The following is a 288,358-nucleotide window of genomic DNA, read 5'->3' on the forward strand; positions in this document are numbered from 1 at the left end:
AAATTTTCAATTTCATTATCTAGAATATATGCCTGGGATTCCCCAGCCATATAATAACCAAATACATGTGAGAGCCAGATAAGACCAGCCAGATGCTGCTACCAGTAAGCACTTCTGCATAACTGCATCATGAATCAAACAAGAAGTGTAATTAGATGAACATAATAACGTAAATGAGCAAATAGTTTTTCTTTTTTCTTAGCAGATTTTTTTTAGCAACCTATGCTCCTTGTTCAGATACTATGCAATTTGAAAATAAGCTTAAAACAAACGCAAGCATTTTGATGTACATTCCAAAGGCAGAGACAATTACCAAGAATACCATTCATACTGGAGAAAGAGTTATTTGATAGCGCCTTTGACCTTTGAAGCATAATCTATTTTTTTCCACAGCTCTCAATTTAGAATTGGGGATATGCATGGATGTGCTACAGCCTTTCCTGTCTGTGGTGGGGGGAAAAAGCAGCTATATGACATGCCAAGTATAGCTATATGCTTAACACCGCAGTCTTAATAATAACTACCTAAATCTAAATTCTATTTATTTTAGTGAGTTTGACAACAAATAAAGGTGTGTAGGAATATAGCCTACATTTGTCCTTTAGGCTTGATTATTACTGTCTCTGCCTTTCAATGCCTTGGGTGATTTTCTATTAATGGCAACTTTTGGATGTTTACATATACTTTATCAAAGTGAAACTATAAGCTTGCTGACAGCATTCAATTTCTTCCACATCAGAAATATTTCAAAGTCCCCTTAAATCTACGTATGTGATTTACCTTTTAAAGGATATTAATTAGGAATACAAGCTACAGCTTTTTCAGCTTGTTTTACCACAGCATATGTGAAAAAAGATTTGAACTGTGAGGAAGAGCAGATTTTTAAAAAAAGGAAAAATGGCTAGGATGAGGAATGATTTGGTATGTTTAGCCTGCAGAAGAGAAGATTGTGAGAAGACGTGATAGATATTTTCTGATTGGCTATAATGCAAGACAGAGTAAATTGTTCCAATTTGTTGCAGAAAGTAGGATAAAAAAACCACCATGGATTTATATTCCAAATAGATTTTTTTACAGGCTGTTCAAGAATGGGCTGCACTCTTACATTCTATAAGTCTATGAGCTTTATAATTAGGGTTTCCATGTCACACTGAAGCTACTTCCAACTCAGTGTCAGACATGCCAATGCTGTACCTGAAGTTTAATCCCTATCTTAGGAATTAAAACCACAAGAAGAAACTATGAAGGTACTGTATATAAATATTCAACCACAGGTAAGTCTAAAGTTGATTTTCCATTCTGTTTTCCAGCTTTTTAGCACAAAGACCAACTTCAATAAATACATCCAACCAGTGCTTTTTTGTAAAAGAAAAAGGTGCCGGAACTCACACATGTCATACAACCCGGCTTGCCTACCCTACAAGGTTCCATCCAAAAAAGGTGCCGGAACTCCGTTCTGAGCGTTCTATGAGAAAAAAAGCCCTGCATCCAACTGAGCAAGCTTCCAGTTGTGCAAATTTCTAGAAAGCAACCAAGACTTGAAGAGAGACGTTATGGGCCTAATAGGCTCACAACTGTTCCCCATATTTTGCCTATTTGTCTCCCAGAGAATGACTCCAAATACACAGAGGCTTTAAATTCTATTACTAGGGAAGCATCAGCATTAAAAAACAATTGGAACTATAATACTTTAATACAAAATTAAGCCTCTTGCTTAATTTTGATTTTAGTGCTCTTTTATAACGTAATCGATCAAACAGAAACGCACCACAATAAGCAATAATAAGAAATAATAACTTTACATGGAGCCAAAGTTTGTGCAGGAGAATGCATGAATTTTTAAACTCTAGACAAGAATTCAAAACTTTCTCAGGTGGTGGGCATCAGTGTGTTGAACACATGTTGGAAGAGTTGGCTATCTCATGATTTTTCTCAATTTTTATTCATTACTTTTAAAAAAATAGAAATGCTTTAAAAATGTGATCATGGAAGGAAAGGACCCTCGGCACCCTTTACCGGGAGTATCCATGAGTGCTATTGATCTTTGCTTTGTAACTATCAAATTAGGAGGGATCTCAAATATCATGCAGAGCAAAACTGTCCTGCTTGTTACAGGATCTGCTAAAACTTTTTAGACAGTGACTAGCCATTCTTCTTCTTCTTTTTCTTCTTTTTTTGGAAAATTCCTGACAAAGGGAAATTTAACTCTGCATGGGCAATCTATTGCATTGGTTGGCAGCCTCTTACTATCAGGAAAGTCTTCCTCATGATTAAACTGAATCTTTTCCCTTGTAGTCTCAGTCCACTGGTACTGGCCCTGCCCTCTGGGATGACACAGTACAAGTCCACACTCTCCTCTGCACTGCTATCATACTGTATCTTATTTCAATGCCATCTTATGTAGGCTACACGTATCCAGTCCTATGCTTATGTAGGTATGGATATAGTATTGTAAGATAAGCTGTTTCATGATTTTATAGATAGTTGACATGTTATATGAGCTTAACAATGACTGTACTGTACCCAACAACATGATCACTAGCAACTGTATCTGTATGCAATTTGTGTATGCTTGATATTTTGGGATCTTTTCATAGCAAAATGATTTCATTAATTGCCAGCTACTCATCAGAACACAAAATGGTTTAATTATAAATAACCATTATCCAAATAGTATTCTATTTTTAAGAATATTGTTTCACTGTGACCATTTTCTAAATGATAAGTTTTCATTTCAACTTAAAGATTATAATGATTGTTGAATCAAACCAAATCAGAAAATAATGCAAACTGTTTCCATTTAATAGGATTAGGTTGCTACTGTACAGACCATAGATATTAACCATGTCTACCATACTTCCCAGATGTGAAATTGTTTTAAATTGTCCCTGAAAGTACTGCAGGCCTATCTTCTTAACCATTGGGTTTATGGTTGGTTCAGGTATACTAAATATAAGAAGAAGAAATTTTAAGTATATCAAAAAGAAATAGCTGTAATGTAAAATGAATAACATTGCGACTGCTTGAAATCACATACATTTAATGTGAATGGGAGAATATCAGGTAAGGTTTTTGATACTAAATCCTTACTGAGAAAAACCTTTAGATACCCATAGCTAGCATTTCAGCCTATTCCTCTCTTAGCCTGACTTCAGTGGAAATCCACCATTCATATTTATTCATCTTGGCAATCGAAAATGAATACTAGTGGCCATTGAGAGAAAAATAGAAAAAAATGCTAGTGAAGATAGCATACCAACCTTTCTTGGGCTGAAATAATCAGATAAAGCCAATAAAGTAAAATAAATCCACCAAGACTTCTGTAGAGTTCATCAAACTCCAAGGTTATTAAATGGCAAAACTGGACAGTTTTTTCACAGAGCAATCACTAATAGAATTTGAGGTGACCACTCCTCAAGTAATATGTCAGCAACAATCCCTTTAGAGTAAGAGGGTTTTTTTCCCTTTTGCAATTACTTTCCACAGAAGCCTTTAGCAATATCTTTTAAAATTAGAATTGGGAGAGATAAAGGAATATCAGGAGAAACTAATGTTATTCCTTATTAAAATAATAAACATTTGTTAGATGTATCAGTTTTTTAAAGTATTCATAAAACATATGGTATAAATGTCCAAATTTTTGATATATAATGTCTTATTTAACAGCATTGACATTGGTACAAATCTTAACTTTATATGGAAGGTATTTGTGACTGATCAAAATCTGAGTATACAAATAGATAAATAATTGCAATTGATCCCTATATATTTTAAATTTACCAATTACTTATTTTAATACCAAATCCTAACACTTTGAACATATTTTGTCTGTTATTGGATATTGTTTCTTTTGGAAAAAACAATATACAGTACACAATGGGAAAAAGTTGTTGATTTAACGTTTCAACAATTGGAATAGTTTGGAGTATGGCATCCATCTTTCCGATGACTGATTTGATAAATTTACCTGCAATGCAGGCAAGTATCTGAGCCATCTTTAAGAAAGCTAATTGTAAAAGCATGGTGTGTGTTACAACCACTATTGCTGTTAAAAATGACAGTCATTCTATTGTTGGGATTTTATGTACAATTATACATTGCATAAATCATACTTTGAAGATTTAAGCTTCCTACAACTTAGATTGGGAAAGAGTAAAGAAAGAGGAAATGTTTTCTATGACTATATGTAATTTTACAAATATCAAAACACCTTCTTACCTATGATTTTAAAAGAACAATAACTTCAAGCCTAGTAGTGTTTAGCAAAGGAAGCAAATAACTATCTTTTTCAGTGAGAGCTTTTGCTGCTTTTGGGATGGCAAACTTCTCCCATATTTTAAGGCAGCCTTCTCTAACCCAATGTTCATTAATGCCTATGTTGTTTGAATTAATGGACTATATAGTCCAGTTTATGTGATTTGCATTTGTTTGTGGGGAGCCTAATTTAAATTACTAACTAAATTCAGCATCTAATCTTAGATTCTAAAGACTATTTGATACCTGTTGTGAATGACTTGTTTGCCTTACTTTTGCTATTGTATTTCTTCTCTCTATATAAACATTCTTCATTACTGTCAATTTAGTTAACAGCCAAACTAAAGATCAGGAACCAAATTAATATACAGACTAAACTAGCAGAAAGGTAAGCCCTTCAGAAATAAAGAAGCAAATACCCAGACACCTGCAGTTCATTTCATTGTTTGTTTCCTTATCAGTAAAATTGATAAGAAGAAAAGATAAAACCTCGTCACATTGCAATATGACTATTTTCCTCTTCAGCGTTGAGCTCATTTACCATCTTGTGCACCCTGACAAATGTTCCTTAGTGAAATGGGTCTTAGAGCGGATCATTATTCAGTATGAAATGAACAACAAAAGCAAAAACACAGTTCACAATTTGATGATTTGAAGTGGTACCTTCAGTATAAATTTAGATGTTCATTACTCAGACAAAAATAAGATTGAGGTTACCAGTGCCTCTGAGCCTTGGCAGTTTTAGTAAGTCTACCTCATAAGTCCGCATTCATCTTCCAAACACTGCAGTCACCATTCTCTCCAACATTTAGTCTAAAATATCAGATAAAATGGTTTTAATAATAAGATAAATATTGATGTGCTTCTCCTTGCTGAGTGCATTGACTTAAGGCATAGGCACAAGTCTCCCTCTTTTAACAGAGATGGTATATAGTTGTGTCCCAATACAATTATTATCCTGGGTGACCCTCTTGCATTTAAGTAGCTCAAAATGTACTTTGCAACAACCACTGAGTTAGCCAATGCATTAAAGACTTAATATCATCATTAAGGCTGCACCCTTAAATATATTTTATGAGGAGGTAAACTTCATAGAGCATATTTGACCTTACTTCTGAGTAAGAATGTCTAGGATTGCACTGCAAATGTAATCTGTAACTACACATTTTACTGTCCATCAAAAGTGCACTTTACTGGTGTCTTCAAGTCTTTTTAACCAATGACTTGAAGCACCTAATTATATTTAGAAATGGCTTAATCCAAACTACTGAAACCAGTGAGAATGTTATCTAAATTAAATTCAACTGACTTGCTAGGAAGTTCTTGGCGTGCTCCAGATCAGAAAGCCTCAAAGCTGGCTTGAAGTTTGAAGCTTCTTAGAAGAGTAACCAATAACTCATGTGTTTCCCCCAAATCTCAGAAGTTATAGACCAGTTATGTTTCCTAGACTATTAAAATGCATTTGGGGATCAGCTAAGGAATCAATTTCATGAATCACGTGCCTTTTCCATGATAGAAGGTGCAGAGTAGTGATGGATAGAACATAACTCACTTGCTTCCTATCACCCTTTCTGAAGTGTAATTCATTTTAGGCTTTTGGTTTCAACAGTACGATTAAAGAGGTTTTTCTTTTTGCTGCTGCCATTGTTCCTTAATCATTATTTTTTAAAGAGTTATTTTTAGGATTTTTTTTTTGCAGGGAATGTTTGTAATGATCAGATGGTTTCCCTCCAAGACACCATTCCCAGGCCCATCTTGAAGCCTCTTCTGATGATATAATATATGGTGGAGCAGTGGTTAGAATGGAGCATTGCAGGCTAACTCTGCTCACAGCCTGGAGTTTGATCCTGACTGGCTCAAGGTTGACTCAGCCTTCCATCCTTCCGAGGTTGGTAAAATGCGGACCCAGATTGTTGGCGGCAATATGCTGACTCTGTAAACTGCTCCGAGACTGGTTTGTTTTATATATATTTTAAATTAGTTTTGTTCTTCTGTTTACTGAAAGCCTTTACTTGTAATCTGGATATATTCTACCTTCCTTTTTGGTTTCTTACCTTCATGAGTCATCTGAGGAGGGCTGCTATAAGTTCATCTTTGCTTTTTTGGTTTCATATTTAGGTTGTCTTTATACACAGTACTCTTTCTCCACAGATACAGATATCTATATGGCCATAGAAGAAACCAACAACATAGGAATTGTGTTCAGCATCATATAAATGTAATCTCTCTATCTCACTTTCACAGACACCTGGGGAAGACGCAATTGCAGATTTAGTGCCTTTACACATGGCAGATTAAACATGGGTGCAGTCTCTTGTGACATGATAGAATTTGTCCTTAGTGTTATGAGGATTAATTGTTATTAATTGTTATTGAATTAGCCATTAAATTTGGAGAGGCTTGAAAACTTGGCAAATGGAGACATACATCCAACAATCTGAGTATTCCAGAAAAGATCTGCATCCAATTCACTCGAAGTTCTTACATTTTGATGTAGGAATGATAAATGCCACACCAAGAGGGTCACCCTGGAATTTCTTGTACTGAAACCCCATTTTATGAAAAGGATATATATATATCTATATATACTTATATCTATATATATCTATATATTTATATATTCACACACACATGCACACACACGCCCCCTCCCCCCAAACATACACACGAGTCTTTGATAGGCTTTCTGTGTTCTAGCAAAATTAAGTGGCAGCTTAACTGTCTTGCCATGAAGCCTGCTGCAAACAGTCTCTTTCAAAGGCAGATACTTGGATTTATCTGGCAGGTGGAGCTAGATCCAGCCTGGGACAGAAACAGCTTTCCATTGGAGCATACGCAGAGCTCATAGATTTTTTGATTGGATCCAGAAGGGGAGTAGGATCCCTGAGGCAATCTAGGTAGTTTGATTTTTGAAGCCTCCAACTTTATCTGAAAGAGAAGGAGGAGAAGATGAAGGAGGAAGAAAAAATGGAATTCTACTTTTGGTCAGGTTCTTGATTTAAAATCCATGATGTAAATTAACTATGCCTTTCATTCTGTAGCATACATATGTATTCAGTAAAGGCTGAATTTAGGCTAATATAAACACAGACACATGATCAGGAATATGATTATGCCTTTTCATGCACTAGGTATTAAGTAAGAATGGACAAATTTCAATATGTCAGTCCGTATATTAGTTTGGAAAGTATAAATGAAAATCCAAGCTATATTGTTCCCCTATAAATGGTAAAAGTATAACTTTATTGTTTACATAAAAAAATCTTCACTGCTAGAATCCCTCAATAATTGCCATAACAATGTACAGTTTTCTGCTCTTTCTACATTGTTATTTGTGGTCTTGGATATCATTTTATTATTCTTCCTATGACAGTTTAATGATGCACAGGAATCCATTGTTTAAAATATATAAAATATGTGAATTAAATTTTCCATAAGCAGATATTCAGTGCTAGAAAAGTGCAATATTATTAGATTACAAGTGACCAACAAAATGTGCAGTTACTGGGATAAAAGATGATTTAAGCATAATTAATCATAGCAAAAATTAGCTAACATTTGAATTCCTAAAACTAGATTTCCTGGTTAAGAAAAGTTACAGTTGCAGTTCACCCAGATTAACTTTTAATATTTAATTTTTAAGGATATCCTATTTGGCACACACCACTCTCAATGATTTCCCAATTAAAAAGTGTCTGCTTTGATGATGCATTTTCAAAATGTGTACAGAGAAGCAAAGGCAAGGGAAGACAAGGGGGAATTCAGGCAAAATGATAAGTGCAAATAGGATTTATCTTGAACTGGGTTTTATTGAGACTCACTTTTTGTATCTATTTTCAGTGTTGGGGCTCAGTGAGATTCTAAAAATGTATAGTGTTTTCAGGTGCTCTCTTGGCCACTGTATTTATAGCTATTTCTAGCTCTCTGGACCAAGGCATCTAGATCAGAAGGGACTGTTTCTATGTTTGCTTGAATTATTTCAATGTTTACTTCACAAATTAAGTGCAACTTGATAGTTGCAATAATCTTTAGGAGTAATTATTATTTGAATGGTAATTAACAGCTTTATGGAAGCTGCTTGGAGTTTACCAGAAAGTTGTGATTACATTAAATCTGTCTGCTAGGGGTCTGGGTCTGTATCTAGACGTTAGGAGGCTATTGCGCCTATTGTTATGAGAAACAGGACCTTTGGATATGCCCTAATAAATAGGTACAGATAAAGAGCAAAGTTACACTACTGTTGTTATAGTCTATGTGCTGGAGATGAAGGTTAGGGAAACTTGGATCTGGAGGCTGTTGCCCAGGGTTAGAGCCGGAGGTAAGCAGTACGTTTGAAGGTCCTGGTGAGGCAAATGATTCTAAGGCAAGAAAATAGTCTACTGTATAGAGGAAAAAATATGGTCAGAGGAAACATGGGAAGTTTCTTTTCTCTGAAAAAAAATAGTGAAATAAAGCTGATTTGAAAGTAAGTTGAAAGGTAGAAGAAAAAAAAAGCAGAAGGATTTTGGTTTTGTAGCATTGTGCTCAGTGGAGATTCCCTCCTCCTCAAGAAAGAGAGAAGAGAATCTGAAATTGCATAGGAGCAAGTATTTCAGCTGGCAATAAGTTGGCCAATGGAAAACAATTAGAGAAAAATGTGTTGCTAATTAGGGAGAGTGAGTGGGGAGAGAGCTGACAGTTTTGGGCAAATAGTGATGGTAGAGACTGAAGAGGTAGGGGAGAGTGTTGGAATTGTTTGGAAGTGGACAGTGCAAGTGGACAGTTTTAAAACACTGCCATTACAACAGTGCCATTACAACAAATGTGTAGTTCAGCTTTTTCATGAGTAACACTTGGAAAAGAACAACTTGGAGCTTGTGCATTTTTGAGCAAGGTTAACTGCTTGTTTGTCTATGAGATAAAAGGGAATTCAGCACCTTTGCTTATTTTTCCATCTGTATGATACTTTTAACCTGTATACATGTTCATTCAAAACAGCACTGCCAATTCTTCTAGAAGTATATCTACCACTTACTGATCACACTAATGTACTGTGAGTTGTAGATATAGTATTCATTGAACATTACACTGAGACCTGAAAATTGTTTCACTGTTTCTCCAGGTTATAAAAAGGCTGTTTCAAAAAGTGGAAATGACTTAATCGTTCTTCTTTCTTGATCTGAAGATTAGAATGTCTTTGTTACCATCATCAGTGTGGAAAACAAAATTTAGGAGAATAGGACACTACCTCCATGGTTACATGTTACTGATGGAGCAAAATGAGAGGTAGACCCAAGCAACCACAAATTTACCTTGGCTTGGTACACTGACTTTTGGGTAATGCGAGTTATTCAATTTGTGAACTATCACTGCAAATTCCTAAATACCTTCAAAGATCTAAAGAGTTTGTTTTAACCCATTAAAAATACTTCCAGTCTTTACAGATCAATAGGGGTGAGTTAATCCTACCTCACCACAACCTAAACGATACAAAAGGGGTAATTATGCTGGTCAAGAAAAACTCACTTTAAATTGTCAAACAAAATGGGAATTTAGTGGTACTACTCATTTTTACAGCTACATAAATCTGTTTCCCATAATCATTGCTATTTTCCCAGCCTTTTAACACTAATTAATCAACTTGCCACTTTGTATGGGAGAAGTACAGTTTGCATCCAATGAGTTCCATCATCTTGATGAGGAACTTTAATATATTAGCTATCCATATTGCTTTTTAGAAGCAGTGCTAAATGAAATTGCCAAGAGAATTTCCAGTGCTAAATGGAATTACCATCCTATTTTTTAAATCTGAAAATTGCCCTAAATGTGCCAAGCTCTCTGTTCTGTACTCATTGCCAATTAGACAGCCTTGACAATAAACCAAAAGCAGAGTCCTGATCTCAGCTCTGAGGTGTACTGAACTTTCTCCGTACCTCACCATCTTTGGATTGCAGCTTAAGTTCCGTCCTGCACGTTGCTTCAAGGTTGCCAGCCTCAGCATTGATCAAAACTCCCTTGGGAGCCTCCATCACCAAAGAGCGTGTCGGAGACTCAAGTCTGTAATATCAAAAAGGGATCACATCAGTATCTGTGTTTTTGAGGAGGAGGAGGAGGAGACTTGTTTGCAACTTGAAAAGGTTCAATCTGAACTGATGCTGAATCTAAGAAAATGCATTTGTTTGGAAATAGCACTTAGCACTTAGACTTATATACTGCTTCACAGTGCTTTACAGAGTCAGCATATTGCCACAAACAGTTTGGGTCCTCATTTTACCAACCCCAGAAGGCTGGAAGGCTGAATCAACCTTTACCCGGTTAGGATCAAACCCCTGGCAGTCAGCAGAACTAGCCTGCAATACTTCATTCTAACCACTGCGCCACCATGGCTCTTGAAATACTAGTAGTATTTCAATGACATGATGTTATATTTTCTTCATCCATTCAAGGTAAACCTTTCTACAGCAAGCATTCATGACACTTTTTTTTGCAGATGTAGGCCAAGAAGGAAGAAAGTAAATGTGTGTGAGAAAGTTTTTTAAGAAAAAAATAACCCAGGAATGAAGTGTTCCAAATATATACTGTTTTAACTTGGTTTCCGGGTGCTACACCAGCCTCGGGCTCAAGGTAGGGGCGGAGGAGTGGCGATAGTCATGAAGGAGACCTTATGTCCGCGGGAGGCCACCGTTGTCCAAATAGTCGGGTGTGAGTCCCTCCTCCTGAGATGTGGCCCTAGAGCTCAGTTGGGCTTGCTGCTGGTGTACTTTTCATCTAGTCGCACAGCAGCAGCCCTGCCTGAGCTTCTCAACATCCTCTCTGGGTTGGTGATTGAGTTCCCCAAACTTATGGTTTTGGGTGACTTCAATCTACCATCCCTGGGGGGATCATCTGAGTTAGCTCGGGAGTTCATGGCTTCCATGACAGCCATGGACCTGATGCAAGTTATTCAGGGTCCAATTCATGGGGGGGGTCACACGCTCGATTTGTTTTTTCTATCTGGATGGTGGTTAGATGATCTGGGTGGGGGTTCTCCAATTGTTATGCCCCTGTCATGGACTGATCATCATCTCCTGAGGTTGGTCTTCCATTTTGCCACCCCCATCGTGGGGTTGTTGAACCAATGAGATGGTTCCACCTTAGGTGCTTAATGGACCCTGAGCGGTTCCAGGCGGCGCTTGGGTCCCCACCTGCCTCCTTTGCTCACAGCTCAGCCAATGCCCTAGTGGAAGCCTGGGAAAAGGCAGCCACGGAGGCACTCGACCGAGTTGTACCCATACGGCCCTTGACCCGGTGCAGATCCCAATGGGCTCCATGGTTTTCTATGGAGCTCCGGGAGATGAAGCGTCAGAGATGGGGCCTAGAGAACTGTTGGAGATCCAGCTGATCTGAATCCGACCAGTTGCGACTAAGGTCTTTTACGAGATCTTATCTCGCGGCGATGAGGACGGCAAGGTCTAACCACTTTGCTACCCTAATTGCGTTCACAGATAATCGCCCGGCCACCCTGTTTAGGGTGACCCGCTCCCTCCTTAATCAGGAGGTGAGGGAGGAGCCCTTGCAGGGTCATGCCGAGGAGTTTAGTCAACATCTGTCGGACAAAATCGCTCGGATCTGGACCGGTTTGGACTCCGACTGGGCAGAGTCTGACGATGAGGACATGAGCAGTCTTGTCGATGTTATCTGGGAGGAGTTCGATCCTGTGACTCCTGAAGACGTGGACAGGATCATGGGGAAGCTGAGCTCCACCACGTGTTTATTGGACCCATGCCCCTCCTGGCTGGTTTATGCGGCCCGGGATGGGACACGAGGCTGGCTCCAGGCAGTGATAACTGCTTCCTTGAGTGAGGGTAGTTTTCCCACCACCTTGAAGGAGGCGGTGGTGAGACCCCTCCTTAAGAAGCCTGCCCTGGACCCAGCTGTATTAAACAACTTTTGTCCGGTCTTCAACTTTTGCTTTCTCGCAAAGGTTGTTGAGAGCGTGGTGGCGCATCAGCTCCCTTTGTTCTTGGAGGAAGCTGATTATCTGGACCCATACCAATCGGGTTTCAGGCCCGGGTACAGCACGGAGACGGCATTGGTCGTGCTGGTGAATGATCTCTGGCGGGCTCGGGACAGGGGTTGTTCCTCTGTCCTAGTCCTGTTAGACCTCTCAGCAGCTTTTGATACCATCGACCATGGTATCTTGCTGCGGCGTCTCAGGGGGTTGGGAGTGGGAGGCACAGTTTTTCAGTGGTTCTCCTCCTACCTTCTGGGATGTTCGCAGTCGGTGTTGGCAGGGGGGCAGAGGTCGACCTTGAGGCCTCTCGTTTGTGGAGTTCCTCAGGGATCGGTCCTCTCGCCTCTCCTGTTCAACATCTATATGAAGCCTCTGGGTGAGATCATTCGTGATTTTGGAGTTGGGTATCATCAGTATGCTGATGATACCCAGGTTTTCATTTCAACCCCAAACCCCAAACCAAAGTGATGCCCTCGACGTGATGTCCCATTGCCTGGAGGCGGTCCGGGTCTGGATGGGGAGGAACAGGCTTCAGCTCAACCCTGACAAGACTGAGTGGCTGTGCGTGCCGGCATCTCGGGAAATTCAGATTATTCCATCTCTTGCTATGGGGGGTGGCTTATTACCCCCTGTAGATAGGGCTCGCAACTTGGGAGTCCTCCTAGATTCACAGCTCTCCTTAGAAGATCATATAGGAGCTGTGACTAGGGGGGCCTTTGCCCAGGTTCGCCTGGTGCTCCAGTTGCGGCCCTATCTGGACCGGGATGCCTTGCGTACAGTCACTCATGCAATCGTGACCTCTCATTTGGACTACTGCAATGCTCTCTACATGGGGCTGCCCTTGAGGACCACTCGGAGGCTTCAACTGGTGCAGAATGCAGCCGCGCGAGTTGTGTTGGGAGTTTCCCGATACTCCCATGTTACACCTCTGCTCCGCGAGCTGCATTGGCTTCCAGTTGCCCTCCGGGTGAGATTCAAGGTGCTGTTGATGACCTATAAAGACCTACATGGCATGGGTCCGGATTACCTATGGCAACATCTGCTGTTGGCGTCAACCTCCCTCCGTCCAGTGTGCTCCCACAGAGAGGGCCTCCTCAGGGTGCCACCGATCAGAGAATGACGACTGGTGGCCCCCAGGGGGAGGGCGTTCTCTGTGGGCGCGCCAGACCTGTGGAACCGCTTGCCGGTTGAGCTCTAGACGGCCCCCGACCTTCGCTCCTTCCGACGGGATCTAAAAACTTATTTATTTGAACAAGCCGGCCTGGTCTGATGGGTTTGGGGTTTGGGTTTTAACATGGTTTTTAACTATTGTATTATATCGGGCATAATTATTTAATGTTTTTTAACTTTTGTACTTTGTATTTTGATATTTATTGCCCTGTACACCGCCCTGAGTCCTTCGGGAGAAGGGCGGTATAAAAGTTTTATAAATATAAATATAGATAGATAGATACTACACCATGAATTTCTCATATGCATAAAAAATTGGGAATGCAACATGAATATATTTTTATGTGAATTGGGTGGCCATATAGATTTTCTTAATAAATATTTTTTTTGCTATTATAAGTCACAAAACTTGTAACAATTCCCAACAAAGTAGCTCTCTTCTATATGTATGTGATAGCCTTTTTTGTATTCTCCCTACTGGTACAAAAACAATTAAGAAGCTCTTTTTTCAGCATGTTAGTTTATCTTTAATCTCTTGAATCAAAACTGGAAAAACAGAAATAGAGCCTCTACAGGGCTGAATTTTAAGAGGAGGGATGGAAAAGGCTTTGTTCAGATGGATCAATACTTTTCATTCAAGGATAAGAACTAAATCTACCAGATCTGATAACAAAAATCAAAATGGCCACTTACCAGTAGCAAAAAGATACAGAAAATTACTACTAGTCATCTGGATTTTTAGGGCTCAATCTGCTAGTCTTAATTTTTGTTTGTATGAAGTATACGATGGTGGCTACTGTTATCCAATAATCCTACTAGCTAATTAGCTGATACATAACTGATATTATGGAATGATTTCAGTATTTTGCATTTTCCCACACATGTTTACGGGCCATCCAATTCACTGGACAAAAACAATATAAAAATTACACTGATAGATATTATAGTGGGGAAAAATATACTTTAAGTCAATGAACTCTCAAAAAGGCCCTGGGCCATTAGCTTTCTGCCAAAAAAATTTTTTGGAGGGAGGGCTCTCCAAAGGGGAAAATAAATATGATCCCACTAATGATGGTCTGCTATTTACTGGGTAATGATTTGATTTGTTTTCATTCCAAAAGGAATGAAAAGCACCTGCATTTTGTTCTTTGTTTTTTTAAAATTATTTCTGCAAACAAAAAGCAGTCTTGAATGTAGGCTGACATAATGTGGAATATTTGGACTTTATTAAGATACTAGCACAAAATGTCTATATCTCTAGGTCAGGAATGGCACCATCTGTTCTATGAAACCCACAGATAGTTATTTATAGCCCTGATTTACATTAGATAGTGGCAAGCACTGATGTGCTTGTTTTCAAGCCACACTCGCCGCCTTCTGTTAATATTTAAAAGCAATACTTTAAAAATCTTTAGATCTTTTTTTATTTTTATCAAACACACTTAGAAAGGATATTGAAGCTTTCACTGTGGCCTTTAACACACAATTTTCTTGTGGTCAGAATCATAGGGAAGTTGCTGGATAAGCAACAGTGCTAAAAATAATTATCATGAAATGCAAGCATGTGACAAGTCGACTAACTTGCTTTTCATCAAATAATACTTCATAGAATCTGATGAAATGGGCTCCAAACTACTTAAAGTTTATGCCATAGTAGATGTGTAGTAAGGTTGTATTTTGATAATACGTTAACTCCTGATCACTGGGAGGCACTACACAACTACTTTTCATCCTTACTAGGATTCTTCAGGCATAGGAATCCTCCATGCCAGTCTCCAACCCATTAAAGTGCTGAACATAGTATGGAGGTTACATATCCTTGAAGAGTCCCAGTAAGGATGAACTGATTGTGCAATATCTCTGTTGGTCACAAGTTAATATAACATTTAAACTGTATAAGCCTCCCTTAAGAGCCTTACGTATAATAAGTACATAAGCCAGTGAAACTTTTGTAAGATCCCACAATTCCTGTACCAGGCATGTCTGCAAGAAAACAAGCTCAGAGACCACAAGTGAGAGTTCAACTGTGAGCTGCAAATATTCTCTTCCAACAGTAGATTGTTAATGCTATTGAAAAAAATCAGATGAATGCCACCTTGTACAGACTACACAATAATACATATACACACAAATTATTACTGTACCTCTTAACAAATATCCAGAAATAAAGGACATTTGTCAAGGTGAGAGAGATGAATTATTGTGATTATGTTGGGAGGTAAGCATTCCTTTATAGTTATTCTAAAAACAACTATAATAAGTTATTATTTGAAAGAGGTATTACTACTATTTGTAGTAGTACTAATAGAATTTATGGGATTCTCAACTCCCAACATCTCTGGGAAGCATACAGTTAAAATATAAAAAAATAGGTAAAGTAAAGGTAAAGGTTCCCCTGCACATGTGTGCTAGTCATTTTCTGACTCTAGGGGCCGGTTCTCATCTCCGTTTCAAAACTGAAGAGCCAGTGCTTGTCCGAGGATGTCTCCATGGTCATGTGGCCGGGATGACTAGATGCCAAAGGCGCACAGAACGCTGTTACCTTCCCACCGTAGTGGTCCCTATTTTTCTACTTGCGTTTTTTTACATGCTTTCGAACTGCTAGGTTGGCAGAAGCTGGGACAAGTAACAGGCGCTCACTCTGTTACGCAGCACTCGGGATTCGACCCGCCAAACTGCTGACCATCTGATCGACAAGCTCAGCGTCCTAATCCACTGAGCCACCGTGTCCCTATAAAAAATTACAACACTCAAAAATAATAAGTGATGATCCCCAAGACAACATGCAACCAGAAAATCCATTCAGTAGGGTTCAGCCTACACACTTCCCCAAAAGATAATTTTGAGATCTTCAGACTGGCAAAATAGTCTCTTCCCAACTATTTGACATCTCACTCGAAATTTAGCTCCAACCTATGTTTTACTCATACTGTTTTCCTGTTTATACATTCTGCTTTTTCCTAACGTTCTAATCTCTGTTTTTTCCCCTTTTACTTTCTTAAAATATATTTCAATGAAAGAGAAGGAAAAAAGTAGGAAGAACAATTAACACAGGCCAGCAAGCTTGAGCTGGTACAGAACTCAGTTATGGAAATCAGCATACTGGATATATGCCTTGCTATACTCTGTTTTGACTGTTTTCGTGAGTGATACTAAATACTTTGCTTAAATACCCTTTTCTTTCATGTTTGTTTCTAGAAAATTATAATCTTAACTAGTCAGATGGCAGACAGTACATGGCACCTGCCTACCTTCTAAAGAAATATCTTTGCATTGTCACTAAGCTCTACTAAGTCTCACATCCACAAAGAGCAAAACTTTCCTTTTCTCAATTTGAAAATTCCTAGAGTAATTTATTGGAGGTCAACCTATCAGGTTGTTCTGTGCTTTCAGAGATATTCATTCTCTTGAAGCAATCATTACTTATCCAGATTTCTAGTTTTCATTTCCTGCATCATAGGGAGCCTCATTAATCATTTCAGAAGGAGGACACAGTTGAGATCATCATTTTTGCAATATTCCCATTTTTAATGGTACACACAGTGGTGCTTTTGTTCCTCCTTAAGTACCATAGACCTGAAATGAATCTTCAAAAGTATGTATAATTTTTAAACAATAATCTTTGCAAGAAAAATTGAATTTGCATATTATTGTGAATTCTTCTTCAATTCACCAACAAGTAATGCACATTTTAGTTATAGTATATGTTTTAATTAGGCAGCTTTTATTTCAAAATACTAATATTCAGACATAATAGCAATATATCAAATATTTTCAAATCCTATTACATGTCTAACAAATGCTAAATGTTGCTTCTTATAGTTGTTGTTAGGCTTTCAAAGGATCATCTCTGAAATGTTGGAAACTTCTCAAGAATTTTGCAGTATCCAAGAATTGCTGTAGAACTCATTCTTAAATCATTAGGGTCAGCTATGAGATCAAACCCTGTAATCATGGCTAATGCATAGAAAAGGAAAGTTGGAAACTGGGCATAACTTATCAAACACAGCTGGATTTAGGAAGGTGGCTTCAGGCACACTACTACCTCTTTCAAGGTTAATAGCACTATGTCCTCCTCTAATGAATCTCTCATATCAAGTGCTAATGCTTTGCCTGTGTTCGAATAGTAGCATTCTAACTACTAAGGACCTTATGAGCCAGTAGTTAGAACGCACTATTGCAGTCTACTTCTGCTGACTGCTGACTGCTTTCATTTCTCCAATTTGAGTCTCACTGACTCAAGGTTGACTTCAGCCTTCCATCCTTCCAAGGTCGGTAAAATAAAGACCCAGATTGTTGGGGGCAATATGCTGACTCTGTAAACTGCTCAGAGTGGGCTGTAAAGCACTGTGAAGTGGTATATAAGTCTAAGTGCTATTGCTATCTACTTCCTCCAGCTCAAAAGTTTCCAAAGAATACCAGATTATCACACATTTACTTATCACCATTCATTTGGCCTCTAGAGTTGAGTTGATTTGAATAACTTTATCAGCTAAGAATCTGCAAACTAATGAGGCATACCTGTAGGAGCTTTGTCCCAACATGCCCATAGAAGCCCTTCATTAGACTTTGGTTCTGCCTAATCTCTAGAAGCTCCAAAGGCAGTAGGAGAAACTTGCAGTGGGGGGAACAGCCCAGGTATAAGGGCCATCTATATAGAACTCTACATGGAAAAAGAGATGCCTGATGTTCAAACTGGATTTAGAAAAGGCCAAGGAGCATGAGACAATATTGTGATACACAAAGGATAACTGAGGAGCTCAAAGAATAACTGAAAGAAGTTAGTATATGTTTTATTGATTATAGAAATACCTCTGATTGGGTCAATCATGTCTAACTGGGGGACATACTTAGGAAATGGGAATTCCAGAACAACTCATTTTCTGTATCACGACTATATACACATCTAGAATGCAATGTCTAGATGCAGAACACAGTGAAACAAACTGGCTCCAAATTGGCAAAGAAATGAGACAAAACTATATGTTTTTTCCTTATTTTATTTTGCCTATATTATGAATATATACAGTATTAAGGGAAGCAGAATTGGAAGAATATGAGTGTTGAAGGACCAGGTTAGTTGCAGATCATCATGGAGAACATCCATGCAGTTGCTAAGAGATGTCACTGATTTGGTGGCCAATAATCAATCAATCAGTTTATGCTAGGCTGTATCAAGCTACCATAAAAGGAATATAATTATAATCTATTTCTCAACTTAGGAAAAATGACCTATTTAGTATGAAGATGACTTGGAGCTTAGAGTTTTTGAGATACCCATAAAAAGAAATAAATATTAATTACGATAGCAGAACTTTCTTAATCATTGTGGCTCATGAACTGCATATACCCTTATAAAAATACCAAGATAATCAGCCTCTTTGTAAACATGCCCTCAATATCATGGCACACAATAAAATATTTATCAAGATCATTTATTGCATGGCACTAACATCAATCTTGTTTTCAATTATGTTCTAATGAAATGCACCAATTACTGTTTGAATGGTGACATACAATTGTAATCTCATTCAACAGATAAATCTTGCTCAAACAAGCTTTTCAGTATACTTTCTTCCACAATATTAATTACAAATATAAACAAAGATGCATTATTATCTTGGTATTCTGCAATAAATCCAGGGATTTAGTATAACATGTTCTTCTGTATGACAACCTTAATCACCAAGCAGTTTCCAACAATTATGCTGCACATCCATAACAAAATCCAAGGTTTGAGGCAGTAGATTCTGAACCTGTTTCTATGACTTATTATTTGAAATGATCTACAACTCCTTTTACATGCAGGTAAGAAAAGATGTTATCTATTATAATATTTAAACTCCTTAAAAACCTCAAGTTTAATGCTCAAGGCTTAGGCTTTCTGATATATAAAGGATGAAAATTCCATCATTGATAGTCACTGAGATAAATAATTGCAAACATGGCTTAATTAAAACTATAGCACTGAATCTTGATGATGTTAAAACTCAAAAAATCTAATGAATCCAGTAATCTCTCTTGATTATGAGTTAGATATTTTGGATCAAAAATTATTTTAAGCCTCCCTGTACATTGCTAAAATTTTGACCAGAAACACGTAAATGGGTTAAACATACTGAAATTAAAGTATAAAAGAGCAAGAGCCTGGGAGTGTTTGGCTATAGAAGGTATGTGCAGTGTAACCTACAGTATATACATAGCTATTTATATTATATATGCCAGGGGTGTGAAACTGGCAGCCCGTGCACGGGCCAGATGCATCATATATAGGCCACACCCAACCCAGCTCCACAAAGGCAAAAACGTCGTGATACATCACTATTGAGTTTGACACCCATGATATATGCCAACATCATTCACTGGAGGTAGCTTTCACTCAATACATGGAAAGTAAGCAAGTTCTTGACAGGGATAAGAATTTGAGGCAGATTGTTTCTACCCAAACCTAAAAAGACTGAATATCCTTGGGAAAGGACACCCATTGATCTATGCACATAGTCCTTGATTGTGAACACGATTCTATTGCTAAACAAGATAGTTGTTAAATGAGTTATGCCCCATTTTACAACATTTTTTGCCCAGGTATTAAGCAAACCACTGTAGTTGTTAAGTGAATCAGGCAGTTTTAAGTGAATCTAGCTTCTCCCATTCACTTTGCTTATTGGAAACCACCTGGGAAGATTACAAATGGTGAGCATATAACTCCAGGACAGTTCAAATGTGTGCCAGTTGCCAATTGCCTGAATTTTAACCATGGGTGACCCTGGGGATGCTGCAATGGTCATAAGTGTGAAAACTGGTCATAAGTCACTTTTCCAGTGTCACTGTAATTTTGAATGGTCACTTGAATGGTTGTAAGACAAGGATTAACTGTATCAGGTTTTCTGAGTTGACCTCTTCTTTACTGCTATTCATCCCCAAATTATACTGGAACAATGGAATTAAAAACAGAATTTGATTTGTATTTGTCTTTTTTTTTCTCTCTCTCTCTATGATTTTAGGACAAAGCTAGGACTTGGAATATTATCTGTAAATTCATTTTATTTTTGAATTTAGGTCCTTGTGTGACACAAATTTCCAGTGGCATCTCACATAAACAAGAACATGATATTTGCAAGTGTAGAAAAATCTAGCATTTTGCAGAAAAATGGTTTGAGATATCTGCATGCCCTCCCATCAACCTTGGAGAAAAAGGTCAGAAATCACCATGTAATATAAACAAAAAATTCTACAACAACCACAAGAAAAGCACCAAATGTTGCATGGCAAACTATCTCCTCAAAAGCAATACATTGCAAGTATATTAGCAACATTTGAAAAACATTTGAAAACAAGGGAAAAAAACAGTCTTGACTTTAGATCATCAATAACAATAACGTTGTAGAACAGTAAAAGTTCTGCAAAGGTGATCTGTAGTGTGATTACTATATATTTATTTTTTTTACCTGACACTCTAAATTGGTTTCTCTACAATCTCTACACCAGTAATAAACATAGCCCAGTTGTTCTGCTGGAAGATGCAATAAAAGTATAGAAGCAGCAAATTTTGCACTTTGCTATATCAGCAAAGATGATGATAGAAAGTCTTTATGGTGTGCAAATGCTGGCAAAGACCTAGTGGATAGAGTATGTTCTGCTGCAAGAAATAAATATTTGTTGAAATAAATGAAAACCTGTAGATAATAGCATCCATCTCCTCACTTGTTATATGAAAATGATAATTGGGCATATTAGGAAGTAAATGACAGTAAGCTGAATGCAATGGAAACGGGCTGCTTGAGAAGTGAGTGTATTACAAGAAGGTCAAGAATGACTTGGCTGGTGCAAAAATAGTACAGTATGTTAAAGAAGTTAAATCATTACATATCCATTATTTGTTATTGCTTGCATTTTAATTTTCTTGTGTTGGTCTATGACCTTAGTAAAGATTTTGATTTGAAAGTTAAATGTGGAAAAATAAGAGAAAAAAATTAAGAACAAAAGCCACTGCACAAATCAATGTATGGGCATGATGGAAGCAAGTACACAAAGACATGGAGATGCGTAGAGAAGGTGCTGTTATAAACCAGATATTAAACCTTTTTTCCAGTATGTACACTCTACATTGCACTGCTTGTCCTGAAAAGGAATAATATGATTGGTATGTACCTATGAAACATTTTTGGACAGTCAAAGGCTGCAGATAGTACAAACTGAGATTTTTACAGATAAGATATGTTTAGAAGAAACTGACTGGGAAGGAATACAAAAGTCTAAAAGCATTCTACATAAATGCATCTTAACATTGGCTTTCTATATTATCCAATAAATGTTGCTCTGGGGATCCTGATAGTGAATAGCAGTAGAGAAATGCCTTCAACAACCAAAACTGAATCATGGAAGATGATAAAAAGGATATGAGTTGGAAATTCGCTATTGAAATATATACTGAAATATAATAAAGTAGTTATATTTTTAGTGCATCTCCTGCAACATGCTTCCTGCTTATTTATTTCAAGATGGAATTGGCAAGTTGTAAAGACTTATGGTTTTCTTGAACATGGTATAAATTTCAATGTCATGAGCCCATATCAGCACTCTTCCTCTTATGAAAGCCTCACAAATCTGATAGGAATCATATTTGTGAGGCTTTTGAGGATCTTTGAAGGGAAGATCTACTGGAGATCCATAGCTAGGGAGTGGAGATCTATTTCTAAGCTTGATGCAGAGATCTGCCTACACTTCCAGGGATGCAGATGCCTCAAAATGCAAAATCAGAAAAGATTGCCAAGCATAAGAATGGTCCCTTGAAGAGAAAAATTTCTTAGGACTAATTAGGTTTCTATAGCAGTGAAGGAGTGATTAAAATGTTTGAAATGGGAAAGGGCTTAAGTTATCTCAAAGTCATAATACAAAACAAAGCTTAGAATATTTCCAAAATGACCAGGGGTTTTGCACACCTCTATTAGTAAGAAGCATTTCTTGCTGGCACTAAAAGATTAACAACTGTGCCTTGAATACAGAAGCATTAAAGCCTTCAGTGCTGGAACAATGTATGACATTATTCTCATGGTCGGTGGTTACTCTTTAGCTGCTCAGCTCCTACCTCATGAACTCATTCATGCCAAGTCTTCAAGCCCTTCACAGTATGTTTTTCAGAATACAATCTGACAATTTTTGCCTTGGTTCTGCTTTCCCTTTCTGCACGTCTTCAGAATGAGTTCTTAGACTCATTGATTCCTGACTAATTGGAGCCACAACCTTAAAAAATAACAGTCAGCAACTGTAAACTTAAAATCTAAGAGGAAAACCAGCAATAATATATAAGCAAAATAATAATATGTAATATTAGTTATTTACTAATATGTAACTCATCTAGATCCCAGAAAACCTCAATGTCTTAAGGGAATAGCCCTGTAGAACTGGACCATACCCAACAGACTCAGGTTTTAGGAGACCATTTGGAAGAAATGTCCCTGAATAGTGAGATGTTCTGACTTGCTCCAGGTTTTTTTTTGCACCAATCAGAGGTTGCCCCAGCTGACCTACAAGGTTTTCTCCAACAAAATATAATGGCTCCAAAGAATGTGGAAAAATCCTTAGAATGGTGAAACCTCAATAGCCACATGTACAATTGCTGATGAAAATGGACTACACTCATACTACACAAACTGCTCCTGAACAGTAAATCAGGGAGCTTTTGTCTTGTTTTTGAAATGTACTACTGTAGCCCAAAGATATATAAGCTATGATTCTACTTTTGTTCAGGACTGCTCAGCAAACTACCAATGTTTTGGTGGAAATGTGATATACACTTTTTTTGTTGTTTGCAGGCCTAATAAAACTCTTGTATCTTCGGAATGATTTGGTTGCTTTAGGTCAGTGGACCCAACCTTTCTGGCTTGGCAGCCTGGCAAGGGAGATAGGGCAAATGGGCTGTGTGAATAGCAGCCCAGCGTGCACATATGTACAGCTTAATTTGTGCAAGGGATGGGCTGGTGCTCATGTATGTATGCATGCCAGCCTGCCGTTCGTACAACTCGAGCTATGTGCGTGCTTGTGCATGCCAGCTGGCCATTCTTGTGGCCTGGTTGCAAATAGGCCATGGTTCAGTAGTGGGCTGCAGCCTGGGGGTTTAGGACCCCTGCTTTATGTGACCCAGGTCTTAGGTACCACACCTGCTTTTTTCTCTCTCTCTCTTTCCCCTTCTCTTCTGAGGATCTGGGTTTGCTTTAGAAACAAATAAGCAAAGCAAACACATCTAGAAATGATGACTTACAGAAAAAAAGTTTAATCGTCCTGGGTTAGTTCTTGCAATTCTGTGACATTTTGTACATTTTGTATGTTTAAAATCTTTCAGTCACCCAATGAGATTAAAATTATTCCCCATACTAATTTATTGTATGTACTTTCAGAAAGAAAGGTCAGCTTGTTATATTTGAAGATAACTGAAGGAGAACTATGGAAGAAATTATGTCAATTTACATCAGACAATTATTTCTGGGACTGCCTGATTCCTTGAAAATAAAATCTTACATCTTACAGTATGTTGAAATGGAAAATGGTGAACAAGACATACACCAATTTCAAACAGAACTCTTTTTTTCAAAATAAATGACAACATGGAATCAACAAATGCACCAACATTAAAATACAGTGGCATTGAACACAATATTGCTCTGCAGTTTAAAAAAGGTTTTCCTATTTATTTTACAAATAATACTTGATGTAAAGAATGAAGATGCCCATGACAGAAAAGGCAGCTTTTGGTTCAAGAGAATCTACAGAGGAACCAGACATATGACTAGTTCTGAAATGTTTCTGTGTTTCTATAAGGAAGGAGAATGCACTAGTAGTTCAAAAAGCCACAAAGTAAACTAGCACAATTACCCAAGTAACGTTAGTTATTTATAGTAATATGTAGATATTGATTGTAGCAAAAAGGCAAAAGGTCTATGGAGATTCTCAATCATCCAGGTCATGGTTGTCCCAAAGGTGCCTTTTCTAAAATTCAGTGGTGAAAAAAGTAAGGTTCTACATTTAGGCAGGAAAAATCAAATGCACAGGTATAGTATAGGGGTACCTTGCTCGATAGTAGTAACTGTGAGAGGGATCTCGGAGTCCTAGTGGACAATCACTTAAATATGAGCCAGCCGTGTGCTGCAGCTGCCAAAAAAGCCAACACAGTGCTAGGCTGCATTAACAGAGGGATAGAATCAAGATCACGTGAAGTACTAATACCACTTTACAATGCCTTGGTAAGGCCACACCTGGAATACTGCATCCAGTTTTGGTCACCACGATGTAAAAAAGATGTCGAGACTCTAGAAAGAGTACAGAGAAGAGCAACAATGATGATTAGGGGACTGGAGGCTAAAACATATAGGGAACGGTTGCTGGAATTGGGTATGTGTAGTTTAATCAAGAGAAGAATGAGGGGGGACATGATAGCAGTGTTCCAATATCTCAGGGGCTGCCACAAAGAAGAGGGAGTCAAGCTATTCTCCAAAGCACCTGAAAGCAGGACAAGAAGCAATGGATGGAAACTAGTCAAGGAGAGAAGCAACCTAGAACTAAGGAGAAACTTCCTGACAGTTAGAACAACTAACCAATGGAACAACCTGCCTCCAGAAGTGGTGAATGCTCCAACACTGGAAGTTTTTAAGAAGAGACTGGACAGCCATTTGTCTGAAATGGTATAGAGTTTCCTGCCTGAGCAGGGGGTTGGACTAGATGACCTCCAAGGTCCCTTCCAACTTATTATTATTATTATTATTATTATTATTATTATTATTATTATTATTATTATTATTATTATTATTATTATTATTATTATTATTATTATAAAAGGTAGCTGGAATTTCTTGGGGTTTTTTTCTTTGAAAACATTTCACTTCTCATCCAAGAAGCTTCCTCAGTTCTGCTGTACTGAAGAAACCTCTTGGATGAGAAGTGAAATGTTTTCAAAGAAAAAAACCCAAGAAAGTCCAGTTGCCTTTTGGCAAATGCACCTTTGGGATAATATATCAGCAATGTATATATAACATTAGATTTTCTGGCTAGTACACTAATTTATAGTGAATTTAAATCTGGACCCCTGTAAGCTGTACCTCCTGAAGTGAGTTTATGTTGTGTGCAAATGTTAACTCAATCTGAAGAGCTCTTTGGGTGATGAATTGCCTGTAACCTGAGAGCAATTTCCAAAGTTCACTTTAAAGACTTGACTTGGTAATGACATCTGTGGCATGCTCATTTATGTAGAATCAATTGATAATGATCCCACTAACTTAAGTCTTCATTAACCATTTGATTTCTTTAGGCTTTGACTTCTCTTTTAATTAACTTTAATAATACAACAAAAATATCCAATATTTCACCCCAACAAATGTATTATTTGAAATCCATAGATTATTTCAGATAATAGACTTCTGAAAAACAGATGGAAATTAACTGAAATGTCTGTTCTCGTACTGTGGTTAACTTTTTTTTGTGGCTCTCAGTAGATGTTATTTGGCCAGACAGGACCTTATTTTTTTTTAAAAAAAATCAGAAATGTATGCTGTTGTTTTAATGGGAGGAAATGACATTAATAAGACATTTTTTTAAAAAAAAGATCAAGTTATACATTTTTTAACAAAATTGATTGTGTTTTGAAGATTTGATTCCTCAAATCCAGAAGGAAAATTAGTATTTAGAGCATAATTTTGAATATACTTACTAAAAATTAATTCTAATATTTTTGTCTATGTATAAATGCAGCTGCAAAAACTTTTGATTTTTTTTAATGAAATAGCTAAGAGATATGGTATATAGAATTAACCTCTCTACAAGTGGAGCCAGAAGATGTCTCTTTAAGACACTCTTAAAATTTAAGTAACCTATCTTTGGTGTCAACAACTGAATTCTGATCAAAACTGTACAACATCACTGGGACTTCCGGTGGCGACGCGACGCCGAAGACAGCCGTCTCCGGGCTGCCCGCTCCGCAGCTGTGTTTTTTCCATCATGAACAGCGCCGATCAGCTGTTTAGATGGATTTGAAGCCCCCTCCTCGGGAGAAGAGGAGGGGGTGAGGCCCCAGGTAGGGGTTGAGCTCTCCGTGGCCGCCTGAGCTGAGAGTTTGGGCGGCTGAAGGCTTGAGCCCACCCGAAGCCTGGGTTGCTCCGAGCTGCGCAGCGTCTCTGCTCCGTGATTTTTGGAGCAGAGCCAGGCGTTAGCAACCACCCCTGCCAAAAGGAAATACTTTTGAGTATCAAGATGCAGGCAGAGCGGTACAGGAGGTCAAGGTGATGTGGACTTTTAGCTTTACTCTCTAGCTCAATGGATTTTATAGCTTTAAAGTGAAAGTGCGCAATAAGTGAAAGTGGGGAAAGATGGCAGCCAAGACTTCTAAAGCTCTTCGGAGTGCGGGGTCTTCCCCGGTGCAACAGACCTCGTTGCAAGCTCTGCTTCCTCCTGCATTTCCTCCGGCACTGACGCTTAAGGATTTACAAGATGCCCTTGAAAAGCATTCACGGTTAATGTCTGATATGATGGATGAAAAGTTGAAAAAGCTGGAGGAGAAATTGGAGAAGAAGATGGAAGAGAAGTTTAGAGCAATGAGGGTAGACATGTTGTCTATGATTGAAAGTGTAGCTGAATGTGTGCAACAGCTGGGTGAAAAAGTGGAGGATCTCAGTCAAAAGAACTCTATATTAGAAGCAAAGGTATTAGAGAATGAAAATATAAGGGACAAAATGGACAGAGAATTGAGCCTTGTTCAGTACCAACAGATGCAGTATGCTATTAGAATTAGGGGTTTAAAGGAGAATTCTAAAGAAGATTTAAAGCAGCTGATCTCTGAGGCTTTGGAACCGGTATTGGGCCAGCCAGCATCTGAAATTGAGGGAAGTATGGATAAAATTTTTCGTGTAAATTCATGGATTGCAAGACAGAGGAAGTTACCCAGAGATGTGGTGGTCTATTTTAGAAAGAGAGTAATTAGAGATGAAGTCATTCAAGCTGCTTATGATACTAAATTGGCAGTTGCTGAGCAAGAAGTTTTGGTTTTAAAAGAGATTCCTCCAAAGATTTTAAGGAGAAGGAAAGATTTTGCATTTCTTGTACAGGAACTTAAGAAATGTGATGTCAAGTTTAGATGGGAGATTCCAGTTGGACTGGTGGTGATGCACAAAGGTAAAAGACATCGTTTGGTTACTGTGGCCCAGGCACGTGATTTTTATAGCAATGTGTTAAAAGCAACCCCCCTATCACTTCTGGAAGCTGCAAAGGGACATGGCGAGGGAAAGCCTCAAGATGTTGCAGATAGACAGACAGAGGAGAATGGTGGTGGAGGGGATCAAGTTACAGCCTCATCGGTTGCTGCTGGAGAGCAGAGGATGACGCGTGCCGCCCTAAGACGAGCGAGACGAGAGCAAGAGCAAGACAAGCAGAAAGTTATGGAACCTCCAAAGCGTACTTATAGTGAAGCTGTGGGAAGGGCGCGGTCTAAAGAAGATACAGGGGTCATTTCAGACGTGCTCCAAAAGCTTTGGAGCGTCAAGATTGGTGACTAAATCTCTAATTTAGAATGTCAATGGAATGTCAATCATAGAGTAGAAAGAAAGTTTTTCAATATTTAAAATAATTTAAGACTGATGCTATTTGTTTGCAAGAAACGTATATTAGGGTTATGGACTAAAAGTATTTATTGAATTTAAGATTGGGTACGCAATTTAAGATTGGGTACTTAATTGGATTATAAATTTTTTAAATTTTTTATTTTACTTTCATTGGAGATTGGAATGGTGTCCTAGACGTATAGATGGATGATCTGGAACTGTGAGACATTTGGTGTGATATATGCAAGAACTATTTTTGATCATAATTCAGTTTGGTTGGAGATTAACAAGGTTAATAGAGATAGGCGCTTTTGGCGCGTAATTGAGAATTTGTTTAGAATTTAGAGAAATGTGGGAGAATGTAAATAGTAGATGACAATTTTTTTTCTTTTTTTGAAATTAATATGAATAAGGATTGGGATTAAGAAATTTTATTTAGTATTTGAGTAAAGTTCCTTTTCTGTTTTCTTTCTTTTTTTTCTTATCTGTAATAGTAATATTGTTTGTAATCATTTTACATGAGCTATCGGGTGATAGAATTAAGAGTTTATTGTGATAGCATATGGATGCTTATGTTTGTTTTTCTTTTTTATACCCTGTATTTAGCTCTGGGAAGTCGGGGGGGAGGAGGGAATGGGGGAGAGGGATAGGGAGGGTTAGATAGGGGTAGGGGAGGGGGGATTAAAGTTAAAATGTACTGTAAAACTTTTTAAATAAAAAAAAACTGTACAACATCACTGATCCTGCAAACTAAAAGTATCCTGAGCTTCTAACAATTACCACAGAGGCTAAGAACATGTCAGGAACCATATGGAAATAATAGCCTTTTGAAGAAAAATGGCAAAATACAGATACCATAGTAATTTCATAAATTTCATCTGAATACAGAATATAGAATAACAGAATTGGAAGGGACCTTGGAGGTCATCTAACCCAACTCCTCTCTTGCAGGAGTCCCTATATCTTTCCAGACAAAAAACTCAGCAGAACTCGAATAATAGAATAATAATAATAACAATAAAACAATAAAACAGCTTACATTCTATGATGATACCTTTAACAGTATCCAACAGTAATATCAGCCTGTACCAAGTCCTTGGGAAGGATTTGGTAAGTGGATAAAAATGCCAGTGTCTAAACATCTGACTGACTGAGCGATGAATCACATTGATATTAATATTGCTATTACTATAATAAAGGTTATGAGTTAATATAAAACAAATTATGGTAATAGTGCATACAAAGCCTGAATTGAGAAGATAGTCATAGACTGCAATACCACTTCTGCAAAGAAGCTGAAGAAGCAGTGGACCACCTAGTGAACTGCTCTAAAAAGATTGCACAGATTGAATACTGATGGCATGACTAAATAGCAACAATGATGCATTGGAATATCTGTAAAAAACACCATTTGCCTGCAAGCAAGGACTGGTGGGACACAAATAGACAAAGTAAGAGAAAATTAAAAGGTTAAAATGCTCTGGGACTTTACTCAGTAAAGTCTAATACGACTGCCTGTGAATGAGGAGCTTTTATAATATTGTCAACCATTACAATTGCATGGATTCCAAGGCTAATATATACGGTATGCTAGTAAATATTTTCTCCACTGGAAAGAGAAAAAGATGATTAAGATAACCAGGCCCACAAGTTAAATATCACAAATGCAATCTTAGCACTCACACATTTTTCTCCACAAAATGATGTTTAGGTTTCAGACACTGGAGTAAATAGGATATTAAGAAATCCCCAGTGGTTTTCAGAAGTGTGATTGTGTGTCAAATGCAATAAAAAACTGCCCCTTTTGTATGTGTGCCACATCCACAAACAAAAGAACTTAAGAGTATGATGCTACTTCTGGCATGTTGCCTGTTTGCACTCCACCCTAAATGCTTCTGAATCCCCTATATCCCATATGTAGTTCCTCCTAAAGGAACTAATTCATCAGACTTTGACATATCCCTATTTTCCTATGACTACTGTTCCCAAGTGATGCTGCTTACTCAAACAAGCTGTATTAGTTCATTTCTTACAATATAGCATTTAAGTCATCTGTGGCTGTGGTTCCCTCCCCACCCTTTTAGTGGCTATACAAAGAAATTTAATATCCTATCACCAATTTGAATCATTTCAGGGATGCAGTGCTACTAATAAACTAGAAACAGTTTACAGATTTGTTCTGTTGTAAGAATTATAAAAGAAAAACCTTCTCAGCAAATCAGTTAGCATACCTTTTATTTTAGAGGTGAAATGTTTAAATAAAACATAATTTAATAACTGTTAACTTCATTTTGCTTGGTGTGGATTAAAATGAAGTAAGTAAGTAAGTAAATAAGGAAGGAAGGAAGGAAGGAAAGAAGGATGAACATATCCCTGCTTTCCTCCCCTATTTGCATTGCAAATATTGACTCAGTAAGTCCAGTTCTGTAGTCAATGAACAGGAGGAAAGTTTTGTTATTGTATTAAAATAAGTGTTGTGTAGTGGGTTCTGGAGAGCAGGAAGAATGCCGAGACGATGAGTACAGCACGGCAGATCTTTATTCGGTGGAGTGACTGTACTGGGGAATAGGGGTTACCTGCCCTCCTTTTATACCTGGCCAGGTGAGCAACCAGCCAATCGGTTTGAACCTCTGTTTCCCGCCGAAACTGGGTTCCTGCCAAAACAGTTACAGTTCAACGCCCCCTGGTGGTGACTGCTATGTAAGTGTGTATGTGTTCTTTTCACCTGGATACATAACAAAACACACCCCCACCCAATCAGAACACACCCACCATTCAAAACACACTCCCACCCAATCAGAACACACTTAATCCCCCACCCAATCAGAGCACACCTCCACCCACAAAACACACCCCCTCTGGCAGTTTAAAAAAGAGGAACAAACAGCCACTACCACATGCTTCTCCCAGAAGAGGGAAGCTGAAGCTGCCAGCCTGATGATGACGGATGGGATTCCGTCGAAACGTTGCGCCTACACCTTTATTTCTACGTGGGAAAAAACCCGAATGACCAAAGGTCAACAATAAGATTGTATACATATTCAGTGTTCAACATGCTATAATATTCTATAAACTCCTTGAGTGACTATTTGAACCAGTGGAAACATGTTGGTGATTATACTGCTTTATGGATGGATGCATTTGTAAATTGTGTTTTTCCACATTCTTTTCTTTTTAAATGTCAATTTATTTCCATCCTGTTTAAGAAGAAATGTGTGAATTTTGGAAAGTTTCAATATATAAAATAACAGACATCCTCACTCAACTGTATCCATTCAGAAAGTGAAGAAAAAGGGATGTGGTATATCTGCCAGCTGTGTAGTGGTGAATGATGAGAAGCCTGGCAGAAAATCCTAACCCAGTCCTGCAGATATGACTTAATAGAAATTCACAGTTATCCTTGAAACAGATGAAGATTCAAATCTATTTCTAGTTACTTGATAAATGAACCCTCAGCTTGACATCTCCCAAATTCATTCTTTTTAAAAAAAAAATTCAATATTTCTATTTTTTTCAGGATGAGCATTTTCTGAGATTGTTGATTCAGGGCAAAGTAGAAATTGAAATACTTAAAGTTTAGACACTTTATAGATTGGACAGAATATCATATCCCATTTTGTCTCTAAAAAATATTGGGTCGGAGAGAAGAATTAGAGATGAACTGGGAGTCACCAAAATAGATTTCAACTGATAACATCACTTGAAGTGACACTTAATTCTTTTCTTCTAAGCTCTGTGGTACAGATATGTAACTTATGGTTTTCATGGCTTTAAAGCTGTCAAAGGCTCAATTAGAAAATATCTCAATCTACATAATAACAAAATATGTAAATAACATGAAGAAGAGTATATAAACCTTTTCCCCGTCTGAGAATACTGACTCAACCCTCTCTCATAGATAAGATGATTCCCATCTGGCCATTTCAAACCTGAGGAAATGAGATCCAATATTTGTAGATAGTATGCATTACAAAAGAGATGAGCGTAAACCCATTATGAGTGCTTATACACTGGTTCTGTAAATCATCTTGAGCTTGGAGGCATAACAGGAATATAACTATATGAGGAGGGAATGAAATGAAAGCTATAAGCATTTGATTTTGGACAAATTCCAACAGAAGATTTTAGTTCATAGTCAAGTGTTTCAGCCACCGTTCCACTTCTTTCTGGCCCAGTCTTCCCTGTCTATTCTTATTTGTTTGGATGACCTTGAGAAAAGAAAAGTATTGTTTATGAGGATGGGTATTGAACAAGATGAGTTCAAATTTATTCCAATCCTATTATCATGTCCTTTTTGTTGTGTCACAAAATAATGTGATGTCGAGAGAAACAGCCTTCCTTTGGAACTCTAAGAAGCAATTTAATTATAGAATCTCCTCTTCCTGGAACAAGACAATTTTCTTCTCCCAGTTTCAAAAAAAAATAAAAAATAAAAATCTTAAAAATGTACAGTTTTTCTCATTTTTACCCTTCCCTCACTGGGGATTATTTAATGTCTGTTGTATTTGATTCCTTTTTATTTTATTAAAAACATCTTAAATATTTTACAGTAAAACAGAAATAAATAAGTTCCTTTCTGCAGCAGGTGGTAAAATCAAAGTAAATGCCATGACTGAGATCCAATTCCATTTATCTGGATATATGTCTCATTGACTTACATAAGCCTACTTTCTGTGTCAGTACTACATAATGTATAAAAAGGAAAAGTAGCTGTAGATCTTAATTCTGTGATATCGTCAAGGAGATTTTTTTAAAAAACTTAGTTTGTCCCAAGTCCCCTAAAGTATTCTTTTTTATAATATATTTTATTATTTTTTTAACATGGTCACCTTAATATTCTGTAAACAGTGTGTTTTCTGGGTTTACATTTAAAAAACATTCGCTAACAATTGATTTCTATGATCTATAATCCACATAATAGCTTTACTTGATTTCTTCTTCCCATAATGTTCTCTTTTACCAACCTTAAGTTAATATAATTCTTATTGTTTTGATAGATAACAACTGAATACAATTTTTTTTCTAATATTTCCACAAATAATAATCACATCAATATAATATTTCTGGAAGGTGTCCAATATGCTACTGGGGAAGAGCAGAGGGCTAGTACTAGTAGCACCAGAAAGAATGAAGCGACTGGGCCAAAGCCGAAAGGACGCTCAGCTGTGGATGTGTCTGGTGGTGAAAGGAAAGTCTGATGCTGTAAAGATTTTTTCTCCATAGGAACCTAATATGTAAAATCCATGAATCAAGGAAAGCTGGACGTGGTCAAACAAGAGATGACAAGACTGAACATCGACATCTTAGGTATCAGCGAACTAAAATGGACAGGAATGGGTGAATTTAATTCAGATGACCATCAGGTATACTACTGCGGGCAAGAATCCCTCAGAAGAAATGGGGTAGCCTTCATAGTCAATAAAAGAGTAGGAAAAGCAATACTGGGATACAATCCTCAAAATGACAGAATGATCTCAGTTCGAATCCAAGGCAAACCATTCAATATCACAGTAGTCCAAGTCTATGCCCCAACCACCGGTGCTGAAGAGGATGAAATTGACCGGTTCTATGAAGCCCTACAGCACCTTATAGAACTAACAACAAAAAATGATGTCCTTATCATCATGGGGGATTGGAATGCTAAAGTAGGAAGCCAAAAGATAACCGGAATAACAGGCAAGTTTGGCCTTGGAGTACAAAATGAAGCAGGGCACAGGCTGACAGAATTTTGTCAAGAAAATACGATGGTCATAGCAAACACTCTTTTCCAACAACCCAAGAGAAAGCTCTACACATGGACATCACCAGACGGTCAACACAGAAATCAGATTAACTATATGCTCTGCAGCCAAAGATGGAGAAGCTCTATACAGTCAGTAAAAACAAGACCAGGAGCTGACTGTGGCTCAGACCATGAGCTTCTCATTGCAAAGTTTAGACTTAAACTGAAGAAAGTAGGGAAAAGCACCAGGCCACTCAGGTATGAATTAAATCATATCCCTGTTGAATATACAGTAGAGGTGTCAAATAGATTTAAGGAATTAGATCTGATAGACAGAGTGCCTGAAGAACTATGGACAGAGGTTTGCAACATTGTAGAACAGGTAGCAACCAAAACCATCCCAAAGAAAAAGAAATGCAAGAAAGCAAAATGGCTATCTGAGGAAGTTTTGCAAATAGCTGAGGAAAGGAGGGAAGTGAAAGGCAAGGGAGAAAAAGAAAGATACGCCCAATTGAATGCAGAATTCCAGAGAATAGCTAGAAGAGATAAGAATGCCTTCTTAAATGAACAGTGCAAAGAAATAGAAGAAAACAATAGAATAGGGAGCACCAGAGATCTTTTCAAGAAAATTGGAAAGATGAAGGGAATGTTTCATGCAAAAATGGGCATGATAAAGGACCAAAATGGCAGGGACCTAACAGAGGCAGAAGAGATTAAGAAGAGGTGGCAAAATTACACAGAAGAACTATACAAGAATGAGCTTAATGTCCCTGATAATCACAATGAGGCGGTCACTGACCTTGAGCCAGACATCTTAGAATGTGAAGTGAAGTGGGCCTTAGAAAAGCTGAGCAACAACAAAGCTAGTGGAGGTGACAGTATTCCAGATGAGCTATTCAAAATTTTAAAAGACGATGGAGTAAAATGCTACACTCAATGTACCAGCAAATTTGGAAAACTCAACAGTGGCCACAGGATTGGAAAAGTCCGGCAAGGCTGTATACTGTCGCCCTGCCTATTTAACTTATATGCAAAGCATATCATGAGAAAGGCAGGGCTTGATGAATCAAAAGTTGGAATTAAGATTGCCAGAAGAGATATCAACAACCTAAGATATGCAGATGATACCACTCCAAAGGCAGAAAGTGAAGAGAAACTAAAGAGCCTCTTGTTGCGGGTGAAGAAGGAGAGTGCAAAACTTGGGTTGAAACTTAACATTAAGAAAACCAAGATCATAGCATTCTGCCCTCTCAATTCCTGGCAAATAGATGGGGAAGAAATGGAGGTAGTGGCAGATTTTATTTTCCTGGGCTCCAAGATCACTGCAGATGGGGACTGTAGCCAAGAAATTAAAAGACGCTTGCTCCTCGGGAGGAAAGCCATGGCAAATCTAGACAGCACACTAAAAAGCAGAGATATCACCCTGTCAACAAAAGTGTGTATAGTCAAGGCTATGGTCTTCCCAGTTGCAATGTATGGCACTGAAAGTTGGACCATAAAAAAGGCTGAGTGCCAAAGAATTGAGGCCTTTGATCTACAGTGCTGGAGAAGACTCCTGCGAGTCCCTTGGACTGCAAGGCGATCAAACCGGTCAGTCCTAGAGGAGATCAACCCTGACTGCTCTTTAGAAGGCCAGATCCTGAAGCTAAAACTCAAATACTTTGGCCACCTAATGAGAAGGAAGGACTCACTGGAGAAGAGCCTAATGCTGGGAAAGACTGAGGGCAATAGAAGAAGGGGATGACAGAGAATGAGGTGGCTGGATGGAGACACTGAAGCAGTAGGCGTGAGCTTAAATGGACTCCAGAAGATGGTAGAGGACAGGAAGGCATGGAGGAACGTTGTCCATAGGGTCGCGATGGGTCGGACACGACTTTGCAGCTAACAAAGATTTTGGATATGAATTTTACTTTAAGAGGGAGGAGTCCCTCAAATAACATAGTACTCTGTCTTCTCTTTTCTTCTCTTATTTCTTGATATGAATAATATAAAAGAGTTAGAATGGCTTATATATAAGGACATATTTTAGATATTTAAATGTGATTTTTTAAAAGAAAATTACAATGGATTGAAAAAAAATGTTTTGAATAACAGTTAAAAGACCAGATGACTAGATTTATTAAATGGAATATTTAAAGATTAAATATATTCTTAATTATGGTAAAAAGAATGAACATTTTTTGGAAATAAATATGTATTAGCTTAGGGGAAACATGGACTTTCAGTAGTATACTATCTTTTTATCCCTCTTTACTCTTGTTCTTTTTTTCTCTTTTTTTTAGTCTTATTTATTCCTTAAGTAAGGTAATAGTTATGGGAAGGTTTACATGAGAAAAATAGAATCAAATACCCTAAAGTGTTATATCTATCATCCAGGAAAAAACTATAACACCAGTCATACCAGTTTATGAAGTATTTAATTGATCAAGTGACTTTGTAATTTCTAAAGTCCAAATGTGTTTTTTAGGACTAATCTTTTGTAATTTTGTTTCTTTTAATGCAGGGGTGTCAAACTCAATTTCTTTGAGGGCTGCATCAGCATTGTGGTTGCCCTCAGGGGGCCAGGTGGGTGTGGCCTAGGTGGGCGTGGCCTACTGGGTGGGTGTGGCTAGAGTGCGTATGGCCTACTGGGGGGCATGGCCAGCTCTACATCGTTCGCATCAAGGGTGCCTATGGGGGCCTGGGCAGGAGTGAGACAGATCTGAGGGTCTCTGGCAGGAGGAGGGTCTCTTGGCCAGGGCCAAGGCAGTGGGGGCCGTTCCCTCACTGTTTCCAGGATGGCTTTGTGGGCCACATGAAACCACTTCGCGGGCCAGATCTGGCCCCCGGGCCTTGTGTTTGACATGTCTGTTTTAATGTAATCCTGTAAAATGGTTTCTTAGTTTTGGAACTAACCTTCAGAGGACATTTGCTTTGGTGTAAAAGTCATGAACCAATCACATGCAAATTAAAAACAACACAATGTAGGAAAAATGTTCTATTGTGAGGGCCGGGAGAACCCCTTGTCATTTTAAGCCAATTGGTCACATGAAAGGCATGTTATACTTAACATAGCCTTCACAAGAAGTACTTGGACTTGAATGAAATACTGCAAAAACACTTGCTCACTTAAGTCATTCATTAAATCAGTATAACTGACATTATAGGAAAAAAACAACTAATGGAGTTTTAATGATTATACAATACTTTGTTTTGGTAAGGGTGGGTGGAAAATGATTCAATCAAACTAACTCATTGGTTAGATTAACATGATTATGAGCCTTGGTGGAGCAGTGGGCTAATGCCTCCTTAAGTAACACTAGCTGCCTGCAATTAGTGCAGGTTCGCATCCCACCAGGCTCAAGGTTGACTCAGCCTTCCATCCTTCCGAAGTAGGTAAAATGAGGACCCAGATTGTTGGGGGCAATAAGCTGACTTTGTAATAATGCCGCTTGGGGGGGGGGCGGCGAAAGCCCTAATAAGCAGGCATATACATAGAATGAAGGCTATTGCTAAGCACATTGATTTGTGCTTTAAATTGTAAGCCGCCCTGAGTCTTCGGAGAAGGGCGGGATATAAATGGGATTAAAATAAAATAAATAAAAAATTATTTTCAGTGTTATTGGAAAGTGTGGCATATCTAAATGGATGCAAAATTACCCAAGAAAGCATTGCATTGCCATAACAATAAAAATTAGTTTTCTTTAAGTGAAATTTCATTTCTGCTATCTTTGTATACTTCTTGGTAGAAATATAGAAGTGGCTTACAACTGCCTTCTTCTATTTGTGTTTTTTTATCTGCCAGTTATCCTACAAGTTCAAAGAATTCTCCCATCCAAACACCAGCTAGGTCCAATTCTGCTTAGTTTTTGAGCCTCAGTGCTGCCATCCATTAAGACAATATCATTCTAATAAAATAAAATCCAGTATGATCCAGATCTGTTTGGTTCAAAGTTGGGACAGCAACATGTTATTATAATTTCCATTATTTCTACTTTAGACAAGATGTTACATAAAAAAACAAAATCTGTTGCCATATGGACAGGTTTTCTTTTTTCTTTTTATTGCACAGCAATGCTTCCTGAATCCTTTTACCCCTTTCTTCCATTTTAATTAAATAAAACTCAAGTTGTCTTGTAATTGCCATTATGCAATGAAGAATCTGTATAGCAGGTATCTTCACAAACAGATCAATTTGAATGGCTGTAATTTAGCAAGGAGATCATTATAAGCATAGCCACAAGACACAATTCCAGCACTTGCTGGACAGATATTTGGCGCCAGCATGCAAGCTTGCTAAATTGAAATTGCTTAATTCTCTCATTAGTTCTTCTTCTGCTGCAAATTATTTGGGCTTGAAACTTTTATTTTCCAAGTTGTGAAGAACATCTTTGAGAACTTTTTTACAATCCTTTTTAGGAAAATTTGGTTTGTTTTATTGTTGATGCAATTTGCATGGTTTGTTGTATAACAGAAGAATATTTAGCTTGGAAAACAGCAAAAGCATAGAAGAAGCTCTGAATGACTCCTCCCTAAATCACTATAATATGAGAAAGGAGAAGATTCAATCAGGCTTTCAAGATTCTGTTTTAATATTCTACACAATTAAAGCATAGTTGTAATCAGAATTGTGGAGTTATTTCCTGACCTAACTTATCTCAAAGGAATGGCAAAATTTGGATGCATGACATTTGACCTCTCCTGGTCCTGTTAGATTGTTCACTGTTCACAGACCATGGTATCGTTCTGGACTGCCTATGAGGGTCACATTGCTATATTTGTTCTACTCCTTCCTAAGTGGGAAATTCAAAACAACAAAGATAGGTGGGTGTGCATTTGAACAGTTAATATGTTTCTGTCATGGCCCAGGCTGAGGACACACTGGCCCTGGATCTGGTGCAGAAGAAGCTGCTCTACTGGAGCCTGTGGAAAATGTCAGTTTCAGAAAGTCCAGAATCACATGAGGTGATCAAACAAAGGCATCACCTGAGCAGCTGGAAAAGTCAAAGGAGAATAACAACCTAACGAATAGAGATGAGAGCAGAACAATGAAGGTCTATTAGGCTCCTTGCCAAACAAAGAAGTAATCTCTTCTGATTTGGGATAGCAGACTGAAGTCCATATAAGAAAAATAAATTTAATTTTAAAAAATGAATAAAATAGCTTGGACTAGAAACAAGAGACTGTCTTGTGACTGTCTGTCCACCAGTATTTGCATGACACTGGTGTGTGGATTTTACTCTAGAACCCTTGATCTTTCAACTGGATGACAAACTTGACCCTACCTCTTTGAAACGTGGACTGATTTTGCACACTCCTTTCTTAAAACAAATTATGTAAGCAAGTCTTTGTTTTTGTTTACATTTTCTTGCCTCATTGTTTGTTAGTTTTACTTCAAAGCTGAAGAGTAATCTCCTGAAAAACTGTATGTCCGTGTGTGGCTGAAATCAACGGTGGGATTCAAATACGGTTCTCTGTGTGGATGCCGCTTCCAGAAGTTCATTCTGGGCCTGGGCAACAAAAAATTAGCTACTGGTTCTACCAACATGGTGCGAACCAGCTGAATCCCATCACTGGCTGAAATCTAAAATAGTCAGCTCCTATACGGGGTAGTGCATAAGCCAAAAAGATTTGGCTCTTTCCCACACACTATTTAACATCGGTGTAATGTCATGGTGAGGTGTCACCAATATAAAGATTATGCCTAAATATAGATATCTTTATCCTGCACGAAACAGGAGTTGTACCGAATGTTGTGTCCTGATGTATAGAGGATAATAATGGATTGAATGCAATGAAAAAGGTGAAGCTAAATTTCCTTTAACAGCAATGAAAAAGGTGAAGCTAAATTCCCTGCAACAACAAGTTGGGGTTGCTATTTATCTAGAAATCTTTGCTGCTGGTCTGTATTTTCCCTCTGGATGAGATCTGAGATTCTCTTGGATCTATGGCTCCTCTTGCAATTACAATTGATTCAGTGGACAGCAAAGGTTTGGCCCAGCTTCAGTCCATTGTGGTCCTTTTTAGAGTGATGCAAAAAATGCAACATCCCATATCCAAGCAAGTCAGAGCTTTGCAATATTGCATCTATGTTACAGGTACTGTATTGATTACCAATATGTTGTTGAGTTCAATTTAGGATGCTGGTGTTAATCAATAAAACTGTATATACCTTGGATCTAGGTCATTTACTGAAGTCATCAGTATATGTTCATAAGATAATTATGAATCAGTAATTGTTTCTCATTGCTGGAATTTATAGATTGTGTTCCGTCAATGGTAATGTAAAAATGCTGGTTACAAAACAACTAATTTGCACAAAGAACAAGGCTGAATCAAATCTGCCAGACCAGATATGATACTAGGAAACCCAGGAAATCAAGCTAACTCAAAATGTATTTATCAAAATGTATTTTTTTACAAAGGGGTTTTTATTATCCTGATTTTGTTTGTTATCCTGCTATACAGAAAAATTATATCTTCTTATAAGAGGAAAATGTGTTGAGAATCTCTTGCTTATAACAAGACAATCATGATTACAAGTTAGCTTTATATAAGTTTAATATTTATTGTTAATTATTTGCATGCTTTGAGAGACAGTTTATCATATTAAGTGCCTTGTTTTAAGAAACATAATTTTTGCTATGAAATATGTTTGTGAGGATGGATTATTAAGTCAGTAAAAGCCTGATTGTCCCTCTATATGTTAGGAGCTACTCAAAAAGTTATTTCTAGAAAACAAGTAAAATAGAATAAGATATATTAACAAACCAATGGAACTATTGTGACACTATTTACTATCAAGAAGACATAAGTTAAAAAACATAGAACAAATATTACAGAGACTGTCACAGAGCTTTATAAAGAAATGATAATCTTTAAACTCTGAGATCATACAGGAAAATATTAGATGATCACATTCAGTAATTTTTATAACTTGTCATTAATATCTATTCAGAAAAAATAATCTTATACTGAATGTAGGACAATTAAACCATAATGGAAAAATATATTCTCAATTTGGCATTATGTGTGACTTGACTTTTACTAAGTCAAGTGTTTCGAATTGCAAGCAGTGGTTCATGTCTATAACAAGAAAAATTCATCCTCCCTGTTGTAAAATGTTATGTTTTGTTTTCCGTCCTCATTATTTTGAGCATAGGTGGATGCTTGTGAGGTTCATGGGAGAGGACTAGGCTAGTGGATTTTATTTCAAATTCCCTTTCATGGTCTTGAATTTTCTGAATACTGAAGGCGGCTTACAGTGGCTTACAGCCGCCTCTTGTCTATGACTGCATACAATATTGCATCTCATTACTTAAGGATTTTCCTTTCTTCACTTTTTAACTCAGACCCTGGTCTCCATTTTTTAAATTTATTTTTAACTTTATGAAAAAATGCTGAAATAGGAAAAATGTAGTGTATATTTGAAAGAATGAACAGATGTTTCACTAGGAACGATCAAATTATCCATCTTTTCAGTTTCTGAACAACATTTTAAAGGTAATTAATTTTACATTACATTATAATATAAGTTAAAAATAGGTGTGATTCTGTGTTCATTCATAGGGTATGAATGACCACACAATGAATTCACCTTCCATTTCTGTCTACATAAAGATACATATAATTAGAGTAGAATATTGCTGATTCTTCTGCTTATGTCATGTTGATTATTGCTATCTGTTGGTGAGTCCTTGAAGCAATTTCTGAATCTATCTATTCTGATAATCCCATTAATTAAAAGATTTGATATGTTCATAGATGACGCTTGTGAAAGACATACAAATGTCCATTTTTTGGCATACAAAATTAATTGAAGAAATGATTAAAAACCTGTTTTAGATAATTCATAGTTCCATGTAAAATAACTTTTGCTGGCATGGATCACTTCAGTTTGCAGACAGGAACTTGACTATCTGCAGGCTTACAGGATTTCAGTGTACATTTTAGATGAGAAAACCCCTACATATATGCAGGGGAGAGTTTTTCAAGAGAGAAGGTTTAAGTTTTGTTTTTCTTTGGTCTATTAATTTTGATTGGACAAGGAGCTGGGTTCAACAAATAAATTAGGATAATTGCCTATGAGAGGCCTTAATTAGAAAAAAAATGATTTAGTGTTTCTGACAGATGCTCGCTCCAGTTTATGCCTCATCCTGTGGGAAAAAAAGCATCTTCTTTTTCTGTCCTCAGATGAATTTGTTTCATTTGCAGCATGTATTTAGTTTGGTTTTCTTCAAGCCAGTCAATTGCATTCAGCAAGCAAGTGTGATAATCAAATTTCTGTCTCTGCATTTTCTACTTCACCCTTCAGTCCTGTGATACTACATGAAATGTGTTTCTGTAGGAGTTATTTATCCAAGGGCACACTGTCTTTGTATGGTTGGAATGAAAATCAATTTATTATTTTATGTGCCAACAAAACCTCTCACAGATATATTTTACATGTATTTCAAACAGCTACTTTGGTTGATGGAGCAACAACTAAAATGCAGCTGTCAACTGCTGCTTTTACAGACTCAATCAAGATGTTTTCTCCTGCCCTTTGAATGCATTGCAATGTCAGCATTTCCATATGCTAATAGCAGGGAGCTGTCCTAATCTTCCTAATAAAAGAATGAGTGTGGCTTTAGGTTAAATATGTGTTCTTGTACTTAAACTTCTGGGAAATTGTATCATATTAGTTGATATAGTGCTCAAAATATTTGTGTTGGAACTAAATCAATCACGCACAGAAGTTTATTAAAATCTAAGGTTAAATGCTCTGATATTAAAATACCTTTTTCTAGAATATATCCCCATCTTCTCCAGATCTGAAATTGGTCTAACTATGAATAATTTTGGATTTATCATGTTTGAATTACTGATTTCCTCAAAACTATGAGTTTCTGGAAAAACACTTGTTTGAAGTTGAATTTGCTCGAAAAGTTTTTTTTAAAAATATAGGTACATAAAGGAACCCCAAGATGGAAAGGTAATAGCAGAGAGTTCTGACAAAACGTGATCCACTGGAGAAGGAAATGGCAACCCACTCCAGTATCTTTGCCATGAAAACCCTATGCTTAGAATATAAATCTAAGGACTTTAGATGGCATATAACATCAAACAACAAACAAAAAAGGAATAGAATAGGATAACAGAGTTGGAAGTGACCTTGGAGGTCATCTAGTCCAACCCCCTGCTCAGGCAGGAAACCCTATACCATTTCAGACAAGTGGCTGGCCAATCTCTTCTTAAAAACCTCCAGTGTTGGAGCATTCACCACTTCTGGAGGCAGGTTGTTCCAATGGTTAATTGTTCTAACTGTCAGGAAGTTTCTCCTTAGTTCTAGATTGCTTCTCTCCTTGACTAGTTTCCATCCGTTGCTTCTTGTCCTGCTTTCAGGTGCTTTGGAGAATAGCTTGACTCCCTCTACTTTGTGGCAGCCCCTGAGATATTGGAACACTGCTATCATGTCACCCCTCACCCTTCTCTTCATTAAACTACACATACCCAATTCCAGCAACCGTTCTTTATTACATGACAAGGAACTCCATTTCATGTAATAATATATAATTCAATCAGAACTGTATTAAAAAATAACTCCACATGGAAAGCAAATAAAATTCAAGAAAGGCACCCATACCCTGAAAGCCCTTTAAAGCCCTTAAATTTGTTTTAACTTGTTCATGAAATTGTTGCAAGTAATGTCTGCTACTACAGAGGATATCTATCTTTAGTAAGATACTATGTAAGTTTTTATTTATTCATCCTATAGTAGGCAAATCTTCAGGGTAAATATGGTTTCATTCTTGTCTGAAATTAAAAGATTAATCTAAACAAATAGCATCTGACAGCATTATGCTGAGCAATGCCCTCCCACAGGGAGGGTCTTCTCAGGGTGCCGCCGGTTAAAGATTGCCGGCGGGTAACACCCAGGGGGAGGGCCTTCTCAGTGGGTGCGCCTGCCCTGTGGAACCAGCTGCCTGCGGAGCTTAGGACTGCCCCCGACCTCTGTTCATTCCGCCGGGACCTGAAGACCTGGCTCTTCGAGCTCTCTGGCCCAGGCTGAGAATTTTTTAATTTTAATTTTAACTGTTTTTTTATTTTTCTCAGGGTTTTATTTAATCTTTTTAAATTTGTTTTAACGTTTGTATTGATTTTCTTTTAAATGCCCTGTAAACCGCCCTGAGTCCTTCGGGAAAGGGCAGTATATAAATCTAAATAAACAAATAAATAAATAAACAAATAAATAAATAAATAAATAAATAAATAAATGAATAATGAATGAATGAATGAATGAATAAATAAATAAATAAATAAATAAATAAATAAATAAATAAATAATGTCACTTCCGAAATAACTGTGCAGAGTCCAAATTTACAATTAAACTTAGTATGAAGCTGATACCAATGGTACATTTTATTTTCAGGATTGTTATTTGCAGTTAATGTGGTATGATTGATTGGAGTTGATCTTCTTGCCCAATATTAACCTTTTTATCATCTGATGTAGATTATTTTCTCACCCAAAGAAATTTACATTTGAGAATTTAATAAAACTCAACTCCAGTGTGCAGACATATCCATACACAGAACACAATTCACATTTCAAGTCCTTCTCCCAGGTTATTGACAAGACAATCAAAAAGAACATTTCAATCATTTTTGACACTAAACATCAAAGAGAAACTTTAAAAATGACATTTCTTTTTTTAAAAAAGTGCTGTACCATAATTTCATGGGTATTGATTTTAAATCTGAGTTATATATTGTAAAATCAATCCTTTCTAACTTCTCTGTCTATTCTGCAGGTAAAAATGTCCAATACTCTTCAAAGTTAGACAGTTTTGACAAAACAAGAGTGGCCCTGATAAACAATAGAGACACTGGCAGAGCAAGCTAATGTATACAAAGAGGGAGTAAATCTTTTTTCAGTAGCACCAGTGAAATTACCTAGCCTGGTAATGAAATGGCTGCAAGCAAGCGACCAAGCTCAGAAAGTACCAAGGGTTCCACAGTTCAACTCTGAGCTACATATATTATCTTCTACTGAAATACAACGCTCTCTTTAACAGAAACCTAATTAGCCCGAGGGCCATTTGTTTAAATCTGCATGGGCTTACACATGCTATTAAAAGATAAAATCACTCTAAGCTGTAGGGTGGGGACAAGAGGAACAGGGCCTCTCTCTACTTGCACTCAGACAAAACAGCTACAATTCATACTAAGGATAGCTTAACTGAGATAAAGAGTCTGTAGACACAGTTGCAAGATTTGGATTTCACACTGTTAAGTTTGCAAAACACTGTCCTTAGAAATGTTGAAAAATCCCACTGTATTACAACATAACACTTAGTTCTCGCAGGTTTTCACACTGTTATGAAATAGCTATTGATTGCTGCTGCAGTCAACAGATGGAATGTTTAGAGCTGGATATTTGTTGTCATAACAACAGTGGATTATCAGCCAAATAATTTAATTTAATGATTCTGCAAATGCTGCATAATGCAACCTACAGTTATTTGACTACTAAGTTACAAAGGTCATAGTGCAATGCAAAGTAGCCATGTATTACATTAAATTACACTTTATGCTTTCTAAATATGTTATTTTCTAAATTTTCTGGATACTTTCCCAGAGTATTTAGATGACTTAGTATGGAACACACAATATAGCATTTATATAAATATCTATATAAACCTAGCAGTTCGAAAGCACGTAAAAATGCAAGTAGAAAAATAGGGACCACTACGGTGGGAAGGTAACAGTGTCCCGTGTGCCTTTGGCATCTAGTCATGCCGGCCACATGACCACGGAGACGTCCTCGGACAAGTGCTGGCTCTTCGGCTTTAAAACGGAGATGAGCACCGCCCCCTAGAGTCGGAAACGACTAGCATGCATGTGCGGGGGAACCTTTACCTTTACCTTTATAAATATCTATATCATGATTCTAGGTTATGACATAAAAGAATAGGATAGAAAATAGTACTGAAGACAGAATCAAAATCTCTCTCCCATCTATCTATCCATCTAGAGCGCATGTGCATAAAGATTCATAGAATGCTGTAATAGATTATTTCAAGCATTGGTGGAATATTGGTGAAATGATTTTTAAGATTCTTCTCAAGATTATGACTTAAGAGGATAGAATAGAAAATAGTACTGGAGATACATTTTAAAACTTGAGTGGGGTTGCATTTATGATGGGTGGGGAATGGATTGAAGTCAGTGTCATCCATAACTGTACTCAGGAAAAGGTGGGTGGCAAACAGAAAATGCAGATCTCGCATAACTAATAGTTATTAATTAAAGAAATGTTTCTAAGTTATATTCCAAGACTGATTCCTTTTTTATTTTTTATCATCAGTCATTAGAGTCGTATCTAAATTTGTAAGAAGAAAGAACACCACACATCAAATTTTGCCCCCTAGAATAAACATGTATCCAATATAGGCTAATTCAGAGAAAGGATTACATAATGTTCTTCAAGAGGTGATACACTTTCCTTCGAATCTGTAATCATATAGTCAAAAAAGGCAAGAGATTTACATGATCTGAAGAGAAATTAGACTATGCATCTTATCATCTTTACTTGGCATTAGCTGATAAAATTCTGAATTGTGACATAAATAGATGATAGAAGTAGACAGATAGACAGACATAATGTAGGCTGTTATATATTTGATGTGAACAAGAGTAATAATTTATTTCACAGCTTTGTTAGAAACATTATTAGCTGCAACAACTTGCCATACTTCAGAGGAAAGTGTGATTACAATAGTGATTGAAAATTTAGATATTCATTAAAAATACTACACAGTACTATAATACAAAAACATATTTATTGCACATTGTTTCTCTAGAAATATTTTATTGCAAAAAGGAAATGATTGGTTTTCCTCATTTCATGGCAGACAAACTTGATTTCTAAACACAGAAAAGACAGTAGTGAATTAAAAAAAAGTAATGCTGATGAACTTCAAACCTATTTGGAAGTTAAAGTTTTAGGCCCTTCTAATGTTGAATTCCAGAAGCACGTGAGGATATATGGTCCTTTTGAAATACTTGGAAGCTTTACCTTCTTAAGAAAATCTCCTATACTGAGATTGAACCTCGTATTAATGGAGTAGCTAACAATGCCATTTATCAGCTCAGTAGTTCATAAGGTACAACTTTATCTAAAGAAAACAGATCTTGCACTTCACCTTGATTACATTAATCCTAATTATATCTAGAGATCTGAGCAGAATTACTTAAATGGTGTGTTTCAACTTGAAGGTTCTATGTTTCTGTTATAAACTGCTCTATACCTTTGCGAGCCAGCTTGGTCTAGTGCAGGAGTAGGCAACCTTGGCTCTTTTATGACTTGTGGACTTCAACTCCCAGAATTCCTGAGCCAGCACAGTCCACTAGTCATAAAAGAGCCAAGGTTGCCTAGTGGTCAAGGCACCAGGCTAAAGAGTCAGAGACCAGGCCTTAGCCATGAAATCCAAGTGGGTGACAAGTTGGCCAGTCACTCTCTGTCAGCCCAACTCGCCTTACGGGGTTGTTATTGTGGGGAAAATGGGAGGAGAAAGGAGTATTAGGTATGCTCATTGCATTGAGTTATTTGTAAAAATAATAAAGATGGGAGACACATAGATAAACTTAGTTTGGAAATTTTAGGCTGTGGGTACTACCTAATTGCTTGCAGAGATTATTTAACAGGATTAGTATCAACTTCATTCACTACTAATTCCTATGGACATTCTTATAAGAATGGGATCTGGAGAAAGTTAACCCTATTCAACCTAACTTGGAGCAGATGAATACAGAAGAAAGTGTTCTCATAGATATCCTGATCCAGAGCCATTGAGTGGCTTGAGGTGAAAACCAGTGCCTTGAATCACATCTGGAAGCCAGCAATAATTGCAGCTCCTAAAGAAATAGAACCTAAGTATATTGGGACATAGTTATCACTGCCTAGGCCACCCCATTTTATATCAGCTGTAGCTCTGAAGGCCAGCCCCAGATAAAGTGCATTACAGTAACATTTTAGAGAAATAATCAAATTGTTCCTTTATTCCTAAATAATTAGGACATCATATTAACAGGCTGTGCTGCCTCCAAACCTTTTAAGAGACAGAATCCATACATATTTTTTGTTATTTCCTGTATCTGACCACTCTTTATCATAGAGATAGGGTAGGTATTATTATGGTTGTTGACCAACCTGTGTACACATATATAAAATACCTAAAATATACATTAAAGATAGCAATTAAAGTAAGTTGCGAGTTAAAGAGGAAGAAAAGAAGGGAAAAGAAAAGAGCTCATCCCAAAGGAAGTGAAATCTTTATGCCACATAAGTTTCACTACATTCGAATATTCTTACTAGAGAGCTTGTACCCACATCCTTAAAAGTTTTGGACCTTGCAGTAGAGAGTAGTCTATACATGACAAGAGTTCCTCATGTACAAATGCCACAATTTCCTCTTAATCAGCAGCAATGCAGTTGGCATGCTGAGTTCTCAATGAATAACTGAGAACCTTTCCCACTTATTTTCCCCACAGATGTCCTTGTAAAATTTCATCTCCAGAAGGTCATGTGCACTTCAGGGAAAGATGAGTTTGTAATTAAGTATTAAATATTTTCACTAGTCTGAACCTGCCTGCCATGGTATATGAATTGGCTCTTATTATTTTAATGGACTGCATTTACTATCCCCTTTTTTCCTGGACAAAGTTTGTAGAGGACAGTTAAAATTGTTTGAAATGTTTCTCACTCCCCACCCCCACCCCAAATATTTACATACATTTAGATATTATTAAGGGACGCGGTGGCTCAGTGGGTTAGGACACTGAGCTTGTCAATGAGAAGGTCGGCAGTTTAGCAGGTCGAATCCCGAGTGCCGCGTAGCAGAGTGAGCGTCTGTTACTCGGCCCAGCTTCTGCCAACCTAGCAGTTCGAAAGCACGTAAAAATGCAAGTAGAAAAATAGGGACCACTATGGTGGGAAGGTAACAGCGTTCCGTGCGCCTTTGGCGTCTAGTCATGCCGGCCACATGACCACGGAGACATCCTCGGACAAGCGCTGGCTCTTCGGCTTTGAAACGGAGATGAGCACCGGCCCCTAGAGTCGGAAACGACTAGCACGCATGTGTTCTGAACCAGCCCTCTTCTGGCCTTGTAGTAAGGCAAACCCCTATTCAGAAAGAAGAGACTGGAGAGCGTCCAAGGCTAAAAGGCATCTGCCAAGATTTAATTACGCAGTTAACAAAAACACTAGAGCTTATCTTCTCAAGCGGAAAAGTTGCTTTCAGCAACCAGCCCATCCCCAAACACTCCTTTTATAGAGAGCTCAGGGCGTGGTCTCCCTGTGCCTCCTCCCGAGGAGTCCCACAGCCTTTCTTTGTTTGTTCCTGCTCGACTGCCTCCTGCGTCGGGCGTCCTTGAACAGGGCCAGCTGTGGGTCATCTTCCTCCGCACTCTCGGGCTCACGCAGCTGAGAAGAGGTCCCCGGCTGAGGGCTCTGCAAAGCCTCCAAACCATCATCAGCCGGTTCGTTTCCCTCCTCCCCCTCATCTGAGTCATCCGATACATCGGAGCCGGCTGTCGGACCCACAGGCTGGCCCTGAGTCACAACAGCATGTGCGGGGGAAACTTTACCTTTACCTAGATATTATTATGTGAACAGAAATGACTGCAAATGAGATTATCTCTAATTCTTCAGGATTAAATGATGACTCTCATAAGATCATAACATTTTCAGATGTAGATCAGTTAATAGAATGGTTGGACTACTTCTATCATAAGAAAAGATATAAGATTAGCTAAGCAGGACATAAAGCAAAAATTGTGGGGATGAAAACTCAGACAGTAGTGTCACAATGGTATAGAAGGGGCTCTCCTTTTTGACATTACAGGTAGTCCTTGACTTACAACAGTTTACTTAGTTACTGTTCAAAGTTACAACAGTACTGAAAAGAGTGATTTATGACCATTTTTCAGCATCCCCATGGTCACGTAATCAAAATCAGATACTCGGCAACTGACTCATATTTATGATGGTTGCAGTGTCCCAGGTCATGTGATCACCTTTTGTGAATCTCTGCCAAGCAAAGTCAACAGGGAAGGCAGATTAACTTAACACCCATGTTACTAACTTGTCAACTGCAGTGATTCACTTAACAACTGTGACAAGAAAAGTCATAAAATGGAGCAAAATTCACTTAATAACTGCCTCACTTAGCAACAGAAATTTTGGGCTCAATTGTCATCACAAACTGAAAACTACCTGGATAGGAAACCACATTCTGACAAATGTAAATAGAAACAGTGAGAGTTCAAGGGATTACCCTTCTCCCAACCTATTTGTCTTTCTTTGAATATCATAGAAGCGTAGAAAGACCACTCCGCTGTGGGATATGCATAAAGATGTTGGAGTTGTGGTAAGGAAGCAATTGGCGGGACATTAATTTCATGAAATCTTATTAAACGTTGACTTGAATCTCTACTTTTAGCAAGTAGCTACATGGCTGATGCAAGGAGACTTTTCAATCAGTTACTATGACAGGAATAGAAGATCTCTTATATTAACTTGCTTTGGGTTCTCTGATGGAGGAGAGTGCATTCATTTACTGGCTTGCCTAAAAACACATTCGTAGCACTCTTGCCCAGAAAGGCAAAATAACCCCCCAAACCCAATATTAACAGCATTAATCACCAGGACAGTAATGTTATATTACAGCCTTTAATATCTATTATTGATAAGCCTATTAATAAATAAATTATCTCACAAAAGCCACAATCTAATGTCACAAGCAGCAAAAAAGCCAGAGATGATTTGCAATGTTTCTTGTAGGTGACAATCTTTCATTAAAGATGAGATTTCTTTTTAATAATCCTCTTTTAGCTCTATGGATTTAAAACTGTTGTAGCCATTTCCTTTCCAGAGATAGGTTTATCTGCAAATAAATCTAAGCTTTCCCAGCTCCACTTCTACCTGAAATTATTCACTTAAAGCTCTCTTAGGATCAAATGATTTTTGTTCTCCTTGCCTTTATTTTATGCTTCTCTCTCCTGCTAAGAAGGAGGATACATTTCAGATGCATTTGTTTTCAACCTACAGCATGCAGCTTTTGCTGCTACTCACAACAGTTATGAAAAAAAATTCTGGTCTTTTTGAATGGGCATGAAAAAAGACCCCACTTATTCATGTCATCCTGAAATATAATAACTGTTGTCCTGACTTATGTGAATGAACAGAAGGTACTGAAAACAGTACTTGGGGCCAGTGATGGGATTCATATATGTGAACAACTGGTTCTTTGTGTGGATGCCACTCCCGGAAGTCCATTCTGGGCTTGGTAAACAAAAAATTAGCTACCAGTTCTGCCAAACTAGTGCGAAATGACTGAATCCTACCACTGCTTGGGGCTTAGAAAGGTGTTTTTTTTAAAAAAAACCAGTGGGGAATATATGCCAAGCACATTTGTTTATTTGAAGTTACAACAGCACTGAAAAAGTGAACTTTGACTGGTTTGACTGTTGCAGCATTCCCCAGTCCCGTGAACAACATTCAGGTGCTTGGCAAAATAAATATATTTATTTATTTATATTTATATTTAATGTTTCTAAATTATCCATCTCCCCGGTAATGTATTGGCTATAACTGTTTTAAATCACTTGCTTTAATGTCTGATCACTTGCTTAATGTCTGACCTACATTCTGTGTTATGTAACAGTTGCTGTTACTGAAAGCCAGACTTGCTGTCTCCAGGCTGATAATTAGGTTTGGGGCAGGAAACTGTTACTTTAAACTTATTAGTCACCGCCTAGAGGCTAACCGTATAAATAGCTGTGCAGCAGCCATTAGGGCTTGCTTCTGTTCTCAGTTAATAAACTTGTTTGCTGTTTCAACACTTCATCTCGCTCAATGCCAAAAATATAACAGTTGTGATGAAGGTGGGATGTGCTGCTCCATCATAAGAGTCTGAAGTCACTAGGGGGTGGGGCCAGCACAGAGCCTGGCAGGGACCACATTCCCCCCCCTCAGGCTGCCAGCAAGACATGCTGGAGACCACCTCACCCTAAGGATCCTTCCTAGGGCCTGTGCAGAAGCCAGCAGCACAAGCCAATGTGAGCAACAAGAAACGCAAGCAACTCACCATGGCAAAAGTGGGGAAACTTGAAGTGTTTGACGTCACACACCCGAAGAGATGAGCATCTTATATTTTCCGTGTTGAAAACTACGTCTGTGCCAACCAGGTTGGCGAAGATGGGCTGAAGGCCACAACTCTCCTCTGTGTGTGCGGCCCCACCACCTTCAACATTGCTGAGAACCTGGTTACCCTGAGGCCGCTTGAGTCCATCACCTATGCGGACTTGAAGAAAAAGCTCTCAGACCACTTCAAGCCCAAATTATCCATCATAGCATGGAGGCACTTTTGAGCAGTGGCAGCAACAGCCCAGTGAGACTGCTACAGAATTCATTGCCACTCTTCGTCAAGCATCCCGACTCTGCAATTTTGAAGGAGTCATGGCGGACAAAGCCACCAGAGGGGCCGTGAAAGTGCTACAGCCCTCCAAAAACACTTCAAGCACTGAAGCCATCCACCATGAGGATGCCGAACAGATAGAAGACTCCAACTCAGACTACGAAGTCAACAAGCTACAGAAGCACCAGGAGAAGGGACCATGGCAGTTCCATTCCTTAGATGCATGGGCTGTGGAGTCCGCCATCAATGCCAGAATGCCAATTCTGAACAGCAACGTGCTGGGCATGTGGCAAACCAGGCCACATCACCGCCATCTGCCAAGGTCACCAGAGGGACCATCAGCAGGAAGACTCATTCAGCAGAGGTACTGGGACCTCAGGGCAACACTGAGTAGGGTTCTGCTCCAGTCAAAGGAGTGTGTTTTGCACTGGTGCCCACCGCCCCCTTAAGCAGAAGCTTCGACTTCAGGTCAAGCTTCAGGGAGTTCCATGCAAAATGGAACTGGACACAGGCTCAGCCATGTCCATCATCTCCATAGGAACCGTCCAGCACATATGCAACCACAGCAACAGATGGGTCAAACTTCAGCCATCTAACCTTCTGCTCACAGACTTCCAAAACTCCCGAGTTGCTGTCAAAGGCGAAGCCACACTGCTGGTGAATTTCAAGGGGTTTATAGGTCTGCTAGATGTTGTAGTGGTGGAAGGCCAATGCATGAGCCTCGTAGAGCTCGATTGGTTTGATGGATTGGGCATTCAAGTAACCGGCAGTCACCAAACACAAGCAGCAGACTTGTCTTCAGTTTGCCAAGAATTTGCGGATGTTTTCAGTTCCAGCCTAGGGGAGTACAAGGGTCCTCCGATAGCCTTCAAGCTTGATCCCCTGGTAACACCAATACAGATCAAGCCTCGTCGAGTGCCTTTCATTTTAAAACCCAAAATCGATGCAGAGCTGGACAAGCTGGTCAGTTAGGGGATATTGCAGCCCATAGACAGTGTGGTGTGGGAGACCCTCATAGTAACGCCACTTAAGGCTAATGGAGAAGTACACATATGTGCTGACTATAAGTGCACCATTAACTAGGCACTTCAACAGCATGCTTACCTGGTGCCAGTTGTCAGCCATATTTTGGCGTCATTGCAAGGAGGCCGCGTGTTCGCGGCGTTAGATTTGGTGCAGGCCTACCAACAGCTGCTGGTGTACGAGGCCACGGCAGCCTCCCAAACTATAGTCACCCATCAGGGGGCTTTCAAGGTCAAGTGCCTAGAGTTTGGGGTGAGTGTCAGCCCAGGGATTTTCCAGGGAGTAATGGAGCGCATGCTCAAGGGCATTCCAGGGGTCTGCCCCTACTTTGATGATGTTCTCATTGCCAGGGAATCTGTAGAGGTTCTGGCTGAACAGCTTAGAGCTGTCCTTCAGCGGTTCCACACAGCGGGACTTAAATTGAAAAAAGAAAAGTGCAAGACTGGGGTAGAGTAAACTGGGTTCCTTGGGTTCCACATTGATGCCAATGGCATTCATCCAGCGGATTCAAAGCTGAAAGCGATTCAGCAGGCCCCAAGCCCTAGGTCCAAATATGAGCTTCAAGCCTTCTTGGGCCTTCTTAATTTTTATCATGCATTCCTCCCATATAAGGCCACAGTGGCAGAGCTGTTACACCAGCTCTTAGACAAAAAAGTTCAGTGGCAGTGGACCAATGTCCACGAAAGAAGTTTCCAGGCAGTCAAATCACTGCTGTCCCCGAAGTCGGTGCTCACTAATTTTAACGAAAAGCTGCCAGTCTGCATCGCATGTGATGCATCCCCAAATGGGGTTGGGGCTGTTGAGCCATTTGTCGGCTGATGGGAAACAGTCTCCCATCGCCTATTATTTGAGGACCCTGTCATCTGCAGAGGGCAATTACGTGGAGATTGAGGCCTTGGTCATTGTGGCGGAGGTTAAAAAGTTCCATGACTATATGTATGGCCACCATTTTACAGACCACAAGCCACTTCTAGGGTTGTTCACTACAAACAAGCAGACACCTCAGATTCTGTCTCCTCGAATGCTGAGGCGGTCTATATTCCTTTCAGGCTACAGCTATAGGCTGATTCACAAGCTGGGCAAAGAAATGGGCCATGCAGACAGCCTTAGCAGATTGTCCCTGCCACACGTGGATCCAGATCCGGCTCCTGCTGCACACATTCTAGCTATACAGGATTTGCCAAAATCTCCTCTCCATGCTGGAGACATAGCTACTGAGAGAGCAGCTGACAAAACAGCCACGTGTTAAATTGGGTACCCACAGGATGGTTGGACAAATGTCCAGGGCCAGAATTTCAGAGTTTCTTCATGAGGAAAGATTAGCTTTCAGCTCATAAAGGGTGCATTCTTTGGGGAAGTCCCCAGCTCTTTAAGGCCTAGAGTTCTTGAATCTCTGCATGAAGGCCATCCGGGAGTAGTCCAGATGAAGGCACTGGTGAGGAGCTACCTTTGGTGGCCAGGGCTAGATAAAGCTATTGAGGCCCAAATACATGGTTGCTACACATGCCAACAATCCAGACAGGAGATACCGCAGGCCCCTGTCCACCGATGCGAGGACACTCACACACTGTGGTGAAGAATCTACATCAATTTTGCCGGGCCTTTTCAGGGACAGCTGTTTTTAATAGTGTTTGACAGTCACTCTAAATGGTTAGAGGTTGTACCAATTCCCACTATGACTACTGCCAGGACCATCCAGGAACTGCACAGAATATTTGTAACACATGGGTTTCCAGATGTCTTAGTCTTAGACAATAGGGCTCAGTTCACTGCTTCAGAATTCCAGGCCTTCCTCAGGAAAAATCTCATAAGGCATACCATGTCGGCTCCCTTTCACCCGTCATTGAACGGTCAAGTGAAATGCATGGACTGCACAACCAAGGAATCCCTGAAACGGATTGTCACAGGGAATTGGGACTACAGACTGGTCAATTTTCTACTCTGCCAGTGCACAACACCCTGCACCGCCACTGGCAGGAGCCCAGCTGAGCTACAATGGGGCCAAACTGGACAGGCTACAGAGTCACCTTAGACACTGCAAAGCCAAAGGCACCAAGTTTACAAATGGGTGACTGGGTTTGGACCTGGAATTATGGGTAAGGGGCTTTTTGGGTGGCAGCAAGGGTTGTTGAGGTGTCAGGACCACTCTTCTATGAGGTGGTCCTGGAGGATGGGTGAGTAATTCGCTGGCACATTGACCAGCTGCATCGGTGGCTAGCACATCAGTCACTGCTCAGGACTCCCAAGAAGGCTGAACACAGGGCCTGCATGACAGCAGTCCAACAGAGCAGCTTGCACGCTCTGAAAGAAATCTTGCTCAAGAAGACAGGGGACTGGCCATAGGAGAGTCTCCTTTGGACACACAGATGGTATCCGCTGATCAGGACAGGCAAACTGTGCTGAGAGACAGCCCTGCAGACTTTGCTGCAAAATTAGACTTTGGTTTGGGCTGACTGGGACTGGCCAGCCAAAGGAACTCAAGTCAATCCAACTCCACTGGACCTCAAAGCCTTGGTCTACCCAGCCTGGCAGGCAAGCAGGTAGACCAGAAGATTCTTGTAACCCTTAGACATTCTGAACGGTCAAGAAGGCTGCCTAAATATCTGCAAGATTATGTCAAACAATTGAGAGTTTGAGCTATCTAGGGGGAAGGGGTGTAATATATTGGCTATAACTGTTTTAAATCACTTGCTTAATGTCTGATCACTTGCTTAATGTCTGACCTACATTCTGTGTTATGTAATTGTTGCTGTTACTGAAAGCCAGACTTGCTGTCTCCAGGCTGATAATTAGGTTTGGGGTGGGAAACTGTTACTTTAAGCCTATTGGTCACCGCCTAGAGGCTAACTGTGTAAATAGCTGTGCAGCAGCCATTAGGGCTTGCTTCTATTCTGAGTTAATAAACTTGTTTGCTGTTTCAACACTTCGTCTTGCTGAATGCTGAAAGAACCAAAAATACAGCATCCCCTATGACAGTTGCACTGTCCCAGAGTCACGTAATCACCGTTTGTAACCTTCCCAGCCGACTTCCAATGAGCAAAGTCAATGGCAGGAGAGGGGGGAACCCAGATTCATTTAACAACTGCAGTCATTTGCCTAACAAGTCTGGCAAAAAATGTTGTGAAATGTGGCAAAATTCACTTAACAACTGCCTTGCTTAGCAATTGAAATTTGAGGAGTACCTGTACTATATGAATTAAGAGCACCTGGTATAATAACAAATGAATTAAAAAGATCTGGTTTTTTTAAATAATCTGATTAGCTCATATATGCCAAGCAATACGACCAAATCTAAAAAGGACTGATCATGGGAACAGGATAATAAACATGTAACCATACTAGATACAATCACTGTGTAAAAGGTGGCTCTGTCAATAACTTTCAATCTCCAAGTTTCTTCTTTAATTCAGCACAGATCATAGAGGTTGTTGAACTGAATCTATACATACTTGTACTAACAGATGGTAAGCACAAATACCTCCATATTATTTTTCTCCTCATATTCCCTACCAGCTGGTATTGAGAGGCATACTGCCTTTGATATTGGAGATAATACATAGCTATTATGATTAGTAAGCAATGATGGCTTCATTGGAATGAATAACTTATGTGCTTCATTGTATACATGCTGCCTTTCAGTATATACTGGCAAACTGTTGATGTTATGGTGCTAGAAATCTTTGTGATCTTTTTATTCTACTTCCTTTCTTGATTGGGACAAATTAGCCACAATCCTTTTATTCTTCCCCTCAATAGCCAAGCAATGAACATATGCTGTGCAGCAATTTTGTTGGAGTAAGAAAAGGACAATGGTTATTCATGTCAAAGAAGCTGAAAAGCAGCACAAGACCTGCTATTTTTCCTTTATGTTAAATGACAACCATGACACTCACTCTGAAGGTTTATTACAAACAATGCTCCACATTCATTCTAATTCCCATTCACCCAGTGCTTTCAACATCTCTGATGATAGCTAAGAGGCAAAAACAGTACAGTGTCTGTATTTTTTTTTAAAGTGACCCTCATTTGCAAAGAACAATGATCCAGGGATTATAGAATTTCTGTGGAGAGTGATGGTGAGGTAATCACCTGGAACTTATTCTTCTGCATGATACACAAGGCATCAATAAAGGCAACAAAGATGGAGAAGATGAAAGAAACTGAAAATATCGATATATGTGCATTTCAGGACTCAAGCAATACAAATCAAGGAATTACAAGAGCTTCAAGCATTGATCCAGTGAAGGTACAGGAGTGCAATGCAAAGAGAGAATTAGGATCAGTGAGACATGATGGTGCACCCATGAATTTTTTGAAGAAAAGCACATATTGCCATTGGTCTCATCAGTTTATATAAAGTCTGAAAATGACCAGCCTTTAGGTAATTCATAAATCCTTGTAAAGAAGTTATAATGAATGGTTCATCTCTAGATATGCCAGTTAGGTTTCTGGGAACTGGTGCAACATACAGTGTATTGGAGGCATCAGGTTGGAGAAGACTGATGGAGAGGATTTGCATATCACCAGGTCATATTGTGAGTCACTTTGTTAAGTGAAATCTTCATATAAGGAGTGATATAGTAATGAATACTCTGTGCCTTACTGTCACTGTTTAGTCATTCTCAACCTTGCCAACTTGAAGACATGTTCAAGTTGCTGAGGTTGAGAAGCGCTGGTCTAGTTAAAACTCCCTTTTTACAACCCCATAATCCCTTAATTTGGTGTAGAGTAAGGGCAACTGGATAGAGCTGAGCATTTACTGGTCAGATGCCCTTCCTGACACCACACAAGAAATTCATAATTTTTTTCTTTGTACCTTAGGAGAGAGAAACATCTGCCGCTACCTAGGATTGAACTCTCAACCTTCCTAGTGGGAGGGGAGATCTTCACCACTAGGCCACCATCTAGCTACCGCTTTAATATAATTGTGGCCCTATATCAACAATGCTTACTTTTTATGACCTTTTTATTTATCTATCATTTACTATAGTTGGAATTCAGCTGCTTCAGCTGCTGGGAATAAATTTAGCTTCTGTATTTGAGAGCACTGTTTCTATAAAAGTGCTGGGTAGGTGATTGCCAGGGCCTTCAGCAGGTATCCTTATCCCAGCTGTATTAAAAGTTTGGAAGCAGGCAAAATTGAATAAAAAGAAATGTAATGGTTTGTGGATTGTGGCCTGTCTATTCTTCTTTTATACAGGATATGTTTTTCCAGTACCACATAAATCAGGTTACTGATAACTGTCATGGCTATATAGAGGTATCAAGTTTTTTTATCTGTATAGAAAGTAATTTGACCGGTGTACCACTTTTCTCCTTGCTGACATTCTTTGATACCTGGAGGCCATACTCAATGATTACTGACCAAGAAAAGACCTTTCTAGCTCCCCCCCAAAAAAATACCCCCAGCACAAAAATAAGAGTTTTAATTCCATGAGCCAATGCTCTTCTAAAAATTCAGATTTACTTGAAGTATAACTGTTTTCTGTTATTCAGTGACATCTGTGCAACTGCATGGTCCTTAATTACTTCAGGATTTGAAATATCACCAGCCAGAATGCACAATTCAAGCAAGGTACCTTTGAATTTACATTAGAACTAAATGTCAGAGTTTACCTTAGTTCCTTGAAGGGGTCTGCCCTGACATTAGGAGTTTCTATAGATTTGGGGAACACTGTGCCTTCTGCTCCTGAAACCACAAAACAGAACACAAGGCATAGCTGTTATAAACTGTTAGCAGAGGAATGGTATGCAAATCACACATCACATATTTTACAGCTGTCATAACTCCCTTCCAGAACATACATACTACAATCCCAAAAAATCCAGAACCAGGATAATGAATATTTTTGCAGTCCTATATAATATAAAAATCAGTTTCCTTTTTTTCAGTACTAGGGAGGAAAAGAGGACATGAGCCTTTCAATTTCTTCCAGTTTTTAATTTTTCTCATCTTAAATTTGCTCTCATGTTTGCAGTTTTTTAAACGTATATATTTTAAGTATCATGAAAGTACAATGCTCACCCTGATGTTTGCCTTACTCTGAAGAATAAGAGGTGGGGAATGATTGGGGAAAGGGGAGTATTTGTATCTTGGTATCCTTCCAAATTCTGAATCACTAATGAAGAGTTAACATTAGACTAGGAATGCTTCAGAAATGTTCTGCTTTGATCTGGACATTTCCTAAATCTGTCAAGATGTGTCTAATTTGGTTTGGGATTTGGGATTCATTCACTAATGAAGGAGTTTTAGTTTTGATAGACATGTGCATGAACACAATCTGTTTTTAAAAATTGTATAAACAAGATATATTTCCTTTACCAAGCCCTTTTTTACCTAAAACAACTGCTCTTAGTAACCTACACCCAAATTCACAGTGGGTTTATTTGTGAAAGAAATAGTACAGATCAAAATTTCTCCCCAACCCCCTCCCCACCAGCAGGTATCCCAGTCACTCCATTGTCTTCCTCTTCCCACATACAATATAGGCTTGTGCCATTTCCCATCCCCTCATGATCTTCAGGGGAGCATCATTGGAGCCTCTTCCTCCTTCTTCTCCCTCCTCCTTCTTAAGTGACCCTTGAAACTTTCTGACTTATACAAGTTTTATTGATTTTTTAGTTCTACATCCAGGTATTTATGAAGCAATACGGTGGTTGGGTAGTTAAAAGTAAACAATAGTAAATAACAAAGTCATCTGTAGATAGGTCAAGTTACATCAACAAGAATTCCTTCTCCAATTCCCTTAGTTATGATAGCATAGTCAAATTAATCAAATTAATACATTTCTAATTATAACACAATCAATTAGAACAATTTTCATCATATTTTCACATATACATATCCATGTCCTGTTTTTACGTTTTACCTACCGGTAATTGGAATAAGATAATCCGAACTAGCCTATAATATATAAAAGAAAACTTAATTCTCGGGTAGCCCACATTTCCCCATTTCATTATATAGTAATTATCCTGTCTAAAATACATATATTGTTCATTTCAGTGCATTCTTATGTTATACAAATTTATTCTATTTAACATCTTAATAGTTCACTAATTATTGAGAAAATATCTTTTGTTGTATCCTTCCAAATTCTGTAATATAAGTCAATTCTAATAGCTAACTTTGCTTTCCTTTAAAGGTCTAAAAGTTAAGTATAAAATCAATATGTATCTTTTAAAGATTCCCCTTAGCCCATTAAGAAAATTTTTTAGCTCTATCATTACAACAAATATATTCTATTTAACATCTTAGTAGTTCATCCATTTCTTAAAATAATATCTTTTATAATATCATTGCAAATTCTACAATATAATTCAAAGTTATGTTCTGATAGCTAATCTATTTCATTATATAGTAATTATCATATCTGAAATGCATACATATGCTATTTGTCATCCTTACAATTCATCTATAGTTAAGAAAGTATGTTTTATTATTTGTAGCTAATCTAGATCCTAAATATAGACTGTTTATATCTTTTAACAATTGAGAGAAAAATTTAAGCTTTATTATTGCAAGTCCTAACACCTACCACAGAAAAAGAAGAAAAATTCATTCATTTATTTATTTTTTTATTTTAATTCCATTTATATCCCGCCCTTCTCTGAAGACTCAGGGCGGCTTACAAACTTAGCAGTAGCCTTCATTCTATGTATATGCCTGCTTATTAGGGCTTTCAAACATATCCCAAGCGGCATTATTACAAAGTCAGCTTAATTGCCCCCAACAATCTGGGTCCTCATTTTATCTACCTCAGAAGGATGGAAGGCTGAGTCAACCTTGAGCCTGGTGGGATGCGAACCTGCACTAATTGCATGCAGCTGGTGTTACTTAAGGAGGCATTAGCCCACTGCTCCACCAAGGCTCTTTGCATTCTTTAAATGAAACTTTCTGTCACTGTGTTGTGGGTAGAGAGAAAACAAAGGGAGATGTAGAGCATGAGGAAAACTGCACCCACACTCTCCATTTTGGCATGCCCCCAAGGGCCCCCTCCCTCCAGCGAGCAATAGCTCTCCTACTGGCATCTCCCAGCCAGCCCTAGCTTGCCAGCAGGCATTTGAGTTGTTCCTCCTTCTTCCCTCATCAGCCACTGCCATTAAAGAGATTTCAAATTTCAGTCTTGGTTCCAAAGCAACCAATGGTTACTTACCTGCTGGATCTTGCCACCACCAATTGGTTGCTGGAGCCTGAGAAAGGTGAGAAAGAGGCTGGGGATATGCCCATCCATCTTCCCTTGCACCACACAACCTACGGGCTTCTGGGAAGTTTATTAAATGGTATGGTGGCATTGAAATAGCTACAACTTTGCCAGGTTTCAATCCCACAGGAGTCGTGTGTCCTAGATATTGGACACATTCTGTAAGTTAGCCCATTTGAGGTACATTGATTCAAAAGTAGTTGCTCTATGGTGCATCATTTTATCTAATCGAAGGTTACAAAGTTTAAAACAGATATGAGAGTTCAGAATCTATATATATATAGATTCTATTGACATGGGATTTATTTAAAGGTATGAGGACTGGATCAATCAAGACAGGAGAAATTTTCACTCTTAATTTTTTAAATTGAAATTGTTAAAATGCACAGTGAAAGTAATTTCATTTTCCGTTTAGCTGTGCAAGAATAATTTACAGTTTATAACAACGTTGTCACCATCTGAACAGATGTGTGTGTGTGTGTGTGTATAAGTGTTTTAAGGAATATAAATAGAAAATGAAAAGTTATTTTGATTTTTTTTTTAAAAATAGGTATTTAGAAATATTCATTTTATATATAATTCAGATAAGTATTTTTTGCTGTATTAAAGGACTAGCTAACAACTAGCAAATAAAATATTAACAGCGGGGAATAGAAATAAAATAATGTCTAAAATATCAAGCAACCATTTCCAATGAAATTGTTAAGATTTAGTGCAACTTCCATGTATGGAGTTATTAATAATAGGTAAATCTACTTCTAATATATTTTTGCGGAGACAGAACTCTGAAATGATGTATAGATTTATTTATTTTTCCTTGACTCTATCCTTATTATTTTTTAAATGAACTCTATGGTGATGAACAATAAAAGTATAACATACCTGAAATAATATAGCCTATTCACACATAATAACATAATAATCAACATGTCCATAGTCCACTTGTATAGAGAAGAACAATAAACTCAATTTAAAATTGTTGGGCAAACAAAATTTTTGTGCAATATTGTGAAAAATTCATAGTATTTGCAACAATGGAATTTCCTTAGATATTCTAGAGTCAGATAACACACAGAAAAGGTCTTCTCTTTGGTATGAAATATTTTAAGGCATCTGGATGGTAAATGTTTTAGAAGAAACCCAAGTCAGAATTCCTGCTAATGAATTTGAATAGAGTCATTCAAGAGCAACTCTATGTGATAATAATATACCAAAAAATTTACTCTTCAATAATTGTAGCCAAGATATCTGTATTTGGAAACACCTGCTGTTGGTGAAATAGCTGAAGGTAGTACAAGGTATTATCTATTAACAAAACCATCTTAGCTGCAATGGCTAGATCAGGGGTGTCAAATTCGTAACGTCATATGACGTGTTGTGACGTATCGTGACTTTTTTGCCATTGCCGACAATGGGGTGGGCGCAGTTTCGCTATGATGCATCTGGCCTGCGGGCTGGCAGTTTGACACCTCTGGGCAAGATGAACGACATCATAGATTTGAAAAGGCTGAAAACTGATTTCATGGAACAAAAAAGACAACACAGTGTCTCTGCTCATGCTCCTTTTATTATTGTGGAGAATTACAGAGTTGACCTTAAAAAAGAAATGTGATAATTCTAAAACATAATTAAAGGCTGACTGAGGAATTCTGGGAGCTGAAGTCCACAAGTCTTAAAATTGTCAAGGTTGCAGACCCCTGATTTAAGGCCGGGAAAACTGGGGAACATAAAAAGTTAGCTTTTCAAGACTGATGTCAGCTCTTAGAGCTACGCCAAGTCAGGAAATAGACTCCACAAGAAATACTTGATAGATACGAGTCATAGAATCTGAATCTGGAAAGCCTGATGGTGTTTTCCCTTTCCCCACTCTCTTGTATCAAAGGAAGTAAAAGTGGAACAGTTTAAGTTTAAACTTTATTAATATTCTCTTTCCCTGGGCTTAAATTTTGTTTTGCTAACCATCACATGCTCCTCTAAAGTCATGTGTGTGATTCTCTACCATTACTGCTCATTGGTTCGTTAAATCATCTAGACTGTGATCCAATTGCACTGATGCCAATACAACTGACGGTTTTTGCTCCAAACTTCCATTTTATCACAAAAGGCCTGTAAAAGTTAGTGTGACCTCTAGAGGACAGCAAACTGTTTCTGTATAGTTGTCATTTAGTATTATCTGGAGAACCTCAGCCCCCAAACAGTAGCTTATCCAAATCTTGTATCAGCTGGTATCATGCTATGCAATTTAAAGATAATAGGAGATAGGACAGAGCTTTGTAAGATCTGATAATTTAATTACCAGAGACTATTGTATTTATTTATTTCAAGCTTTGGTTTTCTAATCTCAATGTTTACTGTTTTTAAATTACTCCATCTGTATAATTAACACAAATAGCTTGTGTTAATAGCAAAATGTTGAAATTCCAGTCTCAAAATTGCACTTTCAACCTGATTACGTCTATTCAATTGCAATAGCTACTAAATCCAAATTGAGCTTATTTCCCAGTAAAGGAATAGAAGCTACCTCAAATGTCACAACACGTTTAAAAAAATCATTCATAAATACCCAGAAATAAAACATATTGTGCAAAAGGCAAGCTGATTATTACAGTTCCAATTGCTTTATTGTTCACAATTAAATGCAATCTAAGAATCTTCATGATGGATAGAGCCTTCAGGAATTTTAACTTCAGCTGTGATCAGATGGAAAACTGAAGTTATGTCAGCACCTCTAGAGGTTTCTGAAGAAGAGGAACCAGCTCTAAAAAAGAATGAATACATTTGAAAAGCAGAAGAATAAAAGAAATGAAGACTATATTGGGAAATAAAAAGTTGACAAAGAGATTGAGGAGATCAGAATAAAGTGTCTGAAAAGAAAATATGGGAGTTGAAGGAAAACAGAAAGAAAGGGACTGAGTCCGGTTTGTGTCCGTGTGTGCCCAGGATGGCATCAAAGACCAAAACTGATTGAAGAACTGAAGAACACATACTGTACATGTTAAATGTTCTTATTCATAAATATATGTAGCAAGATAAAACCTTGAGGGAATTCTAAGCACATTGATTTGTGCTTTAGATTGTAAGCCGCCCTGAGTCTTCGGAGAAGGGCGGGATATAATGGGATTAAAAAAAAAATTCTACCAACCACAGCCTAAGTGGTCAAATTGCAAATTCATAAATTAAACTTTCTGAAACTGACTCTGCAGGAATAAGCAGCACCCACATCAGATAAACTTTATTTAAGTATCCTAAGAAGATCAATATTATTTATGTTATCTTGTTTTGTCATGTCATGTCATTTTTAGACCAGTAAAATAAAACTGAGCAGACCAGAGCAAAGCACTGGCCCCAATATCGCCCTGTTCCTGGGGAGACAGGGATCATTCCAGGGACTGCCACACAATAGGGAGGCTTCCGGGGTCCCACAGTATGACAGAGAGAATGGGAGATAAGGCTGCATGACTCAGGGATTCTTTAGCAGTCCATAGAGCCTTGGTGGAGCAGTTGGCTAATGCCTCCTTAGGTAACACCAGCTGCCTGCAATTAGTGCAGGTTCGCATCCCACCAGGCTCAAGGTTGACTCAGCCTTCCATCCTTCCGAGGTAGGTAAAATGAGGACCCAGATTGTTGGGGGCAATTAAGCTGACTTTGTAATAATGCCGCTTGGGGGTGTGTGAAAGCCCTAATAAGCAGGCATATACATAGAATGAGGGCTACTGCTAAGCTTGTGACCCGCCCTGAGTCTTCGGAGAAGGGTGGGATATAAATGGAATTAAAATAAAAAAATAAAAATAAGATATTCAATATTTTTTAGCTAGATATCTGTAAACTACAAAAGAAAACAAGAAAACATTTCATTATCACTCCTCCATCTTTACTGAGCACAAAGCAAACCCTGTCAGATTGTTGATAAATCAATATGTCTTATTTCTTTTGCTATTAGAAACATTTTTTCACTATATTGTGAACAAGGGGGAAAAGTAACCCTATGGTTTGGTTTAAAGTATTGCTTTAAGCTAAGCAATTGATTTTGTAGTTCACAATTCTATGTTCCCAGTAAAATATAGAAAGCAAATAGCAACAAACCTGTGTATTTTATCTTTATTCTAAAGGGCAATAAATTATTCTTTTATTATTTACAAAAGAATTTTATTACAACCTCACTATACTAAATCTTTCTTTTAACGCTATGTTATATATCAGCAACAAATGTTCATAAATACTTTGAGTGGAAAATCCATAAAACTATTTCACCTTTATTTTAAGCTCCGTGTAATGCTTCTCTAAAATGATTTCATCGATGATGAGTCCATCTGCTGGCTTTCTGCACAACAGCCTAATTCCACACACTCAATCAGGAATTTATAAAGCATGTGACACTATCTGTCTAAAAGGTTTTGAGTTACTGTAATGATTTGGCCAATGCTTCCCCCCCTCCCCCCTGCCCAGTCCTATATTGGTGTGCAATGGGAAAACCAATCTGCAAAACAAACAATGATTCCCCCCCAGCCCATTCTCATATAAACTTAGTTACTATAGTTACAATGTGCAAATTGCTTCTGTGAAAGCCACATGTTATGTGAAGAGAAAGCCCCTCTTAATGCTACTAAATACCATAACTATTCTATAAATTTGTGTCAGCCTTGTGAGGTCAGATAAGATCAGATAAGAAGCACACCTTCACTGTAAAGCCACATTAACAGAATCTTGCAGGATTCTGAAAGTACATGCCCCCCCCGCCTTTACTTTCCAGGGAACCAAAAAGGGTCCTAATTTGCTATGCCCTTGTTCTTTCTGCAGGCTCAGCTGCCTCTTACTTGTTGCCTGATATGTAGCTCTTCCTCCTGTCTTCCAAGGTCATTCTCACATACCATTATATCTGGATCTGCCATTTCACTTCTAAAAGCTGATTTGCAAATGTCAGGTGTCTGTTTCTTTTTAAGAAGCTCATTGGTTGCGTGCACATTTAAACTGCCTGTTATCCTGCAGTCTAGTGTTTTTTCTCCTACTCACAATATTTTTTATTTTATTTTAATCCCATTTATATCCCGCCCTTCTCCGAAGACTCAGGGCGGCTTACAAGCTTAGCAGTAGCCTTCATTCTATGTATATGCCTGCTTGTTAGGGCTTTCACACACCCCCCAAGCGGCATTATTACAAAGTCAGCTTAATTGCCCCCAACAATCTGGGTCCTCATTTTACCTACCTTGGAAGGACGGAAGGCTAAGTCAACCTTGAGCCTGGTGGGATGCGAACCTGCACTAATTGCAGGCAGCTGGTGTTACTTAAGGAGGCATTAGCCCACTGCTCCACCAAGGCTCTTATATATATATATATATATATATATATATATATATATATATATAGATAGATAGATAGATAGATAGATAGATAGATAGATAGATAGATATAGATATAGATATAGATATAGATATAGATATAGATATAGATATAGATACAGATACAGATACAGATACAGATATAGATATAGATATAGATAGATATAGATATAGATATAGATATAGATATAGATATAGATATAGATAGATATAGATATAGATATGTTTTCTGAGGTTTTCGCGGGTGCCTGTATGTGGATCCTTGGTTTTTCGGGTTTTTCCCGGCGTAGAACTAAAGGTGTAGGCGCAACATTTCGACGGAATCCCATCCGTCATCATCAGGCTTTAGCTTCCTTCTTCTGGGAGAAGCATGTGGCTGTTTGTTCCTCTTTTTTTTAAACTGCCAGAGGGGGTGTGTTCTGTGGAGGTGTGCTCTGATTGGGTAGGGGACCAAGTGTGTTCTGATTGGGTGGGAGTGTGTTTTGAATGGTGGGTGTGTTCTGATTGGGTGGGGGGGGTGTTCTGAGTGGATGGGCTGGTCTCAGCTGCCAGCTCCAGACCTGAGCTGGTGAGTTGTGCTGCTTTTGTTCGGCTTCGTGTTTGTGGTGGTGCCATGTTTTTATAGTGGGTGTCAGTTTGCTTATTGTGTGGTTTGGAGGGGTTTAAAGTGGCTGATGTTGCAGCTGTAGTTAGGTTTCTGTTTTGTGGTTGTGTGTCTTTATCGTTGTGGGTTCGGATTTGCTTTTTGAATGGTTGTGTGGTGGTGATGTCATGTGATGTTATCATGAGTTTGGGTCTGGTATCATTCTTGGTGGTTGGGCCTCGTCTGTCAATCAAGGCGGGTTTCCAAATGGCTGGTACACGAGAGGTATCATCTCGTTTATTCATGCTGTGGGGGCGTTTTTCTATCTCAATGGCTTCTCTGATTATTCTGTTGTTAAAATGTTCAATTTTGGCGATAGTTTTGGTTTTTTTAAATCAATTTCATGTCCCGTGGCTTCAAAGTGTTGGACCAGGGATGAAGTTTGTTCTCCCTTTCTGAGTGAGTTTTTGTGCTCTTCAATGCGTGCACTTATTCTTCTGTTGGTCTGTCCGATGTATGTGGTGGGGCAGGTGGTGCATGAGATTTCGTATACTCCTTGGTTTTCTAACCCAATTATGTCCTTGGGGTTTCTTAGGATGGTGGATATTTTTCTGTCTGTGTAGAATGCTGTTTTGATGTTGTGTTTTTGGAGGACCTTGCTGATTCTGTCTGTGGTCCCTTTTAAGTATGGGAGGAGGGCTTTGCCATTTTCTTGTTCTCTGTCTTGGGTTTTTGTGGGTGTCTCTCTTTGGATTAAGTTGGTAATCGTGTTTCTTTGGAATCCATTGGCTGTTAGTACATTAGTGAGAGTGTGTAGTTCGGTTTTTAGGTGTTGTTCGTCAGCTAGGTGTTTTGTTCTGGAGATGAGTGTCTTGGCTACGGAGTTGATCTGTGCTGGGTGGTGGTGTGAGAGTGCGTTCAGATAGCGGTTTGTGTGTGTTTTTTTATGGTAGATAGTGTGTCCTAGGGAGCCGTTGGATTTCTTGTAGACTAAGACATCAAGGAAGGGAAGTTGATTGTTAGCTTCTGTTTCCATGGTGAATTGTATTTTGGGGTGTAGGCTATTGAGGTGTATGAGGAAGTCATCCAGTTTTTCTTTGCCGTGTGGCCAGATTACGAAGGTGTCATCTATGTATCTGAGCCAGAGTTTGGGTTTGTGGTTGGATTTTTCTAGAGCGAGGGTTTCAAAGTGTTCCATGTAGAGGTTTGCAATGACAGGTGAGAGGGGTGATCCCATGGGTGCTCCTTCCATTTGTTTGTATCTTTGTCCATTGTAGATGAAGTATGTGTTAGATAGGCAGTGGTTGGTCAGATCTAGGATGTGTTTTGGGGGGTTGGATTTATTTAGGATAGCTGTCAAGGCTTCTTTGATTGGCACTTGGGTGAAGAGGGATACAACATCGAAGCTCACAAGTAGGTCACAGGGCTGTAAGTTTAGTTTACTTGTGATCTCTATGAATTGGAATGAGTTTTGTACGTGTGAGGTGATGGAATTTGCATAAGGCTGTAGTTGTTTGGCAAGAAATTTGGCTAGATTTTGTAGAGGTGAGCCTATGGAGCTGACTATGGGTCTGAGTGGGGTTCCTTCTTTGTGTATCTTGGGCAGACCATAGAGCTTAGGACATCTGGATGATTTTTCTCTAGGAATGATTGTTTTCTGGATCTCTTCACTGATGGGGGTGGCTTTTATTTTGGATTTAGTGGTTTTTTCCAGGTAGGTGGTGGGATCTGTCTTGAGGAGTTTGTATGTGGAGTCTCGGAGTAGGTTGGATAATTTGGTATGGTAGTCAGATGAGTTCATTACCACCGTGGTGTTGCCTTTGTCTGCTGGCAGAATGATTATGCTGGTGTCATTTTTTAGGTTAAGTAGTGCTGTCTGTTCCTCTTTGGGTAAGTTGCTTTTGGGTGGTTTGCTGGTGCAGAGGATGTTGGTAACTTCGAGTCTGATTTTGTTGGCGTCATCAGGGTTAATTTTGGTCAGGCTGGATTCGACTCCGCATATAATGGTTTCCGTGGGAATGTGTTTGGGAAAGGGAGAACAAACTTCATCCCTGGTCCAACACTTTGAAGCCACGGGACATGAAATTGATTTTTAAAAAAACCAAAACTATCGCCAAAATTGAACATTTTAACAACAGAATAATCAGAGAAGCCATTGAGATAGAAAAACGCCCCCACAGCATGAATAAACGAGATGATACCTCTCGTCTACCAGCCATTTGGAAACCCGCCTTGATTGACACCAAGAATGATACCAGACCCAAATTCATGATAACATCACATGACATCACCACCACACAACCATTCAAAAAGCAAATCCGAACCCACAACGATAAAGACACACAACCACAAAACAGAAACCTAACTACAGCTGCAACATCAGCCACTTTAAACCCCTCCAAACCACACAATAAGCAAACTGACACCCACTATAAAAACATGGCACCACCACAAACACGAAGCCGAACAAAAGCAGCACAACTCACCAGCTCAGGTCTGGAGCTGGCAGCTGAGACCAGCCCATCCACTCAGAACACCCCCCCACCCAATCAGAACACACCCACCATTCAAAACACATTCCCACCCAATCAGAACACACTTGGTCCCCTACCCAATCAGAGCACACCTCCACAGAACACACCCCCTCTGGCAGTTTAAAAAAAAAGAGGAACAAACAGCCACATGCTTCTCCCAGAAGAAGGAAGCTAAAGCCTGATGATGACGGATGGGATTCCGTCGAAACGTTGCGCCTACACCTTTAGTTCTACGCGGGGAAAAACCCGAAAAACCAAGGATCCATATATATATATATATATATATATATATATATATATATATATATATATATATATATATATATATATATATATATATATATGTTTTCTGAGGTTTTCGCGGGTGCCTGTATGTGGATCCTTGGTTTTTCGGGTTTTTCCCCGCGTAGAATTAAAGGTGTAGGCGCAACGTTTCGACGGAATCCCATCCGTCATCATCAGGCTTCTGCTTCCTTCTTCTGGGAGAAGCATGTGGCTCTTGCTCTTTGTTCCTCTTTTTTAAATAATATATATATGCAAATTATTCAAATTGCTAATAAAGAATTTGGGAGGCTAAGATGATCATTTCGAACTATTTATGTTCTCATCAGTTAGTCATACCCTTTATCTGAGATTCGAACCCGGGCTGATTGTATATCAGGCAGTGTTTTAACCTCCTGAGCCACGGGGTTCTTTCTCTCTTATATTAGCTGGAAGGCAAGGCAAATGTATGTTTAAGTATTTGTCAAGGCTTTTTGAATGGACCTTGCTAATTAACTCTTTCATTCCTGTTTTGGCCCGGCTCAGGGCTTATCCACAGGAACTAGTCAACTTATGACAGCTCATTATTTGTGCAAATTATTCAAATTGCTAATAAAGAATTTGGGAGGCTAAGATGATCATTTCGAACTATTTATGTTCTCATCAGTTAGTCATACCCTTTATCTGAGATAATATATATATATATATTTGCTGTTAAATATTCAGAAGGGAAAGAAATATCTTTGGGAATATCTACCCTAAGGTCTTGCACTGTATCTCTGGAATGTATATTTAGAAATCTTTACTGAGGCTGCATCCATCTCACTCACTGTTTCATGAAGCTACTTCACCATGTGCCATCTTGGAATGAAATAAGTTCATCATTAAAGAAATACAATTTTTGAAGTAGTTTAAAAAACTAATTAAATTCACATCATTAAGATCATCACTGATCCTATTTTTCTGCTTTTACCATACGTATAATGTAAATGTTTCATTCCCACTGTGTTTGACTTTTGTTTCTTCTGATATACCCGAATATCACTTTCCTGTAACAAACTGAACCAAAGTATCATCATGCAGTCATTTTCACTTCCTTCAAAAAACATTCATTCCTTGAAACAGTCAACGTATTAAGTTAACTTATTACCCTTCTATCAGCATTGTCACATTTTAAAATTTCTTTTCCCATTTCCTTAGTAATATTCTACCAAGAAGCACACATTAATCAACTTGCACTAATTTCCATCACTTCCCATCATTCACTATCTTGGCTGATGTGTATATTTATATTTGATGCCTTTTATTGTTTTTATTGTTTCAATACTTTTGGAATTGTAAGCTTCCCTTAGTCATTGATAGAGATGGACAGCTACAGAGAGCTATAGAAACTGAATAAATAATTTTACTCTATTTTCTTCAATTATTAGACTTCAATACATTAATTTTCAGATCTATTACATAATATAAATATTTGCTGTAAGTCATTCGTGTTGTCAATCACTTGATTTTGCCTTAAAGCAACAGAACCCATATAGCAATTTCCTAACTAACATGACTGTAACATCATCACAAATATTTCTTACAATTTTTTTCTTACATATTAAATAAATTAAACAACCAAGAGAATGCCAAATATCGTTGACTTATTTCCTGTTGTGTTTTTAATGCTATAAGTACTGCCTGTTCCAGCAAAATTTTTTCCTAAAAACAAATGCACAAAACTGGCTGTCCTATAGCCACAGATCTCCTGAAACAACATAAATCACTTTTTTTCTGGTACATAATCAAAAGTTCCCCACAAGAAGGCATAACTTAGATTGTGAAAACATTTAACTTGAGAAACAAGCCCAAACTGCAAGTATTTCAAACTTCCAAAAATTATTTCTCCCTTTTCAATGAATAATTGCTAGCAGTAAATTTTTCTAAAAAACAACAACAAACTATTTTAGAAAAATGAACATATGAGACTTTTTATGTCCACCTGTTCACTTTTTTTGAGTCAATTCACAGCAGTAGAATAAGGACAAAAAAAACCCCTAAAGACAAAAGCAGATATGACCAACTATGGATCCTTGTAGTTTGCAGCTGTCACAGCATCCATGTAATCAATGTGGTTGCATGGGAATTGGCTCACAATTATGTCAGTCGCAGTATTTGTGCAGTCATGTGATCATCATTTGTGATTGTCACTGCCAGCTTCTGACAATCAGAGTCTGCAATGGCAAAATCTAGTTAATTAAGGTTCTTATTGGGGTCTTCCTAGAAATAGTACCACAGTACCTTTCCAAATAGGTACTTCTCTGCTAGTTGTAGAAGGAATTGAGATTATTTTGCAGATGGAAGTAGGTGAGAATAAGAAGAAATGCACAGTTTGGGGATCCCAATGTGATGTGGACAGTTCCCCAGGCTCTGATTTAATATAATATTTTAACATTCTTTTAATTGAAAATGAAACTGGAAGCTAACATAAAAAAATAACAGAATAACAGAGTTGGAATGACCTTGGAGGTCTTCTAGTTCAGGCAGGAAACCATTTCAGACAAATGGTTGTCCAATCTCTTCTTAAAAACTTCCAGTGATGGGGCATTCACAACTTATGGAGACAAGTCATACCAGTGATTAATTGTTCTAACTGTCAGAAAATTTATCCTTTGTTCTAGGTTGGTTCTCTTCTTGATTAGTTTTCATCCATTGCTTCTTTTCCTGCCTTTCAGGTGCTTTGGAGAATAGCTTGACTCCCTCTTCTTTGTGGCAACCCCTGAGATACTGGAACACTGCTATCATATCACCCCTAGTCCTTCTTTTCATTAAACTAGACATACCCAATTCCTGCAACCATTCTTTATGTTTTAGCCTGCAGTCCCTTAATCATCTTTGCTGCTTTTCTCTGTACTCTTTCTAGAGTTTAAACATTTTTTTTTTATTTCATGGCAACCAAAATTGGTTGCAACATTCAAAGTGTGATCTTACCAAGGCATTATAAAGTAGTATTAACACTTCACATGATTCCTTTGTTAATGTAGCCTAGGACTGTGTTGGCTTTTTTGGCAGCTGCAACCCATTGTTTATATTTAAGTGATTGTCCACTAGGACTCTAAGATCCCTCTGGCAGTTATGTGTTGCCCAATGAGAAGAATGATCCTGAGTCTTATCATGGACACATCATCAGTTTTAGAAAATAATAGCTACTATTCTAAAGTTTGACTTTAAAAACAATTTAAAGGAAAGGTGGGTTGATCGTGGCATCAGCTTTTTGACTTCTGCTAAGTGGGTATTTTATACTGTCCACAGCAACCATGAAAACAGCCATTTTGTGACTTATCATCTGTACTTTGTGATTTGATAAAACCTGGTGGCTACCAGAGGTATTGCTTTACAACTTTTAGAATGACAGGAATTATAATCTGACATATCAAGATAAGCTGGTTCCCTGCAAAATTAAATTTAACAGTGAGAAATTAAGCAGTAGGTCTGAGTTTTCACTGTCACAGTGTGAAGGAGAGAAGGGATTGAACTGGACTAATTTCATTTAGATAGAAATTAGCTGGGAGGCTTATACTGAAAAGTAATTTGGAAGTTTGTTTTGATCAAAGGAATATAAATCAAAAGTGGTGTTAGCAGAGACTACTTTTAATATTCTGTATGTTCCTTATTGGATTGCCCATTCAATTACTGCTAGAACATTGACTGTCCTTCATTTGTTGAGATACATTTGTCAGAAAACTAATAATATTGAAGCAAGTCAGGGCAAGGATCACTGTCTCTGTTGCAATATTAGCAAGCTACAGAGCAGGCAGGTTATGATTATGAATACCATTTACTTATTATTGTAAATCTATATGTGGAAGTGCTTGTGAAGAGGCAAAGAGATAAAGACACACTGTTTTTGAAGATGCTTCGGACTATTTTTTTTTTCACACTCTGTCCTGCTTTTGCTGCCTGAGGACAAATTTATTCATTCAGCTACTGCTTGTCCTACTGTGGTACTGATTAAATGAGAAACAGACTGGAAGACAAAGCAGAGCCTTTGGAATTAATGTCAAAACTTCTCCTACCACCAGCCTTAATAAGTTTAAAAACATATTATTTGCAATTATGATGTGCAATTCTTACAAATATCTGCTTTTGAATTGATTCAGATGCATTTAAGTCATGTGATAAGCTCAATGAAATCAATGGGAATGAAGTTAACGATTTCACTTAGACTGGATCCAATTCTTTTAATTCCATTTTAATGGTACTGTATGTGTTGCCCAATGAGAAGTTTCACCCAGTGCACTGAGCAGTGAGGATACTTTCAGATTCATTATATCAAATCTATTTTGAAGATTTCTTTGCAATGTTTACTTTTATGAAAAAAATGTCAAAAATCTAAACTACTGGAATATTGGACAGTCACTGTTTTTCAAAGTACACAGAAATAAATGTCACTGCCATGGGGAGTCCTGAGTATAGGATTCCTACACTCTTCAGGGAGGCTTCTTCCATAAATCTAGAAGCTGACAAGAAAAATACTAAAAAATTAACTGCTGCTGTGGTTATTTCTTGTTACAACCTCTTCTAGTTTAGTGACTGAATTCTGTTCCGATGACTTTGTTGTTAAGTGAAATAGTTAAATGAACATGTGACACACAGAGAGGCATGTTGTGAAGATCACTGGTTGCTGCCATCTCAGATGAAGTTATCTTATTCAATGTCCTGTTTCTGACCCATTTCCCCCCTTTTTTGTCCCCTTGCAGGGCAGAGAAGATTGCTTAAAAAACTTTCTTCTCCTGAGCTACTGTTCTCCATAGTACAGCCCTTTCATAAAAAGTGCTAACTGCAAGTTAACAACCTCACCTCTATGAGCTTAATTACTTGATTAGAACTCTTCAGTCTGTTTACACTGCTTCCTGAAATTGACTGGGCCTTAATCAGTTTCACACTGATTGCTTTTGTTGTCAAGTGCATGAAATTGGGTTGTAAATGCATATACCAGTGGTAGAATTATTTTTAAAATTATTTATTATTGTTGTACAGGGAGTCCTCGAGTTACGAGTGTAATGGAGCCTGCCCATTCAACTTGTAACTCGAAAACTTGTAGAGTGAATCTCGTACCTCAAATAAAATCACTCCCTTCCTCGTTAAAATGCACATGGCTCATTAACCACACATGAGGTATCTCAGGGTGAGAAAGGCCATGGAGGGCCTAGTGGTGGAACAAGCCCCCAAGGCCTCTCTGACCCACTAAGATACCTCATGTTTTCCCCTCCCTTCCTGCCATGCCAGATTCACCTGGAAAACATCCCTCTCCTCTCTGCTGCGGTTCCTGCTGCCGCCTGGATCTTAGCCCAGGGGATGCTTCCGCAGCCCTCCCGCAGCCCAATCTGGGCACCGGAGGCCTTTTCCAGGCCGCTGGTGCCCAAATCTGAGGCTGGCAAATCCTTCCACCACCACCCTGGCCTGATATTGGCTCCGGAGACTTTTCCAGGCCACCAAAGGGCTATGTAAGGTTCCTCCAGCCTCAAATCCGGGCACCAGTGGCCTGGAAAAGCCCACTGAGCATGGATTGGGCCAAGGGAGTTTGTGTGTGCAGAAGCATTCCCTGGCCTCAGATCCGGGTGGCAGCAGCCTGGAAAAGGCCTCCAGAGCCCAGATCAGGCCACCGGGGGGGGGGGGGGAAACATTCCCTGGCCTCAGATCCAGGTGGAAGCAGCCAGGAAAAGGCCTCTGGAGCCTGGATCGAGCCTCCAGAGGCATGTGGGAGCATCCCCCGGCTTTGGTTCCATTCTCTGTTGCAGAGAACAGAGGCCTAAATTACCATGAGATCACGCGAGATCAGTAACGTGAGATTATCGCCCCACTGATCTTGTGTTTTCTTGCATTACTTTAGTTCTCCATTCTCTGTGAATGCACCGAAGGCCTGGAGCAGCCAAGAAAGCAAAGGATCTCGATCTTCGCAGGGTGAGTATTGAAGGACTAGGGAGACCCAGGGCAAGGGTGAGGAGGGTGGGAATAACCAGGGTGAATGTTGCAGAGTCACTGCAGTCACTTGTAAAGGCAAACAACTGCCGTGGTGCTGCAATATTAGTAATTTCAGGACTTGCTCATAAGTACTAGGGGGTGCTCATCACGTAACTTTGAATGAGCATTAAGTAACTCAGGGATTACCTGTATTTGTAAATGGCTGTTAACCAAGGTAGTTGTTAAATGAGAAGTGGTTGTATTGGTAAAGGCATGATTTGCTTTTGTACTGCCAATTTATCACTTTCTCTAGGAGTCACATCATCTTCTGCCACACTTTCTTATAAAGCAAATAGAGGAGAAGTAAATGGAAGCACAATTAAGAGCTAAGGGACTCAAAGTCAACGTATCTATGACATTCAGAAGAATTTTTAGTTATATCTGTGGATTTTTTTAAAAAAAATTGGACTCTGCTGCTTCTTGTTGATAGCATACATTGTCCTGAAACTATGCTTATTCTGTCCAATTCCATATTGTAAGATGATCTTGGAATCTATCTGCAAGATGGGATAATAAAGTAACATTCAACATTCAGCTTGGTTGAGATACTTCATTTCTTCAGTTTTATCCAAAACAATTGTGTTCAGAAGTGCACCAACTTGAAACAGTGTACTAATCCACCTTGTACCCTTCTTGCACTTGTTCTTTTTGTTTGTGTTGTGTAGCCAGTTCTTTGCAGCCAATAAGCGAGACAGAAGGTTGGAAACAGGAACATGCTTTATTGAGGAAAACAGGAACAGAACTGAAACAGAGGCTGCTGCACAGCTACTTATACGGTTGGCCACTAGGCGGTGGCCAATAGGTTTAAAGGAACCCATTCCCTCCCCAAATCAACCAATGATCTTCTTGGAGACAACAAGTCTGGCTTAGTCAGTGACTGTTACACAGACACACCATTGAGCAACCTTAAGCAGCATTCAAACAGACACATGAATCAGTTCAAGTAAAAATCCCAATACATTATACCTCTCCCTCCTAGAATGTACAGACATTATTTAAAAATATAATCTTGTAGATATTGGTGTGGTCTACGCTACCATTCAGAATGCCTGGGGGATCCAGGCAGCTCCCGGTCTACCAGCTTGCCCACCGGGCTGGGTAGACCAGGACTCTTGGGCTCATGTGAGTCAGATTGACTCGAGTTCCTTTGGCTGGTTATTCCTGGCCAGCCCAAACCAAAGTCCAATGAGGTAACTGTGTCAGCGAAGCTGCCTGCCTTGTTCAGTTTGACCTTCCCCATCAGGAGACCCATGTTGCACTCCCGGACTGTGTCCATCTACGACCACCTCCCCGTTGAAATGACTGAATGAGTCCTCAAAGTGTGTGAACTGCTCTGTTAGGTTGCTAGTTGCCAGCTCTGGTGAGGTTCTCGCTTCATGGCCGTTCTGCAAAACGCCTTCACAGCCGATTAATATGTCAGCGAACAACTCGCCCCCCATCCAAAGCCACCTCATAGGAAAGGGGTCCCAAAATTTTAACAATTTTACCTGGCACCCACAAGTTCCCATGCCTGTAGTTCCAGGCCCACACCCCATCACCCACTTGAAACCCCCTTGGTGCCTTTGGGTGTGTGGTGTCTGCTGCTACCCAGTCAGGATGCAATCTGTCCAGTTTTGTGATTAATCTTTTTCTCCTGTGAAGCTCTGTTGCGTTTTGCCCGTTGCTGTGCAAGGCATAGTGTGCTGTCAAAGCAAGAAATCAGCCAGCCTATAGTACCAATCCCCTTAAACAATGTGCTTGAGTGACTCTTTCATCGTACGCACCATGCGTTTAGCCTGCCCATTAGTCGAGGGGTGAAAAGGACTCGATGTTGCATGCCTTATGAGGTTAGCCCTCAAGAAGGCCTGAAATTCTGCCATTCTGAACTGGGCCCCATTGTCCAAGACTAAGACGTTCAGCAGCCCATGTATGGAAAAAAGCTTTCTAAACACCTGGATGGTCCTAGCAGTAGTCATAGTAGATATAGGAATTACTTCCAACCATTTAGAGTGGCTGTCGATCACTATCAAAAACAGCTGTCCCTGAAAGGGCCCAGCGAAGTCAATGTGAATCCTTGACCACAGTGGATGAGTCTCCTCCCATCAGTGGACAGGGGCCTACGGCATCTCTGGTCTGGACTGTTGACACATGTTAACAGACTGTTAACACCTGTGTACTTGGGCCTCGATAGCTTTATCTAACCATGGCCACCTTAGGTAACTCCATGCCAATGCCTTCATCTCGACTATGCCCAGATGGCCCTCATGCAGAGACTGGAGCACACGGTGCCTTAATGAACTGGGGACAATAACCCTGCTCCCCCATAGAATGCAGTCCTTGTGAGCTGAAAGCTCATGTCTATGTGTGAAGTAGCTCTGGAACTCTGGCCCCGGGTTATTTCCAGCCACCCTGTGTGAACCCATGACAACACCCTGCTTAAAATTCTGTCTGCAGCTACATCCCCGGCATGGAAGGGAAGTTCACACAAATCTTGAATTGACAAGATGCATGCTGCTGGATCTGGATCTGGCTGTATGTGTCGCAATGGCAACCTGCTAAGGCTGTCTGCATGGCCCATGTCTTTGCTGGGTTTGTGAACCAGCCTGTAGCTGTAGGCTGACATAAAAATGGACCACCTTAACATTCTAGGGGAAAGTATTTCAGGCATCTGCCTGTCTATGGTAAATAACCCCAACAATGGTTTGCTGTCAGTGAAGACCATGAATTCCCGGCCATACAAATAATCATGGAATGTTTTCACCCTGGCCATGATGGCCAGAGTCTCTTTGTCAATCTGAGCATAATTGCACTCAGCCAAGGACAATGTCCTTGAATAATAGGCAATGGGGACTTGAGTCCCATCATTTGACAAATGGCTTTGTACAGCCTCCACCACATAAGGGGATGCGTCACATGCAATGCATACAGGCAAGTTTTCATTAAAGTGCGTAAGCACTGAATTTGAGGACAGTAGTGATTTTACTGCCTTAAAACTATTTTCCTGAACTTTAGTCCACTTCCACGGGGTGTTCTTGTCTATGAGCCGGTGTAACGGCTCTGCCATTGCGGCCTTATTAGGAAGGAATGCATGGTAAAAATTCTGGAGACCCAGGAACACTTGGAGCTCTCCTTTGGATCTGGGGCTAGGTGCCAGCTGAATTGCCTTCACCTTGGACTCTGCAGGATGGATGCCTTCAGCATTGATACAGAACCCCAGGAATTCAGTGGAAGGGACCCCAATCTTACACTTGTCTTTCTTCAACTTGAGTCCAGCTGTGCAGAACCATTGAAGGACAGCTTTGAGCCACCTTGCTAGCACCTCAGTGGACTCACTGGTGATGAGTACATCATCAAAATAGGGGCAGACCCCCAGAATACCCTTGTGCGTACGCTCCATAACTGCCTGGAAGATTTCCGGGGCTACGCTAACCCCAAATTGGAGGCGTTTGACTCTAAAAGCCCCATGTGTCACAATTGTTTGTGCGGTCACTGTGGCCTCATCCACTGGTAACTGCTGATAAAGCTGTGCCAAATCTAACTTAGCAAACATGGTACCCCCTTGCAGCAATGCCAAAATGTGGCTAATGACTGGCACCGTGTACGCATGCTGCTGCAGTGCCCAGTTAATGGTGCACTTGTAATCAGCACAAATCCTGATCTCCCTGTTGGCCTTAAGTGGCGTGACTATGGGAGTTTCCCATTCTCCCCCATCTATGGGCTGTAGTACCCCCTGACTGACTAGCTTGTCCAGCTCTCCATCAATTTTGTGATTAGTGCAAATGGCACTTGATGGGGCTTAATCCTAATGGGCATTACGAAAGGATCAATCTTAAAGGCTATTGGAGGGCCCTTGTATTTTCCCAGGCCTGTGTCAAAAACATCTGTGAATTCCTCGCTAATTTCACCCTTGTGTCCGGTGGAATCCGGTTACTTGAATGCCCAGTGCATCAAACCAATCAAGCCCAATTAGGCTTGTTCTCTGGTCCTTCACCACAATTACATCTAGGGCCCCCGAAACCCCTTGAATTTTATGGCCAAAGTGGACTCGCCCTTGACGGCCACTTGGGAATTCTGGAAGTCAGTTAGAATGATGTCAGACATCCTAAGCTTGGCCCATCTTTTGCTGCAGTTGCACACGAACTGGAAAGTCTCAAGTGAAATAATGAATACAGCTGAACCAGTGTTCAGTTCCATCCTGCAAGGAATGCCTTGCAGCTCAACTTGAAGCCAAAGTTTTTGTTTAAGGAGACGGTGAGCTCCTGTGCAGCAGACACTCCTGTGGTTGGAGCAGAACCCTACCCTATAATGCCCCGGGGCCCCGGTACCTCTCCTGAATGGCTCATCTGATTGACGGTCCTTCTGGCGACCTCTACATATGGCTACGATGTGGCCGGATTTTCCACAGGCCTGACATGTGGCTGTCCTGAATCTGCAGCCTGCTCAAAGGTGGCGGCTGCCACAGCCCAAACACTGAAGGAAGGGAATTGCCTTGTAAGGCAACCTCTGCTCCTTGTCTTTGTGTCGTTGTATCATGTCAACTTCTTGGTCAGAGTCAATATCTTGTGGTTGATTGGTGTCCTCATGGTGGACGGCTTCTTTATGTGGAGTGCTTTTGGTGGGCCGCAATGCCTTTATGGCCCCACCAGTGGCTTTGTCTGCCATAACTTCTTTTAAAGCTTCTTGTAGCAAGAGTGTCTTCTTCGTGAAAAGTTTTTGTTGGAGCTCTCTACTCCTGAGTCCATAGACAAGACAATCTCGGAGCCTTTCTTCCAAGTCCATGAACTAGCAAAGACATGATGCTTGTCTGAATGCTGCAATGTACTCTGTGGCCATTTTGCTGTGTTGTTGTTCTTGCTGTTTGAAAGCATGCCTCCATGCGATCACTGACTGGTTCAGTTGGAAATGGTCACTGAGCCGTTTCCTCAGATCCACGTAATGGACTCCAGCTGTGCCGGTGCGACTAAGTTCTTGGTGATGTCGAACGTTGCAAGCCTACACACACAAAGGAGTGTGGTAGCCTTCAGGCCACCTTCGGCGACTTGATTTTCTCAGGTAGTTCTCCACTCTTGCGATGTAGGACGACCATCTCTCTGGGTGCATGACATTGAATTCTTTGAGCTTTCCAACCTTCAACATGGTGAGAAATCTTTGCGGATCATGTCTCATGTTGCCTCGTGCTGCTTGCTTCTTCGTAGGCCCTGGGACTGGTGCTCAGGGTGGTTTGGTGTCTAGCGTGGCTTGCTAGGCAAACCGGCGGGGGGGGATGCGGTCCCTGCCAGGCTCTGTGCTGGCCTCACCCCCTAGTAACTTCAGGCTCTTTCGAAGAAGCAGCATCCCACCTTCATCACCAGTGTTGTGTAGCCAGTTCTTTGCAGGCAATAAGCGAGACAGAAGGTTGCAAACAGGAAGATGCTTTATTGAGGCAAACAGGAACAGAACTGAAACAGAGGCTGCTGCGCAGCTACTTATATGGTTGGCCGCTAGGCGGTGGCCAATAGGTTTAAAGGAACTCATTCCTGCCCCAAATCAACCAGTGATCTTCTTGGAGACAAGAAGTCTGGCTTAGTCAGTGACTGTTACACAGACACACCGTTGAGCAACTTTAAGCAGCATTCAAACAGACACATGAATCAGTTCAAGTAAAAATCCCAATACATTACAGTTTGTATGCAGCATGGAGATTGGCTTATACAGGAGATTTCAAAATTGTGACTCTGTTTCCTTTTTGCAGATGGATTTTCATAACTGAGATGAGCAAAAATGTAAATAGCATAAGCATAGAAAACAAGCATTCTTTAGGTACGGCCTTTCACTTCAAACAGAGTTGTAGGAAACCAAATAAGTACACAATAGTTTCTAGATTTCTTGATCTTGAACAATAAAACTTACATTAAGGCCTGACTATACCTTTATAAAAATAACAAACACACAGGGTAGTTATTAGTTGCTTGATATGTGTGGAAAATATTTATGGAGATGTGTTGCTTCCCCCCCACCTTTTCTCTCACCTAAGTATGCATTGCAAAACCTTGGTGAGAATACCTGAGATGCAAAGCCCTGAGACAATAAAGAAAATTTATACAAAGATGGAATTATTAAACCATAATATTCACCTTCCAAACTAAGCCAAAAGGCAAGGCAGATTATTTCTTCTTCACCTTCTAGAAAGAATGCCAGCTGCTGGGGACGTAAGGCTGCACAAAGAAGCAGCTTTTGGAAACCAGGGGAAAGAATCCTATTAGCTTAAAAGCTATCAGCTTTAATTCTATGAACACTTACAAGAAACAAGCCCTACAGAATTATATTACATATGAGATATTCTGGTCACTACATATTTAAATAAATCCTGTAAATATATTGATAAAGACATTTTACAAATAAGAACGGTAAGGTTAACTGCACAAATTATGAGCTTGCATGTCAGTGGTTCTTGATGTACTTAACTATCACATTTTGAAAAATATCAAATACAAGTTTTTACCCATGTTGTCAGGCTGGGGGAGAGTTACCATCTCTTTGCTGAACCTTCAGCCCCCCTGCTGATTTAATCAGGCAGCAGGATGCTGAGCTCACAGTTGTAAGAGATAATTAGGGTTTCCTTGTTGGAGGAGTAAGCTTCCCTTTGCTTAAAGGAGGAGGTGGTGAAATCTTTATTAAGTAAACCTTCCCTTCACGTGAGTTGGGAAATTACTGGCTCTTTTAAATGTATTGGGTGGGGGCCTTGCCCTATGGAAGCTGTTGATTATCCGAACCCAATTTAATGAAGCTGTTACATGGGGTATGGGATTGTGGCTGCTTCATGGATTTTTTGTGATGGGAACTGGATGCAAGGAAAGGGAACATAGCCATGTTAGTACTTTTGAAGCTTCAATATTTGCATAAATCAATATAAATTCCAGAGTTAGATACCATCAGCATGTTGAGGACACCCAGATCTAACCAATCCTTGCCACTGAATTCCATGAAAGTATTTAATTTCTGTGATAATTTCCTTACTACAACAGTAGAGTGGCTAACCAAAACACAGAAGGAAACCTAACTTAATAAACAATTGTTGATAAAAGAGCTAAGCAAGTGAGGTAGGGAGAAGGAAACTTAAGGAAGACTATAGTGCTAAGATCTCATTTCCTTCACTAGCTGGTTTCAAACCTGTTTACTGGTCTTTATGCCAACTATTCTTTTTCTTTTTTGGTTGAAATCTGCATTGAGCTGACTCCTTTGGAAGTTTGTCTAATCTCTACCTTCCTCTGGACAGAAAGTAGGCTATAAGTAAAATTTTAATTATAAATCATAATTATCCGCAAGTGTTTTTTAATTTTATTTTTACTATATTGAATAGTGCTTGATTAAACTCAGAACAACCAATTTCACTTTAAACTAAGTTAGCTGACGAATATATAATTTAATTTAATTTAATTTAATTTAATTTAATGATTATGTGGCTGCCTGGCTCTGGGTGATGTACACAAATTAAAACAACTACACCATAAAACCCATGATGGTCAAGGTTACAACAACAAATTCCAAATTGCTAATTCAAAACTCAACCTTAATAGCAGAGCTTCTCTAATTTTCTGGCCTAAATGCCTTGGGGACCAGCAAGGTGTCCAGAACCTTGTGAAAGTGAGATGGAGCTATGCAGTTCTCCAGAGGAATGTTCATCCACAAAACAGATTTGCAGAGAAGGCATGACCCCTGGTTTCAGCAAGATTACACTATTTGATAAGGGGAGCACAGAGAATGTTTTCTCTGCAAATCTGGTAGGATGAGCAGAAATAATGGAAGCAGGGATGTGGTCCTATAAGTAGCCTTGGCCTATGCCATGTAGGGCTTTATAGGGGATAAACAGTATCTTGATAGTGAATAAAAAATTTCACTGATGACATAAGATATATTTACCACATTTCAGCTAAGTTTAGCAATCTCTTTTTGTTGTTGTTGTTAGCTGCGAAGTCGTGTCTGACCCATCGCAACCCTATGGACAACGTTCCTCCAGGCCTTCCTGTCCTCTACCATCTTCTGGAGTCCATTCAAGCTCACACCCACTGCTTCAGTGACTCCATCCAGCCACCTCATTCTCTGTTGTCCCCTTCTTCTCTTGCCCTCAATCTTTCCCAGCATTAGGCTCTTCTCCAGTGAGTCCTTCCTTCCCATTAGTTGGCCAAAGTATTTGAGTTTTAGCTTAAGGATCTGGCCTTCTAAAGAGCAGTCAGGGTTGATCTCCTCTAGGACTGACTGGTTTGATCGCCTTGCAGTCCAAGGGACTCACAGGAGTCTTCTCCAGCACCACAGTTCAAAGGCCTCAATTCTTTGGCACTCAGCCTTTTTTATGGTCCAACTTTCACTGCCATACATTGCAACTGGGAAGACCATAGCCTTGACTATACGCACTTTTGTTGACAGGGTGATATCTCTGCTTTTTAGTGTGCTGTCTAGATTTGCCATGGCTTTCCTCCTGAGGAACAAGCATCTTTTAATTTCTTGGCTACAGTCCCCATCTGCAGTGATCTTGGAGCCCAGGAAAATAAAATCTGTCACTACCTCCATTTCTTCCCCATCTGTTTGCCAGGAATTGAGAGGGCCAGATGCCATGATCTCGGTTTTCTTAATGTTAAGTTTCAACCCAAGTTTTGCACTCTCCTTCTTCACCCGCAAGAAGAGGCTCTTTAGTTCCTCTTCACTTTCTGCCATTAGAGTGGTATCATCTGCATATCTTAGGTTGTTGATATTTCTTCCAGCAATCTTAATTCCAACTTTTGATTCATCTAGCCATGCCTTTCTCATGATGTGCTCTGCATATAAGTTAAATAGGCAAGGCGACAGTATACAGCCTTGCCGGACTCCTTTCCGAATTTTGAACCAATCAGTGGTTCCGTGTCCAGTTCTCACAATTGCTTCTTGGCCCACATATAGGTTTCTCAAGAGACAAATAAGATGGTCTGGTACGCCCATCTCTTTAAGAACTTGCCACAGTTTGTTATGATCCACACAATCATAGTCAATGAAGCAGAAGTAGATGTTTTTCTGGAACTCTCTAGCTTTCTCCATGATCCAGCGTATGTTGGCAATTTGATCTCTAGTTCCTTTGCCTCTTTGAAATCCTGCCTGTACTTCTGGTAGTTCTCGAACCACATACTGCTGGAGTCTAGCATGTAGGATTTTAAGCATAACTTTACTAGCATGAGAAATGAGTGCAATGGTGCGATAGTTTGAACATTGTTTGGCACTGTCTTTCTTTGGAATTGGAATGTAAACTGATCTTTTCCAATCCTATGGCCATTGTTGAGTTTCCCAAATTTGCTGGTAAATTGAATGTAGCACTTTTACTGCATCGTCTTTTAAGATTTTGAATAGCTCAGCTGGAATACTGTCACCTCCACTAGCTTTGTTTTTGCTCAGCTTTTCTAAGGCCCACTTCACTTCACATTCTAGGATGTCTGCCTCAAGGTCAGTGGCCACCTCATTGTGATTATCAGTGATGTTAAGCTCATTCTTGTATAGTTCTTCTGTGTAATTTTGCCAACTCTTCTTAATCTCTTCTGCCTCTGTTAGGTCCCTGCCATTTTGGTCCTTTATCATGCCCATTTTTGCATGAAACGTTCCCTTCATCTTTCCAATTTTCTTGAAAAGATCTCTGGTGCTCCCTATTCTATTGTTTTCTTCTATTTCTTTGCACTGTTCCTTTAAGAAGGCATTCTTATCTCTTCTAGCTATTCTCTGGAATTCTGCATTCAATTGGGCGTATCTTTCTTTTTCTCCCTTGCCTTTCACTTCCCTCCTTTCCTCAGCTATTTGCAAAGCTTCCTCAGACAGCCATTTTGCTTTCTTGCATTTCTTTTTCTTTGGGATGGTTTTGGTTGCTACCTGTTGTACAATGTCACGAACCTCTGTCCATAGTTCTTCAGGCACTCTGTCTATCAGATCTAATTCCTTAAATCTATTTGTCACCTCTACTGTATATTCAACAGGGATATGATTTAATTCATACCTGAGTGCTTTTCCCTACTTTCGTCAGTTTAAGCCTAAACTTTGCAATGAGAAGCTCATGGCTTGAGCCACAGTCAGCTACTGGTGTTGTTTATACTGACTGTATAGAGCTTCTCCATCTTTGGTTGTAGAGCATATAGTCAATCTGATTTCTGTGTTGACCGTCTGGTGATGTCCATGTGTAGAGCCGTCTCTTGGGTTGTGGGAAAAGAGTGTTTGCTATGACCATCGTATTCTCTTGACAAAATTCTATCAGCTTGTGTCCTGCTTCATTTTGTACTCCAAGGCCAAACTTGCCTGTTATTCTGGTTATCTTTTGGCTTCCTACTTTAGCATTCCAATCTCCCATGATGATAAGGACATCATTTTTTGGTGTTAGTTCTATAAGGTGCTGTAGGACTTCATAGAACTGGTCAATTTCATCCTCTTCAGCACTGGTGGTTGGGGCATAGACTTGGACTACTGTGATATTGAATGGTTTGTCTTGGATATGAACTTAGATCATTCTGTCATTTTGAGGATTGTATCCCAGTATTGCTTTTCCTACTTTTTTATTGACTATGAAGGCTACTCCATTTCTTCTGAGGGATTCTTGCCCGCAGTAGTATATCTGATGGTCATTTGAATTAAATTCACCCATTCCTGTCCATTTTAGTTCACAGATACCTAAGATGTCGATGTTCAGTCTTGTCATCTCTTGTTTGACCACGTCCAGCTTTCCTTGATTCATGGATCTTACATTCCAGGTTCCTATGGAGAAAAAGTCTTTACAGCATCGGACTTTCCTTTCACCACCAGACACATCCACAGCTGAGTGTCCTTTCAGCTTTGGCCCAGTCACTTCATTCTTTCTGGTGCTACTAGTACTAGCCCTCTGCTCTTCCCCAGTAGCATATTGGATGCCTTCTGACCTGAGGGCCTCATCTTCCAGCGTCATATTGTTTTGCCTTTGGGTACTGTCTAAAGGGTTTTCATGGCAAAGATACTGGAGTAGGTTGCCATTTCCTTCTCCAGTGGATCATGTTTTGTCAGAACTCTCTGCTATGACCTGTCCGTGTTGGGTGGTCCTGCGCAGCATTGCTCATAGCTTCATTGAATTACACAAGCCCCTTCGCCATGACAAGGCAGTAATCCATGAAGGGGAACAATCTCTTTTATCCAGTGCATAATAGTCTTCTCTTAATCCATAAGACAGAACATCAGTCATCTCAGAGACAAGGATTCACAATATAATTTCAATAAATTTTATTATTCAAGGTATAATGTTGCAACATTAGAGCCTCAAATAAGTGCTAAAACTTGTATTTATTTCAAACCAGCCTGCAATTTCTAAAAATTGCCCACATTGATTTGATTCCAACTAGCATTTTGTCTTTTTAGTGGAGTGTAATTATTTTTAATCATCTTTCATTAAATTTATTACTTAGTTGCACTATACAAGCAACTCAAAGCCAGTTTGTATTTCCATCCTTAATATGTAGGTGTAGGTCTTGATATAATGTACAATCCTGTCCAGTAGATGATGTGAAATTTGGAAGGCTAGAATATAAAAAAAAACACGTATTGCTTCTGTAACATCTCTGAGAACAGTTTATACCTCTTCTACCCCGACCCCCGGATTTGACCACGAATGTTCAGCATGAATTAGACACAAGAAATTTAGGTTTAGGTTTAGGTTTATTATATTTGTATACCACCCTTCTCCCGAAGGACTCAGGGCGGTGAACAGGGCACATATAAAAATACAGAGTACAAAAATTAAAAGAGAATTAAATAGGAGCCCGAGCTAAAACAGTAGATAGTAATATAAAAATCCGCAATAAAAACCCCAACACATCCCCCATCAGGCCAGGCCGGCTTGTTCAAATAGATAGGTCTTCAGACTGCGTCGGAAGGAGCGAAGGTCAGGTGCCATCCAGAGCTCAACCGGCAGCTGATTCCATAAGGCCGGGGCGCCCACAGAGAAGGCCCTCCCCCTGGGGGCCACCAGCCCACATTCTCTGATTGGTGGCACCCTGAGGAGGCCCTCTCTGTGGGAACGCACAGGGCGGAGGGAAGTTGACGCCGGCAGCAGGTGATCCCCAAGGTACTCCGGACCCATGCCAAGAAATACTGTAAGGAGTCTTCTTCCAATGATAGGAAAGTGATTTCTTCCCTTTCTTTTGAGTTTACCAGAATCTTAAAAGTGTCAGAACAATATTTCACTTCTTTTCCAGGAAGTGGATTCCTCCTATAAGATAACATGAGACATCCCCTTTGGCAATCAAACTCATTACTGACTGCAAGTATCCAATTGTGCAAGTTCTTCAAATATCCCATTTTCTCCATGACATGGAAAAAAAAGTTGCTCTCTTCAAAACAAGTCTTTTCTTCCTAGCTTCTGAGAAGAAAAGCAATAATTCCAGGTGTGTATTGCTAACTAGCCCTAATCCATTTTATCTACGCATATTTGACATGCATATAAAAAAGCTGTAGTGAATCTGCAAAACAGCACAGGTTAATCTTTTTGCAAAAGAGTTAAAAGGGTAGGAAGATGGACAATTTTCTATTGCCACAGAATATTAAATAGGGCAATGTAAAGTCTAATTACTACAAGTTCACTTCCAAAACGCTAGTAGCCCTTTTGGCCTGGGGCTTACCATAGTGGCAATGGCCTGTCCATAACTTATTTCACAACAGTTTTGATATTGTGTAGCTCTTTAATATTTAATATTTGATATTGTGTAACTTTTCTTTCTGTAATGTATTGGGCTTGCTTGTTAACACCACGTGGTAACGGCTGGTAGGTTGCTAGAGCAGGGAGCTAGCTAATGGCTCCTAGCATCTCAGACAACCCATCTCCAGTGCTGCTATTGGTTGTCCCTAGGCAGCAATAGGTTGCTTCAAACCTATTGGCTGCTGCCTAAGGGCCAAGGTATAAATTGCTGCAGCTGCAGCCGAGTTCTCTAGTTAAGATCCTGCAAGAAATAAACCATGCTCTTTGCTGAACTCACTCACCTTGTCTTCATTTCTGCGCCACAAACCCAGTACACAACACTGGCGATGAAGGTGGGATCCTGCTTCTCCGTCGAAGCTGAAAGTCACTAGGGTAGAGGCAGCGCAAGCCTGGCGGGAAAGCAAATTACCCCCCTATGGTCAGCTAGCTAAGCCACGCTAGCGACCATGCACTCAGAGGACCAGTCCCTGGGCAACGGAGAGGCAGGAGCCAAAGACACTGAGATCCAGCTGCAAAGACCAGCAGAATGCCCAAGGTCAGAAGGCTGCAAGAATTTGACATCAAGCAACCAGAAGGATGGCCCTCGTACCTGTCCCAGGTTGAAAATTACCTTCAGGCGAACCAGGTCACAGAGGACAGACTGAAGGCTGCCACACTGCTTTGTGTGTGCAGCCCAGCAACGTTTGATCTGGCCAAAAACCTGTTTGCGCCTACACCATTGGAATCTGTCTCCTACGCTGAACTGAAGAAGAAGCTCGGAGAACACTTCCAACCAAAGATGTCGGTGATTGCATGGTGCTACGCCTTCGAACAGCGAATACAACAGCCGGAAGAGACCGCATCTGAGTACATTGCGGTCTTGAGGCAGGCCGCACACCTGTGTCGATTTTCAGATGTTGAAGAGCGACTTTGAAACTGGCTCGTCTGTGGCCTCTGCAACAGAGAGCTGCAGCAGAAACTTTTTGCAAGAGAAGTCCTGTCATTCTCCAATGCCCAGAAGAAAGTCATGGTGGATGAAGCTGCCGGTGGAGCCGTCTGAACAATCCGGCCTGCCAGAAAGATGCTACGCAAAGAAGCCATCCACCACAAGGACGCAGAACTCACTGAGGACTCGGGAAGAAGATGCCAAAGTCGACAAGTTGCACAGACAACCCGAATAACAGCTCCGCAGCAGCAAGTGGCAAGAGTCTTCTTACAAGGCAGATTCCTTGCCTAGATGTCCAGGTTGTGGCAGCCGCCACCAACGCTTGGACTGCAGGTTCCGGACAGCCATGTGCAGGGCCTGCAGAAAAACCGGCCACATCGCATCAGTTTGCAGAGGTCGCCAGAGCGACTGGCCATCGAATCGCCAGTCAGAAGATCTGACCAGGAGAGGTACCGGGGCCCCGGGGCTGTTCAGCATGGGGTTTTACTTAAGCCATAGAAGTGTCTGCCGTACCGGGGCCTGACACCCCCTTAAACCCAAGTATAGACTCCAGGTGGAGCTGCAAGGGGTCCCCTGTAAGATGGAGCTGGACACAGGGTCAGCTGTTTCCATTATTTCTCTGGACACATTTAATTCCATGTACAGTCGCAGTAGAAGATGGGCCAAGCTTAGGTCCTCTGACATACTTTTAACAGATTTCCAGAACACAAAAGTTGTAGTCAAGGGTGAAGCCACCTTGGTCATTAAATTTAAAGGGTTTTAAGGGCACCTGAATGCTGTTGTAGTAGGGGGTCAGAGAACGAGCCTAATTGGGCTCAATTGGTTTGAAGCACTAGGCATCCAAGCAACCAGTATCAACCAGACACAAGTCGCGAGTCTAGCGTCAGTTTGCGAGGACTTTGCAGATGTATTTGATTCAGCCCTAGGAACTTACACAGGCTCGCCAATAGCATTTAAACTAGACTCAAACATGCTTCCCATCAAGATTAAGCCTCGCAGAGTCCCCTTTGCCCTCAAGCACAAAATTGACACGGAACTAGACAAGCTTGTGGAACATGGCGTGTTGCAACCAGTAGATGGTGGGAAGTGGGAAACTCCTATTGTAACACCACTTAAAGCCAACAGAATAGTCAGAATATGCGCAGACTACAAATGCACAATTAACCGGGCCCTTAAACAGCATGCATACCCAGTCCCAGTGGTGAGCCACATCCTGGCATCTTTGCAGGGTGGCACCATATTTGCAAAATTAGATTTGGTGCAGGCCTATCAGCAACTACCTGTTGATGAGGCCACGGCCGCAGCACAGACAATTGTGACCCACAGGGAGGCTTTCAAAGTAAAGCGCTTGCAATTTGGGGTCAATGTAGCCCTGGACATTTTTCAGGGAATCATGGAACGTACACTCAAAGGCAACCTAGGGGTTTGCCCCTATTTTGACGACGTGCTTATTGCCGGAGAATCCACAGAAGTGGTAGCAAGGAGGCTCAGAGCTGTCCTGCAGAGGCTGCGTGAAGCAGGCCTCAAACTAAAAAAGAGCAAATGCAGTATTAGGGTTCCCTTGACTGAATTTTTGGGGTTTCACATTGATGCTAATGGCATCCACCCAGCTGAGTCCAAAGTAAAGGCCATTCAGATGGCCCTAAAACAAAAGGAGAGCTGCAAGCATTCTTGGGCCGCCTCATTTTCTACCACGTGTTCTTTCCTAACAAGGCTGCAGTGGCAGAGCCACTTCACAGGCTCTTAGATAAAAAAGCTTCTTGGATGTGGACCAGCATTCACAAAAAAAGTTTTTAGGACCTGAAGGCACTTCTGTCGGTCAGTTCCACTATCACTCATTTCAGGGAGTCTAAACCAGTCTGTTTAGCATGTGACACATCCCCATATGGGGTGGGGGCATCTTGAGTCACTTAGAGAAAGATGGAACCCAGGTTCCCATTGCATTTTATTCAAGGATGCTGTCATCTGCTGAGCGTAACTACGCTCCAATTGACAAACAGACATTGGCCATTGTAGCTGGAGTTAAAAAATTCCATGACTACTTATATGGCAGGGACTTCACGGTCTTCACAGACCACAAACCATTATTGGGGTTATTCACCACAGACAAACAGACACCCCACATATTATCCCCTAGAATGCTGAGATGGTCTATTTTTTATCAGCTTACATGTTTAAGCTGATTCACAAACCCGGCAAAGAAATGGGCCATGCAGATGGCCTGAGTAGGCTTCCACTGCCACAGATTGAACCAGATCCGGCCCCAGCAGCCCACATATTATCCATTCAGTATTTTCCAGAGTTTCCCCTCCATGCTGGGGACATAGCTGCAGAAACAACAGCTGATAAGTCACTAAGTAGAGTGCTTTCTTGGGTGCACACAGGGTGGCTAGATAAGAGCCCAGGCCCTGAATTTCAGAGTTATTTTACTAGAAGACATGAGCTATCAGCTCACAAGGGTTGTATCCTATGGGGGAACAGGGTCATAGTCCCCACCTCACTAAGAGACAGGGTCTTGCAATCACTGCATGAAGGTCATCCTGGTATTATCCCTATGAAAGCTTTAGCTAGAAGCTACTTATGGTGGCCAGGTTTAGACAAGGCCATTGAAGCCCAGGTGCATGGATGTTACACATGCCAGCAATCAAGGCCTGAAATGCCGCACACTCCAATTCACAGGTGGGAGGAGACTCACACTCCCTGGTCTAGAATTCACATAGACTTCGCTGGGTCCTTTCAGGGACAGATCTTCCCTATAGTGGTTGACAGCCACTCTAAATGGCTTGAAGTAATTCCAGTTGCTAACATGCTAGGACCATCCAGGTGCTTAGGAAACTCTTTGCCACACATGGGCTGCCAGATGTCATAGTATCCAACAATGGAGCCCAATTTACAGTGGCAGAATTTCAGGCATTCCTGAGAGCAAACCTCATCAGGCATGCAACGTCGGCCCCATTTCACCCTTTTTCTAATGGACAAGCCGAATGGATGGTCTGGACCACAAAAGTGACAAAAGAGTCACTGAAGCATATAGTGACTGGGGACTGGCATCACAGATTGGCAGATTTTTTTACTTTGCCAGCTAGCTAACAGCTCCCAGCATCTCAGACAACCCGTCTCCAGTGCTGCTATTGGTTGCCCCTAGGCGGCAATAGGTTGCTTCAAACCTATTGGCTGCCACCTAGGGGCCAGGGTATAAATTGCTGCAGCTGCAGCCCAGTTCTCTAGTTCAGATCCTGCAAGAAATAAACCATGCTCTTTGCTGAACTCACTCGCCTCATCTTCATTCCTGCACAACGAACCCAGTACACAACACTTTCCACCAACAAACAAATAACAGAATAACAGAGTTGGAAGTGACCTTGGAGGTCTTCTAATCCTGCTCAGGCAGGAAACCCTATACCATTTCAGACAAATGATTGTCCAATCTCTTCTTAAAAACTTCTAGGGTTGGAGCATTTACAACTTCTGGAGGCAGGTTGTTCCACTGATGAATTGTTCTAACTGTCAGGAAATTTTTCTAGGTTGCTTCTGTCCTTGATTAGTTTCCATCCATTGCTTCATGTCTTGCCTTCAGGTACTTTGGAGAATAGCTTGACTCCCTCTTCTTTGTGGCAACCCCTGAGATATTGGAACACTGCTATCATGTCACTCCTAGTCCTTCTTTTCATTAAACTATACATACCCAATTCCAGCAACCATTCCTTATATGTTTTAGCCTACAGTCCACTAATCATCTTTGTTTCTCTTCTCTGTACTCTTTCTAGAGTCTCAACATCTGTTTTACATCGTGGTGATCAAAACTCGATGCAGTATTCCAAGTGTGGTCTTATCAAGACATTATAAAGTTCCAAGGCATTATTAATCATTCAGGATCAATGGATCAGAAAGTAATTGGTGAAACAAATAAATTTTGGCTTCACTAGTTCTAGATAAAGTCCCACTGTTTAAAGTGAGATTTGCTTAGTATAGAATTGATGTTTAGTAAGAAGCAACACTGGATTCTTCAGCTATGGGATTTATTACACCAGATTGGACAAACATCACAATAATCAAACTTCAAGCTTTCTCAGTGGGCATATTTATTCTTCTCATCAGGGTTCCAATGTCATTATGTTTTAAATCAATGATTACTGAATGTCTGTTGTTGTTATTGTTGTCCTATAAGCTAATTTGATTGCAGTTTCTTTTCTTAAAAAAACTCTAATTTAAATTACTTTATCTTTCATTAAAATGCTTTTGTGCATTGATAATAATATGACATTGGTAATGAATGACCAAGTGGCATGTAGAAGGCATATTTAAAACTAATCCGTAGTATAAAAAGAACTAATTAACAGAATAATGTTTTATGATTATCCTTTATTTATTAGTGCTCTAATATTCAATTTTCATTAAAGTAACTAACAAATGAACATGAAAATTAATTTTCAATGTTTTCTTATTAAAATATAACTTCTTCAATAGAAGAAACAAATCAGTTTCCTTTTTAAAGAAATAAGTGGATAATCCTAAAACAACATCACCAACAAAATGATTTACAAGTATAATTAAGTGACCACTCAGAATTCTGGGTTTCATTTTACATACTTGCTCAGGAATACCTGCATAGAGTTATGAAAACTCTTCTACAGCTTAGAGTTGCCATTGCACCCTTAACCAATGGGGCAGAAAACACCAGCACAATATCTATATCCTTAAATAATCCTGAAGCAGATCTATGTGGTTGCGATGAGTTGATGCTGACTTGATGACACATCAACAGTCAAGCAATATATTCCTAAACATTTCAGGCATGTATCTGAAAAACTTCTCTGTACAAATCAATAAAAGATTTAATTTTGTAAATTCATCTCTCTTTCTTTGAGAAAATGACAGATCAATAATTTAAATTACTTTCTTAAACACACATTTATTTCTCTACTTTGAGACCAATGATTTATTGATATAAAAGTGATTCAGAGTGGTTGAATCTCCAAACATGTCTAAAACGCAACTAAATTTGCATTGAGACAAAATAATTTATACTGAACATTTATTAAAGAATTTAAAATAATCCTTTTAAAGTATGTGATCAATCAACTTCTACTACTTTTTTATGAATATATGGCAAATTAAAATTTTGGACCAAAGTTTTTATTTTAATTAGATATTTCAATAAACTTAACGGATATGTAACAGATGAAGTTTGGCCTGAGAGGGGCATAACATCTCTTCAAAATCTTGCCTTTTGGTCCACTGTCCAAACTCTATGCAATCCTGGGAAATATTTAAAGCCATATATTTTCATAAAGAAGCTGCCCCACTATTCCAACAACAGTTTTGGAAAATCTATAGCAGGGTCTTCAAACTTGCCCCTTTTATGACTTGTGGACATATTGGCTGAGGAATTCTGGGAGTTGAAGTCCACAAGTCATAAAAGGGCCAAGTTTGAAGACCTCGGTCTGTAGCTTGGTCATAAAATACATGTTTTGTGAAAACACCAAAATTAAAATAGTTAATGAGGAATTTAACAGCTGAAAATTTTGCGAACTACAATCAAGAAATATTAAGCTAGCTTATAATGTTCTGGTCCTTGTAGTACCAGAACATTCATCTTCATCTTAAACATTGCTAGAATCACATCAAAGTTAGTTACAAATTAAACATAGTAAAAGAAGAATATTTCAAGGACAGACTGTAATATATTCTATGCTCATCATGGCTGTAGTTTGCAAAACAAAATATAAGTTAATGCCTTCTTTTTTAAAAAAATATATATCTAACTTTCAGATGTTTTAAACAATGTTTTCCCCTCCTTGCCTTGTTTTAATGCTGGAAAAGATGCAAAGAATTCAAATAAAAAAAGAGACAACCTTATTACTTTTTTTACTTGAAGGCCCCAGAACTGCTTTAAAGAGTAAATTTCAGATCAAGCTTTGAACAAGTACAAAGGAAAGGAAATAATTATCATTAACCAGATTAAAAATAGAATATGTACCCAATCGTTGCTGCTTTAACATCTCCAAAATAACTTTCCTGCCAGATTATAGCTTATTTATTTATTTATTTTTGTAGCAAGGTCATGAGAGGGAATAATAAGAGTATCTGAAGACTGGTCATGCAGAAAAGAGGAACCTGGACTTTGTCAATGCTGAAATAACTTATTAGTAGACATTTGCCACCCTATGCTAGTTTGATTATAATCAACATAAGAAATAAGTATAACACATATCAAGGTGGGCATTAAAACTGTTATAAACTTAGCTTTGAAAGGAAAAGTTGAAGACATTTTGCTGCAAACCTAAGTACCACATCACTGAAACTATAAATTAAAAAAAAGGATTATTGGCTTTTTGAAGTTTATACAATATAAATATTTTTAATAATAAATATATACCTATACAAAACTCTTAGAAAAGATACTTAAAATAATAATTCCCCCTCTGGAACTAATTATTGGTTTATGGGGCATGAGTGAAACCAGCTGAGGCAAATGTTAAAATCTTCATCAAAAGTAGAATAAAGTATTTGTTGCTGTTGTCAGTTTGTACTATTTCACAAGAGATTCTGGAAGTTTCAAAAGTATGCATAATTGGGCTGTTTTGTGAAAGGTATTTGAAAGCATAAAAATATGATTGCTAATATACCTGCATTATAAACATTGGGGGAAGAAACTGAAAATATTATGTTGTGAGTGGGAAGTGAAAGTGGAAGTCAAATTGAATGAAAATGGAATTCTGCAGCTGACTTCATATCCTTAAATATCCTCCAGGAGGCTTCCAATTCTCCAAAGTGGGTTTTAAGAATGTGCAGAGACATAGATAAGAAGAAAAACAAGGGAAATTCCATTTCATAACCAGACATTTACATATATAAAACAGAATTCTATTTTATCTTCCTAATGGCAACTGTTGATGCTATTTTCTACTGCCTAAGTGAGAAAGTACTATGGTTTGGGGATCACAAATGGAAATGGACTTAACATAAGTATTTAAGAAACAGACTCTAAATAATAATAAAACAGCCTACAGGGGCTTAACTACCATCTTGCCCCAAGGTTTAGCAGAACAGCCAAATTATTTTAAGTGATTTAAATAGTCTTAGATGTGTACTTAGATGAAATAAATTGCAAGCTTCTAAAGCGATCTACATGCTGGCAAAACCAAATGGCTTTAATGCAGAATATTAGATTGGAATGTGCAGCATTGCTATTTCCATTACTGAAGACAGAATGCCATTTCATTTTTAAGCTTTAAGGCATAAAAACCATTTAGAAATGGGTTTAGATGGGATGGCGTGGCTTACTTGCACACATCAGCTTGCAAAAAGATGAGAAGCAAAGATGTTTGTCTTTCATAACACTGCTTCGGAATATATGCCATGAGCAAGATGATGATCACCCTGACTGATTTCCCAACATCCTTATCCTAAAAGTCTTTAATAAAGAAAGCTGAACATATCACAAAATCACAAAATACATCTGATCAATTTTTATTGAAGCCATGAGAGAAAATTATTTCATAATGACTGTAAAAGAGATCATATACATAAACTATTTTGAAAGTAATCAATATGCTGATAATAAGAGAAGCTTAGATGAATATTGTTTACCTAAAACTTTCAGTCTTTCTGCTCCAACGACCACTTCATTATCATCTGCAGAAAATAACAATTTCCCTGAAGTGGTTAGCACTTGAAATTTTTGGCTGTAGGCTTCCACTGCTTTGGGACCTAAAGAAAAGAAAGAATTTAGTGTCTATATGACTAATCTAAACCTGGAAATTATACATAACTAATCTTTATTGAGAATAATGAATAGAGCTTCATTGAGTAGGTTATGCTAATAAACCTGAATAAATTATGTTCCTTGAAATACTGATAAACATGCCTGCCTATATTCTACTATATTTACAGTATGCTACTTTAAATTAGTTAAGCATGTATTTTGCATTTGTATTCTTTAAAAGAAAATCAGTACTCTGTTGTTTGTTACTGACTTGAACACTCAAAAAATGTTATCAAGTTGTCATTACAAGCTAAAAATCCATGAAATTATGAATCAGGAGCTTCAACAGTTCTGGTAAATGAAGCACTGGTTCACATGTATCTCATAAAAGAAAAAAAAAGGAAAGATGTCTGGTAGAGATAATCTGAAAAAGACTGACTGAGTAGCACGGAATGTGTTTTTGTATTATATTTTTGCAGCATATTATAGATGCCATACAGTAACACAGCTCACCTCTGACAATACCATTAAGACTAGAACTTGGTTCTCCTTTGCATAAAATTCTCATTTAGAAACTCAGGGTGAAATTCAAAGTATATATATAATTATCACAATACTCATATGCCATCCATCCCTGCACATCCCCAGGAGACTTACAAAAACACAAAAACAATCATAGAAAGATAAATAAAAACAAGAAATAAAAAATCATTTGAATAAATAAACATGGTTTTAGTCTATTCATACTCTGTTTAAAGAGGAAGCTTGTGGTACATTTCATAACAAGGGCTTACCATACAGAAAACTAAATTTATCACTGATATTTTAAATGTACCTCTCTTGCTGGATTTAGGTAAACTATTTCATTCACTTAACTAAAGCAGATGTTTAATAAGAGGCACAGATTCTCTTGTTACTGAATACCATTGGTAGGAAGATACATTTTGTAATCCCCAGAATTACCTTCCATAACATATTTGATGAATTTATCAATCAGTGACAAAACACATTCAGTGAGTGTTAGTTGCACCAGTGGGAACTGGCTGAAGTAATTTCTTTTCCTTATTTCTGAGTAAGAGAAAATATTGAACAGAGCTCTATTTAAGAAAGTCTCTCCATCCATATCTATCTATCTATCTATCTATCTATCTGTCTGTCTGTCTGTCTGTCTGTCTGTCTGTCTGTCTGTCTGTCTGTCTGTCTGTCTGTCTATCTATCCATCATCCAGTTCTCATCAACCATTTTAGCCAAAGAAACTTAATTGACTAGAGCATTTTAAATATTTTCATTTTTCTTTCAACATTATAGAAAATGTCATTTAGCCTGAGCTCAATTTATGTTGAAGAAAAGAAAAATATGTCCTATAAATATTTGAAATACAGCAAAAAAGGATGATTTTCAACAGCAGTTTATTCTTTTCCTCTAACAGAAAACTAAGCCTCAAAATAGCCTCTTATATTTCTAATAAATCTACTTTGAATAAAATGCTGGAACCCCTTCTCCACAAATCTCCATTTCTTTGACACAATTTTTGACTGCTCCCATCTTCTAAAAAATATAGGCTGCTCTTCATTCAACATAAGGTTGGGCATCACTTCTATACCTGTTAAAGTTATATTGCTGCCCTTTAATCAGGAGGAAAATAATATTTAAACATGCTATAATACATGCCTTTCTTTGAATACATTTTGCAAAAATTGATCTGTAACAATATCCACATCATACTATAACTTAGGCTTCTCCTTCTACAGATACGTATGCCCTATCCCAGTGGTGGGATTCAAATATGTGAACAACCAGTTCTCTGTGTGGATGCCGCTTCCAGAAGTCCATTCTGGGCCTGGGCAACAAAAAATTAGCTACTGGTTCTGCCAAAGTGGTGCAAACTGGCTGAATCCCACCACTGGCCCTATATCACTTCTGGTCAATAATTAATATGTAAGGAGGCTGTGTTACAATGAAGTATGAATAAAGTTCATAAGGAATACATGGTATTTGACACAAAACATAGCTGTGTAGTTCAAGGAATAAATTAGGAAACAAATTCATTCAAGCACAACAACATGGCCCACCTACACAGATTTAGGAATGAGGGAAAAGTTACTTCCATTCTAAATATAGTTTTCAATTAAATACTTTTAGTACAGTTGAATTATATTAACATTGATAATTACTTGGCTAGCATTTTGCACTTCCAAAGATGAATGTATTTTTATCCTTTTAATATATTTTGTGTTGGATCACCACAGTGAAATTAGATTAATTTTTGCATTACTTCAATAAAATGGAATCCACGGTGAAAAGGTTTATATACTGTAGTATTGTTGCAACTGCAAATATACCTCGCTGACACATATTCCAGTTAGCATTGCTATCCTATTATTTCCCAAAAGAGCAAGGTTAAGACATTATTATAGTATATTATATTACCGTTATTATTGTAATTTTTAAAGTTATGTGTAATCGCAGACTCTGTGTGGTTCATCACTTGCAGGATAATTTGGGAACTGATTTTTACAAGTTAAAGTCAAAGATCAAGGTTAGGAAATAATTAAATAACTCATATTCAAAATCTTAATATGATTATATAGTACTGTACTGTAGTACCACAATGCTGAATATTATTACATACTATTCAAATCAGATGTGACAGGGTTGAAGGTAACTACTTGGCAGCACCATTTCACAAAGGTAGCAAGAATTAATAACCAAAGATATTATTATGAAAACTTTGTTAAATGAATTTTTAAATTTGCATAGGCACATGCAAATAAGTAGACTCATCACTTCTTGCCTGATGGAAGAGATACTTCTTTCATTGATACACCTGAGATTTTTTTAAAAAAGATCCTTGCTTGTCAGAGTGGATGTGACCATCCTTCTCAGGGAAGAGATAGGAATTAATCTCTGCTGGGTTACTCTGTGCTAGAGTTATTGAAGATTATATTTGTCTTTTTGCATGTACTAATAAGGGAAGATTTTTTACACTGTCCCTGTGCCCATCTTTTACCTGTCCCATACTTAGTTAAGTGAGTCTATATGTTTAAGGAATAAAGAGAATTTCTTCCCTCTTATCTTTCTCTTCAAGATATAACTTAGAAAGAAGCAGGGCTTTCCAATCCTGTCTATTTCTTAATAAATCCAGCCTTTTGTTGTTGTTGTTGTTAGCTGCAAAGTCATGTCTGACCCATCGCGACCCTATGGACAACGTTCCTCCAGGCCTTCCTGTCCTCTACCATCTTCTGGAGTCCATTTAAGCTCACGCCTACTGCTTCAGTGACTCCATCCAGCCACCTCATTCTCTGTCGTCCCCTTCTTCTCTTGCCCTCAATCTAGCCTTTACTTCAAATAAAATGAGTATTTGCTAGCAATCACCAATAACTGGGCTATGGATTATAGTAAGAACACTGTGTTGCATGTGCTTATTTTTGTCTGCTTATATTTTGGCATGTCCTTTCACAACAGCATCTACTGTAACAAATCTCTCACAATAGCTAGCTAGGTCTAAAAGGTGAGGACAGAGTGGCCTAATGGTCCAAAGCACTAGCTAATAGGTTGCCCACTTTCGTGGCAGGTTATAGTAGTTGAATGGTACAAAAGTAGAGATTCTGAACAAGCCTTCCCTTGCAGATCCCTTAGTCCAGGGCTTCCCCCTTCTACTGGCCATGGACTCTATTAGGAACTGGGCTGCAAAGCTGGAGATGAGCAGCGGGTGAGAGAGCAAAACTGGAACCATCTCTCTCTGGTCCATGGGAAAAAAATATCTTCCATGAAACCCCTCCTTGATGCCAAAAAGATTGGGGACTGCTGCCTTAGTTGACAAGTCATAGTAATAATAATAATAATAATAATAATAATAATAATAATAATAATAATAATAATAATAATAATAATAATAATAATAATAATAATAATCTGAAATGAACTTGATATCAACATTGGACTGCACTAAGCTTCTTTCCTGAAGAAGATGGTCACACATCCACTTTGGCAAGCAAGGATCTGTCTCAAGAAATCTCAAGTGTATCAATGAAAGAAGCATATTGTAGATTTGACATTCCATTAAATGGAATTGGTGGCCTGAAGAAGGAGGGACTCTGTATATTTTCATGCACTTGTTAGGTTAGCTTGATTAGAAGGGTTAACACTAATTAGTGTTAACTAAATTATTACACAGATTAGAAGGGTTAAAATGCTGATAGGTTTGACTAATCTCATGGAGTTCTTCCTGCTTTCTTTATTTGTGATGGTGTCACTTCTAACCCTGACCTTTGCCAAAGAAATCTCTGATCTTTTAATTATCTTGGCCTTTTACCTTTGGTTGATTACATTTTTAAGTATTAGTCATGAAATTTTTAAAAATAGTATACTAATAGTTTTAGGTTATATTTTCTTGTTTCTTGTTAGCTACTTTGAAAACCCTATGGGTAGAAAAGATGGTACAGAATGAAAGGAGTCAATTCAGAAATGGTACTTTTTTAAAATTTCCACTAACAGCCCAGTGCAAACCAACATCACACTCTACAGAGAGGGACACCATTATATAATTACTTTCCTATGACTACTCCACAAAGCTCATTACATTTTTAATTTTAGTCTTACTTAAATTGCTGTACTTAGCTCTAAGTTAGCATTGTTTTTATGGGCATGCATAAAAAAATAAATCTTCTTGATTCTGTTTAACAAACTCAGATATATGTTTTTATATCAGTCTATAATTTATCTAAAGGAATTATAACAAAACCCTTTCCCCCATGTAACAGAAAATACCTGAAATTTTCAGATTTATAAAATATCTACACTGTTTATTCCCATCAATCTCTATTTTTTTCTCAAGATGCAGAATCTCAAATTGGAATGTTTAAAGCAAACTACTGAAATCTAACAAAACCCACAGAGCACATAGTTACAGGACTGTACCAAGCTGGAAAAAGATAGTGAGTTTTGTCAGTACTTCAGATTAAATTCTCCTTTGAAGCTGCTGCATGGAAAAATGAGAACTTCTGCTTCTAAAGCTCAAAGCAAAGCTACTGTGTTTCTGGGGTCCTCCAGTACAATAGAAGAGTCTGCCTGTGAAAACACTGGGCAAAGTCTCCAGTGTGACCCCACCACACCCGTCCATCTTTGAGGAGATAGAAACGAAGAGTGAGAAAATGCAAATTTCTTAATATCAGGTATGCTGACATTATTTTATATATATATATTTATTTACAAAGCTGGAATGCATTTATTTTTTTAAAAAACAACCATGCTGAAGAATGATTACATAGCTACAAAAACTGCATGCAAATACATTGGATGTGGCTTCCTCTGTTTTGCCTTTCTCGATTAAATATGTCCTTTCATGACTCTCAAAGCCATTTTTGAGAGCCTCTCACACTCCAGAACTTTTGGCAGATGGCACAAGTCTTCTATTAGCAATACCTCCATGGTGTTGGTGATTCCTCTTATTATCTACTATTATTCAGCTGTTGGTGCAACTCTTCAGGTTCTGCCTGCCAACAGCAGATGAGTCACCAACTATGTAACCAAAGCAAGTCTGACCAAGGCTCTTTATTGAATTACTTACCCTGCTGTCTGGAAGACAAAACAACCCAGGTGGTCTAATTTCACCTAGAATGAATGTAGTTGCATGGTTCTCATCTCCCAATCCCGGGCTGTATTCTTTAGTGCTGTTGCTTCTAGTATAAAAGCTTACCCATGCTTAGAAGTGACAGGTCTGCTGGGGAATTTCAGAAGCATCTACAGTACTACCCTGTCAAACACTGAGTGTAGCATTTTGTGAACCTCAATGGTACTCATCCGCATGAGGGATTTTAAAAGATTTTTAGAAATCGTTTAAAGACGGAGAACCTCTGTGCTATGAATATTAATCAGGAAAGTTCCAGTTGTTTCAGGTACATGTAAAGTACTCAGGGATCATCTTCTGCCTGTTCCAAATCCTTGAGACAGCTGGCACTTTACTAATTAATATTTATAACGGTATCAGAAATGACAATTCTATTCTGAAGTCCTGCTCGAATAAGGGAGCGTTAGTTTCTAGATCTGGGAATTCTCTGTGTCCTGAACATGCTTGCTTCTTTAGTTCACATGAAGGGTTTTTTCTTTTTCTTTTATTTATTTTTCTTTTTTATTTTTATTACATTTATATCCCGCCCTTCTCCGAAGACTCAGGGCGGCTTACAAGCTTAGCAGTAGCCTTCATTCTATGTATATGCCTGCTTGTTAGGGCTTTCATACACCCCCCAAGCGGCATTATTACAAAGTCAGCTTAATTGCCCCCAACAATCTGGGTCCTCATTTTACCTACCTCGGAAGGATGGAAGGCTGAGTCAACCTTTTTCAGTTATGCAAGGGGAAGCTGGGGTCCTGGCTTGTATTGATGGAGGTATATTACTGATGATTATTCCAAGGGCTAATGCCCGCATCATCATGCTCTTTTTGCTCCATTTTTCTCTTCCCCAGATATTTCCCTTGCCTTACCTGTTACCAGACGTGTAAGAACTTTACTCTCCTCATTGAGAATGTTCACTGTAACATTTTGAGCAGACTGGAAGTACAGAGGGTTGCCCTACAATAGGAGCACAAGAAAAAGAAATTAATAAGGTGGACATCACTTCCCATAAGAAAATGCACTTTCTGACCCTCTTCCTAACCTAGGAGGGAGGAAATGCCTAACTCAGTTTTATACGTATTCAGTAAAAATTTTCCATGGCTTCTTTTCAGTTGCTCAACTGAAGTGCCTGGAAAAGTACAGCACTGTACTTACTATATGACCAACTTTTTTTAAGGGTTAGATTTGCTTCCAGGTGATGGCAAATTACATTTTGAAGTTTGGTCTGAGGCATAGTCAAAAGTGATTTGCCTGGTATTGGTAAGAAAAAGAAAATCTAAACAGATAGAAGGATAAAAAAGATTGAATTGAATGTTGAAGGTTACTACTACATTGATTTGGTATCGTTTCATGTGCATTTTGAGTTACTTTTTCCTATGCCACCTTTTTCATTTTTTTAAAAAATAAAGTCTATTAGACTACTTGCCAACATAAATTGCTAACTGCTTTCAGGATATAAGAGATTTGCCTCAGATTGGCAATTTTTAAGTGCATCTTTAAAAACACAAAGTGACATTCAAATCTAAAAGATATAATTGTGGTATGGACATGGTTACCAAATGTTACTCCATTATGTCATAGTCCAAGAGAATTTCCTGCTACTTTCAGATTGAATCTTCATTGGAAAAAAATGAAAATCATCAAAACTGAAGGAAAACATTCATATGGGCTAGCCAAAATATTTTTTTAAAAATCCTAATATCTTTTTTCTTTAATGTATCTTTAAGATGCTTGTGTTCAAAATGTGGTGTGATGCTGACACATATTTATTGCATATAAATATATAACTATGTAATAACTTCTTTAAATGATGAAAATATGACATACTGATCAAAAAAGTAGGGCCATGATTTACCGGCATACAAACTATCCTACTGGACATTTTATAGTGAAAAATGGAGACTGCTTCCACTGCCTGATTTTGGTATTACCAAAATTTTGGCTCTACACAGCTGATTAAGGTCAAGGAAGCAAGAACTATCAGAATGATCTCTTTAAACTAGTTAGGAGTAGATACAGTATCCTAGAAACTGTGAGAGGGATTTCCCATCCCCATTTACAATAAATTCATTAGTCCCCATTAATAGTAAATCCATAAAGCAGAGTTTCTAAATGATCTGGAACACAGCTTCACAAGTTTATCTCCACCTGGGCTAAGTTACACTGAGATAACCCATCATTTGATTTGCCCATTCTCTTTAGATTGCTCAAGTGTAGTTTCTCTTCCATTCCTGTCCTGGCTTGTCCAGAAACTCTCATACAACTCCCTTCTCTTGTTCCCCACCCCTGTTCACTAAGGAATGAAAAAGAAGATTCTGTTAACTCTTTCCTGTCCAGAGAGGGGTCAGATGACTTTTCAACCCAAATTCCACTGGGAAGATACAGAAAAAGCAGGCATGGCTGCCTGACTCTTGTAAAGCAGTGTTTTAGCCTAAGAAAGAAGACTAAGATGGAAGTGGGGACAAGAACAAGGATTATATTTCAGTCTGAATCAATAACCATTAACTAAATGAAGACAGCTTGAAGGGGTTGAAGGGTTACTACAGACGCACAGGTCGGGATGCATGAATATTAGCTGCAATTTCCCAAGATCTATCAGGATAAATCTACTGAATTAAATATTCCAAATTCGCCCATCATTGTTTAAAATCTAAAATACACTCTACTTCCTGCCATGAAAAAAGGGAAGGAATGAGGGTGGGATTACAGAGCAACATTGTCTTAATAAACTGTAGTTAATAAAGAATAGAAATCAATGGAAGGCCAAATGGATCTTCACTGAAGTTGGCACTTGTAAACAAAAGGTGACAGCTAATTGGTGTGGATAAAGAGAAGGGGTTGATAAATTTTGAATCTAACTTGCTTGAAGGGCAAGAAGATGGCAAAAAACTTAGTTGAAGCCACATAGCAATACATAAGCACGCTTGTTTATGGCCATCTGTCATATATTTATGAGCCACTGTGGCAAGGTCCAGCTGTTCCTTCAGAGGGAGTTGTGCTGCTTGCTGTTCCCAGGAAGATGCACATGCCTTCATCTGAGAAACTGCAGATGAGGGAACCTTGGAAGATCAATGGTACAAATAACAGCTATAACACATCTGGATAACTTGTGGCATGCAAAGAGTACTTATAAGAAAATTCTGAGCACAAAGTCCAGCCAATTGACCTGTTGATACAAGACATAGCAGTTTAAGTATTGGTAAAGGGTTGTGTTGGTTCTCTCTGTCCCCCTATCTGTCTTCAGGGCATTGGTGGATGATAAATGTATTTTCATATGAAAAAACTAGAAGATTTCCAGAAAGGAATGTAAATTTGGCTCAATGATCCAAGATCATATGATTGATCAGATACCTATAATGAAAGACATTGATTAAAAAGAGCTTGACAGATTCTCATGCAGAGAGTAGTCACATACAGGTAGTAATTGATCTATCTTAGTAAACAGATCAATCACCATAAAGTCAGACAGATAAGTAATAAAATCCCATAAGATTTTATCCCAGGGTCCAGCCTAAGATGGAAGGGGCTCAATCAGTCTTGCCTTGACAATAGGCATGATAAAAAGAAACACAGTCCTAAGAATCCATCTGGATGTGAGGCCACCAGAAATCGTTAAATAATAGTTGGACAGTTAAAGCAGGGTTATATCTTAGGTCTTAGAAAAGTGACACATTAATATGTCTATAATATATGAATAGTGTGGAAAAGATCAAAGAACTATGTCTCCTCAACCCAGTCTAGATATATGGATACTATTGTTGCTATAGTCTCAAATTCTCTAGAGCAGGGGTGTCAAACTCGCAATGTCACATGACATGACATGACATATCATGACTTTTTTCCCCATTACTGGCAATGGGGTGGGCACAGTTTCACCATGAAACATCCGGCCTGTGGGCCGACTGTCATAGTTCCTATAGATGAAACCCATCAAAAGAACTTTGAGGCAAGATTCTTCCTTAAAGAATATTTTATTTGGGAAGCAAAGTTTTGGCACTACATAGTTGAACCCAAAAACTAAATTCCCTTCCCCTGGATACAAAGTAGCAAAGTGTAATTCCCACCCCCAATAAACTGTCATAAAGCACATTTCTCAATTAGCTTAAAGCTCAGGCTTTTTCCTCAGCTCCTTAGCCTGCCAAAATGTTGTTGGCTTGTCCTTGGGTTCCCATGGCAGCATTATTATTATGGCTAGCTGAGCTTTCAACACCCCCTCCCACCCCACTGCACCTAATTCCTAAAAGCAAGAAAGCATGTTAAAGGAGAAGAGAACATGGCTGCATTTTCATCAGTTGTCAGAGCAGGAACATCCAATTGGCACTGGCAGTTTGACACCCCGGCTCTAGAGGATCAAAATTTCTAATGTTTTGGAAAGTCAGTGGCTGAAGATGGGATGGGGGAAGTGAAAGATTCAGGTTTCTACATAGTGGTGGGAGGTTACCAATTGATTTACTGATTGTTTATGTCTGCTCTTCCAATTTTTTTCCAGCTTCCCCTCAATATCTCACATCTGTTGAAATTAGCAGCAACTTTCCATGTTCTTATCAGAAATCTAATGCCAGTATCTTATATGTTTTCAAATAAAGATGCCAGGATCTTTCCTGCTCTTGGTTTGCAGACTGGATGACTAAATGCAGGAATTGTTCAATTAGTGATCAGTACCATCTCAGTTCACAACATAAACTATTTGGTAGCAATACCCTCATGTAATGAAAAATGATGCATTGCATTGAAGCAAGTGAGTATCTCTGAATTAAAGAATATAATTAGGTGTAGATTTGTTCTGCTAAATGCAACCTAGCTTTTGCTTTTAAAACCAAATGAAAAGACAAAGTTCAGAATATAAACATCATGTTACATTTGGGGGGAGGTAACATTACTTGACTTGTCATCTTCCTGGTTGAATTTATTCAGTACTATGAATTACAGATAGTCCTTGGTTAATGACAGCTTGAAGTGATAATGGCTCTGAATAAGTGTTACTTATGATTCTCAAAGTTCAGCTGTTTCAGCACCCCTGTGGTCATGTGATCATGATCTGGGCACTTGGCAACTGGTTCACACTTATGACAGTTCCAGGAACCCATGGTCATGTGATTCCCCAACCTTCCATGATGTCTTTTCAGAAGCAAAGTCAACATGGAAACCAGCAAGAGAAGTTGGAAGTTGGTCCTTTATGTGATCCTCACTCCTACCACTTTTTTCCTGAGAAGCCTGGTCTCATACTTCAATGTGCATGCCTACCTGTAGCACTCTCTTCCCGCATTCAGCTGTGCACATCTGGCTGGTTGTTCTTGCATGACGCCACAGCAGCCATTTTACCCATCCACTGGCCTGCCAGACTTATAACTTTCTGCCAGCTTCCCCATTGACTTTCCTTGTTGTAAGTGGAGCAGAAAGTTGCAAGGAGGTCCTCACTTAACAGTCCATAATCCTCACTTAAGGACAACAATGTTGACTGCGGGAATTGCTGTCCTTACAACTGCATTGCTTAGCAATGGAAATTCTGGTCCTAGTTACTGTTATTAAGGGATTAATTTGAAGTATTTTGTGTGAGCGGAGAATCATGGTATAGTTCATAAGGCTGGTACATTACCAGTTTGCAATTACCATTTGATATAAAGACAATGGAACAATTCAGTTATGTAGATGAGGTGTTAATAACCCCAGACTTGGTGGAAAAAATAATAAATCAAACTCACATGCAGATGAAATCAGTGTACAGCCCAATGTTCAAAATCTTCTTTATCACTTATGTATAGAACTATATTTTTAGGTACATTTCAAGAGCAATGCAACATAAACAAAAGGATTTCTTATGGGAGATTCACTTCAGAGCAGCGTCCACTAAAGCTAAACTCTGGGTCATATATTTTAATCTTCAATCATTCCTAGGGCACAATGTACTGGAATGGGCAGTGCATCATCTGCAGATGCTTGTGGATTTATAAGATCATCATCCACAATTGCTGAACTGACTACCCGATAGAAAAATGTAAAAAATACCGTCATCACTCTGACCCAAAATTATTCACTACTACTGTCATCACATAAAAAACACACATTTTTCTATGCCTACTCCATCCACATTTTAAAGCAGCCACTGTTTGTTGCATTCAAAACCTGTGAAATTATCTTATTTTGGCATAAAGTCTATAGTTAAAGAGATGGAGTGGAGCAAGCTTGACCTAAAAAGCTAGGATTTGAATAAGACAATTAAAAAAATAGCCTACCCAGATCTCAAACAGAAAGATCACAATTCGTAAGATTCAGATACAGCTTAGCTGCTGAACATGACAAAGGTTTGCAGGAGTTCACAGCTGATTCTGGAGGTTGAAAGCCTCCATATAAAAGAACTTGGTGGGCTGCTCTCTTCTTTAATGCACAGGTGGTTAAGCAGAGTCCAAACCATTTAGACACCTAGGATGATACAATAGGAAATGCCAAGTGCCAATTGTAATGGCAAAAAAATAAATAAAAAATCAGCCTTTACTATAATTATAAGAAAAGTGTTGATGAAGAACAGATAAAAGAGGGTTTGGCACAGTGCTTAAAGCTAGAAACTGGAGACCATGTGTTCTAGTCCTCCCTTAGCATAACTCTAGCTTGGTGACTTTTAAAAGCCCAAGGAAGAAAGGCAATAGCAAACCACTCACATATACATATACATATACTGTACATATACATATACATATACATATACATATACATATACATATATGTGTGTGTATGTGTGTGTGTGTTATTGATTTTTTTTAACATAATCACCTTAATATGTGGTAAACTGTGTTGTCTGGGTTTGTATTTGCAAAACAATCACTAACAATTAGTTTCTATAATCGATAATTCACATAGTAACTTTGCTTGATTTTCTCTTCTTCCAATAATATTCTCTTTACCAACCTTAAATTAATACAATTCTTATTATTTTGATAGGTAATAAGTTTAAAGATTTTTACAACATTTCTACAAATAATAATCACATCCATATAATGCTTCTTTTCTACCAAGATATCTTGTCTGCTTTGTTATAAAATCCTGTTTACAATTTTTATTTAAATTTGTTTTCCCCACAGTGTTCAAAACATTTTTACTAGTTAAGATTTTCTCAAAGTTAATTACATTTAAATATGTAAGTCCGTTTTCTTCATACAAGCCATCCCAACACTTTTACATTTCTCATGTCTTAAAAAATAAAACAAAATACAAAAAAGAAGAAGAGAAAACAAGGAAGAAGAAAGAATAAGAAAATAGTATACTACTTAAAATACATATCCCCTCTTAAATGTATACATTTATTTCCAATTTTTTTCCTATTCTTTTTAAACTATAATTAAACACAGTGGTGGGATTCAAATATGTGTGGATGCCGCTTCCAGAAGTCCATTCTGGGCCTGGACAACAAAAAATTAGCTACCGGTTCTGCTGAACTGGTGCAAACTGGCTGAATCTCACCACTAATTAAACATATGTTTAGTCTTTAAATGTCCTTTATATTAACCATCCCAAACATTTTTATGTTTCTCATATTAAAAAAATAAAAAAGAAGAAAGAAGAAAGAAAAAATACTATATTACTTGTGCGGTTAATCCCTCTTAAACTAAAATTCATTTATATCCAAAATCTTTCTATTTCTTTAACCATATTCAAACAGATGTTTAATTTTTAAATATTTCCTCTGATATATCCCATTATCTAATTTTTTAATTCTCACTTTAGCCTTTTTCTTTTGCCAAATATCTTTCCTAATCAATATATTCCATTGAATCAAAGTCTTTCCATAGTCTTGTAGATGTTGCTGTTGTAAATATAAGAGGCAAATCAAGTAAAATGTCTTTGTGGAAAGATTTTTCTCCCCCTTTGTATTCATTGAAGTTCTTTTCCTTACTTTCTCTCTTGGTTTCTCTTATCACTTTTTTTCTCTCCGATTCTCATAGCTCTTGACAGCTATGGAATCCACTTTGTCAGAATTTTTTCTTGTCCTCAGATTTATTTTTTAATCTTAGAGTATAAATTATCTTTTCCATGTCCAATATTTCTTGTGATTTTTTTCCCACTTGAGTTAAGTCATACTTCCTTGTGTTAAGTTCCATCTTTAAATCTCTTTCCTCTAATTTATGTTCAATTATCTGCTTTATCTCCTTCCTCTCTATTGTTTTCTGAGAGTATTTTGTTGTGAAGTTAACTTGGAGATAGATCCATTTATGTTTTCAAAGTTATTTTTAATTTCCCCGTGGTTTAAGATAATTGTTGTTTGAATTAGCCTCCTCTTTTACACTCTGTATTGTTGCCACCATGCAAAAGTAGCTTCCAACCCAAGGAATGTCGTGTATTAACAGTGTATCTGAATCTATGTACTACTAAAATTCTCTTATCTGTAACCTTTAACTGGGCAAAATAATAACAACAAACATTTTTCAACCAAGATACCTCAAATAAGATATCTTACAGAATGCATCCAAAATTTGGGAGCCATCATGACTCACGTGGAATTGAAATTTGGCAAATTTTATACAACATTTTGTGACATAAAATTATCATGAAGCCTTTTATGACATAATACAAAATATTATAAAATACTTTCTGCAGTCAATTTCTGATGTTTGACTGTGCTATACAGTTTAACCTTGACTACTTTCAAGGCAGATACATCTCTGAACATCTTCATGAATTTTTAAGAACTTTCCAAGTACATTAGAAGCTTTACCATTGTTGAAGGCACTAAGGAATCTGGTGAGGAAATATCTCTGAAACAATGTCTCAGCTAGTCATGAGTTGCCTAAATTTCTTTTAAATTGCTGCTATAGTCATTGGTGACTAATCTTAGTTTCATTACCACCATTTTATAGTGGTGCTTTTGACACTTCCATATAGTGTGAATGAACCAGGATGTGATTCAGGCAGATTGTGGCATTTTAAACCACAATTAGTCACATTTGGTCCTTAACAAAAATGAAGTTGCAAACTGAGAATTTGAAAACAATTGCTAGACAAATTTGAACTACCTAATCTGCTGCTGTAAAACTTCAGGCAGCCACCAATTAAGATTTTCCACATCTCTTTTCTATCATCCAGTGACACTTGAAACTTCACAATCCAGATATGGCAGCCCTATGCAAATAGAACTGGTATTTGTTCCCACAGGTCCCCATTTAGAGTGATGTATAAACACAGAAAAAACTGACAATTCTGGAATCACATAACTGTCTTCTCAATGAAAAAAAGTCTTTTCTCATAGTAACTTTTGATTTTAAACCCTCTGATACTGAGAGAATTCTGTAACTTTCTTTTACTTTTGGTTTTTGTTCTGTTTTCCTCTTTGAAAAAATACTGTTTGGAAAGCATTCTACCCATTCTGCTTCTCTGCTTTAATTAGATGAGCTGTTCTGAAAAAGTCGGTGGCCTTTCAATCTACGTTACTAACAAGAGGTTTTTATTACTGATTTACAAAAAAATAATAATAATCATGCTGTTTAAAAATAACTATTCCACAGAGGAGCAAAGGTGCATTTCGAAACACTTAATTCTTTCCCCTTTAAAGATGCTTGGTTTACATATTCAGACCTTTGCTTCTTGTGGTTTTTCAGAAGGCTCAATTTGTCTGATGAAAGAGCAATAGTTGCAACCGTCTGTAAGAGATTTTTCATGCTGCATCTTAATTTCCATAATTCACATGATTAAAGGCTAAAACAAGCTAACAAGCAAGGCTGATACTTTGTTACAAGACATTAACGTCCAATGCCTTGTGCTAAACCTTATGGATATTTTTATCTTGTGATAGTGAGTCTTTCGTATTTATTTGTAGCACCCAGTGTTTCGTTTCTTTTTTTAAAAAAAGTAATGAGAATTCTCCCCCCAACATTGACTGCAACTGATGGCAAAAATGGTTGTTTATAACAGGATGGATACTGCATGTTCTCACTGTATGAAGCCCTGCTGTATTTGGAAGAGTGACTATTTGTACAATAATAATGACGGTTGAGAATCAACAGCTGGTAGTATATCTGGCTCATTCAACTGGTATTTTCATGGGTGAATTACATAGCATTCAAGAAGTGTGCGAACCAGAACTTTGTCTCAGCATGACATCACAATCAATTATCGTAGTATGTTTATATCAAATAAAGGTATGACTGAATTCTGATCCCTACAATATTTTTGTAGCCTTTTAATTTTAACGGGGTAAAGATATTGTTGTTGACACATCATAGGAGTGCAGCATTTGTTTTTAGCAACCAGCAACAGCTGTTTCCAAACACTATATGGATTTTTGCTAATTTTTTCTTCTTCTGATAAACAAGTGCAAGCATAGAGAGCTATGAGCAAAACTAGCCATATTAGAGTACTGAACTTTCTCTCAGATGGGCAAGAAAAGACTATGGCTTTCCTGAAATTCAGGTGAAAAAGTATGGAACAATTAATGATGTGGTTTGAACACGAAATAGGTCCCATAATTATATCAAGAGTAAAAGCAGAAAACATTTTTCTTCAAACTAGAAACAGCTAGAAAATTTCTTACCATTCTAGCTTTTCATAGAAATTGTTTTGGACTTCAGAACAAGGAGTGCATGGCTGCAAAACATAATATTAATTACAGAGTGATTCAGGTATAATTGTATGCTTGAAATCCAGCATCTGAAAAACCACAGGATTTCCTGTACCTGGAAGTTTTACAGAACACTTAACAAACACACACATTCTGCTAGTAAAGGTATGCTAATAGAGAAACACAAACACAGCAGGATGAAGTGGCACAGAGAAAGATGCTTGTACTGGAGAATAAGAACAGGCCCTAACCTGGTTCATGGATTTTAACTGTTCATACTTTTACAAAAGGGCTGCAATGTACTCACAATATGATGGCTGGGATAGGTATGGACAGCCTAAACTACAGTAAATACATTTGCATCAGACTCAGAAACAGAATGTTTTATACATTTAAATTAGGAAAAATAATTCCTGTGGAGTCCTTGATATTCTCTGAGCTTGATTATGTTGAAAGCAAAATCTTCAGAGCCCAGTTCAAGCTGGGAAAAAACGAAATGGAGGCTGCTTAGGAAAGAAGGTTCAGTTTATTGAAGAACAGAACAGTAATAGCATGCAGTTCTGGGAAAGCTGACAAAATGGAGCTGGGAATTATGGACTTTTATACTTTCTTTGGGCTTTGGGTTGGCAGAGGTATTGAATTATTTTAAATATATAACTATAATCATCTGGTAATTTGCAGAAAACAATAACCTAATCAAGGAACTACCAAGGAAAAACCACTACCTCATAAACACTGGCAGGCAAGGTACTTTATATAAATAGGGAGAAAACCCCACACTTACTAGTACTGATGATGTTACCTAGTCAGGTAATTAAATGTTTGAAAGCAAACAACCAAACTCAGAGAGCACTAAGACTCTGCAATTCAACCCTGAGCTACAGATATTCTGTACAATTGGATTTTCTTTTCTTTTTATATTGAAGGAATCTTGTAATGATAACAGATTGTTTATATCCTTTCTCCAAAACACTGAAGAATTATTTAATCCATCATTTTCTGTTCCAAGAGAACATTTATTTCACTAAGGCAAATTTCATCTTGACCAAACAAAACATCCTTTTTATACATGGTAATTTTGCTTTCTTTGTGAAAGAGGATTCATTCATTCCATTGAAGAAAAACTCCATCACCTACAAAACACGTAAACACACTCTCACACAAAAACACACATTTCTAAAAGAACATCCACCACTTTCTCACCTAGAAACAGAATGCAATGTACATTTTTCCTCCCACCTATATCCAACCAGGTTCTTTCTCTTCATCTTTTGCCCCAGATTTCTAGTAGAAGAAATCCACTCATTTTGTTGCTCATTCTGCTCTGTATTCAGCAGAAGTTTTCATAAAACTGACTTCTTTACTGGAACCTGGAATCTTATAATAGAATTCTAAAAAAAATCACATTTCTCTTTAGCTTTTTGTACCAGCCTCTCATTAAGGCTTGCCACTATGGTTTCATTGTAACATTGTGTGGTTGGCATGTACCTGTATTAGTTGTTCCAGAGACTCAGTTCATTAAAATATATGAGACACATTGAAGAAAACAATATTTGAAATCTAGTAGCAGAATGTGAGCTGTTCCTTAACAATGGAAGAGCCACTCAACCAAACAGGATAATTTTTGCAAATAGAAAGAAAAGGAATTGATTGATGGTTATTAGGCTCAATATAGTAAGTACCACTTAGTGTCTTTTGCTTCACTTCCAAGAAAAAAATAAATCTTTTTGGTTAGAAATGATAAGCTAGGTAACCAAGGCTTATCCTTCTTAACATTTATTAGATATTTCACACTGTGCATATTTCTTTGATGTAATTTATAGAAAAAATACAAAAAAGAGGAAAGCAATTTTTGTATGTTGTATGTTTAACTACAAATTAATAATTCAATCTTCATTTTTAATTTATTTTTTAAAAAGCTGGTTAAAGACTATAATGGAGCAGGTTAAATGCAATTCACAGGCTAAGTGAGCACAAATTATCCTGAATTTGAAAGAAGGAACAAAGGTGCCTTTTAAAATGTACTGGTCTGTTACAAAATTAACCAAAAAGTTTATTAATTAACAATGAAGAAAATCTATTAGTTTGATTTGGTTTCATTAAAGAAAATAATATATTTGAAAAGAATATGAATTCAAGAGAATATCAATCAAATAGAAGAAAACTAAAGTTGGTAGATTTGGGCTATGGAATTCTGGAAAGCCATTAGATAACAGCAAAGAAATAATAGAAAACTTTTTTCTCCTATTATCTAGTGGCCTTCTAGACTTTTAGAGCAATTGAAATATGGTAATGAAAATTGCTTTAACTTGTGCCACACTGTTAGAACAATGTTTTAGATTTAACCAATGGTAAGTGCAATACAAAGAAACCAGAATTTTAACAGAAAACAATGGGATAGTCAATACAGAATACTACATTTAAATTAAACTTGGTGCAAGCAGAAACACATTACGGTAGTGTTATTTTGAATATATTTGTTTTTAGTTATTCACATATTTATTAGGTTTTGACTTTACATTTTGAAGCTTTTAGCATGATGTTCATGTAACTAAACCATGGGGGTATTGTCAAAATATATATGCTTTAAAAAAGAAGAAGCATCAAAGCCTGTGAATGTGATGGAAGAGGTAATTGAAACATACAAAAATAAGATCATTATATCCCACATCCATTTTTAAATATTTTGTTAAAAACCATTCTCTCTTTCTTAAAGACAGAGTTAAAATGTTATCCAGAATTTTTCTTCACTGGTACAGTAGTGATCTGGAAGTATGTGGTAACAGTTTTGATTTGCAATATCTAAATTCCGGTGATATTTTTCAAAACTGTCTGTAATGCACTACTCCATCTTACATGCTGTACTATTATTATTTTCAAATGCCTCCATTTTTTTGAAAAAAATGCCTCAAATAACTCTTCACTTAGATAACAATCAAATCAGAAATTTAAGGCTTCTGCTTGCAGATCAACAGGCAATGAACACATCATCCCAGTGGCATTCTTCACCTCCCAAGAATGAAGAATTGACTGTTCATCATTCAGAAAAAGTTACCTGCAGGGAGCAAACTCTGAAACTTTACCTGCAGGTTCAGTTAAGGATAGCAGCATGTAGCTCAAATGGTAACAGAAAGTTCCAACTATATTTGTATAGCAAATTGTTTACCTCTCCCACCAGTCCAAAAATCTGTTGGCCTAAACTGTCAGCCTTTCTGGGTAAACCAGACAGGAAACACAGCTAAAGGAGTTAATTCTATTTTGTTGTAAGGATATGTTAACAGAATCTTGCACATCTGAAGGTACAAATCTCTCTGTGTCACTTTTAATCATCTGAACAATTAGGTGGGTCCTTCCTAAGCGTCATTCTTCTGTTCCTCTTGTCTGTTTGTTTCCTAAGCAGTATTTCTTCCCCTGTTCCCCCCAAGGACATCCACACACTCCATTACATACAGTAAACAGAGGGTTAAATTTCAGAGTATCCTTTGCCTTCATTTTATCCCTTGAATAAAGGAAAAATATTGAGTAGCTATTTTCCTTGTAATTAAGAAGAAACATTTTCTCATGGGAGAAAATTATAGCATCATCCTGAAGGTTCTAACTAAAACTATGCCAGAAATCTAGAGAATAACTCAGTGACCTACAGACCGGAAGAGGTCAACCTACATAACAATACAAAAGAAAGGAAACTTAATAAAATGCATACATTATTGTTTTATTTCCTTAATTTCACATGCTAGCAAAATAATGCTTGGGATCATCTAATACAGATTAGACCCCTGTGTGGAAAGAGAAGTGACAGATGTTCAAGATGGCTTTAGAAAAGGCTGAGGAGCAAGAGTCATAACTGCTGTTACGTGCTGGATAATTGGGAAAGGAAAGGGAGAAGGAAGGGAAGGGAAGGGAAGAAGGGAAGGGAAGGGAAGGGATGGAAAGGGAAGGGATGGAAAGGGAAGGGAAGGAGGAAAGGAAAGAACACCAAAAAGAAGTTATTATATGCTTCACTAATTATAGAAAAGCCTTTGATTGTGCTGATCATGCCAAGCTTTAGAATATGCTTAGAGAACATCCCAGAACATTTGGTGCCTTCCCATGAAGCTTGTACTCAGGTCAGGAAGCTATAGTCTGAACAGAATATGGCAAAATAGATGGCTACAGACTGGCAAAGGAATGTGACAAGGTTGTACACTCTTCCCTTATTTATTCAGTCTGTATCCTGGTTATTGAGGGAAGCTGAACTGGAAGAAGATATACTGTATAGTCTAAAACTGGAAGGAGAAACATCAATAACCTCTCCTTAAGCTTGATGTCACAATTCTGGTAGTTGGAAATGCAATTGATCTGCAAGTTCTAATAAAGGAAGTCAAGAAGTACAGTGAAAGAATAGGATTGAGATCAAATATAAAGAACATCAAACTTATATATCAAACAATATAATAATCAGTCATAGAATCAACAATGAAATTTTTGAAATGATAGTTTCAAAAAAGTTTCAGTCTTTTGGGATCAACTATTAATAGTAGAAGAACCAGCATTCAACCACAGACTAGGATTTGGTAGAATAGCAAGAATGGCCTTAGAAAAGGAAAGATGCCAGGATGAGTCTATAACTCACAAAAATAAAAACTGTGCAATAGTTTTCTTCATGACATGCTATAGAAATAAAAGTTGGGCTTTGAAGAAGCAGGATAGAAAGAGCATTGATATTTTTGAATTTTGGTTTTGAAGAAGATTGCATGGATAGCAAAGAAAAGAAACAAATGGATCACTGAACAAATTAACCAGAGTTCTCACTTAAGGAGCTAATAACCAGGCTCAAATCATCATATGTTGGCCATATTATGCAAACATCAGCTCCATGGAGAAGTCTATAATGCTGGAAAAGGGGGAAGGAAGCCAATAAAGAATTCTATTCTATTCTATTCTATTCTATTCTATTCTATTCTATTCTATTCTATTCTATTCTATTCTATTCTATTCTATTCTATTCTATTCTATTCTATTCTAGTCTAGTCTATTCTAGTCTAGTCTAGTCTAGTCTAGTCTCAACCAAAACAAGTTGTTCAGAAGTCACTGTATGCAGACTGTGTAAATATGGCATGTATTTAAATTTTTCATCTTTGAAAATCCCCATTTTTAAGAACCCAGCAATGCTGTTATGGAATCATGCTGTTTGAAAAGGATGCACATGCATTACATTCATTCAGCATCCTGAAAATTATTCACCCTTCCCCACTCGCACACAAAATCAAGTAAACAGTTACCACAAAGAGAAATAAATTGATGATGAGCCAAATTTGAATTATTTGGATCAAAAGATGTGAACAGGAGATAGCCTGACTCCTATAGGCTGTAGAAATTTACAACAGAATAAGTTCACATAAATGTATTTTCAAAAGGGATTTGTGAAGAGTGGAATTTGTATGCAAGCTCATGTCTCCAAATTTTATCCAGATCTAATTAGGTTTTATATCTTACTGCTATCATTTCTGCATAAAACATGTTCCCCAATCTCTAGCTGTAATGGCTATTCTGCATAGCTAAAAAGGGGTACTGTAGGATCTTCCCAGCTGAATAGTGTTATATTTAGCCAGGGATCATTGAGTTTATATTAAAAGACAAGTATGAAGGATGCTGCCTATTCAACTGTCCTCAGGCTGATTTGAGTGGTCCATTGAATACTTAAGAAAGTCTCCAAGGTTTTTCACCCAATCAATTGAAATACTTCAATCAGCCTAAACAGGAGTAATGTAGGCCCATTTCTAACTTCTAATCTCAATCAAATTAACACAGTTAAAGAACTAGCAAACCAATTATGAAAGTGGAACACAACCACAGAACCTGCAGTATTTAGAATAGAATAGAATAGAATAGAATAGAATAGAATAGAATAGAATAGAATAGAATAGAATAGAATAGAGCTGGAAGGGACCTTGAAGGTCTTCTAGTCCAGCCCCCTGCTCAAGCAGGAGAACCTATACAATCTCAGGCAGGTGATTGTCCAGTCACTTCTTAAAAAACTCCAGTGATGGAGCACCCACAATTTCTGGGGCTAAGCTGTTCCACTGCTTGATTGTCCTCACTGTCAGGAAGTTTCTCCTTAATTCCAGGTTGCTTCTCTCTTTGATCAGTTTTCCAACCATTATTTCTTGCTCCAGGCAGTGAGAGAGATTTTCTACCATGCATGAACAATTTTTAAGAAAAAGATGTTGAGACTGGAAACAAGGGAACTACAGTTTGCAGGGAGATTATTTAGCCTCACAGTAACAGAATAGTCTTCCTGATGTTTGTGCATTCCTCATGGATTGTCTTATATCTCCCAGCATTAATAGCCAGTTTGATCTAGTTGCTGATTGTAATACTGAGATTGGTCACCCAACTTATTCAGAAGACACTGGCTTGATTAGAACAGCAGTGAGAATAAGCCTCAGTCACGTTCAAGTCAGATGGTATTTGATAAACAAATGAGAAAATATTGGCTAAATTCACATGCAGGAACCTGGGATTTTCTTTGTAACCTGTATACATACAGAATTGTTTAATTTTGCATTCTATGGTGCCAAATTCCCGTTCTTTGATTTCTGAATATATGGACAATACAGCAAACATATCTGGGAGCAAGTGAATTAAGAAAGAACATTTGTTTTGAGGCCATTCAATATTGGGTGTCCTAATCTGAAATAGAAACATAATGGATTATTACCAAAAAGAGAAGGAATCATAGATCAGTAGTTTAATATAAACAAGTGCTTAAATGTTTCAGACAAATGTCTGCAGAAAGAATATAAACATAATATCCAATGTGTCAAGATTATAGTTTTCTTTGGAACTTCAGTTTCATTCATCGCTCTCCCTATTTTTAGTATAACTTGCATCTACCCAAGCCAGCATGCTCTTTGATAACTGTAAAAATATAGAAGACATCCCATCTAAACTTATGAAATAATTGTTCAGGGAATAGATTTTATTGGAAAATTACTGAACAGTCCTACAGGCTTGACTAACATAGCTAATAATGAGAACCGTTGGGAACTGTAGTATAATTAAACAATATTTGAAGGTCTGCATTGTATGCTTGTATTCTCAACAGATGAAAGTAGATTGCTATGATTGATTTAAATAATTGATTTATAGGGCCACCAACTCAAATAGTATGACTCTGAGAGGCATACAACAGAAAAGCAAACTAACCCAAAAACCATGCAATATTAAAATATATCTATATAAAATATAAAATGGTGACAAAACACAATAAAAACAGTTAAAAGAGGACACCACTTAACTAGAAACAAATTCCTGGGAAAAAAGTATTGTCTTTTTTAGAGCTGAACAGAGTTGGGCCTGTTATGTATTGGGGGGATAGAACAGAAAGGAATCCTTTCTAGGTCCCATAAAATGTTAAATAATTCAAATTTGGGTCATCATCAATTTATTTCTCTTTGTGGTAACTGTTTACTTGATTTTGTGTGCGAGTGGGGAAGGGTGGATAAAAGTGGGGAAGAGAAAAGTGGGGAAGGGACCTTGGAGGTCATCTAGCCCAACCCCCTGCTCAGGCAGGAAACCCTATACCATTTCAGACAAGTGGCTGGCCAGTCTCTTCTTAAAAACTTCTAGTGTTGGAGCATTCACCACTTCTGGAGGCAGGTTGTTCCACTGGTTAATTGTTCTAACTGTCAGGAAGTTTCTCCCTAGTTTTAGGTTGCTTCTCTCCTTGATTAGTTTCCATCTGTTGCTTCTTGTCCTGCCTTTGGGTTCTTTGGAGAATAGCTTGACTCCCTCTTCTTTGTGGCAGCCCCTGAGATATTGGAACACTGCTATCATGTCACCCCTAGTCCTTCTCTTCATTAAACTAAACATACCCAATTCCAGCAACCGTTCCCTATATGTTTTAGCCTCCAGACCTCTAATCATCTTTGTTGCTCTTCTCTATACTCTTTCCAGAGTCTCAACATCTTTGTTATGTTGTGGTGACCAAAACTGGATGCAGTATTCCAAGTGTGGCCTTACCAAGGCATTGTAAAGTGGTATTAATACTTCATGTGATCTTGATTCTATCCCTCTGTTAATGCAGCCTAGCACTGTGTTGGCTTTTTTGGCAGCTGCAGCACACTGCTGGCTCATATCTGAGTGACTGTCCACTAGGACTCTGAGATCCCTCTCACTGTTACTACTATTGAGCAAGGGACCCCCTATACTATACCTATACATTTGGTTTTTCTTGCCTAAATGCAGAATCTTACTTTTTTCACCATTTAATTTCATTTTGTTAGATAGCGCCCTGTGTTCAAATCTGTCCAGATCCTACTGTATCTTAAGCCTGTCTTCTGGAGTGTTGGCTATTCCTACCAGCTTGGTGTCATCTGCAAATTTGATGAGTTCCCCATCTATCCCCTTGTCCAAGTCATCAATGAAGATGTTGAAGAGCACTGGGCCCAGAAGAGAGCCCTGGGGCACCCCACTACACACTTCCTTCCATGTAGATGCAGTTCCATTGATGACCGCATAATGAGTACGGCTGGTCAGCCAGCTACGAATCCATCTGGTGGTGATGCTGTCTAACCCGCATTTTACTATCTTCTCAAGTAGTAGTTTCTAATCTACTTTATCAAATGCCTTACTGAGGTCCAAGTAAATTATATCCACAGCATTCCTCTGATTCACTAATTTTGTTACTTGGTCAAAGAATGCAATAAGATTTGTCTGGCATGATCTGTTTTTGACAGACCCATGTTGGCTTTTAGTAATGACTTTGTTTGCTTCTAGGTGTTCACTGATTCATTGTTTGATTATCTTTTCCAGAATCTTCCCAGGTATTGAGGTCAGGTGGTGTCCTCTTATTGTAAAAGCTTCAACATTCCAATTTTATCTGGAATCTTAGTCCATTTATAACTTTCTAGGATCAAAATTTGTTTAGTTTTTTTGCTATTCATTTCAAATCCTTTAAATTATTAAGCTTATGATTAACATTTTCTTTCATTCAGGTTTAAAGGCAGACTTACCCATCATTTTCAAACTTGCTATTTCAAGCATCTCTAATAGGTTAGAAATAGTTAATGAGCTTTTTCAAAAGTGATTAGAAAGTGACATTTGTGAACTTAGTGTCTTAATATTCACTGCAGTTGTGAGCAAGATGACTAATCCCATTTCTTCCTGGCACTTAAACCCATGGAAAATTGTCCTGCAGTCTTCACATGGAGAGTAGCTGTCTGGAGCACATGTGGGAAATCTCCACCATGTCTTTATCTAGAAAGTTTCCAAGTAATTTGTCTATTCACTGGTTCCTTGCTCTTTGCTGTAGTTGTCAATTCTGCCAATGTCTACCAAGTCATTGTTTAAAAAAAAGTGATACAGGTTAAAGTATTCCCAATTCCCTGGTTAGTAAGATCCATGATTAATTTGATATTGTTTTTACAGAAGGTCCTTGAGAAGAGGATCTGTTTGAAGCAACACAAGAACCTGGAGGAAATGATTTATCTGGGCTTCCCCACTTTCAGCTGAATTTCAGACCTGGTTACAACATTGAGAGGGTATTGACTGCACTTCTTGATGATTATGTCATCATTTCTGTATCATCTGACTCTGTTCACAATAATTTAGTCACCTCTCAGTTGGATTGTTATAATGCTCTGCATGGGACTGCTCTTGAAGAACATTTACAAGTTGCAGTTTTCCAGAATGCAGTGGTATAGGAGTATGGATTAAGTAGTATTCTGCAAAGATGTGACATAAACTTATCCAAATAATTATGTTTGATTTTAAAATGTTATAGGATATAACCATAAAATATTTGCATTTAATTAACTGAAACTTCTTACTGTGTTTTGAACTTGTGCCAAGAACTAGAAGAAGACTCAAAGAAATCCGTTTCAATCCAATATATCTCTTTCTACTGGCTAATGTATAAGAAATGTTCTTCCACATCATTCAGAATATAGGCTGGTAATGGTAAAGTCTGTTCAGGTAAAAGATTATTTTATCTTTCAAGGCGTCTCCCTGGGTGCTTGCTGTTGCTGCTTGAATGACTAGTGATTTCCTATAGTATATGTTAGCCTCGGGGCATTACTTATCCTTATTTGTCTTGCCCTTAAAGCAATCAAACTTTATTTACAACATGTATACTTTTTGCTGATTTAGGAAGAAGAAAACTTAAACACTTAAGTACAATTCTATCATTAGATATGCAGGCATGATAGATTGCTATGTGAGTGTCGTCAGAGGTCACTAGAGAATGGAGGTAGAAGGATGTGCAGAAACTTCTGAAGACAGTGCAAAATGCTTTTGTTAGGACTACATTAATCTGAATGTGCACTCTACAATATTTTGACTATTGTGCTGATGGCTTCTGACATCTTTAAAAGGTATTATCTGATTCTCTTTTCAGAAACTAAGGACATAATGTTGCCTTTCTCATTTGAAAAGGCCGTTGCTTTAACTTGCTATTTTATCTTCAGAATACTTTCAGCATTTCAAATGGCCCAGATTGGTTGTTTAAATGAGATATAGGCCTTTTTGTGTTGATGTCACTTTTATGAACTTCATCCACAAAAGTTATTTTAAATGTATTCTTTTGAAACTATGCAGGAGTTTTGTTTTGGTGGTCCCTTGGCAGTTGGGCCAAGAAGTTAGGCAGCAAAAGATTTGTTTAGTTGCTGTTTTGTCACTGATTGTGAATTTTCTTTATACTTCAGATATATTTTCTGACAATAGTTTCTAGATGTTTATCTTAACAAAATGTATTGGTTTTTTTTTAATCTTTTATTTTCCATGTAGAGTCAATGTTGTAAGAAGGGCATCCAAAGGAAAGAAAGAAAAAAGAAAGAAAGAAAGAAAGAAAGAAAGAAAGAAAGAAAGAAAGAAAGAAAGAAAAAAGAAAGTTGCCCAAGGACCATCAACAAGGAGAAATTGACAAAATTTTGCTTACTATTTTTTCTGATCCCAGTAATGGACAGTCCTGCAAACTGATAAAGAATCAAACAAACAAGAAAATACTGTCTATTAAAAGAAAATACAACATATTATCACATTGTCTAGTTCACCTCATCAATGCAACAATGAAGTGTGTCATTATGTGAAACCAGAATGACAACATAGCAATAGGCATAAAGTGACCATGCCAAAGACAAGATCAACGCATTAAAAGAAAAGAGACTAAGTACTAACAGTAGAAACAGACCATGATCCTGCCTGTTCCCCAAATCACTGTCTTTTACCACTCTCTTTGATCTGATGATCTGCTGCAAAGTAAAAGCAGAACTCTGGTGATGATCTACCCAGATGCCATTTGCTAAGGAGGACTCCACCTGATTAGTCTTTCCCAATTAAATCAAAACTCCTGATTTTCTGTGTGCAGAAAAGAGAAAGGACTTGCATCATGAAGGCTGTTGTTATTCTGCCCTTCCTTTCCCTCTTGCTAGCAGTAGAGGAGGATGGGGAGGAAGACCTACTGAGATTTTTGTATGTTGTATTTATTTTCAGTGTGAGATATAAGTGAGATAGCATACGTTCACTTGAGTATTAACTAATGTATCAATGAATTAGAGTCAAAAGTAGTTACTGATAATGCTTTAATCACAAGACCTTTTTCAGAAATTAAGTTATTTTTTGATAGTAAGAGCACCTTTCTGCAACCTCAGAGCACTTCAGACAAGGATCTTGGAATGCATCGCCTTGAAAAGAATGAGGAAGGACGTAAGAGCAATTTTTCAAGGTAACTGATGATCCTTTTGGCTATATACAAGATGGCATTTCATGGATAGTTTTGGATTTTTGCACTGAATCCACGTTGATCTCAGTGGCCTAATGACCTTTTTTTAATCCAATCAGTGCAACATCAGATGAGAAATAATATGCAAAACAAAAACAAAACAATTTAGTATATGTAAGCTTATAAATCTTTATTATATTTTTAATCTTTAGCCAAAACAAATACACCTAATGAAAAACAAAAGCATTACTATTTTAGCTGGTCATTTTTGACAACTCCTCAGCTTTTTCCATCTTTCTTTGTATTCTCTTTCAAAGACTGTCATGCGGAAGACACACAGAAGATTCTTTTACAGAAGATAGCAATATGTAGATTTGTCAGCAATTGATATCAATAAAACAAACTCCCAAATAGTGAATGGTGATCAACTCTAGGCAAATTGACCTAAGCAATTCATTAGTAGATGTAGATCCATACAGTGGAAGCTGAGTATCCAATGATTTTCCTGACTGGGGAATTTCCAGGTGTGTGTTTGGAGAATTATACATATTAAATGTTAGTACATCTGGAAAAATAAAAGAATAGAAAGATCTACTGTAGTCAACATGCTACTCTGCAAATTTGAAGTGAGCAAGGAATTAGACCAGGAGTGTCAAACTCGCAACGTCGCGTGATGTGTCATGACCTATCATGACTTTTTTTCCCATTGTCGGCAATGGGATGGTCATCCAGCCCTGAATTAGACAGATCATCTCTGTTCTATCTCTATGATAATGTGAAAAAAGTTCAGTCATTTCAATTGGTATGCCAAGAAAATATGTAATAATTTAGCACACTGGCTTTCAGATACTGTAGCAGAGCTTCTAATTGTAACAAAATGTAATGTACAGTATAAGAGCAAGTAAGTCAGACTACTGTTTATGGTTCATAGGTTTCATTAGATAATGTATTATGGGATATAAAATATGTTTACAACTGCAGTGAAAATTGCTCCTGCATATAATAATCTGGAAGTTATCTACCACAACTTCAGGAGAAGAATATTTGGATGCTGTTGTGATTCAGGGTCAGCCTGTGGGTTCGGCAGTTGGGTCGGATGATTCAGAGGAGGAGGAGGGGGTGTTGGAGACCTTGCTGAGGATAGTATTGAGGCTCCGCAGAGCCCTCAGCCGGGCCCCTTCCATCTGGTCATGATGCAGACCCAGCTGTGTGAGCCTGACAGCATGGATGAAGATGACCCACAGCTGGCCCTGTTCAAGGACGCCCGACGCAGGAGGCAGTCAATCAGGAGTAAACAGAAGAACGCAATGGGGCACCTCGGAAGGAGGCAGAGAGAAGCCACGCCCTGAACTGTTTAAAAGGGGAATGTGTGGGAGGGCTGGTTTGCTGAAGGCAACCGTTTGAATAGCTCCTGTTTCATGGTTCGTGTTTGCTCTCTTTGCTCTGTTTGCTCTGTTTTATGTTAATAGATTTGGCAGGCTTTGTTCCAGCCTCTTGCCGTTTTGTAAAAGGGGTTGTCCCTGCCTTTTCTGCAGGGCCGGTAGTAGGCTGGTACTGAACAGATGCTTCAGGTCAGCTGTAATCTTCTTGTAAATCAGATTACAGCAACCTTTAAATTCCCAATTTTGTATTTTGCCACAGACTTTGTAGGGGTGTGTAAAAGCTTCAAAGACAGGCTTCACTTTGCCAAAGAAGCACCTACTTAATGTCCCATTGTGAAACAATGTGGTCTTCTTGTTTACACGTGCTTCACTCTGTTTTGGAGTGATATAACCTCTTCTCAAGAGAAGCCTCCAAGAGAAGCCTCTGAGAACTGAGAGGACCTTCTCCTACTTCTGCCAAAGTGTTTGCAGGTAAGCAATATTGGCAAATGCTTTGGGACATCTGTATGTGTACTGAATGTGGCAAGGATAAAGCCTCTTATGAGATCTTCACTTATATTTAGTGTATGATTAGAACCAGGGCTTTTTTTCTCATAGAACGCTCAGAACGGAGTTCCGGCACCTTTTTTGGATGGAACCTTATAGGGTAGGCAAGGCAGGTTGTATGACATGTGTGAGTTCCGGCACCTTTTTCTTTTACAAAAAAAGCACTGATTAGAACATGACAGAAGAGAAGTAAACATATAAACACAATCCACGTAATTCTACACTAAACTGGCAATGGCCTCATAACTGGATGTTCAATTCAGCAATCTAGGCGATCAGTTCTGGTGTTTCTTCATGCAGATGTTCTAGGGAACCAAAGAATGCATGTTGTGGGCAATATTGCACAATATGTTTAATATTGTGACACAATAGTTAAAATGCAGTATTGCAGGCAAATTCTGCCCAGAATCTGATGGGACTCAAGGTTGACTCAGCCTTCCATCCTTCTGAGTTGGTAAAAATGAGGACCCAGATTGTTGGGAGCAATATGCTGTGTTGTAAACCATCCAGAGAGTATTGCAAAACATTGTAGGGCAGTATGTAAGTCTAAGTGCTGCTGCTATTGCTAATAGTTTGCACATCATCACCACAATTGCAAAAAGGGGAATCTTTCCATCCCCACTAATACAGGACAGAGGCACTTCTTCCAGTATCACACCTTTTAGCAAACATGGTAAAGGGCTTCCATGTTGGCCCACTTTAGATGCCCCATAAATAAACTCACAACCACTAAACCTGAAAGTACTTTGTCCTGTGCTGGTGGAGAAGACTGAGGGGAGTTACTTCCACAACACTAGTTTAAGCAATTCAAGGGCACACACATCACTGAAGCAAATCAGATAGTCTCTTCATTTTGACAAAGTGGATCATGCAGCCGCCACAGCATGAATCACTTTGTCAGAATGAATCTATGATGCATTGCACAGACATAAAAGCTAGCCCTCTCCATCCATGCATCTTAGTTGGTGATGAACTTTAACAGTGCTGATTCTATCAACATCCAGTGACAGAACACATGATCATTTATCTTTTTAATTCCTTTCCTCTCATATTTAATTTTGAGGAACTTGTGATTTGAAGATTAATCTATTGCTTAAGAGAGAATCTATGACAAATTGCAAGGCCTATCATCAAACTTTCTGATTTTAGGCATTTAAGTATGTATTTGCATCCAAATAGCTCTGTAATAGTCTAAACAGGAATTTACCCTTGAAATGCTGGAAATGTTGTCTTTTAGAATCAGGTGAACCCAATGGGAATGTATAGGCAAATCTAAGGCAGGTAGTCCACTTGGACTAATTGATGGACATTAATAGGTACTGATTATGCTGCTCATATTGCATGAAATTAAAAAGCTTACAAATGTCATGAACCATTACCCTTCCATTTGAAGAAACCTAGAACATGTTAGGAGGATTTAATGAAATTATTGTCATTATGCTTTGGGTAGCCTCAATGATATTGCAGTTTACCTACTTAACTAGGTTTACCATTACTGACATAAATATATATATATATTTTCTCCATCAAACTCATACTTTAAACAGCATGTTAATCATCAGCATGTTTTCTAGCCTTTTGTAAGCTTCTCAATGAGAGGTCCTTCCCGAAGACTAATAAATAAAATAAAATACAGTTATACAAGGGTTTTGTTAATTTCTTATCTTAATCTAAAGCACAATAAAGATTTATAGTATTTCAAATGGAAAGTCTGATTGAAATGCTTCTTCTGTAATAGCTTTATCTTTAAGAATGAGAAAATTGAATTTCTCATTAAATTTAGTGGCAGAAAAAGAGGGGGGCTTATTTTGAACACAGGAATGAAAGAGCAGTTTTGGTGTCATTGTTAGACTTTCAAAAACAAAACGAACATACAAAAAACTGGAGAAAATTCTGGGCTTCTGAGGAAGAAATAGTAAATTGAAGATGAGCAGAATAAATAGCTGGTGAGTAGATAGGCTTTAAGTAATTTTTCTGGACCAAGAGAGGACTTGAGATCACCCACAAGTGCTCCATACAGTTGCCTTTCTCAAGGAAACTGTAAGTCTTTGGTAGGTTTGATGGAAAAGCCATAATAATAATAATAATAATAATAATAATAATAATAATAATAATAATAATAATAATAATAATAATAATAAAGTTGGAAGGGACCTTGGAGGTCATCTAGTCCAACCCCCTGCTCAGGCAGGAAACCCTATACCATTTCAGACAAGGCTGGCCAGTCTCTTCTTAAAAACTTCCAGTGTTGGAGCATTCACCACTTCTGGAGGCAGGCTGTTCCACTGGTTAATTGTTCTAACTGTCAGGAAGTTTCTCCGTAGTTCTAGGTTGCTTCTCTCCTTGACTAGTTTCCATCCGTTGCTTCTTGTCCTGCTTTCAGGTGCTTTGGAGAATAGTGCCCAGTGTTCGAGTCTGTCCAGATCCTCCTGTATCTTAAGCCTATCTTCTGGAGTATTGGCTATTCCTGCCAGCTTGGTGTTGTCTGCAAATTTGATGAGTTCCCCATCTATCTCCTCATCCAAATCGTTGATGAAGATGTTGAAGAGCACTGGGCCCAGAACTGAGCCCTGGGAAACCCCACTACACACTTCTTTCCATGTAGATGCAGTTCCATTGAGGACCACATGCTCAGTACGGCCTGTCAGCCAGCTACAAATCCATCTGGTGGTGGTGCTGTCTAACCCACATTTTTCTATCTTATCAAGTAGTAGGTTGTGATCTACTTTATCAAATGCCTTACTGAAGTCCAAGTAAATTATATCTACAGCATTCCTCTGGTCCACTAATTTTGTCACTTGGTCAAAGAATGGAATAAGATTTGTCTGGCATGATCTGTTTTTGACAAACCATCAATTTGCTAAAACCACCTTTCAAAAGGACACTTTCAAAAAGACTTTTTCTAATCACTTTTGGAAATTGCTTGTTAGTTGCTTTTCAGCTATTAGGAATCTTTGGATCAATAAGTTTAACAGCAATGGGCGTTTTCTTCAAACTTTAGCAACAGAGGTTTTAAATATAAGTTTAAGAACTTAAATATATTTTGGAATAAACAGCAAAAAGGTATTTAGAATCTAGGTTTTGGAAAATTACAAATGGACTAAGGATTGAGATGGATTTGAAATAAGATTTAAAATTATTAGAATTCTTCCCATGGAAAAATGTTTTTGTTTTGAATTCTCTTTAAAAAAATGATCAGAACCTGAAGGTTGAACACCACAGGGAACCAGAAGGAACTAAAGATTACAATTAAAGGAGAAGAACACTTAAATTTGAGTTACTAATACGGAATGGAGCAAAATACTTTAACATCAGATGTATTAAAGGATATTTATGAACAATGGATGCAGAAGTTAATTTTAAGTTCAATAGATAACGTCTAAAAATGTTAGGAGAGAGGAATAAATTTTATCCAAGAAGACAGAGACTGCTCTGAACATAGATTGAAGAATGGCACTCTACAAGAATGATATGGAAAAAGATGCTACATTGGATATACAAGTAAAATCAGCTAATGTCTCAATAATTAAAAGGAATATACAAATAACAAACCGAAAGAGTGGCCTGGATATTGCTCCTATATTAGATTTACAGAAGAAAATTGTTAAAGTTTTGAAGAATTTTATTTTATTTATTTTATTTTATTTATTAAATTTTTATACCGCCCTTCTCCCGAAGGACTCAGGACGGTGTACAGGGCAATAAATATCAAAATATAAATACAAAAGTTAAAAAAGAAATTAAAAAGGATTAAATAATTATGCCCAATATAATACAATAATAAAACTGTGTTAAAACTAAATCCAACCCCTAACCCATCAGACCAGGCCAGATTGTTCAAATAAATAAGTTTTTAAATTGCGCCGGAAGGAGAGAAGGTCGGGGGCCATCCGGAGCTCAACCGGCAAGCAGTTCCATAGGTCTGGCGCACCCACAGAGAACGCCCTCCCCCTGGGGGCCACCAATCGACATTCTCTGATCGGAGGCACCCTGAGGAGGCCCTCTCTGTGGGAGCGCACTGGACGGAGGGAAGTTGATGCCGGCAGCAGGTGCTGCCGTAGGTAATCCGGACCCATGCCATGTAGGGCTTTATAGGTCATTACCAGCACCTTGAATACTTGGGAGAAAGTATGTCAGGTAAAGCAGATAGGAAACATGAGAATATGAACTAATCTTACTTTATTGTACATTTACTTTATTTACATTTAAAGAACCTTGCTAATCTGAAAATACAAGCTTCCCACTGCCACTTTTAATTGCTTGACCCACTAGGGTGAGTCCTTTCTAAGCTTCTTTGTGAAGCCCCTGGGGGCTCCTGCCTCTCTTGCCTGATGCTTTGCTTGGCAGCATCTGTTCCCCTCTGTTCCCCAAGGTCACCCACACATTCTGTGACATTGAAAAAATAAAAATGAAAAGAAATTTTTTAAAAATGAAAAGAAATTGAGTTCTAAGACATTATTTAAAGGGATTTAACAATCAAGATTATTAAAAAATAAAAGAGATAAGCATAGTGGGTTTATTTGGAAAAGACCAAAATAGTTAATAATAGATACGTTATCTCTGATGATCCTTAATGGTGTTTTGCTGATCACAACTGAATGATGAGACTTTAATGATTTGTTTATAGATAAGAGATGGAATATGAGGAGAAGAGATCATTTGTTGTATATTAAGAGAAGGTGATATGTCATATTTGTGATAAAGGGGAAAGTCATTTATTTAGATATTTCCTTTCTTTTTCTTTACTGTATTATTATTATTTTTTCTTTTCTATTTTTTCCTATTTTTTGCCCTTTCTATTTTTTTTATTCTTTAACTTTTGTTTGTATAGGTTTTTATCTTTTTAGTTGTAATTTTTAATTAAATTACAATTAAAAAACCTGAACGAATTCTCCTGCTATAAAAATGCTTTTACTTCTGCAAACTGCAAACAGAGAAGCAGAACTAAGTTTCAATATTTGTACATGTTAGCATTTTTAAAATTAAAAAAAGTTGGAAAGCATATACATGTGCATCAAATCTAGTAGTTTCTGCTTGAAAACTTTCACTTACGCTATACAAATGTCAATAAGGATTTTATATCAATTTGTGATGGTTGTATTTAGTTGACAGTTCCTGCAATAGAAACAGCTGCCACATTAATGGTCTCTGCTTGGTTTATTCTTCTGGTTGTCTATTCCTTATCTTGCTGTTTACATTTCGCCAGAGGCAAAAAAATATTAAACCAAAAGAAGCATTTCAAAACTTCCCGCAATGTAAGAGAACTAACACTATTGCCTTGAAACAGAGATATACAATATCTCACCTCATAAAGTTTCAGTAGCAAGTAGCTAGATATTGCTGTACAAAATATTCATTTATTACTAGCAGCTGAGTAGAATGTTTTATGAATTTACTAGGGTTTTAAAATACAAATATCATGCACTAAAACCAAGAAGCAACAAATATTAAATGTGACTTCATACTACTGCCTTGCTCTACATTAATTGAACTGTTTTACATTTCAGAAAGAGTATGGCCTTAATTATTCAACGTATTCTCAGAAGATTTTACTCTGCAATCCAATGCTAAAAAAATTATCCTCAACGTATCACCAGTTGTTTAATGACCATTTGAAGTTACAATGGCCTCTGAGAGTGTGCTTTGCAGCCATAAAATACTTCTGGCTATCATAAAACATTATACCACCCCCTGCAGTGACGTGATCACAGTCTGGGTGATGGCATTTGCATGTATAAATGGTTGCCAAGTGTTCCATGATCACTTAATCCCCATTTGCAATCCTATCTGCTGGCTTCCCCAGAAAGTCAGTGGGGAAGCTGGCAGGCAAAGTTGTGAGTTTCTGCACCTGCAGAGAGGACTTCCTCTAATTTCTGGGGGCTGGCTGAAAGAGAAACTGCTTGATGAAATGGAACTCAGATCCTGAAAAATCTGAGCTCTGTTCCTGCAACCCACCAGAGCAGTCCCCTTGTGTGCACAGAGGAGAGCTGAAGTTCTCTGGTAGGAGGCAGAAATAGAACTCAAATCCAAATATATGAGCTGTGTTTCTTCAGTCTGTTGGAACAACAGTTCCTTTCCACACATAGAGGGGAGCTGATCTCAGCAGGCAGTTCTTTGCTCTGTCCATTTATGATCAAGGAGATTTCTCAATGACTGCAACGAAGAGTGCTGGGATTGAATTAGTTATATGGGCATCTCAGTTAATAAATCTTTTAACAACTAGGATTACAGTCCCAATTATAGTTGTAAGTCCAGTACCACCTGTAAATGGATTTTTGTTAGAAGAAATTGAACATAGGGCTTAAAACTACTTTGATATTTCATCAAAGGATTTGTCCTTGAGGACATTTGAGGACACAGATAAACCTCCAAGTAGCCTCAACGACTCTCTAAATGACCAGCTGTCTGCAAGGACTAGAAATCCTTCCACTCCCCATCATCCAGCCAGAGCTGAAGAGGCTTTGTGGATAAGAAGTGAAACATCTTCAAAAGAAAACAAAAAAGGACCGGTTGCCTCTTGAAAAAGCACCTTTGGGATAGCACAAGGAAAACAGCTATCTAATGTCCAGATTGGGGATGCATTTTGGAAAGAAAGTTTATAATAATAATAAATAATAATAATAATAAACCTTTATTGTCAAAGTACAACATGTGTACATTGAGATTAGCTGAGCCTCCCCCCCGTGCTCTCTCCCCCCAACACACAGTGACAACAAACCCTCCATCCCACCACACCATGTGAACCAACTACACCACACACCGGCCTCCCAAGTCAATTCTGCATAAGATTATATCCCATTTAAAAGCCTAACAGCCCACAGATAAAAGCTATTTTTCAGCCTGTTGGTACGGCTGGCTGTATTCCTATATCTCCTACCGGATGGTAGGAGAGTAAAGAGATACGGTCCAGGGTGTGAGTCATCCCTGAGAATCTTCCTCACTCTTCCAAGGCAACGAGCCCTGGCGATGTCATCCAGTGGTGTCAGGGGACAGCCCACAATGTCTTGTGCTGTGCTCACTACCCTCTGTAATACCTTCCTATCCGCGGCTGTCAGACCAGCATACCAAACCACAATATCATACGAGAGGACGCTCTCTATAGTAGACTGGTAAAAGAGGGTCATTAGCCGTTGTTCTACCCTGTTCTTCCGCAAGATCCTAAGAAAGTGAAGCCTCTGTTGGGCCTTTCTAGCCACCTGGGTTGTGTTAACTTTCCAGGTCAGATCTTCACAGAGGTAGCTTAGCATTGCTTTTACATTAAATGAAACAGGATCAATTTCTGTGCTGAATGTGGGCCATCATAAATCCATAAGAGGATTGGCCAATATACTGTTACATATGAAGAAAGGGTCCTAATACTGAAAGGAAGCAATAAAATATCAAATTATCCTTCTGCCTTATTTTTACCAATCTCCATGCTTGCTTTCCCCTTCCCAGATTGGAAAATTACAATTGTAGAAAATTACCGCGGGAGGGGGGGGCAGAAGAATTCAGAATTCAAAAGATTTATAATGCTCTGAAATCTATTCTATGGGCCTCAACAAATGAGAATTCTATATTAATATTATTATAAATAATAATAAATAGAAGAAACAATATTGAACTTCATTTCTATTCTACTAAGAAGGTTACAGTCCTACATCTTAGAGTTAGACTTGCTGGATATTATTGTTATTCAAATTAGTATTTTAATGTTCAGTAATAAGCATACCTTTCTTTTATTTCAAGAGAGCTTTGCTCTAAGAACAAATAAAGCAGTATAATAACCTGAACAATGAAACACATTCAACATTAAGATTTTTCCTTGACCTGTATTTTAACATTATACAAGTGAGTTTGCAAAATTGTTATTTCCCAGAAATAATGCCTTATTTTATATTTTTTTGTAGAGCAAAGTGTGTAAGAAATAATAAAAGCAGGAATCTTTTATGAAGAGAAACACAGAATAGGAGATTAACCTTAATTAAGTGAAGAATAGGCCTGTGAGAATCAGGCATTGATTGATTCAGATTCTTTGTTCAATTTGTAAAAATAATATTGTTATGTTTGCATATCCTAATAAAATTGTGAACTGGATTGATTCAATTCAGATTTCCAAAACCAGTTTGGAAAAAGCATATCACAAGTGCATCTAAATTATTTGAACAGATTTAGAAGGATTCATTTTCCAAAATTAAACTGATTGATTTTCTCTGAAATCCTTCATGGGGATGGAACTGAGTCTATTCAGAGGAAGACAATTATCTCTTCCTCAGCTTCTCAGTCCTCCAGAATTAGAACGGTAAGAAAATGAAGCTCCACTCTTCTTTAGTCTGGTGTAGGGAAAATACAAATATCTATGCATTCTTATTGTATATCCACAGGGTAGAATGAAATCTGCAGGTTAGCAAGAAATTTATAAAAAGTTCCATAATTTTACAAAACTCAGCATCCAACTATCTGTCTGTCTGTCTCTGATTTTTTTCCTGTGGAGTCATATTGAAACAGAATGCAACTTCTTTTGTAGGAACTATCCATGCTTTACTTTAGGCAAATTGTATTTGTACATTTCTGACAATACAGATGACAGAAATGCCTTTATTATATAGGTTGTCATGGGGCAAAATGAGCCGAGGGGGTTGGGTAGCCCATTCAGGAGCCACACTGACAGTCTATTAATAAATCCTTTGAAAGGTATTTGGAAACATATAAGAAGCATTTCTTTTCCATCTTCGGAAATCACTCAATATACATGCATAACTTTGGAAGCCAGGAACACTTTCAGAAGCACTTTTGGTCAGTCTTGAAAAACTGCTTTAATGACTCCCAAAGAAATGATTTGTAAAGCACTTCCAAAGCATCTCTTTCAAAAATTTGCATACCTATCACATGGCATCTTTACAACTGACTCAGGTTTGTATAATTTGGGAGATTCCATGGAAGAAATGGCGATCAGTTCCTTTCCACTGTGCCAAGATGAGCAGCATAAGACATGATAGCCATGCTATTAAAACAGTATTAACATAACTGCAACCTGGATTAGGACTGCATGCTGAATTTCTAAATTTGCAATTTAGTGTGCAACCAAAGGAACAGATAATACAGCTGCTACTGTATTTACTCTGAACTGCACCCATGTTGTTTGCTTTTATTTTGATAACTCAAAATACAGGAAGAAGGTTCCAAGGCATTCAGGTGAGATGGATAGTGTAGAAATATGATAAATAAATAAATAAGTACAAATGGTCCACCTGAACAATTTATGATACAGGAGATTTGTTCAGAAGTAGTGATGCATTTTCTTGAAAGAAGCCTCCAGGTATCTACTACATGCTAGGATAAACCTGAACTTATTTTGGTCTAGTGTTTACTGACCTGCAAAACACTGGAAGCAAGGATTTACTTCTGACATTTTTTAATCACTAAAGGCCTCTCAGAGTTTGTGAAAACTACTGTCTTCACTTTATGTAGTCTTGAAAAGGTGACTGATTTCTTAGATTATGATGTTTTCCCTTTTTTTTTAGCTTGACCAAAATGTTATATTCACTGTGTAAATATATATTAAGCAAAGCTAAGAGTACTAGCTAGTCGCTTATAGTAAATTAGAGTGGAAATTCCTGCTGCGGTTGGGTGCTTAGCAACTAAAACTTGGTAGACTTATTTAGTTATATCAGAAAGAAATATAAGCCATGATGTTCTCATACATAATAATTTATTCATTTGACAAAGGATAGCACCTATTACAGATTCTATTCATGTAATTTGTGTATCTAGATATTTATCTGATCCAAATTACTGAATAATATTTAGCATGCTGCAGAAAGGAAAAAAACCAACAACTAAAGATTCATTAATAGACATCAAGGGTCTTGCAAGATACTGCAGCAGTTTATCAGCACAAGACAGAACATATTTATATTTTTGTAACAAATATGGAAACTTATTTCTTAAAAAGGATATATTCTAACATTATTACATATGGCAGTTCATATATATGAGGAAATGCAAGATTATAAAAATTCCATGGAACATACAATTAACAAATTATGTTAAGACTAATTTTCACTCAGACTTTGTTCATGCAATTTTTAAAATCTAGCAGATGGTTTGTGCATTAGACCACAATAAATTATAACACTTATAAAGACAGTTGTGTACCAGGAATTGCAAAGAATCCAGGCTATAGATGACCCTTCTGATTTTTAATAATCTCTATAATTGATGTACAGGCAAAAAAAAAATACACAGATGTCTAATGTGGTTTCTTGATGAAGCACAAATCACTTCCATTTACTCAGGCAATGCTTCATGGTCCAGTTCATTTCTTAATTAAAGACATCAAGATGCACACAAATGGCATTGAAAAGAATGTTTAGTGTGCTAGATATTCAGCTGGGGTTTTGGATACTTTGCTTGCTTCTCTAAACCCTGACTTATTTATCATTTCCCTTTAAAACATGGCTAAAACAAATTTAATCCCCATGTAACTAAAGTCATTGTGGCTTCTCCCTAATTTGTTTTTATTATCTGCTTGGAATATTAAATTATGTTATCAATTATTGGAAGTTATACATAAAGGATTTTTTTTAAAAAAGAACCAGTGGGATTATAGCTAGGCAAACACAGCCTTCAAAGCATCAAATGTACATTAAAATGTAGAAGAAATGTTTGTTTTAGTAACTGCAATTAATGTACAATTTAACAACTTTAGAAATATATTTATAAAACTATGAAAGCCATTGTTACTTCTTTTGATTTTTTTAAAGTGAAATCATTTATATGGGTCAAAGATTTTCTGTTATTCATAAAAATAATAAGATGTGAAGATTTCCTTATTAACTGTTCTTTATAATTGTTTGCTGTTACTTGGGTTAATTTACAACCAATTTGCAAATGTTGTATCACACTGAATATCCCACAGAACATATTAAACAAATCATCTTAGGGATATTTCATTAGTTATTGTGACTAAATCAAACACAATGTAATATAGGAGGCAAATTAATATACTCCAAATTAAACAGGAAATATGATCTCACTTTGTATCATTTGAAAATCAAAATCTATTCATGTTAAGGCTATTGTTAAATAAGACCATCTTATATGTTCTGGGGTGCACAAATTATATTAAAAGCTGTCATTAATATTCAATCTATTATTTCAAAATAGATTTTCACTTTTTTTTTTTTTACAAATGTTTGGGAAATTAAATATTTTTATATATAATCCTTATTCTCTGTCCTTCAAAGCTTATAGTCATTTACTAATGATTTTTCAGGATATTCTAAGCAGCCATTGTCCATCTCTCTCAGCTAATAAGAACCAAGGAAAACCCATGCATGCTGTTTCTCAAATAAGGAGATATATTTAAACATAGGTAACATGATAAATTAAATAACAGTTCCTTAGAGTTGTCCTTAATATCAAACTACTACTCCTAAGCACAACAGCTTGAGATATTGACATGAAAGCCTTTCAAATATAAAATGTTTGAGCTCAAAATGCCACATCATCTCTGATTTGCTGGGAATGGGTCTGTATGTGTGAGGGATAATAATGCATTTCCAAATAATTTTTCTGTGAAACTCTGCAGCTTCATATTCAAGAAGAATGTTGGTGGCTTGTGGGGAGCAGAATCGAATCAAAATTCTGAAAGTTGCACAAAACCAATACTCAAAGCAAATTGCCTTTTAACGAATGAGAAAGCAGACTTTCTCAGGGAACTGCAACTAGTTTCCAAAGGATGCATGGCACAAATATTTACAAGAGATTTTTTTAAAAGGGGATTCTCAGTTCTTAAGATCTGATGAACTATGACCAAAAAGGAGCGTACAGTATATGAAGTTCCTCAGCCTGATTTTTTATCTCTCTCTCTAATGTTAGCCAACATAGAATCTCTAGGATTAGAGAGAGTATAACAATTTATTGCTAGAGACAAAAAACAAATCAAGATAATTATATCCCTTGCTTGTGAATCTGCCACAGCATGTAACTGGCACTACAGAAGGGGAGTATTGGACTTGTGGAATCTGGTGTAAACCAAGAAGGCTGTTCCATTTGTTAATATATAATGTTGCACATTCTTCCTTCTCCTGCGGAATCTGACTTGAACTCAATAAAGGCTTCCTAGAACAGGGCTTTTCAACCAGTGGTACGCGTACCACTAGTGGAACACGAGCCCCTGGCTGGTGGTATGCGAGCCCAGCCTAGCTAATTACAGTGGGGGAGTGAACGAGTCAAAACAGAGCCACACAGACCTGGAGATCAGCTGGAGCTGCAGAGCTTGCCAGAATCCCCAGGATCTGTGGCAACATGCTAATTGGAGCTTCTGGTGTACCCAGAAGAGAAAAGGAGGAGGGCAGAGAGAAGAAAAAGTATAAAAGGGGCAGATCAGCCTGTTTTCAGAGGAACAGCAAGTGGAGCGGCGAGTGAGGAAGGGTGAGTGAGCAAGTGGTATGTTTGGGGGGGAAGGGCTAGCAAGCGAATGGCTCCTGCCCAGCTTGCTTGCAGAAAGCATACTGCTTGCTAAGTGAAGCCCCAGGATCAGCACTGGGTTGCCCGCTGATCCTGGGGCTTCACTTAGCAAGCAGCCTATTTTCTGCAAGCAAGTGAGCCAGGCAGGAGCCCATGATCGGCTGAGCTGCGCTCAGAAGTCACTTTGAGAAACTTGTTTGCAGAAAATAGGCTGGTTGCTAAGTGAGCTGGGCAGGGGCCCAGGATCAGCATTTCTCAGCGTGACTTCTGAGCGTGGCTCAGCTGATCCCGGGCTGCTGTCCAGCTCACTTAGCAAGCAGCCTCTTTTCCGCAAGAAAAGTGAGTTGGGCAGGAGCCTGGGATCAGCTGAGCTGTGCTCAGAAGTTGCGCTTAAAAATGCTGAACCTGGGCTGCTACCCAGCTCACTTGCTTGCGGAAAAGAGGCTGCTTGCTAAGTGAGCTGGGCAGGGGGCCGGGATCAGCGTTTCTCAGTGCGATTTCTGAGCGCAGTTCAGCTGATCCTGGGCTGCTGCCCAGCTCACTTAGCAAGCAGCCTCTTTTCCGCAAGCAAAGTGAGTTGGGCAGGAGCCTGGGATCAGCTGAGCTGTGCTCAGAAGCCGTGCTCTGAAATGCTGAACCTGGGCTGCTACCCAGCTCACTTGCTTGCGGAAAAGAGGCTGCTTGCTAAGTGACAAAGAGGGAGAGAATGAAAGGAAGGAAGGAAAGAAGGAAGGAAGGGACAATGGGAGAGAGGGAAGGCAGCGATCCCAGTCCCACTCCCCTCCACCAGAGATCCACAGATTCCCCCCCACAGGCACCCCGCAACCTGAATGATGAGTTGGTCATGTCCCCCCGGCCATTGATCACATGACCCTGGGACACTGAATGTTATAAGTATGAATCAGTTGCCAAGCATCCTAATGTAAATCACATGACCCTGGGGATGCTGCAACAGTCATAAGTGTGAAAAATGGCCATAATTCACTTTTTTCAGTGCCATTGTAACAGTTGCTAAACGAATTGTTGTAAGTCAAGGACTACCTTTACTTTATCATTTTTTTTCCTTTTTGGGGTTTGTGTGTCATGTTTTTGACACCTTGCTGGGTGACTGGTGGGTGAAAAGGTTGAAAAGCCCTGTCCTAGAACAGAGCTAGACTCTATATTCAAACAGAGCCACTTTAGCCATTGATGATCAATATAACAGTGTAATGTTCATACCTGCAGCAGTTTAAATCTGGTGGGGGTTTTTTTTCCATGTTAACAGAACAGCCTGCTTTGGTTTCTGGGCCTTGAGGCAAAAGGCCAGTGGACCATTGGCACGGAATGGGACAACTTGCCCCAGCCAACTCGCTACAGGACAACTCGCTGTGGGACAATTCAACAATTCAATGTAATTATATAAAATAGTTAAAAAAATATTTTAATTTTTGTCATTCACATTTCATTTTGTCCCTCCTTTGATAAAGGATTCCATTCCTTTATTTCTTCAATATTAGTATGTATAACTCTTGTCCTGTGGTGAGTTGGAACATGGCAAGTTGGCTGTGGAAAGTTGTCGTAAATGGAACAATCAGCATTTCTGTTCCAACCCCCCCCCCACTTTCTCTCAGAGGAATTCTTCTGCGTGAAATAATAACTCCCATAACTTCTTGCCTTTACAACAGTGGTCTTAATGTTCAGTTCACATTTGACTATAAGCTAGTTGTCCTGTGATTGATCCACTTTTTCAGTTAACAGGGGAAGAGAGATTGCTTCAACAAGCTAGCTATTCTTAAGCTGCTTTCCTGAGCAGTGTGCTGCTTGCTTACCAAGCAGGAGATGTGAACTAACAAGCTCCTCTTTCTGACCTTAATCAGTTGATAGATATTTCTTTTCTCCTCCCATGTGGTTCATGCCTCACTGCCAAATGACATAATAAGGGAAATTACTTGTGCTACTGTGTACCTTTCTACGGGCTTTCCCCATTGTTCACCTAAATGTCCTTTTCTTCTCCTTTAGAAGTTAAGTAATAGAGCATCTGGTTTCAGTATTTAAAAGATTTAACAGAATTTAACAGAATAACAGGGTTGGAAGGGACCTTGGAGATCTTCTAGGCTAACCCCCTGCTAAACCTATACTGTGTCTGACAAATGGTTGGCAAATCTGTATTTAAAAACTTCCAGTGTTGGAGCACCCACAACTTCTGGAGGCAAGTCTGTAAGTACTGCATTTTCATTAATAAGCCCTAATTAATTGTAATTATACTGACATCTTTTCTTGTGTTCACCTTTTTTAAAATCCAACCTGCAAATTCTAAATTTTCAGGTTAGAGTTCAAAATTGCAGCCGCATTAGTCATGATGTAGTAGTGACATATTTTCAGTGGTATCAAGAAATAAATATTTTTAGAAGTTCTGGCTGACTTACTGTCCTGGACCGGATTTCTTTGGCGTAGAGAGGTTTCAAGAATTCTGAATCTCCTTCTAGCTTTAAACCTTTTTCTGTAATCCTTAGGTTTCCCATTCCATCCTGAAATATATAAAAGGGTTCTATTACTATGATTTCATAAAATCAAGGTTGCAAAAACAAAAACAAAATCTTAGAGAAAACGCCACATAAACTTTGCTATTCAATCTTTCTTTTGGCTTAGGTTTTGTGAGAAAACTGTTTCAAGCTTAAATTCATGTCTTTAAATCAGGTAAATGATGTCATCTGGGAGAGAAGCTATAAAAATGAAGTATTCTGCACACTGGATGACTTTCTGTCTGCAAGGCTCGCTTTTTTGTTTATTAATAACCTCATTTTGCCCAAACAATTTTACAAATATCCTATATAGTTTAATATCCTCATCAGAATTCTACAATAAAAAAATAAAATAAAAATAATGTTCAAGTGCTGAAAAACAATTGACCAAAATGAATGTTTTTGTGCCCCCCCTTAATCTATAGTTTTTTTATTTTACTTTGTAAAATTTAGCACAAGGCTGAGCATCATTCTTTGGTGGATGGCTACATCTCCTTAGAAATCTATAGATGATTACATGTAAATGAATGCTAAGGCTATTATTGTTTTCTCTTTTGCATCCTTCTTCTTTTATGTCCTTTCACATGAACTAGATTGGAATGAATTGTTGTTGACAAAGATTTGAACTGATAGTCTACAGAAAGTTTTGAAGTTAGGCTGAGGACTAATCCTTTCTCTAGCCATTAAATTCGATAGTAAAGCAGATTATCAAAAAAAACTTGTCATCTGCCACACCAAGCACTGCTTAAAACAATTCTTATGGTTTAACTGGTGGTACCTAATCCCTTGAGGTTCTATTTCTAAGGATCTTGCCAACAACTCCAGTATCCAGAAGCTTCAGAATACAGGGTGTGGGCAGTTATATGCACACATAGGACAATGTACATTAGGCCTCTGCTTTGTGAACTGCATGACTTGTCAGTGTGCTTCTGGATCCAATTCAATATGCTGGTTTGTGGCATTGGACCGAGCTATTTGCAGGTCTCCTTTTTCCTGTATATATCATCTTGGACCATCAGATCTCGCACAGAAGGCAGGCTGCAGTTATCTTTGGCTAGGAATCAACATTTGTTGGGTTCCAGAAGAGGTCCCATCTCTGCTGTGGAACCCACTTTATGGAATATCCCCCCTCCCGCAAATTAGATTTGCTCCATGGCTTTTGATATTCTGAAATATGTCCAGTCCTGGGGCTCCCTTGGAACTGGAGACTGATCTAGAGTGCTCCATTGTTGAGGAAGCCATTTTTATTTCCTTTGAGTATGGGATTTCCAGTTTTTAGGATATTTATTATGATCTTTTATATTTATATTTGCTATTTTTATATTCATGGTTTTTATCTATTGTTGTGCACTGCCAAAATCACCTTGGATGAGATGGGTGGCTATATCAATTTGATAAACAAGCAAGCAAACAAACAAATAAAACTGACAGGCAGGATTAAAACAGTAAGAAGTAGTATTGCGTCCCCTTCAGTTTAATTGTTTGTGTATGAACTGGTTTAAAGGTTCTTGGTGTTGGAAAGAATGGTGAAGTATCAGGGGATCCTAGGTCCATCAGTCAATTTTTATTTTGGTTGCAGATGGGTATAAAATATATGGAATTACAACTATTCATAGAATAAGGATTTAATACATGAAATTAGATATTAATTACAAAGTTATAGGGATTACTAACAGAGAACAGCAAAACTGTAACTCTAAATTATAAATTAAATTATAACAGTTGTACTTTCTATTGAAATTATTTATTCATATCCCACCTTTATTATTTTTATAAATAATTCAAGGTGGCAGACATAGCTAATGTTCCTTCTTCCTCCTGTTTTCTCCAGAACAACCACCCTGTGAGGTGAATTGGACTGAGAATGCGTGTTAAAATTAGAAAGACCAAGATATGGTAATACAATATGAAAAACAAAAGAGAATAACAAAACAAAATAGAGTAGAAATGTCAGACAAAATGATATAGTCGACCATGGTATCTTACTGCGGCACCTCAGGGGGTTGGGAGTGGGTGGCACTGTTTTACAGTGGTTCTCCTCCTACCTCCTGGGTCGTTCACAGTCGGTGTTGGCAGGGGGACAGAGGTCGGCCTCGAGGCCTCTCATTTGTGGAGTCCCTCAGGGGTCGGTCCTCTTGCCCCTCCTGTTCAACATCTATATGAAGCCGCTGGGTGAGATCATTTGTGGTGTTGGGGTGGGGTATCATCAGTATGCTGATGATACCCAGCTTTTTATTTCCACCCCAGATCAACCCAGTGATGCCCTCTCCATGATGTCTCGTTGCCTGGAGGCGGTGAGGGTCTGGATGGGGAGGAACAGGCTTCGTCTAAATCCTGACAAGACCGAGTGGCTGTGCATACCGGCATCTCGGGTTGTCCATCCTATTCCATCTTTATCTATAGGGGGTGAGGTGTTACCCCGCGTAGATAGGGCTCGCAACTTGGGTGTCCTCCTTGATTCACACCTCAGTTTTGAAGATCATATAGGAGCTGTGACCAGGGGGACTTTTGCCCAGGTTCACCTGGTGCGCCGGTTGCGGCCCTACTTGGACCGAGATGCCCTACGTACAGTCACTCATGTGCTCGTGACCTCTCGGATAGACTACTGCAACGCTCTCTACATGGGGCTGCCCTTGAATAGCACTCGGAGGCTCTAGCTGGTGCAGAATGCAGCTGTGCGAGTTGTGATGGGGGTCTCCCGATACTCCCATGTAACACCTCTGCTCCATGAGCTGCATTGGCTTTCAGTTGTCTTCTGGGTGAGATTCAAGGTGCTGGTGATGACCTATAAAGCCCTAAATGGCATGGGTCCGGGTTATTTACGGGAGTAACTTTTGCCGGCGTTAACTTCCCATCGTCCTGTGTGCTCCCACAGAGAGGGCCTCCTCAGGGTGCCGTCGATCAGGGAATGTCGACTGGCGGCCCCCAGGGGGAGACATTCTTTGTGGGCGCGCCTGCCCTCTGGAATCAGCTCCCTGTTGAGCTCCGGATGGCTCCCGACCTTCGCTCTTTTTGCCGCGACCTGAAGACTTGGCTATTTGAACTTGCCGGCCTGGACTGAGGGAATGGGATTTTAGATCTTAAATTTTAAAAATTTTAAATTTTAGAATGTTTTATTGTTTAGGGCTATTTGGTTTAATTTTATTTTAATTTTTGTATATTATGTGTTGTTCATAGTGTTTTAATTGCCCTGTACACCGCCCCGAGTCCCTCGGGAGAGGGGCGGTATATAAATCCAAATAAAATAATAATAATAAAAAACTCCTCAGAGATTTTATGACATAAGAAATTTAGTGTGAATTGATTAGCAGGTTATATGAAGTCATAGGAATTAACACTTAACGTACAACATAATATCAACCTTACAGCCACAAAACTGAAACTTTGACACTAAGGTTTAATCGTATGAATGGTATTTACTGACAGTATTAACTGTTAAGACTATCAGGGCCATACATTATAAAAGAATAGCATAACATGAATAAAATAAAACACCTTAAAGCAGTTAGCCAAACAATGTAGAATATTTGGTATAATAAACTAAGCTTTTACATTGGCAGCATAAAAGTGTATATAATATTTGATGTATTTACTGTGATCCAAAATCAAACACGTGGAAGAGAAAAAGAATGATCAATGGGCACAAACAGCAAGCATCAATATGAGAAAAGGTAAACTCAGGGTTGGGATGTAGAAATCTATCCAAGGGAATGCAGCAGCTCTCTCTCCTAACATTGAAGAGTTTGAGGAGTCTGATCAGTACACCACTAGAACAACCCAAAGATATTTTAACTCCAAGCACACTTACAGTATTGTGCATAAGCTAGGATTGCTGAAAGCTAACTGGCAAGAGGTTTACTCTTCTTCTCCTCTTCTTAGGCTGCAGAATTCTTGGAGTTGAAATCCCTATATCCTGTTATATCTCACTCACTGAGAAATACTGATCTAGGGAAGACATTCAATGCAATTCCATGCAGTTTAGATGAATCATTCTTAGGTGGTTTTTTTTTACCCTTTCATCTTATATGCCAAATATGCCAAATTCATTCATAACTTTAAAGTTAGACTACTTTGAAATGACCCAGAAATCACACTACTTCATTCTAATAAAAGAAAGGTTAAAAAATGAAATAATGGAAAGAAAACCAGTAAACCAATAATAAAACATTTTTCTCTTGCCAAACACAGAAAAGGGAAAATACAGCATTAATTCATTTCATCCATGCTCACCATAGAAAGAAGAAAGCATACATTAATAACAAGGATGAAATGAAGATTTCATTTTAAAGAAAGAAATCTCTTTGAGGAATTAAAAGCTCCAAGTTTACTTTGTCTGTCTGTCCTGGATATATTATGGAAAATATGGATTTTTACTGAGCATATTTATATCATGCATAAAAAGGAATTTTAACATACAGATGAAAATGCTTGCCTATTTAATAAATAAATGATATAGGTTTAAAGAAATGTAGTAGATTCATAATTCTTCAAGGGTTTTTTCCCCAAAAAATAAATCAAGTGTTGTTTTCTATCTGTGATCAAAAAGAGAAAGAGATGAAAGCAGTTCAGGAATCCTGATAGCTTTTACCACTTCCATTACATCTTTATGTCTTACTTACTTATGTGTCATCCGCCCTAAGGTTATGCACTCTAAATTTATGTACAGATGGACAGTCTACAAGCGTGCATTGCATATAGTCTCTAATAACCCATTTTCCCTTTGCACATTTTCCCTTTTCATGATTATCAAATGAATATGATCCAGCAGTATAATATAGCAAACAAGATAAATACATTTTAAACCACATCAAGAGAAGCATAATTTCCATATTTGTATTAGTGTAGTTCTTATTAATAAACATTAAGAAAACCAAGATCATGGCATCTGGCCCTCTCAATTCCTGGCAAATAGATGGGGAAGAAATGGAGGTAGTGACAGATTTTATTTTCCTGGGCTCCAAGATCACTGCAGATGGGGACTGTAGCCAAGAAATTAAAAGACACTTGCTCCTGGGGAGGAAAGCCATGGCAAATCTAGACAGCACACTAAAAAGCAGAGACATCACCCTGTCAACAAAAGTGCGTATAGTCAAGGCTATGGTCTTCCCAGTTGCAATGTATGGCAGTGAAAGCTGAACCATAAGAAAGGCTGAGCACCAAAGAATTGAAGCCTTTGAACTATGGTGCTGGAGAAGACTCCTGCGAGTTCCTTGGACTGCAAGGCGATCAAACCGGTCAGTCCTAGAGGAGATCAACCCTGACTGCTCTTTAGAAGGCCAGATCCTGAAGCTAAAACTCAAATACTTTGGCCACCTAATGAGAAGGAAGGACTCACTGGAGAAGAGCCTAATGCTGGGAAAGATTGAGGGCAATAGAAGAAGGGGACGACAGAGAATGAGGTGGCTGGATGGAGTCACTGAAGCAGTAGGCGTGAGCTTAAATGGACTCCAGAAGATGGTAGAGGACAGGAAGGCCTGGAGGAACATTGTCCATAGGGTCGCGATGGGTCGGACACGACTTCGCAACTAACAACAACAGTTCTTATTTTAATTTTGATTAATTATACAGGTAGTCCTCAAATTTGCCTTATGATAACAGGAAGCTTTTGTTCTCCCTTCATAAATATTGCTTTTATAATTCCACTGATCAGATCTTAAGTTACTAGTATATTTTGTTTCCTTCTTTTTAACTGAAACCAGGGGTTTTGAGATGCAGGAGGGAAAAACAAAAACAAAACCACTGTTAATTTTAGGACTCTCAGAGACACATAGGTAAAATAGGAGGCAGCTTTTGGGAAGAGACTGCCGAGTCTCTTCAGCATATAGGTGAATTATCCCTGGAGTTCATGCAAAGGAGGCTGTTGCAAAACTTACATAAAATCATGAAAGTTGGTGTGGCAGAGGAGAAAAGAAAGCAAGGGAAAGAAAAAGAAAGTGCATTTAAAAATAGCAGGATGGGGATCTGCTCCTCTGCTTACAAGAGGGCTATTTGTGAGCAAGAGATGGAGAAAGTATTAAGCATTGGAGAAAGTATCAGGACAACAGTGGACAGCCAAGTCGGGATGCAGTAGAGGATTGAGAAGTTTTACATGGGAGGAGAATCACTGTGTAGGTCTAAGCCAGGAGAAGGAAGACAACAGGAAAAAGGTCTGACTTTCAGTGTGTTTCTTCTCTCCCTCTCTCTTGGCAGAGACATATAGAATAAATATATTTTGGAAGGGTGGAGGAAATCTGCTTTGGTTAATTGTTCATTCAATCATTCAACATAGTTTAAAGTTTCGATTTTACCTGTGCATTAAGTACATACTATTAATGCTTCTGTACACAATTTCTAATGATACTATTAAATATTAAAGGTTCACAATAAGAGGTGTGTGAAATTTTTTCCTTATTTGATGCCCTCCCCCTCCTCACCCCTCAGTACTGTGAGAAGATTTAGTAGCAGGCATGAAGAGAAAAAGAATTGAAAGATACCCTGCTTTGGATTTTTTGGGAAAACAGGGACTGATTTCAGGACTACAGTAGAGACTGCATATTATTTTATATTCTTAACTATCATGATTATCTTACAGACTTCTCAGTCTAGCATTGTTTTAACTTCTCAGCTATGGGAACCTAAGCTAGGTTAATTCCAAAAATTGTGCAGTTAATTTCTAAAATTCAATGGGAAAAATACTTTCCAACAAATAGAAAAAGTTGAATCCAAGTCATTGGAGAAAACTAAAATAAGACTACTTCTTCTAGAGATGATTCAACTACCGTATATATTTTCAACATAGAACAAAACTTCTGTTAAAACGTAAAGCAAACAGAATATGTTAGAATTACATATAATTCTTTCCTTGGGATTTGTATATACTACACTAAAACAGTAATTAGAACCATAACATACTCTGTAAACCTAAGTAACTGCTCTGTGATTAAAGAAGACATAGAGAGCTAATTCATTCATTCTGCTGTTATGTTAAATATATACAGTGTGAGAAAAATGGCAAAGGTTACACGCACTGGAATGCCATTTCTGATGGTATAAAGTTATAAAAGGGAAGTTAATGGTTTCAGTTGTTAACCTTGAACCTGTTCAGGCAGGAGAATAATATCCATAGTAGCCTTTTGACAGAGTCAGCATTATCAGCTATACTTTTCCAACTTAGATGATAGATCTTAGAGAAGAAAATCTTTTTATATCCATTATTATCCACATTTACCAGGATGTTTCTAATTGGAGAGTACTTATGAAAAGTACTGTAGGCCTTTTCCATTTCCCCCTCCATAATAGACTTTCAAGAGTAAGGAAAAAATGAAATGAAATAAAATATGGTATACTTATGAATGGAAAATTATGGGTACTGCCACATGATGGTGTTCCTTGGCTGCAATCATTTGGATTTTCTGTGAAATTTGAATTCTTCTGCTGTCCTCTATTTCCTCTCCATGAGAATAATTAGCAATAATGATTTTCAGGATCATTTTCTTTTTACAACATGACCACACGGCTGTTGGCCAAATATAACTGAACATCTTCCTGCTCATCTGCAAGACTTTTGTTTTCTTCAAGCCACCTGAAAATTGCATTCTTGTAATGAAAAAGCCTATTTTGACTTAGTCCTATTTTACATTTAAACATCCATTTTAATTAAAGTACATTATAATATATTTGGAATATAATATACTACATGTAGTGCACTACTTCTAAATCAACAAGTAATTAAAAAAACACTATCAGATAGCATTTTCAGAAGCTGTTTAGACCTCATACAAAGACATATTTGAATAACTTTTGCAGATGGAGCCATAAATCATAATCAAGTATAGATGAAATCTATCTTTTTGTCTCTATGAAAGAACCAGATTCAGCAGAAACTGTTCATCTTCTTTTTACATATTTGCTTTGATTGTTTTATTCTTGGTTCCTGTTGCTTACTCACTGAACCACATGACAAAAATTAATCTAGAAGGTAAAATTACTAACTGAATATTGCCATATCCAGGATTAAGAGAAAACAGAGGAAAATAGTTTTTAATGCAGCTGATAATTAGAAAGAATACCAAAATATTAAAAAAAAATCCTTACCCTCAAATACATTTTGAGCGTACAAAAATAATGCATTATTGTATGCTCAAAATGTATTTGAGGATAAGGACAATAAACATATGCTTGGTAATGTTTGCAGTTATCGCATGCCAACTTTTGCTTTATTCAATGAGTACATTACAATCCTAAACTGGCCAAACTCATTTTCAACTTGGAGAATCTTATTTTCACAAATTCATTAGTTTTGGGATATTCCTAGCCAAAGTTCATCTTTAGTGTTTGAATAAAAGTTAACAGGATTTGGTTACATTCCATTTTGGTTTGTAGACTATTGTCATAATTTTGTTTCCTAAGGTGGACATAAAATCAGCTAATATTTTTCTCTCCTTGCTGGAATACTTAGCTCACTGCTGGATTCAACTTTTATTTGAAACCTTGGTCATTATGCTGTTTGCTTTAGTGCAAAATCCAGCAGCCATTTAATGACTGTAGACAGATTTCTTAAACAAAGAAAAGAAAGTGTAAATTGTGCTTTCTAGTTAATTTTGCAATTAACTTAGAGCTAGTAAATATATTTTTAATGGCAATCTATAATGGAACCTATACAAATAAAGCAGTTTATTTTATGGCTCAGATAATCCTTTCCTTTTGCTTTCTGTATAGATATTATATTACATTTCTTATATTATTCTTTAATTATTATTATGAATACCAGGATTCTATCTTAAACTGCTGCCATGTCAGACCACAGTGCTAGGATATACTAGACAAAATTACTGTGACTGTTAAATATATTACCATTTTACACATATGTAAAAGGATTTAACAACTGGCATATATCAAGATAGAATAAGAATTTGAAATGATTAATTCTAATCAATTTCACATTAGCTTCCCACTTTGAAAATTGTCCCCAACAGCTAGTAAAATATTCCTGGTAATTAGCAACAAAACTTTTTAGGAAATAGCATTAAATTGTAGTTATATAGTTAATACTTTATATTTCTATATTTAATAAATATGAAATGAATATAAATAAATTCTATATTTTTCATGCTACTAGGGTCTCTATGATCATCCTAAATGCATCCTTTTATTTATAATGGAGCATTCTAGTCTAATGCAGTATTCTGTTCTTAGAGACACTGTAAAATTATTCATTATTAAAATGAATCCTGTCTGTATTATTGCCATATTCCCCAGTACTGATAGTAAGATTTTATTCACTAAATTAGTTCACTAAGCTAATAGGGCTATGAACTGAATATACTGTATGTAATGCCTACTAATTTGGTAGGGCTTAAGCAACAACATAACAAGTTACCTCATACCTATTCAATTCCTGCATTATTTATAAATTATTTAATGCTATAAATAAACTTGCCCCAAATTCCATAAATGGAGGCAAAATTGTATAAAACCATTATTTCCTATAACAACATTGTCTACTAATATCAGAATCATGTCCCTTGAAAAAAGGATTATTTGAGGATTTCTGAATACCGAAAAGAGATCATAAACAGACATATAAAATACAAAGATATTTTTCCTATTAAATCTGGATCAATGATATTAAAGTAGACAAGAAATAAACAATTATTCCCTATTTATATTAATGCTTGTTAACAAAATGAGCAAGAAGTAGCTTTTCTGATAAATAAAAACAACTTTAATTGAAAAGAAAAAGTGAAAAGAAATGGTCATGCAGCCCTGCACACACACACACACACACACACACACACACATACAGAGACACAAACATACCTGGTATAATAAAGGTCTAGGTAGCATTTCTTATTTCTAAACCCAAGTACATGGTACAAGCACAAACTTTTTTCAAGTTTTTCAATTGTTGCTCTATGGTGCATATTTTGATGTCAGTATAAATAAAATGAATGTGTTTTTATGACTATGTTTGTACAGAGCCAGCAGTGTGCTGCAGCTGCCAAAAAAGCCAACACAGTGCTAGGCTGCATTAACAGAGGGATAGAATCAAGATCAAGTGAAGTACTAATACCACTTTACAATGCTTTGGTAAGGCCACACCTGGAATACTGCATCCAGTTTTGGTCACTACAATGTAAAAAAGATGTCGAGACTCTAGAAAGGGTACAGAGAAGAGCAACAAAGATGATTGGGGGACTGGAGGCTAAAACATATAGGGAACAGATGCTGGAATTGGGTATGTGTAGTTTAATGAAGAGAAGAGTGAGGGGTGACATGATAGCAGTGTTCTAATATCTCAGGAGCTGCCACAAAGAAGAGGGAGTCAATCTATTCTCCAAAGCACCTGAAAGCAGGACAAGAAGCAACAGATGGAAACTCATCAAGGAGAGAAGCAACCTAGAACTAAGGAGAAACTTCCTGACAGTTAGAACAATTAACCAGTGGAACAACCTACCTCCAGAAGTGGTAAATGCTCCAACACTGAAAGTTTTTAAGAAGAGACTGGCCAGCCACTTGTCTGAAATGGTATAGGGTTTCCTGCCTGAGCAGGGGGTTGGACTAGATGACCTCCAAGGTCCCTTCCAACTTCAACTTCTTCTTCTTCTTCTTCTTCTTCTTCTTCTTCTTCTTCTTCTTCTTCTTCTTCTTCTTCTTCTTCTTCTTCTTATTATTATTATTATTATTATTATTATTATTATTATTATATGCCCATCAGCCCTTTTCAGATAACTCATTTTAAGAGTTTATTTGGGTAGGAACGTATTTTCAATCAAATTCCCTTATCTTGAGAATCAACTCAAACATTCTTTAAGAGATTACTAACCAGCAGTCACCAAGAATGGGCTGTACAGTAGTATTTATTAGAGTAGCAATTAAAGCTTTGGAAAACCCTATTAATATGCCATTCCATGTCTACATCTGCAAAATATAATACCATGCACAAAATGTTCTTTCTTGTGACACTCTACAGAAGCTAAATTTTAATTTTGGAAAAAAGTGGGATAGAAAGACCTTTGATGCCTTTGAAATGTATTATTGCAGAAGGTTCTTGAGAATACCAAGGACAGCCAAGATGACAAATAAACGAATCAGAGAACAAATAAATCCAGTTTTCACTCAGGATAGCAATTATTGTGATAGCAATTATCACATTTTAAACCATTATGTGAAGTTTATAATACTGGAAAAAAGTTATTAAAACCCGATTTGGAATTTAGCCATCATCACTATCGATGTTTCCTTGGTAGTAAAGTACCAGCTTCTTCAATAGTTTACTTCTGGTTTATGCACAAGATTAACCAATTACATGAAATGAAGAAAAAAGAAAACATCATACAATTATTTTGGACTAGTGTGTATAGACATCAGTTTATTAAGTGTGAGATACATTTGTAACTAAGAGTGCTACTTAGTTCTTTCAGAGAAGCTGTATTTTATCCCTTGACTGAGCTAATTTTCTACTTCGACAATCAGCTGTCTTACACACCTTCTTTAATAAATACATGGTCCTCTGATTAAATTAACATTTTTGTCTATCTAATTAGCCTGAAAAAACCCTATGCTGAACTGATCCAAGCAGCTTCATTACTGTTCACCAGTGCATGTTAGCTCCCCATCACTATGAACTCAATAGACTAATGGTCAGGAAAACATTAAGTTTGGTTAATTTGGCTTTCCTTGCCAATCATTATGCCAATCAAGTCTTTGAATTGACCCTTTAGAATAGAGACAGATGCTTTAATCTTACTGATGAATTCATTAGCTTCCATCATTCTACTTGCCAGGTTTGTGGGATAGGAATATAAAAGTGAAGCTGATGAAGTAGACTCTTATTATATTTTAGTTCATTCTCTTTTTTACCAATGTTCTTAGGTAATGTATGATCAGAATTATAAATAAAACTATGTTTACTTATACTTGGGTGCATCGTTAAGTACAAGCACCAGGAGGTTAGGGAAGCATAAGTACCTTAATACTTGAATCATCAGCTAATAAAGAGAATGAACCAGGTGAATAGATTGCTGTCACTAAAAGCAAGCCTTAGCAGAAACTTATGATTCATAGCACAGGTGATTAGAGAAAGCCCCTTAAGTCAATGGAACTCTTAGATGTCAAGTATAAATATCATCTCTTGCTTGCTGAAGAATGAAAACATTATTATTCACCTTCAGAACTAGCTATTCAGTCAAGCAGATTCAAGTTCAAAATAGAACATGTACTTGTTGATGAAATGGACTAAAAGCTTCAATTTAACTCTTTAGCACTGTGTGAACTAAGCACTATATGAAGTAAGAACGACTGCATGAAATACATTTAAAATTAATAATTAAGTGTCAAGTTTCTTCTAGAGATAAATGTCAAGTTTCCGACATAATGGGCTTTTCAAATGACTCTGAGGCATTGTTTACCTTAAAAGTACTTTATTAGCCTAATACACTGGCAAATGCTTGCTCGAAGAAAACTGGAATCTGAAATCTCTGCCCCTTGCACAATATATTAAAACACAATTCTCCACCTTTCTAATTTTGTCATTAATCATATTCTCCAATTAATTTAAAGAATCAGTTTCCCTTCCATTAGAAAACCTGCCAAGTTAGTTAGAGAGATGGCCTTGAAGGTGCAATCCTACTCATTCCCCCTCTCAACCTTAAACTAAATCTTTTAAAGCAATACACAAGTTTAATATGAAATGGCTACTTCTTCATCTCTTGTCAAGCAATAACATTCAATGTTAGCAGTGTTGACATCCTAAACAAAAGGCTTGTTGATTTTGGGGCATGTCTAACAAAAACTAGCCTTGCCATTAAGGACTATGAAGTGTAACCTTAATGTGTTTTCTCTTTTTATTCACAGTGTTGTGCTGAAAATGCTTCTAAAGATAATTCCCAGGAGTGGTGGAAACAAATGAACAGGGAAAGGATAATTTCCTTCAACATGGGAATTGCAAACTATCAAGAATTGCTGGTTGTGGGAGGAAGAGCAGCAATATTCTCTTGCATATTCTCATGATACTTGGTTAGTTGGGATGGTAACAGGAATCTGGGTCTATATCATTTTGCTGAAAATTCATATGCATTAAAATGGGGTTTACAATGTTGTCTTTAGTACATTATGATCCTCTAAGAATGTCTGCCTCCCATGCAACCAGTATTTTTATCTCTTCAAGATTAAAAAAAAAATAAATTCATCAATCAGATATTAAATCAACTTTAAATTAGAAAAGTAAGATTACATTAGCACTAATTGGGACTGATTTTGGAAACAATAGAAAGTAAAATATTATCAAATTAGTGGTTCACTTCCCTTTATTACCATTTACTTATTTATCAAATTTGCATGGCTGCCCATTTCACAAAAAATGACTCTGGGTGGTGTACAGCATGTATTTCAAAAAAGCAATAAATATATAAAAGCATTCATTATTAAAAACTATCAACACAATAAAAAGCAATACAGGATGATATTAATCACAGTAAGTGAGTCATTGCAAGATCTGTTCAGTCCCTTGGAACCCTCAGGTCTGATGGCCCAGTAGTCAGTTGTTGAGGGACTTGCAAATGTTAAAAGGAGTAGACCTAACCTCACTTCTGGGGGGAGAAAATTCCCCAAGGTGGGCGCCATGACAGAGAAAGTCTACCTCCTGGGACTGGTTAAATACAGTTCCCTGAAAATTGGGACCTGCACCATGCCATCTCTGCTAAACCTGATTGCATGGGCAGTTATAATTGGGAAGAGGGGATTACTCATATAACTGGGCAAGATGCCATTAAGGGCTTTAAAGTTAAAATCAAAATGTTGAATTGGACCCAGCTGAAACTGGAAAACTATGGTCTGTGGCTTGTCTCCCACCACATCTCCCCATGCCCATCACCACCATAATGCTTGTCCATTCCATTCAATGAAAGCCCCATTCCTATATCTAGGCCCCTCATATCTCAAAACTTTGAACTTTCCACTTTCTTCACCAGCCATCACTAGGAGGAGAAGCTGGGCACCCCAAGGCACTGTAGTTTCACCATCTCTCAAGCTCACCAGACTATCCACCAACCTCCTCCCCAGATCACCACTTCATTGCAATAAACTCTCACATCCAAGCATTGACAGATATCTCTCTCCTGCTTCTCTCACCAGCAGACAGAGGGCTCCCCTCCAATTCACCTTTAAAAACTTATTTATTTGAACAATCTGGCCTGGTCTGATGGGTTTGGGGTTGGATTTAGTTTTAACACACTTTTATTATTGTATTATATTGGGCATAATTATTTAATTCTTTTTAACTCTTTTTTAACTTTTGTATTTACATTTTGATATTTATTGCCCTGTACACCGCCCTGAGTCCTTCGGGAGAAGGGCGGTATAAAAATTTAATAAATAAAAAATAAAAAATAATAATGTATTTATCCTTCTGCTTTCACTCAGAGGAATGAATCAAGAAACTCACACACACACACACACACAGAGAGAGAGAGAGAGAGAGAGAGAGAGAGAGAGAGAGAGAGAGAGAGAGAAGCATCTAAAGACAACTGTCCTTTGTTGCCCCCACGAGCTGATGGAGGGCTGTCTCCCTGTTTCTCCCAGAGAAAGGAGAGAAAGGAGTTTCCCCCAGGCAATTGTGGGAAACTAACATTCCAGCATGCCAATCCTTCACCAATTAGATGGAAGTGATAGTGTTTGTTCCTCTTCAGGCTACAGGAGAAAAGGGGGGGGGGAAATCACCCTTCCATGGGGGAGGGGAGAGGTACAATCATCTGCTACTCTACTGCAATTCCTCCACCCAGCCACTGCCTTTATCTCCAAAGGCCAACATCTAACAAGAAAGCGTATGTAACAAAAGATGGACTATTTCTATAGTACTACTGAGTTTAAAAATATGGTTGGTATGCAAAGAATGACAGCAGCCCATTATCTTCCAGGGTGGGCCTTCTCTGACCCACTCCTCAGTCCATTCCTCCAAGAAGCAAGCTGAATGGTTCTCCAGAGCAGCCCAAGTAATTGCAATAGATCCTTCAAAAGGACCCAAGTCAATTAAAAAAAAATGCCACAAAATTCATAAACGTGGTCAACACAGTCAGTATGGCCAGTGTCATAAGACAGCAAGTGCTGCCATCCTCCACCCTGCCGTCCTCTTCCAGCTTGAATAGATCTACATTGCTTGAGCAGTCCAAAAACCTGGCTTTCATTCAGGTTGATAAGGCCCACCCTAGAAACTTCCCCTCCAAACAGACACGTCATGCAGAACAGAAAATTACAGCCGCCTTTGTACCCAAGATGGGACTAGAACGCACGGTCTTCTAGTTTCTAGCCTGATGCCTTAGCCACTACACCAAACTGGCTCTCGTGTATTATTTATGATGTTTCAAATGATCACGCATTTCTGCCTGTTCAACTTTCTAATCCAAATGCATATACCATTATCAACACAGATCATAATTCAAGCTGTGCTGTTCCTGTGGTTCAAACTACTAACAGGTGCAATATGTTATGAATGCAATTCTTTCAACATTATGTAAGCTCACATGCATTACTTAAATTAGGAAGGCAATGACATATTTATATCACAATTAAAATGTTAAGTATTCCCTCAGGCACTATTTCTCCCAGTTATTTTATCTAAAAGTGAATTAATCTTCTAATATCATGGAACCGCATAATAAAAATGTTTGGTTCTTTAAGATTTAAGTTGATGGTGTAAAAAACTTTTTTTTAAAAGAAAAACAATACTGTTTCAAATGACAAAATACAATTGTTCATTCTGTACCACAATTGTGATTTCTAAAGTGAAGTGAGATATACTTCAATAATATTATTTAAAAGGTAAGATGTGGAGAGATGGGCAGCAAGCAAATTTTAAGAATAACATAAATGAAATAAAAGTATGCATCCCTCTCCTGCTCATTTCTGCATAATTATCTTGTTTTGTTCAGTGGACTGATTCTAAGCAAGTTATATTTAGTTGCAATATTTGATTACATTTTACTATGTTTGAGTTAAATATCCTTATAGAGTTTTTATAATATATATTTCTGCAAAACAAGTCACTCATTTCAATAATTAAGTTTACCCCAGAAGGAGATATATGTTTCCCAAAAGTGAAATGTAATACAATATTAAGCATGAGGTGGCTGGATGGAGTCACTGAAGCAGTAGGCGTGAGCTTAAATGGACTCCAGAAGATGGCAGAGGACAGGAAGGCCTGAAGGAACGTTGTCCATAGGGTCGCGATGGGTCGGACACGACTTAGCAGCTAACAACAACAACATTATGTGCTCTCCAATTTTTGAAAAATGCACTTAGCTTCATAGTAACTAGGTTGTCAGGATCTGAAAACAACTGAGAACCAACCATTTTCTTACATATTACAGGTAATCCTCAACTTCTGATCACAATTGGGTCCAGAATATCAGTCATTGAGTGAAGCAATTGTTAATCAAGATGTCCATGTTACTGCTTCTCTCAATGACCACAATCCTGGCTTTCCTGGCTGCAGTTGTTAAATGATCATGGGTTGTTAAGTGATTGTGCAAGGGTGCCCCAAAGGGTTGGAGAAGTCCTGGGAAACCTAGTACCCAATGGCATGTGGAAATATGCCACAGACCAGGAGGCCCAGGTCATTTCTCTACCCCACCATGCTTTGGAGGCATGGCCTCCCACTTCACCGATTTGCCTTTTCCTTTTTCTGCAGTTCTTAAAAGAGTTTCTCTAGCTTTCAGAACAATTGATTTTGCTAGCTTTTGGCTAGCAAACTGTCTTTCTAGCCTTCAAAAATGATCACTCTTACTAGATGTAATTAATGGCTTTTTTTGGCCAGAAAGCCAGCAAAGGTGGGATGAGATGGGGATAAGTAACCAGGAAGCAGGCCGACAACTCCAGGGCTGTGGCAACTTTGCAGGGTGGAGAGCTGAGATGAGGGAAAGAAATAGATGAGTGAAAGTTGCAGTGCCCCTGCAATCAATGTCTTTTCCTTCCTTCCTTCCTTCCTTCCTTCCTTCCTTCCTTCCTTCCTTCCTTCCTTCCTTCCTTCCTTCCTTCCTTCCTTCCCTCCTCCCTTCCCTTCCCTTCCCTTCCCTTTCTTTTTATTACATTTCTATAAAAAATAATTTTGATCAAATGACCATGTAGATGATGACAGGATTGTAACTTTGAGTAGGGGGTCATTATTCTCTTTGTTTGGTGCCAGTGTAATTTTGAATGATTGTAAAATGAATGGCCATAAGTAAAAAAAATATACCTGTATATAATTATTTCATAAACAGGTACATTCAAATGGAAAAGAGTCAAGTGTAGTAAAAGAAAAAAGAAGCTGTTTAAAATGAAACAACATTTCTAGTTCTGAGAGCAAGCACTGGAGCCCTGTTCCAGTTGAGTTTGCATTCAGAGTTATTGCAGGTGATCACTTTGTCACAGATCTTTTCAGTACTCTGGTAGTGGATCCACACCAAATATCCCCCCTACACTGTACTGTTTCCTGTTCAAGCAAATGGGTGCTAAAAAATTAGATAAAGGGATTCAAGCCTCTGTTTATCAATCTGTCCCTTATCAGAATAACCACAAAGTAACAACAGAATGAAACCAAATTTCAGATAGGGAAGAAGCTACAAAAAACAGAGATATCATTCCAAAGTAATTCAGATTGGTCTGGGGCTGGTATTGAAAAAGATCCTAAAATATTCTTCCTATGCATCCTTAGACAGCTCCAGCCTTAACTTCCCTCCCTGCTAGTACTGTGACTCAGGGAAAGCATATGTGCAGCCTTTCCATGTCTTCCTGCACACTTTGTGTCTGCTCATATTTAGGTTAAATAGAATCTCAGAAACCATGTTCTGTATGTTCCCTATCATGGTTGGATTTATAGTACCAAGCCTTATTTTGTTGCTTTTTATGCTGACATTTCATAAGTAATAGTACCTCCATAATATTTTTCATTTTTCTTATCTCTGCTATTTAAAATTATTGGTTATTAATTGCTGACTTTGTTATTTAATGAAATTATTTGACTTTTTTATATTGTTCCCTGCCCAGAGAACTTTTATTCATCGATTTCCAAATACTATTGATTGTACAGTAGCAGTGGTATTAAACATATCTAGAAGCACAACAAATTGGATTAATCACTGCAAAATCATCACAACATTTGTCAATTACATAGAAATATAGCTTTCATAAGTCATTTCCTTTACATGTACCTTTTGGAGAGACAGTATAATCATGATTAAATCGAACCAAAGGAAAAAAATGGATACGATAGAGGGCTTATTGCATTACACAGCATCCCTTTCATGTTTGAATGAGATAATCCTTTTACAGCACAGCTGTCAAGAAAAATATATCATTTTTATAGATATTGGCTGAATGGTACAGATTTGGACTTTTCCATTTTCTGTAGGTTCATATTTCACATCTTATTTAGTGTTTTGAAGAAAGATGGCAACAGAATGTTTTCAAGAAAACATACACTAAACTTATTTTTTTCAGATTTTTTAATTTTGAAATCAATTGAATTTAGTATTCAAAAGAGATGAGCAGTTGGAAAGTATTTTTTCAATCCTCTGAACATTGCTCCATTATGCATAGCTACTCAGAGGCAATCCCATTGTATGTTTCAAGAAGGCTTAGTCAGAGTTCAGACATACTGTAATTCTAAATTTCAGATAATGCAATACTGAAGTAAAGGTTTAATTGGAGCAGGATCAGAACAGATGGTGGAATAGCTTATAACTTTAAGCTTAAACGTAGGCTTAATTTCAAAACATTTACAGTAGTATTGGGTGCAAACAAAGGAAATGTATAATCATGTTTGCTTCAAACAATAACTCCTAAAAATATTGATCCATATTTCTAGTACTTTTTATAACAAAAGGAACTAGCATAAGCTTGGCATGCAAACATTCTTGGATTTAATTTCTGTTATTTTTTGAAATAGCTAAAAAAAACAATCCTGTTTGTTTGAAATCTATAGGACAGACTTCAACAAACTTTCTGGCCTTGTAGACTGGTCGGGAGAGATGGAAGAGGAAATTGCTCTGCAGGACTGGCAGGCAAGCACGCATGTGCACAAAGCTCCATTTGTATGATCAATGGGCAAGCACTCCCATTGCTCACATAAATGGAGCATGCAGGTCCCCGCTTGCCCACTATTCATAAGTGGGGATGCGTGCAAGCTTGTCCACCACTTTTGCAGCCCGGTTCCAAAGGGCTCAAGGCCTGGTAGTGGCTGCAGCCTGGGGGTTGGGGACACCTGCTATTGATAATAACACGCTGGATGTACCAGTAATCTAGTTTGGATTATAGGAACTTCATATATGGTGGGACTAATTTCTATGATATACCTTATATTTCAGTTCCTCTATAGTGATGCCTTTGACTCATGCAATCTCCTGAAGATGGGTGTCACTACTATCACTCACTGTGCATTTCTTTGGAAGAGTTACAACTGCCACATGAAGTCTACTTTGCAACACCATAGCTCATCTTTAAAATATTTTCAAAATACATTAGAAAAGTTGAGAAAATAGGACTAAGAATATAGACAATTTGCAGGCCTAGATACATAATGTTGCTCCCTAGACATCAGCTTCATCTCCCTTATTTGAGCCATTACACATTAATTTAAATTTATTTATTTACCAAGCTTGTAGGCCACCCATCTCATCAAAGTGACTCTAGGCAGCTAAATTAATGGACAGTAGATGCCATAAATCATAGCATCTTCTGTCTTACAGACACAAAGCTATCTGGCTACAGTAGTTTCAAAGCAAGACAGATAATTTCTAGTGAGAAGTATTGGTGAATATTCTACTGGCAGCATGTTAGTGATATTCAATATTACAGTAGTAAAAATATGAAACAACACAATGAAGAAGATTGACCCTTTAAAGCTGTTTTCAATAAACATATGAGATATAGCTCCAGTCCTGGATGGTGAAGACTTATGTTGAACCTTTTCATCAATGAACATTTTTCAAATTCAAATTCACAATAGAGTTGAAGGGACACTGGAGGTCTTCTAGTCCAGCCCCCTGCTCAAGCAAGAGACCATTTATCATTTCAGACAAGTGGCTGTCCAGTCTCTTCTTAAAAACCCCCAGTGATGAAGCACCTACAACTTCTGAAGGCAAGGTGTTCCACCGGTTAATTGTCCTCACTGTTAGGAAGTTTCTTTTTAATTCCAGGTTGCTTCTCTCCTTGATTAGTTTCCATCCATTGTTTCTTGTCTTGACCTCTGATGCTTTGGAATTAAATTGTCTCCCTCTTCTTTATGGAAACCCCAATCAATCAAATCCCAATTAATTAAATCCCAGCCATCCCCAATCAATGTATATTTTAAAATTTTCACAGATTATAGGGACACTGATGCACTTAAGCACTTTCAGTTCCTATCCTTATGCTACAGTATCAATAGTCCCTGTGGTTTTTCTTCCCTATTTCTTACCTAAAAATGTGAATCATATAATAACATATAACATATATCATATAATAACATGGAGGAGTGCAGTAGGGAGTAAAAAGTAAAATAAAAAAGTGATATGGAACAGTTGCAGAACTTTCAAACCTATCTGTAAATTGACCAACTAATACTCTCTTCCTCTTAACTATACTTTATATCAAATGAGAATATGACAATTTTCTGTAATATGGCTTTTGTGGGATGCATGATTATGGGCTTTGTTTGGAATACGAAAACCAAACCTTGGCCAGCTTATTTGTCATTCCATGACAAGTCCTCACATTTATTAAATGTTGAAACAATTCTATTTTTAAGAGAACATTTTAAGTTCCTAATCACATACTGGTCTGTACTATGTATAATTAAAAACAGTATGACGTATCACGTTGACACCGACTGCTAAAGTAAGCCTCCTATGATGATACACATATTGCCAGTGCCTGCACTTTGCCCTGAAATTAAAAAAAAAAAAAGAATCAACAGCTAAAACAGCTTTTAACTTAGGAAAATGCTACTTCAAAGGAAAATTGTTATTGAACTACATTAGAGAAGGCCATAATTCCTTTCCTTTAATCAAGATGTGTAATTTATTTAAATAATGTCAATCTCAACCACTCTGTTGAGAACTAGTGAAAATCTACAACTGCTTTCTCTGTATGAATTTTTCCTACTCTTCAGGATAGGATTTGTATGTAATTTGGCAAATACTGCATCAAATCCAGCAATTATTTCATATATGATTGACAAAGAAAACAAAATTGTATATGTGAAAAATACAACTTATTTTTCAATACAAGGGAATATATGTATCTCAGGGTTGCAAGCAAACACCAAGGTCAGAGACTACCAAGGAATCTATAATTTATGCTACCTCACTAGTGAGTTTATTCCTTCTTTCATCCCTTATTTTCTATTTTGTTGACAGATGTTTCCAAAATGGGAGAGTAAATGGCTTAAAGAATCATGAATAGAAGAATTCCACTTAAGCAGAAGACATATCAAGCAAGCAAGTACTGGCAAGACCCATACACCCAGTGGTGGAATTCAGCCGGTTTGCACTGGCCCACCAGAAGTGCATGATGCCACTTCCAGAAGTTCGTTCTAGGCATCGGAGGATCAGGCCTACATCACATAATAGAACCGGTTGTTCAGGTATTTGAATCCTACCACTACATACACCTTGGGAGAAAATCCTGCCAATCTCCATGCATGGAACAGAATAAATGTGGACATTTATAAATGGAGTTAAAACAATGTATTATTCTGTTTAAGTTCAGCGTGGAAAGCACATACTCCTTTACTTTCTTCGGAGACATATAATATATTATTTCAAGCCACAGGCAGAACAGAACATTTATATTCAATGCTTTTTCAAAAGAGCTTATTCAGAGTTTAGCTTTAAAAAGCTATGCTTCCTTTATGGCAGGAAATGTACTTGTGCAAATACTGACAGTTCAAAAGAGTGTCTTCAAATTTTAAAAATTAGGGGAACTAATGGGGACATTTGAAGGTTTTTTTCTGTTTGCACAGATGAAGGAAAAGAATCTGACCCAGTATATCTTTTCTTTGGCTGAATTATTCTAGGAAACATTTCCTAAGTGAATCCATGAATTGGTATTGACCTTGGGGCACTTTCAAATTACATGAATTCATTTGGGTTTTGGTGTTAAACCTGAAGGCGATTATCAGAGCTGAGGGTGGCATACTTATGTGAAAAGAAAAAGTGTTATGAGTATTTGCTAGAGGCATGATTCCTCAGTCTGAAAGAGAAAGTGATCATGATGGACAGTACACAGGCTGCATGATCTCGGTGGAACTCCAGTGTAAAGGTGACATAATACAAGTATTCCATCTCCATCTGGGATTGTAATGTTTTCTCTGTTTTCTAAATGACACACTCACAAGATCCTGTCCTGTCCTACAAATTCAGGGTCATATTCACAATATGAATAATATTCATAATATAGTAAAAGGTAAAGGTTCCCCCACACAAGCGTGCTAGTCGTTTCCAACTCTAGGGGCTGGTGCTCATCTCCGTTTCAAAGCCGAAGAGCCAGCGCTTGTCCAAGGACGTCTCTGTGGTCATGTGGCCGGCATGACTAGATGCCAAAGGCGCACAGAACGCTGTTACCTTCCCACTGTAGTGGTCCCTATTTTTCTACTTGCATTTTTACGTGCTTTCAAACTGCTAGGTTGGCAGAAGCTGGGACGAGTAACAGGCACTCAGTCTGTTACGTGGCACTCGGGATTCGACCCGCCAAACTGCCGACCATCTGATCGACAAGCTCAGCATCCTAACCTACTGAGCCACCACATCCCTATTCATAATATAGACATGGAGAATAAATTTTACTCACTACGAATAAGAAACATCATTTTAAAAGCAATGTGCTTCCATTGGTATATATATGTTTAATTAATCTGGAATTTGAGGAGCAAGCTTTGGGCTTTGATGGACAGATCTGCTAAGATTAAGACAGTGCTTTGTGCTACTATCTTTAATAAACTTGTATAGTTTTAAAGACTCTGTAGGAAAAGTGAAAGTGGGAGAGAACTGAACCCAGCTTTATTCAAGTCCTAACTCTTTTGGAGAACTATGCATAGGTTCAACTGATTGTGAACACTGCCTTCTTTTAGACTTCCTATAGAAACCATGTGGAATTTGGAGAGAGACAGGGCAGAATTTCATGATCTTTTCTCCTTCCCATGAATATCTTCCCCAGTTTCAGGCAGGGGTCAAAATGGTACAGCTTTTCCCACCTGGTTCCTTCCAGATATACAATATTTTTTTATTTCCCATCAGTATTTGGTGAAGATTGTTATGTACAAACTGCATGTATCCTGTGTATCCACGATTTCAAGTCAGAGAATTCATTTATTCGTTACCTCCCGTATAGATTACTGCAATGCTCTCTACATGGGCTGCCCTTGAAGACCACCCAGAGGCTCCAGCTGGTGCAGAATGCGGCTGCACGGGTTGTGATGGGAGCATCCCGATACTCCCATATTACACCCCTCCTGTGTGAGATACATTGGTTACCGGTTGTCCAGTGAGATTTAAGGTGCTGGTTCTTACCTATAAAGCCCTACATGGCTTAGGCCCGGGATATTAGCAGGACCGTCTGCTGCCAGGAATGACCTCCCATTTCCCGGTGCGCTCACACAGGGAGGGCCTCCTCAGGGTGCCGTCGGCTAGACAATGTCGGCTGGCGACCCCCAGGGGGAGGGCCTTCTCAGGGCACCGGCCCTGTGGAATCAACTTCCCCTTGAGCTCCGGATGGCCCCGGATCTCCAGTCCTTTCAGGCTGACCTGGACTGATGATAGGGATTTTTAAATAGAATATTTTTAATATTTTATCATCTTATCATTGGGGCTTGTTAGTTTAATCTTTTTAAACATTTGTATTATTGTGTTTTATTGTTGTTAGCCGCCCTGAGTCCTTCGGGAGATAGGGTGGCATATAAGTCCCAAAAATAAATAAAATAAATAAATTATTCAGCTGGGTTTTTTGAGTTGGTTGATTATGATTGTAGGTATTATTTATGTATTTTAAAAATGCTTTTAATTGTTTTATATTAGTTTGTGTTTTCGTGTGTTAATAGCCATGGGTGCCTTAGAATGGAAATCCAAAAGAAATAAGAAGTCTCATTAATGTTCTGAAAATGAATATGACTGTCTGATCCAGATTTTTCCTTTAAAAAAACCCAAGATAATTACAGCTGTAGATGAATAAACTCTGTGGCATTTTCTGCATCAACCAGGAAACCAAACAAATGGATCATCAAATAAATCAAACCAGAGTTCTCAATCAAGGCACTAATGACCAGGCTCAAATCATCCGGCGTTGGACTCATTATGCAAAGACCCAACTCTCTGGAGAAGGCTCAAATACTGGCAAATGTGAAAGAAAAGAGAAGATAATGATCAGCAACAAGGGTTCCCTTTCAGAAGACCTGAGGAACCAGATCAGAGACAGATTATCCTGGAGAAAATCCATGTGGTCACTAAGAGTTAGCACCAACTTGATAGCATATAGTCATTATCATGAAATATGTATTGTTAGCCAAGGGAAGACAATTTAACATTTATTGATATGGCTTTAGGCTTTCCATAGTACTACAGTCACATTTTTCAAAGCACTGGACCTGTTGTCATTAGGATAATATTTAATAACTACAAGGGAAAGTAACTCTCTTTTTAAAGTCATATATACATATAAAAACATTAAGGGTCTCCTTGCTGGATTATACACATAGTTCATTCTGTCAAATATTTGGCTTGTTACAGTGACCAGTCCCTAAGAAAGGTCCTGCCAGGAATTAATATTCAGTGAACCTGGGGACTTATTAAAACCTGCAGCTGGTTCCTGATATAATATTCACAAGTTTGTTTAATTTCATTTTAAAGCTTTTTAAATCAGTAACCACAAATGTGTTTTGTGGTGCTGTGGAAGTTCCATGAAGAAGTACTATCTTTAGGCTGTTCCAAACCTATTGCTAGCAAGTTTTACTCAGTGAATATGTATCACTTGATTAAAGTATTCAAATGAAAAATGTAAGGTGTCTAGCTCTATTACAAAAGAACCACAGCAAAGAAAGACTGATAAAATGATCGATTTAATCCTATTTAAGATGGAAGCCATATATCACTCTTGCTACAGATCTACACTGTGAAGTCAAAGCTAATGGTGTCTAGAAAAGTTGTTGATATTAATCTTGAGTTGAACTGCTTTTATTTACAATTACATTCTGTATGCTCCAGGTACCTTCTGCTAAAAGTTACCACCTTTTGGGATGTAGGAAGTGTCAGGGAATTGAGTGGCCAGTGTCCAAATGGAGTCAGAAATGCTGACACAAACTAGAAGTTTTATATAATTAAATATATTTACAGTAAATAATATAGGCAAATAGGAACATTGTCAGGTAAATCAACTCAGCAGGAACATCATGAGGTAAGTCATAGAAAGCACAAACAAGAAAAGGGCAGGAAACAAGGAAACTCAAAGCAGCAACCAAACACAGCTTAGGTTGCCCCATGCAGTGGCCAACTCTCTTCAACCAATAAGCTATAACTGGGTGTTCTTACTCATTGTTCACTGCTCCAACTATTAACTTTTAAATATCTTAACAGGAAGCACTCCTGCTCTGTCATGCCCCCCTCCAAGAAGTACACCTGGCGGGCTCTCTCATGAAGTTTAAAAAAGCGCTTAAAACCTGACTTTGGATTTAATGCATCTGTGGACCCTTGTCATTCTTTGTTTTAGTGGTTGCTTTTAGTATTATATTTTGTTAGTTAGAGTCCAAGGGAGAGGGTGATTATAATAAATTTATATACTACTACCTCTACTACTATTATACAGGTAGTCCTCAACCTATGACCACAACTGAGCCCAAAGTTTCTGTTGTTAAGTGAGACATTTGTTAAGTCAGTTTTGCCCCATTTTATGACTTTTCTTGCCTTAGTTGTTAAGCGAATCACTGCAGTTGGTCAGCTTGTAACTCGGTTGTTACGTGAATCTCGCTTCCCCATTGACTTGGCACCCAGCACCGAATCAGTTGCCAAGCATCTGAATTTTGATCACATGATCATGGGGAATGCTGCAAGGTTGTAAGTGTGAAAAAAGGTCACAAGTCACTTTTCAGTGCCGTTGTAACTTTGAATGGTCACTAAATGAATTGTAAGTCGAGGACTATCTGTACTCTGCTGCTGACAGTGTTTTGAAACAGCATCGTTTGCAAAATATTGTTTAGTACTAATCAATAGGAAGATTCTTTCCTCATGTTGCTTTCTAAGCATTAAATATTCATCATGGCTTGATGCAATACACTTAATTGTAAGATACTTCTCCTTCAGCTTCTTCAGCAGATGGTCACATCTGACTTAATTTGCCTAAACTCCAAAGGCAAACTGTGTCATGCCCTTTTAGCTCCTGAATTGGAGATTACTACGAGATTCACAGTCAAATGCTACATTGGAAAATTTCCTTCTTTTTTGTTTATCAAATGTATCAAATAAAAGAGTGAGTTTGGCCTAGTGGTTAAGCCACCTGTCTAGAAAGTGGGAGATCATAGAGACTGTGGTGGCGCAGTGGTTAGAATGCAATATTGCAGGCTAATTCTGCCGACTGCCAGCAGTTCGATCCTGACTGGCTCAAGGTTGACTCAGCCTTCTATACTTCTGAGGTGGATGAGGACCCAGATTGTTGAGGGAAATATGCTGACTCTGTAAACTGCTTACAGAGGACTGTAAAGCAATACTAACCAGTATATAAGTCTAAGTGCTATTGCTATCATGAGTTCAAGTTTCGCCTTAGCCATGTAGGCTGGCTGGGTGACTTTGGGTCCCTTTTTTGTCAACACAGGGTTGTTGTTGTGGGGAAAATAGGAGTAAGAAAATGTGTTGGCTATGTTCACCACCTTTAATTATTTGTAAAAATAAGAAAGGCGTGATACAAATAACATGAATAAATATGACTGGTCATCTCATGAGAGGTGATTCTGAATGACTTCATGAATAAGGTGGCAAAAAATGTCAGTACTGTTCATCAAGGAAGTGGAAGGCCATGAAGTCCTAAGGAGTTGACTCAAACCCAAGAAGTTGACCTCTTGAGGAAAACCATTGTTGAATGTGTCATTTATTGAATTACTTTTTCCCCATATAGACGCACTAATAAAATGAGCCCATGAGATACAGTGGGACAAAATGTATTTAGTCAGCCACCAATTGTGCAAGTTCTCCCACTTAAAAAGATGAGAGAGGCCTGTAATTTTCATCATAGGTATACCTCAACTATGAGAGACAAAATGGGGGGAAAGAATCCAGGAAATCACATTCGTACATTCCTCGGTAAAATAAGTATTTGGTCACCTACAAACAAGCAAGATTTCTGGCTCTCACAGACCTGTAACTTCTTCTTTAAGAGGCTCCTCTGTCCTCCACTCGTTACCTGTATGAATGGCACCTGGTTGAACTTGTTATCAGTATAAAAGACACCAGTCCACAACCTCAAACAGTCACACTCCAAACTCCACTATGGCCAAGACAAAAGAGCTGTCGAAGGACACCAGAAACAAAATTGTAGACCTGCACCATGCTGGGAAGACTGAATTTGCAATAGGCAAGTAGCTTGGTGTGAAGAAATCAACTGTGGGAGCAATTATTAGAAAATGGAAGACATACAAGACCACTGATAATCTCCCTCGTTCTGGGGCTCCCCCGTGGGCTCAAAAGGATCACAAGAACGGTGAGCAAAAATCCCAGAACCACATGGGGGGACCTAGTGAATGACCTGCAGAGAGCTGGGACCAAAGTAACAAAGGCTACCATCAGTAGCACACTACGCCGCCAGGGACTCAAATCCTGCAGTGCCAGACATGTCCCCCTGCTTAAGCCAGTACATGTCCGGGCCCATCTGAAGTTTGCTAGAGAGCATTTGGATGATCCAGAACAGGATTGGGAGAATGTCATATGGTCAGATGAAACCAAAGTAGAACTTTTTGGTAAAAACTCAACTCGTCGTGTTTGGAGCAGAAAGAATGCTGAGTTGCATCCAAAGAACACCATACCTACTGTGAAGCATGGGGGTGGAAACATCATGCTTTGGGGCTGTTTTTCTGCAAAGGGACCAGGACGACTGATCCATGTAAAGGAAAGAATGAACGGGGCCATGTATCGTGAGATTTTGAGTGAAAACCTCCTTCCATCAGCAAGGGCATTGAAGATGAAACGTGGCTGGGTCTTTCAGCATGACAATGATCCCAAACACACCGCCTGGGCAACAAAGGAGTGGCTTCGTAAGAAGCATTTCAAGGTCCTGGAGTGGCCTAGCCAGTCTCCAGATCTCAACCCCATAGAAAACCTTTGGAGGGAGTTGAAAGTCCGTGTTGCCCAGCGACAGCCCCAAAACATCACTGCTCTAGAGGAGATCTGCATGGAGGAATGGGCCAAAATACCAGCAACAGTGTGTGCAAACCTTGTGAAGACTTACAGAAAACGTTTGACCTCTGTCATTGCCAACAAAGGGTATATAACAAAGTATTGAGATGAACTTTTGTTATTGACCAAATATTTATTTTCCACCATAATTTACAAATAAATTCGTTAGAAATCCTACAATGTGATCTCCTGGATTCTTTCCCCCCATTTTGTCTCTCATAGTTGAGGTATACCTATGATGAAAATTACAGGCCGCTCTCATCTTTTTAAGTGGGAGAACTTGCACAATTGGTGGCTTTTTTGTCCCACTGTATGATCCAGATGTAACAGGTACACTTGAAAGAAGCCTTTCTCTTGAAAAAAAAGTAGGATTAATGGCTTTAGCATTAATGGCTTTATTTTCAGATTTGTTCTTTATGCCTTTGGCTGTACAGTTAATTTTAGATTGTCCCACTATTTTCATATTCATTCAAAACCCTCTCTTTCCAAAATGACACAAAGACACTCACATTTTATGAGAACATATTATTAAAACACTGAGTAGTAGCATATTTGGACTTGATACATTTGGAAGAAGTTATGGTTTATGGGTTATTACTTATAATGTAACTAGTGCTGTATCTATAGAAATAAAGTCAGCTAGAAAGAATTAAAATGAATTAGTATGAATAGATGAGAGACTGTATATAATACTAGAAGTTCAGAAATAGGCATAGAAACATGAAATAATCTTTAACGTAAAATGTTGAGCTGCCATTAAAGTAATTCCAGCTAATTAATCCTAAGGGTTTTTATTAATAGATTGCACAATTACATTTGGCAAGCCAAAAGGAAAGGAATAGAAAACAAGCTAGAAATCACTTTCTCTCAACCCAGCCTAACCTACAGGGTCATTGTTATGGGGGAAATCAAGAAGGGAGTGCCATGTATTCTGCTTTGAACTTCAGAATGAAAGCGGGATATAAATAAATCCATTTTTACCAGGCAAATTGATGTTTTCTCCCTGACATATAGTTATTCTCAAAGGACACCTGTTTTTTTTTTTTAAGAAACAAAACATCACCCATGGGAGCCAGCTTTCTTGCACTCAGAAATTTAAAATGTCCTTTATATACATACTGCTTTAACTATAAAATATTTTATGATTAAGAATCTAAAACCAAAAGGAATTTAGCCTACTTAGGCAACTTATAATTGGTCTTTGACTAGAGGCAATGTGAACATTTTGATTTGACTGAAGCACAATTTCTCATTCTGAATGGAACTAACCTGAAAAGCAAACAAATGTTTCAGCTTTCTTCTTCTTTTTATGTATCTGTGTGAAGGGGAAATCACATTTTCAATAATCCAAAATAGCCTGAGGTTATGAATGACAGATACCTCCAGATAATCATATCTCATTGTCCTAAAGGACCAAATCCCTCCAATTTAATGTCTCCAAAAATAAATGTAGACCGGAGAACAACACAGGCAATTTATATTTTAACTTCTATGAAGATTTTCTTTTTTTTAAAAAAAATTACTATTGGCTTCTGAACTGTCCATCATCACAAGTTCATTTATCATAAATGTTAGGCATGTAAATGTATGAAGATGTACCATTAATACATATTTATTAGTGAAATCTAAAAGTTAACAAGATTCCATGAAAGTGCATAAATATTTGGCCACCATTGAGATACAAAACTACTAGATAAAATGTCATAGTTCTGAAAATTAAAAGGACCAAACAGAAACAACAGCTCAACTGTTCTGCAGTAATATCAAACCAAGTGCATGAGCAATTGAATCAGATTAAAGAAAGATGGAGTGGAAAAAAACAACAGTATTTTTTGTTCTTTCAACTGAAGGATCAGAACATTCACTCAATGCAAAATAAAGAAAGGTAGCTTAATTTAACTTCACTGTTAGCAATGGCACCACAGTTTCCACTAAGCTGAATGGCTATAGGCTAGACACAGGATCTTCTGGAGCAGAAAACTCAGAAGGGGAATTCGGAAAGTTGAAGTCCAAGCGTCTCAAAGTTGCCAAGGTTGAGAAACACTATTCTGAAGAATAGAATGCTCTCTTCTGCTTTCAACAACTTTCACTATTGAAAGGGACACTTTATCCCATTCCCTAATAGGAATGTTGTGGCTCCCATACATTTCAGAATTGTATTTCTAAAAGGGAAAAAAAACCTGTGGAAAGGATTTGGCTAGTCTGGTGTGGGTAACCTCATGCGCCTGTTCCTTTTCTAGATGGAGTCTCCCATCTGACATCTTCTGCACGATGCCTTTTTTTTTAAAGGAAAGGGTCCCAATTACCTGCAACAGTGTCACACATTGATATTATTTATTGTGTTTGCGTGATGTATTTAAAGCCCTACATGGCATGGGTCCGGAGTACCTTAGGGATCACCTGCTGCCGGCATCAACTTCCCTCTGCCCTGTGCGCTCCCACAGAGAGGGCCTCCTCAGGGTGCTCCCGGTCAGAGAATGTCGTCTGGTGGCCCCCAGGGGGAGGTCCTTCTCTGTGGGTGCGCCGGATTTGTGGAACCGTTTGCCGGTTGAGCTCCGGATGGCACCCGACCTTCGCTCCTTCCGACGCGATCTGAAGACCTACTTGTTCGAACAAGCCGGCCTGGCCTGATGGGTGATGGGTTTGGGTTTTATTATTGTTTTAATGTATTTTAACTTACTGCTGTAAGCTTTTGGGCACCCTGTTTAATCTCTTTTAATTTTTTTTATTCTTGTATTTTGTATGTTTGCCCTGTTCACCGCCCTGAGTCCTTCAGGAGAAGGGCGGTATACAAATATTATTATTATTATTATTATTATTATTATTATTATTATTATTATTATTATTATTATTATTATTATTATTATTATTTGATGTTTCTTAAAATTGCATATACAAATAACAATTATACTTACACCTTGGAAAAGTCAGTGTTAGACATCTATCTTGTTCTGAAACTTTGAGCAGAATAAACCTTTCATTGCAGCCAGGGCATAAGATTTTTTATATTTTCCCAAAGTAAGATCTATGATTCTGTCATACTGAAATATATGTACAGGGGGATATTCTCATAAAATTATGCCATAGCAGAAACTGAAATGAACCTGGTCACAGCAGATATTACCTAATCTAAACCTAAAATATTGCTGAGTTTAAAATTCTCTGTACATACGTGCATGAAACATAAAGCATGTTACAATATTTAAGTTTAGCTATTAGGATTTTGAGCTGTAGAAAATGACAAAACAGATGTGGATTCCATATAGCTGAGCTACTGTGCTTTGAAGATTAATTTCCAGGCAGTAGGATTCTGTTCTTTCAATGTGCTAAATCTGTTTTTGAAAGGGCAAGACAGAACAATTGGAAAACTAGATGTTCTACGGTACTCTGACCTCTTTTAACTCCATCTCATAACAATATTCTACTTTAATCTGGCACTTAATATTGTCTCATTGTGTGCAAAACAGTGTTCATTGTTGACCTATATTTCTGGGACTGCAAGTACAGTGTACTGAGCTTCAAAAGATCCATTGCCTCTCATGTCCAGTGGCAACAGGTCCGTGGGAGAAAAATGTAATTACTCTGCTGTCATTTCAGCAGATTCAATGTGTGTGTAGAGTGACAGATGACAATGTATACATTGTCTGAAACTTGCAAAGTTAATTAGTTTGTCTATAGTAAGACATATCACTGTCAGAATCCCATCTGATATAAAGAACAGTACACACTCATAAGATTTTAAGAGATTAAAAAAATAAATTTAAAAGTTTACATTATCTTTTTTAAAAAAATGAAAGGTACTTATGAAAGTGAATATAATACCTACAGTATTTCACTGTGCATTCAAAAGCATCTTTTTAAAAGCAGAAGCTTAAAATATCACCAATTTCTTACACCGCCAGTTTCAAACATTTTTTCCAGATATGAGTCACTTGTGCCCTCTTCACCTTGAAACAATAGATGATTACTGATACATATAGCTTACTGTTCATCTATGCGTATGTGTATAGTGTTGATAACATCTTTTTGTTGTCTGCTTTCCTGCAGAATCCTAGATGCTCACAAATCTTCTCAATGGAAAATATAATTTTGGCACACTGCGTTTCTGATGACTTTCTATTTGGGAAAGTGAAGGTTGAGCTAGCAGTGCAATAGGATATATATTCATAGTGTTTGTCAGGTGCATCTTAACGTGCATCTACTGAGGGTTACAGGTGCAGAATTTCTGAGAAAATTCTAAAGTTTTTCATGCATCACAGCCATCATCTAAGCCCCTTTTCCTGGTACGTGGGAAGAGATCACAGCATAATTCCTTTGAAACATCTGGCAGGGGAGGAGGAAAAGATGACAGGGGTACAAAGTCTAGGGAGATGACAGAAAAGTTGCCTCAACTGTCTGACTGCCAGTTTGGTTAACATCTCTTCAGGTATGGAAAGGAAACCCAGAAAGAGTGTAAATCCTTTTTATCTCAGCCCTCAGAGTAGTAAAATAAAGGTAATGTTGACAGCCCTAAAGCAATAGACAGTAAGTATTGGTGGTCAATTTGCACCACAAGCCTACTGAAATAAGGATTTAAACATTCCCAGGAATGTCAGCTTCTTTTTAAATGTATTTCTCAATGCTTTCATGAGTCTCAGGCAGGACTTGTAATGAAGAAATAGGAAACATCCAGGCAGAGTTGGCATCAGTTCAACAAGAAAGCCCATAAAGGTAAAGGTAAAGGTTCCCCCGCACATGCGTGCTAGTCGTTTCCAACTCTAGGGGCCGGTGCTCATCTCCGTTTCAAAGCCGAAGAGCCAGCGCTTGTCCGAGGACGTCTCCGTGGTCATGTGGCCAGCATGACTAGACGCCAAAGGCGCACGGAACGCTGTTACCTTCCCACCGTAGTGGTCCCTATTTTTCTACTTGCATTTTTATGTGCTTTCGAACTGCTAGGTTGGCAGAAGCTGGGACGAGTAACAGGCGCTCACTCTGTTACGCGGCACTCGGGATTCGACCCGCCAAACTGCCGACCTTCTGATCGACAAGCTCAGTGTCCTAACCCACTGAGCCGCCGCGTCCCTTAACAAGTTTTATCTTAATCACTGTAATCCTGCAACAATAGTAGCTTTGAACAGTTATTCTGGGCTCAGCATTTAAATAATATGCAGGTGACCAAATGACTTCAATGGCCTGTTACAGCATAAGCATAATCAAAAATAGGAAACATCCAGGCAGAGTTGGCATCAGTTCAACAAGAAAGCCCATACTTCTGGCTAAACAAACATTTGTGATGCAATTCATATGGGATGTAAAATGAGAAATAAAATGTTTTTCAGTATTTCACACTGGCCCTGTACTCATAAGGCTGGGCCAGCTTATCACTTATTACAATGGTAAGGGGAAAAAAAATAAAACGGGGTATGGTATGAAACTTCAAAAGAATGACTGGTGTGGCATTATCTCTATTTAGATAATGAGGACATTTGAGGTCTCTTCAACTACAATACAGGACTCTGAATTTGCCCCCTTATAGTTTGTCATTAGGAGCACCTCTGACTTCATTGATTTAATTATACATCTTTTAATTATGTCACGTTATTAAAACTTAGTAACAAGTTTTATCTTAATCACTGTAATCCTGCAACAATAGTAGCTTTGAACAGTTATTCTGGGCTCAGCATTTAAATAATATGCAGGTGACCAAATGACTTCAATGGCCTGTTACAGCATAAGCATAATCACTGACCCCTTAAAGGTGACATTGACTTACTTTGAATTTGCAATGCTTTTTAAATAAAGGCTTATCTAATTTTCCCTAGCTCATATAACAAAAGTCTTCCGACACACTCTGAAATAAGGCTGTGCTTATCCTCTGCTATAGAGTGGCACCATTTGAATTTTAAAAAAATCTACTGCATTTTGTGAAAAAGCAATTAAAAAAACACACAAACAAAAACAAAAATAAAGAAATGCCTATTATGGAACAGATAAGCATCTGTTTTTGAAATATAGGGTAATATTTTAAGTCACAATTAGCTTTTAAAATAAAGTACTTCAAGCAAACTTACCCAAACTCCATAAGCTAAAATATAATTCCACTTCTTAGGTTAGCTAACAAGATGACAATGGGAAAGTTGAAATTTATTCCAAATGTCAAGTGGCAATTGTAATGCAGGAATGGCTTCAATCACACTAAAGGGGCAGTTTCTATACTAACATTTAATAATTACCTTAACGGTATGGTACTCCACAAGAATTGCTTTCTTATCAATTTGTCTACAAAATTGAATTCACTTTATAAGTGCTGCCATTCTAAGTAACGAGGCTGGCTTTCTATATTCTTTTCAGGTTTCTTTGAATTAAGAGTAACTCAACAGCAAAAAAAGGGGGGGGGAGTAAACTATTATTTATTTATTTTATTGATTACACTGTACTCCACATTTCTGCTTGGGCAAATATTCCCAGCAGCTAAGAGATTTAAAACAAAAACACCGCAAAGCCTTCTCCCTCAGTGTAATCTTTTACTGCAAATCTGAGTTCATGTGTTCATATGAACATATGTTTGTATGTTCACCTAACTCAGTGATGGCGAACCTTTTAGAGACCGAGTGCTCAAACTGCAACCCCAAACCCACTTTTGTATCATCAGGTGCCGGGTGGGCATGGCCCATTGGGTGGGCGTGGCCCATTGGGTGGGCATGGCTGCAGTGGTAACGGCAGACTGGGTGGGACTAAAAAGTTCAATCAATCAATTCCAACTTTGTGAGATTTTTTTTCCCCACAAGAAATTGAAATTGATTGATTGAACCTTTTTTTTTTGCACACAGCGGCAGAGACCTAAAGCGAAAAGGCTTTATAAAACCCAGCTGAAGGCCTAGGACTGGGGTGACGGTGCGTGTGCCCACAGAGAGGGCTCTGCATGCCACCTGTGGCACGCATGCCATAGGTTCGCCACCATGGAAACTAATTGTGGAAGGGGAAGGTTATCAAGTTTATTGAAATCTGATGGTTTTAGCCAAATAATAGGGCTGTCATGTTTAACCTACGCTGGATGAAAGCAGAGTGTTCTCTGTATTTCTTGGTTGCCATTTAATGGACAATCAGAGTTTTGCAATCCAGACACAATAGTTCTATTACATGATCTAACCTAACTGTATATGAGGAAATATATTCCTCAGCTCTGGGAAGTAATCATCCATCTCAGTGTACTGAAGATGACTATAGACATTCTGTTTAGCTCATGGTTGTCATGTTCACGCTACCTTTGTGGTTTGAAATCTCTTCCAACAGCTGGAACTCTTATATTTATTGTCCCTAGCTAATGTGCATTCTGACTCTAATGAGCATGATGACAGCTTTCTAGAAGTGCTTCTTCATTAAGATTGTATTCTGCAAGCCCCAAACATCATGATGCAAGACTGTATTACTGCATAATGGCTTCTACCTTATACTGCAAGACATGTCTGTCCATCTAGACCAGAGGTCGGCAACTGGAAAAAGGAAAAGAGCCACTCAGAACCGGTTCCATCACACAAACAAAAAAGTGGGAGCTGCAAAAAGTGTGCGCGCGTGCGTCCACTCACGCGCATGCGCAAAAACATTTTGCGCATGTGCAAAATAGGAGGCACCTGCACGGTGACGGGTCTCCCCTTTGGAGAAGTGCGCGCCGTCCCATCCGGAGACCTGCCGCGTTCATCAAACGGGGCCAGGCCGGCGCACGCAGGGGGGAGGGGGTGACGGGGGCTTTTGTCCTAAGAACAGCGGCTTTTAAAAGTGGGAGGGTCAGAGCGCCACGGGCAGGTCCGGAGAGGCGGGGGACGAAGCCCTGCTTGCCTGGAGGGGGGGCAGAGAAGCGAGTTGCTGCAGCCCACCTTGGGCGGCTCCTGCCCTTTGTTCAGGCGCCAGCATCCCAAAGAAGCCCGGCCAGGAAGCCCGCCCCCGGCCCGCTTTTCCAGAGGGGGGCAGACGGAGGGAGCACGTCCCTCCCTTCTTTGTCTGCTCTGCGGCTGCCCTGCGGGAGGGGAATGCCTCACGTGCCCAGCCTGGCCCCTGGCCCCGGTGCAGGGGGTGAGAGAGGCGGTGTTTGGGCCGGGCCAGAGGACGAAGCCGGACTGTGCGAGCTGCGCTCCCCCCTCCCTCCGAGCAGAAACCCGGTCCTTGCTGCTCCCGAGGATCTGCGAGGCTGGGGGAGCCGCCCTTCCCCTCGTTTGCCCCGGTGGACGCTCCTGGCGCTGCTGCTAATGGGTGCGATTCTAGCCGGAGGCGTCAGAAAGCCGCCGCCATCCTTGGGAGACGTGCGCGCGCACTCTCCAAACTGCCACCATCCCGTTTTCACAGCTGCCGTGTTCGTCAATGTTTGATGAACGCGGCAGGTCTCCGGACGGGACAGGACGGCTTGGAGAGGTACGCACGCACTCTCCAAACCGCTGCCATCCCGTTTGCACAGCTGCCGTGTTCGTCAATGTTTGACGAATGCGGCAGGTCTCCGGACGGGACGGGATGGCTTGGAGAGGTGCGCACGCACTCTCCAAACCACCGCCATCCCGTTTGCACAGCTGCCGTGTTCATCAATGTTTGACAAATGCAGCAGGCCTCCGGACGGGACGGGACGGCTTGGAGAGGTGCACGCTCACTCTCCAAACCACCGCCATCCCGTTTACACAGCTGCCGTGTTCGTCAATGTTTGACAAACGCGGCAGGTCTCCAGACGGGATGGCGGTGGCTTGGAGAGGTGCGCGCACACCTCCACCCTTCGGAAAGGTGCGCACGCATCTCTTGGAACGGGTGGTGCCACTCTCCATTTGGAGAGGTGCGCATGCACCACTGCCCGTTCGAAGAGGTGCACGCGCACCGGGCGGCTGGGAGCCGCAGAAGATGGCTCAAAGAGCCGCATGCGGCTCCGGAGCTGCGGGTTGCCGACCCGTGATCTAGACCTAGAAACATGGTGCACGCTGTTTGAGTGAGTTTCTCAGAGGTTGGGTTTAAGATGGGAGTTCATACAAATCTTTTAAATAAATAAATAAAGGTTCAGAAAAGAATCATCCTTTATGTACAGAACTACTTCACATATAGTAATAGGATATCATGCAGTTGGTTTGGTATGCGGTGATGTGCAGACCTTATCATGATGAGTTAGCAAACAAGGTAATCCTACTTTTTTAAAAAATGGTTCTGTTCAGAAGGTGATCCCTGACACTGATGAACATATTCAGACAGTCTCATGTATGGGCTACAGCTTTTTAAATATAAACATTAAAAGCAATTCACTAAATGCTATTGTTGCTACTAGGGAAGACATTGCAGCACAATTGTACGTTTAACATTGTACTCTAATAATATGATGCTCTTATTAGTTTCTTTGCAATGTAGATCTCCCCTTATAATACTCACCATTCCTAATAATTAGATCTGAATCATTTTGAGGCTGTGATTCTATAGTTATTCTCCATGCTCATCAGGAGAATTTGCTTTGAATTAAGGTAACTCTCAGTCTTATTCTGAAACTGGTTCATGTTTCACCTTTGGTGCTCTGGTGCATGTGGAGATGTGAAATTATGTGGGAAGATTACCATAGGATGTTACAAACTTTATAAACTTCTTTTCTGTATATGCAGATCAGAGTGCACAGAATGGAAAAATGAAAAATAAACAGATATGTTTCTTGAAAACCTAATAATTTAGTTTCTGTCACAGTCAATTATGTATCTGTTAATGGATACAGCTGGGAAAACTGACTTTTACATTTATTTGTACTATTCATCTTTCACGTTGCTATATAATCTTTGAGTCCCAAAACAGATACTTTAACACGCTGGCACAGTCAGGAATTTAAGTTTTTCCGGGAACAAAGCAAAAATTATTCTGTCACTTCTGTTACTACTAAGCTACCGTATGTTTATATTAAGATTGCCAATTTTTCCAGCTTCACCTTCATTATTCTTATCCACATGGTTAGAATAAATGCTAAAGTACTATTTCATTCAAAATAAAGTTCAGACGCCATAAGTTTTTCCTGCAGATGTTAATGACCAGTATTAGTCATATCTGCAAAATGAGTAGGCATTTAAACCATTAAAATGAAATGATATTCTATGTAGTTTCACATTAGGAAAGTTGTATCTAGTGTATTTCTTCAAGAGATATTGAATTCCTCCAAATTATTTCCCACATATCACTGTAAACTGAATCACTGCATAAACTTATACATCTCCCCTTCTGTCTTGCATGGGATTTGATTAATGAATTTTTGACAACATCGCATGAAATTTTGTCAGTCCTTACTTTTTTATGTACTCTTGAGATGACTATCTTCAGACTGAACTGCAGTGTCTTATTTATTCTAAATATTTACTTAGTTCCTTAAATTTGTAAACAAATCTTAAAATTAAAGTACAAATTAAATTGGCATAGATGAAATTGTCAGTTTGAATCTCTTTGAATTTTTCAAGCTTACGCTTGGTTAAACCTTTTCCTCCTTCACTTTATTTCCTTTTTTTAAAAAAAGGTCTGCATCGAAAGAGAAATAAATTTTCATGCACACTTTGCTGACTACATATATTACTGTGTACCCTCTTGCTATATATATTTGAAAGCAATTTTCATAATGTACTGCATGTAAAACTGCACAATTTGTTTGTTGTGGCATTTTTCATTAATACACATATTGGTGCACATTTTCCCATCTATACTTGATCCATCAAATTTGGACACTACATAGCTGGGAAAGGTTGATGTATTGTTGATGTATTAATATTACAGCCCTCTTTAAAATGATCAGATCATTTCTTAATTGGAAAAAAATGGTACAGACTGAATATATCACAGTGAAATTAAAAGTACCGATGACAAAGAGAGTTGGAGAACACTACTGTGGAACAGACTTAATGGTCCCAACCCTGTTAGCCTTTCACAAGACACTGAATATTTGACTGTTCCCCCAAGTATTTGAGTCATGGGAGAAATAAGCATTGCTACTTTTGGAGATTAGTTTTTAATAGTTTATCCTTGGGCTCTAGGCTTTTTTTGGAGGGGTCACTTGAATGATACGGACATCTACATGTGTGATAAACAAACAAAGGAACAAATACATAAACAAATAATTTTAATTTTAACTAGAATCCTTCATTCTTTGCTTCAAGTTTATTCCATCCATCCAATATCCACACCCTGGGTAGGAATGCTGATATTTTCCTCCCCTGTATGTGATTAGGGGAGAGGGAGAAATTGCAAGGTACCAATCCCCAGCATCAACCATCCCTGAGAAATCTGGATAGTATCATAGCTACTGACCTTTTGTAATGTTGTCAAAGAGCACTGAGGTTCCCCCCCCCCAAGAACTGTGCAGCTCTAGTGCAGATCCAGGAAGGCTGTCCTTTCTTCAAGGAGTCATTAAAAGATAAAGCAAGTGCAGCCATGCCTGGCCCAAACTTTTCCAACTTTAGATCCAAGTACCAGCACATTCCTAATTGTCATTATATTGCTATCGGTGTTATCTTGTTGCTATCCTGTGTTATCTCCCTCTGTAAAGCTTACATTCATTGGTTCTTCTCCTACTCTTGGGAGCTTGGGAGAATAAATCTACAGCCTCTTCCATCTGATACCATTCATGTATTTGAAGAGACAAGGAAAGTAATTATGGCCAACATCATTGCAGATTTTTTTCAGAAAGACAAAACCATTTACAAGGTCCAGGCACCATAGATATACTGGAAAAAAGCAGAAGAAACAAGTAGAGAATAACAAGAATTTCTCTTGCTAATCTGGCAATCAGATGAAACAAAAGAGTGCCAAGAATGGTTTTCAAGAGATTTGAACTTTATTTTTTTTAATTTTAATTCCATTTATATCCCGCCCTTCTCCGAAGACTCAGGGCGGCTTACAAGCTTAGCAGTAGCCTTCATTCTATGTATATGCCTGCTTATTAGGGCTTTCACACACACCACAAGCGGCATTATTACAAAGTCAGCTTAATTGCCCCCAACAATCTGGGTCCTCATTTTACCTACCTCGGAAGGATGGAAGGCTGAGTCAACCTTGAGCCTGGTGGGATGCGAACCTGCACTAATTGCAGGCAGCTGGTGTTACTTAAGGAGGCATTAGCCCACTGCTCCACCAAGGCTCAGTATGTGAAACTGAGTGAAACTCTCATCTTGAAAGGAAAGGGATCAAGCTGTGATTCCCTGTGTTACTCTAAAAGAATCTTCTTCAATCTGATAACTATAGATGGTAAGAAATCTAAACTAACACAGGTGTCTTCACAATATAGATCTTACAAGGAAATCTGTACAGAGACCACAAAGAAATGAAATGTGATTTTTCTATAATGTACCTATATCTCCTCTATTATTTCTCTTTATCAATTTCTCTCCATCCTTGTCAGGGTTTTGGCTTTTTCTACTTCTACCATAATATTCTCTTCTCCAAAGAAGCATGGCATAGCATAGCAGGGAGTGGAAAATGATCAAAAGAACCATCTCATTCAGAAAGAATGACATTCCAAGTTCTATTTTTTGCCTTTGGCTATCACTATAGATTACAGGGGAAAAAAATCCAGCTGAGAAAATAGCTGCATGTTAAATAGAAGGCTCTACACAATGCAGGATGCCCTAAGGAGATACTATACAAATACCCATAGTGTCGTATAATCCCATATTCTACATCTCCCTGACAACCAAATCTACTGACTAGTATTCTAAATTCCTGCATACCTGCATATAGCAAGTTTAACTCCTGGAAGGATAAATGCCTATCTGAAAAATTAATGATTTAAATTGCTTTGTTTAAAAAAAATGTTTAGCAACCTTTTTTAAGGGACCTGAAAATTATTGTATACAATATGCCATGAAAAGTATCTGAAAGACCCAGATTCTTTTTCTTCTTCTTCTTGTGCCATATCCGGTATTGGACATTGGCGATCATGTTGGCGATCCTGTTTTTATCAGCAGCCACACGAAAAAGTGCTGCTGAGTTTTGTTCAAACCAGTCCCTTAGATTTTGAAGCCATGATGTTCTTCTTCTGCCTGGACCTCACTTGTCTTCAATCTTTCCCTGGAGGATTAAATGGAGCATGCCGTATTTTTCTGGATGTCGCATCACATGTCTGAAATATTCTAACTTTCGTTTTTTAATTGTTTTGATGATTTCCCTTGGCTTTCCAAGGCGGCTTATCACCTCATTTCTGATCTTGTCAACCGGCTTATATGTAACAGCCACCTGTAAATCCACATTTCAAATGCTTCTAATCTCTTCAGGTGGCTTTCTGTCAGAGACCAACTCTCTACTCCATAAAGCAGGATAGAAAAAATATAACATCTGACAAGCCTGATTTTCAAACTTAGGCTTATGTCATGACTGCAGAAGACCTTTTTCATTTTGAAGAATGCTGTTCGAGCTTTCTTTATCCTTGTCTTTACTTCAGTGGTCATGTCTCAGTTTTCATGTAAATTAGAACTGAGGTGCGTGATCCTTTCAAGTTTTTCTAATGGTATTCCTTCCGAATTTATTGGTGATAAATTAACGGGTTGTTTGACAACCATGATCTTGGTTTTTAAGGTGTTAAGCTTTAAGCCCTATTTTTCAGATATTTCTGTGACTGTTGATGAGGAGCTGAAGGTCATCATGCTTACTGGCAAGCAGAACTGTATCATTAGCATATCTTAATTTTTTTTAATTCCATTTATATCCCGCCCTTCTCCGAAGACTCAGGGCGGCTTACAAGCTTAGCAGTAGCCTTCATTCTATGTATATGCCTGCTTATTAGGGCTTGTTGATCCAAACACTGTTTGCCAGCATCGATGTTCTCCAGTGCCTAGTTGAAGATTGACTCAAAGTAGATGTTGAACAACAGTGGAGACAGAATACATCCCTGTCTGACCCCTCTTCGTATTTCTGCATCAGCTGAGTATTTTTGGCCTGGTCTCACATCTGCTACCAGATTCTTAGTTTAATGGTTTGTAACTGTAATGCCTCAGCAGATAGCCAACTTTGGCTGATCTTAGATGCTAAGTAGAACCATTCCTTTTTGGAGCCTTGACTGTACATGGGTAATTGGGATGACCTCAGGAATCTAGGTTGTTGGCAAAAGTGGGAGAACTTTCTGAGAAGAAGGCACTAGCAAACCATTTTTATCATGCTGCTGGAACATCACATGGATTTTGGAAACTTTGACTCAAAGACACCTTTACCTTTATGTACAACAGTACCTTGTATAGGTACTTTAAAGGTCTTTCAAGAGAAGATGGGGAGATACAAGAGCTGCCTACGGTGATCCTTTGTTTCTGTCTGTTTTGCCACCTACAGTGGCCATTTCTGTTCTTTCTAAGATTCACTGGACAATGGTTGCCATGGGATACTGTACATTTTCTCTCTTAAAAGACAGACTTTTTCTCAGCTTCTCAGAACAACTCCTACAAGTTGCTATAGCTAGGAATAAAGAGAATTTACTTAGGGCATTTTTCAAAATTCATTTTGTCAGCTGCAACATAAGCACTTTTCTCATATTTACATAGCAATGGTGGTTTGTTTAACAAAAGCTTCAAGTGACACAATAGAATGTACAAAATGAAAACTGAAGTGGTTTCTTCTACTCCTACTTCTACTTCTAGCAACAATAAGCATGATGTGTGTGTGTGTATACTTACACATACATACATACACACATACATATACACACACAGAGTAGCACTCATTGTTTGATATATCTATTTTATCTATATATTTACACACACACACACACACACACACACAATTCCTTGCAAGAATATTACATATTCCATAAGTCAAAAGGAGTGGGGAAAATTTCCTTTATGTTGAGAGTAGTCATTCATTTTACGATGCTTTTCATTTGGTTGTATGAGCAATACAACTGGATTTTAGATCAAGAATAAGTATCCAAACCCATGTTCTAGTCATGTAATGTATTTATTTAATTTATTAATCAAATTTATATATCTGCCAATCTCCACAGAAGACTCTGGGCAACTGACAAATTATTAAAAACAATATAAATCAGCTAACTAATACAAGTGAAAACAATAAAACCAAATAAAGTGGTTATTTAGTCAGTGACAGTGAGTGAGTGTCCATATAAAGTTTCATAAATAAATAAACAACAAACAAACAAATAAATAACTTTTGGGACTAGGTACTCAAATGTTTATTTCTCATTTTACCCAGTAGTAAGTATGACTCTGACTAATACTTGTCTGTATTCCATTCCATATTGTAGAACAGAAGGCTACATTTTTATATTTTGTCTTTTATTTTTTTTTATTTTACAGTTACATTTCTTCTGTTGATAGGTTGGTAGGCTATACATACATTAAAGAAAATCTATTTTTTCTACACACACACACACACACACACACACACACAGATAGATAAGATCAAAGTTACCTACTCATGCAACAGCAAGGAATTACAACAAGTGCAAAGGAAGAAACCTCAACACAACTCACTCAAGAGCTAAGTGACAATAGGGTGATGCATATGATGGGGGCGATTTGACAACAACAAGAAACATCCAGACATGAGCAGAGCAGGAAGGGGAGGCAATAATGGGAGGAGAGAAGGCACTTGAATCTAAAAGCATGCAGGCGGATGCGATGCGACTAGAGAGAATACGATCAACTGGGGTGGGTAGACCAGTGATGCACTCAATGAGCAGAGTGCTGAAACAGCCAGCTTTATAAGCAGACTTTCAAACCTCTGGTTTTTTACTCTGATGACGTTAGCAGGGGACCGATGAAAGCTTGGCAAATAAACAGTTGTTTTTTACATTTATGCTGGAGGTTGATGATTTTTCTACTACTAATATACAGTTGGCTTTGTTGCTCCTGACGTGCCATATTGGCCAGTGTCCGCCTCAATTTTAAGATTTTCCTTCCCCCGCCTGTTGCATCCACTGGCCACACCCATCCTGCCATGCACGGCTGCTTAGCATTGTTGCCGGATCATTCCTCCTACGACTATGCGACAGCTTAATGATGCTACCAGATGAGACAGGAGGAGAGATAATCCAGCAACGACACTGAGCAGCCGTGTGCAGCAGAATGGGCACAGCCATTTGAAAATTCTATAAGAGTAGCGTGTGAGTGGAAATTAATTTAGCAAAAGCAGTAATTAATTAATATGGAAATTTCTATTATTTTAAATTACTAAGAGATACAATAAACAGCAAAAGACAGAAATGAAAGAGAAAAGGAGAAGTTCAATAAGATATATAATTAAGAACTGCAAAAATAAAAAAAATAAAAATAAGGATGCAATGTTTAATAAACATTTAATTGTAGGCTGCTATACTAATGGGGACTTAATGCAAAAGATAAGCTTAATATCACATTGCTGATATTGTACAGCATTTTAATATGTAAAATTACTATACATTAACATACTAATTTTACATCTTAAAATGCTGTACAATATCAGCAATCTGATATTAAGATTATCTTTTACTTTAAGTTCTTATTAGTATAGAATGGAATGAGGAACATTGTCAAGTGAACAGAATGTTATAGTGCAGAATGAATGAATGAATGAATGAATGAATGAATGAATGAATGAATGAATGAATGATTACTAGGATACTATTGAATACAATAAATAAAAATGGAATGTCTTTTCTGGATCACCTGATCACCTTAAATTCATAGAATAATTGACTTGGAAGTAGTCATTTCACAACTTCAGTCAATGCAGAAATCCAAATCAAGCTGAACCCTGACAGATGGTTGCCTGACGTACTCCTGAGAATATCTAATGAAGAGAAGCCAGTTACCTGTCTGGAAATAAGTTCCCTTCTAAGGTTGCTCTAATACAGTTCCCATCTCAATCTTTTTTTTAAGGTTGAATCTTTCCTGATTCCTCAGTTTCTCCTTATAGAACCTAGCCTCTTGAGTATCCTCATTACTATTTTCTGAGTGTCTTCCAGTTTGCCAGAATGTTTCTAAAAGCTGGTCGTCTGTACTTAATATTTAAAGTGGGAACCTGAAAAATGTAGAGGAACTATTATTTTGTATATTTGGAAAATTTTGGATAGTGAAGTTCATATACATGGCAAATAAAAGTGTAGGTTCAATTATGAAATAGTGGAAGATGTATAATAAAACAAATAACCTTGAATTACTGAACATTTTCCAGGGGTGCAGAGTTAAAGGTTGATTGTTGAGAATACTAAGAAGGTATGCAATAAAAATATAAATAAACGCTTAACAAATGGTTTAATATGGAACAGGGAGAAAAATATCAAAATGTGATGCCTCTTTGTTATTTAATACTTTATGGATACATGTACAAAGAAAATATGTGGCTATGGAAGAGGTTTGTTGGTTAAGGATATTTTCTTTGGAGTGTAGCTGATAAGAATTAAAATGATTTGCAGTAAATGTCAAATAGCTTGTACAATGCAACAAAGAGTACGGATCTAAAAATGAATGTACTGGCAAAGAAAATGGATGAAACAATTGTAATATATATCTTGATAGAATGTTTTCTAGAGATGAGAATTGAGGAATACTAAGAGATAAAAATGGTGGCAGAAAGGAAATGGGTAGTATATGGTATGTTGGAGGAATAAATGATTGTTGAAAAAATATTTTAAAAATTACATAAATAAGAGCATGCTTCTGCTGACTTAGTTACATGGAAATTACACTTGGATATGTTAGAAGAAGCACAAAAGCACCTTAGGCTGAAAAGTTGGAAAAAAATGGCATAGCTGTAGGACATCTGACAGACAGCCACTAGCCTCGGTTTAAACACTTCTTGGAAGGAAGCTCCTTCACCTGCCTATGAAGTCTATCTTATTATTGAATAAGTTTGTCCAATCTTCAACTGAAATCGACTTTTTATAAGTTTTAGCCCATTGGTTCTTATCCTACTTTTAGAATATTTCTGAACAACTAGCCTCATCTTCTGCACAACAACCCTTCAGATATAAAACAGCTGTTAGATCTGTAGGAAGACTTCTCTTCTTCCATTGTAAAGCATATCCAGTGTATGCATTGTTACATGAATGTTTATAACAATGGAAAGATAGAGATACATGGAACAGCTGGGTGTAAACTTTTGCTTTACTTTTCTTATCTCCTATCTTTAATTTCTTTGGCTTACTATATCTTACTTTCTTTCTGAGCTTTGCATAACCTTTCTTTATCATCTATCTATCTATCTATCTATCTATCTATCTATCTATCTATCTATCTATCTATCTATCATCTATCTATCCATCCATCTGAATTGTCTTTAAAAAGACAGACGCGAGACCAAAGGCAAGATTCGAAAGGTTTATTCGGTTCAGCTCCCGGCAGCTGACTGTCAATACAATCCGGGCTTATATAGCAAACTGTCAAAACAAACAGCCAATCGGGTAGCGGTATTTCCCCGCCGTTCGGAGGACGGCCAATCAACAAACAGTACTTTGACAGCTCGGCGGCTGTCGGGGAATTCCTCTCAGCTGAGCGCTTAGCTCAGTTCGGAGGACCGGGTTGAAGACTGCGGATTTGACAGTTCCGGGAACTGTCAAATCTGGCGCGTGCGTGTTGGCCTCCAGCAGCCCTTTTGACAGCTGTCAACGGGAATGGCGGCCGGCTGGGCGGTGCGCGTGCGCCGTTGCTTCGGGCGGCCATTTGACAGCTGTCAACTGTCAAATGTCGGCCGGGCCGGCTTTTTCTTTGCGGCTTGGAAACTCCTGGTTTCCCGATATGATTCACCCCCTTTCCCCCCCCCTGAAAAGGTATGTTATGCATAACAACAGTTGAACATTTTAAAACAGTATGGTTAACAGGTTCTTTAACAGATGGCGGGTTTCCCTTCCATTCAAAGTCCGCGAGGTATGCGGGGGGTCTTCTGGCTCGGCTGGACCGTCGGGGGCAGGGGTTGCTCCCTTCGGGTTGCGTGGCTGGAGGAGCTGTTTCTTGGTGGGGCTCAGCAGATGGTTGTGGGACCTGGGGAAGGAGTTCGTCAGGTCCGGGGGTGTCGGCTGGTGTAGGCTCGCCCGGAGTCGGTTGCAGAGGGGGGTTGGGCAGTGACCTGGGTCGGAGCTGGTCCGAGTGTCTGCGTTGTATGAGTCCAGTCCCAGTGTCCACTGTGTATGATAATGGTCCTGTTTGATCCAGGATAACCCCCTGAACCCACTTATCCCTTCCCCCATAATCTCGGGACCAAACATTCTGTCCTTTGGAGAATGTTTTTGGCTGGGTGTTGGGTGTAAATTCGGCCGCCAGTCTGTCGGGGTGGAGTCTGTCGAGTCGTGTCATCAGGCGGCGGCCCCATCGTAGTTCGGCTGGGCTTTTGCCGGTGGATGTGCAGGGCGTAGAATGGTGGGCTAAGAGAAATTGTGACAAACGACGGTGCCAGTTTCCTGTGATGATTCTTTTAAGGGCGTCTTTGGTGGTCCTCACCATAACCTCCGCAAGGCCGTTGGACGATGGGTGGAAGGGAGCCGATGTTGAATGCCTAATACAATTTCTCCTCGTGAAGATCTGAAAGTCATGAGAAGTAAATTGAGGGCCATTGTCTGAAATAATAACGTCGGGGAGACCGTGTGTTGCGAAGATTCCCCTGAGGGCTTGAATGGTTGCGGCAGACGTTGTGCTGTGAACCGGGAGAACCTCCAGCCATTTGGAATAACTATCTACAACTATGAGGAAGACCTGTCCCTGGAATGGCCCGGCATAATCAACGTGGATGCGGGACCAGGGGTTTTTTGTGAGTTCCCATTTGTGAATTGGAGCTCTGGGCTGGAGTGGGCGGGATTCTTGGCATAGGTAGCAGCCAGCAATGTACTTTTCTATGTCTTGGTCTATTCCTGGCCACCAGACGTAGCTGCGGGCCAGAGCTTTTGTTTTTACGATGCCAGGGTGGCCTTCATGTAATGTGTCTAGTACTTTTGGTCTGTGTTTGGAAGGCACGATTACCCTGCACCCCCAGAGTAAACATCCTAAGTGTGACGTTAGTTCGGTTTGCCTGGAGAAATATGGCTGAAACTCTGTGCCTGGGCAAGAGGTTTGCCATCCTGTGTGTACCCATGCTAACACTCTGCTAAGTGTTTTGTCTGATGAAGTTGCGGTAGCGATATCTTTAGCTGTCAGTGGGCATTCTGGGAGCTCTTGAATAGCTAAGATGTTGCCCGCTGGGGCTGGGTCTGGTTCTATGTTGGGTAGGGGCAATCTGCTGAGGCCGTCAGCGTGACACATTTGGTGTCCAGGCTTGTATATTAATTGGTAGGAATATGCTGTGAGGAATGTTGTCCAGCGCAACATCCTGGGAGATAAGATTTGGGGTGTCTGACGGTCCCAAGTGAATAGTCCTAGCAGTGGTTTGTGATCTGTGTAAATCACAAAGGGGCGGCCGTAAAGGTAATCGTGAAATTTTTTTATTCCTGCTACGATTGCCAGGGCTTCTTTATCAATCTGGGCATAATTTCTTTCCGTTTTGGAAAGAGTTCTTGAATAATATGCTACCGGGGCTTGGGTGCCGTTGCTGTCTAAATGGCTTAAAACTGCTCCAATCCCGTATGGGGATGCATCGCAGGCTAGGCAGAGGGGTTTGTCTTCTTTGTAGTGGGAGATAGTGGCGTTGCTGGAAAGCATTTGTTTGAGTGTTCGAAAGCTGTTTTCGTGGGCTGTTGTCCACTGCCAGGCTGCCCCTTTGTCAAGCAGCCTGTGGAGGGGTTCTGCGATTGTTGCTTTCCCTGGCAGGAAAGCATGGTAAAAATTTAAAAGTCCAAGGAAAGCTTGGAGCTCGGTTTTATTCTTTGGGGTAGGGGCAGCTTTGATAGCAAGGACTTTTGAGTTCGTGGGGTGAATTCCCTGCGAGTCAATTTTGTAGCCTAAGAAATCTGCAGATGGGACGCCTATAGAACATTTTTCCCGTTTAAGTTTTAGCCCCGCTTCCCTAAATCTAAATAATACTTCTTGTAGCCTGTCTGCTAAGTTGTTTTCTGATTCCCCTGCGATGAGTATGTCATCGAAATAGGGGCATACACCTGGGATTCCTTTTAATGTTTTCTCCATGACTTCCTGGAAGATGCCAGGAGCCACTGAGATGCCGAATTGGAGGCGGTTCACCCTGAAAGCGCCTCGGTGTGTGACAATGGTTTGTGCCTCAGCTGTCTCTCGGGTGACAGGTAGTTGGAGGAAGGCATGCGCTAGGTCGAGTTTGGCGAATATTGAACCGGACCCGATTTCTGACAGCACGTCCCTGACAGCTGGCACTGGGTATGCATGGGGATTTAAGGCGCGGTTTAGCGTCGCCTTATAGTCTGCGCATATTCTGACGTCACCATTTGGTTTGACTGGTGTGACTATGGGAGTTTCCCAGGTTCCCCCGTCTGTTGGTTCCAGGACCCCAAGGCTGACTAAACGGTCTAATTCTGCCTCGATTTTTTGTTTCAGCGCAAAGGGGACCCTTCTTGCCTTGATGCGGATGGGACCTACCTCAGGTTTTAATTTGAGGTCTATAGGGGTGCCTGTGTATTTGCCAAGCGTTCCGTCGAAAACGTCTGCGAACGCCTGGCAAACCTGTTCTAATGCTTGGGATTGTATACGGTTGGTGCCCTCTAGGTGGATGCCCAGAGCCTCAAACCAGTCTAACCCAAGGAGGGTGGACCTGGGTGCCTCAGTGATCTGGATCGTTAAATGTCCCAGGAACTTTTTATATTCTACTTTTACTCGTGCCTGTCCCTTTAATTGAATAGCAGCTCCCTGGAAATCTGCGAGGAGAATTTGGAGGGCTGCAGGGGAATACGGCGTCTATTTTTTAACCCGATTTTTCTGAGAGTGTCCCAAGACATTATTGAAACTGAGGAGCCGGAGTCGACCTCCATTTCACAGGGCACCCCTAGAATTTTAACCCAAATTTTAATTTTGGGTTGTAACTGATGGATGGGCGACCTTTTTGCTTTGGCTCGTATGGACAAGACTGAGGGCCGGGGAATTCCTTTGGCTAGGGAAGGGACCTGGGTCCTACCTGCCGGAATTTCCTCAAGCTCGTGGAGGGTTTCCCGGTTCAAACTGCGGCATGCTGAGCGAATGTGCCCGGTCTTCCCGCATCCGTGGCATTTGGCGTTTCTGAAACGGCATGTGGCTCTGGCGTGAGCCCCGCCGCAGCTGGCACACTTTGGTTTTAGCCCTGTGGCGGTGGGCCTTGAACCCGGACCGGCTGGTCTGGACGGCCTGCGGTTCTTCCCGTGGTCGGCGCTCATCTTGCTGAAACGGGTCATGATGTCGTCGACGCCGGTGTAGGTCTCTGGTTGCTCGTCGTCCGGCTCCCTGGCGTGGTGGACTGAGCCGGCCGGGCTGCCTCTGTACACCGGAGAGACCTCACGGTGGCTATCTTCGTAGGCCATGATCTCTAACGTGAGTTGAGCGAGGTCCATCGTGGGCCTGGCTACCAGCTTCCGCTGGAGCCACTCGTTAGAGAGGCCGGCGATAACCTGGTCTCTGATACGGTCTTCCAGGTCGGGAAATTGGCACCTGCGGGCGGCATGACGTACCGCCGCGATGAAAGCTGTGGTAGTTTCGCCCGGTTGCTGGTGTCGGCGGGCGAAATGGAGGCGCCAGAATAGCTCGGACCGACGGGGCATGAAATGCTTGCTGAGGCGGTCAGTCAGCACGGCGTACAGGACGGTCGCGATGGGGTCAGGGCTGCAAAGCCCTACGGCGATGTCATAGACGGCGGGCCCGCTGAGACAGAGGAGGGCGGCAGCTTTGTGGCGGTCCTCTGTTATCTTATTGACAACGAGGTAGCCTTCAATTTGTCCCCAGTGCGACTCCCATCCTTCAGGATGGCGGACGTCGAATTCTCTGACGTGACCTAAGTTTGCCATGGCCTGGGTCCACAGTACTGTCCAAGCTGCTGAAAAGGGTTCCTTTGCCCTCCAAGTGGCTTCAGCAGTGACTCGTCAGTGACTCGGAACTCCTTTGCGGTGTGACTCGGCTCAGTTGGCAGCTCTATAGTACCGGGATCCCACCTTCGTCGCCAGGTGAATTGTCTTTAAAAAGACAGACGCGAGACCAAAGGCAAGATTCGAAAGGTTTATTCGGTTCAGCTCCCGGCAGCTGACTGTCAATACAATCCGGGCTTATATAGCAAACTGTCAAAACAAACAGCCAATCGGGTAGCGGTATTTCCCCGCCGTTCGGAGGACGGCCAATCAACAAACAGTACTTTGACAGCTCGGCGGCTGTCGGGGAATTCCTCTCAGCTGAGCGCTTAGCTCAGTTCGGAGGACCGGGTTGAAGACTGCGGATTTGACAGTTCCGGGAACTGTCAAATCTGGCGCGTGCGTGTTGGCCTCCGGCAGCCCTTTTGACAGCTGTCAACGGGAATGGCGGCCGGCTGGGCGGTGCGCGTGCGCCGTTGCTTCGGGCGGCCATTTGACAGCTGTCAACTGTCAAATGTCGGCCGGGCCGGCTTTTTCTTTGCGGCTTGGAAACTCCTGGTTTCCCGATGTGATTCACCATCCATCCATCCAAGGGTGGTGTCAAGAAACACCCAATCTGGACTCTTTGCACTGCAGGAAGTAGCACAGACCTGATCTCCCCCAGAATCCTTGACACCTTATCTTGCTGTTCCCAAGAGAATGCAGTCAGTCTGTATTTTTGTGACATAGTTGATTAACAATAAAATTTTTCTTGAGACTTTTCTCAAGTGGATCTAGTTGCTTTTGCATGACAGGTTGAGCTGACGGTCTCTATTTCTACCAGCAGTAACCTGCAAAATTGTTTCTCAAAGAAAGAAGGAAAATGCCTGAACATTTGATTACAAAGTGATGCAGGCATGGCGTTCATATTTCAGTGCGTGTTAATAAGTTAATAAACAATGACAGGCCAATTCATTCTGTCTATTAAAAAAAGGAAGTAGAACTTCCAGTCTCAACTAGGTTCCCCTTTGACTAGACTTTACTATTATTTGCTATTTAGAGCAAAAACTGGTTTATGCTTAAGATGGCCCAGGAGATACAATTAACAAGAAATACTCCTAGGTGATTAGATTTTATTCAGGAAGAATTTTAATGAAAAAGTAATTAAAACAAAGTCCATTACTTTAAATATTTAATGTCCAACACATCTTTCCTACTGCTTTATCCCACGATTGTCCTTACAAAACTATAATGAAACAGGTAGCTTTTTCACAAGAGAGAATAAGTATTTTAAAAATAACTTTTCCTAACAAATTAAAAATTATCTCTAAAATAAAGCAAGGTAATGATAATAGTTGGCATTTAAATAGTGCAAATTAGCATTTATTTTATAAAGCATTTAATCCTATAGCTGGATTATTATACAGAAATTATCATCCACCTTTTATTGGGGTCACTAACATTACTGAAAATAATAAAGTATATAATTGCACATATCAGTGTCTATACAGTATAGAGATACTGAATAGTAATACGAAGTGCCAAAAATGTTACACTGAACCTATTACACCTTATCAGTAAAGTGTATTCCAATGGCTTAGTCTGCTGTTAATAATGATAACAACGTATGGCATATTAGCACAAATGTGACTACAATAATCATTGTTATTGGGTCTTTGTCTGATATCAGGTGATGCTCATGGAACTTATCTACCAGCCACAGTAAAATAGGGTGTGGGCCAATGCTAACAAGACCCATACTGCAAAAGGAGATTTTTTTTTCTGCAAATGAGTTTTCTGAATCTACCCTCAAGAACTGCTGATGGCAAGATATCAAGTTGTATTAGCATAAATGCCCTGTCGAATTTTAGAACAGTGAGATGCTCAAAGCATCTAAGTGATAGGGTTTAAAATGATTCTTATGACATCTCGAGCTCAACTCTGAATTTGAAGTTCCATGTTCAGAAAATTTTTGGTCATGATCTTTTGTTAAGATAAAGCCAAAACACTTGAGGAAATATCCATAGTGCAGCAGTTTGTCAACATTGTCTCTTTTCAGGAAGATTGATATTGCAGCTATTGACCAGACTTTGAGAAGCCAACCTTGTCATGGAAAGTTAAGCCTTAGCCAATAACTGAATCTTTATTTCAGCCACTTACTTCCCTTACCACCTCTTTTCCATGGGGATGAGAAATTATCACTTTGTTAAAGATGGTAAAGAACAGTTGAGGGGAAGACTCCACAATTTTTCTCCTTGGCGCAAGCAACACGTGACTAGCTTGCATTGCTTACTTTCCTATTCTCTGTCATCTGTTACTCTTCATATTTCCTGAATGCTTTCCTTTCACCAGAGGAGAGTACATTGCCAAAGAAAGTGTGAGAATTAATTCATGTAGAACAGGGGTGTCAAACTTGCAACGTCACGTGACGTGTTGCAATGTATGGTGACTTTTTTGCCACTGCCAGTAATGGGGTGGGCACAGTTTTGCTATGATGCATCCGGCCCACAGGCCAGCAGTTTGAGACCCCTGATGTAGAGCAAGAATCTCCTTTTGAATCAGACCCCAGTTAAAACATGCTCAGTGTAAAGATAGAGAATTACTGGAAGCCTGGTGCACTGGCAAATTAGCCATCAATAGACACATAGACATAAACAATATCTAGATACTGTGAAAAGAGACAATCAACAACCCAAAAGGGAACAAAAAAACCCAAACACCACCCCACCAGCAATCAGCACTCAAATGAGCATAGATTAACACCAGTCCAACAATTAAGTGAACAATAATGCAATCAAGGAACTTGCCAAACAAGTCAACAATAAAGAGCCTAATCAAAGAACCTCTAAGACCACCCCAGGGAAAGCCACTAGAATATAAATTGAGAGCAAACCCCACTCCTTATTAGCACTGATGACATTGCCTAGTTTGACTAATGAAATGTTTGCAAGAAAACAAGCAAGCTCAGAAAGCACCAAGCACCTCATTTCAACCCTGAGCTACAAATATTCTCCTTTATTAATTTTACTCTGTAGTCACCATGAAAAGCTTGAAAAACAAAAAATAATAATAATCAAAATAAGAAAACTGCATTCCAAGAAGCAATGATTTAATATACTTTACCACCCCAAAGACCATGGACACCCCTATTTACTGGTTTGAACACTGTTCTGTAAATTGTGCCATCTACTAGTCAAAGTTGCACATTCAATAATTCATAAATTCAAGCCCTCTCCTATTCCAAAAATGTACACAAACATTATATGGCCAAGGAGTAATGTCAGCAGCTTTGTCCAAGGAATAGATCAAATGTGAAAAAGTTCTTGAATGTCCAGCTGCAGGGTGAAGCCATTAATGGGTGGGAACTACTCTAGATGAAGGTGAGGCTGCACATGCTTGCGAATGTAGCCATTCTAGCCTTCCTCCTAAGGCTACCCACCCAAAACCTGTATTGAGTTTAGCACCACAGGCTAGCAGGGCCACTCGTTAAATGACAATGAGTGCTCATTATACCCAGTAAATGCTCATGGTATTTTAATGAGTACAACAAACATTCTGCTGGGAAAAGCTCAAGGGTGCAACAAAAGCTTATAATAGTAATACACAAGAATAATACACAAGAAGTTATTTGAAAAAGGAAACTTATGGCAAGTACTTTCAGTTTTACATACTGCAAATTTTGAACCAAGCATCCAAAATGAGAAGAAAGTATATGTCACACAAACACATAATGTCTACTTATTTTACTTTGAACATGTAATCTCTTTCTTGGGTTTTGGGATATCTCAATTTTTATATATATATATATATATATATATATATATATATATATATATATATATATATATATATATATATATATATATATATATATGTGTGTGTGTGTGTGTGTGTGTGTGTGTGTGTGTGTGTGTGTGTGTGTGTGTGTGTGTTTTCTGAGGTTTTCGCGGGTGTTTGTATGTGAATCTTCAACTCTACGCGGGGAAAAACCCGAATGACCAAAGATCCATATATATATATCCATATATATATATATATATATATATATATATATATATATATATATATATATATATATATATATATATATATATATATATATATCCATATATATATATATATATATATATATATATATATATATATATATCTCTGAAATCACTCCAAAGTAGATGCATTTTACAATTATGAGACAAATATCTCTGGGACCTACCCATAATAGTGCCCATGATACTAGAGTTTTCAGAGCTCACTGGTCAAAAGAGACCCAGATTTCACAGGGGTCTTATGCAAGAGTAGTATAACTAAGCTGCAAATTGTGTTTGTCAATAGAAAGTTTCAGTCCCCAATTAAAAGGTTCTTAGATAGCATTCTATCTGACTTGGCAGATGTTAGCCTAGATAGATGAAACTGTGACATATGCCAAATGAACATCTCTATACAATCACAGTTGTAAATGTGTTTTGTCAAGTCTGAAGAGATTTAGAAAATGCAGAACTAGACGATACAGATTTGTGAGTTGTGATCTGAATCAGCAACTTATATTACTACCATGCCAAACTGGTTAAGGATATATATGTTTAAAGTAGCCAAACCATGGTCATAGACTTATTAGGACAAAAGCTCTGAAGTTCTACTCAATATTGTCCATATCCAGACCACTATTTCTAAGGCAGACATCATTTCACCAGACTATGTAACAGTTGTGTGAATATACCGGAGGCATTTTAAAAACACTTTTGGTCCTTACTTAGGTATCTCATTTCTGCCCAAGTGTTTACTTTTCCCCCTTTTATGCTCCACAATCAATCTAGCACATTTCAAGCAACTAGGGAAAGGATGATTACTTTGATCTAAGAAAGAAAATGAAAGGAGACTGTACTGTTTCTTTTATACAGATATTAAAATCTATAACCCTGTGAGGGCTGAGAGAGTGAGTGATTGGGCCACAAACAACAAGCCAGTTTTCATGCCTAAGGCAGAACTAGAAGTTACAGTTTCCTGGTTTCTACCCTGATCCCTTAACCACTAGACCAAACTGGCTATAGCAGACATGTCAAACTTGTGACGTCATGTGACATCGTGCAACATATTGGGATGGTTTTGCCATTGCTGGCAATGGGTTGGGCACAGCTTCCACAAGATGCATCCGGCCCACGGGCCAGCAGTTTGATACCCCTGGGCTATAGGGAGAACTCCAAAATTAAAGTACAGATCATCGTCTGAATTAAGAAGAGAGAAAGTAGATCCACTTCAAGTCTAGCCTATGTCTAATGCTTGAGCTCATTTTAACCATTCTTGAGATCTAAATTGTTAATTACTATTACAGCTGCTATACTCTAACATTAAAGCCTGAAGAAAATTTGTTATATACAAGTCTTTTCAAGCAAAATATCATCTACTTACAATTGTGAAATTCATAACTTTGAGAATCCAGATGGTCATGGCAAGATTCACCAGGATTAAAATCATTAGAAGTAGCACAAAGAAATAGAGGCACCTCTTCCTCCAACCATAAATTCCCACTTTGTATACATGTGGTCCTTCTGAGCTCTGCATGGTGCTTCTCTGGGCATACTGTTCCTGAGGCATCTGGAAAAAAAAAATATAACCAGACATCATAGGCATAAACTGTAGGACATGTTGAGACTAAGTATTCCTTTATTTAAATGATTTAAATGGCTGCCGATCTCACAACAGTGACATGAGGCAGTATACCAGGATAAAACAATAAACACACCACAAATCTCTAGGTGACCAAGATTAATAGTATAACCTTAACCACAGGGGTGAAAGGCTAACAGGGTCAGGACCATCCAAATGTTTTTCTAAGTGCGGACACAATTTGTAAGTCCAACAAGATGGTGCCTGGCATATGTCCTTTCCTAAATCTGGTGAGAGAAACAATGTAAGTCCTACAAATAGCTTCTTACAGCTGAATATAAAATAAAGCATTTTGGAAATACCTGCGAGGATAAGATACCTTTTTTGGCTTTGTGACTATAATGCAAGTACAGATTCTTCATTAATGAGCTGCAGAAGCCTAGTTTTAAAAAAATGTAGTATAAAAAAACCATATATTGTCAAAATAGTATTATTAATGGTATGGTATGTTCTCCTTTCTTATTTATTCCTTTTTGCTAAAATGTAAACAGTACAAATCTAAAGAGGAGATGGGGAATAATTTAATTTGGTCCATATTGATAAAATGAATTGACCTAATTCACGCTTGCCAGAATTTTTTTTAAAAATGGACTTGTATGCAATCATTACTCAGATTTCATAACTCACTGGATTTTGCAATTATATTTTTGCAAATACCAAAATTATTTTTAAAGAAAAATATATGTTAAATAATACGTTATGGAAAATAACATGGAAATGTACCCATCAGTTGTTTGACAGTTTTTAGTTTTTAATTTAGGTATTGACCTAGAAAAAGAGTATAATGGATTTATGAAAAAAATATATGTGAGATTGATCCCGATCAATGAAAAAAAGGCTTGATCTAGTTGTATTTGGGTCAGAAGCAACCAGGAAACACAAGGACTGTAGTAAGGGCTCAAGCTAGACGAAATCTTTATGTGAAAATTGAGCAGATGGACCCTATCCTGAGATCAGAAAGAAAACAGCCATACATCTATCGACTCACAAAGCCAAGAAGGCCTATGCTTTAAAGTCTGGAGTAGACATATATAAAGAGCTTGATTTCTGAGGTGTGTGCGTGTGTGCGTGTGTGGGATACAATTTCTGTGCAAATACAGCATTTAGATCATGAACACTATGAGCCTATAATAAAGCATAATCTAATCATGTCTTCTCTCTGAACTTCTGCTGTAAGCAGATTGCTAAGTGTCTGGGCACTCAAGATTTATAGCTGAATCTACTAACTAGGAAGTCCGACCAGGGCTTTGCAATAGACTGGGAAGCAAAGCAAACAAATATGAAACTTCCCTAAGATAGCTTTATGAAGATGCACTGCAGATGCTATTTCTAGTTCTCCTAGAGATTCCCTATTAAGTCATTTGTTTCAATAACTTTACTATATATGGTTGCATTATAAATGAGAAAATGAACAATCATTACTTGAAAAGAAACAAAACAGAAAAATATCAAAATGTTTAAACAGCTAGAAATTTTATGATATGTTTGCTTATTTCCCCCTTCTAGCTTGCTCCCAAGCTATTCACGCAGAATGGTGCTCAGTGTTTACTCTTTCCTCCTTCAGGGAAGAATTCACTTTCTTCTTTGCTGGCTAGGCCTGTTCAGTTTGAGTTAGTTTTAACAGGGATTTTAAGTTGTTTTTTTTTTTAATTCAGTTACCTTAACTGCCATATAGGCAGAAATCCTAAATGCATGTGTGTGCCTTTAATTTGGTGTTGACTGCTGGTGATGGCCTGCACTGATCTGGACTGCTTGGACTTGCAAGTTTTCTTGGCAAGTTTTTTTTTTGGGGGGGGGAGTGGTTTGGCATTGCCTGCTTCTTTTGAAGGTTGGCTGAAAGAGAATAACTGGCTGAGGTTCCCTCAACTGGCAATGATACAGTTAGACAGAGAGGTGTGTCTGGTTTGTGTGTTTTGGTGTGTCCCTAGAAGTGTGGGAGGACAGGTCAAGAGAGCTCTCAGTGGCCTTACCAAGAAAGAGCAAATCACTAAGAAGAATAATCAGTGGAGAATGAAAAGCAAGGGTGGATCAGTCCTCCCATGCTTTTATGGACATTCAAAACATACAATCTACACTATACATGCCTCTCTGTCCAACTGTATTGTTACCAGAGACCCCCAACCTTCAAAGAGTTGGTAATAAAGCTTGGATGCCTCATAGAGGAAAATAAATACTCCATCAACTACCCACTATAGTGCCTCCAAAGAATCAAAGATGTGACAATAAATGAAGATAAAACTGTGATCTTATTTAATGTCACAGCACTCCTTACATCCATAGTCCTAAAATTGACCAAACAGGATCCAATCTGAGTTGGTCACTGGGACCAGAGGTTTATTCTTCCAAGCTTTTGGACCGGTTCTGGAGCCCATCCTTAGAGAACTTATCACTCTCCAGCATGTGTGCTAAACAGTTCATGACAGCTCTACTACAAAGTACACCTGCCCTAACCAAATACACCAAGATTGAAAAGAACCAGAATTGTGGTTCTCATCAACTTTTGCCTAATCACATACTCTCAGTTTGATGGACAAATATATCAACAAATCAAAGGAACCCCCAATGGATCACTGCTTTCAGGAGTCATAATGCATTGCTTAGAATCTATAACACTCTTACATATCCAGAGTATGGATCTGGTAGGTACATGATACCTTCATCATAAAACAAGAACTAACTGTAGAACACACATAAGACTTCTTCAAAGGAATACAATTTATAATAGAAAAAGAAAACAACAACATGCTTCACTTCCTGGATATACCTTTTATGGATATTCTCATCAGCAAAGGCAATGATGGTAAATTAGAAACACAAGTCTGTCATAAAACTACCCACACTAACCAAGTGCTCCATTATCAAAGTAACAATCCAACCTCCCACAAGATAAGCTGTGTAAGAACACTACTTAGAGAAGTACAAACACACTGCAGCAACCCTGAACATCAGAAAAAGGAAACAAATCATCTATACAACATCTTCCAAAAAAATGGATGCCCATGCAACTTTGCTCACTCAACCGAATGAAGTACAACCCAAGCTGTGAAAAGTATAATACTGCTATACATCAAAAATATCTCTGAAACTATCAACAATTACAACCACATGGCATCACTGTACTACTCAAACCAACTAAAGCCCTGCAAAACATCCTAAGTAAATCAAAAGACCCAGCAAACCCAGAAGAAAATACAGGGGTCATCTACTACATACTGTACAGAGTAAGGACTGTAGCAGCCAGTATATGGGACAAAAAGGCATCCACGAACACCAACCAGCAATAAGAAGACATGATGAAAACTCGTTAATTTCACATTGCAAACCTTTCCGTTTTGGGGCAAAACAATCCAGGACAAGCTGATCAGCAGAGCTTAGAGAGGACTCATTAACACAATTTTTTGGGAAGGAAAGAAACAGAAGGACAGTTTAACATCTTCCAGTTGATGCTATGTTATGTAACATCTTCTGGGAGCTGAAGTCCACGAGTCATAAAAGAGCCAAGGTTGCCTACGCCTGGCCTATTGGCTTTTGAAAGCCAATAGGAATTGCTGTTGAGCGCCTCAAAAGACCCGGCCGGCAAACATTGCACAGGCAAGTTGTCTGCAATGAAGGCAGGAACTTTGCACCCTCTCCCTGCTGCCCAACTACACCATCTCAACTAGGTAAGTAAGATATTATTTGCAAATAGGATGGCAATAAACAATTTAGGCTGCATTTACATCAGGGCTTTTAAACCTTTTCAGAAATTGTACCACTTTTAGGACATGACAATAATCAAGCACCACCAGTGCTTAACAAAGTGTCAAAAACTTGATAACTAAAAAAAAAGTGGGGGGTGGTATTTTGGGTTTCATTGGTTAGATTCATTTATTGTTATAGAAATGGTTAGTTTATAATATTATAGAAAAGCAAAAAGTTGAGGTTCAATGTTAATGCTTCCTTTTACTCCTGTAACAGAGGAAGTCAGAAGTCAGTGCCTTTTCTTTTTCCCTTCTCCCCCTCACTTTTCCCTTTTTCTCTCACCCTTCATTCGCAAAAGCCCCCCCAAACTCACTCACACTTTGCTCACAAAAGCCTCCAGTCACTCTCACTCACTGCTCCGTCTTTTTCAAAGGCACCTCATTCAGTATCTCCCCCACTCACTCTGTCTCTTTCAAAGGCCTCTTGCTTACTGCCCTGTCACTTTCAAACACCATTTGCTCGTTCACTCACTCACTTACTGCCACGACGCTTCCAAATGCTGCCAAATGCCACTTGCTCACTCACTCACAGCATTTGGAAGTGACGAGACAGTAAGTGAATTAGTGCCAGTGCTGGAGGCCATCAGCTATTTGGTGCTGGAGACCACTGCCATGAGGAACACAGCTCTGGGTCAGGGTTCAGAGCAGCTCCGGGTGGGGACTCAGCACGGGCTGTGGTGTGGCAACTGTGGGGAGGGCAATCACCACGGCAAGTGGCTCCAAGCCGCAGGGGCAGGGGTGCAAAGGACAGGTGGCAATGCCGTAGCAAGACACCAGCATCGCTCCCAGTGACAGCACCTCTAAGTTCCAGCACCTTTTTTTTAAAGAAAAAAGTATTGTCTAAAACAACACCCATTCTTGTTGTTGTTAGCTGTGAAGTCGTGTCCGACCCATCGCGACCCTATGGACAACATTCCTCCAGAACTTCCTGTTCTCTACCATCTTCTGGAGTCCATTTAAGCTCACACCTACTGCTTCAGTGACTCCATCCGACCACCTCATTCTCTGTCATTCCCTTCTTCTATTGCCCTCAATCTTTCCCAGCATTAGGCTCTTCTCCAGTGAGTCCTTCCTTCTTATTAGGTGGCCAAAGTATTTGAGTTTCAACTTCAGGATCTGCCCTCTAAAGAGCAGTCAGGGTTGATTTCCTCTAGGACTGACCAGTTTGATCGTCTTGCAGTCCAAGGGACTCACAGGCATCTTCTCCAGCGCCATAGTTCAAAGGCCTCAATTCTTTGGCACTCAGCCTTTCTTATGGTCCAGCTTTCACTGTCATACATTGCAACTGGGAAGACCATAGCCTTGACTATATGCACTTTTGTTGACAGGGTGATGTGTCTGCTTTTTAGTGTGCTGTCTAGATTTGCCCTGGCTTTTCTCCCCAGGAGCAAGCGTCTTTTAATTTCTTGGCTACAGTCCCTATCTGCAGTGATCTTGGATCCCAAGAAAATAAAATCTGTCACTACCTCCATTTCTTCCCCATCTATTTGCCAGGAATTGAGAGATCCAGATGCCATAATCTTGGTTTTCTTAAAGTTAAGTTTCAACCCAACTTTTGCACTCTCTTCACCCGCAACAAGAGGCTCTTTAGTTCTTCTTCACTTTCTGCCATTAGAGTGGTATCATCTGCATATCTTAGAATGTTGATATTTCTCCTGGCAATCTTAATTCCAACTTTTGATTCATCTAGCCCTGCCTTTCTCATGATGTGCTCTGCATATAAGTTAAATAGGCAGGGCAACAGTATACAGCCTTGCCGGACTCCTTTCCCAATTTTGAACCAATCAGTGGTTCTGTGTCCAGTTCTCACTGTTGCTTCTTGACCCGCATATAGGTTTCTCAAGAGACAAATAAGATGGTCTGGTACTCCCATCTCTTTAAGAACTTGCCACAGTTTGTTGTGATCCACACAATCAAAGGCTTTAGCATAGTCAATGAAGCAGAAGTAGATGTTTTTCTGGAACTCCCTAGCTTTCTCCATGATCCAGCATGTGTTGGCAATTTGATCTCTAGTTCCTCTGCCTCTTTGAAATCCTGCCTGTACTTCTGGTAGTTCTTGATCCACATACTGCTAGAGTCTAGCTTGTAGGATTTTAAGCATAACTTTACTAGCATGTGGAATGAGTGCAATGGTGCGATAGTTTGAACATTCTTTGGCACTGCCTTTCTTTGGAATTGGAATGTAAACTGATCTTTTCCAATCCTGTGGCCACTGTTGAGTTTTCTAAATTTGCTGGCAAATTGAGTGTAGCACTTTTACTGCATCGTCTTTTAAGATTTTGAATAGCTCAGCTGGAATACTGTCACCTCCACTAGCTTTGTTGTTGCTCAGCTTTTCTAAGGCCAATTTCACTTCACATTCTAGGATGTCCGACTCGAGGTCAGTGACCACCTCAATGTGGTTATCAGGGACATTAAGCTTGTTCTTGTATAGTTCATCTGTGTAATTTTGCCACCTCTTCTTAATCTCTTCTGCCTCTGTTAGGCCCCTGCCATTTTGGTCCTTTATCATGCCCATTTTTGCATGAAACGTTCCCTTCATCTCTCCAATTTTCTTGAAGAGATCTCTGGTCCTCCCTATTCTATTGTTTTCTTCTATTTCTTTGCACTGTTCATTTAAGAAGGCATTCTTATCTCTTCTAGCTATTCTCTTGAATTCTGCATTCAATTGGGCGTATCTTTCTTTTTCTCCCTTGCCTTTCGCTTCCCTCCTTTCCTCAGCTATTTGCAAAGCTTCCTCAGACAGCCATTTTACTTTCTTGCATTCCTTTTTCTTTGGGATGGTTTTAGTTGCTACCTGTTGTACAACGTTGTGAACCTCCATCCATAGTTCTTCAGGCACTGTGTCTAACAGATTTAATTCCTTAAATCTATTTGTCACCTCTACTGTATATTCAACAGGGATATGATTTAATTCATACCTGAGTGGCCTAGTGGTTTTCCCTACTTTCTTCAGTTTAAGCCTAAACTTTGCAATGAGAAGCTCATGGACTGAGCCACAGTCAGCTCCTGGTTTTGTTTTTATTGACTGTATAGAGCTTCTCCATCTTTGGCTGCAGAGCACATAGTCAATCTGATTTTTGTGATGTCCATGTGTAGAGCTGTCTCTTGGGTTGTTGGAAAAGTGTTTTCTATGACCATCGTATTCTCTTGAAAAAATTCTATCAGCCTGTGCCCTGCTTCATTTTGTACTCCAAGGCCAAACTTGCCTGTTACTCCGGTTATCTTTTGGCTTCCTACTTTAGCATTCCAATCCCCCGTGATGATAAGGACATCATTTTTTGATGTTAGTTCTATAAGGTGCTGTAGGGCTTCATAGAACCAGTCAATTTCATCCTCTTCAGCACTGGTGGTTGGGGCATAGACTTGGACTACTGTGATATTGAATGGTTTGCCTTGGATTCAAATTGAGATCATTCTGTCATTTTGGGGATTGTATCCTAGTATTGCTTTTCCTACTCTTTTATTGACTATGAAGGCTACTCCATTTCTTCTGAGGGATTCTTGCCCGCAGTAGTATATCTGATGGTCATCTGAATTAAATTCACCCATTCCTATCCATTATAGTTCACTGATTCCTAAGATGTCAATGTTCAGTCTTGTCATCTCTTGTTTGACCACATCCAGCTTGCCTTGATTCATGGATCTAACATTCCAGGTTCCTATGGAGAAAAAATCTTTACAGCATCGGACTTTCCTTTCACCACCAGACACATCCACAGCTGAGCGTCCTTTCGGCTTTGGCCCAGTCGCTTCATTCTTTCTGGCGCTACTAGTACTAGCCCTCTGCTCTTCCCCAGTAGCATATTGGACGCCTTCCGACCTGAGGGGCTCATCTTCCAGCGTCATATCGTTTTGCCTTTTGGTACTGTCCATAGGGTTTTCATGGCAAAGATACTGGAGTGAATTTCCATTTTCTTCTCCAGTGGATCACGTTTTGTCAGAACTCTCTGCTATGACCTGTCCATCATGGGTGGCCCTGCACAGCATAGCTCATAGCTTCATTGAATTACACAAGCCCCTTCACCACAACAAGGCAGTAATCCATGAATGTGACACCCATTCTATTCTTTTGAAATACAACAAAAATAGATAACAATGTTTATGAACCTGTGGTGTGTGGAAGAGGTGATAGATCTACTGAACAATATTAGGCTGCTTACATGAGTAAGTAGAAGTCGAAGACTGAACTGAAAATATCTCTGGCATATGCTCATTAGCAGAACTCAAAGCAGAAAGCAGCGGTCTGTAGATGCTTAATGAGCACCTAGGCTACCAGTTAACTTAATCAAAATGTAAATGAAATAGAACAGCTTATGTTTGTTCTTTCATCTCTGATTTCAGAAGGCAATTAGTTCTTAAGATTGTAAGAATCCCCACGTTCTACACTAATTGTACAATCCCCATGTTCTACACTAACAATACAGTCACAACTGAACAATGAAAGTTTCAAATAGTTGTTGGTGCTAAATTAACAGTCTGAATTCTGTTGCCTCTTCTTCAGTCCAGACAGAGAAGTAAATGCCATGACCAACTTAGGCAAGGAATCTGCAACACTAACTTTATTTATAATCAGCCCAATGCCAGGACCACAGCTTCTTCAGGTCCGCTGCAAGCAATAGGAAAGAAAATGGCAAGATGCCACAGAGAGGCTGATTTAAGCTGTAATCTTTTACCCACTTAACTGGGAATAAGTCCATTCGGCTCAGTTACTTTTCTTCTAACCTTTTAGCAGTAAATCTCACTGTTTCTAGCTTATTATAACATCTAAGGCCACAGTGGTAAGATTTATTCTGGTGGCGAATTGTATATGATGTAATTGGTAGGTTTCTATCTTCTGATCCTGGGGGTGTAAAAAGGAATATTGGTGGTTATTTGATTGGGAAGTGTTAATTGCCTAAGAGTTGTGCTAATTGCCTGACTTGTGCAAGGGCACTATTAGAAAGGTGGAAAGAATGTAAGACATAGATTCTACTCATGAAAGGAACAGCAGAATGTTATTTATATACCTATTTTTAAATGTTTTCTTCATTGAAGAAAATATATGAACATGTACAAGAGAAAACACAAAAAAGAATAAAAGAATACAATACCCCACTATTTAGCAAATAAAACCCCGAAACTATATTATTGGGGGGGGGGGGGGAAACAAGGATATTTTTTTTTGAGATTTCCACTTTCCTCCTAGAGTTGTAATCAGAACTTGATAGCCACAGAAAGAACCTTGTTTACTCCTACAGAAATATCACATGACAATTTGATGGGATGTAGGGCATGAAAAGCTAATGCAAAATGAAAATGATAAAAAAGTGACAAGAACAAATGTACTGAAAAAATTCCCTCCCCCCCTTTTAAGAAGTTAACCGTACAGATATTTTAAACTGCACGTAAGGCTTCATAAATAAGATTCTTGAATCCAAAGGGAGTGAAATTCAGCTTATGGGCTATCTTGACTAGATAAGCAAACTCTGTTTTTCCTCTAATGGGAAAGCCTCTCATGAAAATGGCTACAGGCAGATATAAGACCCTTTACAACATAATAAGGCAGATTCCAAATCATAAAAAAATGTGTTGTGCTATATGGTTTTTCCCATCACTCTTGATCATATGCAGAAATATTTTACTTCAGGAAAGTACAGTGCAATATGAAGTTAAAAATATGCCTTTAATATTGCAATATTAAGTGGGCTGCTCCGAATTTTATGTATTTGCTGCCTGAAAAGACAGATTGTAATGAAATCAGCAAGAAAACAACATACATGACTTCTCATGTATTCTGACTGGTTTTGATTTCTCTTCTGGGTATATTGTATGAAAAGGCACTTGCTTTAAAAATTATTCACAGACATTTTATTTACACTTTGTATTTTTTTGTGTACTGGAAATAAGTTTTGGAGTAAAAACACATGATGTTTTAAAACTGCCCTGCTGAATTTAAAGAAGGTCCCTCTGGTAACAAATAGCAAACACCAAGTGTGCATAGGTTTCCATAACAGTTTAATTATTTGAAATACAGTACCAAAAATAGCCCTAATTGTCAGTGAAGTTTTATCTAATTCATAATTCCTAACACATTTTGACATCCATGCGCTAGTTTTGATTTTAAAAAATACGTATACAGTCAGACTACAGTCAAATGTATTCACCTTTGTATTTCATCTCTGCCATAATGTAAATACATTTGAAAAAAATATCACAAATGAAAGAAACATCAGATTCTACAGTTCAGAATTATTATTTTTAATTCAAAAAGTATTTCTCTGGGGTCTTCTTTTATTAGCTTCTATTTTATTTTTGATTTCCTGTTCCATAATATTTTTTTTCCCTGACTGTAGAACCTGGTGTTGGGGTCAGTGAACTGGGTTTCTTAAGTTAAAACAACAGTAACAAAAAAAACACAAAAAACTACAAAGTATACAATTTGCTCTTGGAAATACTGTAGTTATCACCAAATTTGCTGAATATCCTTGCATGTCTCTAAAGAGGGAGGGAGCGAGCGAGCGAGTGAGGAGGGAGTAAGAAGTCAAACCATAGAAGGATGTTTTTAAGAAGGAAGTGCTGGGGAGTTCATATGTATGTAGCATATGGAGTCACATCCAAAATACTGTATATCTATTGTTTAAGTAGCAGGAGGAGGAGGGGAGGAGGAGAAGAAAGAAAGAAAGAAAGAAAGAAAGAAAGAAAGAAAGAAAGAAAGAAAGAAAGAAAGAAAGAAAGAAAGAAAGAAACAGAGAGAGAGAAAGGAAGGAAGGAAGGGAAAGAAAGAAAGAGCAACAGAGAGAAAGAAAGAAGGAAAGAAAGAAAGAAAGAAAGAAAGAAAGAAAGAAAGAAAGAAAGAAAGAAAGAAAGAAGAAAGAAAGAGAAAAATCCCTGGATTTTAGTGACTTTAAAGCATTATAAATTATTCTATGAAAATAGGTTTGGTGACAAACCATTTCAGAGGTCACCAAAAAGAAATAGGGTGAGATGGGGTGTACTGATTGTTAAAGTGACTGTGAGTAGTTCAATATCTCTGATTCATGAGATAATAATAATAATAATAATAATAATAATAATAATAATAATAATAATAATAAAGTTGGAAGGGACCTTGGAGGTCATCTAGTCCAACCCCCTGCTCAGGCAGGAAACCTTATACCATTTCAGGCAAATGGCTGTCCAGTCTCTTCTTAAAAACCTCCAGTGTTGGAGCATTCACCACCTCTGGAGGCAGGTTGTTCCACTGGTTAATTGTTCTAACTGTCAGGAAGTTTCTCCTTAGTTCTAGGTTGCCTCTCTCCTTGACTAGTTTCCATCCATTGCTTCTTGTCCTGCTTTCAGGTGCTTTGGAGAATAGCTTGACTCCCTCTTCTTTGTGGTAGCCCCTGAGATATTGGAACACTGTTATCATGTCACCCCTCACCCTTCTCTTCATTAAACTACACATACCCAATTCCAGCAACCGTTCCCTATATGTTTTAGCCTCCAGCCCCCTAATCATCTTGGTTGCTCTTCTCTGTACCCTTTCTAGAGTCTCGACATCTTTTTTACATTGTGGTGACCAAAACTGGATGCAGTATTCCAGGTGTGGCCTTACCAAAGCATTGTAAAGTGGTATTAGTACTTCACTTGATCTTGATTCTATCCCTCTGTTAATGCAGCCTAACACTGTGTTGGCTTTTTTGGCAGCTGCAGCACACTGCTGGCTCATATTGAAGTGATTGTCTACTAAGACTCCAAGATCCCTCTCACAGTTACTACTATTGAGCAAGGTACCACCTATGCTATACCTATGAATTTGATTTTTCCTGCCTAAGTGTAGAACCTTACTTTTTTCACCATTGAATTTCATTTTGTTAGATAGTGCCCAGTGTTCGAGTCTGTCCATATCCTTCTGTATCTTAAGCCTATCTTCTGGAGTATTGGCTATTCCTGCCAGCTTGGTGTCGTCTGCAAATTTGATGAGTTCCCCATCTATCCCCTCTGTCTGTTCACAGATCTGTCTGTTCACAGAGAGAATTAAGGTTATTAAACTAAATTTGATTCTGCCTGTTTTTTATCATGCACTACAGAAATGTGCATGTTTGAATTTGATGCACTACAAAAGTATTTTCATGTTTTACATTCTTATATGTAAACACAAATGTGCACTCCAATGTGTTTGTGACAAGTGTAAGTGTAAGTGTAAAATTCCTTGTGAACCGCCTTGAGTCCTATGGGAGAAGGGCGGTATATAAGTCTAATAAACATAAACATAAACATAAACATAAACTTAAGTGTGACATCATAGATATGGATCTGGCTATGGTTTTCTGCCATGTATACAGTGACAAATGTTGTTCACTGTCCTGTAATATAATGTTAGGAAGACTCCAAATGGCACTAGATATCCCTTTAGGAATGGGGCCAGCAGAACATTAATTCTCATCTCAGCCATCTCCCCTTGCTCTGCACACATAGACTCATAAGGTTGGAAGTGGAACAGAGTCCAGATGTTGGGAAGCTTTTGTTCCACTCTTCTCTATTCAGATTCCACTTGAGGCACCACAATTGAAAAAGGACAAACCAGAATGAGTTCAGAGGACTATCAAGATGGCAAGGGATCTGGAAAGTAAAGCCTATGAGAGTCTAGATAAGTTTAGCCTACAGAAAAGACAACCAAGGGAAAATATTTATTTATTTAACTGCTTAATACATTTATAAGGCTGCCTGTCTCAAATACAGGATGTTGGGTGACTAATACAAGTAATCCTCAACTTACAACAGTTCATTTAGTGACTGTTCAAAGGTATAACGGAACTGGAAAAAGTGACTTATGACCATTTTTCCCACTTAGGACCGTTGCAGCATCCCCATGGTCACGTGATCATAATTTGGACACTTGGCAACTGGGTCATATTTATAATGGTTGCAGTGTCTTAGGGTCATGTGATCCCCTTCTGCAACCTTCTAATAAGTAAAGTCAATGGGAAAGCCAGATTCACTTATCAGCTGTGTTACCAATTTAACAACTGCACTGTTTCACTTAACAGCTATGGCAAGTTTGGTCTCAAAATGGGGCAAAACTCACTTAACAACTGTCTTGCTTAGCAACATTAATTTGTGGTTGTAAGTTAAGGACTACATATAGTTAAAATGGAATAAAAATGAGTAATAAAGAACCCAACAAAAATTTGAAACAACATAAATAACATTAAACAGTAGCAGAATGCTCATGACACCACATCTTCAATATAAATATGACCAAGAAACAGGCTCACACATACAACCAAAATCAGACCATCTGGGTCAGGGCAAGTCTAATCTGGCATGTTAGCTGTCTTTCACACAGAATTAAATTTAGGACTAGCAAACCCTTCTAGAAAGATATAGAATCATTTTCCTGAAATTGCTTTCTTTTCTTATATTTTGGATTATTGCTTGGCCTGTTTAATATCCTGCCCAGCCATCAAAGAAGCCAGGTTTCTTGAAATCTGAATTTCTTTACCATAAAAAAAATCAATTCTACATAATCTATAGATGTTCTTTTGCCTCCATTTGATTTGATTGATGTATTTTGCTTAGTTCATTTTATAGTCTGTATAAAAAAACATATATTTTATAGTCTGATTATCTAGACCCCAGGCTTCTCATTTAAAATTAATCCATCAAATATACCTACATTCTGCCTTTATTTATATCTACTGCAGACATTATTTCCCTTTAACCTACTTCTTAATAATAATTGCTTAATAGGATTTAAACTATATTGCAGAGTGATCACTTGTTTCTTAACTTCATCTAGTACCATAGTGACTTTTGCTATTCTATCTAAAAGTTGACTGTAAACCCCTTCTCCTATACCTCTCTATTCTGGATTTTCATTCTGCTCATATATCTTACAGTATTAATATCAGCACAGGTTACATAGTTCTACAGCCCAATTTAACTGCTGCCAATTAATACATAAATATGGCTCCTACTGCCCATATATTATTAATTCAGCTTTTTTATTTTAATACAGCTTTGCCTCTTAAGACAAAATAGAGCAAGGGATATGCTCAGGGTAGAAGAAAAATACTGAGAAAAATAAACTTTTCTGCTACTGTAAGCCTAGACAAACAAAAAAAATATGAAAGAGTTGTTACATGCTGTGCAACCACTTTTAAAGAAATAGCAAACAGGCCAGCTAAGATTTAATAGTCACTGGTGAGGAAAGGCAATAAACTTTAATCCTCCAAAACAGAACATGGAGTAACAAGACACACATTCACTTTTCATTTGCAGGAGGGAAGCCCGACTTTTAAAATAATGTGTTCAGAAAATATTTATTTAGCAAAACATCTCATGAAATGAAAAGTAGCAGGTGGTGTTGAATGGAGTAGCTTGGAGGAAAAAAAAAGTTTCTCTGAAACTTTCTTGAATTATATGATAGGGCAATTCTATTATAAATAATTGTATTATTTTGCCCCAATTCTGGGTAACCACAGAAAAATAAATAGGATTGTAGCATTATTTCTTGTGATTTACAAATGAACTGCTTAGTTAAAAATGCTCCAAACTCTTCAGCCTGTGCTTCATAGTCTCTTTGTAAAGTAGCTATATCTGAATATTCTAGCTGCACTGATAGCAATTTCTGAAACATACTAGCTGATCCCGTATTCTATATAATAAGCAGAACTGTCCAACTTTCTCTAGCTCATCCATACACACCACTATGTAAACTTTAAAAACAGTATTATGTACTGTTGGGGGAAAGGTTTGACAAATATGCGTGCTGACTTAAAGAGAATGCCCCCCCCCCGCAAGAACTTCAGTAGAAGTTGGAAAGTTAATCAGACAATCCCTCTCCAAATGTAGTGGTAGATCTCCAACTTCTTTCTCCATTAAGTGAGCACCCTGACGGGCCCCTATTCTTGTAAAACAAAAGAGCAGCAATGCCGAGTAAAGCTGTGTTAAGAAAGAACAAAAAGCCTCTTACCTCTTCTGGCGGGAAGCCCAAATCAAAATCCGGGATATGCCACAGAGAAGGTGCCGCGTTGCTTTCAGAGGAGCGCAAGGCCTACCCTGGGTTCAGAAGCTGCCCCTGTCAGATTTTCCAGCAGCAGAACTGTGGCCAAGTCCCTGCCCAGCCCGAAGAATTTCCTGAACAGCATTCCCCTTCTTTCTCTAACTGCTTTGAAACCACACTCTGTCTTTTACTTCAATGAAGCTTTGTCAGGCCAAGTTACAGCTACTGGTCTGGCTCCAGATAGCAATTGAAAACACATGTGTTTTGCATGAAAGCCTCCCCACATACTATCGTGCCTCTGCGCCAAACACAGGGGACTGGCATGTTTCGCATTTGGAAAGCTAAAGCCAATCATTTCTGCAACAAATGTAGACAGCTATTTTTATTTCAAGACTGCTCTACGCTTCTCCTTTATTTTAGCCTTGCAAACCATGAGAAACTTTTCTTAGTGTTAACTTTTTCCCCCGACCAAACCTGCAAAGAAAGAATCAGACTCTTATGCAGTCCACCACCACCCTTTACCTAGCTTTCTCATGTGTTTTAATTTCAATTGCATAAAGCGAGGTTTATTTTTAGAAGCTCTAGGCTCTGCCCAGCACATTGCTGTGTATCTTAATCTTGACATGTAGTACTGTAAGCTGAATATACTAAAAATACTACAATTATGCCTGAGCATTTGGATTCTTCTCTACTGTGACAGTCTCTCACAATAATTCCCAAAACAGTTTTTTTTAAGATTGCCTATAGGAAAGTTTCAGTTTAGTTTAAATTATGGCAGAGACATATGCTTTATCTTTTGTCAAATGGCTCTCCTTGATATTTTTCAGTTCCCTATGATATCATAGATCTAGGTTTGCTTGTTTTTTAAATCTTATTTTTCTGCTTCTTCAGATAACATACTCCTCTGCTCTGCTCTTCTCACCTAACTTCCACCAGAAGGGGAAAAACAGCTCTTTACTGTGTATTTATTCCATACATGTGTATGGAATAAATACGCATTCAAAATCAAATAGTGAATGGTACCATTTCTTACTCATTTTCTATACTATGCATAGCATTGCTTAATCTGATAGGGAGTAGTAGGATGGGGTATGTTTCTATTTTTTTTTCATGCCGTCCAAAAATTTAGAAATCTCAGAAAAGTATTAAATCTAACTGAACTGTCCTGTTTGCTTTATGAATGAAACCAGTTCTTTTAAATGAGTCCTCATGCACACTTATATATGTGGCAAATAATTTTGGTTCGACTAACATGAACATAAGCTTTTTAATAACATTTAAAAGCATTTGAACATAACTGTCAGCCAAGTTCACCTCTCATTTAAGGTGGCTGCTATCTATGGAGTTCTTTCTATAGTGAACATTATTTTTGCAAATAATACACGTACATAACAAACAAACTTATGATTTACACGCTATTAATCAAACAAATCCATATATGCATTTTAAAGGCCAAAAGATTTAGATCAGGCCAGGAATTTCTGTCCTGCATAGTAAATAATGAGTATAAAATTCCCAGAAGGATGGTGATGGAAGCCATGTAAAGTCCATTACATGGGAACATGACATAAGTAACATATACATATTTCTTTGCTCTGAGAGCTTAAGGAAAGGTTGCCAGCACGTATCCTTTGGATATATGCAAGAAACCAAGATGTTTGTGGGGGTGTGTGGAGCATGACAAATAACTGAACTATGCACTTTAATTCTTATGTAGACTCCTATTTTATATTTTATTATTAGTCATCTTCAACATATTAGAGAGATCCTAAGTATTGGAGCCAGAAGTTTGCAAAGAATGGAAAATTGTCTCTATGAAAGTACTGTATTTGTAGCAGAAAGTATTATTGCAAGGAACAGTTAGACAGGAGAGTCTAACTTTCCTTAGCTATGGTCTTAGTTACTTGCCAAATAATACAGGCTGTGGAAATGATACATATCACTAAGTTACTTAGGTGTATTTCCTGCAAATTTTTATATCCCTACATCTGGTTCTATAAAATGCCAGAGCGGAAAGAATGATCTATCTTTCTGGAGATTCACTGACTAAGTTATGTACAGCATTCGTAGTATCCTTGGCTGCAAATATAAAATGAAACACATTACATTCATACATACAAAAGGAGTGCTATTTATTATGGGGGGAAAGAGAGAGAGAATTAATGAGCTTGTCTTCAGGTAAGTACATGAATCTCCTGATTATTTTCTTGGGAGTGGTTTTCCATTGCCTCCTTTTGGGATTATTATTTCCAGCTGAATCTGTAGTCCTCCATTTCTAGATGGTTTCTCATTTAGACATACAGTAAAGCTATTTAAAGAGAAGTTCATTCAAGATGTAACTTGCTATAAGAACAAGATTTATATAAGGTACTTGTTTATTTTTAAAGAATGTGGTGACAGATATGTGCTTCCATAAAAAAATGCTCCCCACACAGTTTCTCATGACACCCAGAATCAGAGAACAGTGTTTTTGTGGAAACAAAGCTTGAATTATTCATATTGTTATTGTCTTTTCAACATACAGCTGTTCCTTTGGCTGTCTAGAAACTGATTATGAAAATCACAAAAGAAAACTTTGATACAAAAGTAACCCACAAAGTTGCAGTAGCACTGGGAAATAAGTAATTCTGATGCAAAATATCAGGAGATTTACTTGGAGAAAGAAATAAGTTAACTGAAGTGCTAAGGGTGTGGCTATATTCATCTGCAATTGATAAAGTAATCAGAAACAAAGGAACAGGATGGAATGTTAAATCAATTGTGGGAAAAGTTCAGGGGCCATTGGCAGATACAAATGGAGTCCACAAGGATCTCCAGTCCAGGAGAGAGAAGATTGTACAAAAGATTAGAGAAGGTAGAAATAAAACTCAGAATTTGGGAAATCTGGGTGCAAGTCACTTCACATGGATAGGTACACCCAGACAAATAAGCAGGGGCGGTGGGGGGGGGGAGAAAGAGAAGGAGAAGTTTGCCTGAACAGAGAAGCAGGAAAAAGAGGAGAAGGAATAAATAGTTTGGGGAGTTCAAAAAGTTTGGATTGGTTGGAAATGTGGATGCAGTCTGAAAAGCCCTCGAGTTTCAGCTGTGGGATTATCATGACCAAGAGGAAGAGAAGCCGACTGCATACATGTGGGCCAGAATAGAAGAAGTCGAAGAATGAACCAGCTAAGGAGAAAGTAAGACACAGTGCTGCATGAAACTTATGGAGGTAGCATGGCTGCAATCTTCTTTACCAAGGGAAATGGGGGGAAAAAGAGAGGGGAGGAGGGAGAAATCTTTGAGAGGATTCACTGAGGGATTAATTTTCATTGAATTCGGTAGCCACTGCTGTTTAAAGTTCTTCTTGTGTCTATGCAATATGCATGGGTGCTGTTATGTATTAAATGTTATACCATTGTATTGGTGCCACAATATTAAAGTGTAAATAGATATGAGGTAAAACCGGACGGGAACACACGGCAGCTTTTGACAGCTGTCAGAAGCTGCCGAGAGTTAATGCACAGGCGCGACGGCTTGACAGCTCTCAGCTGTCAAGGCGCTGACGAACTGCGCAGGCGCGGCAAACAGTTGACAGCTCCTGGCTGTCAAAACCAGCCGCCGCCGATTGGTCCTTGCCGGCAGCGGGAAACAGGCGCTGTTTGGATTGGCTACCAGCCCGCCAGCTGGGGGATAAAAGTCTGTCAGCTGCCCAGTTCCTCACCAATAAAGGTTGTCAACTTGAGCCAGCTGTCTCACATGATCCTTACTAAAAGACACTTCAGGTGCATGTATGCATGGTGATTATTTCTTTCTTAATGCAAGCTGTTTTTGTCCACTCATGACATATTTTTCTTCATGGGAGAATGTGACAGAAGTCATTCATTAATTCTCCCCTAGCTGGTTGAACAGTAGGCAGCAGGCTTGTTTACAGAGATTTAGAGAGAAGCTAAAAGAATCCTACTGGAAGATCCCCTGAGGAATCAAATTTTTAACTCAAGACTAGCTACTACAAGAGCTACACAAATATGAAATGTGAGGAAGAGAAAGAGAGAAAAGCATGATCCCAAGGTCCACTGCAAGTGTTTCATTTAGTGGAAAACAATAGTACCAAACTGCATGATTTAGGCCCATAACACAATAGTGAAAAGATGGATTTTGGTTTGGTTCTTCCATTACCCTAGTAGCTAACTTGGGAATTCAGGGATTTGAAGTCCACATGTCTTCAAGCTGCCAATGTTAAAATAACACTGGGTTAGATAATTAATTCATTAATTTCTTTACAAAGTAATTCACATCCTGAGTTTTCCTGGACTAAAGCCAAAAAAATAGGCAAAAAAATATTTTCAATGCAATTTGTTATCAAAATTCTTTTTTTTACTGTTGCAGGAATTGGGCATGGCCAAGCTAGAGAAAAGAAGGACTAGGGACAGTCTAGAGAAAAGAAGAACTAAGGGTGACATGATAGCAGTATTCCAGTATTTGAGGGGCTACCACAAAGAAGAGGGACACAACTTATTTTCCAAAGCACCAGGAGGCAAGGCAAGAAACAATGGATGGAAACCAATCAAGGAGAGAAACAACCTGGAATTAAGGAGAGACTTCTTAACAGTGAGGAGAATTAACCAGTGGAATAGCTTGCCTTCAGAAGTTGTGGGTCCTTCATCACTGGAGGTTTTTAAAGACAAAACTGGACAGCCATCTCTCTGAAATGGTATAAGTTTTCCTGCTTCAGCAGGGAGTTGGACTAGAACAGGGGTAGGCAACCTTGGCTCTTTTATGACTTATGGACTTCAACTCCCAGAATTCCTGAGCCCTGGAATTCTGGGAGTTGAAGTCCATGAGTTATAAAAGAGCCAAGGTTGCCTACCCCTGGACTAGAAGATCTCCAAGGTCCCTCCCAGCTCTATTCTGATTGACTGAACTCCTAAGAGCCAACGTGGTGTAGTGGTTAAAGCACAAAGGTAGAAACCAGGTAACTCTGAATTCTAATTCTAATTCTACCTTAGGCATGAAAGTTAACTGGGTGACTTTGGACCACTCCCTCTCTTTCAGCCCCAAGAAGCAATCAATAGCAATCCTGAAAAACCTTGGCAAGAAATCTATAGGGACTTGTCCAGGAATGTCCCAGGAGTAAATACTGACTTGAAGACATAAACAAACAAATAAATTGTACAGTACTAGTTTTTATTTAGTAAATCACATGCCATATTTACATTATTTATTCAAAGTGGCTTTTAAAAGAATAATGATAATTTATAAAATACATTGTTATTTAAAAAAACCAAGGTTATCAGTATCAGTATATATAAACCAAAAACATGTTTCTTTATGGAGATCAAAAGCCAGAATAAGGTATTACAATATTATAGAAAGACAGGCAATTATAAAGTGGGGCAATTTGTGTAGCCTTGGTAATACAGCTGAAAGCAAAGAGCTGGCTTTTCATGTTGAAAATGCTTGACCTCTGAAGTTAAGCATGCTTTTATTTGACTAAGTCATTGTATAGAAAATGAACTAAATTGACATGTAGGCAATACTCACCCAGCTAGCTTAAGTTATTATAAGCCTAGGCTATAGAGCACTCACTGAATGCTTGGTTACTAATATGATATCAGAGTTAGGTTTTCCTGAAAATTCAGGTACAACAACCCAATTTTAAACAGAAAGGGAATTACTCCAAAGTATGTTCAGCCTTCTGAAGCATATGTAGATATTTTGGCCTGTCTCTCTTGTCTCCACAGGTTACATTTATCTGAATGCCAACAACATTACATTGTGTTCATGAGTAAAATTCTAGCATCATTTTAATTATTTAAAAATACATTTCATTATTTAAAAATACATTTTAAAAATATATCTACTTGCTTCTTCTCCACCCCTCCCCATTTTTTTTAAAGTGTATTGACTGAAGAAAAGGTCCAGGGAACTCTTTTTTTTGTTGTCATGTTTTGCTTGGTCCTAATAAAGGCTATGACCTAGCTATGGATTTGTATTCCTCCTCGCAACCTCCAAATTGCTTTTTTTTAATGTTTCCTTTAAATGGCACTCCAAGGTTTCTCTGTTTATGGGGCCATTTAGCCCATCATTATATATTTTAACTGTTGATGACTTTTTGAAGGTATCTGGAAGATGCCCTATTACAAAAGTCTTTTTTGTGAATACGCCAGGTAATAATAATAATAATAATAATAATAATAATAATAATAATAATAATAATAATAATAATAATAATAATAATAATAATAATTTAATTTCTATACCGCCCTTCTCCCGAAGGATTCAGGGCGGTCGGTGTACAGGGCAAATACAGTAAAAATACAATATACAAAAGTTAAAAAAGAATTAAATAATACAGCCCAATTCCAATAAAATTAATACAGTTAATATTAAAATACCCCAAACCCATCAGACCAGGCCGGCTTGTTCAAATAAGTATGTTTTTAGGTCACGTCGGAAGGAGCGAAGGTCGGGAGCCATCCGGAGCTCCACCAGTAAACAGTTCCAAAGGTCTGGTGCGCCCACAGAGAACGCCCTCCCCCTGGGGGCTGCCAGTTGACACTCTTTGACCGACGGCACCCTAAGGAGGCCTTCTCTGTGGGAGCGCACTGGACAAAGGGAATTCGATGCCGGCATTATGGCATTCAGTTGACTACCTAGATACCTACCCCCAACTTTCCATAGGGTTAAACCTTTTATTAAAGAAACAGTCTTGTATCACTGTATTATATGGTGTTGAGCTATCCTATCTGGGCTATAAAATCCAGATAGGCAGTAGATGACAGCAAAAGGCACAATTCATTCTAAGTATTCACTGCCAATTAGCTGTCTTCTGGTTTTTATAGTGCTGATACTGAAGTGCTAGAATGTGAGGGTGAAGGGCAGGAAGGGCAGGACAAAACTGCTTTATCAATGAACAGATTTGCTGGATAAGACTGAGGTGTAGTTGCTACAGGAACTAACTGATCAGCCAATTGTTTTTCAGTAGATGGCTATATGAAAGATTTTTCTGGATTAGAAGAATTTTAATACAAATCAATAAATGTTTCTATCTATACTGCTCAAAAAAATAAAGGGAACACAAGATAAGACATCCTACTATTAAATACAGTACATTGTGTTGTTTAAGTGTTCCCTTTATTTTTTGAGCAGTATATTATCTGCTCACAAAACATTTTGTAGACAAGGTTTCAGTAAGGAAGGAACTGGTATCTGATATTATATATAAAGGATTCTGAGAGTACTATTTGTTGGACTAAGGTTCTTTTTCTTTGTTCAATTGATAGATTTGTAAAGAAATGTATATATTAAAAATTGGCCATCAATTGCTCTTTCCAATCAGATGCCATATGTTCGAAAACATGGCAGATGTTAGCAGCAGCATACAATTCCTTTAAAGGCCGGAGTTAAAGAACTTCAAACACAAATGTGCCAGTCATGAATGATAGACAAAGGCACTGTTTTGAAACAGCTCAATGTCTATTTAACTGAAACAGGAACGTTCATTAACTCTCTGGTTTTTCAGCAAATAGACTATAACCCTGCATGAAACAAAATAAGAAAATCCACCCATTACAGACACAGCGTAAGGACCCAACTCAGCTAACCACCCAAGAAAGCAGAACTCTTGAAACAGGCGTTGTCTCAAAAGGAACTTTTATTAGGGGTTATTGACAGTAGGGAAGTCAAGTTGAGATCTGGGGAAAATCCTGCCTAAACGATATAGTTAAACTAGTAATCTTCCTCCTCCCACCAAAGTCACAGTGTCCATTTGAAATTCAGCCAATCCACAGGTGACACAGTATTTGAGTAACTGGCACAGTTGGCACACATCTTAAGGTCTTCTTCAGTTTCGTTTCTCGGCAGCTGTCTCTCTGATAAGGGAGACACATTATTTTCTCAAGTGGATAGAGGTGGGAGAGGAAAAGCAGAAAGCAAAAGTTACGCTGAGTGAAAGCAAATTCCCCACCACCACCAGCAGAATGGCAGACCCCAAATAACAGCACATATGCAGGAAAAACAATAAGGATTTGGGGACCTGACACACAGAGGGCTACAGTGTTACATGACAAAAGAAACACAATATTCCACTTTGCACCAAAACAGGAAGACAATTTTAATTTGGACTATTTTCTATTAATTGTTCTACTTTCCCCTTCCTATTGTTCTTCTACTGCAGTGATGCTTCTGCAAAAGTTCAGGCTGGCCCTGTCCTAAAAGCATAAAAGTGAAAGGCTACTTTATATTAATTATTGAGATCTGAAAGTACTTCTTGATTCCTCAGCTGTCACTAGATTCATAAATACTGAGAAAATCCACTTTTACACAATATCATCTTAGGTCCCAGTGGTTCCTTTTGAAACCAGTTGCACTTGGTGATGGGGATCCACAATTTGTTTGCTGCTATCAAAGAGACTGCTTCTGTCACTCTGAATCTATCCAGTAATAAAGGTTACAACCAATGATCACCTTCTTTTACATTAAATATTTCATGCTCCCACAATAGAATAAATGCTAGATATTGGATGTCCAGAATAAAATTCTACTATTTCTTAACTACTGCTAATCCTAAATACAGTAGGAACTGAATAACAAGAGAAGTCTTTCCAGTACTACCAATGCCTAAATTCATGCTTCACTAAACTAATAAAACATAATGTGAAGATGGAGAAAAATTATTATAAGACAGCCTCTTCTTAAATTTATTTTCTTTGCAATATTTAAAGAATCTGTAGCCAAGGAAGAGGTTACTCTCAGAGACCTATCTTATAGCTGATGAAAGATTTTATGAAGGTTTGAATGAATATTTTTTGAAATCATGCCTCTGGGAGAAGCAATTTTATGTAAACACAGTGTATTTGCTGGCAGAATGTCATATTAACATAATTTTATGCATTTAATTTCATAGAATATTTGCAAAAGAGAACAGAAGTAAAACTTCAAAGGTCATAAAATATGAGCATCAACCTCATGGAAAAGAGGATCAAGGAAAAGGACATATATCTTTTGATAGAAAGTGTCAAAGGTTTTTAGTAGCACATGATGAAATTAATTAGATGAGCACAGACCAGTCAGAGTAGGTCTAGGAATGCGGAACTTAACCACTATTTTTCCAGAATAATTTCCAGAATCTGTATCCAGATCTGTCCTTTCCAGCCCTTACACATATACTTTTCTTAGCACTTTCTCCTCCATTGGGAAATAAGGTATTACTGGAATCAGCACTCACCATTTATCTCCTTTCTTTCTCAGAAATAATTCTGATAGATAAGTGATAGATAGATAGATAGATAGATAGATAGATAGATAGATAGATAGATAGATAGATGTTGTTGTTAGCTGCGAAGTCGTGTCTGACCCATCGTGATCCTATGGACAACGTTCCTCCAGGCCTTCCTGTCCTCTACCACCTTCTGGAGTCCATTTAAGCTCACGCCTACTGCTTCAGTGACTCCATCCAGCCACCTCATTCTCTGTCGTCCCCTTCTTCTATTGCCCTCAATCTTTCCCAGCATTAGGCTCTTCTCCAGTGAGTCCTTCCTTCTCATTAGGTAGCCAAAGTATTTGAGTTTTAGCTTTAGGATCTGGCCTTCTAAAGAGCAGTCAGGGTTGATCTCCTCTAGGACTGACCGGTTTGATCACCTTGCAGTCCAAGGGACTCGCAGGAGTCTTCTCCAGCACCAGAGTTCAAAGGCCTCAATTATTTGGCACTCAGCCTTTTTTATGGTCCAACTTTCACTGCCATACATTGCAACTGGGAAGACCATAGCCTTGACTACACGCACTTTTGTTGGCAGGGTGATGTCTCTGCTTTTTAGTGTGCTGTCTAGATTTGCCATGGCTTTCCTCCCGAGGAGCAAGCATCTTTTAATTTCTTGGCTACAGTCCCCATCTGCAGTGATCTTGGAGCCCAGGAAAATAAAATCTGTCACTACCTCCATTTCTTCACCATCTATTTGCCAGGAATTGAGAGGGCCGGATGCTATGATCTTGGTTTAATGTTAAGTTTCAACCCAAGTTTTGCACTCTCCTTCTTCACCCGCAACAAGAGGCTCTTTAGTTCCTCTTCACTTTCTGCCATTAGAGTGGTGTCATCTGCATATCTTAGGTTGTTGATATTTCTTCTGGCAATCTTAATTCCAACTTTTCATTCATCTAGCCCTGCCTTTCTCATGATGTGCTCTGCATCATGGCAGAGGCGACAATATACAGCCTTGCCGGACTCCTTTCCCAATTTTGAACCAATCAGTGGTTCCGTGTCCAGTTCTCACTGTTGCTTCTTGGCCCACATATAGGTTTCTCAAGAGACAAATAAGATGGTCTGGTACGCCCATCTCTTTAAGAACTTGCCACAGTTTGTTATGATCCACACAATCAAAGGCTTTAGCATAGTCAATGAAGCAGAAGTAGATGTTTTTCTGGAACTCTCTAGCTTTCTCCATGATCTAGCGTATGTTGGCAATTTGATCTCTAGTTCCTCTGCCTCTTCGACATCCTGCCTGTACTTCTGGTAGTTCTCGATCCACATACTGCTGGAGTCTAGCTTGTAGGATTTTAAGCATAACTTTACTAGCATGAGAAATGAGTGCAATGGTGCGATAGTTTGAACATTCTTTGGCACTGCCTTTCTTTGGAATTGGAATGTAAACTGATCTTTTCCAATCCTGTGGCCACTGTTGAGTTTTCCAAATTTGCTGGCAAATTGAGTGTAGCACTTTTACTGCATTGTCTTTTAAGATTTTGAATAGCTCAGCTGGAATACTGTCACCTCCACTAGCTTTGTTGTTGCTCAGCTTTTCTAAGGCCTACTTCACTTCACATTCTAGGATGTCTGGCTCGAGGTCAGTGACCACTCATTGTAGTTATCAGGGACGTTAAGCTCATTCTTGTATAGTTCTTCTGTGTAATTTTGCCACCTCTTCTTAATCTCTTCTGCCTCTGTTAGGTCCCTGCCATTTTGGTCCTTTATCATGCCCATTTTTGCATTAAACGTTCCCTTCATCTCTCCAATTTTATCTTTCTTTTTCTCCCTTGCCTTTCGCTTCCCTCCTTTCCCCAGCTATTTGCAAAGCTTCCTCAGACAACCATTTTGCTTTCTTGCATTTCTTTTTCTTTGGGATGGTTTTGGTTGCTACCTGTTGTACAATGTTGCAAACCTCTGTCCATAGTTCTTCAGGCACTCTGTCTATCAGATCTAATTCCTTAAATCTATTTGTCACCTCTACTGTATATTCAACAGGGATATGATTTAATTCATACCTGAATGGCCTAGTGCTTTCCCCTACTTTCTTCAGTTTAAGCGTAAACTTTGCAATGAGAAGCTCATGGTCTGAGCCACAGTCAGCTCCTGGTCTTGTTTTTATTGAGTGTATAGAGCTTCTCCATTTTGGCTGCAGAGCATATAGTCAATCTGATTTCTGTGTTGACCGTCTGGTGATGTCCATGTGTAGAACTGTCTCTTGGGTTGTTAGAAAAGAGTGTTTGCTATGACCATCATATTCTCTTGACAAAATTCTATTAGCCTGTGCCCTGCTTCATTTTGTACTCCAAGGCCAAACTTGCCTGTTATTCCGGTTATCTTTTGGCTTCCTATTTTAGCATTCCAATCCCCCATGATGATAAGGACATCATTTTTTGGTGTTAGTTCTATAAGGTGCTGTAGGGATTCATAGAACTAGTCAATTTCATCCTCTTCAGCATTGTTGGTTGGGGAATAGACTTAGACTACTGTGATATTGAGGTATAGAGGATTATGAATTTAAGCAATATTAGAATAAGGTGGATGACAAGACTGAAGAAAATTATTGGCATAAATGTATAAATGTGTTTAATGTGCACAATTGTATATAAATGATATGTATATAAAATGTATATAACACACAAAAAATGATGTAAGGCAAGAAGGTATGTTAGACCGATAACACCATGACCAAACTTTCTAAATATTTTAAACAATAGAATTTGCTATAATAAAAAAGTGTACACATACATAACACACATCTAAACATGCTATAAACAACATATGCATAGACCTACACCCTTAATATAAGTAACATATAAATATTAATCACTGTCCATCTTGAATACATAACAGAAGGAAAAAGTGTTAGAGTTCACAAGATTAATACTGCATGAAACAAAACTGTGATTGAATCTGGATGTTCTGCTTCAGATACCACGAAGTCTCCTCCCAAAAGGTAACAAGGAAAACAGGTCGTGAAGAGGATTTGTAGTGTACCAGACAATCTTGCAGACCCTGCTCAAGCAACACTTCTGTGCTATGTCCTGGATGGAAGGGAGGGAACTGACAATAATCTTTTCAGACATCCTCACCACTCTGCACCGCCTTCCTGTCTGAAGCAGTGCTGCTTCCAAACCAGACTGTGATGCTGTATGACAGGATGCTCTTGATCGTCCCTCTGTAGAAAGTGGTAAGGACAGGGGAAGGAAGATGAGCTTTTCTCATGTGACACAGAAAATGCAGGTGCTGCTGTGCCCGCTTCACCAGTGTCTTGCTGTTAAGCAACCAAGCCCAGCCTGCTTCTTAACTGCACATCTAGGAATTGATGCTGGTAACCACCTCCACAGGTGAATCATTAATACACAGAGAGGTGTGGCTGTGCCTGCCTTTTCTGAAATCGACAATGATCTCTTTGGTTTTTCCAATGTTTAAATCTAGGATGTTTTCCTTACTCTAGTTCACCAAATCCTGGACCTCCTTACAGTAAGCACCCTCAATGTCATCTTGAATAAGGCCCACTACTGTTGTATCATCCACAAACTTCACAATATACCTGGTGGTAAACCTAGCACAACAGTCATGGGTCAACAGGGTGAACAGCAGTGGACTTAGGATGCAACCCTGAGGAGAACCTGTGCTCAAGAAAATGGTATTAGAAATATTTGTTCCAGCTTGCACATACTGGGGCCTGTTAGTAAGAAAATCAAGTATCCAGTTGCACAAAGGAGTGTTTAAGTCTAAAAGGCCCAGTTTACTGTCTACTAGATGCTGGGGAATGATTGTGTTAAACGCTGCAGTCAACAAACAACAATCACACATGAGTATTTCTTTCCTCTAAGTGATCCAAGCTCAGATGGAGAATAGAAGAAATAGCATCCTCTGTAAAGCAATTTGGTCGGTAAGCAAACTGAAGCGGGTCAAATGCTGGCAGGGGGCTAGATACAATAATGTCCTTTATCAGCTTCTCAAAGCAATTCATAATGATAGATGTCAGTGCACCTGGATGGTAATCATTGAGGCCTGTAATTGTGGACTTTTTTTGGCAATGGCAAAATGATGGCCATCTTAAAACACGATGGGACCACTGCCTGCTGCAATGAGAGATTGAAAATATCTGTGAGAACACAAGCCAGCTCATCTGCACATTCCCTAAGAATCTGCCCAGGGATATTATCTGGGCCAGCTGCCTTCTGAATGTTAACTTTCCGCAGTGTTTTCCAGACAGAGGTGACATCAAAGCTTAGCACTTGGTCGTCAACATGGGGCACAGCTTTCCTAACAGGAGTGCTATTTGATGCCTCAAATCTTCCAGAAAATATATTCAGCTCATTTAGGAAGTCTGTGTCATCCTTGCATCTCAATGGAGCCATCTTATAATCCATAATGGGCTGGATTCCTTGCTACATGAACCTGGTATTTGTTGGGTCCCGAAAAAAGTTCTGAATTTTCTGGCAATGGGCTTGCTTTGCATCTTTTATGGAATTTTTCAAATTAGCTCTGGCTGTTCTGAGTGCCAGCATATCACCGGATTTAAAAGTCACATTCTGTGCTTTCAGCATCTTACGCACCTCATAAGTCAGCCATGGTTTATCATTCACCATCACAACAATGCTTTTAAGGACACAGACACCTCTATGCACTTTTGGATATATGCAGACGCCGTCATGGCATACTCCTCAACATTTATATGATGTTATCAGTTGCTGCTTCTTTAAACCTGCCCCAATCCATGCACTCAAATCAGTCTTGTAATGCTTCTATAGCTCCCTCTGCCCAAACCCTCACCTGCTTTACTGTAGGTTTCACTCTGACTAATAAAGGTTTATTTGCTGGAATAAGCAGCACTGAGAGATGGTCAGAGGGGCTCAGGTGAAGGTGGGAGATAGCTTTGAATGCATTCTTAATGTTGGAATAAGCAAGATCCAGTGTATTGTCCCCTCTGATTGCAAAATCCACATATTGATGGAAATGGGGAAGAGTAGCTTTCAAATCAACTTGATTAAAGTTCCCCACTGCAAAAAATGCAGTCTCTGAGTAAGTAGTTATGCTGTTAATTCTCTTGAATTACATGCCTAGTACATGCAATTTGACAATTAGATAATATAAATGGATTCTCTGTGTCCTTATAATTAAAAGACTGTTATTGCACAATTGGAAAGATAAATTAAAACATTAAATAACAACAATAATCTAGGTATTATGTACCTAGGTTAAGTGGAATTATGTTTTTTTTCTCTCTCTCTCTGATATGATATGCATGCTATCTTTGATATAACTTTGATTTCCAATACAAAACTGATATGGTATCCCAGAGCTAAAAGCGTGTGATACAACAGAATAGAAGCCCCAAGAAGATTATAGGTCTGGTCAAACTTGGATAAAAGAATCTGTACAGCAATGTTGGGAAAGACAGGGTGTAACTAATAAATAATATGCACCATAAAAAAATAGGTTCTGAAAAGTAATCAGCTTTATCATGTTTGTATCTTATTTTGCTTTAACTACTATAGAGACCATATTACATGTTATCTTAAGAATTGTTCAATAGTTTAAGATAATTTCATGGCCGAATGAGGATTTATACGCAGATACCCATTTATTTCCACCATATTTCTCTAAAAAATGCAGCCTTCCAATGTCTCTTTATACCAAGGTGTGAAAATACTGCTTATTTAACAAAAGGGAAATATGCTTCTGATGGAGTGAGTTATCGGCAGACTAAAATTAAGCACAGAGATTTCTAGGAAAATAAATCATAAAGGAATAATTTTTGAAACAGTTTGGTGAAAATATTTCTGATATTTCCCACAACACTGTTTTCACTTCCCAATTCCTCCATAGAAGCTTTTAAAAATGATGTATAATTATTTTCATAGCTGCCAGCCTACAATCATAAGGAAAATGTTGAGATTGCCACATGCCAATCAGTGGTCCCTTCAAATGATCAGTAAGAGAGCATCAGCAGTATTCAGTTACTTCCCCATCCATTGATCTTCTTTGAATTTTCATAGTCTAGACCTCAGTTGCAATGTATGGCAGTGAAAGCTGGACCATAAAAAAGGCTGAGTGCCAAAGAATTGAGGCCTTTGAACTATGGTGCTGGAGAAGACTCCTGCGAGTCCCTTGGACTGCAAGGTGATCAAACTGGTCAGTCCTAGAGGAGATCAACCCTGACTGCTCTTTAGAAGGCCAGATCCTGAAGTTGAAACTCAAATACTTTGGCCACCTAATGAGAAAGAAGGACTCACTGGAGAAGAGCCTAATGCTGGGAAAGATTGAGGGCAAGAGAAAAAGGGGACGACAGAGAATGAGGTGGCTGGATGGAGTCACTGAAGCAGTAGGCGTGAGCTTAAATGGACTCCAGAAGATGGTAGAGGACAGGAAGGCCTGGAGGAACGTTGTCCATAGGGTTGCAATGGGTTGGACATGACTTCGCAGCTAACAACAACAACAACTCAGAAACAAATCAAAAGCAGTTTTAAAACCTGCATAGTCTCTGTATACCTCTGTTCCCAGTCTGAAGGTATGCTTTCCAATTAGAGCAGTGTTTCTCAACCTTGGCAACTTTGAGTTCAACTCCCAGAATCCCTCAACCCCTGTCTGGCTGACCTTGGGAATTCTGGGAGTTGATAAAGTTGCCAAGGTTGAGAAACACTGATTTAGAGGTTGCAAAATTAAAATTTCTTTGACTACCCTTCCTTAAATCCCGGGACAGGTAAAAAGAAAAATGGAATGGGGCATTCTGGTGCTGCATAAAGCAAATAGAATGCTAAACAAGACCTTCCCATACTCAAACTTCTTTTTTTAGGTCTATTATCTCATGAACTAACCAAAAGAGTAGTCTCTGTCTCTCCTGTCTCTGTCTCTCTCTCTCTCTCTCTCTCTCTTGGGTGGATGGGGGATATAGACTGAGTTTTCAGTTTGGCAGGTTATGAAACTGATTAATCTCATAATTACATGGAAAGCAGTGATAAAAATATAAAGCATTATTTGCAGTTGTAATAGTAAGATAATTATTGACAGTGATGCCAATGAATGCAGGGTTTCCAATATTTATAATATTGATTACATATGCAGTGCTGGCACACAGTTCAATTGTTCAAGTTTTTAACAAACATGTTCTGTAGATGTAGTGAAGAATGAAATCACTGGTCAATTTTTTTCCCCTGGAACCAGCAGTTAGTAACAACAGCAATTTTCTAATCAGTATGCATGGCAGCAGCAAAACACTGTATCTGATATACTTCAAATACTGAAGTAATGCTGATAACCTGATCTTTTTTTCTCCATAGAATTGATTTCCCCGCATTATAGAACTATATCTGCTCTGATTTAGTAAATCTTACCATGATTTGGTAGATCTATTTAATTAACTCCCTATTACAGATCTATATCTGTTACCATCTGTTAGGTTTATAGCTGGTGGGACCATGGAACGATGAATTTTGGATCTTAGCAAGAGAATTCTTCAGGAAGCCATACTGGATATACATGGTACAGACGAAGAAGTTCACATACTTGAACATGGACTTATTTACTGCTCAAGATACTTCATGGGCAAGTTAAACACTTTTTTGAATGGGATACAATGAATGTAAGAGAGCCAGATTCATGCAGTGGTCAAGCCACCAGGCTAAAAACCAGGAGACTATAAGTTCTAGGTTTGCTTTATCCATGAAACACCTGGGTAACTTTGGGTCGGTCACTTTCTTTCTGAATTCCTGGATGTATTTTATTATTTTAACTTGTCTACATATAGAGAAAAAAGTACTTTAATAAAACTTGTTTCAATGAAGTTTACATTACATAGAACCTATGCCATTACTAAAATTCCTCGTGCCTTGCTGAGCTAATCTTTATTATAGGGGGAAAATTGCCAAATATAATATGGATGCCTATAAAATTACTGTATATTCATATTACTCAACTGCTGAAAATGTTTTACTGCAAATTTGCAAAGCTGAATATACAAATAAAGCCATCTGTAAAAAATACAAACTGTAATAAAACATTGCCTTATTATGCCTTTTTTCTTGCATCTGCATTGCTCTGTAAGCTAGTTAATTCTAACTGCAAACCCCATTTTTATGTACAATTGATGGAGTTACTATAATATCCAAGAATATACTTGTCTCTCATAAATATACCTGCTGGAAAAATTACAATCATATTCTGTCTCTGATTTGTTCCGTTTGTTTTGGGGAAAAATGTATTAGTGGATAACTTACAATATTCAGATCTTCTGGGATTTTCTAAGTTATCAGTTACTTTACTACTTCAACAAGCTAACCATCATTTTCTTGATTTAGTTTTTTTCCAAATCCATGACACAAATCATTTCTAAAAAATGTCCACCCTTACTGCCTTCCAGCTCCCAAAATAAATTGGCTCAGCTACTATTTTTGAAAGCAAGGAAGAAAAAAAGATATTTTATCCTTGCCATTTTGGTTATACAGAAAGAAATAAAATCTCCTTCTGGCCAGAAATAATTCAAAGCTTCTCTGTGGAGTTGGGTTTATATGTTTTTTAACAGTTACATAAGAGAAAAAAAATATGTATATGTGTGCAATTCTGGCAGATTTTGAATCAAATGTAAAACCAGCTTCCCAATAAACACCTCTAACTGTAAAGTAGGTGATAAACCACACTTCTAAGTGTTTTTCTGAGAAAACCTTTTCTCTTCCGGAAAGTTTTGGTTCTGCGGAATCACTTGTAACTTGACAGGAGGTATGAAAATAATCTCACTTTGATTTTGGTATTTGGGGAACAAAAATATACAGATTGAACCAGTTGTGGAGACTTCTTAGCTATAGAATGCCTTCTGTTAGATCTATTATAGTTTTCTATTTGTCATAAGAATTAATACTGCTAATTCTAACACAAATGCTTAATACAGCATTTTTTTCAAAAAATAAAAATGCATTTATCTCTTGTACGGTAGCATTTAGCAATAATAATAATAATAATAATAATAATAATAATAATAATAATAATAATAATAATAATAATAATAATAATAATAATAACAACAATAACAAGAAGAAGAAGAAGAAGAAGAAGAAGAAGAAGAAGAAGAAGAAGAAGAAGAAGAAGAAGAAGAAGAAGAAGAAGAAGAAGAAGAAGAAGAAGAAGAAGAAGAAGTTGAAAAGGACCTTGGAGGTCATCTAGTCCAACCCACTCCTCAGGCAGGAAACCCTATGCCATTTCAGGCAAATGGCTGTCCATTCTCTTCTTAAAAACTTCCAGTGTTGGAGCATTCACCACCTCTGGAGGCAGGTTGTTCCACTGGTTAATTGTTCTAACTGTCAGGAAGTTTCTCCTTAGTTCTAGGTTGCTTCTCTCCTTGACTAGTTTCCATCCATTGCTTGTCCTGCTTTCAGGACAATTAAAATAAAACAAAATTTGAAAGTTTAACTAATATGATCTGGTGTTCTTGTTTAATTTCATGATGTTCTGCTATATTTGCACTAATATTTTAATTTGGAAAATACTCTCAGATACTTCACCAATTTGAAATCTGTTTTAGTTCAGAATTTGTACATAAAGAGTAAGGTTTGCTCACTTTTAAGTGACCAATAGAAAGCATGGATTGATCTTCCTTAAGCAGTTATGGTTTATTAACTGTTATAATATTATTGTAAAGGGATAAAGTTTGATGTGAAAAAGGCATGAAAACTTTATTTCTGAAAATGCTCTCCAACTGTGATACTTACTGTGTCTTTCCCATCTTATAACTCCCATCCCCATTGCTAGCTGTGCCAGTCTTATGTTCTGGGATCATCTGAATATTATATAATTTGATAATAGAATGTAATAAAATATAATCTTGATATGTTTAAGGATATTGAAGTTGAAACATTCAAACTAGGCCAACCAACAACTTGCAAAGGGAATGCTCTGGTTTTCAAAATTGGATCTGGTTTATCTATTCATTTCAGGGACTGAGTACACATCTGGAACACACCTTATTCCATTGAAATGTTTTGAGGTTACTTAATTAAGATGAAAATGTATTTTTCCCATGTGTCTTTCAGCTAATGTATTGTTAATGACATCAGTCAGATATTCTTAATGATTTGAGTTCTACTGCTAATAAGTATAATTTAACATTTTAAAATATTTGAATCAAAACAGATTTTGATGTTATTTATTAACATCATCAGATATGTTCTTTAAAATTATTTATCAAAATGTAAAAATTATTTCAAAAAATCTTTGCATAGCAGCTGAGCAATTGATAACAGTGAATGGCAAATGGACATAATTGATTAATTGACACAATACCATCAAGTCAGTGTAGACTCCTAATATCCACAGATATATTTTCTTCATGATTATCTGATCCTAACTGGTTCAGTCATTGTCACTGCAACTGAATTCATTCACCTTTCCTTCTACCTTTCCAGTATTCTAGACATCTCCAGAGAGTTAGGCATTTGCATAATTTGTCTGAATTAAGGTAGTCTGGTCATTTGTCACCTGGGTGAAAAATCTGGGTTGATTTATTTGAACATTCATATGTTTGCTTTCTTGGCTGTCCACAGAACTCTCAGGATTCTTATCCAACACTAAAGTTCAAAGGTGTGAATTCTATTTTATTCTGCTATTTCAAAGCACAATTTTCATTTCCATAGAGTGTTACAGGGAGTACCACAGTTTATCTGATTTTTTTTGCCTCTTTGTAGATATAGACTTCTTATGCATTTGAATATTTTTCCAAGGGATTTATGGGTATTCTATCAAGTGCTAGGTCTGTAATATATTTCTTGACTATTTGTTCCTTTACTATTGATGGTTGATCATAAAATACATAAGTTATCCACCAGTTTAATATCTTCATTGTCATTTCTAAAGCTTGCTGTGCTACCTATTGCAATAATACATTATCTTAAAAGTGTTAAAAGGTTTGGTGGCTTAATTAATTAGTATGCAAAATGCTTTTCACTCTATTGTGGATTGTGTTTAGCAGTTATGTTTTTCTTCTAACAGAAAACCATTTAACCATTTTCTAGAAGCAAGTTCTAAATTAAATAAAAGGTGTAATGATAATAATAATTATTATTACCAACAACTTCATTATTTTCTGTTTAAAATTATTTCTGAAGTGATGTATATATTAAAATATTTTATCACATGCCAAAACTGAATAGCAGAATTGAATGAATTGCATTTTCTAATTAAGAATTGTTCCTAAAATGTTATTTAGTAATATTCTTTAATATAAGTATTTTGTGCTTGTAAATTAATAGTATTCTTCATCTTGCTGTTCAGATATAAACCTCTTTATGAGTCATACAGCAGCTTTTGCAAATACATTTTATATAGTTTGGAACAGGGAAATAATCACAGGGCTCTACAATTTATTTAGGCTTGAACCGCATTATTGTCTAGAGAATACATTTTATTTTATTAAAGAATATGAAATGGTTCTTAAATCTATTAGTATGTGAACTTTAGAACTGTTGAAACTTCTCCACTAACAAGACAGGAAATTTAACAACAAGCACTTATTAGTAACTGTATTGTCTTTCACAGAACCATGATTTCAGCACAAAGTTACCACAATTAAATTTTCAACAAGTTAAGGACTGCTGCTCATTTATAAAAACTCATTAATTTCTTCATGGGTCCTGCATAATGTAGATAAATCTCAATATGGTACAGGCTGAGCAAATACTCTGTACTATTTCATATATGGAGAGATAACAAAGGATTTTTATTACCTGCAGAATTGTTAACATGTATATGCACAGACTCAAATTCATTACTCTGTAGTCCCGTTACAAGATGGATTGTTAATGAATATTTTTTCAGACACCAACACAATTAATTGTGAACTATTCAGTAAATTAGAATTTTCCTTTTCCTCCTGATAATATATTTACTAAGGTCCTATTTGTTGATGGAAAAGCCCCTAGCTCAGTTGCTTCTTTTTTCCTTGTTTAATATTTAATTTTCTGTCCTTGTGATTATGCTTTAAAAACAGGAGAAACACATGTTTACAACAGGCAGCTGCAGCTGTCTAGAAAGTGCTTCAAAAAAAAAACAACAAAAAACCAAGAGAAATATCACCAAACATTTATCTTTCTGAAAAATATCAAGTGGAGCTTATTGACTTCCTTGCCCTGAACAGAACATTATGACATTTCCCATAATTTATGGCTATCCCAATTCTTAAATCATTCTGAAAACTGAAATATTTGTGAAGAAACATTTAAGCATTTCTCATTTTACACATTTTTACTTTGGGGTCAAGGAAGTCTTCTGAAGTGGTCTTACAATATCTTGTTCAAAATAGAAGGACCACCCTTTGTCAAAGAACATGTTAAAATCTCTTGAGCTCAAGAACATAGGAAGCTAGTTTATACTAAGTCCATCAGCCCACCTTCCAAATTATTTTCAGTACTTGGGCACAGTAGCAATTAGGTTTTTATTTAGGGGCTTTTACAGCTTTATCTGGAGAAATCAAAGTTTAACTTTGTATCTTCTGCATGTAAATAGTATTCAACAATGTACACTGAGATTCTCCGAAGATCAATCTTTGGGTTTTATTTTTAGTGAAATTATTTCAATTATTCTGTTTTATATCTGGGATTCCAAGACAAGTCTCCTATCCAGGCATTATCCAAGGCTAGACCCATTTTCCCTGCATCTCACTCTACAATAATTTGTGAAATCTCAGAGATACAGGCATTAATAATCAAATTTGGCAGGGAAAATGGTTTGGTTTTCAGGTAGAATTCAACCAAATTAGAAACTAATCAAACATTGACAAGACCAAATCTGAATTATTCTTTTCAACTGATTTATTTTTATTACAAATACAGTAAATAATTGATTGTATCTTTCTCAAACACCTATACTATAATATACTATACTATACTATACTATACTATACTATACTATACTATACTATACTATACTATACTATACTATACTATACTATACTATAAACAGACCTAATACAAGAAGAGGTGGGGTCACTCTCTATATAAGAAATAACTACATCTCTACAGAAATAGAGCACAACAATGATGAAAACTGTCTTGAATGCATTTGGGTCAATATAAAAGGGGAAAAATGACATTGCCATAGGTGTATACTATAGGCCACCCAACCAAACAGAGGAAATAGATGCTAGTCAGTTAATTAAGGTATGTAGGAAGCACATCATGATAGTAATGGGGAACTGACAGGACTTACCTCAGCTAAGCCACCCAAGAAAGCAGAACTCTTGAAACAGGCATTGTCTCAAAAGGAACTTTTATTAGGGGCTAATGACAGTAGGAAATCAAGGCAGAATCTGAGAGAAAAACCCGCGAGGCAATATATTAAAAGCAACATTCAATACTCCTCCCCCCAGAGTCCCAGGGTTCATTTGAATCCCAGCTAATCCACAGGTGGCATCATGTTTCGGTAACTGGTCTTTTTGACAGGCTTCTCAAGGTCTTTCACACTTTCAATTTCTCCTGGCTCCAAGAGCAAACCATCTCTCAGATAAGGGAAAGACATTCCATCCCCTGGGGGAAGGGCATCCTGTAGACAGTGCGAAGCAATCCCAAAAGCTCCCCCCTCCCAACAGAATGGCAGGCCACAAAGAAAGGCTACAGAAAGGGAAAAATAGGCAAAGGTTTAAAATACATTTCTTTGGGGACTTGACATCAACTGGGCGACAAACTCTGCACCAAGTGGAAGATCAGATTCCTCACAAACCTAGCAGACAACTTTGTCTCCCAAAAGGTAGAGAAGGGAACTAGGGGATAAGGCATATTGGACCTAATTCTCACTAACAGAGATGAAATGATAGAAGGTGTTGAAGCCACAGGAACTTTTTTTTTGGGGGGGAGTGATCATGCAATATTGGAATTCAACATTATACAAGCACAAGCAATAGAACAAAATCAAACTAGACTCTTGGACTTTAAGAAAGCTAATTTCAATAAACTTAGAGAGAGATTGGGAATGATTCCATGGATGAGAATCCTTAAGGGGACAACTCAAGAAGCTTGGGAAATTTTGAAATTTTGAAAAGTGTGAGTAAATGAAAGAGCGAGGGAGGGGCTGTTGTGAGCAAAGTCTGAGAGAGAAAGAGAGAGAGGCTTTTGCGAGCAAAGTGAGAGTGAACGAAGAGAGAGAGGCTTTTGTGAGCAAAGTGTGACTGAATGAGAGAGAAGTTTTTGCAAGCAAAGTGTGAGTGAATGAGAGAGGGGGGACTTTTGCAAGCAAAGTGTGAGTGAATGAGAATGAAGGAGGACCTTTTGAGAGCACAGTGTGAGTGAGTGAAAGAGAGAGACGCTTTTGCAAGCAAAGGGTGAGAGAAAAATGGAAAAGGGAGGGGAGAAGGGAAAAAGGAAAGAAAAGGCATTGACTTCTGACTACCATTGTGGCAGTACGATGGAAGCATTAACATTGAACCTCAAGTTTTTATTTTTCCATAATATTATTTATTTATTTATTTGATTTGATTTGATTTGTATACCGCCCTTCTCCCGAAGGACTCAGGGCGGTGAACAGGGACATAAATATCAAAATGCCCAAATACAGAAATTGAAAACAAATTAAACCTTAGTGCCCAAATGCAGAAGATAAATTATATTAAAACAATAATTAAAACAAAACCCATCAGACCAGGCCAGATTGTTCAAACAGATAGGTTTTTAGGTCACGTCGGAAGGAGCAAAGGTCGGGAGCCATCCGGAGCTCAACCGGTAAACAGTTTCACAGGTCAGGCGCACCCACAGAGAACGCCCTCCCCCTGGGGGTCACCAGATGGCATTCTCCAAATGGCAGCACCCTGAGGAGGCCCTCTCTGTGGGAGCGCACTGGGCGGAGGGAAGTTGATGCTGGTCGCAGGTGCTCCCTAAGGTACTCCGGACCCATGCCATGTAGGGCTTTGTAGGTCATAACCAGTACCTTGAATCTCACCCGGAAGGCAACCGGAAGCCAATGCAGCTCACGGAGCAGAGGTGTAATATGGGAGTATCGGGAGACCCCCAACACAACTCGTGCGGCTGCATTCTGCACCAGTTGGAGCCTCCAAGTGGTTCTCAAGGGCAGCCCCATGTAGAGAGTGTTGCAGTAGTCTAATCAAGAGGTCACGAGCACATGAGTGACTGTACGTAAGGCATCATTCGACCCCAAACCACCCCAGTGATGCCCTCAACGTGATGTCCCGTTGCCTGGAGGCGGTTCGGGTCTGGATGGGGAGGAACAGACTTCAACTCAACCCCGACAAGACTGAGTGGCTTTGCATACCTTCATCCCGGGTTTATTCAGACATTCCACCTCTGGCTATGGGGGGTGAACTATTACCCCCCGTAGATAGGGCTCGCAACTTGGGAGTCCTCCTAGATTCACGGCTCACCTTAGAAGACCACATAGGAGCTGTGACTAGGGGGGCCTTCGCCCAGGTTCGCCTGGTGCGCCAGTTGCGGCCCTATCTTAGCCGGGATGATTTGTGCACGGTCACTCATGCGCTCGTGTCCTCTCGTCTGGACTACTGCAACGCTCTCTACATGGGGCTGCCCTTGAGGACCACCCGGAAGCTCCAACTGGTACAGAATGCAGCCGCGAGAGTGGTGTTGGGAGTCTCCCGATACTCCCACGTTACACCTCTGCTCCGTGAGCTGCATTGGTTGCCAGTTGTCTTCCGGGTGAGATTCAAGGTACTGGTAACGGTGTTTAAAGCCCTCCATGGCATGGGGCCGGAGTACCTTAGGGAACATCTGCTGCCGGCATCAAGCTCCCTGCGCCCTGTGCGTTCCCACAGAGAGGGCCTCCTCAGGGTGCCACCGATCAGAGAATGTCGATTGGTGGCCCCCAGGGGGAGATCCTTCTCTGTGGGCGCTCCGGAGCTGTGGAATCAGCTACCGGTAGAGCTCCGGATGGCGCCCGATCTTCGCTCCTTTCGTCGCGATCTCAAGACATTTTTGTTTGTACAAGCTGGCCTAGCCTGATGGGGATCGGTGGGGTTGTTTTATTTTTGGTCTTTTAATTTTATCTCGGGGTTTTTTAGAACTGTACTTCTATTGTTTTTAATTAGGGCAATTGTTTAATCACCTTTTAATGTTTGTATTGGCTATTTTATTCTGCCCTGTGAACCGCCCTGAGTCCTCAGGGAGAAGGGCGGTATATAAATGTTATTAAATTGAATTAAAATTAAAAATTAAATAGGGCCGTAACTGGTGCACCAGGCATAACTGGGCGAAGGCTCCCCTAGTCACAGTTAATATATGATCTTCTAAAGAGAGCTGTGAATCTAGGAGAACTCCCAAGTTGCGAGCTCAATCTACGGGAGGTAATAACTCACCTCCCATAGTGAGAGATGGAATGATCTGAGTTTCCTGAGATGCTGGTACGTACAGCCACTCCATCTTGTCAGGGTTGGGCCGAAGCCTGTTCCTCCCCATCCAGATCCGGACCGCCTCCAGGCAATGGGACATCACGTTGAGGGCATCACTGGGGTGGTTTGGGGTTGAAATGAAAAGCTGGGTATCATCATACTGATGATACCCAACTCCAAAGCCGCGAATGATCTCGCCCAGAGGTTTCATATGGATGTTGAACAGGAGAGGCGAGAAGACCGACCCCTGAGGAACTCCACAAACGAGAGGCCTCGAGGTCGATCTCTGTCCCACTGCCAACACCGACTGCGAACGTCCCAGGAGGTAGGAGGAGAACCACTGAAGAACCGTGCCTCCCACTCCCAATCTTCTGAGACGCTGCAGCAAGATACCATGGTTGATGGTATCAAAAGCCGCTGAGAGATCTAGTAGGACTAGGACAGAGGAACAACCTCTGTCCCGAGCCCTCCAGAGATCATTTACCAGGGCGACCAATGCCGTCTCTGTGCTGTGCCCAGGCCTGAAACCCGATTGGTACGGGTCCAGATAGTCAGTTTCCTCCAGGACCGAAGGGAGCTGATGCGCCACCACACTCTCAACATCCTTAGCAAGAAAGCGAAGGTTGGAGACCAGACGAAAGTTGTTTAATACAGCTGGGTCCAAGGTAGGTTTCTTCAGGAGAGGTCTCACCACCGCTTCTTTCAAGACGGAGGGAAAACAACCTTCACTCAAGGAAGCAGATATCACCGCCTGGAGCCAGCTTCGTGTTCCCTCCCGAGCCGAATAAACCAGCCATGAAGGGCACGGATCTAATAAACAAGTGGTGGAGCTCAGCTTCCTCATAATTCTGTCCACTTCCTTTGGAATCGCAGGGTCGAACTCCTCCCAGATAACATCGACTAGACCACCCATGTCCTGATATAGCCATTTCTATAACAACAAATGAATCTAACCAGTAAAGCCCAAAATCCCCTTCTTTTTTTAGGCATCACGTTTTTGACACCTTGCTAAGCACTGGTGGTACTTGAATATTGTCATGACTTAAAAATGGTATAATCTGTGAAAGGTTGAAAAGCCCTGTCCCTTTTGCTTGTCAATTTATCAATCAAGTTGCTCTGTAGAGGTAGCAGGTCAAAATTCTGTCAATGGAAATCAGAGCATGCACAAACACATAGCCTTTCCTAAAAACACAACGCACACACAATGCACATCTCTATGTTACCACATACTTCTCATAAGCTATTGAAAAGTGATTTATTTTTCATTTTTGCTGCAATTAGAAGCAAAAACAGAGTAGTTTTGTATTCTGTCTAGTAAGAAACCTCATGAAGCTTTCGTTCCTCTCCCTTGGGTAAGAAAGCAAATCAGATTTAATTTTTGCTGCCTCAAATAAAGGAGTTCTACTTTTGCAGAGAGGAAAATAAGAAGTACAATATTTGGATGCTGAGGAGGATGTAAGACCATAGCTTAGGGTTTCTTTCTAATAAAGGATTTCCATTGTTCAGTTTTTCTTGTTAATTACAGCAATTTTGCTTTTTTCCCTTAACCTATCTTTTCCTCCACTTCTGCCTTTCACACACCTTTGTTGTCCACTGTATTATCAGGAATCTTCAAATACCAAAATTTAAAAGTGTCAATACTCTTTCTATTTTGCTTCTTCAAAGCTTAACTTTCACTTGAATAGAATAGAATAGAATAGAATAGAATAGAATAGAATAGGAGTAGAGTAGAGTAGAGTAGAGTAGAGTAGAGTAGAGTAGAGTAGAATAGAATAGAATAGAACAGAACAGAACAGAACAGAACAGAACAGAACAGAACAGAATAGAACAGAACAGAATAGAATAGAATAGAATAGAATAGAATAGAATAGAATAGAATAGAATAGAATAGAATAGAATAGGAGTAGAGTAGAGTAGAGTTTTATTAAATTTTTATACCGCCCTTCTCTCGAAGGACTCAGGGCGGTGAACAGGGGATATCATAAAACTACAAAAATACAAAAGTTAAAAAAGAATTAAATTATTGCCCAAAGTAAAAAACAATAGAAAATATATATAAATATTAAAACCCTAGGTAACTCCCCATCAGGCCAGGCCAGCTTGTTCAAATAAATGGGTCTTTAACCCGCGCCGGAAGGAGACTAGAGTAGAGTAGAGTAGAGTAGAGTAGAGTAGAATAGAATAGAATAGAATAGAATAGAATAGAATAGAATAGAATAGAATAGAATAGAATAGAATAGAATAGAATAGAATAGAATAGTAGAATAGAATAGAATAGAATAGAATAGAATAGAATAGAATAGAATAGAATAGAATAGAATAGAATAGAATAGAATAGAATAGAATAGAATCTGGAAGGGACCTTGGAGATCTTCTAGTCCAGCACCCTGCTCAAGCAGGAGAACCTATACTGTCTGAGACAGGTGAATGTCTAGTTCCTTCTTGAAAATCTCCAGTGATGGAGCACCCACGATTTCTGCGGGTAAGCTGTTCCACTGGTTGATTGTCCTCACTGTCAAGAAGTTTCTCCTTAATTCCAGGTTGCTTTTCTCTTTGATCAGTTTCCAACCATTGTTTCTCATCCTACCCTCTGGTGCTTTGGTGAACAACCTGGCCCCCTCTGCCTTGTGGCAGCCCCTCAGATACTGGAACACTACTATCATATCTCCCCTATTTCTTCTTTTATTTAGACTTGCCAAACCCAAGTCCTGTAGCTTTTCTTCATATGTTTTACTTTCCAGATCCTTGCACAATGTTACAGGGAATAGCATAGTTTATCCTAGTGGTTCTCAATCTGTGGTCTACAGACCCCTGGGGAGCTGCAATGTCATTACAGGGGTTCCACGAAGGCTTGGGAAAAATGTTATCATTTAAATCTTGAGTTAAGTCTTGGTGGTCCATGGTCATGGTTGGTGGCCACAAAAGGTATTTAAAAGGTCTCTGTGGTGAAGAAAAGGTTGAGAACACTGGCTTACACAATTCTATTCTTTGCAGCAATAGACACAACAGAGTATACAAATATCTTTTTCAAGGCCTTCATGCTGCTCTACCGAGTGCTACTTGGCAGCATATTTCTTGACTGCTTGTCCCCTTTAAAGTTGATTCTAAAAGGCAGGAGCTATCCACCACTTCAGTTGTCAGTTCTAGTGTTGGTTGTTCTATCTCTTTTCATTAGATTGGTCTTCTTTACATTTGATTTTTGTCCTATTTTTTTCATGGACCTCCCTAACTTTTATTATCAGAGCTTACAGATCATTTGGATTTTTTTTTTACTGCCAGCATTTTGCAGGTTATTGATCTCCAATTTTAAAACCATGTTCATATCATTCCATTCCATCTGCTCTTACAATATATTCAACATATACAATGAATAAATAAGGGAAGAGTATACAGCCTTGTCCTTTGGTAACCTGGAGACTTAGAATAGGAAACCATTAACTATTTCTAACTGAATCTCCTTTCTAGGGAGAATTGATGTGGGGTGGGGGGAGAGGGAAGTAACACTACATTTGTCATAAATCACCATAAAAAGAACACAATACTTTGTAACTTTGTAACTACATAAACATTCAATTACATAATTCATGTCATTTGTATAATGACATCATGATGTATGCAATGTCAGTGTGAGTGCTTCCAGACAGGGATGCTTCTTTCAAATATGTTTTTCTTTTTTTAAAAAAGCTCTGTTCAGGAAACTCAGGTTGTCTGCTACACAGGAACGGGAGACAAATATTCACTTTACATTTTAATGGTATTGTAATGAGAACAATTTAAATTTCCCCAAACTATTCATGATCTGCACTGCATGGGGAAATACTGGAACATGCAGAGTTCAACAACTAATATATGTATTAAATTTTGCCATGAAGTTTGCAGAGCAAAATACTTACATATTACAATACAGACTTAAAACTGAATATTTAAGCATTACAGTTACTATTCTTGGAAATGTTAATGTAATCGTCCTGTGATCAGGAAACAAGCAAGCTACTATGACTGATGTCAGGATTTTGTTTTCCTCCTTAGGCAAGATGTTAGTAAACCTAAATCTGGTAAATTAAAGAGAAAAATTATGTCCACAGGGCTGAAAGTGACCTTGGAGGTCTTCTGTTTCAACATCCTTGACTATGTCTATTCAGACTTAGTTTTAAAACTTCCAGTGATGGGATCACTGCCAACTCCATGAAGTAGGCTGTTCTATTGCTTAACAGTTTTCTTCCTTATTTCAAGAAATTCTTCCTTATTTCAAGTGTGAATCTCCTTTTCATAAACCTTCTACCTTCTGGCGTTATCCTACCTCAAGTGCTGTGGAGAATAAAACTATATATTCTTTCCTGTGACAGACTTTTGACAGACTTTTTTTCTCCACTTAGCCTTCTGGGATAGCTGGAACTTCACAAACTGATTGTAAGCACACTCATTCAGTGCCACCATAACTTTGAATAGTCACTGAATGAGTGCTGGTTAACCAAGGACTTCCTCTACTATAGTAATAGGCCTTTATGGTTATGCAGAACATATCTTTTGTTTTTTCCTGTTACTTAAGCAGCCTTCCATAATATAAATATAATACCCAAATATATTGAATTTTAATTTGTGTTATTCCTGTTGGATGATGGAATACATACTCCAATGCATCTGGAGAGCAAAGATTACCTAATATGGGATTATTGTATTCAACACAAAAATTGTTTTGCAGTGCTTGGGAAAGGATTAGAGCTAAATAGATTTTATTGCAAAATATGTATGAAATACAAGGAAACTGTTCCATTTTGCAGTAAGCAAGCTGAAGCGTTAGGAAAACCTTTGGCAGGTAGTTATCTATCCAGATTTCTGGATGTTCTTCTTGCTCCAAATCTGGGACGAGTTTGTTCCTTTGTCTCAATAATTAAAGGGTTGGCATCCATTTATTTAGTTGTTATTTGATTGTTATCCACCTTTTTTTAACAGAAGCTTATGGTGGAATTTTTGTTTCTCTTTTTGGTTCTCTTGAGGCAAATAGCCACAACAAGACATTAGTTGTTGTGAACTAGAAGGCAGCAATGGCCCTTAAGTAAAGTATATTTGACATTATATTGATTTTTAGGAAAATTATCTTGGCTTTCTATATTATCCACTCTACTGTCTTAAATGTTTCACAACTTCTATTTCATATCAGATATGTGTCCTGGATATTTCATATGTTGAAGAGAAAATATTTTGATGGTAGAGCATGATAGCGTGATGTTTGTAGGAAGTAAATGTAGAAAGCTACTCAGTTCAAGGTCCGACTGACAAATCTACTTAATTAAGTATCCTCTACTGATCAGAAATTCTTCTTCTATCCCAATCCTACCTGCAGAGATCAGGGACTGAAAGTGAGGCTTCTGTAAATTTTCTGCACCTGTGCTCTTATCCTCTAGTCAATTTGACATTTTGGCTCCATCAAATCATTTTTAAAGCTGTCCTTACAGTGAATTGTTTCAATTTATACCCATCCTTTTTTTTCTCCCCAACACACAGACCAAAAGCTAGCAGGTGTCTCCACTTGTTTCTGTTCACACACTGCATAATACCGAGCCTACTGCAGTGCCATAAGACTTGTGTTATTTTCCTTTGTTCAGTTTGCTGTTTCAAAGGATGCTCAGGGCTGGTTTCTCATTGCACAGCAGGCTTCCAGAAGAAAGCAAGAGCATCTTGACTTTCTGCACAACATTAAAGTAACTGGAATATTAACATTCAATTAACCCTTTCTTTCTATGATGCATCTGCCAAGTGACTGCACAGATTCTTTTAACATGATTTAAAGAGTTAAAGAGTTAAAAATGTTTGCTTTCATACAATGACAATTAGAATGTTTCATCTTTCTGTTCCTTTCAAACCAAACCATGCCGACACTGTTAGCGTTTTCACCATGAAATACCCCTGCAGACAATAAGTTTAATCCTTTTCCAATCATATACAGTAAGTTATATTCTACATAGTTGCTTGCTTAGTGTATTAAAAAGACAAGCAAAAAACAACTGTTCATATCTTTCTTTTATTGACACTTAGAAAAAGGGGATTGAATATTTACATAAGACAGAGCTAATTCAATATACAAAGATCCTTACTGCATTATAGTACTTCCAAATATATATGGCACAGGGTTTGGAATAATCATCATAATAATCAATATCAAGAGTCACCTCATTATGTTGCTGCTTGAGACAGTGCATGCTGTAAGGTAGATTGGGACTTTTCAATTAGTATAAGACAACCGAAATATTTCCTTATATAAACAAAAAATCAGAATGATCATAGGCAGGCAAAAAAGCAATCAGAGAGGAAACAACTTCTAACCTCCTGCAAACTTCTCCCAGTTTCCTTGTGGGAAGCTGGCAAGAACATCAGAAGTCTTCCTTCCTTCCTTCCTTCCTTCCTTCCTTCCTTCCTTCCTTCCTTCCTTCCTTCCTTCCTTCCTTCCTTCCTCCCTCCCTCCCTCCCTCCCTCCCTCCCTCCAGTGGTGGGATTCAGTTGGTTCACACCACTTTGGCAGAACCGGTAGCTAATTTTTTGTTGCCCAGACCCAGAATGGACTTCTGGAAGCGGCATCCACACAGAGAACCAGTTGTTCACATATTTGAATCCCACCACTGCCTCCTTCCCTCCCTCTCTTTCCTTCTTTCTTCCCTCCTTCCCTCTTCTTCCCTCCTTCCTGCCTTTCCCTCCCTCCCTTTCTCTCTCCCTCTCCCTTTCCCCTTCCCTGTTTTTAAACATTTTCACAACTGTAAACCATCCAGAAATGTTGGGAATTAACTACGTATATATTTAATAAATTATTACCAATAATACACCCATAAAACAATCTGACTTAATGGGGTATTGGATAGACAACAAAACACAAATATTTTTGTCTTTAATATTTCACTACTGCTGCCTCTCTAACACTTCCTTTCCCTGTCTAAACACAGTACTAGTCACCAAAGTAAAAAGCTAATTTAGGGAGAAGTTGAAGTTGGAAACATGATTACTATCAACAAGGGAAATATATTGACTGCTTTGATGGAAGATCAGACTGTAAAGGGCAATTTTCAGACTTTAAGTGAGCTGTAGTCACTTATTAAATATAACTATATCCATGTGCACACAAGTAAAGGATAAAATACTATTATTTTAATTATTTCATTTAATCCCCACTTTCCTCCTCTGGCAAACACAATTATAAAAACATCAGTGATAATTATATGAAACAGAAAACTAACAGGGGCTTATTGATACACATGGAAAAGTGACTCATATTGCCAGTGTAGCGGGAGTAGCTGAAAGGCCTGGCTGGAGGGAGGAAAGGGCGAGGCTCGAGCAGCTGTGGCTGGTTTGGGCACGGATCGCATGGAAGGAAAGAAAGGGGGAAGGAGAAAGTGGGGCAGGGTGGTTGTTATTGCCAGGGAGAGATCAGGTGAAGCAAAAGAGGAGTTTGGGGTTTTATGTATTCCTTTTCCTATGAAATAGGGAGAGAGAGAGAGAGCAAGTGGAGTGGAGTTTTATTGTTTTCTTTTGCAGAGGAAATATTCCAAGTGAAGGGAAGAGTGAGAGTGAGAAGAGGGAAAGTCTGCTGGGGTTTTAAACTTAGGTTTTAACTAGGAAGGAGATGGGAGGGGGAATTTGGGATAGAGAGACCTGGGGCTACATGTGCCGACAAAAGAGAAGAAGAGGCTGGTTGCTACTGCTTCAGAGACCAGCAGCCATCCAAACTTTGATTATTACCATTTCTGCAAGCTGAAGACAATGTAGGGAGTTGCCCTCATGGGGCAAGCTATTGCCGTGGGCACTGACTATCTTCGCTAGTGCTTACTGCTGTTTCCTGGAGCTGAAGGGTTACCCCCCCCCCCCCCCCGGTTTTCCAAGAGTCTGCTGCAAGTCACTGAGTACTGTTTCCACGACTGCCAGGGGGGATGATAAACACTGTCACACACTGACTGCCATGGCCAGGGGCCAGCCATCATTGTTCCTGTAAACTCTGCTGACGACAAGAACCTGCCTCCCCCTCACTTCGCATGAGCTCCCACTAAAAGGGACATTCCACCAATGCCTTGAGAGCAGGGCTGCCGGGCACAACAGAAGAGAAAGGGAAGGGGCTGGGAGGAGCTGAGCTCTGGCGGCCCCTGAGGGGGTAACACTACACCAGTAATATAAATGGTTTGCTTTTACTTTTCATAATGTACCAGTAGCATTACACTCTGTTTCTTCATGTGAATATAACTTTCTTTCCCTTATTGAGGTTGAGATCTGAGGCTAAAAATGAACCACTTCGATGGAAAGAAAAATAAGGTAATAAAGGATAATCAGGCATTGATACTATTTCAAGGGCATTGTAAACAGGGCCTCTTGGACAGGTTCAGAGTCAACTATGTCTGCAATGCCAAGAGGTTATAAATTACCATGGACTAAAACAACAACACTGTAATTTCTATTCATTGGAAGCACCGATAATACACTGCAAGTCTTTCCAAGTTAGTTTATACCAATGTGCTGTTGTAAAGTTCCATATCCAGTTTTTTCACATCTCATCTTAAGGAAGCCTGTATGACATTCAGGAGAGCCCTTGCTGAAGACAATGGCATTCAGGATGGTTTCCTACACTGAGAATGATGACTGGATGGATATTTAAAGCATATCAAACATCATGATATATAACAGAATTAGATTCTATGGACATCTCTATCAATAGTATTCTTGACATGTGGATGAGAGAACTACATCTGTTCTTTTCTTTGTAGTGGGACTGCATAATGCCTGAGAATGAAAGAACCAAAGCAGATTTTTAATTATAGTATTCTAGTATTTCTATCTGATGGATTACTACTATTAAGACAAAGTAATGTCAAATGCAGCCTTTGTTCCAAAAAGGCTGCCTACTCCAAAATAATTATTCCACTTCTAGAATTTTGCTGCTATTTGCCACCTTTTCTGGGGAACCAACTAAAGAAAGCACACATTAACTGAATGGATTAATGACACAACAAATATACATACACAATCACAAATCATGCAGATTCTCAAGAAGTAGTCCTATATCTCCAAAGAAAAGATCAGAACCCTAAAAAGTAATATTTCTGTGAGTTACAAATCCTGAAATATATATCCATAGACAAAAGTTTTCTGAATAAGTCATAAAACAAGAAGCTCTCTTTCTAGCAGTCTTAAATCATCCTGACAGTTTCTATAAGTGTAAGCATGGAAGACAAAAATCTTAAAAGGGATGATGAAGAATTAGTTGCCTTCAGACAGAAATACCATAGGATACGATTCTTTAATATATGGGTTCAATTTTAAGATACAGATTTAATCACAAAGAGATGTGATTGCTCTGTAAAAATAGATTATAGAGGTCATAACTGAATATCAATGATCAATATGCTATTATTTGGGGAAGAACAATATTTTGAGTCCAAGAGCTTAGTTTGAAAAACATGGTTCCATAATTTCAAAAACATCCTTCCCCATTTTATTTCCTCCTTTGGCTGAGATTCTGGGAAACAATCCAATATCTGAACAGCAACAGATAACCAAATGCTGCTTGCGAGAATAAATTCTCACATTTCTTTATGACTTTTAGGCTCATTACAAACTTTCACTTTCCTAAATTCATATTCATTATCATGTCATTATCAGCATATTTGGGAATGCCCTTGTGTGACTCCAAAACACATTGCCAAAAAGAGTGCCTTCAAAAATACGTTTTTACTTTGGACATGTATAAAAATTTAAGTGCAGTCAATATATGACATATTTTGCATGTTGGAAGATGACATACAAGCTAATCCTGAGATATTCTGATATATTGTCCACATATTTGGAGCAGGATCTTATTCATAAACCAACCGCAATTGATTTTATCAACTTCTAAGAATCTAAAGACTTCTGACAAATTGAAAATAAGGTGCTTTCTTTCAAAGCAGATAAACCTCCAAGTGGCCTCAATGACTCTCAGAAAGAGGGATAATGACCACATGACTGCAAGGAATATAAATCCTTCCATTCCCCACCTTTCAGTCAGAACTGAAGAAGCTTCTCGGATGAGAAGCAAAACATCTTTTAGGCAAAACAAAAAAGTCCAGTTGCCTTTTGAAGAAAGGGGCAACCATGACTTGGACAACTGAGAATCTCCATAGACACTTATTGAAGGAGGAAAAACAATGGGCACCTAATGGTCTGTTGCTTTAAAAAGAATCCTTGAAGTAGTAATGTACTAGTATAAAGGTCGTATATGCCATGTTACCACACTGAAATGATTTCTAAAATATTTTCAGTCTTAAAAGAGCTCATCCATAAGATTCTCAAAAAACTAGTAATAAAAAATAACATTACATATGTAAATGTTGGTTCATGAAATGGCTGTACTGCTTACCTCAGTCTGTTATTGCTCATTGTCATCATTGAAAGAAGTATTAGCCTATAGTAGCAAAAAGTCAGAAGGCGTCTGGTAGCCCCCTTTTCCAACTAATGCATTTTATGGAAAGGCACATATGTTTTCATGAGCTGTACTACCCTGTGAGCCTTTGACCAATTATCACAGGACACCCCCTGTCAACCACTGCAAAGATTGAGAAACTACCAAATCTTCCCTTCGGAGGTGTGGGATTGAAAGGAGGACATAAAAAAACCTACAATGCCCGATCATGCACCACATTAACAGCTGCCTTTCTTTCCTTGTTTCACTCCATGTGACAAATTTTCTAGAATTCCTAGAGCAGCCCCATGACAGGCCATTTATGCCAGTAGCAGAAACAGAACTTTAATTCTCTGTATTTGTCTCTTCTAATTAGATAAAACAGCTGATTAAGAAGATCAGTTCAGCCTAAAACAACACCAATGCACTTTGGGTCTAAAATCAACCTTCTCTATAGCCCAGAATGATTAGCTCTGGGGTCTACATGACTCATTCACTCTACCGAAGGCTGTGTAGGTAGTATGTTTTTTATCCATGTAGCCAGCCTGAGCTTTCTCTGGGACATGCATGCATGGGCATATCTGTTCTGCCAATAGTACGTTTATCAAGAAAATTCCTGGGACTGTATTGGTACTCTGTTTTCGTCTAAGTAACTCTTTTTATTTTAAAACATTTGCCTTCCTCATCTAATTCTAACCATTACCTTTTGCTTATTCCCTTGCTATAGAAGGCAAACATTTCTGATAAACACAGGACTTGTTTGTTCCTAGGACTAGAGAAGGATGCTTACTTTTATTAAGGCTTGAAGCAAAAGCAGTCAATAGATTGTGATGTTTTATTCGAAGTGTGTATTCTACTAACACATTCTGCACAACTCCCCTTTCTCTCAAAGTTATATAGACCCATTAACATAGTATCTGATGTCACAAATACTTTAATGCATCCTTGCAGCGTTCCTTGAAGTAATGAAGTGCTTACAGAGAGGGAGAGAAAACTAAATGACTTGTCCAAAATAATCAGTGAGGCTGTGAAACAGCTCTGTGGAAATTAAAAATGCTGCTAAGACCATTACTTGTGTGCAAGGTAATGATGTTCTGAAAAGTTTAGGCTTTAGCTCATGCTGCTTTTTCAGCCTACAGCAATACCCGTTTTTCTAAATGTGTCCATTCTGTGATCCTCTTTTCCACCTTAGCCTAATAATACAGGCTGACAATATACATTACAATGTGGATATATTACAGTCTCTTTCAGTTTTGTCTATGAAGACACAGTATATCATTTTCAGTATATGCATCAACTTGACAGAAAACAAACACAGGACGTATATACAAACTACCTTGGGGAAACCTGAAACATAAGCCATAAAGGGTGCAGTTGTAGAACTCTAGGGTGAATATCACATGCAACTCTTACACCTAGGGCTCAGAGGACCCTCAGAAGTTGCCACTCAATAATTTTAATAAGAAGTAGGAAATTGTTAAATAATTGGGGAGCAATACTTTAGTTGTATTTCATTAATCAAATGTTAGTGTAATTAAATGTAAAAATAAATGTAATCAAATCACACCAATTTTTTTGCCCTAGCTTTGCTCACATCTTTAATCTGCCTACTTTTCAGAATATGATCCTTACGGTGGATCACAAAATTTAATTTAATTTAATTTATTTAATTTATTAATATTTCTATACCGCCCTTCTCCCGAAGGACTCAGGGCGGTGTACAGGGCAAGAATAAAACACAGAATTACAAAAGTTAAAAAGTAATTAAATACATGCCCATTAAAAAAACAGTTAATACATAATAAAAACCTAATACATAATAAAAAGCTAAGTGCAAGCCCTTCACTCTCTGGTGATGCATATGCCTGTTCCACATCTAATGGCCCGAGATGTTCAATCTCCATGGCTTCTAGGCTGATAGGAAGACCTGAAGGAAGCTTTTATTGTGTTTACCTATTGGCTCAGTTAGGTAAGACATGAAACAAGGCAGAGCATCAGACAGACCTCTGTATCTCTGTTCTGTTACAAAGATTTGTATCTGTAGTCAAGCCTAAATTTAATAGTTAAATCATAAGCTGAACCATGGAAAGACTAAGTGGCTCTGGGTTTGGGGTTCTTTAGTCCATTGGGAATTGCCACTTTTGGTCTTGGATGGGGTGGCATTGTGTAATGTGGGGGCTCTCCTGGCCTCGCACCTCCTGCTTGAAGAGCAGGTGGCATTCACAGCCAGGAGGGCCTTTGTGCAACTGCAGGTTGTGTGCCCTAGTTATGCCCTTCCCTGGATCAACAATCCCTACTCACGGTGACTCATGTCCTAGTCACATCCCATGTTGACTATTGCAATGCATTCTACATGGGACTGCCCTTGAAAAGCATCCAGAAACTCCAGTTGCTTCAAAATTCAGTGGCCCACTTGGTTTTGTTCAGACCTAGGTGTTACCTCTCCTGAGGGAGTTGCATTGGTTGCTGATTTGCTTCTGGGTTCAATTCAAGGGACTGGTTGTCACCTTTAAAGACCTTCATGGCTTGGGACCACATTATGTGAGGGATTGTCTATTGTCAGACACACATCCACCTGACTCACTAGAATGGGGAGACAAAGAATGTTGTGGGTCCCATCCCCTAAGGAGATACATATGGAAGGACCCAGAAGAAGGGCCTTCACTGTGGTGGCTCCCTCCTTCTGAAACAATTTCCCTCTGGAAATTAGACTGGCCCCCATTCTGATACTCTTTCAGAAGGCCATGAAGACGTGTTTTTGCCAGCAGGCCTCGGGAACCCTGAGTGGGAAGGAGCCCATTAAATGGTTGATGTGAGTGTGTGTTGTCACCTGGCGTGTGTGTATTATTTTATTATTTTTTTATTATTTTTATTTCTTCTATATTGTGCTTTTATTTTCTGTAAGCTGCCTAGAGTTGCCATGATGGAGTAGGTGGCTATATACATTTAAATAAATAAATAAATTTTAAAAAATGATACCTAGCATGAAAATTCTACTTTACAATAAGATATTGGACCACCATCTTGGAGAGCTTCTTTCTCTTGTCACTTATTTTACAAAATACTTCCCCAGAAGGATTTACCTTAAATAAAAAGAAGAGTGAAAGATGAAAAATAAAGAGCAGGCCATCTGCATACTATATATAACACTTCTGAACATCACAAAACTCCACACTTGACCTCCCCCTCTCAGTCACATGACTTCTTTCTGGGTGCTTGCATTTAGGATTGGATGCAGCATACTGCTATCACATGATCACCATTGGCAATGTTTTTGTGCCATTTTCCAGAAGAAAATAGCAAAAACACTCACTGAGTATGTTGATTTTACTTACTGACTACAAAGTTCGTTTAGCAACTTCAGGGACTTGCTTTACAACTACCGGTATCTTTAAAATGGTAATAAAACTGAGTCAGTTCATATGGCAACCCTGCTTAATAACTGCCCTTACTTACAAGCAAAATTCTGCACCCAATTGTCATAAATCTAGGACTACCTGTATAAAAGGTAAAACAGTACTTTAAAACTGTAGCAGAAATAACATATGTAAGGGGAGGAACATGAGTACTGAGTAACATCTTCTGTCTTCCCCTCCAAAAAAATGATTGATGACACATTCTGGAGATGGGCAATTGGGCAATGCACATAAAATGTAAGTTCCTCTTGTTCTTCAGTGCATCTTCTGACTATGTTTAGAATGCTCTGTACAGTCTGTTGCCATGGCAATGCAAATTTCCTAACTGTGGAGAAGATGGTTTATTAGCTCAGCTGAATGGGCAAAGGATCCTCATTTAGAAGTTAGGGGGTGAAAGGAATATGTGTGGAGATGCATATGCAGCCTAATGTATGGAAATCAGAGTTGCTTGTACTTAAGAATGATAGAGAAAGGCAGTGAATTTTGGTAGAATAAAGCATCTATAGACTTCTCAAAAGTAATGGAACATTACTTATAGTAAGCCTGTCACCCCTGTCAATATGATGATGAATGCTTTTATGTTAAAGATCCAGTTGATGAATCATCTCTGGTTGGTGAGTCTTCATTGCATAGTCTTCCTCCCCAGTGATAATGAAGATAACTAAAAATAGTGCAGTGTCATTCTCATTGTCAGCCCTTTGAGTTAGGCCAAGTCAAGAAGAAGGCATGACAGGGATTTCAAGAATTATTATTATTGTAGTAAATAACAGAATCTTGAAAGCATGTCCAAGTTTCTGTCTCAACAAACCAAGGTGGTGGCATTTGAATTCTTTTGCCACCTTTCCCTAGAACTCACTTTACATGGAGCTACCCTTGAAGATAATTTAGAAGCTACAGTTGGTACAGAGTGCAGAGGTACTGGCAGTTTTTGGGCCCCCAAAGGTAGCCCATGTAGCACCAGTGCTCCACAAGCTACATTGGTTACTGTTCTGCTTCTGGGTGCAATTCATGGTGTTGGAAATCACCTTTAAAGCTGCCATGGCATGGGTCCGGGCTACTTGAAGACTGTCTCATCCCACTAGGACTGAATGGTGTTGGAAGAGGAGGCATGTTGCAGATCCCATCAGCCAGGGAATTCTGGCTGGTGGGGTCCAGAAGAGCCTTCTCTGCTGTTGCACCTGCTCTTTGGAACATCTTGCCCTTAAGAATACGGTTCAACCCTCCTTATCTTCCATAAGAGCTTAAAGACCTGGTTCTGCTTGGGGCTCCAATGGAAGGGTTTCACACTGGGGGTAGCTGATAGATTAACAACAGATTCCACCCCTCCCCTTTTCATCATACACTCTCCCCCCATTCTTTAAGCTTTGAATAGTTGATCTTATAGTATTTTGTTTATATTATTATAAATTATACAGTTTCATCTTTTAATACTGTAATCTGTCCAGAGTTACCCTGAGACACGAGGGGTGGATAATAAATTTTACAAACAAACAAACAAACAAACAAACAACATTTGCTGCAGGCTTGCTTAACCCCTTGCTCATAAACTTGCTTTCTTTTTAAAGAGAAGCATACAGTATAGAGTAGTCTCCCAAAATGCCTCCCTCCCAATAAAATTACTAAAAGGTCATAAAATCTCATGGAGGAATGTCAGACTCTCAAGCTATTCCACTGCAATGGCATAAAAGTCTTGCTGTCTCATATACAATCTCATGATATTTCACTGATTTCTAATGACTACAGTTGACACAAGAGGCATTGTGCAAAAGCAAATAATGTCTGCAGCAGAAACACATGGGCATTATTCTCCCTGTGTCACAAGCTATTCAAAGGGATGATAGGGTAGTCCTTCCGGTCTGAAGAAGTCACGTGGTTGTGCAGTTCATCTGTGGACATGGAGGTGGGGCCTGCGGTCCCATTCTGGAAGTGCAGAGTCTAGCACAATGGGCCCATTGTTGTAGTAACTGTGGGCATAGGAAAACATGGATCCCCTAAACAGACAGCAGCATAGCAGAAGAACAAATTACAAAAGGTGCAGCTGAGGTCAAAAGGAGTGAGCACAAGAGAGGAATAACTGTAGGGATATATTAGTCTCTACAACATAAAACCTCAAATTGTTTACAGGAAGGGAAAGAACCTAAACCAGGAGCCTCCAGCATCTAATGATAAAGTTGGAGTGAAGAGAGAAGTCTAATTTTGGAGAAACGGATAGCTGAGTTCATGGAGATGTTTATGGACTAGATGTACATTGAGTAAATGAATTTCAAAAGTATTTAATGAAGACTCACCTTCATATGTAAATCAGGTAAAAATACTATTACCACATATCTTTTTTCTTGTGTAATTTTGATAGAGAAGCTCATGTGAGATTTGTAGACATTACCTTAGTATAATATCTTTATAAACTTATACAAATGTACCTAATGCTAATTTTGGCAAAATAAAAAAATAGAAATAATAGTATCTGCCATGAAACTATATTGTTATGAAAATTTCCATGGATCTGTGACCATAATCATCCGCTTATGAAGAACAGAAGGACCTGTTTTATTATTCCAGGAAGAGGCAAAATGGGGACTCCTTGCTCAGTAAAAGGAGAAAAACACTCTGCCTATTCTCAGAGACATTTTATATACTTCCATTGCCTAATAATAATAAAAAAATGTTATTAGCTATCAGGCCCAGTCACAACTGGTAGACCACTAATCACACATTAATGAATTCTCACATGAAGCCCTTGCATTTATTGTTTTGTAGATTAACAGATGTTTAAACAATGCTAAAAACGAGTAGCTGATTTGCTAAACAGTCCTCTAATATCAACCACATTTAATACTCATGCTTTTTTTAAAAGAAAAAGTAGCAGTTTTAAGCATGCTGTCGTATTTTTTTAAAAAAAACTTCCCCTCATCGTGCCAGTCACAAAGATGTCCATTTAGAGAAGAATCATCCTTTCAACCCACAACGTTGTTTTTGCATATGTTTTCAAATTTAGACCACACTTGCAGTCCCTTTGAAGTCAAAGGGACTTTCAAATGGTGTCTCTAGGCAAAGAGCCACTTGCAGTAAGCAAAACAAAACTGAAAGTAGAGGCAGATTATGGTTGATGATTTTTGTTAGTAATTTTATAGGAGAGTTTTATCAATCTAAAGAAGAATTTGAAAAATGGGCACTTGTCTACCAGGCTCATTGCTCTGGGCTGCTTAGAAGTCTGTCCCTCCTGTGGCCTCATTAACTGTACTCTTACAAGCTAAGCAGCAACCCCAGATTTTCACAACTTGACATTGACATTTCTAACGTACTTTTCAGTCTTCACTGGATCAAAAACAGCCTTCTTTTAAATTTCATAACTCCCAAATATCCCCAGTTCAGACAGTGTAGAGAAAAGAAAAGAAAAAAATGTTAGACAGGAGTTTGGGTTTTGATAGAAAAAAATATTTGTAGCTCAGGGTTGAACTGTGAAGTCTGTGGTGCTCTCTTGAACTTTCTTGTTACCAACAACAACCAAGGTCAGAGACCCACAAGAACCCCAAAAGTTTGGCTAGTCAGATTGGGAGCCATTGGATCAACCACAGCCAATTGATCACACTATTTTAATTTATGTATTTATGTATTTATTTATTTATTTATTAAATCTATCCATCTCAATTATAAATTAACTCTGGGTGGTTAGGAAATTCTAACATTCTCTGAGGCTTTAGAGCCAATGTGCGTCCCAGCTGAATCTCTTACAGCAGGGATGTCAAACTGCCAGCCTGCAGGCCAGATGCGTCACGTGGAAGCCATGCCCACCTCATTGCCGGCAATGGCAAAACAGTCCCAACATATCGCACAACTTCACGTGATGATATGTCTGTCTTTATAGTGATAAGAAGATGGTCCAATAGCAGCAGGTTTGGATCCACTTGATCAATTGGTCAGTTAGGCTGCAATAGCTTTCATCATTTTACATCTATGAGAAATTTGGAGAAGAGCTACAGGCCTTGGGGAACTGCTAGGACCAACAAGATAAAATCCATATAAGAAGCAAGAAAACCCTGTTTAGGGGCTGAATGAGGCAGGTTAAATACTAGCTGGTTGAGTTTCCTTCCACCTATTCTCAGTGAAGACAATCAGATCTGGGCAGCAAAATACCAGATGGCAGTACTCTCTAATAATTATTAGATTCTTAGATGCCTGCTCTCAGCCAGCCATGACTATCACAGGAAATCTCTCCCAATATAAATGGTGACTCTGCTTGCATAGGAACTCTCACCCAAGAAAAAGTATTTCAGTCTCAGCTTTATTGGAATTTCACATGAGCATGAATCAGCCAGAATGCACAGGTTAAGATTAAGAAGATGGCAAGTTTTAAACCATACATTCCAAATTTATGCAGCTTTGTATATTTGTCACGTAGGCTAATTTTAGTTTTGCAGTTTAGAACAAAATCAAAGATGTATATTTTTCTATTTCCTTTTCAGACAGATATCATTACTGTATAAATGAAACCTTATGATATACAGAAATATAAAATATGAGAACTCTGAATTTGGAATACTTAATTTTTATCATTATTAAGAAGATCTGTATCTGCAATAAACTTTACCATTCTATCTATGCCTCATCTTTGGCTTCTCATGAAAGCTTGTGAATTTTTTTTTTTTGCAGTAGCTTGAATTAAAAGCTGAATAGAACAGATACAAGGAGTGATGTCGGTTAAAACATTCAGCTTCCATTGCCAATGTTTCTGTTATTCTTATAAAATAGAGACAAAAGAGAAAGGCAAGGAACTTCCTTTCTGTGTGGAATTTCAATAACTGGAAGATTGTTCCAGAAAATACTACTCCAGCAAAGGCTTATTCACACTGCCTAATTTCCCCATCACCAGAATGGACAATAATATATATGTATGAGGGTGAAGGTTTGTTCTCCGAGCTTGTGAGTTGGTTTCCAAATGTTACATTACCAGGTTAGGTAACATCTTCAGCACAGTTTAGGGTATGTCAGCATCAGTTTAAGACCCACTGACAGCACAAAGCCCTTATAAACAGAAGAACACTGACAATGACATACCCTAAACTCCACTGAAGATGTTACCTAGCCTGGTAACAAAATTTTCGGAAACCAACCCACGAACCTTCACCCTCATCCTACAGCCAAGCTACAGATATTCACCACTATTGCACATATGTTGTTGTTGTTGTTTTACAGATAAGAATTTTACAGACATTGCATTTTATTTTTTATTTACTTCTCAAATACAATCCATCTTTTCCTGATGCTTTTTAAATGTGCAGTTTATATTGTTTTAAGGGCTCCTTGGCCAGTGTGCTTTACTTCCTTTATTGTTTAATCCCAGCCATTCATTGTCCAGTTTACAGAGGAAGGAATGCAGCTTTTATTTATTTATTTAAGACAGTTTTGCTGCTTTTATTAAAATGATCCCTCCCCCCCCCCATAGAACAGTAGTGGTATAGTGGTTAAGGCACTGGGTTGGAAACGGTGAGACCATGAATTCTAGTCTCGTCTTGGGCAATAGCTAGGAGTCCTTAGATCAATCAGACTTTCTCTTAGCCCTCTGAAGCAAGCAACAGCAAACCACTTCCAAAAATCTTGCCAGGATAAGTGCAGGGGTATGTCCTGGAAGTTGCCATGAGTCAAGGCTGATTGGAAGGCACAAACAAACAATTCCTTGCCCTCCGTTCCTATAAATCCAATAGATCATCACTGCATCATTTCCACATTCCCTTGAGTCTTCAGTCACTTAAGGTAAAAGATGCATAGATGTGTAGTGAGAGTTGTCCATAGAAAGATAGTGATTGATCATTGTTTACCTAGAAAACTGGGAGGACATAGCAACTGGCAAATTGTCCAAACAGGGGAGCCTGAATCCTTCTCAGTATATTGCCAAAATTGACAGGTTTTTCTTCAAGCAAGTTTAGAGTTGAACTGTCAGGAGCACACACACACACAAAAGAAAACAACAACAACAACTTAAAAGTGCAGTATAAATATGACCTAAATCTCACATTTCAACAATGTGATAATTAGTTGGGTACCCTCAAGTTAGACTCAGTTTTTAGTTCTGTGGGAATAGATATCCATCAATTTGACCTATATTTTTGTCTTTCAGTGTAACTTTTCATCCCATCCATCCACATTATCTACTGTCATCCACATGATGACATGATCTGCTGTATTCCCAATCAATTTCTCTGAACCCTGTTAAGCACAGTAGATTTTTTCCTCTAGCTCATACGGTACTCTGAATTACATACCCAAAGTATATGAGGTCCCGTTTGTTTATCATTGCTTCAAGAGAGCAGATTGCTTACTTGGTGGAGGACTGGTTGGCTTTTATAGTAGACCATAGTAACTACAGGTAGCTTTTATATATGACTCTAAATCTGTGGCAATATGTGCATGGCCTGAATAAATATAAAGGTTATCAAATAAAGAAGAGATTAATTCCAAATAACCTACTGAGTAGAAGAAGAAAGAAAAGGGAATCTATTCCCACAATATGCTGCCTATTCATTTTTCAGAAGCAGATAATGTAATAATGGTAGTGGGTTTATGACTGCCCTTTTCATTGCACAATAAACTAAGATTCCAAAGAGGAAATTACAATCAAAAGTGCTCCAGCCATAGAGTGATATGTATACTAAAAAGGCAGTTATTATAGAAATCGTATGTTTAATTTTATTTTTTCCATTTTTATTGCATACTCTGAATGTTTGATCACTTGTCAATATTTTCTCACATAGGGGTTCACAAAGACCCATTCAAGGAAAAAATAGAGTGAAACATTATCTGCATTCATTATTTTAATTACCAGTTGTTCTATGTAATTATGCATGCTCCTTCAAATATATGTATGGTGGGTGCTTTTTAAGTTGTTCAGTAATTTATACAATTTCTTGAGAAAGTACAATGTTAGTTTACCCTATTCAAGTCATCAACTGAAGCATCTTTTAAAATAAAAGTGAACAGGATCTTTAACTAATGCATAAACTATATGTCCCAATTTTCATAAAATGACAAAGAGTGTAAATTGGCAAAAGCATTACCAGCACTAACCACAGAGACAAGATGGAGGGTGAAGTTTTACAAAGCAAATATTCCAGCATAAAGTTCAGTGGTTCAGTTCTAATAAGAAATGTTTTTCTATATTTGTCCTGGCAATTTAGCACTTCAGAACAAAATGCATTTAGACCAAATAGCAGAAAGAGTAAATATTTATCTCTTGACACTAAAAGAAAGGACAAAGCTGACAGGTTTTTGAGGCACTATGGGGTAAACCATGCCAAATCCATCATGACAAAGAGATAGTAAATGAGATGGGCAAAGTGAAAATGGAACATTAAGAAAGTATGCAAATAGAAGGATTTCATGTTAAGAGAAGCATCAAAATGAAGACAATTTTCTGAGCACAATCAGCTAAAAGCTGCTCTCATTTCAATAAAAAAGACCATTTTCCACAGCCCATGCTGAGTATCTGTCATCTCTAAATGCACTCAAAGACTTCTGGGAGAAAAAAATGATTTTTGAAAAGACATAAGGAAGTCAATGTGGAATTTAAGAAACATCCCCCCCACACAAAAAAAAGAATAGAGAAGAAAAGGAAAAAAATATATAGAATATTAATTAAAATAAATGGCTGATAAAAATATATTCCAATTATAAATTAATTGATCTCCCATTTGCATATATCAGTTAATCTGAGACATTTTATCTGCCACGTGTCAAGAATAGTCTTCCTACTCTTAGTGGCAGGAATCCCTGGGCTGCTGGATTATATTCAGAGAATACAATAAAAGTGGGGGGAAATTGCCAGACCTATTGCCATAAGGCTCCAAGCTGTGTCTGCTTTGACTCGCTTCCATATTTCCACTAGTGATGCTACAGCATTTTTTTTCTCTGTTGCTTCATTTTCCAGAGGTCTTTTGTAAACCAAGCTTTGTATACCATTAGGTCAGTGTACAGAGACAGTTTGCCTGCATTTGATCTGGCTTAAAGCTACTACCTTGTTCCAAATGGAGCCTAAAGTCTCAGTGGAACTGTATATCAAAACCTCAGAAACCACCTCAACTACATTCTGAAATCTAATTGGCTCCATTAGGCTTACAGGGCAGGTTGATTGAATAGATCCAACCTCCCTGAAGAAGGTCAGATGCTGAATAAACTCAGTGGAGTCAACAGGGAAGAATCTGTCCATGGCAAGTGTAGAGAGTAAAGCGAATGACCTTGATGAAAGAGGAAGATCTGTTACAAAAGCCACAAAGAGAAAAAAAAACCAAACCATTACTTGAGTCCCGATAATGAAGGTAGATTACAAAAATAACTTAGGCAGATATCTCTTAATTCACAGGAATATAAAAAGGGGCATGGAAGCCGAATCAGATGTGTAATATTACCTTACCAGAGCCAATTTAAATAAAAGTAATTTATTTATTTAGGCTTCTGTGGAGTTATATTTCTTGGTCTGGTTCAGTCTGCCATATAGAGCTGACAACAAGGAACTGAGGGTCATCTCCCCTAACATTGTCCCAAGACCAAGTCTAAGATATGACATGCTCTCTTCCCACCTGCATAAACTGAGTGAGATTCATGGTGCCCATGAACTCTCAGACTACCTCCAAGCTGGTTAAAGTTTCCCAGAAACATAGGCCTAAGGCAGGGGTAGGCAACCTTGGCTCTTTTATGACTCGTGGACTTCAACTCCCAGAATTCCTGAGCCAGCTGTGGTGGCTCAGGAATTCTGGGAGTTGAAGTCCACGAGTCATAAAAGAGCCAAGGTTGCCTACCCCTGGCCTAAGGAACCCCACCATCAAGCCAGAGATAACAACAAATAGCATAATAAGGGAAGCATTTTTAGTGGCAATTATTCAGAATAGGTTACCTGAATAAGAAAGAAATAAACTCCTAGGCAACCAAAGTTTTGTAAATCTCAGGGAAGCTGAAATTTACCATCCCTTGCTTTATATCAATAATTATAAACTACAGAAAACACGAACACACTAAAATATGACTCATATTTTAGCTTGAGGCACATCTGACAGCATTTATTTTTAAATCATTCCTGGGGTTCACCTGTATCTGGTCAATTGAGGTAGCAGCGAGGCAGGTACTCCATGTCACTGCTGACAGATAGCTTGATTTTAAAAATTTCCTACATCACTAATACTAACAGCAGTCCTGGTTATTGGTGACATTCAATCAGTGAAACTTTAAGACAAGAAGGATCATAATGTGGGAAGAGGTAGAACATACATTTCTTCTTAAGTAAGCAAGGTTCCACAAGGAACATAATAATAATAATAATAATAATAATAATAATAATAATAATAATAATAATAATAATAATAATAATAATAATAAAGAATGGCAAAACCAATTCAGATTTAGGGAACCCTTGTTTTATCTATGTAAATCTATCTCAGGAAAATACAGATTGCTGAAGATGTTTGACAAAATGTATCTTATGATTTTGGGTTAAAAATAAATTTGTGATGAAGTTTTAATTAACTGCCCTATGTCATTGGGAATTGGATGGCATATAAAGTGAATAAATTATTTATTGTTTATTATTATATTTTCTTAAAATATTTGCTCATAAATTTCTTGTGAAACAAAAATAAGTAAGTAAGTAAGTAAATGCATCTAGTAACTGCTAAGCTAATGTAAGAATTCAAACAGAAATCCAGAAAAGGCATTTTAAAACAAAGGCCTCCATTCACAATTTCAACATTCTTCTCCTAGATACCAGTTCTTTAAAATTTGGCAGGCATCACTGAATCAAATCGATTCCCTCACCCTTACTCAGTCAAGTTTTGATCTTGTATAACATATTAGTTTGTTCAACAAGGATCAAATGCTAAACCTTTTATCATCTATAAATTGCATGATTAAGAGCAACACTTTTTGGGAGCCCTTAATTATTTTTGAAAAGTATAAGCTTATAAATGGATACATCTACAGAAACAATTAAAAATAAGCTAAAATTCAAGAATAATTAAGATGCAATTGTCCTACAATAATTATTTCTGTAAGTGACATCTAAATAGATGAACTAGAATGTAAATGCAGTCTAGTTCAAATAACAAAAAGAGCTTAAATTTTGGTAAATTTATGTTTATAGTTTGGATTTCCTCTCTTTAATGAGTTGAGTCAATTTTTCTTATTAGGCTAATTTCCAAACTTTTTCCAAACATTTTCTGAACCATTTCCTGACAAATTAAATGCTGAATATGAAGAAGTTGTCATCTCCAGACTAGCTGTCTGGAGACGAAGAAATACAGATAATTGATTTAACAAAGTTATTATGTCCAATGAAAAAATAAATAAATAAAAAGAATTCACCACAGTGACTGATTTTAAAGACTGTTATGTTAGTGTTTATGGGATTTCTTTCCAAGAAAATCACATATTCACATGGACGAAGTAAGCAGGGATTAAGCTGGACTTGGACATTTAAAGAAGATATGTTCTCAGGCACATAAGGTACATCCATGGAGCTAGTTTGGTCTATTGCAGGGGCAGGCAACCTTGGCTCTTTGATGACTCATGGACTTCAACTCCCAGAATTCCTGAGTCAGCATGGCTGGTTTAGGAATTCTGGGTATTGAAGTCCACAAGTCATCAAAGAGCCAAGATTGCCTACCCCTGGTCTAATGTTTATAGTACCAGACTAGAAAGTGAGAAACAGTGAGCTCAAGTTCCACTTTAGCCATGAAAACCAGTTGGATGACTTTGGCCCACTCACTCTCTCAGAGCCTCATTCACAGGGTTATTGTTGGTGGGAAAATAGGAAGAGGAATGGGTATTAGAATGCCTTGAATTTTTTTAAAAAAATAATAATAAAGAAAGGGTACAAATAAGTAAAATTAATAAGTGTGCATTCCCTTACATATTCTTCCATGATTGAGGAAGCCTGGGCTACTTAATTTATTTGTACAGTATCTGTGTACTATCCACTTATGTAACTTATAGAATAACAATGATATGTCATTATATAGTATAATTCAAAGAATAGTTCATCCAGCCCAATAAAACCATAAGAACATAATCTATAAATAAATAAATCATATCATCAGAGCACCAAAAGCATGATGAAAGAAGATAGTTTTAGCTACCTTATATAATGGAGTAGTGGCTCAGCAAAGGAATTAGGAAGCCATCACTCAGAAGAAGTGCTTCTGGGCCTTTATCCCCTTTACCTCAGGTAAGATATGACTCTCAGCATCCCCTGGGATGCCCAAAATGAACCATTTTGGTTTGGGAGAAATGGGCCTAAGGTTTTATGGGGGTCACACTATACAGGGTTTAGACTAGGGGTAGGCAAACTTGGCTCTTTTATTATTCATGGACTTCAACTCCCAGAGTTCCTGAGCCAGCCATGCTAGCTCAGGAATTCTGGGAGTTGAAGTCCACGAGTCATAAAAGAGCCAAGGTTGCCTACTCCTAGTTTAGACAGTAAATCTATTAAATCTTTATAGATTAAGAGAATAAACCTGTTGGCAACCAATGCAATGCCTTTAAGAGCCTCATAAACCTGATCCCTGTTAACTAGCTCACTGCTGCATTTGAACTAGTTACATTGTCTGAATTCTCTTCAAAGATAGTCCCATGTAAAGCACATGGCAATAGTTTATGTAAAGGGTGTTGAGGGCATGGGTTACTGTCAGAAGGAGTACTGTAATTAAAATGTAGATCCTGAGCTGATATTATTTGGGGAAAAAATTAGGCCACCTAACTTTCACTGTCTGTCTACTGAAACAAAAAAGTCAAATTTCCAGAAAAAATAATAATGTTACAAATATTTATTTAAGTTAAAATAAACTATTCTGCTTTCTTCTCATTCTGATTAGACTTTGTGTATTTAGTTCCTGTAGTATCACATGTGTTATGACTTACTAAAATAAAACCCTTCATTCAAACCATATCAAAAACTTAATGCATAATCTTGTTTACATAAGCTAAATCATGATTAATGTATACCATATGGGAGTGTATGATATTACTAATGAATAGTTCCTTCTATGGCAATTGATAATAGGTTTGCAAAACAGACACAAGTTGGCACTTAGAAGAACAGGATAAAAGATCAAAACACAATAATAGCCAGCTGGCTAGCAACTTCAAAATAGCAATATTAGTGATTAGAATGAATAAAATTTTCAAACAAAGGTTCAAATAGGGCAGCACTATTTGGACAGCTTTCTGAATGGCAATATTTATGTCTGCTTCTTTGTTGGCCTACAACAACAACAACAACAACAACAACAACAACAATAATACTGCTGCTGCTGCTGGGGAACCAGAGCATACAACTGTAAAGTGACTGGAACAAAAGCACAAAACCTGGACAACCGAAGAAAATCGAGAAATCATGCAATGATACTACCAGCAGAACCAATAGCCAGGGGTTTTCAAGAAAGAATGATGCAACTGTGGAAGGAAAAGCATCTGGAAAGTGACGTAACCAAACAATGATTAATGGATCAAACACATTTCATCATCCGTAATAAAGTTGGAAATTCAACATCTAGGAACATTGGCTAAAAAGAAAACAACAAGCAATGATGATGAACAGGCTGAAGAAATTGTTCCAATACCTGAACAAACTGACCAACAAACTGACCAACAGCGGAAGAAGCCGCCACACAGGATGAAGACTCCCCTGTGCAAAACTTGAAAGTGTAGAGCTAAGTAATCTACCGAAAATGCTGAAAGAAAAGATTGAAAACTACATCAAAGAAAACAGAAAGAACAAAACTGCCTGCCATCCGTGAAGTGCATAGCAAATGAGTGAAAGATCTACTAAATGCTGTGAACAACATTTTAACTTCCATCCCATCCAGCACACTGTATGAAACAAACCAACTAATGTACAGTACAGCCGCTGTTATAACTGCAGAATTGGGTAATAAAATGCCAAAAAAGAAACCCACTGGAACACCGAAGTGGAAAATTCAACTTGAAAATAAAACAAAAATACTATGAGGAGATGTCAGCAAAATGAAATACTTGAAAGAAGGAAAACTAAAGAATGAAAAGCTGAAAAATAGTTTATACAAAAAATATAACCTGGAGGAAAAAACAATAACAGAAATCATGGAAAACCTAAAACAGTGTGTAATAGCAACAGCAAAGAAAATTGAAAGATATGTAGGACAAATAAAACAATATCGTGAAAATGTCCAGTTCAGAAGAAACCAGCACCTCTTCTATTGGTCACTTGACAAAAATAAAGTCCAAACTACCGTTCTACCATGTAAAGAAATTTTTTTTAAAATTTTGGAAAGAACTGTGGGAACCAGTGGAACATAATAAAACTGCCTCCTGATCAAAGATATCCAAAAACAAGCAACACAAAACAAAATGGAGAATTTTGTACTAACCACTGATATGGTTGCAAAACAAGTAAAGAAGGTCAAGAACTGGAGTGCACCTGGCCTGGACAAACTGCACGGATACTGGTTGAAACACCTCTATCACCGCATAGCCACTCAGTTTGATGAAATGCTTCAAAAGGCCACAAGTGAAGAACGGTTAACAGCTGATCAAACATATTTGATAATGAAAGACCCTGAAAAGAGCACAGAACCAAGCAATTATCACCCAATTACTTGTCTGCCAACAATGTTCAAACTTTTTACAAGAATACTGGCAAATTCAGTATTCAATCATCTGATGGAAAACAATTTGGCAGAACAAAAAGGAAATTATAAAAAATCAAGAGGAACAAAAGATCAGCTTGCTCATTGACAAAATGGTACTTAAAAATGCAAAATGATGAAAAACAAATTTAGATATGGCGTGGATTGATTACAAGAAAGCATTTGACTCATTACCCCACAGTTGGATTAATGCATGTTTGAAAAACTTTGAAATCAGCAAAAACATCTGTACATTTTTGAAAGCAAATATGCAAGAATGGAAAACAGTTCTAAGAGCAAATGGGGAGAACATTGGTGAAATCAACATCAGATGAGGAATTTTCCAAGGGGACTCACTTTCACCACTACTGTTCAACATCGCGTTAATTACATTGACAATAATATTACAAAACACAAAACTGGGATACCACATCTCAAGCCAGCATGGCAAGATAAACCATCTACTATACATGGATGACTTAAAACTGTATGCCAAAAGCCACACTGAACTTGAATCAATACTCAACACAGTTCAACTGTTTAGCAGCGACATCAGAATGGACTTTGGACTTGGGAAATGTGCTATATTATCCATGCAACGAGGAAAAATGAGAAAAATAGAAGGAATAGAACTGGGAAACTAGCAAAGGATGATGGTTACAAATACCTAGGCATATTGGAAGCAGGTAACATCTCAAATGGAAAAGTCAAAGAGTCAACACAAAAGGAATACATCAGGAGAGTCCGCAAAATACTAAAATCAAAGCTGAATGCTGGAAATATAATTAAAGCCATTAATACATGGGCAGTCCCAGTGATACGCTACCCAGCTGGAATTATCAACTGGACTTTGGCTGAATTGGAACACCTAGACTGGAAAACGCATAAACTTTTGAACATGCACCACGCTCTATATCCACGAAGTGACATTGACAGGTTGTACCTGCCAAGAAGAATAGGGGGCAGAGGGCTACTGCAAATCCACCAAATTGTAGAAGAAGAAAAACAAATTTTGAATGTCTATGTGAATCAAAGTACAGAATAATTGCTGCAGGCTGTGAAAACAGAGAGCATTATAAAAATAACAGAAACAAAGGCAGAATATAAGGAAAAATGGCTGGATGATATTAAATAGATGGAAAATCAAAGCTTTGCATGGACAGCATTTGAAATACATTGAAGGAAAATGTGATAACAACCTGACATGGGCATGGCTTAAAATGGGAACCATCAAAAAAGAAATGGAAGGCTTAATACTGGCTGCTCAAGAACAAGCACTACAAACTAATGCCATGAAAGCGAAGATAAAAAAATCTACTGACAATCCAAATTGTCAACTTTGCAATGACAAAGTTGAAACTGTTTCACATTTAATATGTGAGTGCAGCAAAACTGTGCAAACTGATTACAAAGCTAGACATGATAGAGTTGCTAAACTAATCCACTGGGCATTATGTAAAAAATACGACTTGCCTGTGTCTGAAAAATCGTGGGAACATAGGGTGGAAAAAGTTGTTGAGAATGAGATGGTGAAGATCTTGTGGGACTTCTGAATATGACAGATTGCCATTTGGAACACAACACGCCAGATATCGCAGTCGTAGAGAACCAAAGGGTACAGTTGATTGATATCACTGTACCAGGAGATGCCAGATTCAAAGAAAAAGAACTGGGAAAAATTATGAAATACCGCAACCTGGCCATCTAAACTGTGCGATTATGGATGAAACATGTAACAGTGATACCCATTGTCATCGGGGCACTGGGAACTATGTCCAAAAACTTTGCAAAATACATCAAAGAATTGCAGCAAAGCTACAAAAAACTATGCTACTTGGAACATCTTACATTTTAAGGAGATAGCTGGTTGATATCTAGGATGCTGGCAGCAACCCGTGTCAACCATTAGTGCCAGTCAATTTGAGTGTTCAGTTGACTGAATTTCATGTTTAATTAATAAAAGTTTTAATAATAATAATAATAATAATAATAATAATAATAATAATAATAATAATAATAATAGAGTTGGAAGAGACCTTGGAGGTCATCTAGTCCAACCCCCTGCTCAGGCAGGAAATCCTATACCATTTCAGACAAATGGCTGGCCAGTCTCTTCTTAAAAACTTCCATTGTTGGAGCATTCACCACTTCTGGAGGCAGGTTATTCCACTGGTTAATTGTTCTGTCAGGAAGTTTCTCTTTAGTTGTAGGTTGCTTTTCTCCTTGACTAGTTTCCATCCATTGCTTCTTGTCCTTCTTTCAGGTGCTTTGGAGAATAGCTTGACTCCCTCTTCTTTGTGGCAGCCCCTGAGATATTGGAACACTGCTATCATGTCACCCCTCACCCTTCTCTTCATTAAATTACACATACCCAATTCCAGAAACTGTTCCCTATATGTTTTAGCCTCCAGTCCCTAATCATCTCTGTTACTCTTCTCTGTACTCTTTCTAGAGTCTCAACATCTTTTTTACATTGTGGTGACCAAAACTGGATGCAGTATTCCAGGTGTAGCCTTTGAAAAAAAAGCCTTTAAAAGATTGAATGCTTGTCTTCCTGAAATTACTTATAAATCTAACCAGGTAAGAAATTTAGAGGGACATTAGGTCTGTTAGGCATATGATGATAGCCTACATATTGGGTTGGAAATATATAAGCCATGATGATGTTGTAACTTTAAGAAGGTAATTGATCCATGGGTGTGTGAGATTGCTCATGGCCATAAGAGGGAGCTAGAAACATAGATTCTCTCTCTCACTGGATCTCTCTGAATATCTGAATTTGCTGATCGCTCTATTATTGTTTTTTTGCTCTGAACCTGCATAACTGTTTTTGACCTCTGGACTGGTAAGAAGACTTTGTATTAGGATTTGTACTTGGACTGTTATTTTTGTGTATGACCTGGACTGATTATTTTTGACTGTGCATTTTTTATTTTACACCACCTTAAAGTAAACTACTTTCTATTTTCACAACTCAGTGTATCTTGTGGTTGCTGTGATCTTTTACTGCTCTCAATACCCTTCCTTGTCTGTGCAACTCCTTGGTAGCACAAGGAGACCTCTGCACAACAATATATAACAAGGTCAGATCAAAGAACTTCTATTACCCAATCCAGAAAAAGGGATTCAAGGACAGAAGCCATGCTTTTCCATCCACATACCCTTGATATACATACAAATGCCAAGACCCATTTATTTAATAATACTTAACCAAACTCATTAGTCCCTTTTGATATGTCTTTTAAATGGAAATCTGCATTAAATCTATTCTGGATTATGTATGGCATACTGTGTGCAATTCTTCAAACCATTAAAACTGAATTTTCATTGGCTGTGTTTGTCTATTATTTTTATTACTTCTGCTAATTATAATGTAACATACATCAAGGGCATACGACTTTGTCCAGGCATAGTGGTATACTGGGGTTGATTTCCCCAAAGTTATGGATGTTGTAAAAGTGTGATAAAAAATAAGCAGTTTAATTTACATGTAAATCTAACTGCCATTCAATTAAATTATGCAGAGAAATGTATTTTGTATCAAAAATTACAATTTGATAACATTTTTTTGAAGGTTTCTGGAAGCAGACCTGGATTTGAGGAGGGACAAGAGGCGATCAAACTATTCAGTCTTGAAAAAGGAAAACACATGAGAAAGAAATGCAAAATATTGGATGTATTTGTTTTATGATGGAGTAGAGACAGTTTTCCTTACTGTTGCTGAAAACAAAGAGCCAATACATTTTATGCTCTCCTGGGCTACCAAATTTTGCTCCTCTAATGTACATGGTGGGCCTACCAAAAGATTGGATATGAAGGGTATTCAGCCAACTTTGGCTAGGTTATTAATAAAGTTTCACAATAAGTTGGTTTGTATACAGTTTAATGTAGTGAATAAAGAAACTGGGAGGTTGTGAATTCCTCTCCTGCCTTTCGCACAAAGCCGGTTGGATGATCTTGGATCTGTCTCTCTCAGTCCTAGGAAGAAGGCAAGGGCAAATCACTTCTGAAATTTACCAAGAAAATTGCATGGATCTATAGGCTGAAGTCAACCAAATGTTCAGGCTAAGCAAGCTGAAAGAGGACACTTAGGAGCCAATCCATTGATGGCCTGGGACAACTGGGCCCTGCAGTCAGTCAACAAAGTTTTAACCAAGAGATCTGTTGGATTAGCAAATTTTCTCATTGCAAACTGAGGGATTTATTGTATCTAAAGGCTGCAATGGGTGAGTTCCAAATTTCAGTCATGCTTCAGCAAGACAGGGATGGGCCTTCTAACAATAGCATTTCATGTCAAATGAGTCATGCCTTGCTCTTTCAGCCTTAAAGTGAAAATTAATAAAATCCATGAACTGCTTGAGTAGATATTGTCTGACCAATGAAACTGTATGATATAACAGTAGCCTTTGGATGATTAGATTATCCATGAAAACAACCCATTTAATTCAGGCAAAGAGGCAGTGGAACAGTGTAAGTCCCAGCGAATTTTAATTTCTTTATTTCCTAGTTATCTGATTTGTGATCTTACCCACTCTTCTTGCAGGCAAGTGGTATTTCAGATAGATAGATAGATAGATAGATAGATAGATAGATAGATAGATAGATAGATAGATAGATAGATAGATAGATAGATAGATATGAAATTTAGTTGCTCTCAAAGTGTGCACATACATAACACACATTTAAAGATGTTATAAACAATATATACACCCTTACATATAAGTAACATGTAAATATTAATCACTGTCCTTCTTGAATACATAATTGTTGTGATTCAGGGTCAGCCTGTGGGTTCGGCAGTTGGGTCGGATGATTCAGAGGAGGAGGGGGTTGTTGAAGAGCTTGCTGAGGGGGTTGAAGATCTTGCTGATGAGAGCCCTCAGCCAGGCCCCTCCCACCTGGTCACCACGGAGACCCAGCTGTGTGAGCCTGACAGCGTGGATGAAGATGACCCACAGCTGGCCCTGTTCAAGGACGCTTGACGCAGGAGGCAGTCAATCAGGAGTAAACAGAGGAAGGCAATGGGGCACCCCGGAAGGAGGCAGAGAGAAGCCACGCCCTGAACTGTATAAAAGGGGAATGCGTGGGAGGGCTGGTTTGCTGAAGGCAACCGCTTGATTAGTTCCTGTTTCATAGCTCCTGTTTCATGGTTGGTGTCTTGTTTTGCTCTGTTTTATCTTAATAAATTTGGCAGGCTTAATTCCAGCCTCTTGCCGTTTGTAAAGAGGTTGTCCCTGCCTTTTCTGCAGGGCCGGTAGCAGGCTGGTACAGAACAATAATGGAAGGAAGAAGAGTTCACAAGGTTAATACTGTATGGAACAAAACTGTGACTGAAGCTGGATGTTCTGCTTCAGATACTACGAAGCCTCCTCCTAGAAGGTAACAAGTAAAACAGGTCGTGAAGAGGCCCCTGCAATCTTGTGGCCCCTGCTCAAGCATTGTTTATATGCTATGTCTTGGATGGAAGGGAGGGAACCGCCAATAATCTTTTCAGCCATCCTCACCACCCTCTGCACCGCCTTCCTGTCTAAAGCAGTGTTGCTTCCAAACCAGACTGTAATGCTGTATGACAGGAAGTTCTTGATTGTCCCTCTGTAGAAAGTGGTAAGGACAGAGGAAGGAAGATGTGCTTTTCTCATGTGATGCAAAAAATGCAGGCACTGCTGTGCTGGCTTTACCAGTGTCTCACTATTGAGTGACCAAGGCAGCCTACTTGTTAGCTGCATACCCAGAAATGTGATACTGGTAACCATTTCCACAGGTGAATTATTAATACACAGAGGAGTGTGGCTATGCCTGCCTTTTCTGAAATTGACAATGATCTCTTTGGTTTTTACCAATGTTTAAAACCAGGCTGTTTTTCTTACACCAATTCATCAAACCCTCAACCTCCTTGCGGTATGCACCCTCATTGTCATCTTGAACAAGGCCCACTACTGTTGTATCATCCACAAACTTCACAATATGGTTGGTGGCAAACCTAACACCACAGTCATGGGTAAACAAGGTGACTTAGGATACAGCCCTGAGGAGAACCTGTGCTCAAGAAAATGGTGTTAGAAATATTTGTTCCAGCTTGCACATACTGGGGCCTGTTAGTAAGAAAATCAAGAATCTAGTTGCACAAAGGAGTGTTTAAGCCTAAAAGGTCTAAAAGGTAGATATCCCAATGCACTATTGTTGGTGCTTTGTTGCTGAAAAATTGGCCACAAAAGCCACACCTAGGAGAAAAAATTGTTTGAGCCCACTGAAACTGTAACATAGTTACAGTGGCAAACCTAAAGAAAGTCCCAAGAGAAATAAATCCCATAGTACTGACAGTGGCAGGAAGGCAGAAGCAGCATCCATTAGCAGAAGAAACCAACAGGCTAAATTACTGAGAGCAGCAAGAGATCTTACAACAACTGTGCCAAAACCACTGTAGCAACACCAATTGAAACCAACAGTGCCAGGACAGCAGGGCGGCATCCATTATAAGTTGATTTAATAGTGGTGAAGAAGAATGTGACAGGACAGCTGATAGAAACTGCGCTGCCCTGCACAGTCATGCAGAGCTCATCCTGCATGTATAATTTCCTGGAAAAGGTATGTGTGAGGCAGATAAGGCATTATAAAGATTAAATCCAAGGGAAATGTAGAGAATAGTACATTGATGGCATACAGAAGTGAGGTACTGTGACTGAGGATTTGGTATGAATTGTAGATAGAACATACTGAAGATGCTGAGGTAGACACCAGCTCACAAAGTCTGAAAAGTCATCAGTTCGGCAACAAGGGGCGACCAAAGTAGCCAGCCCATGTTGGAAGGTCAGTGACCGAGTGTTATTGACTGGTCGTTTCTGACAGTAATCTCAAAGCAAGGCAAAAATACTAAGAAGACTAGCTGTGGAAAGTTGCAGCATTTAATGGGATAACCAAACCAAACCAACCAACCAACCAACAACAGTCAAGGAGGGTGGCAGGAAGGGCAAGAGAGAACCATTGTACAGTTTCTTTTTAGTTTTATTCTTAGACGCAAGCACTTGGTTGTGAAAGTAATTGGCAAAGGAGCTTAAGCAAGGAAAGAGGAAAGGAACTGTATTTATTACATCCAGGGCAAGGAATCCCAGCATTAGCAAATCCCAGCAGTCTCTGTCACTATAGGAAAAAAGGAAAAGACAAGAAAAGAAATATATTTGGAGTTCTGGCTGGGTGGAGAAATGGGGGGAGGGGGGCGTAGAGATAATTCAGGTTTTTTGCAGAGGAGCTTTTAGAAGGCTTACCTGGTTAGGGATAGATTGCCACATTTTAGCTTAGAACAAGCTTCGAAAGTGAAAGTCAGAGAAATATACTGTATAATCAGAGAATGGACAGGTGAGAAAAAGCAACCTTTTTATGCATCACATTTGTTAAACTATATAAATGAAATTCACCAGGGGAAAAAAACAAACCTCTGTGTGATTACCATACCAAACCTCACAATGAAGCAGAAAAATGGAGATGGAAGTAAGAGGAAAATATGGCCACTATCCTACATAATATAGTCCAACAGCATCAGGAACATTAATTTCAGCCTCATATTCAGATAAGATTAATTTCAGCCTCATATTCAGATAAGACATCACCAGTGAGAGTACAGTAAATTTCTCAGTGGTGAAACAAGGAGAACAGGCTATCATATTGGAGGGGGTAAAATTCAAATCAGAAAATCAGATTGAATCATCAAATGGAATCAGATGCCTCTGAAATGACTGAGATACTTTTGCATACATACAAAAATACCTTTTCTGAATTGGTCTTAAAATCTATATGGAATCAATATAATTTTAGAACAAGTGTCAGCATCAAATTCTCCCAATCTATATGACTTGTCTAATTGAGTAAAATCAAACTGCTGAATCAAATCTATTATTCAAATACAATTATACCTGATTACAGAAGCTAACTACTCTCTCTTTCTTGATCCACCCCCATTTGTATACTATAGAGATTTCAATTAATTTCAGATCTTCTTCTTGGATGGCAGTTCATATATTGGGAATATATTGGGAATATTGGGAATCAATAACTGAATAAGGACAACAACCTTTGTTCTTCTTTCTTCTTAAATAGGCTCTTATGTATTGTTAAACTTGTTTCCTCATGTTATCAGAACAAAGCCCCTTTAAACCTGCAATAAAATTTGTAATTGTTACCTGATTATTGGCAGTGCATAAAAGGTAATATTTTTAGAATCTTTCTGTAGCTCATGGTAAGCTTCTGATAAATAGCCAAAACATCTTCCAGCAGCTTCCATGAAACCAATTCACTGATTCCAAATGACAGCTTGACTGGTAGTTTCAATCCCACTTTTCTTTTGATACCCTCTATAATTACTCTTTTTTCACAGTGCTGATAAAAATAATAGTTCACAAATTGTTCATAGTCTTTTTTGTTTAGGGAATAATATATCTTGGATTAATAATAATGAGATGAGATGGAAATGCAAGTATCCAAGAAAGATTTCCGAATCACTCACAAACAGATATGAATAATAATCTGTTTTCAGTTTATTTTAAATAAAACTCTCTCTTCCATTGTCAGTATCATGACATTGGAGAGAAGGAAAGGGTGGGAAGGAATCTGTGTCCAACATCCATATGGTTCCCAAATATTTCCAAGCAAGCATTAAAGTTACCATAAGAAAAACTGAACAGAGAATTTAGATACATTTGATAATACTTATAATTGTTGCTTTCTGCCAGCTAGTCATAATGCTAAGGATGGATTCTATCACTCGATGGAAGAATAACTAACTAAGCTGCGGCCAAAGGCTTCACTGTCTGAATAATGTATTGTTTTAAAAGCAAAACTGGCACAGATTTTAATTTAATTTGGAAGTCATTTTTAGACAACAATATAATACAGTATATGAATTTGTACCTCATCCAAAATGCACATCAAGACTTAATATTTCAGTTTTATATAAATTCTGGAATTAGAACAGACTTTTCATAGTATGGACTAGACAACTGAGGAGCCACTGGGTCATCATTTCAAAGATAGTCATTGTTTCAAGATATTTCCTTATCTAAACCAAGAAACAGAATAAACATAGATGAGCAAAAAAATCAGTGGCATGGAACTACTTTTAAATTCTTGCTGGCTTCCCCATTGAGTTTTTTTATGGGAATGGCAGGAAATATCAGAAACCAACTTCCTTCCTTCCTTCCTTCCTTCCTTCCTTCCTTCCTTCCTTCCTTCCTTCTTTCCTTCCTTCCTTAATAATAAATAAAATACATCATTTCTTGATTTGTTCCATTTGCTTTTCCTGGGCCTCCAGATCTCACCCAAACTAGCTATGAATTTATTTCAACTGTCTAGAGTACATTTTTAGTTCACTGATTTTGGTATTAAATAACCTTTTGTTCTTCAGGAGTAGCAATGAGAGAGAGAGAGAGAGAGAGAGAGAGAGAGAGAGAGAGAGAGAGAGAGAGAGAGAGAGAGAGAGAGAGAGAGAGAGAGAGAGAGATGTTCCAATAGAAGAAAAAAGAAACAAAGAAAAAGTATGAAACAACAATAATATTTTCAAAGGAATGAAATTCTCAAGCCTAGAAGAAAACAATGCACTACAAATTACACTGCAAATTATAAACATATATATAAAAACCAACTCACCCTAACCATTACCAAACTAAGAACCCAACCTCCCACAATAGGAGCTTTATAAGAACATTATTCAAATATAGTGCAGCAACCCAAAACCAGAAAAGGAAGTAGACCTCCTACACAAGATCTTCCAACAAAACTGATAGCCACAGAACTTCATTAAAAATGTGCCCAATCATTCAACCTACTACAGCACATTTAACACAAACTATGAAAAGGATAAAATTATCCTACATGAAAAATATTTCAGAAACCAGTAGATTAATTCAACAACATGGCATCACTGTAGCACACAAACCAATCAAAGCCTTGCAAACCATCTCAAGTAAATAAAAAAAACAGTAGAAGAAAAAGCAGGAGCCATCTACAAGATACAGTGTAAGGACTGCAACAGCCACTACGTAGGACAAACAGGGAGAAGACTAGCAATAAACATCCATGAGTACCAAGTAGCAGTATGAAGACCTGATGAAAATTCTTTAATTTCGCAACATATGGACAGACTTAACCATAGTTTCAACTAGGAAACCATGATCATCCTAGACCAAGCCAAGTCCAAAAAACATTAGAGAATTCCTGGAAGCCTGGCACTCTGATAAATCAGCTATCAATAGATACATAGAGATAAACCACAATTACATACAATTCAAGAGATAATTCAAGAGATAAAGAAGGGAGCAAAAAGACCACAAGAAAGATATTAGTAAAGTGCTACCTGTGAATACAAGATTCCATAAAAAAAATTGGAGGGAGGGAGGAAGGAGAGAGAGAGACAACCTAAATAAGCATGATCACAAGGAGACTGCTGTCATATCAGAGATAAACCATGAAATTCAACAACAAAGAAGTGGAGGAAAAGATTAAAAAAATCTGTGAAATCATTCACCCAAAGACAGAAAACTGATACAATGGAGGTAGTAGACTATATGCAGGATATATTGGAGAGTAAAGAGCCAGTTTATATCATGTATGCTATAGATCAAATTTAATGCATAGCTTAAGTAAAAAAGGTAAAGGTTCCCCCGCACATGCGTGCTAGTCGTTTCCGACTCTAGGGGCCGGTGCTCATCTCCGTTTCAAAGCCGAAGAGCCAGCGCTTGTCTGAGGACGTCTCCGTGGTCATGTGGCCGGCATGACTAGATGCCAAAGGCACACGGAACGCTGTTACCTTCCCACCGGAGTGGTCCCTATTTTTCTACTTGCATTTTTTATGTGCTTTCGAACTGCTAGGTTGGCAGAAGCTGGGACGAGTAACAGGTGCTCATTCTGCTACGCGGCACTCGGGATTTGACCCGCCAAACTGCCGACCTTCTGATCGACAATATGCATAGCTTATGCAATATTAAAAAGTTTCCATCATTAACATTCACACTGATTTGTATTTTCCTTGCTTTGAACTAAATGAAAATATTTTGGATCACTCATGTGCATCAATCCCAAATAGTATAGAACTGGTGGTATGGACTCCTAATACAAAAATGTTCAAGACTAATTTGCAAAAATATCTTTCAGTATTTGGATAAAACTGTTGCCTTTAGAGTCACCTTAACAGTGAAATGAATGATATATAAATTTAATAAATAAATAAAAGTGTCATATGCTATATATTAAACTACTAATGTTTTAAGATGTAATAATTGTTGGGCACTATATTTAATATAACCAGGGCTTTTTTTCTCATAGAACGCTCAGAACGGAGTTACGGCACCTTTTTTGGATGGAACCTTGTAGGGTAGGCAAGGCGGGTTGTATGACATGTGTGAGTTCCGGCACCTTTTTCTTTTACAAAAAAAGCACTGAATATAACAATAAGTACCATCTAGATCAGGAGTGTCAAACTGCCGGCCCACGGGCCGGATGTGTCATGTGGAAGCTGCACCCACCCCATTGCCGGCAATGGCAAAACAGACTCGATACATCATGCGACGTCACGTAATGTCGTGAGTTTAACATGTCTGATCTAGATAATATCTATAATAGTATAAGTACATGGAGAGATATGTGAACCAAAATACCAAAAAAATCAAGATTAAGGAAGAGATCATATAGAATATTTTTTTTATGTTGAACCTTTTGGTTTTAAACCTTTTACCTATAGCACTAAAAGTATACCCACTATTCAAAACACAATTTTTACATCCTATGTAGTTTGAGCATTTACCTTTATAGATATTCATGTGTCTGCAATTGTATTCATGCAGACCAAGAACTTCATGATGGTTTAACTGCAATACTAAATTGTATTAGCTCCCTTTCCATAGTAACTATGTTCAGATGTGGTAGAATAGTGTATCGTCTTTTGAACTATAATCACAACTGTACCACAATCAGCCACAGTTATTGAAGAAAGTTTTCTGAAAAACCACTCTGCTTTAGCATTTTCTCAAAACACGTGTATTCTCAGTGGGCACAACCCAAAGATAAGGACTTTGAAAAGGATATGAGATACTACACATGCAGCCATTTTGTCTAGCTACAGATTCACAAAGTGCAGTGTTCACAGGAAATGTGACAGTCAGCAGCCTTTTGGTCAATATGTAATTAAAAGTTGGCAACAAATGTTAAGAGCACACTGTGTGTGTTTACAAAGATCAGCATGCTTAGTGGAACTACTATATATTAACTATGTATAACCCTGTAAGGGGAATCTATGCCTACCTTCTAAATACACTGTATGCAGTGTTTAGATAAAATGTGTTATGTGGACTAACATTTGTGATGAGATACTATACTTTTTTTTTACAAAAAGCATCATCTCCAGCAAAGCAGCTATTAGTTCTTCTTTTTAACACAAAAGCATTATTATAAACAATTTTTTTGTTTCAAAGATTTATGTCAGAGTAGATAAAACAGTCTGAATAAAGAAATCATTACAACTAATGGTGCTATTAATCATGTTTATTATTGATGAGAGAAGGAGAGAGAGAGAGCACACATCAGCATCTATTATTCCCTTCCATGCTAACTGAGCACATTCTACACCCTCTAGAGATGACACACATCCAGAAATGTCCTGTAAAAAGTACCATTCAGCCATTAGGTTATATAGAGAACTTAATTGGTGAGGACTGTTTCTTTTGTCCTGACCTCTCCAATGTCACTCAATGATATCAGCCTAATGGAGACATCACTGTGCATTGCAATGCCAATTTCTGTAAAAGACTTTCTTGCTGCAGATGCCCAAGTTAAATGTACTGCTGAATTGATGGCATTACAGCAATAGGAAGATTGTTGTATCTGAGCAGCATTCTGGATAACATAATGACTGAACAGCCTAGGATCATTATTTTACTATGGGATCTATGCTAAATGACTTAATGCCCCATTAAGTCACATAGGATAAAGGAATCTGTAGAGGTTGGACCATGATCTCTGCAATGAGGTAGAAGTACTCCTACACGGAAGAAACATTTTATAATCTGGATCCAAATGAATATCTCCTGTCTTTTTAAATGTAATAAGCCAGGAAAGTCAAGGTTCAAGCACATAACTTGTTAAAAAGAATCTGAACAGAACCATAGATACCGCTGTACTCTGATCTGCCAAACCTATGACCTTATAACTAAAGTGATCAATTTTTATCCTCACAATATCAAATCAACATTCTGCAGTAAACTAAGAGAGTTTATCTAATTGCATCTATTTATTACTAGTATAGTGGAATCCACTGAATATCTTTGCTCAGCAGAAATGGAAGGGATTTTCTATCTCTATTACAGACTGCTATTTCATGGCAGTCTTGTGAGGTAAACCAGGCAAGAAACAAAGGCAAGAGTACTATCTCTATTTTTGTTTTAAGGCTATATTATCTTGCAAATTTGTCTTCCCTTTGCCTTTACAATCCAAGAAATGTTGTTTCTGAGAGTTTTACCATATCTCTATTCTTTCTGTGTGGTCTAGACTGCAGCCCTTCCTTCTATCTTCAAAGCACATTTCCACAAACCATTACATCTTGTGATGTTCCAAAATTTGCCTCAGGATTGGGGAAAGCCTCCAAAGCAAATTTAGAAAATGTAAGTGATTATAAAGGAGAAGAAAGAACCAGCAATTGTTATAAAGCCTCTCCTTACGATACTAGAGGCAAACAAATGCTAAATAGTATGGTGTAAGACCTACTTACCAAATAGAAAACACTGATTATTTATGGAATTTTCACAATCATTTAGTGATTGTTCCAAGTTACCAAGTTACCACGGCTCTGAAAAAAGTGACTTATGACTGTTTTTCACAGTTATGACCTTTGCAGCATTCTCTATGATCGTGTGATCAAAATTCAGATGCTTGGCAAGTGGTTCATACTTATGATCGTTGCTGTGTCCCAAGGTCATGTGATCACCTTTTGTGATCTTCTGACAAGCAAAGTCAATGGGGAAGCCAGATTCAGTCAATAATCAGGTTACTAACTTGTCAACACAGTGTTTCACTTAACAACTGAAGCAAGAAAGGTTGAAAAATGGGGCAAAATGCACTTAACAAATATCTCACTTAACAACAGAAATTTGGGCTCAAGTGTGCTTGTAAGTCAAGGACTATCTGTACTTCCTTGGAAGTAGCTGAGGATGGGGGGAAAAAGCTTATAAAAGGCTTTTGTACTCTAGGTCAGTGGTCCTCAAACTGTTGTGATTCAGTGTCAGCCTGTGCTCCCAGCAGCTGAGTCTGAGGAATCTGAGGAGGAGGAGGAGGAGGAGGGGTTTGGAGACCCTTCGGTGTCAGAGGGAGGCTCTGATGCACTGCAGGACTCTCAGCCTGGCCCCTCCAGTCGTGTTCCTCATGAGGCTCAGCTGTGTGAGGAGGAGGTGTCAGACTCAGAGGAGTCACAGCTGAATCTGTTCAGAGATGCTAGAAGCAGAAGGCAATACAGCAGAGCAGAGCAGAGCAAATCAATGAGGCAAGTCAGTAAAAGGAGGAGAAGGCATTGAGAAGCCATGTCTTGGGACAGATAATAAAAGGGGAAGGTGTGGGCAGTGCTGGTTGCTGAAGACAACCATTCGTAGACATTCAAAGAGAATGTCTGTTCTTGCTAATCTGTTTGACTCTTGTTTGTTGACTCTTGTTTGATGTTTTGAATCATTTATTGAAGAAAATAATAATAATAATTAATAATAATAATAATAATAATAATAATAATAATAAGAAGAAGAAGAAGAAGAAGAAGAAGAAGAAGTTGGAAGGGACCTTGGAGGTCATCTAGTCCAACCCCCTGCTCAGGCAGGAAACCCTATATCATTTCAGACAAGTGGCTAGCCAGTCTCTTCCAGTGTTGGAGCATTCACCACTTCTGGAGGCAGGTTGTTCCACTGGTTAATTGTTCTAACTGTCAGGAAGTTTCTCCTTAGTTTTAGGTTGCTTCTCTCCTTGACTAGTTACCATCCGTTGCTTCTTGACTAGTTTCCATCCGTTGCTTCTTGTCCTGCTTTCAGGTGCTTTGGAGGATAGCTTGACTCCCTCTTCTTTGTGGCAGCCCCTGAGATATTGGAACACTGCTATTATGTCACCCCTCACCCTTCTCTTCATTAAACTACACATACCCAATTCCAGCAACCGTTCCCTATATGTTTTAGCCTCCAGTCCCACAATCATCTTTGTTGCTCTTCTCTGTACTCTTTCTAGAGTCTCGACATCTTTTTTACATCATGGTGACCAAAACTGGATGCAGTATTCCAGGTGTGGCCTTACCAAGGCATTGTAAAGTGGTATTAGTACTTCATGCGATCTTGATTCTATCCCTCTGTTCATGCAGCCTAGCACTGTGTTGGCTTTTTTGGCAGCTGCAGCACACTGCTGGCTCATATTTAAGTGATTGTCCACTAGGACTCCAAGATCTCTCTCACAGTTGCTACTATTGAGCAAGGTACCACCTATACTATACCAGTGCATTTGATTTTTCCTGCCTAAATGTAGAACCTTACTTTTTTCACCATTGAATTTCATTTTGTTAGATAGTGCCCAGTATTCGAGTCTGTCCAGATCCTCCTGGATCTTAAGCCTATCTTCTGGAGTATTGGCTATTCTGCCAGCTAGGTGTCGTCTGCAAATTTGATGAGTTCCCCATCTATCCCCTCATCCAAATCGTTGATGAAGATGTTGAAGAGCACTGGGCCCAGAACAGAGCCCTGGGGCACCCCACTACACACTTCCTTCCATGTAGATGCAGTTCCATTGAGGACCAAACGCTGAGTATGGCCTGTCAGCTTTTACTAAACCCCTAATTATAAGGGTATTAATTATTAATAACTATTAATTACATGGCATGGGTCCGGAATACCTCGGGGACCACCTGCTGCCGGCGTCAACACCCCTCCGCCCTGTGCGTTCCCACAGAGAGGACCTCCTCAGGGTGCCTCCGGTCAGAGAATGCCGGCTGGTGGCCCCCAGGGGGAGGTCCTTCTCTGTGGGCGCCCCGGCCCTGTGGAATCAACTGCCGGTGGAGCTCCGGATGGCACCGGATCTCCGCTCCTTCCAGTGCGGGTTAAAGACCCACTTATTCGAACAAGCTGGCCTGGCCTGATGGGGAGTCATTTTAGGGTTTTAATTATTTGTATATTTCTATTGTTTTATTGTGGGCATTAATTTAATTCTTTTTTTAACTTTTGTATTTTTGTATTTTTATTATATGCCCTGTTCACCGCCCTGAGTCCTTCGGGAGAAGGGCGGTATAAAAATCCAATAAAACTAAACTAAACTAAACTATAATGCTAGATATCTCAAAAGATTTGATATTCCATAAGATCTTTTCAAAATGTTTTGACAATCATTTCTAATATTCAGTCCCAACAGCTTCTACATTAATTTGCTTTGTTCTGTATCATATACCAACATGAGAACTTGCAATTCTGAATCATCACTGTCTTAAACATTTATACTTAGGTTCATAATTCATGATTTGTGATGCTGAGAAAGATCACTGAAATATTTTCACGTCTGAATAAATTAATATATTGGCTGATAACGTATGGATATTTGTTTCTGGATGATATAGAACATAGTGAACCGTTTATTTAATGGGAGCAATTAGACTTAATAGATTTTTTTGTCAAGCCCATAACTAAACAAACACTTCTGCATTGGCTGCCTAAAGCAGAACAGCTCTGAGTCACAGCTTTATCATCACTGGGTTTATGGAACTCAAGAACCTGATATAATTATCATCTCAAACTTATAAAAATAGATTCTGCAATTTTTATGACTGCTGACAGATTTGTTTTGGTTTGTTTATATGAACATGGTTTTTACATATTTTCGAAGTGTGAGCCAAAAAGTTAAGCAGCTGTAACAACCTGAGATTAACTTGAAATCTGATGTATTTGTTTTGCCTTATATTTTTATCATAGCCTCATTTCAATCACTAGCATAGATATGTCAACCTAAAGGATTGCAATTGTTTACTATGCACCCAAATCTTACTCATCCAATTAGAACTGCTATATATTCATGGAGACTTCACATCCTTAAGTAACCCAAGCCCCTCCCCTCAAAAAAACTGTAAGCAGCCTTTATATTTCACATTAAACACTTTGTTCAGTGGCATCTTATTATAAACTGAATCCACTTTATTCAGCCTTTTATTTGTACAGCAACCAATCAGATGACTTTGAGAAGTTCGTGCATAGTATTGTCTTCCCACTTAAGCTGCCTGGCAACTAATATTCATAGGAATACAGTCATCCATACTGAAGGTAATATGTAACATTTGTGATTTGTAGTAGCAATCATCAATAAGTTGATCTGCCAGGATCAAAATCCATTTTAAATCTAGATAGGTTCACAGATAATTACTTTACTGATAAGCTCCACAATAATGCACGGTGTATAACAATTTCATTTCACCTGTCCCAATTCCAATGTCCCATTATTCCCATTCCCATTATTCAATTTGTTTAAATAACTCTGGATTTTGTGAGAAGGGCAAAGAATCTGTCAACTTCTTCATATTCTGAATAATTTTATACATTTGTCCCAGCTATAGATCATCTTTCCTCATAGGATGCTCTAATTAATTATTACTTTGGAAACCATTTTCTGCCTTTTTTCAGTTTTAAGATTCTCCGAGAAGAGTACTAAGTGTGGTTAAATTATAAAACTGGATTTTTTTAAAAAAAAAATCTTTTTCCAACATTTCTTGTCATTACTTAGCATCCATCAAAAAGTTGATTCCCTCACCCCAAAATCAGATTTTTTAATCTTTTCCAACAAGCCAGATATCTTAACTGTTTCATGGTTTGTAGGCAGCATATTTTCATTAATTCACTAACTTTCACTATCACTTCACTATCAGATATCCTTTGAAGGTCTGGACTCATCCTTGTGGAACAGGGAAGCCAGATATTTTAATACAAGTTTAATTGAATGGTTTATTTTATTAAAACATTGGAGCTGCCTATTATTACTTCTGTGCATTAGTAACACATCAGTTAGAACTGATCTATTTTACGTCTTTTGGCAGATCCACATTCAGCTGCTACTCTTAGTGTAGCCAAATTTTGTTTTGATTGCACAAACAAAACCACCCTTTTAGGTTGAACCCAGAATTTTGTATGGCAGATGTAAATATGATCTGTATGTAAATATGTTATGTCTTGCCTTCAGTCTGTATTGTTCTAAGGCAGTAATAAATATTGCTACTACATTGCATAATGTCTATTCATAATCATAGCAATGAAATTTAGATAGCCTTCAGGCCAATACGTATTTATTTCAACTGCTTACCTGTCAAGATAACAAACCTCCTAGCAGCAATGTAAAAATTATAAATAAGGAGACTATATGGAAACTTTCTACTAGTCACAAGACAGTTGATATCAGCCTGGGGTGGGGTGAGGAAATAATCTGTCATTCCCAGAAATGGCAGTAAAATATCCAACCAAGAAGGCTTTCCCACTGGTTACACCTTGTTTTCCTAGTTTCTTTTCAGGGAATCTTTCCCATGGAGCAGTTTGTGGTAATTGCCCTGTGAGGTGGCATCCTTCCCACAGAATAGTTTGTGATAATAGCCTTTGGGGTGGGAGAAAATGTCCAACTGTAAAAACCTTTTGGTGCTTTTTAATTTTTTTTGTTGTCTTCCTAGGTCTTCCAACAGATAAGAACATTTCTTCATTAAAGTGCCATTTATATCTCACTAATATTTAGTGCTTTAATAACACCACAGTGGTGATATAGATAATTATAGATAATATAGATAATTAGGCAGTTTGCAAGGAACCTATGATCTGTAATCGGTTGATGATTATTTTTGTTATCCTTAAAACAGCAGGTTCATCCAGGGATACAGCCATTCACTTATGTAATTAAGTTTATGGACGATAGATTATCTGTCAAACATTTTAATAGCACTATGTTTTGGCATGAGCTGCCAGTTTTGGGGATAATTGTGGGGCAAATAAAAAAAATTCTCATTCTCTCTTTCAAATTTTAACTTCAGAAATTAAACTTTGGGAAAGAATTTCTAAAATGAGCTGACAGTCATAAAAACAGAAACACGTCACCCATGCTTTTATAAATTTTAAAAGTGGCCCCAATAATGAAGCACCACAAAATGGCTTTGTGACATATTTGCCAGAATAACTCATAGAAGGAAATCAGTTTTGTGTAATCATTTTTTATTTAAAAAAATGAACAGAACAGAATAGAATAGAATAACAGAGTTGGAAGGGATCTTCTAGTCCAACCCCCTGCTTAGGCAGGAAACCCTATACCATTTCAGACAAATGGCTGTCCAGTCTCTTCTTAAAAATTTCCAGTGTTGGAGCATTAACAACTTCTGGAGGCAGGTAGTTCCATTGATTAATTGTTCTAACTCAGAAAATTTCTCCTTAGTTCTAGGTTTATTTATTTATTAATGGGACTTATATCCCGCCCTATCTCCCGAAGGACTCAGGGTGGCTAACAACAATAACTTACAATAAATACAGAAATTAAGATAAAATTAAAATTAAAGGCCTCTGTACAATAAATTAAAATTAAAAATTAAAATAAATTAAAAATTAGAGTTAAAAATTGTAAATATAATTAAAATCCCTGTCAGTCTAGGTCAGTCAGGTGGAAAAGGAGTGTTTTGAGGCTGCGGCGAAAGGACTGGAGATCTTGGGCCATCCGAAGCTCAGGGGGGAGCTGGTTCCACAGGGCTGGCACTCCCACAGAGAAGGCCCTTCCCCTGGGGGGTCGCCAGCCGACATTGTCTAGCCGACGGTACCCTGAGGAGGCCTTGTCTGTGTGAGCGTACTGGGCGATGGGAATTCGTTCCCAGCAGCAGATGGTCCTGCAAGTATCCCGGGCCTAAGCCATGTAGGGCTTTAAAGGTAAGTACCAGCACCTTAAATCTCACCCGGAGGGCAACCGGTAACCAATGCAGCTCACGCAGGAGGGGTGTAATATGGGAGTATCAGGGTGCTCCCATCACTACCAGTGCAGCTGCACTCTGCACCAGCTGAAGCCTCCAGGTGGTCTTCAAGGGCAGCCCCATGTAGAGAGCATTGCAGTAGTCTATACGGGAGATAACGAGTGTGTGGGTGACTGTACGTAGGGCATCTCGGTCCAGAAAGGGGCGCAACTGGTGTACCAGGTGAATCTGGGCAAATGCCCCCCTAGCCACGACTCCAATATAATCTTCAAAACTGAGTCATGAATCCAGGAGGATGCCTAGATTGCGTGCTCTATCAACGGGAGGTAACATCTCTCCTCCTATAATCAAAGATGGAACCTCTTGGACTAAACGAGATGTCAGTACGTAAAGCCACTAAGTCTTGGCCGGGTTGAGCCGGAGCCTGTTCTTTCCCATCCAAATCTGTACCGCTTCCAGGCAACGGGACATCACATCGAGGGCATCACTGGGTTGGTTCGGGGTGGAGATGAAAAGCTGGGTATCATCAGCATATTGATGATACTTCACCCCGAAGCCACGAATGATCTCACCCAGCGGCTTCATATAGATGTTGAACAGGAGGGGCGAGAGCACCGACCCCTGAGGCACTCCACAACTAAGGGGCCTAGGGCTTGACCTCTGCCCCCCTGCTAACACCGTCTGAGAACGGCCCGAGAGGTAGGAGGAGAACCACCGCAGAATGGTGCCTCCCACTCCCAACTCCTCAAGACGACGCAGCAAGATACCGTGGTCGATGGTATCAAAAGCCGCTGAGAGATCTAATAGGACCAGGACAGAGGAATAACCCCTATCTCAGGCCCGCCAGAGATCATTCACCAGCGCGACCAATGCCGTCTCCGTGCTATACCCGGGCCTGAAACCCAATTGGTACGGATCCAGATACTCAGTTTCCTCCAGGACCAAAGGGAGCTGCCGTGCCACCACGCTCTCAATGACCTTCGCAAGAAAGCGAAGGTTGGAGACAGGACAAAAGTTGTTTAAAATAGCTGGAGCCAGCCTTGTGTAACCTCCCGAGACGCATAGACCAGCCAGGAGGGACACGGGTCCAACAAACATGTGGTGACACTTAATTTCCCCATGATCCTGTCCACTTCATCTGGAGTCACAGGATCAAACTCTTCCCAAATGTTCTCGGCCAAACTCATCGTTTTCCTCTCGTCAGATACTGCCCAGTCAGAGTCCAGACCAGCCCGAATCTGAGCAATTTTGTCCACCAGATATTTACTAAATTCCTCGGCCCGTCCTCGTAAGGGGTCCTCTCCCGTTCCTTGATTTAAAAGGGAGCGGACCACTCTAAACAGGGCGGCCGGGCGGTTATCTGCGGACACAATGAGGGTGATGAAGTAAGCGCGCTTTGCCACCTCCATTGCCACAAGATAAGATCTAGAAAAGGATCTTAACTGTGTTCAGTCAGACTCGGACCGACTGGTTCTCCAAATGCTCTCTCGGCCCCTTCTCTGGCATTTCATCTCCCGCAGGTCCTTGGAGAACCAAGGAGTGAGTTGGAACCTGCGCCGGGTCAGAGGACACAACGCGGTCGAGAGCCTCCGAAGCAGCCTGTTGCCAGGCATTAACTAAGGACTCGACCGGGCTGTGGGA

The 288,358-nt window shown here is 38.6% G+C and overlaps 1 protein-coding gene across 1 annotated transcript; it reads right to left on the reverse strand.

Moving 5' to 3' along the window:
• Window positions 1-7,008: 7,008 nt before the first annotated feature.
• Window positions 7,009-198,941, reverse strand: SGCD (sarcoglycan delta; the record flags this gene model as incomplete). Its single annotated transcript, XM_083353565.1, has 7 exons — window positions 7,009-7,182; window positions 10,167-10,290; window positions 58,780-58,852; window positions 97,288-97,407; window positions 103,886-103,973; window positions 142,050-142,151; window positions 198,756-198,941. 7 exons carry the CDS (start codon window positions 198,939-198,941, stop codon window positions 7,009-7,011), a joined length of 867 nt encoding a protein of 288 aa, XP_083209691.1.
• Window positions 198,942-288,358: the final 89,417 nt, after the last annotated feature.

The sequence above is a fragment of the Vipera ursinii genome, assembly GCF_947247035.1.
Source record: "Vipera ursinii genome assembly, chromosome: 2".
In the NCBI taxonomy this organism is placed as follows: Eukaryota; Metazoa; Chordata; class Lepidosauria; order Squamata; family Viperidae; genus Vipera; species Vipera ursinii.